At 37.2% G+C, this 288,358-nt stretch overlaps 1 protein-coding gene and 2 pseudogenes across 1 annotated transcript; 1 reads left to right on the top strand and 2 right to left on the bottom strand.

Annotated features, from left to right (window-relative positions):
• Window positions 1-84,756: 84,756 nt before the first annotated feature.
• On the bottom strand, window positions 84,757-92,165 carry LOC122689622 (annotated as a pseudogene).
• A 45,876-nt stretch (window positions 92,166-138,041) lies between these two features.
• Window positions 138,042-274,319, bottom strand: BRWD3 (bromodomain and WD repeat domain containing 3). The gene is made up of 41 exons (XM_043895502.1): window positions 274,050-274,319; window positions 273,861-273,919; window positions 273,628-273,657; window positions 273,154-273,213; window positions 260,956-261,106; window positions 259,184-259,282; window positions 224,459-224,619; window positions 222,920-223,141; window positions 218,442-218,542; window positions 217,857-217,927; window positions 216,799-216,899; window positions 214,515-214,555; window positions 211,523-211,627; window positions 210,338-210,491; window positions 206,866-207,000; window positions 205,495-205,623; window positions 204,354-204,579; window positions 201,269-201,436; window positions 198,645-198,828; window positions 195,040-195,133; window positions 192,903-193,052; window positions 191,130-191,206; window positions 190,379-190,547; window positions 188,868-188,981; window positions 179,565-179,672; window positions 174,683-174,807; window positions 172,377-172,459; window positions 171,232-171,343; window positions 170,192-170,253; window positions 169,936-170,091; window positions 169,157-169,277; window positions 168,014-168,139; window positions 167,848-167,926; window positions 163,253-163,309; window positions 161,422-161,562; window positions 160,466-160,540; window positions 158,697-158,849; window positions 157,203-157,366; window positions 156,715-156,812; window positions 152,662-152,820; window positions 138,042-143,185 (listed from the first exon to the last, which is right to left on the bottom strand). Exons 1-41 carry the CDS (start codon window positions 274,078-274,080, stop codon window positions 142,431-142,433), a joined length of 5,406 nt encoding a protein of 1,801 aa, XP_043751437.1. The 5' UTR covers window positions 274,081-274,319; the 3' UTR covers window positions 138,042-142,430.
• LOC122689247 lies at window positions 175,385-176,708 on the top strand (annotated as a pseudogene).
• Window positions 274,320-288,358: the final 14,039 nt, after the last annotated feature.

Genomic DNA, 288,358 nt, shown 5'->3' with positions numbered 1-288,358 from the left:
TCAATTAGGTTTCCAGGAAAAGTTTTCAGGTCTCTATTCTACACTGACCAGAAAAATGGCATATTTAAAAACAAATGTTCACAAATGACTGTGGGGATATGAGGACTGAATGCTTGCCTACTTTGAATATTAAAATAAAAGTATTTGCCAAAAAGTCTAATATATGAACAAAAGTGTTTTCAAAATCTATTTGAAATGAAGGTATGAAATTAAAATCTATTTTTATTCAATTGGTCTTTGTGTCTCTTTTTATACTATAAAAATCAAGGACTCTTTTTTTAATGTTTCTAGTGGAGATAATTAACAAAATTAGCTTTAAGAGTGATAAGCAGTTCATAATAAATATGGAATTATAGAGCTCAGTGTTTTCTTTGCAGTGTCTGGACGTCTCATACACATTGAGAAGAAATAAAATAATCTTTCTGGTTTGTTTAGTGTTTTAGTGTGATATGTTTTTTAATGTAAAAAAAAAAAAAAACCAGCTTGTAGAGTCTACAAGAGTTGTTCTGCCCAGTCTTTGACTAATAAATTCCAGTCAAAACCAGTCGAACTGCACTGCTAACCAATATCAGTGAGAACAAAGGTATTAGCTAGAATGTTTACTCTTTTCCATTGCAATTTCCTAAGGAACTGTCTTTGAAGCTTTGAAGGAAATTGGGAATTCAACTCTTAGGAACACTGACATTGAAACTTTTTAACAAACAGAGCCGAGATTAAAAAAGGAATTGATAGCATATGGTGAAAAATTATTAGAGTCATTATCATCAGCTATGCTAGAGAAAGGTAGATGGATGTTTCCCTAGGATGCAAAAAGTGAAAGAATAAGCGAATTAGACAAAAGGAAATATGTCTTTTCCTTCCCCATCCCCTATGTCACTACCCTTGTAAAGGTCTTTAGTCTTAAACAATTCTAGTAGTCTTTTACCTTGACTCCCTCTACCTAGTCTCTACCAAGAGTCCATTTTACATACCTTGTCAATATTTATAAAGTCAAATATTGTCATGTTAGAGCAACACAGCTAAGCTACTCATGAATCCCTGAGCTCCAGAAACTATGATTGAAATAGATGCTTATTCATTAGGTCATTAAGTTTTGGGTATATATACACAGAATTGCATTAATCATAGTGTTTTGTTCTTAACTCATTATTATTATAAATACTTGTTTAATCTCTTAAGTTTTTATCATAACAGTTTTAATAATATAATAAACACCAGAAAAACTGCTACACATTTCAAAATATAAACTATTACCTAAAAGCTGCACCTCTTATGAACTTCTTTCAAATTCCTTCTCCCTTGCTATCCTGGAAGTCCTGGATATTTGAGTTTAGCAGTTCCTAACTTTTGTATAGAAATATAAAGCTCAAGAAGTATATTTCTTAGTTATGCTTGTCTTTTAACTTTATGAAAAAATGAATTTTTTATAAAATATTCTGGGATATACTTTTTATTACTCATTAACCTGTTTATTGATTGATTTTTATTTGATAAGCACTTTTTAAACTTCATTTACCATCAATTTTTTTTTACCATCATATATTTATCTACCATCAAATACTTATTGAGATCTTATGCTAGGCTGGTACTATGCTAGGTTCAGGAAATGCCAAGGCTCATTTGACAAGAAGCTTGAAGAATGGTCAGGGGAAGAGATGTTTAAAGAAAAACAGGATGAGGCAACATGCAGTAAGTGTCATAATAGCAAGGTATATGAAGTGCTCCTGGACCCCAGAGAAGCATGGAAGTGTGTCACAGAGAAGATGCTTTTATTTATTTTTTTTTTTCATTTATTTTTATTAGTTGGAGGCTAATTACTTTACAATATTGTAGTGGTTTTTGTCTGGATCCTGAAGGAACACAACGTAAGGAGCTTGAGATTGGAAACTTTAGGTAATACAAACAGATTTCAAAAGGGAATGAAGTTGTGAAAGAACAGGCTGAAAGCCATGAAAAATTGGATGTAGGGGGTGTCTGGCTACCCACCTGGAACCTTACCTCGAATTAAAGTTTGACCATCATCCTACCTGTTTCTCAGTCCTATCTCAGCTTCTAAGACAATCTGTTTCCAGCCAGAGAAAGTATAAGTAACTCATGTAATTCAGCATCTGACCAGCTGTGCTCCAAGTTCTCTTCTGAGCTCCTGATCTGTTGGGAGCCGCCAGGATGCACCCAGTCCGTGACAAGATCATGGGATGAGAGAGGAACCTGCAAGGCAGCTCTTCCCCTCAAGGTTGTCCCGGGGGCCCGGTATGTCCCTTTCTTCCTTCTGTCTTACTGTTGTTGGGCTTTCTATTAATTTTTGGAAATGGTAATATATAGTAATAAGGTCTCGCTGGAAAAGTCCAAGCCTTTTTGGAAATGCTCAAGATTGCTCTGGCTCAGGACACGACCATAAACATCAAGTCATAAAAGAAAAGGTGGAGAGGGAGGTGGGAGGGGGGATCGGGATGGGGAATACGTGTAAATCTATGGCTGATTCATATCAATGTATGACAAAACCCACTGAAATGTTGTGAAGTAATTAGCCTCCAACTAATAAAAATAAATAAATAAATAAAAAGAAAAGGCCATAGGTATAGTTTGGCTGCTTGCTTAAAAGATTATAATGTTCTAGAGTAGAAGAGAGTAGAGGTGTTTAGATTTAGAAGTAGATATGCTGCATTAGTTTACTTGCTCCTTGGTTGGAAGGGTTTTCGAACAGAGATCATTCAGTCAATTTTGAGACTGTATACAAGTACTGCATTTCAGAGTCTTTGTTGACCATGAGGGCTAAGGGATTCTTTCCCACCATAGTAGATATAATGGTCATCTGAATTAAATTCACCCATTCCAGTCCATTTTAGTTCGCTGATTCCTGAAATGTCAACATTCACTCTTGTCATCTCCTGTTTAACCACTTCTAATTTACCTTGATTCATGAACCTAACATCCCAGGTTACTCTTTACAGCATCAGACCTTGCTTCTATCACGTCACATCCGCAACTGGGTGTTGTTTTTTTGGCTCTGTCTCTTCATTCTTTCTGGAGTTATTTCTCCACTGATCTCCAGTAGCATATTGGGCACCTACCGACTTGCGGAGTTCATCTTTCAGTGTCCTATCTTTTTTGCCTTTTCGTACTCTTCATGGGGTTCTTAAGGCAAGAATACTGAAGTGATTTGCCATTCCCTTTCCCAGTGGACCACGTTTTAATTACGTTTTACTTATTTATTTTTGTTTTCATTGCTCTAGGAAGTGGATTGAAAAAGGTCTTTCTGCAATTTATATCAAAGAGCTTTCTGCCTTTTGTTTCCTCTAAGAGTTTTATACTGTCCAGTCTCACACTTAAGTCTTTAATCCATTTTGAGTTTATTTTTGTGTGTAGTGCTAGGAGCATTCTAATTTCAGTCTTTTACACGTAGCTGCCCAGTTTCCCCAGCACCACTTATTTAAAAGAATATTTTTTCTCCACTGCCTACTTTGTCATAAATTAGGTGACCATAGATGCGTGGCTGTACCTCTGAACACATGACCTGTTTCATTGATCTATATTTCTGTTTTCATGCCAGTACAATACTGTTTTGATTACTGTAGCTTTGTACTATAGTCTGAAGTCAGGGAGCCTGATTCATTTGGCTCCGTTTTTCTCTCTCTCTCAAAATTGCTTTGACTATTCGAGGTCTTTTGTGATTCCATAAAAATTGTAAACAAAAAAATTTGTTCTAATTCTGTGAAAAATGCTATTAGTAATTTGATAGGCAGATGGGAGTTGTGACAGACAGTGACAGAGTATGAAGTGGAGATCATCTTCCTCCCCACAAATACTTAAAAAATATATCTGCATGTGGAACAACTCTTACAGAACACCTCCTGAATGCTGGCAGAAGACCTCATATTTCTAAAAAAACAAGCTAAACTCCACATAAAGTGGGAGACGAAAGGCAATAGGAAAATAAAGAGACAAAATGGGGTGGGTTCTTCACCTCTAAGAGGGAATTGTGAAGAAGGAAAAGTTTCTGCATACTCACAAACACCCACAACAGTGGGGATTAGATGAGTTTCAGAACCTCAGAGGAGAGCACAGCAACAAGTGTGTGGAAGACCAAGCAGAGAGAATTTATTATTGCTGCATTTCCAAGTCAATAAGCTGTTTGTGTGCCTATCGTGGCAAGGGGGTCTGGGTGCTGAGGCTCAGGCTTTGGGAGTAGGTCTACATGGAGAGAACTAGGATTGAATGCCATGAAGATACTCTGAGGGAGCTAGTATGACACAGGCAAGGGAGTCCAGAGAAAAGCCTGGACCTGCCAGAAAGGCAAGAAATCATTGTCACAGGGACCCTCTAAATCCACAAGCACAATAGATGGGAAAGCCAGCTACAATCTGTGACCCCATAGTAGGTATGCCCACTTGTTGCCACCAAGGCAGGAATGAGTGCCAGAGGAGGGGGGGTGTCAAGATGGGCCTGGGGTCTGTGATGCCAGATGTGAGCATGATGACTGCCACAATGGCTTCCAAGCTGTGAGCAGCTGTAGGTCTTTATCCACAACTTCCTGGGAGCCTATGCAGGTAGGCTCTTTAAGGAACCCACAGCCCAAGGCCAGTTCCTCTGGGAAAGCGCATGACATGCCTCAGACTGTAGCAACATCCAGCAGGTCTCTACCACCACAGGTACTCTCCACACATCTCAGTTGTGGCTGCCACACACCTTCCTCTCCCCAGCTTGACTGAGGAAGTGAGCCCTAATAATACTCGGCTTTCTCCCCCTCTTGTCTGGGTGGGGAACACATGACAGAGGGTGGCCTACAAGCAAAGACAAGGTCAAAACTAAGCAGAACACCAGAGGCTGTGTGAGCAGAGAAGGGAAAAGAAATTCATTTCTGCAGTAGCAGCTGCAGCCATTTAAATCCTCACAGTTAGCTTGAGACTGTGTTTTTTGAGGACAATTGTGGACTTTGGAAACAAGAGCAGGCTGGAGTAAGGCCAGATCTGCATAGGTGCTGACCCCACAGTGCCTACAGCAGGCTCAGAGACCTTCTGGGAAATATTGGAGAACTTCCTGAGTAGGCAAATTGACTGTGTGGTGAGGACAATTGACATTACAGTATGATATTCTTCTTAATACCATTCAGAGTAATGATAGTAAAGATAATCCAAAACCTTGGAAATAAAATGTAGGCACAGATAAATAGAATGGAGACATGTATCGAGAAGATACAAGAAACATTTAACAAGAACCTAGAAGAAATAAAGGACAGACAACAATGAACAACATATTGACTGAAAACAAATACACTACAGGGAACAATAGCAGCATAACTGAGGCAGAAGAACAGATAAGTGAGCTGGAAGATAGAATGGTGGAAATAACTGAAGCAGAATAAAATAGAGAAAAAAATAAAAGAAATGAGGACAGCCTCAGAGAGCTCTGGGACAATATTAAGCACACCAACATTTAAATTGTATGGGTCCTAGAAGAAGAGAAAGGGTATGATAAAATATTTGAGGCTATTATAGTAGAAAGCTTCCCTAGCATGAGAAAGGAAATAGTCACCCAAGTCCAAGGAGTTCAGAGTCCCATATATGATAAAACCCCCAAACAAACACACCAAAACATATATTAATCAAGCTAACAAAAATTAAACACAAAGAAAATTACTAAAAGAAGTAAGGAAAAAGCAACAACTAACATAAAAGTGGATACCCATCAGGTTAACCTGTTAACAGTTTCAGCAGAAACTCTGCAGGCCAGAAAGGAGTAGCCTGATACACTCAAAGTGATGAAACGAAAAAAAAAAAAAAAAAAAAACCTACAACCAAGATTACTCTACTCAGCAAGGATCTCATTGAGATTTCATGGAGAAATAGTGGCTGCACCATCTGCATTCCCACCAACAGTGTAAGAGGGTTCTCTTTGTGCTACACCCTCTCCAGCATTTGTTGTTTGTAGATATTTTGATAGCAGCCATTCTAACTGGCGTGAGATGGTACTTCATTGTGGTTTTGATATGCATTTCTCTGATAATGAGTAATGTTGAGTATTTTTTTCATGTGTTTGTTAATCATCTGTATGTCTTCTTTGGAGAAATGTCTGTTTAGTTCTTTGGCCCATTTTTTTATTAGGTCATTTATTTTTCTGGAATTGAGCTGCAAGAGCTGCTTGTATATTTTTGAGATTAATTCTTTGTCAGTTGCTTCGTTTGCTACTATTTTCTCACATTTTGAAGGATTTCTTTTCACTATGCTTATAGTTTACTTCATTGTGCAAAAGCTTTTAAGTTTAATTAGGTCCCAATTTCTTTATTTTTGTTTTATTTGCATTACTCTGGGAGGTGGGTCATAGAGGATCCTGCTGTGATTTATGTCAGAGAGTGTTTTGCCAATGTTTTCCTCTAGGCGTTTTATAGTTTCTGTTCTTACATTTAGATCTTTAATCTATTTTCAGCTTATTTTTGCGTGTGGTGTCAGAAAGTGTTCTAGTTTCATTCTTTTACAAGTGGTTGACCAGGTTTCTCAGCACCACTTGTTAAAGAGGTTGTCTTTTTTCCATTGTATATTCTAACCTCCTTTGTCAAAGATAAGGTGTCCATGGGTGCGTGGCTTTATCTCTGGGCTTTCTATTTTGTTCCCTTGATCTACATTTCTGTCTTTGTGCCAGGACCATACTGCCTTAATAACTGTAGCTTTGTAGTAGAGCCTAAAGTCAGGAAGGTTGATTCCTCAAGTTCTTTTCTTCTTTCTCAAGATTGCTTTGGCTATTTGAGGTTTTTTGTATTTCCATACAAATTGTGAAATTATTTGTTCTAGTTTTGTGAAGATTACCATTGGTAGCTTGATAGGGATTGCATTGAATCTATAGATTGCTTTGGGTAGCATATTCATTATCACAATATTGATTCTTCCAATCCACAAACACGGTATATTTCTCCAACTATTTGTGTCATCTTTGATTTCTTACCTCAGTGTTTTGTAGTTTTCTATTTTTAGGTCTTTTGTTTCTTTAGGTAGATTTAATCCTAAGTATTTTATTCTTTTTGTTGCAATGATGAATGGAATTGTTTCTTTAATTTCTATTTCTGTTTTCTCATTGTTAGTATATAGGAATGCAAGGGATTTCTGTGTGTTGATTTTATACCTTGCAAACTTACTATATTCACTTATTAGCGCTAGTAATTTTCAGGTGGTGTCTTTAGGGTTTTCTAAGTAGAGGATCATGTACTCTGCCAACAGGGAGCATTTACTATTTCTCTTCCAGTCTGGATTCCTCTTATCTCTTTTTCTTTTCTGAGTGCTATGGTTAAAACTTCCAAAAGTATGTTGAAGAGTAGTGGTGAGAGTACTACTTGTCTCTTGAGAGGGTACGCTTGTCTTTTTCCTGACTTTAGGGGAAATCCTTTCAATGTTTCACCACTGAGGATAATGTTTGCTGGGGGTTTATCATATATGGCTTTTATTATGTTTAGTTATGTTCCTTCTAGGGCTGCTTTCTGGAGGTTTTTTTTTTTTATCATAAGTGGATGTTGAATTTTGTCAAAGGCTCTCTCAGCATCTATTGAGATATTCATCTGGTTTTTATCTTTCAATTTGTTAATGTGGAGTATCACATTGATTAATTTGAGAATATTGAAGAATCCTGGCCTCCATGGCATAAAGCCCACTTGGTCCTGATGTATGATCTTTTTAATATGTTGTTGGATTCTGTTTGCTAGAATTTTGCTAAGAATTTTTGCATCTATATTCATCAGTGATATTGGCCTGTAGTTTTCTTTTTTTGTGGCATCTTTGTCTGGTTTTGGTATTAGGGTGGTGGTGGCCTCATAGAAAGACTTTGGAAGTTTACCTTCCTCTATAATTTTCTGGAAGAGTTTGAGTAGTATAGGTTTTAGCTTTTCTCTAAATTTTTGGTAGAATTCACCTGTGAAGCCAACTGGTCCTGGGCTTTTGTTTGTTGGAAAATTACAGTTTCGATTTCCATGCTTCTGATGGGATTGTTAAGATCTTCTATTTCTTCCTGGTTCAGTTTTGGAAGGTTAAATTTTTGAAGAATTCGTCCACTTCTTTCAAATTGTCCATTTTATTGCCATATAGTTGCTGAGAGGAGTCTTTTATGATCTTTGTATTGCTGTGTTGTCTGTTGTGATTTCTCCATTTTCATTTCTAATTTTGTTGATTTGATTCTTCTCACTTTCTTCTTGATGAGTCTAGCTAATGGTTTGTATGTTTTATTTATTTTCTCAAAGAGCTATCTTTTAGCTTTGTTGATTTTAACAGTAGTCTCCTTTGTTTATTTGTCGTTTATTTCTGCCCTAATTTTTAGGATTTCTTTCCTTCTACTAACCCTGGGGTTCTTCATTTCCTCTTTTTCTAGTTGATTTAGGTGTAAAGTTAGGTTATTTATTTGATTTTTCTCTTGTTTCTTGAGGCAAGCTTGTATTTTATGAATGTTCCCTTTAGCACTGCTTCTACTGAATCCCATAGGTTTGGGGTTGTTGTGTTTTCATTTTAATTCATTTCTATGCATATCTTGATTTCTTTTTTTTATTTCTCTGTGATTTGTTGGTTATTCAGAAGCATGTTGTTTAGACTCAATATATTTGTATTTTTTTTTCCTGTAGTTGACGTCTAATCCTACCGCATTGTGATCAGAAAAGATGCTTGAAATTATTTCATTTCTTTTCCTAATTTACCAAGGCTAGACTTATGGCCCAGGATGTGATCTATCCTGGATAATTTTCTGTGTGAACTTGAGAAAAAAGGGTGAAATTCATTGTTTTGGGGAGAAATGTCCTATAGATATCAGTTAGGCCTAACTGGTCCATTACATCTTTTAAAGTTCGTTTCCTTGCTGATTTTCTGTTTAGTGCATCTATTCATAGATGTGAGTGGAGTGTTAAAGTCTCCCACTATTATTGTGTTACTGTTAATTTCCCCTTTCATCCTTGTTAGCATTTGCCTTACATATTGTGGTGCTCCTATGTTGGGTTCATATATATTTATAATTGTTATATCTTTTTCTTGGATTTATCTTTTGATCATTATATAGGGTCCTTCTTTGTCTCTTTCCATGGCCTTTATTTCAAAGTGTATTTTATCTGATATGAGTATTGCTACTCCTCCTTTCTTCTGGTCTCCATTTGTGTGAAATATCTTTTTCCAACCCTTCACTTTCAGTCTGTATGTGTCCCTTGGTTTGAGGTGGGTCTCTTGTAGACAGCAAATATAGGGGTCTTATTTTTGTATTCATTCAGCCAGTCTTTGTCTTTTGGTTGGCACATTCAATCCATTTACATTTAAGGTAATTATTGGTAAGTGTGATCCCATTGCCATTTGCTTTGTTGTTTTGTGTTAGAGTTTATAAACCTTTTCTGTGTTTTCTGTCTAGAGAAGATCCATTAGCATTTGTTGAAGAGCTGGTTTGGTGGTGCTGAATTGTCTCAGCTTTCACTTGTCTGTAAAGCTTTTGATTTCTTCTTCATATTTGAATGAGATCCTTGCTGGTTATAGTAAACTGGGTTGTAGGTTTTTCTCTTTCATCACTTTAAATGTGTTCTGCCATTCCCTTCTGGCCTGAAGAGTTTCTTGAAAGATCAGCTGTTGTCCTTATAGGAATCCCCTTGTGTGTTATTTGTTGCTTTTCCCTTGCTGCTTTTAATATTTGCTCTTTGTGTCTGATCTTTGTAATTTGATTAATATGTGTCTTGGGGTGTTTCCCTTTGGATTTAACATGTTTGGGACCCTCTGGGTTTCTTGGACTTGGGTGACTATTTCCTTCCCCATATTAGGGAAGTTTTCAACTATTATCTCCTCAAGCATTTTCTCATGGCCTTTCTTTTTGTCTTCTTCTTCTGAGACTCCTATGATTCAAATGTTGGGGCATTTAACATTTCCCTAGAGGTCTCTGAGGTTGTCCTCATTTCTTTTCATTCTTTCCCTTTTTTTCCTCCCTGCTTCATTTATTTCCACTGTTCTATCTTCCACCTCACTTATCCTCTATTCTGCCTTAATTATTCTACTGTTGGTTCCCTCCAGAGTGCTCTTGATCTCAGTCATTGCATTATTCATTATTGATTGACTCTTTTTTATTTCTTCTAGGTCCTTGTTAAGCATTTCTTGCATGTTCTCAATACTTGTCTCTAGTTTATATATCTGTCACTCCATTTTGTTTTCAAGATTTTGGATCATCTTTACTATCATTATTCTGAATTCCTTTTCAGGTCGGCTCCCTATCTCTTCCTCTTTTGTTTGGTTGGTAGGCATTTATCATGTTCCTTTACCCGCTGAATATTTATCTGCCTTTTCGTTATGTTTAGATTGATGTGTTTGGGGTGACCTTTCTGTATGATGGACGTTCGTGGTTCCTCTTTATTGTGGAGGTTGCTCCCTGTGGGTGGGGTTGAACTAGTGGCTTGTCAAAGTTTCTGGGTTAGGGAAGCTTGTGTTGCTGTTCTGGTGGGTGGAGCTGGATCTCTTCTCTCTGGAGCACAATGAAGTGTCCAGCAGTGAGCTTTGAGGTGTCTATGGATTTGTGACTTTGGGCAGCCTGTATTTTAAAATGCACAGTGCTAAATCTCAACAGACCCATCACAAGCATGAAAATTGAAACTGTAATCAGAAATCTTCCAACAAACAAAAGCTCAGGACCAGACGGCTTCGCAGCTGACTTCTACCAAAAATTTAGAGAAGAACTAACACCTATCTTACTCAAACTCTTCCAGAGAGTTGCAGGGGAAGGTAAACTTCCAAACTCATTTTATGAGGCCACCATCACCTTAACACCAAAACCTGACAAAGATGCTACAAAAAAAGAACACTCCAGGCCAATATCACTGATGAACATGGATGCAAAAATCCTTAACAGAATTCTAGGAAAGATTATCCAACAACATATTCAAAAGATCATACACCGTGACCAAGTGGGCTTTATCCCAGGGATGCAAGGATTCTTTAATATCCACAAATCAGTCAATGTAACACACCATATTAACAAATTGAAAAATAAAATCCATATAATTATCTCAATAGATGCAGAGAAAGCCTTTGACAAAATTAAGCAGCCATTTATGATAAAAACCCTCCAGAAAGCAGGAATAGAAGGACCATACCTCAACATAATAAAAGCTATATATGGCAAACCCTCAGCAAACATTAGCTTCAATGGTGAAAAATTGAATGCATTTCCCCTAAAGTCAGGAACAAGACAAGGGTGCCCACTGTCACCACTACTATTCAATATAGTTTTGCAAGTTTTGGCTACAGCAATCAGAGCAGAAAAAAAAATAAATAAATAAAAGGAATCCAGATAGGAAAAGAAGTAAAACTCTCACTGTTTGCAGATGATATGATCCTCTACATAGAAAACACTAAAGACTCCACCAAAAAATTACTAGAGCTAATCAATGAATATAGTAAAGTTGTAGGACATAAGATTAACACACAATGGAGGCTAAATAACTCGCTTCTGATAACCAACAATTCATAGAAGAAATCAAAAAGAAATCAAAATATGCATAGAAACGAATGAAAATGAAAACACAACAACCCAAAACCTATGGGACACTGTAAAAGCAGTGCTAAGGGGAAGGTTCATAGCTTTAGAGGCTTACCTCAAGAAACAAGAAAAACGTCAAATAAATAACCTAACTCTACACCTAAAGCAACTAGAGAAGGAAGAAATGAAGAACCCCAGGGTTAGTAGAAGGAAAGAAATCTTAAAAATCAGGGCAGAAATAAATGCAAAAGAAACAAAAGAGACCATAGCAAAAATCAACAAAGCTAAAAGTTTGTTTTTTGAAAAGGTAAATAAAATTGACAAACCATTAGCTTGACTCATCAAGAAACAAAGGGAGAAGAACCAAATCAACAAAATTAGAAATGAAAATGGAGAGATCACAGCAGATAACACTGAAATATAAAGGATCATAAGAGAGTACTACAAAAAGCTATATGCTAATAAATTGGACAATGTGGAAGAAATGGATAATTTCTTAGAAAAGTATAACATTCCAAAACTGAACCAGGAAGAAATAGAAGATCTTAACAGACCCATCACAAGCAAGAAAATCGAAACTGTAATCAGAAATCTTCCAACAAACAAAAGCCCAGGACCAGATGGCTTCACAGCTGAATTCTATCAAAAATTTAGAGGCGAGCTAATACCTGTCTTACTCAAACTCTTCCAGAAAATTGCAAGGGAAGGTAAACTTCCAAACTCATTTTATGAGGCCACCATCACCTTAACACCAAAACCTGACAAAGATGCTACAAAAAAGAAAACTACAGGCGAATATCACGGATGAACATAGATGCAAAAATCCTTAACAAAATTCTATCAAACAGAATCCAACAACATATTAAAAAGATCATACATCATGACCAAGGAGGCTTTATCCCAGGATTGCAAGGATTCTTTAATATCCAAAAATCAATCAATGTAACACACCACATTAACAAATTGAAAGATAAAAACCATATGATTATCTCAATAGATGCAGAGAAAGCCTTTGACAAAATTCAACATCCATTTATGATAACAAAAAAACTCTCCAGAAAGCAAGAATAGAAGGACCATAACTCAACAAAATAAAATATGACAAACTCTCAGCAAACATTATCCTCAATGGTGAAAAATTGAAAGCATTTTCCCAAAAGTCAGAAACAAGACAAGGCTGCCCACTCTCTCCACTACTATTCAACATCATTTTCAAAGTTTTGGCTACAGCAATCAGAGCAGAAAAAGAAATAAAAGGAATCCAGATAGGAAAAGAAGAAGTGAAACTCTCACTGTTTGCAGACAACATGATTCTCTACATGGAAAACCCTAAAGACTCTACCAGAAAATTACTAGAGCTAATCAATGAATATAGTAAAGTTTCAGGATATAAAATTAACACACAGAAATCCCTTGCATTCCTATACATTAACAATGAAAAAACAGAAAGGGAAATTAAGGAAATAACACCATTCACCATTGCAACAAAAAAGAATAAAAACTTAGGAGTATATCTACCTAAAGAAACAAAATACCTATATATAGAACACTATAAAATACTGATGAAAGAAATCAAAGAGGACACAAATAGATGGAGAAATATACCGTGTTCATGGATTGGAAGAATCAATATTATGAAAATGAGTATACTACTCAAAGCAATCTATAGATTCAATGCAATCCCTATCAAGCTACCAACAATATTTTCCACAGAACTAGAACAAATAATTTTACAATTTGTATGGAAATACAAAAAACCTAGAATAGACAAAGCAATCTTGAGAAAGAAGAAAGGAACTGGAGGAATCAACCTGCCTGACTTCAGGCTATACTACAAAGCCACAGTCATCAAGACAGTATGGTCCTGGCACAAAGACAGAAATGTAGATCAATGGAACAAAACAGAAAGCCCAGAGATAAATCCATGTACCTATGGAAACCTCATCTTCGACAAAGGAGGCAAGAATATACAATAGGAAAAAGACAACCTCTTTAGCAAGTGGTGCTGGGAAAACTGGTCAACCACTTGCAAAAGAATGAAACTAGAACACTTTCTAACACCATACACAAAAATAAACTCAAAGTGGATTAAAGATCTAAATGTAAGACCAGAAACTATAAAACTCCTAGGGGAGAATATAAGCAAAACACTCTCCAACATAAATCACAGCAAGATAATGTATGACCCACCTCCTAGAACATTGGAAATTAAAGCAAAAATAAACAAATGGGACCTAATTAAACTTGAAAGGTTTTGCACAAAAAAGGAACCTATAAGCATAGTGAAAAGACAACCTTCAGAATGGGAGAAAATAATAGCAAATGAAGCAACAGACAAAGGATTAATCTCAAAAATATACAAGCAACTCCTGCAGCTCAGTTCCAGAAAAATAAATGACCCAATCAAAAAATGGGCCAAAGATCTAAACAGACATTTCTCCAAAGAAGACATAGAGATGGCTAACAAACACTTGAAAAGATGCTCAACATCACTCATTATCATAGAAATGCAAATCAAAATCACAGTGGGGTACTGTTACATGCCAGTCAGAATGGCTGCTATCCAAAAGTCTACAAGCAATAAATGCTGGAGAGGGTGTGGAGAAAAGGGAACTCTCTTACACTGTTGATGGGAATTCAAACTAGTACAGCCACTATGGAGAACAGCGTGGAGATTGCTTAAAAAACTGGAAATAGAACTGCCATATGACCCAGCAACCCCACTCCTGGGCATACACACTGAGGAAACCAGAATTGAAAGAGACACGTGCACCCCAAAGTTCATCACAGCACTGTTTATAATATCCAGGACATGGAAGCAACCTAGATGCCTAACAGCAGACGAATGGATAAGACAATTGTGGTACATATACACAATGAAATATTACTCAGCCATTAAAAAGAACACATTTGAATCAGTTCTAATGAGATGCATGAAACTGGAGCCCATTATACAGAGTGAAGTAAGCCAGAAAGAAAAACACCAGTACAGTATACTAATGCATATGTATGGAATTTAAAAAGATGGTAACGATAACCCTGTATGCGAGACAGCAAGAGAGACACAGATGTATTGAACAGTCTTTTGGATTCTGTGGGAGAGAGCGAGGGAAGGATAATATGGGAGAATGACATTGAAATATGTAAATTATCTTATGTGAAACAAATTGCCTGTCCAGGTTTGATGCATGATACAGGATGCTTGGGGCTGGTGCACTGGGATGACCCAGAGGGATGGGATGGGGAGGGAGTTGGGAGGGGCGTTCAGGATGGGAAACACATGTACACCCACGGCGGATTCAAGTCAATATATGGCAAAACCAATACAATGTTTTAATGTAAAATAAATAAGTAATTTAAATAATAAATAAATAAATTTTAAAAGAAAAGAAAAAAGATAAATACATAAAATGCTCAGTGCTATGTTCCTGCATTGCTGGAGAATTAGCATGGTATGTCTTGCTCTGAATCTTGTTTGCCCTTCGCTGGAACTTGGTTTCCGTGAAAGTATGGAGGCTTTTGGATGTGGTCTTGTTGATTAATGTTCCCTTGATTCAGTCTTCTGGTGTTCTTGAGGTTTGGATTTAAGCCTCCTCCCTCTGGCTTTCAGTCTTATTCTTATAGTAGCCTCAAGACTTCTCCATCCATACAGCACTGATGATAAAACATATAGGTTAATGGTGAAAAGGTTCTCCACAGTAAGGGACACCCAGAGAAGTTCACAGAGTTACATAGAGAAGAGAAGAAGGAGAAGGGAGATAGAGGTGCCCAGGAGGAGAAGAGGGGGAATCAAAAGGGGAGAGACAAATCTAGCCAGTAATCAGTTCCCTATGTGTTGTCCACAGCCCAGAACACTCAAAGAGATTCACATAGTTAAGTTGAAAAGAGAAGCGGGAGGGAGGAATTAGGGTCATCTGGAGGAGAAAAGGGAGAGTCAAAAGAAGAGATAGCAATCAAGCCATTAATCACACCCCTAAGTAAAAATGGGTACTGAAGATTAGATTCTTAAAGGTACAAAATTGATAACAAATACCAAAAAACAAAGATTAAAAATCTAGAGTTTAGATTCTCAAAAATATAATATTAAAAATACAAAACAAAATCAATCACAAAAATTATAAAATATATATGTGAAATTTGCTTTAGCATTGGCTCTTTTTTTTTTACAAGGTAATAGTAGGTTATAAAAAGGAAAATTAAAGGATTAATAAAGAACTTAAAAATTTTAAAAATGTTAATAGTAAAAATATAACTAGGAATTTCTCTGGAGTTGTTGAGGGCAGTGTGGTGTCAGATCAGTTTCTGATATTTCCTTGTTCCAGCTTATACTTCTCAAGGTCTATAGGCTCTTTCCAGTGCTTAGTAAATGGTAACTACAGTGTTTTAATCTGTTGCAACTGTCACTTCCAGAATGGCTCCCTCTTCTTTGTATTTTGGTTTCCTCTGTTTGTAAGTCTCTTCAGTGTCTAATTTCCACCCTGATACAAGGGGGCAAAGGTGGTCACTTATTTAGGTTCACTTGTTCTGTTGTGCTGTGGGGAGGGAGGAGCACTGAAAACAAATATTGCTGGCATGTGTGAGGAGTGCTTGCAGTGTATAGACCACACTGGGATTGCCCCATCTCACGGCGCCTGTGCTTTCCCGGTCTACACTATTCAGGCTCCAGGTTGCTCTGAAGGGGAAACATCCAAAGCGGGCCCTGGATTGCATGCATTTCCCAGGTCTAAGCTGCTCAGGTTCTGGCTCTCAGCTACTCCACTAAGGCAGAGACTCAGTTGGGCCTGCATTTTGTACCCTTCCCAGGTCCGAGGAGCTCAGGTGACCAGGTGCTTGGCGAGTGCACTACCCCAGGTGTGCATTGCATCTTATCACCTCCCCGTTCCCAGCCACTTGGTTTCCCGGGTGTGCCACAAGAGTGCTGTCTCAGGTGTGCCATGTGTCTCCTCTGGGGGGTTGATATCAGGCTGTGACCCTCCTGGCAGATGTCAAGCGTTCAGGATCCCAGGAAGACTTGGTTAGCAACTGGGAGCCTGCTCACAGTTTGGTGGAGGATGCCATCTCTGGGCCCAAGATTGCCCCTTGCCTTCTGGTTCTGGCTTTCACCCACCTCCCTCTCTGCCTCCAGTGGGGGGATGGGCTGGTTTACAGCCGGCTAGCTCTCCTTTGGTGTTTACTCAATCCTTTGTCCTATGAGCTGGCCAGGCTGTGCCTTTGGTTAGAGCTTTTCACGGGAAATTTCTCTCTCTCTCTCTCTTTCCTCTCTCTTTGGCTATCCCACAGTTTGGGTTGCTATCTCACGGTAGCTCCCTCAGATTGTCCTCAGGGCTTTTAGGCCCAGTCCTTACCCTAAGCACGCAACCCATGCCTCCCCCTCTTGCTGGTGGCAGATGTGAGCGTCTGGGCTATTTCTCTGCTGGGAGTTGTTAAGGCATGTATTCTGTGAGTTGTTTTTTTTTTTTTCCCCTCCCAGTTATGTTGCCCTCTGAGATTCCAAAACTCCCCAGAGACCTGCTGGTGAGAGGGTTTCCTGTTGTTTGGAAGCTTCTCCTCCTTCACGACTCCCTCCCTGGGATGGGTCTCCATCCCTCACTATTTGTCTCTCTTTTTGTCTTTTATATTTTTTCTTACCTCCTTTTGAAGAGAATGGGCTGCCTTTGTGGGTGCCTTGTGTCCTCTGCCAGCGTTCAGAAGTTGTTTTGTGGAAGTTGTTCAGCATTCAAATGATCCTTTGATGAATTTGTGGGGGAGAAAGTGGTCTCCCTGTCCTATTCCTCTGCCATCTTAGGACCACCTCCTGGCTGAATGGATATTAAAATAAGTACCCTATATTTGCTGTCTGCAAGAAAACCACTTCAGACCTAGGGAAACATAGAGACTGAAAGGGAGGGGATGGAAAAAGATGTCCCATGCATGTGGAAATCAAAGGAAAGTGGGAATAGCAATACTCATATCAGATAAAATAAACTTTAAAATATAGATTGTTACAAAGAAACAAGGAAAAACACTACATAATGATCAAAGGAACAATCCAAGAGGAAGATATAACAATTATAAATATTTATGCATCCAACATAGGAGCATCTCAATACATATGGCAAATGCTAACAACTATTTATATTGGTGAAAAAGTAATTTTAAATCATTACTTTAGATGGACCACGAATTTTAAATCATTATAACTAGGCTCAAACACCTCTTTGTTAATAATAATAAAAAAGAACTATTACGATTAACACATTTTTGCCAATGAAAAATGAGTTTGTTTATTCCTATAGAATAAAAATCCATGCCTCAGGATTTGATGAACTCTTTGAAAGTATTTTCTGCCTCTTGCTGGTTGTGGAAGCATTCTCCCTGCAAAAAATTATTGAGATGCTTGAAGAAGAGGAAGTCGTTTGGCAGGAAGTCAAATTAATATAATGGATGAGGCAAAACTTCACAGCCCAATTCATTCAACTTTTGAATTGTTAGTTGTGTGATGTGCAGTTGGCCATTGTCATGGAGAAGAATTGTGTTTCTTCTGCTGGCCAATGTCGGCTGCAGGCATGCCAGTTTTTGTGCATCTCATCAATTTCCTGAACATACTTCTCAGATGAAATGGTATTCAGAAAGCTGTAGTGGATCAAATAGGTGACAGACCACCGAACAGTGACCGTGACCTTTGTTGGTGCAAATTTGATCTTGGGAAGTGCTTTGGAGCTTTTTCTAGGTCCAACCACTGAGCTGGTCATCGCCAATTGTCATATGAAATCTACTTTTCATTGCACATCACAACCTGATCAAGAAATGGTTCATTGTTGTTTCACAGAATAAGACACTTCAAAATGATGATTTTTCTTTGATTTTCAGTCAGCACATGAGGCATCTATTTATCGAGCTTTTTCATCTTTCCAATTTGCTTAAAAAGTTGAATGATCATAGAATGATCAATGTTGAGTTCTTCAGCATCTTCTGTAGTTGTAAGAGGATCAGCTTTGATGATCCTCTGAGTTGGTCATTATCAACTTTGATGGTTGGGCACTGTGCTGCTCTTCTTCAAGGCTCTCAACTACTTTGTAAAACTTCTTGAACTACCACTTCACTGTAAGCTCATTATTAGTTCCTGGGCCAAATGCATCGTTGATGTTGAGAGTTTTCTCCGCTGTTTTATGACCCATTTTGAATTCAAATAAGAACATTGCATGAATTTGCTTTTTGTGTAACATTATTTCCCTAGTCTAAAATAAATATAAAATAAACAGCAAATAATGTCATTAGCAAAAAAAAGAAACGTGCATTAAAATGATATATAACATTACCACATTTATTTAAGAATGTATTCCATGTATTCCCCATCCCGATCCCCCCCTCCCACCTCCCTCTCCACCCGATTCCTCTGGGTCTTCCCAGTGCACCAGGCCCGAGCACTTGTCTCATGCATCCCACCTGGGCTGGTGACCTGTTTCACCATAGATAATATACATGCTGTTCTTTTGAAACATCCCACCCTCACCTTCTCCCACAGAGTTCAAAAGTCTGTTCTGTACATCTGTGTCTCTTTTTCTGTTTTGCATATAGGGTTGTCGTTACCATCTTTCTAAATTCCATATATATGTGTTAGTATGCTATAATGTTCTTTATCTTTCTGGCTTACTTCACTCTGTATAATGGGCTCCTGTTTCATCCATCTCATTAGAACTGGTTCAAATGAATTCTTTTTAATGGCTGAGTAATATTCCATGGTGTATATGTACCACAGCTTCCTTATCCATTCATCTGCTGATGGGCATCTAGGTTGCTTCAATGTCCTGGCTATTATAAACAGTGCTGCGATGAACATTGGGGTGCACGTGTCTCTTTCAGATCTGGTTTCCTCAGTGTGTATGCCCAGAAGTGGGATTGCTGGGTCAAATCTATTGCTGATTCATGTCAATATATGACAAAACCCACTGAAAAAATAAATAAATTAATTAATTAATTTAAAAAAAAGAATGTATTCCAATATCAAATGGCAAAGTTCAACAATGCAAAACTTCAATTACATTTGTGTTTGCCTAATATAAAAGAGAAATTGACATTAACACAAAAATAGTGGGGGACTTTATCATCTCACTCATGTCAATGGACAGACCATGTGGACAGAAAATTAATGAGACACAAGACTTAAAGGACACATTGAATGAGATAGACCTAATAGATATCTATAGTACATTCCCTCCAAATATGGCAGAATATACTTTTTCCTTAAGTGCACAGGGGACATTGTCCAGGATAGATCACAACTTTGGTCACAAATCAAGTCTTTAAAAATTTAATAAAATTGAAATTGTATCAATAATTTTTTTTCTGATCACAACACTATTAAGATTACAGGGAAAAAAACTATAAAGAACACAAATACATGGAGGCTAAAAGATATGCTTCTAATTAGCCAAGAGGTTACTTAAGAAATCAAAGAGGAAATAAAAAATACCTAGGAACAAATGACAATGAAAACATGACTACTGAAAACTTATGGGATGCAATAAAAACAGTGCTAAGAGGGAAGCTTATTGCAACACAAGCCTACCTAAAATCAAGAGAAGGATCAAATAAACAACCACTTTACACCTAAAACAATTAGAAAAAGAAGAACAAAAAAACCCAAAGTCAGTAGAAGGAAAGAAATCATAAGGATCAGAACAGAAATAAATGTAAAAGAAATAAAGGAAACGATAGCAAAAATCAGTAGAACTAAAAGTGGGTTCTTTAAGGAGACAAAGAAAATTGACAAACCATTAGCCCGACTAATCAAGTGAAAAAAAGAAGACTCAAGTAAACAAAGTTAGAAATAAAAAAGGAGAAGGTACAACAGAAAATGCAGGAGAATCACAAGAGAAACTATATGCCAATAAAATGGACAACCTGGAAGAAATGGGCAAATTCTTAGAAAATTATAACTTTCCAAGATTAAACCAAGAAGAAGTAGAAAATATGGTCAGTCAAATCACAAGTCCTGAAATGGAAACTGATTAAAAACAATCTTCCAACAGCCAAAAGCTCAGGGCCAGATGGCTGCACAGGCGAATTCCATCTAAAGCTCAGAGAAGAGCTAACACCCATCCTACTCAAACTGTTGTAAAATATTGAAGAGGAAGGAAAACTCCCAAATTCATCCTATGAGGCCACCATAGAATGATGAGTTGATGAATATCACTGATGAGAATAGATGCAAAAAGCTTCAGTGAAGTTCTAGAAAGCGGAATTCAACAATACATTAAAAGAATCATACACCATAATCAAGTGGGGTTTAACTTGTCCCATCCTCTCCATGTTTTGGAATAGTCTAAGAATATACGTTAACTCTTCTGTAAATGTTTGATAGAATTTTCATGTGAAGGCATCTGGTCCTGGACTTTTGTTTTTTAAAAGATTTGTAATTACAGTTTGAATATAAGTTCTTGTGGTTGGTCTCTTCATATTTTCTGTTTCACTTGGAACTGACTCTAGGGCCTTACTAAACATTCTGCTAGTATAACCCCCCAAAGACAGAACAGAGCCATTAAGAGCTGGCATCAAAGGACATGATCAAACCAAGACAGGCAAGCAATCACCCTGGCATTGAGGGACCAAATATTAATATGTGACCACCGAATGCTTTCTATGAAAGATTAATGATCAAAAGAGGAAATTTGTGAAATAAAATTCATGTTTTATGGCAAGGCAAGGAAAATTTAAACATAAAAATTTTATCTGCTCTTTAATTCCCTATTTCCCCCTTACCGTGCATTTTGTTCTACATTATATATCAAGCAGACACCCACACTCATTAACAGAAATACTTGCTTGACCATAAACAGTAACATTCTCCTAGTATCAAGACAGCTCTTTAGAAGGTAACATTTCTTCTTGATCTTGTAAGGGGCTGTGATAATGCTTATGTATGGATTGTCTAAACTGTCATTAATGTATCATTTAATGTTCAGACCTTCGTCTCAAAAAAGCTTATGTAACTGTGACTTGACTTCTTTTTTTTTTCATTTATTTATTTATTTTTTTTTTTTAAATTAGTTGGAGGCTAATTACTTCATAACATTTCAGTGGGTTTTGACTTCTAATGGGTGGATCAGTTCTCAGTTTTCTGAGATGCTGTTCCCAGGTTATAATCCTCAATTTAACTCAAATAAAGTTGTCCATTTCTCTTAGATTGAGTGATTAATTTTTCATTGATAGCATCATGTTCTAAGACACTTGCAAGTGACCAGAACTTATAATAAAATTTCATAGCCTATGTTATAGAATTTCAACAGTAATATATTATCTTAGGCCTCACAAGAGTTCAAAATAAAGAATTTGTATTTTTGTGGAAGAAAAGGATTTTTTTTTTCTGTTTTATTTCATCTGTATTCTAGGAGTTTTGGTTTATATTATTTTCTATTATGAATACACATAATTTCAGGTACTTAATGTGATAAATAAACTTCATGGACTATCAGAAACCTCATCATCATTTGAGACATTATTTATATAAGGGAATGTATTCCTGGAAGATTTAAAGAACTATTTGAAAATAAATTTTTTGGAAATTACGGAGGGAGGTCAGAACACAACATTTCAACATTTGTTACTTTGGCATGAGGATTATTTTGAGCTGAAGGAAATTTAAAAAGATTAAATACAAGAGGAGCTCTCTGTCTTTCTGTCCTCCCCTCATCTACCTAAAATCCAGGCATACATTTCCATTTGTAAAAGCATTACCCCCTCTCTTTCCAGAAAGAGAATAACTCTTATCAAAAGAGTGTGACTTGAATCTTCAGAATAAAACTTACTAAACAACCGTTATCTACTATACATATCCTAGTTAAAGTTTTACAATTTTGTATCCTTAGGAACCCACACTCACTTTCCTTTTGTTTAGCCTCTCCACCACAGTTTATCATCCTTTGTTCAAATGATGTATAGTCCCACAGATATAACTGCCTCTTCAGGTTTTCATTTTCTTTTTCTGTGAAGCCCCTCTTCTATGTGAAAGTTTCAAACATGAATATATATTTTCCCGTGTTAATCTGTCTTTTGTCAATTTAACTTTCATGTTCCAGCTACATACATAAAAGTGTAGAAAATATTTTTCTTCTGCAATTTTTCAGTGGCCTCATAAGTTCAATATAGCAGCATTTTAAGATCTGTAATCAAATGGAAACAAAATCTTATTATGTTTTAGTCATATTTTCAATTCTGAAATTATTTATCATTTTATCTCAATCAATTTTTCTTAACTAGGGGCTTATCTAAGGATGAGACAAATTAGTAATGATCAGGGGCAGGCATGTGAGAAAAGGTTCTCCTTAAGATACTGATTCACTACTCCAATTACGGAATGGATCTATATGGTTACTACTTGGCTATAATCATTTAAGTTTCAAGGCTCCTCTTTATCTTGGGAACAATTAAATTATACTAAGCATAATCAGTCTAGTAGCTCTAGGAAATTGGGTTGAGGGTATTATTGACAGTGCCAATATATAATTTTCCTAAAAAATAATAAAGATTAGTACAGAATAGACTAAGTAAAATGACTTAGGAATATACTGAACTACACCTAATGAAAGTTCTTAGCTTAATTCTCACTTATGGTTTTAATAATACTGCCAGATATATTATTTGTATTTGCTGGTTTTACAAGATTGTTGTTTTCTGCAATTATCAACTATGTAACTGAACCTCCAATAAAAATAATGATGACGAGGCAAATTGGAGCAGTTGATGAAATATATAGCTTCGTATGTGATCAATGATTGTAATAGTGTAACTCTAGATATAGGAAGATACAACAAGAGGGAACATTATCCTGGAAGATAACTAGAAGACAGGTGTCCAGAGATCTTTGGCTGTTAAGACCTAGTCCAGTAAAAGTGCAGAGTGGCCTATCAGCAAAATCTTCTTCGAACTAAAAATGAGCTTTCCTAGCAACATGGGACAGAATGGTCATGAAATGCCCAGCAACTATAGTCAAATTTATTACTATGAGAGGGCCTTGTCAATACAAGTTGGCACTTGCCAAGGGCATTTGCCATCTGTTTCTGTGTCAAATGAATCCTGTCCTACTGCAGCTGTTGATCTTTGACATGCTCTGAAGGAAATTCAGGGTGGAGAGAATGAGCACTCTGTGCTCCAGGGAAACTGGCAGAACAGATCTTTAGGTAGTGAACTGATTTCATGATCCCAATCCTTGTTATTGTTCTTGTTCAGTTGCTCAGGTCAAGTCCAACTCTTTGTGACCTCATGGAATGCAACACGTCAAGCTTCCCTGTCTTTATCTCCTGGAGATTTCTCAAACTCATGTCTATTGAGTTGATGATGCCATCCAACCATCTCATCCTCTGCTGCCCCCTTCTCCTCCTGCCTTCGATCTTTCCCAACATCAGGGTCTTTTCCAATGAGTCAGCTCTTCACATCAGGTGGTCAAAATATTGGAGCTTCAGCATCAGTCCTTCCTAAGAATATTTAGGGTTGATTTCCTTTAGGCTTGACTGGTTTGCTCTCCTTGCAGTCCAAGGGATTCTTGAGAGTCTTCTCCAGCATCACAGTTGGAAAGCATCAATTCTTCAGTGCTCAGGTTTCTTTATGGTACAACCCTCACATCTCTACCTAACTACTGTAAAATCCATAGTGTTGACAATATGGACCTTTGTCAGCAAAGCGATGTATCTGCTTTTTAATACACTAAGTTTGTCGAGGTTTTTCTTCCAAGGAGTAAGAGTCTTTTCCTCATATTTAGAAAATCACTAAATCCCTTTGTGGTGACATCAGTTCCTTTTGACTAACAGAAAACCTTTTGTAAAATAAATACTTGATTGCACTGAACTCCTTCTTCACCAAAATCATATATATTGACCTTCCTCCACTACCACTTTGAAGCAATTTCTCAGAACTATCTGAGGTGCTGTCTCCCAGACTACAGTCCTCATTTTGCCCTAAACAAAACTTAACTAGAAACTCTCATGCTGTGCAGCTATTTTTTAGTCGACAAGAAACATTTTATTCATTCATTTATTTCATGAAATATTATCCAAAACTTGAAAGTACAATAAACATACATGGCACTATGTTTTTTAATGTTACACAGGGAAGTGTCCACTCAAGAATTATTTAGAAAAAAATGAACCTACTTTGACTCGTTGTTATTGATTAAAATTCCCAGACTTTTAAAAACATTAATTAATTTATTTTAATTGGAGGATAATTACTTCACAATATTGCGGTGGCTTTTTCCATACATCAACATGAATCAGCCATGGGTGCACATACATCCCCCCAACCTGAACCTCCCTCCCACCTTCCTCTCCACCCTATCCCTCTGGGTTGTCCCAGAGCAACGGCTTTTTTCTCTTTTTTTCATTTATTTTTATTAGTTGGAGGCTAATTACTTTACAATATTGTAGTGGCTTTTGCCTTACATTGACATGAATCAGCCATGGATTTATATGTGTTCCCCATCCTGAACCCCCTCCCACCTCTCTCCCCATCCCATCCCTCTGGGTCATCCCAGTGCACCAGCCCTGAACACTTGTCTCATGCATCCAACCTGGACTGGTGATCTGTTTCACATTTGATAATATACATGTTTCAGTGCTATTCTCTCAGCTCTTCCCACCCTCGCCTTCTCCCACACAGTCCAAAATTTTGTTCTATATATTTGTATCTCTTTTACTATCTTGCATATAGGTTTATCATTACCATCTTTTAAAATTCCATATATATGTGTTAGTATACTGTATTGGTCTTTATCTTTCTTGCTTACTTCACTCTGTTTAATGGGATCCAGTTTCATGCATCTCATTAGAACTGATTCAAATGTATTCTTTTTAATGGCTGAGTCAAATTCCATTGTATATATGTACCACAGCTTCCTTATCCATTCATCTGCTGATGGGCATCTAGGTTGCTTCCATGTCCTGGATATTATAAACAGTGCTGTCATGAACATTGGGGTACACGTGTCTCTTTCAGTTCTGGTTTCCTAGGTGTGTATGCCCAGCAGTGGGATTGCTGGGTCATATGGCAGTTCTATTTCCAGTTTTTTAAGAAATCTCCACACTGTTCTCCATAGTGGCTGTACTAGTTTGCATTCCCACCAACAGTGAAAGAGGGTTCCCTTTTCTCCACACCCTCTCCAGCATTTATTACTTGTAGACTTTTGGATAGCAGCCATCCTGACTGGCATGTAGTGGTACCTCATTGTGGTTTTGATTTGTGTTTTTCTGATAATGAGTGATGTTGAGCATCTTTTCACATGTTTGTGAGCCATCTGTATGTCTTCTTTGGAGAAATGTCTGTTTAGTTCTTTGGCCCATTTTTTGATTGGGTCATTTATTTTTCTGGAATTGAGCTGCAGGAGTTGCTTGTATATTTTTGAGATTAATCTTTTGTCTGTTTCTTTGTTTGCTATTAGTTTATCCCATTCTGAAGGCTGTCTTTTCATCTTGCTTATAGTTTCCTTTGCTGTGCAAAAGCTTTTAAGTTTCATTAGGTCCCATTTGTTTATTTTTTCTTTTATTTCCAATATTCTGGAAGGTGGTCATAGAGGATCTTGCTGTGATTTATGTCGGAGAGTGTTTTGCCTATGTTCTCCTCTAGGAGTTTTATAATTTCTGGTCTTACATTTAGATCTTTAATCCATTCTGAGTTTATTTTTGTGTATGGTGTTAGAAAGTGTTCTAGTTTCATTCTTTTACAAGTGGTTGACCAGTTTTCCCAGCACCACTTGTTAAAGAGGTTGTCTTTTTCCCATTGTATATTCTTGCCTCCTTTGTCGAAGATAAGGTGTCCAGAGCAACGGCTTTGAGTGCCCTGCTTCATGCATCGAACTTGAACTAGTCATCTGCTTTACATATGGTAATATACATATTTCAATGCTATTCTCGCAAATCATCCCACCCTCACCTTTTCCCACATAGTCCAAAAGTCTGTTCTTTACATCTGTGCCTCCTTTGCTGCCTTGCATATAGGATCGTCATTACTGTCTTTCTAAATTCTTTGTCTGATTTTGGTATTAGGGTGAAAGTGGTCTTGTAGAATGAACATGAAAGCGTTCCTTTCTCTACAGTTTTTTGGAAGAGTTTGAGAAGGATAGGTGTTAGCCTTTTTCTAAGGGCTTGATAGAATCCACCTGTGAAACCATATGGCCCTGGGCTTTTGTTTGTTGGAAGATTTTTAATCACAGTTTCAGTGCTTGTGATTGGTCTGTTCATATTTTCTCTTTTCCTGGTCCAGTCTTGGAAGGTGGTACTTTTCTAAGAATTTGTTCAGAATTACCCCTAGGTTGTCCTTGTAGTAGGCTTGTATGATTCTTTGTGTTTCTGTGGTGTCATTTATAACTTCTCCTTTTTCAATTCTAATTTTATCGATTTGAGTCTTCTCCGTTTTTTCTTGATGAGCCTAGCTAATGCTTTATTTATTTCAATTACCTTCTCAAAGAACCAGTTTTAGTTTTATTGATCTTTGCTATTGCTTTCTTCATTTCTTTTTCATTTATTTATGCTCTGATCTTTATGATTTCTTTCCTACTACTAACTTTGAGCAGGGGCGGGAGAGGGGCTTGTTCTTCTTTTCCTAACTGCTTTAGATGTAAGGTTAGGCTGTTTCTTAGAGATTTTTCTTGTTTCCTGAGTAACAAAATTATTGTTACAAACTTCCCTCTTAGAACTTCTTTTTTTGCTGCATCCCATAGGATTTGTGTTCTCATGTTTTCATTGTCATATATTTCTAGGTATTTTTGAATTTCCATTTAGATTTTTTCAGTGATTTCTCAGTTGCAAAGTAGTGTATTATGTTGTAAAGTAATTATACTCCAATTAAAATAAATAAATTAAAAAAATAAAGTAGCATATTGTTTAGCCTCCATTTGTTTTTTTTAATAGTTGTGTTCTGTAATAGATAATCTTACAGCACTGTGGTTGGAAATGATGCTTGATATGATTTCAATGTTCTTAAACTTACCAAGACTTGATTTGTGACCCAAGATGGGATCTATTCTGGAGATTGTTCCCTGTGCACTTAAGAAGAAAATGCATTCTGCCTTTTTGTGGGGGGTGGAATGTCCTGGAATATCTTATAAATATCAATTAAGTCTAACTTGTGTAATGTGCCATTTAAGGCTACGCTTTCTTAATAATTTTTTATCTGAATGATATATCCATTGGAATAAGCGGGGCATTGAAGTCCTTCACTATTATTGTGTTATTGCTTATTTCCCATTTCATTGGTGTTAACACTTGCCTTATTTATTAACTTGCTCCTATGTTGGGTGCATAAATATTTGCAATTGATATGTCTTCTTCTTGGATTGATACTCTGATCATTATGTAGTTTCCTTCCTCATCTCTTGCAATAGTCTTTATTTTGAAGCCTCTTTTGTTTTTCTAATTAATTGAGTTTTAATTGTAGTGTGATTGCTTTACAACACTGTATCAGATTCTGCCATATATCAACATTAATAAGCCATGAGTATACATACGTCCTCTTCCTCTTGAGCCTCCCTCCCACCTCCCACCACATACCACCCCATCCCATGCCTTTAAGTTGTCACAGAGCACCAGATCTGGGCTCCCTGCATCATAAAGCAAATATCCACTGGCTACCTAATTTTACATAATTACATATAAAAAAGGGGAAGAAATGTTTTTTGATATGAACATTGCTACTGTAGCTTTCTTTTGATTTCCATTTGCATGGAATATCTTTTTTTAATCTTTACTCTGTATATGCCCCTAGTTTTGAAGTGGGTCTCTTTTAGACAGCATATAAATGGGTCTTGTTATCATAACCATTCAGTCAATCTGTGTCTTTTGGCTAGAGAATTTAATCCATTTACATTTAAAGTAATCATCAATATGTATGTTCCTATTACTACTTTCTAAATTTGGGGAATTTGATTTTGTAGAGCTTTTCATTCTTTCATGCTTCCTGTCTAGATAAGTTACTTTAGCATTTGTTTTAAAGCTGGTTTGGTGGTGCTGAATTCTTTTAACTTTTGTTTGCCTCCAAAGCTTATGATTTCTCCATTAAATCTGAATGAGATCCTTGCTGGGTAGAGTAACCCTGGTTGTAGGTTTTCCCCATTCATCACTTTAAACATCACTTTAAACATTCCTTCTGTACAGCAGAGTGTTGAAAAATTAGCTGATAGCTTTTGAAGATTCCCTTTTATGTTACTTGTTTCTTTTTCCTTGCTGCTTTTACTATTTTTCTTTCTGTTTAATTTTTGTTAGTTTGATTAATATTCATGTTGGTGTTTTTCTCCTTAGTTTTATTCTGTATGAGACTCTGCATATCCTAGACTTGATTAACTATTTCTTTTCCCACATTAGGAACAATTTTGACTATAGTATCATTAAATATTTTCTCAGACACTTCTCTTTCTCTTTTTCTGCATTCATGCATGCTAGGTCACTTCAGTTTTGGCCAACCCTTTACAACCATACGGACTGTAGCCCACCAGGTTCTTCTGTCCATGGGATTGTCCAGGCAAGAATACTGGAGTGGGTTGCCATTTCCTCCTCCAAATAATCTTCCCAACCCAGGGACTGGACCCATGTTTCTTGTGTCTCCTGCATTGGCAGGTGGATTCTTTACCACTAGCACCACCTGGGAAGCCCCTGACTTTTGGGACCCATATTAAAACGTTGGTGCATTTAGTGTGGTCTCAGACTCTCATCAATTATCTTCATTCTTTTTTCCTTATTCTGCTCCTTGACATCTTCTGGCTCACTTATCTGTGACTTTTCCTCAGTTATTCTGCTAATGATTTCTTCTAGTGCATTTTTAATTTTAGTTATTGTGTGCTTCATCACTATTTGTTTGTTCTTTAGCTCTTTTAGGTCCTTGTTAACCTGTTTTTTTTTTTTTTTGTATTTCCATTGTATTTCCAAGATTTTTTTATCATCTTTACTATAATTACTCTGGATTATTTTTGAGGTCGATTGCCTTTTGCCTCTTTGTTTATTTAGTCTTTTAAGTTTTTACATTGCTTCTTTGTCTTTAAGATATTTCTCAGTATTCTCATTTTTCTAAATTAATATGCTTGATGTTTCCTTTCCCCCATTGGCAGAGTTTTAGTTCTTCTCACTTATGGTTTCTCTCTCCCCAGTAGGTGAGGCTGATCCAGTGGCTTGTGTAGGCTTCCTGATAGGAGGGACTGTTGCCTGTGTTCAGTGTCAGAGAATGTTTGATGGGAGGATTCCTATGTGTGGTCTCTCATGAGTCCTTTGTCCCTCTTCAAGCGAAACAGCACGCTGCTCCCAGGGACTGAGGTCATTGTGTGAGGCAGGCTTGGGTCTCCTTTAGTAAACATTCTCTTTAGGACAAAACTGCTTAGTCTTGCTCCCCTTTCTTGAGATATGGATTGTCTCCTGACCTTGTGACTAATATTACCCCTTGTTCCCTTGGTAACAGTTGCTGTACGTTTGGTTTTCTGATCTCTATCATTCCCAAAAGAAGTTTCTTGTACCACAGCCTATATATACTCATAGAAAAATCATTAAAGCACCTTTGCTCCATGAGAACTTAGGTTCCCGTGTCTTCTCTCTCTCTCTCTCTCTCTCTCTCTCTCTTAAGGGGGCTCCTGGTACCTTTGTGAGCAATGCAAGTCCTGTGTCAAGGGCTCTATTGGTCCTCTGCGTAAACCAGGGAAAGCAGCCTCTTTCTCTTTTTTACTTTCTTATCGTTGACTCTGTACCACCAGGTTCTGGTCCATTAAAGGACCACAATAGTTCAGGTGGGTAGAGTTGAGTCTTTTCCATCAGATGGGCAGTGGTGTGTTACATAATGTGTTTTGGAGTGCCTGCTGATGAGTAGGTTTGTGTATCTGTCTTGGTTGCTGTTTAACATGAGATGCCCAGCACTGCAGGTTGGGTGAAGTCATGTCTTGATTTCAGGTTGAGGCCTCTGTGAGCTCTCTCATCAGTTAATATTCCCTGGAACCAGAAACTCTCTAATGACCCAGCATTCTGGACTTGGTGCTCCCATCTCAGAGGCTCAGGTCCTACTTCCATTCAGGGAAACAAGACCCCAAGAGTCACATCACAACAGTAGGTTGAATTAAAGAAAAGGGGGAAAAAAGACAAACAAAACTCCAGATAAATTTTAAAAACAAAATCAAACAAATAGAAACAAGAACAAAAGAGCTCACACACACAAGAAACAAAAACAGAACCAAAGAAAACAGGAAACAAGAGAACAATTAGACAAACAAAAGAAAACAAAGATGAAATCAATTAAAAAGAAAACTAACAAAAACACAAAACAAAAATTAAGACCAAAGCAGAGTGTCAACTGAAGAATAAAGCAAGGAGAAAAACAAACAAAATTAATTTTTAAAAATATGTAAATGAAACAAAAAACACAGAACAACAGAAAAACAAAGGGAATATAAAAAATAAAAATATATGTTGTTCAAAAGTCTGTTCTGTATTTCTGTGTCTCTTTTTCTGTTTTGCATATAGGGTTATCGTTACCATCTTTCTAAATTCCATATATATGTGTTAGTATGCTGTAATGTTCTTTATCTTTCTGGCTTACTTCACTCTGTATAAGGGGCTCCAGTTTCATCCATCTCATTAGGACTGGTTCAAATGAATTCTTTTTGACGGCTGAGTAATATTCCATGGTGTATATGTACCACAGCTTCCTTATCCATTCATCTGCTGATGGGCATCTAGGTTGCTTCCATGTCCTGGCTATTATAAACAGTGCTGCGATGAACATTGGGGTGCACCCAGAGGAATCGGGTGGAGAGGGAGGTGGGAGGGGGGATCGGGATGGGGAATAAGTGTAAATCTATGGCTGATTCATATCAATGTATGACAAAACCCACTGAAATGTTGTGAAGTAATTAGCCTCCAACTAATAAAAAAAATTAAAAATATATATATATATGTTGTTAAAAAGGGGGGGGGGGAACACACAGAAAAGCAAAGTAAAATAACAATATATTTTAAAAATAAAACGTTTACAAAAAAATCCCAGAAGACTAAATAAAAATGATAATAGCAAGAAACTCAAAGAAAAACACAGAACCAAAAACAGTATGATTTAAAATATAATAAAGTAATAAAAGTAAAAGCAAATGTTTTCCTGGGGCCTCAGATATCAGTTTCCTTGTTGCCTCCATGAGCTGAAGCCCACCTCCACCTACCCAGGAGATCCTCCAATGCCTCTAGCCACATCTCTGGACCTGCTGTGGGTCCTGTGGATACAGCTAAAACTCAGCTTCCTCAGCTCCACAGCTGCCCTAGCTAGACCATTTCGTTTGTGGGAGCACTCATTGTCTATTCATATATTCCAGACATAGGTTCTAGCTAGTTGATCATGAGGATTTCATCCACAGCTTGTGCAGCTGATGGAAAAGTATTTGATCCTCTTCCTTAGTTGCTTCACACCTGGGGCTCAGCTGTGGTTTTATCCCCATCTCTGCATGTAGGTCACCCACAGGAATCTGTTCCCAAGAGTACCCTGGAGTATTTGGGTCTGCCCAGTGAAGACAGGGCATGGAAATGGAATGGCTGCTTGGATCATGGGAACTCTGTGGCACCTGGTGGGCAGGGAAATTAGAGGTCAAGAGTGCAAAAATATGGCCCTATTGGGAGCCTTTTCTTGTGCTCAGCAGCAGGCAAGTGAAGGCCAGCCTTAGCCAGGCTTTTTCTATTGCTTGGACATAGGCTCCATAGTGTGGGCAGAGAGGGGTTACAATGGTGGCTCTATCCCTTGTGTGTGACTCAGCAGTGGCACCCTGTTTCCATGACAGTCTGGTTTTCCTCCATAAGCATTACTTGTTTCAGATTTACTCTCTCCCCATCCCCTCAGGTCATCTCCCCAGAGCCAACATCAGTCTTTGCTTTGAGTTTAATCCCCATGTTCCAGCTCTATTCCTGATGCATCTGTGGAGAGAGATGCACTCCATGTCCTTCTACTCCTCTGCCATCTTGGAACATCTACTTTTATTTTTAAAAACAATTTTACTGGATATTATGCCTCAGTTTGATTTTTCACTTTCAGTACCTTAAAAAATGTTACTCCATTCTCTTCTGTCTTAGTTTTGGGTGAAAGACAGTTTTCATTCTCATTTTGTTCCCTTAATATGATTTTTTCCTCTAGGTGCCCCCCCTCCATTTTTGGTCATGCCACATGGCCTGTGGGATCTTGGTTCACCAACCAGGGATTAAATCCCAGGCTATGGTAGCAAAACCACTGATTCCTAATCACTGGACTGCCACTGAATTCCTACTGGCTACTTCTCAGATATTCTCTTCTTACTGCTATTTTCAATTTATCATGTGCATTGTGTAGCAATGTGGTATCTCCAATATTTCTTCTGCCTCTAGTTTGTATAACTTCTTGAATCTCTTGGATTATAATTTGTATAAAATTTGGAAAATGTTTGGCCATTGCTTTTTCAAAGTAGTTATTTGTACATCACATCCTCTTTCTGGGACTCCAATTACACATATTTAAACAGCTTGATATTATTGCACAGTTCACTAATTTCTGTTCAATTTTTTTTCTTTTTTAATTTTGTCTCACTTTGAATTTTTTTTGCTGTATCTTCAAGTTCATTAAACTTTTCTTTTGAAATGTCTAATTGTCTATGCTATGAATTTGTCAAATTATCAATTTTAAATTGGAGCACAGGGTGCTGGATGGTAAGCCATGTGTTCAGAAATAGAAACAAGAAATTGAAATAGAGAAGTTCATAATTCACAGGTCCTGGAGGAACTGCCTGTTGTGAATCAAGGGGTCACATGGAGAAGTCAAGTCAAAGTGCAGAGGCAGACAGCACATGGGCACGTGTCTTTTTTAGGGTGTGTGGGTAGAATGTTTTGGGGTTTGGGGTTTCTGACCTAGGGACAAATTGGTTATTCAAACCAAAAGAGTGGGGTTTAGTAAGTTCTACAAGGTTCTTATCTTTTTGTTGTTCAGTCAGTCATGTCCAACTCTTTGGAGTCCCATGAACAGCAGCACACCAGGATTCCCTGTCCTTCATCTACTGGAGCTTGCTCAAACTCATGTCCATTGAATTGGTGATGCCATACAATCCTGTCATCCTCTTCTCCTCCCCCATTCTATCTTTCCCAGCATCAGGGTCTTTTCCAATGAGTCAGTTCTTTGAATCAGGTGGCCAAAATACTGGAGCTTCAGCTTCAGCATCAGTACTTCCAATGAATACTCACGGTTGATTTCCTTTAGGATTGACTGGTTTGACTCCTTGAAGTCCAAGGGACTCTCAAGAGATCTCTCTAGCACCACAGCTTGAAAACATCAATTCTTCAGTGCTCTGCCTTCTTTAAGGTCTAACTCACACATCCATGAATGACTACTGGAAAAACCATAGCTTTTACAAGACAGACCTTTGTCAGCAAAGTAATTTCTCTGGTTTTTAATATGCTCTTTGGTTTGTCATAGTTTTTCTTCCAAGAAGCAAACGTCTTTTAATTTCATGACTGCAGTCACCATCTGCAGTGATTTTGGAGGCCATGAAAATGAAGTCTTTCACTGTTTCCATTGTTTACCCATCTATTTGCCATGAAGTGATGAGACCATGATGTTAGTTTTATGAATGTTCAGTTCTAAGCCAGCTTTTTCACTCTCCTCTTTCACTTTCATCAAAAGGCTGTTTAGTTCCTCTTCAATTTCTGCCATAATGTTGGTGGCATCTTCATATATGAAGTTATTGATATTTCTCCCTGCAATCTTGATTCCAGCTTGTGCTTCATCTAGTCCGGCCTTTCACATGATGTACTGTGCATATAAGTTAAATAAGCAGAGCGACAATATAAAACCTTGACGTACTCCTTCCCCAATTTAGAACAAGTCTTGTTTCATGCCCAGTTCTAACTCTTGCTTCTTGACCTGCATACAGATTTCTCAGGAGGCAGGTAAGGTGGTCTGGTATTCCCGTCTCTTGAAGAATTTTCCTGTTTGTTGTGATCCACACAGTCAAAGGCTTTGGCATAGTCAATAAAGCAGAAGGAGATGTTTTTTTCTGAATTGTCTTGCTTTTTTGATGATCCAACGGATGTTGGTAATTTTATCTCTGGTTCCTCTGTATTTTCTAAATCCAACTTGAACATTTGGAAGTTCATGGTTCACATACTGTAGAAGCCTGGCTTGGAGAATTTTGAGCATTACTTTGCCAGCGTGTGAGATTAATGCAATTGTGCAGTAGCTTGAACATTCTTTGGTATTGCTTTTCTCTGGATTGGAATGAAAACTGACCTTTTCAAATCACAGCAGGATCCTCTATGACCCACCTCCCAGAATATTGGAAATAAAAGCATAAATAAACAAACAGGACCTAATTAAACTTAAAACCTTTTGCACAACAAAGGAAACTATAAGCAAGGTGAAAAGACAGCCCTCAGATTGGGAGAAAATAATAGCAAATGAAGCAGCAGACAAAGGATTAATCTCAAAAATACACAAGCAACTCCTGCAGCTCAATTCCAGAAAAATAAATGACCCAATCAAAAAATGGGCCAAAGAACTAAACAGACATTTCTCCAAAGAAGACATACAGATGGCTAACAAACACATGAAAAGATGCTCAACATCACTCATTATCAGAGAAATGCAAATCAAAACCACAATGAGGTACCATTACACGCCAGTCAGAATGGCTGCTATCCAAAAGTCTACAAGCAATAAATGCTGGAGAGGGTGTGGAGAAAAGGGAACCCTCTTACACTGTTGGTGGGAATGCAAACTAGTACAGCCACTATGGAGAACAGTGTGGAGATTTCTTAAAAAACTGGAAATAGAACTGCCATATGACCCAGCAATCCCACTTCTGGGCATACACACTGAGGAAACCAGATCTGAAAGAGACACGTGCACCCCAATGTTCATCACAGCACTGTTTATAATATCCCAGGACATGAAAGCAACCTAGATGCCCATCAGCAGATGAATGGATAAGGAAGCTGTGGTACATATACACCATGGAATATTACTCAGCCATTAAAAAGAATTCATTTGAATCAGTTCTAATGAGATGCATGAAACTGGAGCCCATTATACAGAGTGAAGTAAGCCAGAAAGATAAAGACCATTACAGTATACTAACGCATGTATATGGAATTTAGAAAGATGGTAACAATAATCCTATATGCAAAACAGAAAAAGAGACACAGATGTACAGAACAGACTTTTAGACTCTGTGGGAGAAGGCGAGGGTGGGATGTTTCGAGAGAACAGCAATCGAAACATGTATATTATCTAGGGTGAAACAGATCACCAGCCCAGGCTGGATGCATGAGACAAGTGCTCGGACCTGGTGCACTGGGAAGACCCAGAGGGATCGGGTGGAGAGGGAGGTGGGAGGGGGGATCGGGACGGGGAATACATGTAAATCCATGGCTGATTCATGCCAATGTATGTCAAAAACCACTACAATACTGTAAAGTAATTAGCCTCCAACTAATAAAAATAAATGGAAAAAAAAAAAAAAAAAGAAAACTGACCTTTTCCAGTCCTGTGACCACTGCTGAGTTTTCCAGATTTTCTGGCATATTGAGTGCAGCACTTTCACAGCATCATCTTTTAGGATTTGAAATAGCTCAACTGGAATTCCTTCACCTCCACTATCTTTGTTCATAGTGATGCTTCCTAAGGCCCACTTGACTTGACTTCACATTCCAGGATGTTTGGCTCTAGGTGGGTGATCACACCATTGTGGTTATCTGGGTCATGAAGATCTTTTTTGTATAGTTCTTCTGTGAATTCTTGCCACCTTTTCTTAATATCTTCTGCTTTTGTTAGGTCCATGTCATTTCTGTCCTTTATTGACCCCATCTTTGCATGCAATGTTCCCTTGGTATCTTTAATTTTCTTGAAGAGATCTCTAGTCTTTCCCAATCTATTGTTTTCCTCTATTTCTTTGCATTGATCACTGAGGAAGGCTTTCTTATCTCTCCTTGCTCATCTTTGGAACTCTGCATTCAAATAGGTATACCTTTCCTTTTCTCCTTTGTTTTTCACTTCTCTTCATTTCTCAGCTATTTGTAAGGCCTCCATAGACAACCATTTTGCATTTATTTTTCTCGTGGATGGTCTTGATCTCCGTCTCCTGTAAAATGCCACGAACCTCCATCCATATTTCTTCAGGTACTGTGTCTATCAGATCTAATCACTGTAGGTTGCTTAACCAAAACAAAAAATGGATGCCATGTCAGCAATACAATGGAGTATTGATAGCTTCTGGTGAACGATATCAGATTCGTGATCTCCAAAGAAGATTTAGCTTTGGGACCAGGGACCAGGCTTGATCACTCAAGAGCTTTTGTGTAGCAGAGTTTTATTAAAGTGAAAAAGGACAGAGAAAGCTTCTGACATAGACATCAGAAGGGGGATGGAGAATGCCCCACTCGCTAGTCTTAGCAAGGGATCTATATGCTTTATTACAGTAAAGGGTCTTACCAGACCCACTCCCACAATATAAGATGACAGGATTAGAACTAACAATAGAAAGACCTTACCAGAACCACTCCCATAATATAAATTTTAAGATGATATAGTAGTCAGAAGGGTCTTAAGAAGGAGAAACATTCTTCAAGCAGGGTACATTGTTGTTACATAATCATTGGTACAGAGTTTAAGGAAAAACATATCCTTGAGCAAGATGAGTTGTTTTGTTGTGTAATCATTAGCTCTGGGCTTAGAGAAAAAAAGAAGTTTATCTTTTTCTCCTCCTTGAGAGCCTCAGACCCCTTTCTCTTTCTTGGGGATCTGGGAGTTCTTATCAACCTACCTAAGAATTGACTGTATCTTATCCAAACTCTAGACATGCTGTGAATCCCCTTTTTTTCCATTTCTGATATTTTATTTTCTAGAAGTTTCACTTTGTTCTTTTTTATATTTATTCTTTCCTTTCTCATTTTGTTCATGTTTTCCTTTACATATATGAGACTACATAATTATAATAGCTCTTTTAGTGTTCTTCTCTTATAATTTTATCTCCCGTGTCATTTCTGAGCCTATTGACTGATTTGTCTCTTTCTTACTGATTATATTTTTTGCTTTTTTTTTATATAACTAGGAAACATTGATTTGATGCCACTCATGGTGAACTTTCTGTTGTTTAATGCTGGATTTTTTTTTTTTTGTTATCTTTTGAATACTATTGAAATTTTCTGGCACACAGTTTAATAACATGGGACTCAATTCGATAATTTTAATATTTGACTGTAAACTCTTTATGGAAGGCTTAGAATTAATTTTATTCTAGTACCAATTTTTCTTCACTATTTAGGTATAACCTTTCTGGGGTCTTTATTGATGCCCCATGTATTCTACAAGATCTTTCTCCTTTAGCTGGAAGTAAGATAGATTATTTTCAGACTTCTGAGAGATGAGGAAATTTTTTTTTTGTTTGACTGGTCCTTGGAAATTAATTTTCCTCACAAGTTATTCTTGCCTGATCTGTAAAGCTCTATCCTCTGCATTAAAAGATTGGAATGCAGTCAGTAACCCAAGGAATCCCCCTTGCTAATTATGGAGCTGGTAGTCTATGTAGTTCCCTTCTCTTGGACACTGTATCCTTCAATTTCTCACCTCACTGATCTTTTCTATTTCTTCTTAACTCAATGTGATTTCCAAATTCCCTTTGGGTTGTTCTTGCATATGAAGTAGTCTAGGGATTATCTCAAAGAAGAAAACTTTGGTGATTTTAGGATTCATTACATTTGTTTGTGTTTTCTATGTGATCATTTTCTTGTTCTCCATTTTGTCTGAAAAAATAGATTTTTTTTCTATATTTGGTCCACATATTTTGGTTGTTTACTCCAAGAGGGCTATTGCAGAGTGCCTTACTTCTTCATGTATAGAAGAAATCTCAGTCTCACTTACATTGATTTTTTAAAGAATATACTGAAAAATAGAGACTTCCAATTTGGTTGTGGTTTTAAAGCACTTTAAAACTGTCATCCCTAATTTAACTAAGGGGGTAAAGCATCTTATACTGAAAACTATTAAACATTAATGAAAGAAAAATTGAAGACTCAAATAAATGGAAAAAATATTCTATGCTCATGGATTAGAAGAACTAATGTTATTAAAATGTCCATAAAACCCAAAGTGATCTGCAGTATCAATGCAATCCCTATCAAAATGCCAAATGACATTTATCATAGAAACAGGGGAAAGATACACTACAATTTGTAGGGAGCAATGAAAGAACCTGAATAGCCAAAGTAATCCTGAGAAAGAACAACAAGGTTGGAGGCATTACCAGTCCTGATTTTGAACTATATTACAAAGTTATAATAATCAAAACAGTATGGTACTCGCATAAAAACAGGTACATAGAAAAATAAAACAAAATAGAGAGCCCAAATTTAAATTCAAGCATAAAGTCAACAATATTTGACAAAGTGTCAAGAACATAAAATAGGGGAAAATAGCCTTTTCAATAAATAGTGTTGAAAAATAGTAGTATTATCTCACTGATGGAGAGATCAGCTGGGACATGAGGGGAGCTCCAGGGGCCAGTAGGAGAGTACATCAACCAGTCTGTCATGGGTAGGACAAAATAAGACCTACACAGTTCATTCATGACACAACCCTCTGCACTCCAGTCTGAGATGTGCTTCTGCTGGTGTGGAAGTGAGATGGGTGCTAGAACATGGTATTTGGGGGGCAGACCTAAGGAAACGACTGCTGTTGGCTGTGAAAGGACAGCTTGAACAGTTGGGACTTAGGAACTATGCAACCAGGAATGCTCATTAAGGAAGAAGCCCTGACCACCATAGACACAAAGTACCATTGCTGAGTGACAGGGAAAAGGGCAGGGCTGCCATTAAATTATTTCTCCCCAGGCTCAGGCCCCTGTCTCTATGGGCAGTAGGAAGAACTCCCACCAGAGCAGGCTTATATGCCCCCAGCTACCACCACCTCCTCCAATCCTTCATGTTGAAATAGGCTCCCATGCCCCTGATCACCACCACCTTCTCTAACCCTCCCACTCACATGGGCTTATGTGTTCTGGGGCAGCCTTGGGAGCAGATGCCTGTGGGTGCCCCACATGCAAAGCAGGGGCTGAAACTACAACTGAACCCCAGGGGCTGTGCAACTGAGGGAGATGAGCTGAAATATTTCCTTATGGCTGCACAAACTGGATTTATACTTCTGTGACCAGATTTGGAAACTTTTCACCTGCAGAATATCTGAATGGAAAGTGCTGTTACAGCTGAAATGAGTCTAACTTTACCATCTGTAGATTTGTGGGCATGTAAATATGGGAGGTTGGGCCAGACAAGAGTCTGAGCTGCCTCCATAGCACCTACAGTGGGTTGAAGATCCACAATTGCTGCAATCATGGGGCTTGACTTTAGTGGGTCTATGCTGGTGACCTTGTAAAAACAACGCCTGAGAGACACCAGGATGAATTGCTGGCATACCTACGGTTGAGGTGGGGCTTGGAGCAGTAACAAAAACAGTGTAATATGAGAGGTCACATAATGGGAGAAAGGTGACACAACAGAGCACACTCACAGGTGAACAGCTCTAGAGGGGCAATACTCAGTAGCTTCTTTCCCAGTGGAAGTGCTTTAATCTCACCTATCTCACACTGCAGATCAGAAACACAGCTAATAAATGGATCTGAGGGCCTCTACTCCAACAACTAGTGAGCAGGCCCCAACCCTGACAGAACAGTGACAACTGCAGAGTGAAGGGGAGGCCCGGCTTAACATTCAGTTCAGGCTCTTGTCACCACAATATGAGTCACACCTCCTATCAAGGGGATAATGGCCAGCATACACTGATGAAAGAGGTGGCAGATATCCAAACCCAAAACAGCACTCTTATCAAAAAAGATTAAATCCACTTAGACTTATAGGGACATTCCCACATAAAAATAACCCTCCAAGCAGCCTGAGGATCTGGCATCAGGAGGTAGAATCCTCAAAATACTTAGCTTTGAAGGCCAGCAGGGCTTTATGCAGGAACTCCAGAGAGCTGACAGAAACAAAGACTCCACTCTTGGAGTACAGCCACAGCAACTAATATGCACTGGGACCCAGCACAAAGCAGTACCTCCATGGAACCTGAGCCAGACCTACCTAGTATTCTTACGGGAATCTCCTCAGTTGTAGCTCACTGTGGGGGTACGGACACAGGTAGTGAAGACCCTAAGGAGATATTGATCAGTGTGAGCTCTCCTGGAGGAACCCATTTCAGCACCAATATCCAGCCCAGTCCCAAAGCCTGCAGGTCTCAATGCTGGGATGCCTCAGTCCAAACAACTAACAGGGTAGAAACAAAGTCCCACCCATCAGCACACAGGCTGCTTAAAGTTTTACTGAGAACACAGTTGCCTGCTAAACACACCCACTGACACAGCTCTGCCCACCAGAGGGACAAAACCCAGTTCCACCTACCAGTGAGCTGGTACTAGTCCCTCCCACAAGGAAGGCAACACAAACCTCTTAGACAGCCCTCATCCACCAGAGGACTGAAAGAAGAAGCAAGAAAAACTACAATCCTGCAGCCTGTGGAATAGAAATTGCAATCAAAGAAAGTTAGATAAAATGAGATGGCAGAAGAATATGTCCCAGATGGGGAGACAAGATAAAACCCAAGAACAAATAAGTGAAGTGGAGACAGACAATCTACTTGAAAAATAATTCAGAGTAATGATAGTAAAAATGATACAAGATCTTAAAAAAAATGAATGGAGGTACAGATCAAAAAGATACAAGAAATGTTTAATAAAGACCTAGAAGAAATAAAGAACAAACAAATAGTGATGAACAACCCCATAAGGGATTTGACAAATATACTAGGAGAATTCACTAGCAGAATAACTGATGCAGAAGAACAAATAAGTGAGCTGGAAGACAGGGTGGGGAAATCACTGCCACAGAATAGAATAAAGAAAAAAGAATGTAAAGAAATGAGGACGGCCTCAGAAACCTCTGGGACAACATTAAACACACCAACAGGGGAATTCCCTCATAGTCTAGTGGTTAAGAGTCAGCTTTCTGAGAGAACAAGATGTCAGAGGAGTAGGTGGATGTGGAGTACATCTCTCTCCATGGATACATCAGGAATACATCTTCAGACACAGAAGTGCTTGCAGAACACCAGCTGCAAATGGACAAGAGGACCTGACTAGTGGGAAAGAATATATATAACCATGCAAAACTCAGTAGGACAAAGGAACTAGAGGGGAAAACAGGAGCATTAGTAGGACTGGACCTACCCTCGGTGGGTGAGGGAACTGAAACAGGGGTCCGATCCCCACAGTGGGGCAATTGTCTGAGTCACATGAGAAACATTTAAGGCTGAGAGTGAAACAGCCGATCTGTGGTAGCCTAAATGGAATGAGAATCAGACAGTCCTTGCTGCAGCCATACATATGCCAGGCAGCAACGTCAGTCTCCTGGAAGGAGCTGCGGCTGGGAGCCGAAGTTCAGGGATTCTGGAGCAATCCCAGAGCAAGGGCTGCTGTTGACTACAGAGAGACAGATCTAGGGGATGTGAGGGAGGGAGGAGACTGTGGTGGGAAATGCCTATGGAGGAAAGCCAGGCAGCCATGGAAGCAAGGCGATACTGCTGAGTCACACATAGTGGGTGGAACCATCCCCATAGCTTCTCTCTCTCCACATGCCAGCATCGGCACTTGAACAATAGAGAGACTGGTCCATCAAATGCCTGACGTACTGAACTACAGAGTAGGACCCCACGCAGGATGCTCCTTTACGTGACTGATTCACCAGTCTACAGAGTTGGACCCCAGTCAGGGGGGCCCCTCTGTGTGCCTGATGTGCTTAATAACAGAGAAAAACCCCAGGCAAGGGATCCCTTTAAGTGTCTGAATGGGCAGAGGTACAGAGAGACTGGCCAAAGGGGCCTTTTGATCACCAGCTACAAGAAGCTCAAAAAAAGACTCTGATAGGGCTATAACTCCTGCCAAGGAGACAGTTTGTGTCCCTGAACACTTGGCACTGTCAGGGTCCCTGCAAGCCAAGCAACTACACCACCTTCACGCTCAACTCTCACTGGGGCAGAGCTGACACAGGCAAAAAAAAAAAAAAAATCGTGTGTTTATGCACGCAGGGTCGCTGTGGTCCTGTCCGACTCTTTGTGACTCTGTAGACTGTTGACTGCCAGGCTTCTCTGTCAGAGAAGGGGTTCCCCAGGCAAGAATACTGGAGTGTATTGGACAATACTGGTTGCCATACCCTTCTAGAGCATGATATTTCCTGCTGCTCTAGCTGCCAAACCCCCTGAGTACCTGGTGCTGCCAGAACCCCTGAGACCCAAGCAGCTGCACCACTTCCACACCTGGCCCTCAGAGGGGAAAACCCAAGCCCTCCAGGGCAGCCTCAGGAGCTAAACCCAAGTGGAAGACCCACAAGTTGAGGTGGAAATAAAACCACAATTAAAACCCAGGGGCAGTATGTCTAAGGAAGAAGATCCAAAACCTTTCCACCAGCTGTACAAGCTGCGGATTAAATCCACACGATCAATTAAGCAGATTCTGTGTCTATGGAATATATAAAAGGCCATTGAGAGCTCCCACAAAAGAAAACACACTATCGCTGATAGCTGTGGACATTGGAAGCAAGAACACACAGGAGCAGGACCAGACTAGAATCTGAGTAGCCCCCACAGTAGGCCCAGAGATCAGTACAGTATTGGAGGGCATCCTGGGGAGATAAGGTGGACTGTGATTCCCAGTTCGGGAAAGGACTCTGACAGCAGTGACTCAAGAAAAACATTTATTATTCTTATTTTTTAACTTGTTCTGTAGATTCTTCTGGATTTTTTTTCTTTTTTTCCCCATTCCCCACCTCTGTTGTAGTTGTTGATTTTATTGGCACTAAGAAACCCAATTAAGCTTTTAAACGTTTTTTTTCTTTTTCCTCAGTCACATTTTTTATTGTTGTCATGAACCTCTGTCCCTACGTTGGGCTTTTGCAGTTCTGTGTCATTTTCCTCTTTTTTTTATTTTAATTTTTAATTTTTTAAACCTATTATTATATTTTTCTACATTTATTCCTTTGTTTGCTTTTCCTACTGTTCTTTTCCCCTTGCAGTTAATCTTTATATAAATCTTCTTCATCTACCTCTATTTAACATTGTGTATCTATTCTTTCTTTCTTTTCTATCTTTCCTTTCCTCTCAAAATACTTGTTAGTTTTGTTTTCAGTGCTTTATTCCCAACTTGTCACCTTGCTTTAGTTTTGTTTTCCAGTTTGTGCTTAAGTTAGTTTTGATCTTAAATGGTAAATATGATTTTTTATTTCCTTTGTTTACTAGATCAATCTATTGTACTTTATATTTGTTGGACTGCTTTCACTTTGCTCATGGGTGTATATGTATATGCGTATATTCCATTATTTTAATTATTATTTGCCTGATTTTGTAACTGCCATTGGTCTGGAGTTCATCTTTTGTTTCTCCTTTTTAGATATTTGTTTTACTCTCCCTTAATGCCATAACAAACCACTTGTGGAATATTCGTTCCTGACCAGAGATCAAACTCTGAGCCTTTGGAGTGGGAGCATGGACTCCAAGACGCTAGACTACCAGAGAACTAACCCTAGGGAGTTTCAAATAGTGAGAACTCACACAAAGGAACCCACTTGAATACAAGACCCAGCATCACCCAACCATCAGTAGCTCCCTGTGCAGGACGCCTCATCTAAAACAAAACAACAAACAAAACAAAAATACAAACCCAGTCATCAGCAGACAAGAGTACCACCTCATTCAGCCTTGCCCATCAGAGAAAAAACAAACAAACAAACAAACAAAAACTCAGCACAAATCTCACCCTATACAAAGTTCACACAAACCACTGGCCCAAGCTTAAGAGGGCAGAAACCGAAAGAAAGAAGGAATTCAATCTTCTTCAAGGAAAGAATTCAACTTTCCCTGCAGCCTGGGAAAAGGAGACCTCAAACACAGTAACTTAAAATTTTTTTAAAATGAAAAAGCTGTGCATAGAAACACTGCACAAATGAAGGAACAAATTAGAAACACAGAAGTCCAAATAAATGAAGAGGGAATAGGAAAATTACCTGGAAAAGCATTCAGAATAATGAGAGTAAAAATGATCAAAAACCTTGAAAACAAGATAAAATGCAAGAATCAATTTAAAAAGACCTAGAAGAATTAAAAAAAATATGCACACAGAGACAAAAAACACAATTACTGAGACTAAAAATACTCTAGAAAGAATCAATAGCAGAATATCGGAAGCAGAAGAACGAATCAGTGAGCTGGAAGATAAAATAGTGGAAATAACTTCTGAAGAGCAGAATAAAGTAAAAAGAATGAAAAGAGCTGAGGACAGTCTCAGAGACTTCTGGGACCATATCAAACACACCAACGTTTGAATTATAGGGATCCCAGAGAAGAAGAGAAAAAGAAAGTGTATGAGAAAATTTTTGAAGCGATTATAGTTAAAAACTTCCCCAACATGGAAAAGGAAATAGCCAATCAAGTCCAGGAGACACAGGGAGTCCCATACAGGATAAACCCAAGGAGAAACACACCAAGACACATGCTAATCAAACTAACAAAGACTAAACACAAAGAAAGAATATTAAAAGCAGCAAGGGAGAAGCAACAAGTAACATACAAAGGAAAGCCCATACACTTAACAGATCTTTCAACAGAAACTCTACAGGCCAGAAGGGAATGGCAAGATATATTTAACGTACTGAAAGGGGAAAATCTACAACCATGATTACTGTATACAGCAAGGATCTCTTTCAAAACTGATGGAGAAATAAAAGGCTGTTCAGGCAAGCAAAAGTTAAGAGAATTCAGTACCACCAAACCAGCTTAACAACAAACATTAAATGGACTTATAGACTTATATTGTCAAGAAATACAACAGAAAAAAAAAAAAAAAAACCAGATCTACAAAATTAACCCCAAACAATTTGAAAATGGAAAAAGGAACATATATATTAATAATTACTTTTTTTTTCATTTATTTTTATTAGTTGGAGGCTAATTACTTTACAATATTGTAGTGGTTTTTGCCATACACTGACTAGATCTGAGACACGTGCACCCCAATGTTCATCGCAGCACTGTTTATAATTGCCAGGACATGGAAGCAACCTAGATGCCCATCAGCAGACGAATGGATAAGGAAGCTATGGTACATATGCACGATGGAATATTACTCAGCCATTAAAAAGAATTCATTTGAATCAGTTCTAATGAGATGGATGAAACTGGAGCCCATTATACAGAGTGAAGTAAGCCAGAAAGATAAAGACCAATACAGTATACTAATGCATATATATGGAATTTAAAAAGATGGTAACGATAGCCCAATAATTACTTTAAATGCAAATGGATTAAATGCTCCAACCAAAAGACACAGACTGGCTGAGTGGATACAAAAACAAGACCCATATATATGTTGTCTACAAGAAACCCACTTCAGACCTCAAGACACATGTAGGCTGAAAGTGAGAGGATGGAAAAATATATTCCATGCAAATGGGAAGCAAAAGAAAGCTGGAATAGCAATCCTCATATCAGATAAAATAGACCTTAAAGTAAAGAAGATTACAAGAGATAAGGAAAGATACTACATAATGATCAAGGAATCAATCCAAGAGGAAGACATAACAATTGTAAATATCTGTGCACACAACATAGGAGCACCTCAATACATAAGACAAATAGTAACAGACAAAAAAGGAGAAATTGACAGTAACACAATAATAGTAGGAGGCTTTAACACCCCACTCACACCAATGGACAGATCATCAAAACAGAAAATTAATAAGGAAACAAAAGTCTTAAATGATGCATTAGATGAGATGGATCTCATTGATATCCTCAGGACATTCCATCCAAATGCAGAAGAATACACCTTCTTCTCAAGTGTACATGGAATATTCCCCAGGATAGACCACATCTTGGGTCACAAAGTAAACCTCAGTAAATTTAAGAAAGTTGAAATCATATTAAGCATCTTTGCCAACCACAATGCTATGAGATTAGATATCAATTACAAGAAAAAAACTGTGAGAAACACAAAAACATGGAGATTAAACAACATGTTTCTAAATAACCAACAGGTTATTGAAGAAATAAAAAGGGAAATCAAAAAATTTCTAGAAACAAATGACAATGAAAACAAGACAACTCAAAACCTATGGAATGCAGCAAAAGCAGTTGTAAGAGGGAAGTTTACAGCAATAAAATCCTACCTCAAGAAACAAGAAAAACATGGAATAGATAACCTAACTTTACACCTAAAGCAACTGGAAAAAGAAGAGGAAAAAAACAAAATTAGTAGAAGGAAAGAAATCATAAAAATCTAAGCAGAAATAAATAAAAAAGAAATGAAAGAAACAATAGTAAAGATTAATAAAACTAAAAGCTGGTTCTTTGAGAAGACAAACAAAATTGACAAACCCTTAGCTAGATTCATCAAGAAAAAAAAAGAGAGAAGAATCAAATCAACAAAATCAGAAATGAAAAAGGAGAGGTTACTGCAGACAATGCAGAAATACAAAGGGTTATAAGAGACTATTATGAACAACTATAGGCAATAAAATAGATAACCTGGAAGAAATGGACAGATTCTTAGAAAAGTTCAATCTTCCTGAGCCAGGAAGAAATAGAAATTATGAACAACTAAATTACAAGCACTGAAATTGAAGCTGTGATCAAAAGTCTCCTAAAAAGCAAAAGCCCAGGACCAAATGGCTTCACAGGAGAATTCTATCAAACATTTAGAGAAGAGATAATACCTATCCTTCTAAAACTCTTTCAAAAAAATTGCAAAGGAAGGAACACTTCCAAACTCATTCTATGAGCCAACCATCACTCTGATACCAAAACCAGACAAATACAACACACAAAAAAAGAAAACTACAGGCCAATATCAGTGATGAACATAGATGCAAAAATCCTCTAGAAAAATTTAGTAAACAGAATTCAGCAACACATCAAAAAGGTCATATACCATGATCAAGTTGGGTTTATTCCAGGGATGCAAGGATTCTTCAGTACACACAAATCAATCAATGTGATACCCCATATTAACAAATTGAAAGATAAAAACCATCTGACCATCTCAATAGATGCAGAAAAGGCCATTGACAAAATTCAGCACCTATTTATGATTAAAACTCTTCCAAAAAATGGGCATAGAAGGAACCTACCTCAACATATTAAAGGCCATATATGATAAGCCTACACCAAACATTATTCTCAATGGTGAAAAAGTGAAAGCATTTCCTCTAATATCTGGAACAAGACAAGGGTGTCCACTTTTGCCACTATTATTCAACAGAGTTCTGGAAGTCCTAGCTACAGCAGTCAGAGGAGAAAAAGAAATAAAAGGAATCCAGACTGGAAATGAAAAAAAATAATAAATAAAGCTCTCACTGTTTGCAGTTGACGATACTGTACATAGAAAACCCTAAAGATAATATCAGAAAATTGCTAGAGTTAATCAGTAAATTCAGTAAAGTTGTAGGATACAAAATCAATACACAGAAATCACTTGCATTTCTATATACTAACAATGAAAAGTCCAAAAGAGCAATTAAGAAATCAATCCCATTCACTATTGCAACAAAAAGAATTAAATATGTAGGAATAAACTTACCAAAGGAGACAAAAGAACTGTACACAGAAAATTATAAAACACTAATGAAAGAAATTAAAGATGACATAAACAGATGGAGAGGTATTCCATGTTCCTAGGTAGGAAGAATCAATATTGTGAAAATGACTATACTAGCAAATACAATCTACAGATTTAATTCAATCCCTATCAAATTACCAATGGCATTTTTCACAGAACTAGAACAAAAAATTTCACAATTCATATGGAAACACAAAAGACCTCAACTAGACAAAGCAGTCTTGAGAAAGAATGGTGCTGGAAGAATCAACCTTCCTGACTTCAGATTATACTACAAAACTACAGTCATCAAGACAGTAAGGTACTGGAACAAAGATCGAAATATAGACCAATGGAACAAGATCAAAGCCCAGAAATAAACCCATGCATCTATGGGTACCTTATTTTTGACAAAAGAGGCAAGAATAAAGACAGCCTCTTCAATAAATGGTGCTGGGAAAACTGGACAGCTACATGTAAAAGAATGAAATTAAAACACTTCCTAACACCCACACACAAAGATAAACTCAAAATGGATTAAAGACCTAAATGTAAGACCAGAAACTATAAAACTCTTAGAGGAAAACATAGACAGAACACTCGATGACATAAATCAAAGCAAGATCCTTTATGATCCACTTCCTTGAGTAATGGAAATAAAAACAAAAGTAAACAAGTGGGACCTAAATAAACTTAAAAGCTTTTGCTCAGTAAAACAAACTATAAGCAAAGTGAAAAGACTGCCCTCACAATGGGAGAAAATAATAGCAAATGAAACAACTGACAAAGGATTAATTTCCAAAATATACAAGAAGCTTACACAACTGAATACCAGAAAAACAACCCAATCAAAAAGTGGGGAAAAGACGTAAACAGACATTTCTCCAAAGAAAACATACAGATAGTTAACAAACACTTGAAAAGATGATCAACATCACTCATTATTAAAGAAATGCAAATCAAAACTACAATGAGACACCTCACACTGGTCAGAACGGCCATCATCAAAATGTCTACAAACAATAAATGCTGGAGAGGGTGTGGAGGAAAGGCAACGTTCTTGCACTGGTGGTGGGAATTTGTTACAGCCACTATGGAAGACAGTATGGAGGTTCCTTAAAAAAACAGGAATAAAACCACCATATGACCCAGAAATCCCACTCCTAGGCATATACCCTAAGGAAATCAAAACTGAAAGAGACACATGTATCCCATTGTTCGTTGTTCATTGCAGCACTATTTACAATAGCTAGAACGTGGAAACAACCTAGATGTCCATCGACAGATGAGTGGATAAAGAAGTTGTGGTATATATACACAATGGAATATTAGCCATAAAAAGGAATGCATTTGAGTTAGTTCTAATGAGGTGGATGAACCTAGAACCTATTATACAGAGTCAAGTGAATCAGAAATAGGAAGATAAATGCTGTATTCCAACACATGCATATGGAATCTAGAAAAATGGTACTGAAGAATTTACTTACAGGGTAACAGTGGAGAAACAGACATAGAGAATAGACTTATGGACATGGAGAGAGGGGAGGAGAGGGTGAGATGTATGGATAGAGTAACATGAAAACTTATATTACCATATGTAGAATAGATAGCCAATGGAATTTGATGTATGGCTCAGGAAACTCAAACAGGGGCTGTGTATCAACCTAGAGTGGTGGGGTGGGGAGGGAGATGGGAGGGAGGTTCAAAGGGGAGGAGATATATGTATACCTATGGCTGATTCATGTTGAGGTTTGACAGGAAACAGCAAAATTCTGTAAAGCAATTATCCTTCAATAAAAAAATAAATTAATTTAAAAAAAAAAGAGAGCTTTCAATGCTAAGATCTGGGTTCAATTCCTGGTTGAAAACTGAGATCCTGCAAGCCATGCACCATGATCTGAATAAATAAATAAGCACATTAACATTCACATTATAGGGGTCCCAGAATAAGATGAGAATGGGAAAGGGCCTGAAAAAATATTTGAGGAGATTGTAGCCACAACCTTCCCTAACAAGGGAAAGGAAACAGTCACCCAGGTCCAGGAAGTACAGATAGTCTCATACAAGATAAACTAAAGGAGAAATGTGTTGAGACATACAGTAATCAAATTAATGAAAATTAAATGAAAGAAAAAATTAAAAACAAGTAAAAAGCAGCAAATAACATACAAAAGAATCTCTGTAAAATTATCAGCTGATTTTTATCAGAAACTCTACAGGCCAGAAGGGAATGGCATGATATATTTAAAGTGATGAATGGAAAAAACCTACAACCAAGAAAACTCTACCAGGCAAGGCTCTCATGAAGAGTCAATGGAGAAGTCAAAAGTTTTACAGACATTCATGAGAATTCCCTGTGGTTCCAGTGGTTAGGACTCCATACCCTACCCTAACTGCCTTGGATCAATCCATGATCAGGAAACTAAGATCACACAAGTCACACAGCTCAGCCAACAGCAACCAAAAAATGATTTATGAACAAAAACTAAGTGAATTCTGCACCACCAAACTAACCTTACAACCAATGGTAAACAAATGCCTGAAGGGGGCAGAAAAGGGGGGCACAACTAGAAACAAGAATATCACAAATGGAAAAAATGAACGCTAAAGGCAAACATACAGTAAAACTAGGAAATTATTCATGAAATAATATGATATCAAGGCCAGCAGATATCATATCATATCATATAATCAGAAGAGGAGAATACAAATGCAGGAAACGGGAATTGTACTTGAAATTAAGAGACCAGAAACTTAAAACAACCATGTTTATATATAGACTGCTATATCAAAATCTCATGGGGACTGAAAAAAAAAAGCAGTAGATACAAATGCAAAGAAGAAAAAGCAACCCAAACACAACACTAAATATAGTCATCAAACAACATGAGAAGAGAATAAGAGATGAAGGGAAGAAGGAAGGTCAACAAAAACAAATTCAAAACAATTAACAAAATGTCAATAGTAACATGTGCTGTGTGTGCTTAGTCACTCAGTCATGTCCAAATATTTGTGACCCCATGGACTGTAGCCCACCAGTCTCCTCTGTCCATGGGGATTTTCCAGGCAAAAATACTGGAATGGGTTGTCACGCCCTCCTCCAGGGAATCTTCCCAACCCAGGGATTGAACTCAGGTCTCCTACATTGCAGACAGATTCTTTACAGTCTGAGCCAGAGAAGACCAAGAATACTGGAGTGGGTAGCCTATCCCTTCTTCAGAGGATCTTCCCAACCAAGGAATTGAACCAGGGTCTCCTGCATTGAAGGTGGATTCTTTACCAGCTGAGCTACCAGGGAAGCCCTTATTGATAATTACCTCAAATGTAAATGTATTAAATGCTATAACCAAAAGACAGACTGGATGACTAGATACAAAAACAAGACTCACATATATATGTATACATATATATATATACATATGTATGTATAAATATATATGTGAGTATACATACATATATATATATATACACACACATATATATGCTGTCTACCAGAGACACACTTCAAACCTAGAGACACATACAGACGGAAAGTGTCAGGATAGAAAAAGATATTCCATATGCATGGAAATGAAAAAAAAAAAAAAAAAGGCTGGAGTCAACTTGGTTGGTCACCACCCAGGCACTGATGGGGAACCTCAGATACCTACTGGGGTAAGAGGAATCCCCATTTGACCAGGTAGGACATGAGGGTCATGAGAGGAAGAAAAATTGGAAGCAGAACATAACTGGCACTTCTGAGGGGCAGTTGGATAAAAGGAAGGGTCTTTATGATCAGAGGGGCTGGGAGGAAACCTTCATGGCATTGGAGGATCAGAGGGTAACGTGGCAAGCATCTTCCTTGCCCACTTGTTCACTGGAAGGCCTGCTGGGGTCTTGGGCTTGAACTTCAGCCCTCAAGGGCCCCCTCTGGCCAGGTGGGTCCTGGGAGCATGGAAGGGGAGAAAATTTGGATATGGGATGGGATTGGCAACCTTGAGAGATAGTGAGGGAGAGGAAGTGTTCAAACACACATATGGGCCCAACCTCACAGTGTGAGGAATGGCAGAGAAGAACAGAAACTTCCAGTGGATAAAGGAGTCATAAGGGATCACAGCAAGCATCTCTGTCTGCTTGGGGCTTAGTGAGCCTGCTGGAGTCCCAAGCCTGAAACTCAGCTCTCAGGGTCCCCTTCTAGTTTTGCAAATCATGAGCCTAAGCCCACCCACTCTCATCACACCTTGCCTTGCCTTGCCCAGATTTTTTCCAGGTTTTTTTTTTTTTTTGGTGTGCTCTTGTCATTCTATTTTACTTTGTTGTTGTTATTACATTTTTATTTTTCTAATTTTATTTAATTTTGTATCCCTTGCTATTGTTTTGACATTTTTGCTTGTTGCCTTTTTTCTCTATGCTGCATGGTTTTCAGTGTCCAGGTTCCCAGGCCAGGGGGCAAGCCTGAATTCCTGTGTTGGGAGCACTGAGTCTAAACTGCTAAAATAACAGAGAACAGCAGATCCCAAGAAATATTAATCATTGTGAATGCTCCTGGCAGTCCTCATCTTCTCACCAAGATCAGACTCCATCAACAACCTACAAATTCCAATGCTAGATGCCTCAGGCCAAACAACCAGCAAGATGGGAACAAAACCCCACCTATCCAAAAAAAAAAATGAGATAACAAAAAATATGGTACAGACAAAAGAGTAAAGTAAAAACATTCAAGTTCAGATGAATAAAGAAAAAAATGGGCAATCTACCTGAACAAGAATTCGAGGTAATAATAGTAAAGATGATCTTAAATCTTGGAAATGGAATGGAGGCAGTGATTGAAAAAATGCAAGAAGTGATTAATAAGGAACTGGAAGAACTAAAGAACAAACAAACTGTATTTAACAACACTAACAAAATTCAAAAATACACTAAAATGAATCAATAAAAAATAACTGAAGCAGAAAAATGAATAAGTGAGTTAGAAGATAGAAATAACTACTGAGGAGCAGAATAAAGAAAAAAAGAATGAATTGAGTACATTTCAGAGACCCCTGGGTCAACAATAAATACAATAACATTCAAATTATAGCTGTCCCAGAAGAAGAAGAAGAGAAAGAGAAAGGGTCTCATGAAATATTTCAAAAGATTATAGTAAAAAACATTCCTAACATGGGAAAGGAATTAGTCACCCAAGTTCAGGATGTACAGAGAATTACAAACAGAATAAACCCAAGGAGAAACATGCTGAGACAAACTAACAGAAATTAAACACACACACACACACACACACACACAAATACCAAAAGCAGCAAGGGGAAATATAACATACAAGGGAATCCCCATAAGGTTATCAGCTGATTTTTCAGCAGAAACTCTGCAGGCCAGAAGAAGGTGGCAGGATATATTTAAAGTGATGAAAGGGGAAAGCCTACAACCAAGATTACTCTACTTCGCAAGGATCCCATTTAGGGTTGATGAAAAATCAAACGATTTACAGACAAGGAAAAGCAAAGAGAACTCAGCACCACCAAACCAGCTTTACAGCAACTGCTCAAGAAATTCTTCTAGGCGAGAAACAAAAGAAAAGAAGAAGACCCACAGAAACAAATCCAAAACAATTAGGAAAATGGTAACAGGAACATGCTGCTGCTGCTGCTGCTAAGTTGCTTTAGTCGTGTCCGACTCTGTGCGACCCCATAGACAGCAGCCTCCACCCACCAGGCTCCACCGTCCCTAGAATTCTCCAGGCAAGAATACTGGAGTGGGTTGCCATTTTCTTCTCCAATGCATGAAAGTGAAAAGTGAAAGTGAAGTCACTCAGTCGTGTCCGACTCTTAACGACCCCATGGACTGCAGCCTACCAGGCTCCTCCATCCATGGGATTTTCCAGGCAAGAGTACCAGAGTGGGTTGCCATTGCCTTCTCCTAACAGGAACACAAATATCAATAATTACTTTGAATGCAAATGGATTAATTGCTCCAACCAGAGGGCATGACTTCATGAATGGATACAAAAATAAGACCAGTATATATACTATCTGAAACAGATTCACTTGAGACTTAGGGACACATACAGACTGAAAATGAGGGTATGAAAAAAGATATTTCATGCAAATGTAAATCAAAAGAAAGCCAGAATAACAATACTCATATAAGAAAAATATATACTTTAAATAGAGACTCTTACAAGAGACAAGAAAGGCCTTTGCATTATGATCAAGGGATCAATCCAAGAACAACATATAAAAATGATAAATATTTCTGCACCCTACATAGGAGTGCCTTAATACATGAGGCAAAAGATAACAGCCATGAAAGGGAAATCAACAGTAACACAATAATTCTGGAGAAGTTTTACATACCATTGACGACAATGGACAGGCCATTCAGACAGAAAATAAATAAAGGAAACCAAACTGCATATGACAAAATAAACCAGAAAGACTTAACTGATATGTATACGGCATCCCACTCAAAAGCAGCAGAATACACTTTCTTCTTAAGTGCACACAGAATATTCACCGGGATAGGTCATATCTTAGGTCACAAATCGAGTCTGGGTATATGTGAAAAACTGAAATTTTATCAAGCATCTTCCCCAACCACAATGCTAAGGGATTAGAAATCAGTTACAGGGAAAAAACTGTAAAAAACACAAATACATGGAGGTAAAACAATACACTACTAGATAACCAAGAGATCACTGAAGAAATCAAAGAAGAAACCTAAAAATAAATTAAAAAGACAACAAAAACACAATGATCCAAAACCAATGGGATGCAGAAAAAGCAATTATAAGAGGAAAGTTTATAGCGATTCAATCTCACCTCAAGAAACAAGAAAAATCTCAAAAATACAATCTAACTTTACACCTAAAGCAACTAAAGAAGTAAGCCCCCTTGCCACCCCCCACAAAAAAAAAAAACCTAAGTGAGTAGAAAGAAAGAAATCATAAAACTAGATCAGAAAGAAGTGAAATTGAAATGAAAAAAATAAGAGCAAAAATCAATAAAATTAAATGTTGGTTCTTTGTGATGATAAACAAAATTGATAAACATATAGCCAGACTCATTAAGACAAAGTGAGAGAGGACTCATATCAATACACTTAGAAATGAAAAAGGAGAGGCTACAACTAATGCAGCAGAAATACAAAGAATCATAAGAGACTATGACAAGCCACTGTATACCAATAAAATGGACAACCTGGAAAAAAAATGAACAACTTTTTAGCAAGATGCAACCTTCCAAGACTGAACTAGGAAGAAATAGAAAATATAAATAGACCAATCATATATTATGAAATTGTAACTGCAATTAAAACTTTTACAACAACAGAAGTCCAGGATTGGATGGCTTCACAGGAAAATTCTATCATTTATAGAAGAGCTAGTACCTATCCTTCTCAAACTCTTCTAAAAAATTGCAGAAGAAGGAACACACCCATACTTGTTCGAGGAAGTCATCTTGACCCTGAAAACAAGGCCAGACAAATATATCACACACAAAAAAAGAAAAATTTTAGACCAATAAACTGATGAACACAGATGCAAAGATCCTCAAGGAGATACTAACAAACAGAATCCAAAAATACATTTAAAAGATCATACACGATGATCAAGAGGGATTTACTCCAAGGATAAAACCATTCTTCAATATATGTAAATCAACCAATACAATATATCATATCAATAAAGAATAAAACCATATGATCATCTCAATAGATGCAAAAAAAGCTTTTGTTGAAATTCAACACCAATTTGTGATTAAAAATTCTACAGAAAGTGAGCATAGAGGGAATCTACCTCAACATATTAAAGGCCATATAGGACAAACACACAGCAAATGTCATTCTCAATGATGAAAGCATTTCCTCTGAGATCAGGAACAAGACAAGTATGTCCATTCTCACCATTAATAATTAAATATAATTTTGGAAGTACTAGCCATGACAATCAGAGAAGAAAAGGAAATGAAAAGAAGAAATAATACTATCACTAGAAAATTACTGGAGCTAATCAATGAATTTGGTAAAGTTTCAGAATATGAAATTAATGCACAGAATCTTCTGCATCCCCTATACACAAACAATGAAAGATCAGAAAGAGAAATTAAGAAAACAACCCCGTCAAAGCATGGGAAGAAGACCTAAATAGATATTTCCTTGAAGAAGATATACAAATGGCCAAAATACAATTAAAGATGCTCAATATCACTAATTATTAGAGAACTGCAATTCAAAACTGCAATGAAGTATCACCTCACACTGGTCAGAATGGCCAAAATAAAAAAAAAATCTACAAATAATAAATGCTGGAGAGGATGTGGGGAAAGGGGAATCTTTTTGTACTGTTGGTGGAAATGTAAATTGATACAACCACTATGGAAAACAGTATGGAATTTTCTTAAAAAATAAAAGTGGAATACCATATGATGTAACAATCCCACTACCCTTAGGAAACCATAATTCAAAGGCAAATGTATGCCAATGTTCATTGCAACACTATTTACAATAGCTAGGATATGGAAGCCGACTAAATGTCTGACAGATGAATGGATAAAGACATGGTATATGCATACAATGAAATGTTACTCAGCCATAAAATGGAACAAAGTTGTGTCTTTTATAGAGACAGATGAACCCAGAGTCTGTCATACAGGTCGAAGTAAGTCAAAAAGAGCAAACAGACATCATATATTAATGCATATATATGGAAACTAGAAAAAATTGTCCAGATGAACCTAACTGAAGGGTAGGAATAGAGATATAGATGCAGAGAATGGATATGTGGACACAGGAAGGTTAGGGGAGGGTGGGACAAATTGGGAAATGAGGATTGACATATATACACTACAATGTGTAAAATAGATAGCTAGTGGGAACCTGCTATATAGCACAGAGAGTTCAGCTCAGTGCTCTGGGATGACCTGGATGAGTCAGAATCGGCATGGAGCAGAGGTTTAAGAGCGAGGGGATACATTTATACATATAGCTGGTTTATTTCATTGTACAGCAGAAACTGACACAACATTGTTAATCAACTATACACCAATAAAAAAAAAGAAAGCTGGAGTAACAATATTCATATCAGAAAAAAATATTTTAAAATAAAGACTGGGGGGTGCAGTCCTTAGATGGCAGAGGACTAGGACAGAGAGACCACTTTCTCCCCCACAAATTCATCAAAAGTACATTTGAACGCTGAACAAATTCTACAAAACAACTTCTGAATGCTGGCAGAAGACATCAGGCACCCAGAAAAGCAGCCCATTGTCTTTGAAAGGAAGTAGGGAAAAAAATACAAAAGATAAAAAGAGAGACAAAAGAGGTAGGGATGGAGATCCATCCTGGGAATGGAACTTAAAAAAGAGAGAAGTTTTCAAACACCAGGAAACATTCTCACTGGCAAGTCTGTGGCGAACCTTGGAACCTCAGAGGGCAACATAACCGGGAGGAAAAACAAATAAATAATTAAAACCCACAGATTATGTGTCTAACGGCAACTCACAGTGGAGAAGCAGCACAGATGCTTGCATCCACCACTAGCAAGCAGGGACTGGACAGGGAGGCACGGGCTGCATTGCTTAGGGTAGGGACTGGGCATGAATGCCCCAAGGACAATCTGAGGGAACTAACTTGAGATAGCAACCCAGACTGTGGGATAGCTATCCTGTGAAAAGCCCTAACCTAAGACACCACCAGGCCAGCTCACAGAACAAAGGACTGAGCAGAGCTAGCTGGCTGCGAACCGGCCCATCCCCCTCCAGAGACAGGCAGGGGAGGGCAGAAGGAGCCGGAAGGGGGCAATCAAGGCCCCATCATCTACCCAACTGCAAGCAGGCTTCGTTGCTAACCAAGACTTCTTGGGATTCTAGACAGTCAACACCTGCCGGGAGGGTCACAGCCAGAGATCAGCTCCCCAGAAGAGACACACAGCACACCTGAGAAGGCGTGCCTGTTGTACACCCAGAAAACCAAGCAGCTGGGACAGGAGAGGCAATAAGACGCAGCTCCCAACTAGGGGTAACTGCACTTGCCAAGCACCTGGTCACCTGAGCTGCTTGGACCTGGGAAGGACACAAAACGCAGGCCCAACCAAGTCTGCACCTTTGTGGAGTACCCAAGAACCTGAACCTGAGCAGCTTAGACCTGGAAAGTGCATGCATCCCAGGTCCCGCCTCAGAGAGTTCCCGGCAGAGCAACCTAGAGCCTGAACAGTGTAGACTGGGAAAGCACACACACCGTGAGCGGGGGGCAAACCCAGGGTGGCGGAGACACTGCGAGCACTCCCCACACACGCCAGTGATATTTGTTTGCAGTGTTCCTCCCTCCCCACAGCACGACTGAACAAGTGAGCCTAAAAATGTGACCACCACTGCCCCCTTGTGTCAGGGCAGAAATTAGACACTGAAGAGACCAGCAAACAGAAGAAGCTAACATAAACAGAGGGAACTGCTTTGGAAGTGACAGATGCAACAGATTAAAACCCTGCAGTTAGCACCGAATACATAGGAAGGGGCATATACATCTTGAGAAGTAGGATCAAGGAACCATCTGAAAATGAACTGACCCCACACTGTCCACAACAACACCATCAAAAGTTCTAGATATATTTTTACTATTATCATTTTTTTAATTTTTAAGATTTTTTTTTATTTTTAAGTCCTCTATTACTCCTTTCATTTTCACTTTTATAACCTACTATTACTTTGCAAAAAGAAAAAGACCTTATTTTTAAAGCAAAGTTTTTGATACTTTGTTTTTTTCTTTAATATTGTATTTTTGAGAATCCAACCTCTACTCTAGATTTTTAATCACTGCTTTTTGATATTTGTTATCAATTTTGTACCTTTAAGAACCCAATCTTCAGCACCCATTTTTACTTGGAAGCAAGATTACTGGCTTGATTGCTCTCTCCCCCTTTTGAATCTCCTTTTTCTCCACCAAGTTGCCGCTATCTCCTCCCTCCCCCCTCTCTTCTCTATCCAACTCTGTGAATCTCTTTGTGTGTTCCAGACAGTGGAGAACACTTAGGGAACTGATTACTGGCTGGATCTGTCTCTCTCCTTTTGATTCCCCCCTTTCTCCTCCTGGCCACCTCTGCCTCCTTCCTCCCTCTTCTCTTCTCTGTGTAACTCCATGAACATCTCTGAGGGATCCAGACTGTGGTGAGCACATAGGGAAGTGATTACTGGCTAACTTGCTCTCTCCCATTTTGATTCCCCTTCTTCTCCTCCTGGTCACCTCTATCTCCCTCCTCCCTCTTCTCATCTGCAAGTAACTCTGTGTAACTCTCCAGGTGTCCCTCACTGTGGAGAAATCTTTCATCATTAACCTAGATGTTTTATCATTGGTGCTGTATAGATGGAGAGGTCTTGAGGCTACTTAAGAATAAGACTGAAAACCAGAGGCAGGAGGCTTAAGTCCAAATCCTGAGAACACCAGAGAACTCCTGACTCCAGGAAACATTAATCAGTAGGAGCTCATCAAACACCTCCATACCTACACTGAAACCAAGTACCACCCAAGGGCCAACAAGTTCCAGACCAAGACATACCGCGCAAATTCTCCAGCAACACAGGAACATAGCCCTGAGGTTCAATATACAGGCTGCCCAAAGTCACACTAAAACCATAGACATCTCAAAACCCATTACTGGACACTTCATTGCACTCCAGAGAGAAGAAATCCAGCTCCACCCACCAGAACACAGACACAAGTTTCCCTAACCAGGAAACCTTGACAAGCCACCTGTCCAACCCCACCCACACCGAGGAACCTCCACAATAAAGAGGAACCACAAACTGCCAGAATATGGAAAGGTCACCCCAAACACAGCAATATAAACAAGATAAAAGGCAGAGAAATACACAACAGGTAAAGGAACAGGATAAATGACCACCAAGCCAAACAAAAGAGGAAGAGATAGGGAAGCTACCTGATAAAGAATTCCAAATAATGGTAGTGAAAATGATCCAAAATCTTGAAAACAAAATGGAGTTACAGATAAATAGCCTGGAAACAAGAATTGAGAAGATGCAAGAAATGTTTAACAAGGACCTAGAAGAAATAAAAAAGAGTCAATATATGATGAAAAATGCAATAAATGAGATAAAAAACACTCTGGAGGGAACCAACAGTAGAATAATGGAGGCAGAAGATAGGATAAGTGAGGTAGAAGATAGAATGGTCGAAGTAAGTGAAGCAGAGAGGAAAAATGAAAAAAGAATGAAAAGAAATGAGGGCAACCTCAGAGACCTCTGAGATAATGTTAAATGCCCCAACATTTGACTCATAGGAGTCCCAGAAGAAAAAGACAAAAAAAAAAAGATCTTGAGAAAATACTTGAGGAGATAATAGTTGAAAACTTCCCTAAAATGGGGAAGGAAATAATCACCCAAGTCCAAGAAACCCAGAGAGTCCCAAGCAGGATAAACCCAAGGTGAAACACCCCAAGACACATATTAATCAAATTAACAAAGATGAAACACAAAGAACAAATATATTAAAAGCAGCAAGGGAAAAGCAACAAATAACGCATAAGGGGATTCCTATAAGGATCTTTCAATAGAAACTCTTCAGGCCAGAAGGGATTGGCAGGACATACTTAAAGTGATGAAAGAAAAAACCTACAGCCCAGATTACTGTACCCAGCAAGGATCTTATTCAAATATGAAGGAGGAATCAAAAGCTTTACAGACAAGCAAAAGCTGAGAGAATTCAGCACCACCAAAACAGCTCTCCAACAAATGTTAAAGGATCTTCTCTAGACAGGAAACACAGAAAGGGTGTATAAACTCGAACCCAAAACAACAAAGTAAATGGCAATGGGATCATATTTATCAATAATTACCTTAAATGTAAATGGGTTGAATGCCCCATCCAGAAGACAAAGACTGGCTGAATGGATACAAAAACAAGACCCCTATATATGCTGTCTACAAGAGACCCACCTCGAAACAAGGGACACATATAGACTGAAAGTGAAGGGCTGGAAAAAGATATTCCAGGCAAATAGAGACCAAAAGAAAGAAGGAGTAGCAATACTCATATCAGATAAAATAGACTTTAAAATAAAGGCTGTGAAAAGAGACAAAGAAGGGCACTACATAATGACCAAAGGATCAATCCAAGAAGAAGATATAACAATTATAAATATATATGCACCCAACATAGGAGCACCACAGTATGTAAGGCAAATGCTAGCAAGTATAAAAGGGGAAATTAACAATAACACAATAATAGTGGGAGACTTTAATACTCCAGTCAGTCCTATGATATCTATAGGACATTTCACCCCAAAACAATGAATTTCACCTTTTTCTCAAGTGCACATAAAACCTTCTCCAGGATATATCATGTCTTGGGCCACAAATCAAGCATTGGTAAATTTAAGAAAACTGAAATTTTAAACTCCAAAAAAAACACTAACACATGGAGGCTAAACAACATGCTACTAATCAATCAATGAATAACAGAAGAAATCAAAGAAGAAATTAAAAAACATAGAGGCAAATAAAAATATGAAAACAAAATGGCCCCACATCTATGTGATGCAGCAAAATCAATCCTAAGAGGGAAGTTTATAGAAATACAATCTTACCTCAGGTAATAAGAAAATAATTAACCAAAAAACTTAACCTTACACCTAAAGCAACAAGAGAAAGAAGAGCAAAAAATCTCAAAGTTAGTAGAAGGAAAGAAATCTTAAAGATGCAACCAAAAATAAATGAAATAGGGACAAAGAAAACAGTAGAAAAGACAATGAAACCAAAAGATTATTCTTTGAAAATACAAATAAAATTGATAAGCTTTTAGCTACATTCATCAAGGAAGAAAAGGGAAGGACTCAAATCAGTAAAATTAGCAATGGTAAAGGAAAAGTTACAATAAACACCACAGAAATACAAAGGATCATGCCGCCGCCACTGCCGCCAAGTCGTTTCAGTCGTGTCCAACTCTGTGCGACCCCATAGACGGCAGCCCACCAGGCTCTGCCGTCCCGGGGATTCCCCATGCAAGAACACTAGAGTGGGTTGCCATTTCCTTCTCCAATCCATGAAAGTGAAAGTGAAGTCGCTCAGTCTTGTCTGACTCCTAGCAACCCCATGGACTGCAGCCTACCAGGCTCCTCTGTCCATGGGATTTTCCAGGCAAGAGTACTGGAGTGGGTTGCCATTGCCTTCTCCAAAAGGATCATGAGAGACTACTAAAAGTAACAATATGCCAATAAAATGGGCGTCCTAGAAGAAATGGAAAAATTCTTAGAAAGGTACAACCTTCCCAGACTGAACCAAAAAAAATAGAAAATATGAACAGACCAATCACAAGCACTAAAATTAAAACTGCATATAAAAGTCATCCAACAAACAAAAGTTCAAGATCTGATGGCTTCACAGGTAAATTCTACTCAACATTTAAATAAGAATTAACACCTATCTTTTTGAAACTCTTCCAAAAATTTGCAGAGCATTCAGTCTAATGCTCCTAAAGTCATTCTATGAGGACACTATCACCTTGATATGAAAACCAGACAAAGATATCATACACACACACACACACACACACAAATTACACTCCAATATTACTGAGGTATGTAGATGCAAAAATCTTCAACAAAATAGTAGCAAATCAAATCCATCAACATATTAAAAGGATCACACAGCATGATCAAGTAGGATTTATCCCAGGGATACAAGGATTCTTCAATATGTGCTAACCAAACAATGTGATACACCATATTAACAAATTGAAGAATAAAAAACATATGATTATCTGAATAAATGCACAAAAGCCTTTTAAAAAATTCAACACCCATTTATGGTAAAAGCTCTCCCGAAAGTGGGAACAAAGGAAGCATATCTCAAATAACCTCATATGACAAACTACCAACTAACATAATTCTCAACATTGAAAAAGTGAAATCACTTCCTCTAAGATCAGAAACAAGAAAAGGATGTCCATTCTCATCACTATTATTCAACATAGTACTAGAGTACAAGCCATGACAATCCAAGAAAATGAAATAAAAGGAATCCAAATTCAAAAAGAAGAAGTAAAACCATCACTGTTTTCAGATGACAATACTGTACATAGAAAGGCTTAAATATTCCATCAGAAAACAACTAAAGCTCATGAGTCAATTTGGTAAAGGTGTAGGATACAAAATTAATACACAGAAATCTCTTGCATACCTACACAATAACAATGCAAGATCAGAAAGAGAAATTAAGGAAACTATCCCATTTACCACTGCAACAAAAAAGAATAAAATATCTAAAAGTAAACTTACCTAAAGAGGCAAAAGACCCATGTAGAAAATCGGAGAAGGAGAGAAATGCCAGAGATAAATTCACACACCTTATCTATGACAAAGGAGGCAAGAATGTACAATGGAAAAAAGATATCTTCAAAGTGCAAAGACAGAATCCTCAAGTGTTGGCAAAATGGATAGCTTCAGGTAAAATAACGAAATTGGAGTACTCTCAACACCATACAAAAATAAATAAATAAATAAACTCAAAATGGATTAAAGACTTCAATGTAAGGCTGAATACTATAAGAGTCTTAAAAGAAAACATAGGCAGAACACTCTTTCACAGAAATCACAGCACTATCTTTTCTGATCCATCTTCCAGAGTAATGGAAATAAAAACAAAGATAATATCATAGGACTTAATTAAATTTAAAATCATTTTCACAGCAAAGGAAACTTTAAAATGAAAAGACAACCCACAGAATGGGAGAAAATATTTTCAAACTAATAAAGTGACAAGAGATTAATCTTCAAAATCTGTAAACAGCTCATGCAGCTCAATATCAAAACAACAAAGAACCCAATCAAAAATTAGTTGGAAGATCTAAATAAACATTTCTCCAAAGAAGAGAAAGCAGATGACCAAAAATCACATGAAAAAGTGCTCAATGTCACCAATTATTAGAGAAATGATAATCAAAACTACAATGAGGCGTTACTTCACTCTGTTCAGAATGGCCATCATCAATGTGTCTCCAAATAATAAATGGCAGAGAAGGTGTGGAGGAAAGGGACACTGCACTGCTTATGGGAATGCAAGTTCATACAACCATTATGGAGAACAGTATAGAGGTTCCTTGAAAAAATAAATTAAAAAATACCAAAAATAAATAAATATAAAACTACCATATGTTCCAGCAATCCCACTCCTGGGCATAGATCTGTAGAAAACCATTATCCAAAGAAATACATGCACCCCAATATTCATTACAGTACAATTTACAATAGCCAAGACAGGGAAGTAACCTAAATGTCCATCAACAGTGAAGTGGGTAAAGATGTAGTATATATAGAGAGTGAAATATTACTCAGCCATGGAAAATAACAAAATAATGTCTTTAGCAGCAACATCAATGGACCTACAGATTCTCATACTGAATGAAGTAAGTCAGAGAAAGAAAAATATCATATGATATCACTTATTTGTGGAATCTAAAGAAATGTTACAAATGAACTTTTTTACAAAACAGAAATAGAGTCACAGATGTAGAAAACAAACTTGCAGTTATGGGAGAAGGGGAAGGAGAGATAACTTGGGAAATTGGAAATGACATATACACACAACTATGTATTGATTTGGTCAAAAAGTGTGTTTGGGTTTTTTGTAAATCTTATGGAAAAAATGAAATAAATTTTTTGTCCAACCCAATATAAAATAGATAACTAATAAGGACCTACTTTATAGCACAGGGAACTCTACTCAGTACTCTGTAATGGTCTTTATGGGAAAAAATCTAAAAAAAAGAGTGGATACACACACACACACACACACACACACAGAGACACACACTTGGGCTTCCCTGGGTGTCTCAGTGATAAAGAATCCACCTGCCAATGAAGAAGATGTGAGTTTGATCCCTGCAGGTCAGGAAGATCCTCTGGAGAAGGAAATGGCAACCTACACTAGTATTCTTGCCTGAAATCCCATGGACAGAAAAGCCTGGCAGGCTACAGTCCATAGGGCCACAAAAAGTCAGACATGACTGAAGCACCTTAACACTCACACACACTTGTGTGTGTGTGTGTATATATATATATATATATATATATAAACTGATTCACTTTTCTGTATAGGAGAAACTAACACAACATTGTAAATCAACTATACTCCAATAAAAATTTTTAAAATAGAGTTAGGGGTTGGTTTAGGGGTTAAGGTTCAAGTGAGCATGGCATGTGTGTGCGCATGCTCAGTCGCTCTTTGCGACCCCTTGGACTCCCTTGTCCACAGGATTTTCCAGGCAAGAATACTTCTCCTCTGGGAGAAGCTTCATATTTATGAGTTCCTTCTCAACTGTGGGTTGCCAGACTGGGGTGGGTTTTATGGTGAGATTGTGTCCCAGTCTCTCCTATTTCAATATGAGCTTTCTGTTCTGTTCATGTGATGCATAGGAGTCTCTCAGAAAGATTTTAGGATTTTTGTTTGTTGTTCAGAAATTGTTCCATATGTAGCTGTAGATCAAGTGTGTTCATGGATTCATCTTGAACCAAAACCATGTTTCTTTTTATTTATCCTGATTTATATACTTTCTGCTTCTAAAATCTTGTTGATATGTCTTTCATGATGTTTTGAAAATTCTCAATCTTTATTCTTCCAAATATTAACCTCTCTGCAATTTTCCTTATTTTCTCCCGCTCGGATATATATTAAGGTTCATTTGTTCATCAAGATCTATAAATTCTTGAATATTTTCATTTCTCTGTTGCATACGTGTAACTTCACTAGATTGACCTAATTTGTTAAAACTTTAACTCTGTCTTATCTTCTGTTTAGCACAAACATTGATTCTTTATTATTATTTTTTTTAACCCTGGGAAATTTCTGCAACCGTTTTATTCTTTTTTTTTTTTTCATTTATTTTTATTAGTTGGAGGCTAATTACTTTACAATATTGTAGTGGTTTTTGTCATACATTGACATGAATCAGCCATGGATTTACATGTATTCCCCATCCCGATCCCCCCTCCCACCTCCATCTCCACCTGATTCCTCTGGGTCTTCCCAGTGCACCAGGACTGAGCACTTGTCTCATGCATCCAGCCTGGGCTGGTGATCTGTTTCACCCTAGATAATATACATGTTTCGATGCTGTTCTCTCGAAACATTCCACCCTCGCCTTTTCCCACAGAGTCCAAAAGTCTGTTCTGCACATATGTGTCTCTTTTTCTGTTTTGTGTATAGGGTTATCGTTACCATCTTTCTAAATTCCATATATATGCGTTAGTATACTGTAATGGTCTTTATCTTTCTGGCTTACTTCACTCTATAATGGGCTCCAGTTTCATGCATCTCATTAGAACTGATTCAAATGAATTCTTTTTAATGGCTGAGTAATATTCCATGGTGTATATGTACCACAGCTTCCTTATCCATTCATCTGCTGATGGGCATCTAGGTTGCTTCCATGTCCTGGCTATTATAAACAGTGCTGCGATGAACATTGGGGTGCACGTGTCTCTTTCAGATCTGGTTTCCTCAGTGTGTATGCCCAGAAGTGGGATTGCTGGGTCATATGGCAGTTCTATTTCCAGTTTTTTAAGAAATCTCCACACTGTTCTCCATAGTGGCTGTACTAGTTTGCATTCCCACCAACAGTGAAAGAGGGTTCCCTTTTCTCCACACCCTCTCCAGCATTTATTGCTTGTAGACTTTTGGATAGCAGCCATCCTGACTGGCGTGTAATGGTACCTCATTGTGGTTTTGATTTGCATTTCTCTGATAATGAGTGATGTTGAGCATCTTTTCATGTGTTTGTGAGCCATCTGTATGTTTTCTGTGGAGAAATGTCTGTTTAGTTCTTTGGCCCATTTTTTGATTGGGTCATTTATTTTTCTGGAATTGAGCTGCACGGGTTGCTTGTATATTTTTTAGATTAATCCTTTGTTGCTTCATTTGCTATTGTTTTCTCCCAATCTGAGGGCTGTCTTTTCACCTTGCTTATAGTTTCCTTTGTTGTGCAAAAGCTTTTAAGTTTCATTAGGTCCCATTTGTTTATTTTTGCTTTTATTTCCAATATTCTGGGAGGTGGGTCATAGAGGATCCTGCTGTGATTTATGTCGGAGAGTGTTTGCCTATGCTTTCCTCTCAGAGTTTTATAATTTCTGGTCTTACATTAGATCTTTAATCCATTTTGAGTTTATTTTTGTGTATGGTGTTAGAAAGTGTTCTAGTTTCATTCTTTTACAAGTGGTTGACCAGTTTTCCCAGCACCACTTGTTAAAGAGGTTGTCGTTTTTCCATTGTATATCCTTGCCTCCTTTGTCAAAGATAAGGTGTCCATAGGTTTGTGGATTTATCTCTGGGCTTTCTATTCTGTTCCATTGATCTCTATTTCTGTCTTTGTGCCAGTACCATACTGTCTTGATGACTGTGGCTTTGTAGTAGAGTCTGAAGTCAGGCAGGTTGATTCCTCCAGTTCCATTCTTCTTTCTCAAGATTACTTTGGCTATTCGAGGTTTTTTTGTATTTCCATACAAATTGTGAAATTATTTGTTCTAGTTCTGTGAAAAATACCATTGGTAGCTTAATAGGGATTGCATTGAATCTATAGATTGCTGTGGGTAGCCATATGACCCAGCAATACCACTTCTGGGCATAAACACTGAGGAAGTCAGATCTGAAAGAGACACGTGCTCCCCAATGTTCATCACAGCACTGTTTATAATAGCCAGGACATGGAAGCAACCTAGATGCCCATCAGCAGACGAATGGATAAGGAAGCTGTGGTACATATACACCATGGAATATTACTCAGCCATTAAAAAGAATTCATTTGAACCAGTCCTAATGAGATGGATGAAGCTGGAGCCCATTATACAGAGTGAAGTAAGCCAGAAAGATAAAGAACATTACAGCATACTAACACATATATATGGAATTTAGAAAGGTGATAACGATAACCCTATATGCAAAACAGAAAAAGAGACACAGAAATACAGAACAGACTTTTGAACTTTGTGGGAGGATGTGAGGGTGGGATATTTCAAAAGAACAGCATGTATACTATCTATGGCGAAACAGATCACCAGCCCAGGTGGGATGCATGAGACAAGTGCTCCAGCCTGGTGCACTGGGAAGACCCAGAGGAATCGGGTGGAGAGGGAGGTGGGAGGGGGGATCGGGATTGGGAATACATGTAAATCCATGGCTGATTCATATCAATGTATGACAAAACCCACTGGAAAAAAAAAAAAAACTAATTACAAAAAAAAAAATAAATAAAGTGAAAGCTGTGCTCAATTAAAAAAAAAAAGATATAACTTTAATATTGTTTAAATAAAAGGTCAAATAATATCCTTTTGCTTTCACACACCAAACCATTTTTGACTCTACTTGTTATTAGGGTTAGACTGTATGATATTAAATACTGACTAGAGTGTAATAAAGTTTTATCAAGAAAAAAAAAAAGAACATTACAGTATACTAACATATTTATATGGAATTTAGAAAGATGGTAATGATAACCCTATATGCAAAACAGAAAAAGAGATACAGATGTACAGAACAGACTTTTGGACTCTGTGGGAGAAGGCGAGGGTGGGATGTTTCGAGAGAACAGCATTGAAACATGTATATCATCTATGGTGAAACAGATCACCAGCCCAGGTTGGATGCACGAGACAAGTGCTCAGTCCTGGTGCACTGGGAAGACCCAGAGGGATTGGGTAGAGAGGGATGTGGAAGGGGGGATCGGGATGGGGAATACATGTAAATCCATGGCTGATTCATGTCAATGTATGACAAAAACCACTACAATATTGTGAAGTAATTAGCCTCCAACTAATAAAAAATAAATTAAAAAAAAAAAAAGAGAGAGAGAGAGAGACATGGGTTCGATCCCTGGGTTGGAAAGATCCCCTGGAGAAGGAAATGGGAACCCACTTCAGTATTCTTGCCTGTAGAATCCCATGGACAAAGGAGCCTGGCTGACTACAGTCCATAAAGTCACAGAGTCAGACATAATGCTTACTTATTTTTGGATTTTGCCTAGTACCTCATGAAACAATTCATACACAGAAATTTCATAATTTATATTTATTTCAGTAACTGGAGGAAGTCCCTAGGAGTCTAAATCTGTTGTTTGCTCTTTATCTGTTGACATTCACTCAATAGTTTTGTCCTTCGTATTCGTGACCCTTTATTGTGAGTTTATGTTTTATTGGTCTTCACTTGCTGGACTCCAAGGAATTTAAATTGAAAAAACTTTCTTCCAGAGAAAATTTGCTTTTGTCTCTCTGTGTGTGTCAGAGATATTACCAACCTGGGACCATTTTTTAAGGGGCTTGGCTTAATGGCCACACCCTCAAATTCAGCTCCCTTGCTTGATGCTGACCCAAGAATCAAGTTTGTCTTTTGTTAGATTTTAGTGTTGATAATAATATTTGCCTTCATATTTAAGCCATGTTTCTGATTGCTTGTTGGTATCTGTTCTGGTTTCAGCTTATCCTTATTTTAGCTTGTAGGAAGAGTGCCTCAAAAACCCAGCAATACCCTAAATATCTATTTTATTCAGAATCTAATTGATGCACTCAAGAAAGCCGTTCAATGAGTATAGTCCATTATACTACTGTAAGTTTTCTTATTCTTTCTTTAATTCATGGGAATCTGACTTTCTGCACTTATAATTTATCTGAAATTGCTATCGACAAGATCACCTAAGAGTTTCATTAAGCTAAATCTAGCAGGTGTTTCTGTCCTTATCAACTTTTTCCCTTTTAACCACCCTGTCTCTATCCTAGTTTCCTTTGTAAGTTCTTCTTATACCATCCAACCCTTAAATGTTGATGTTCCTTGGGGTTTTAATGTTAACTCTTTCTTTTTAAACCCAGACAACTTTCTATAGTCAATCTGATCCATTCTTATGATTCCAGCTACCACTTATATATGTTGTTGATAAAGTGCAGGGATTTTTTTTTCAATTATTTTTTATTGAAGGATAATTGCTTTACAAAATTTTGATATTTTCCATCAAACCTCAACATGAATCTGTATGTAAAATAGATAGCCAATGGGAATTTGCTGTATGGCTCAGGAAACTCAAACAGAGGCACTGTATCAACCCAGAGGGGTGGGATGGGGAGGGTGATGGGACTGTCCAACACTGATCCAACACTGTCTCCATCCCAGACAAAAACTATGTATCCAACTACCTATTCTACTTAAATGTTTCATAGTTCTTATATTCAACATGTTAAAAACTGAATTTAATATCCTGCTTTTATACTCCCACCTATTTCTTTCCCCTGTATTCTCTATCCAAGCTGCACAAGACAGAAACCAGGTCATCATTCACAATGCCTCACTCTCTCCAAATGAACTTTCCCATTCAATAAATCACCAAATCTGACAGTTTATACAGGATCCGTTTAGTTTTCTCTATATTCAGTGATACTTCTCTAATACAGATGAGTCACTTTTATCTCTTGCTTGGAGTATAGTGACAGCCTCTTGTTTCTCTGCCCGTCCTCTTGAATCTTTCCCTCCACACCACCTAATCCAGCCTCCATACTACAGTAAGTAATCTTTCTAAAGCCTTATTATGTCATTATTTGGCTTAAGCAATGATTAGCCATTGACTTCAAGATAAAGTTCAAAATCTTCCAAAGTTCTTCAACATCTGGACTCTGCTTATTGCCCAGCCTCATCTCTCTGTCACACTATTAATACATTCTCCTCCCCTGGCTGCCATAATCCTTAAAAAATGTTGAATTAGTTGCATTTTCTCAAACATGCTCCCTTAACAGAAATGTCTTAGTACTTACTCTCTATAGGTCCTTTTACTGTCTCCCATTGCTTGGGTAATGTTCGCATAAAACCCTTCACTTACATATATCCCCTCCCTTTTGAATCTCCCTCCCATCACACTCCCCATCCCACCCCTCTACGTTGATACAGAGCCCCTGTTTGAGTTTCCAGAGCCATACAGCAAACTTCCCTTGGCTATCTATTTTACATATGGATTCATGTTGAAGTTTGACAGAAAACAACAAAATTCTGTAAAGCAATTATCCTTCAATAAAAAACAAATTAATTAAAAAAAAAACCCTGCACTTTAGTAGTGTATATCTTACTGCACTGTACATATTGTCTATCTTCTTCATGAGAGTGTGAGCTCCTTGAAGATGGTATATGTCTTTGCACCCAAACATACTAAACATAGGCATTCAACAAATGATTTTAGGAAGAGAGCAGAGTAAAGCTAATCTGCAGCCTTAGCTTTATTTATAATATTATTACAAACTGTACTGAGAAATGGGGGGGGGAATATGCAAGCAGTTTGAAACTCTGTTCAATTATCAATATACTTCCTGTCTAAAGTGAAAAGATCATTGACAGAGACGTTAGAATACCCAGATCCTTTCTTGCAATGGCATTTAGGGATACAAAGGGATACCAGTTAATACTAAAAAGCTAATGCAGACAGTATAGACAGAACACTAGATGGCAGCAGAAAAAACATTGAAAAGGCAGTATTCAGTTCAGTTCAGTTCAGTTCAGTCACAGTTGTGTCCGACTCTTTGGGACCCCATGGACTGCAGCATGACAGGCCTCCCTGTCCATCACCAACTCCCAGAGCTTCCTCAAACTCATGTCCATCGAGTCGGTGATGCCATCTAACCATCTCATCTTCTGTCGTCCCCTTCTCCTCCTGCCCTCAATCTTTCCTAGCATCAGGGTCTTCTCAAATGAGTCAGCTCTTCACATGAGGTGGTCAAAGTATTGGAGTTTCAACTTCAGCATCAGTCCTTCCAATGAATATTCAGAACTGATCTTTAGGATGGACTGGTTGGATTTCCCTGCAGTCCAAGGATGTCTCAAGAGTCTTCTCCAACACCACAGTTCAAAAGCATCAATTCTTCACCACTAAGCTTACTTTATAGTCCAACTCACACGTCCATACATGACTACTGGAAAAACCATCGCTTTGACCAGATGGACCTTTGTTGGTTAAGTAATGTCTCTGCTATTTTTTATGTCTCTTCTTTTTAATATGCTGTCTAGTTTAGTCATAGCTTTCCTTCCAAGGAGCAAGCGTCTTTTAATTTCACAACTGCAGTCACCATCTGCAGTGATTTTGGAGCCCACAAAAATAAAGTCTGATGCTGTTTCCACTGTTTCCCCATCTATTTGCCATGAAGTGATGGGACCAGATGCCATGATCTTAGTTTTATGAATGCTGAGTTTTAAGCCAACTTTTTCACTCTCCTCTTTCACTTTCATCAAGAGGCTCTTTAGTTCTTCTTTGCTTTCTGCCATAAGGGTGGTGTCATCTGCATATCTGAGGTTACTGATATTTCTCCCAGCAATCTCGATTTCAGCTTGTGCTTCATCCAGCCAAGCATTTTGCATGATGTACTCTGCATGTAAGCCAAATAAGCAGGGTGTCAATATACAGCCTTGACGTACTCCTTTTCTTATTTGAAACCAGTCTGTTGTTCCATGTCCAGTTTTAACTGTTGCTTCTTGACCTGCATACAGATTTCTCAGGAGGCAGGTCAGGGGATCTGGTATTCCCATCTCTTTGAGAATTTTCCACAGTTTGCTGTGATCCACACAGTCAAAGGCTTTGGTGTAGTCAATAAAGCAAACATAGATATTTTTTCTGGAACTTTCTTGCTTTTTCTATGATCTAACAGATGTTGGCAATTTGATCTCTGGTTCTTCTCCTTTTTCTAAATCCAGCTTGAACATCTGGAAGTTTACAGTTCACATACTGTTGAAGCCTGGCTTGGAGAATTTTGAGCTTTACTTTGCTAGTGTGTGAGATGAGTGCAATTGTATGATAGTTTGAGCATTCTTGGCATTGCCTTTCTTTGGGATTGGAATGAAAACTGACCTTTTCCAGTCCTGTGGCCACTGCTGAGTTTTCCATATTTGCTGGCATAATGAATGCAGCATTTTCACAGCATCATCTTTTAAGATTTGAAATAGCTCAACTGGAATTCCATTAACTCTATCAACTCCACTAGCTTTGTTTTTAGTGATACTTCCTAAGGCCCACTTGACTTCACATTCCAGGATGTCTGGCTCTAGGTGAGTGATCACACCATTGTGGTTATCTGGGTCATAAAGATATTTTTTGCGTAGTTATTCTGTGTATTCTTGCCACCTCTTCTTAATACCATTGGCCTCTGTTTGGCCCATGCCATTTCTGTCCTTTATTGTGCTCATCTTTGCATGAAATGTCCCCTTGGAATCTCTAATTTTCCTGGTATTAGGTGACATATATTAGTGTTAATCCACTGCTGCTCTTCATTTGGCTACAGAGTTCAATTAACATCATCCTGGAGTGTGAAGTATACTAAAGGTATGGTGCTATAGGCCTTATCCAGTTTTTATCACAACTAAAAAGCAGCAGAATCTTGGCAACTGTTTATTTAAGCGATTATGGTTCTGTCTTTCAGTTTCTACTTTAATTTGTTCCTTCTGATTATATAATGGAGATAGATTATTATGTTAGAGTTGCTTAAATATGAAATTTTTAAAACTGAAAAATTTTAGCCTAATGAATATTGTTTTGTTATGAAAGTGAATACCGTTAGGGAGAGGAAGAGTGGACAGGGCTATGTTGTCCTTTTTTTCCCTGCTTTTCAGTCTTTCTGCTGCTGCCATCTAGTGTTCTGTCTTATACTGCTTGCATTTGCTTTACCACACCTGGGATAAGATAAAAGTAGAACATGATCATAACAACTGTAGCTCTCATTTGTCTCAGACGGTAAAGCGTCTGCCTACAATGCGGGAGACCCGGGTTTGATCCCTGGGTAGGGAAGATCCTCTGGAGAAGGAAATGGCAACCCACTTTAGTACTCTTGCCTGGAATATCCCATGGGAGGAGCCTGGTAGGCTACAGTCCATGGGGTCGCAAAAGAGTCAGACATGACTGAGCGACTTTGCTTCACTTCACTGTAGTTTACAAAGTACTTTCACACATGTGTAATCATAGATTACTCCTAAGCAGCATTTCAATGATCCAGAGACTAGAGGTCTAGGGAAGCGACTTGTGGGGGTAGAGGCAGGGGTAATGGGACTTCCTCCCCTCACTCCTACCACCATAAAATACACCTCCTTTATATATATAGCACAGTTTCACTTATATGTTTTATCTTTCTGGGTACTAATATGATTTTATTTTTCAGTATGAGGTTTTGTCCACTGCCAGGATTCTACTACCTAAAAGTAAAAATTGATAATTCATATAGATGAGAAAACTGAAGCTCAGAGAGTTTCAGTCATAAGTCAAAGATCACACAGCTAATAAGTAGCAGAGCAAAATCTGCCTGATTCCAAGGCCCAAGTTGGCTTTCCAGACTATAGAGTTGCTTATAATGAAGTAGATTAAATTCAGATTGTTAAAAGAAAGGAAAGATCAAACAGATGACTCTTTAAAAACTGTGGTAAAATATACATAACATAAAATTTACCATTTTAATAGTTATTTTTAAGTTTATAATTCAGTGCCATTAAGTACATTTACAATGTGTGTCCACATTGAATTCACCACTATCTTTTTCCATAACTTCTTTTGTCATCCCAAACAGAAACTCCATACCCATTAATCAATAACTCCCCATTCTCCTCTCGATCCAGTCCCTGGAGACCAACAGTTATTCTCTGTGTCTATGAATTTGACTGCTCTAGGAACCTCATATAAGTGGAATTATACAATATTTGTCCACCTGTGATTGACTTGTTTCACTTAGCATAATGTCTTCAAAGTTCACCCATGTTGTAGCATGTGCCAGAATTCCCTTCTTTTTTAAGCCTGAGTAATATTACATTGTATGTTATATACTACATTTTGTTTATTCATTCATCCATCAATGGACATTGGATTGTTCTCTACTGTTGAATGTTTTCAATACCACTGCTATGAATACTGGTGTACAAATATATGTGACTCCCTGATTTTATTTACTTTGGTTATACCTGAAAATAAAACTGCTAAATCATGCAGTATTTCTATATTTAACTTTTTACAAAACTACCAAATTGCTTTTCACATTGAAGTATTTTTTTCTTTTATTCATTAAAAAAAATTTTGTAGTATAGTTTATATACAAAGTTGTGTTAGTTTCAGGTGTATAGCAAAGCTTCCCTGATAGTTCAGTTGGTAAAGAATCCACCTGCAATGCATGGGACCCCGGTTTGATTCCTGGGTTGGAAAGATCCGCTGAAGAAGGGATAAGCTACCCACTCCAGTATTCTTGGGCTTCCCTTGTGGCTCAGCTTGTAAAGAATCCGCCTGCAATGTGGGAGACCTGGGTTCCATCCCCGGGTTGGGAAAATCCCCTGGAGAAGGGAAAGGCTACCCACTCCAGTATTGCGGCCTGGAGAACTCCACGGACTATACAGTCCATGGGGTCGCAAAGAGTCGGACATGACTGAGCAACATTCACTTTCATATATACTTATATATATTTCCCTGGGTATATTTGATCCCTGGGTCAGGAAGATCCCCTGCAGTAGGAAATGGCAACCACCCACTCCAGTATTCTTGCCTGGAAAATTCCATGAACAGAGGAGCCTGATGGCCGGTAGTACATGAAGTCGCAAAGAGTTGAACACAACTGAGAAAATACAACAGTATATGTGTGTGTGTATTTATATTCTTTTTTATTTCCCTGTGCTATGCAGTAGGTCCTTATTGTTTATTTTATATGATATTACTTATATGTGGAATCTAATAAAAATGATACAAATGAAATTATTTACAAAACAGGCTCACAGTTCTCAAAATCAAATTTATGGTTACCTATGAGGAAATGTGAGGAGAAGTGATAAATTAGGAGATTAGAATTAGCATATACATATTGAAGTATTTTTAAAAGCAATGGATTACAAAATTCATTTTATATGACAATATGTTTTCCAAATAATTTATTTACCACTGCCAATAAAGATTTTCCTTTTATGTTAAACTGTTTTTTCATAGAACATTGTTGTCTATAATCAAGAACACCTTATGTGTTGATGGATGAACAGATAAACAAAACGTGATATACATGTACAGTGGAATATTTTTCAGCCTTAAAAATGAAGGAAGTTTTGGCACATCTACAACATGGATAAACCTTGGGGACATTTTGATAAGTCAAATAAGCAATACACAAGAGGACAAATATTGTGTGAATCCACTCAGGTGAGGTATCTAGAGGAGTCAGATTCCTGGGACAGAAAGCAGAATGATAGTTCCTGGGGTTTAGGAAATGAGAGTTGTTTAGTGGGACAGTGTTTCAGTTTTGCAAGATGAAAAGAATTCACAAGGTTGGTTACACAACATTATGAATGTACTTAGAACTGAACTGTACACTTAAAAATGGTTAAGATGGTGAATTTTAGGTTCAGTGCATTTTACCACAACTAATTCCTATTTTTGTTTGTTTGTTTGTTTTCATTTATTTTTATTAGTTGGAGGTTAATTATTTTACAATATTGTAGTAGTTTTTGTCATACATTGACATGAATCAGCCATGGATTTACATGTGTTCCCTATCTTGAACCCCCCTTCCACCTCCCTCCCCATTCCATCCCTCTAGATCATCCCAGTGCACCAGCCCTGAGCACTTGCCTCCAAAAGATGGAAGAATAAGAATAATATATCATGCCATTTTTTGGAAATTGCTCCAGATAAATTAAATGTCCCTTTCACAGTGTTAAGTCTTCAAGTTTCTTAAAGCATAATTTTTTAAATTAAAAAAAAATGTTTTTCACTTGGATCCATTAATTAATGAACTGAATGATTGAGAGAGACAATTCCTAGGCAGATTGATAAGAAGTCTAGGGGTCACCAAGGAGAGAGGGGTCTGGAATTCTCAAGGAAGAAGAAAGGACAAACATTTTTGTCCATCTACATTCTTTAGGATCATATAACAATAACGTATCCTGCTTGAGGACAGTCTCTGGAAAAAACCTTCTGGCTAATTCTGTTATCTCAAAATGCAAATTACGGAAGTAGGTCTGGTGAGGTCTTTACAACCTCTAGACATTCTTTTGATTCACTGTAATAACTAATTTGAGAGTATATAATTCCATTGCTAACACTAGCAAGTGGGTACTCTTTCTACCCCTTTCTGATGTCTATGTCAGAAGCTTTATCTCCTTTATACTTTAATAAAGCTTTATCACACAAAAGCTCTGAGCGATCCAGCCTCGTGTCTGGCCCTGGGTTGAATTCTTCTCCTCCAGAGGCCAAGAACCCCAGCATCTTTGCATGATTCAGCAACAACCTTTCATCTCGGGGGCTCATCTGGGATCCTTCAGGACAAGGTAAGGATGCTTGGAGCTCTAGTTCTTTGTTCTCCTAGCGAACACGTTTGCCACTGTACTTTACTAACTCTACGGTGTGGTTGTGTGAATGAATGAAACCCCCTGCGCGAAGCAAGTGAGGAGCCCTGCTCTGCGGTTCCGCGGCGACCTCATATGGCTTATGGCAGAAACCTGTCGGGGATTTATACCGACCTGCCAATGCCAAGAGGCACCCAATGTCTCCTTCAGGAACCAACCAGAAATGGGCAAAGCGTGTGGACCGAACTCTCCTTTCTCGGTCAAACTTTTCGGTCTCTTTGACCATTTCATAACTCCTTGGGAACTAGAAGTACTAACCTAATCTATTGGGTCATAGGCTTTCTAGGGACTTGTAATCCATGTTGCTAATGTGTACTGTGGCCTAGGTCCCAAACTTGGATTGGTAGTCAGGAAGCGCCTAGCCTCACTAGGCATGGAAAGTCTGGAAGCTAGATGGAGCTCTAGCTCCAAGAGCATCTCTGAGGTTAAAGGTTACTTAGATTGCAACTGCAATGCTGTTTTTTTTTTTTCCCCCCCTTTGGCAACACTGACTCTTAGTGGACCAGAGGAGGCTCTTACACTGGTGTGGTGATGCTTGGAAGGAACATCTCAGTTTTATGTTCATATCGGTTTTATTGTGGTCAGGAATATACTCAGGGTTGTGCACAGTCACTCAGGTGATGAATGTCTCCCCCAGTGGTCTTGGCTTGGGAGGCATTTCAGAAGGTTACTCTGATTGCACCCCAGTGGCATCAGAGGCAAGCAAGGTTTTAATGGTGAGGAGCTGGACGTCAATCAGGGATGCCATCAGGTCTGCCCCTGGTGCATCCCCACCTCGTCTCGGTGGTAGAACCGGGAGGGACGAGTGTGATGTCTGTGTCGATAAGGGACAGACTAAGTCCAACTAGGCAGGAAAAGCTTTTGGTATAAAGTCTGTCCACACCCCCATCTAGAGCAGGGAGGGACGCCTCTGGTAGAAAGATGGTGCTGGTCGCTTTTTTCTCTCTTACAGATGGGAGCTAACAATTCCAGCCTCACTCCTTTCAACTCTATCCTGAAAAACTGGAATAGATTCGATCCTCAGGGCTTAAAGAAGACACACCTGGTCTTCCTATGTGATACTGCATGGCCGCGGTACCCACTGGAGGATGGCGAACGGTGGCCAGTTGAAGGGTCTCTTAAGTATAAAATACTGTTTTACAATTAGATCGGTTCTGTAGAAAACAAGGGAAATGGGTGGAAGTAGCATATGTGTTGCCCTTTTTCTCTCTGCGAAATATGCCAGATTTATGTTCTAAGGGTATAGATTTGGGTGTGACACCTTCAGCTTCCTCCTGTCCTCCTACTTTGCTAGATGAGATGGAGGACAGGAGACAAAGAGATAAAGAAAAGCAGGCTTCTCCAATCTATCCCTGGGATCATATGCACAGAGCAGGAAGAGAGACTGAGGAACAGCCACACAAGCTGTTGCCTCTTCAAGAAGCACCCACAGGGAGAAATAATCAGTCTATGAGAGTTAATAAACCTTTTTCTTATCAAGAAATACAAAGAATAAAGGAGGATCTGGGAGACTACTTAGAGGACCCAGAAAAATATATTAGAGCTTTTAAAGGTGTTACTCTGCATTATGACCTTACTTGGAAGGATGTGATGTATATCTTGGGACAAACGCTGACTCTTGACTCAAAAAGTTGAGTTTTGGGAAAAGCGGTTGCTTATGGAGATGGATGGCTTGGTAATGAATCAATAAGAAAGAGGGAGTATGAGATAACCGCTCTTCCCACTGAAAATCAGGCAGTCCCAGCTACAGAACCAGACTGGGACTACAACACAGCAAAAGGAAGATGGCATCAGAGTCATTTTGTCAGATATATTCTTAAAGGACTCAGGTAGGTGCGTTCTAAGCCTTTAAACTATGGCAAACTGGCAAACATAGAACAGGAGGAGAAGGAAGCTCCTGGTAAATTCCTAGATAGACTGAGAGAATCCCTTCGCAGATTCACTGAGATTGATTCTGAAAATGAAGAGGGAAAAGTGATCTTAAAGGATAGAGTTCTCACTCAGTCTGCTCCAGATATCTGCCGTAAGTGATTAAAATGGGTGTATGGACCAAATCAGTCTTTAGGTAATCTGTTACAACTGGCTCAGACAGTCTATTATGGTAGGGAATATGAGGAAAAAAAAGGCAGAGAAAGACAAAGGAACAGGCAGAAGCCTTCACAATGGCTATGAAAACTGTTCTTAAACAGCCTGAGAAAAATGCCCAGAGGGACCCAGGTGAAAAGGGATGGGCTTGCTATTACTGTGGAAAGGAGGGGCACTTCAAGTGTGATTTCCCTCAAGCATCTAAGCTGCCCTCGGCTCCATGTCTGGTCTGCAAAGGACCACACTGGAAGAGAGACTGCCCCCAGAGGCTAGGTTTCAGGGGTCAGAATCTCAAGACAATCAGGACTGCAGGTGCCCGGGGGTCCCCACACAAGCTCCCTCCTAATTACACCTGAGGAACCCTGGGTATTGATAACTGTGGGAGGCCAATCCATCAATTTCTTTTTAGATACTGGGGCAACTTACCCCATGCTTACTGAAGCCCCCAGCCCACTTTCTCCCCTATCCGCTTCCATAATGGAACTGTCTGGATGAGCCAAGAGATATTATTTCAGTCATTCTTTATCTTGCAACTGGGATTCTGTGCTATTTTCACATGAGTTTCTGATCATGCCAGAATCACCCTCACCCCTTTTGGGGGAGGGATATACTGAGCAAGGTCCATGCCTCTGTTTTCATGAATATGGAGCCCTCCCTTTCTCTCCCTTTAGTTGAACAAAATGTAAATCCTAGAGTTTGGGCTGATGGAAAATCTGTGGGTTGAGCACAAAATGCTATTCCTGTAGTTGTCAAGCTCAAAGACCCGCACTTATTTCTACATAAGAAGCAGTATCCACTGAAACCTGAGGTTAAGGAAGGGTTAAAACCCATCATTGAAAATTTAAAGGAGCAGGGACTATTAGTTCCCTGTAACAGTCCATGCAATACTCCTATTTTGGGTATAAAGAAATCAAATGGTAAATGGAGAATAGTTCAAAATTTACAAATAATAAATGAGGATGCAATTCCTTTACACACCGTGGTGCCTAATCTTTATACTCTATTGTCTGAAATTCCTGAATGAGCCAAATATTGCTCAGTAATTGATCTGAAAGATGCCTTCTATTCAGTGCCTTTGGCAGAAGAAAGTCAATTTCTATTTGCCTTTGAAGACCCTACGCAGCCAGCTTCTCAGTTAACCTGGACAGTTTTGCCCCAGGGATTTCGTGACAGTCCTCACTTATTTGGGCAAAGTTTGTCACGGGATCTACAAAACTTTAATAGCTCTGAAGTGGTGGTGTTACAATATGTAGATGATATTTTGCTCTGTGCTGAGACAGAGGAAGCTGTGAGGCTGCGCCATGACAGGCAGCCTAGATTAGGAGTAGGCCTGGTTTTCCAGGGTAACATGATTATCAGGCCACCTGGAGCCAGCCAATCAACATGTGCCTTGCAAGAAAAAGGGAACCTATCAGGGGAAAGCAGAAAAGCCCATGAATGCCCAAGTTTGAAAAAAAGCCCGTGAAGGTTTGGGCCAATAAGATTACTTTGCAAACATGTAACCAATCCGCTTAAGCCAGCTACCAACGGCTTATGCACACCTTATAAATTGGGTAACAGCTTGGGCTCAGCGCTCTCTGACCCCGTACCACTGTGTTGGACGCGCGGCAGGAGCCCTGACTCGAGTCAGCAATAAACTTCCCTTTTTTTGCGAGTTGCATTGTCTTGGAAGCCTTCTCTCTTCCTGCTCGGGGATTCGGACATCGGGCATAACAGAAGCTTGTTCATGAGCCTCAGAAGATTTCTTGAACTTTCTGGCAGGCTGCGGTTACAAGGCATCAAGAGAGAAGGTTCAACTTTGTAAAAAATCTGTTAGATATCTGGGCCTAATCATATCAGAAGGGACTAGGGCCATAGGCCCTGAGAGAATTAAACCTATACTAAACCATCCCCTACCTATGACTTTAAGACAATTGAGAGGATTTTTGGGAATCACAGGCTACTGTCATATTTGGATTCCGGGTTATGGGGAACTTGCCCAGCCTATATATAAACTTATAGCTGAAACTCAGCAGGCCCAAACTGACAAACTGGCTTGGTCTCCAGATACTCAAAAGACTTTTAAGGATCTTCAGACTGCTCTCCTGCAAGCTCCCGCTCTGAGCTTGCCCACAGGGTCAGAATTTAATTTGTTTGTCACTGAAAGAAAAGGTATGTCCTTGGGAATTTTAACACAACCCCAATGGCCTCACCAGCAACCTATTGCTTATCTAAGCAGAAAATTAGATGTAATTGCACGTGGGTGGGCCCACTGCCTAAGAGTATTTGGGGCAGCAGCTTTATTAGCACCTGAAGCTTTAAAAATAATTACTGGGCAAAACCTTACTGTACTGACTTCTCATGATGTGAGGGGAATTTTAAATTCTAAGGCTAATATTTGGATGACAGAAAGTAGACTTCTTAAATATAAGTCATTGTTGTTAGAAGGACCAGTAACTAAGCTTAAAGTCTGTGGAAATTTAAATCCTGACACTTTCCTTCCTGAGAAGGAAAATGAAACACCTGATCATGATTGTTCCCAATTTTTAACTTTAAACTATGCAGCTTGGGAGGATCTAATGGATACCCTATTAGACAATCCTGACATGGAAATATTTACAGATGGCAGTTCTTTTGTTCAAGATGGAAAGCATAAAGCAGGTTACTGTGTGGTGACTGCTGAACAGGTTTTAGAAGCAAAGTCTGTCCCCCAGGGAACCAGTGCTCAGTTAGCGGAGCTTGTGGCTCTGACCCGAGCTCTAGAGTTAAGTAAAGGGCAGCAGGTAAATATCTACACTGATTCTAAGTATGCTTATTTGACTTTACATGCTCATGCTGCAATATGGAAAAAAAAGACAGTTTAAAACAGCAACAGGAGAACCTATTAAACATTTCAGAGAGATTGAGAGACTTTTAACTGCTATCTATTGTCCTAAAGAAGTAGCTGTTATGCATTGCAAAGGGCACAGCAGGGATGGGAGTAAAATAGCTGAAGGAAATCAACTGGCCGACTGTCAAGCCAGAAAAGCGTCACTTTACGAAACCCCCTCACTACAGATGCCTTTGATCTGGACAGGTCCTGTGGAACAGGAAAAGCCACAATATACTGAGGAAGAATTAGAAAGATATGAGAAAAGAGGAACAAAAATTACTGATAAAGGATGGTTACAGTCCGAGGATGGACGATTAATAATTCCTGAAAATGCTCAGTGGAAAATTCTTACGGGTTTACAACAGAGTTTTCATTTGGGTGCATAAAGTACTTACCAGATGGCTTCTCATTTGTTTGAAGGTAAAAATGTAATGAAAACTTTAAAGAACATTATCAAAAGCTGTGAGGTTTGTCAGAAAAATAACCCAAAGACTGAAAAGCTAGCAAAATCTGGATTACAACAGCATGGAAAGTATCCTGGAGAGGACTGGGAAATTGATTTCACTCATATGCCAAAAGCTAATGGGTATTCTTGCTTACAAGCTTGGGTAGATACTTTTACTGGATGGATTGAGGCTTTCCCCTGTCATAGTGAACAAGGTAAAGAGGTTATAAAGATTTTAATCCATGAAATTATCCCCAGGTTTGGGCTGCCACGGAGCCTTCAGAATGACGATGGCTCTGCCTTTAAAGCTGCTGTAACTCAGGGGGTGTGTAAAGCTCTAGGAATAAAGTATCACTTACACTGTTCCTGGAGACCCCAATTCTCAGGGAAGTTTGAAAAAGCTAATGACATTATCAAAAGACATCTGCGCAAATTAACTCAAGAGATGCAGGACAATTGGATTAAAGTCCTACCCATAGCTTTAATGAGGGCTCGAACTGCCCTCAAAAAGGAGGGACTGTCCCCCTTTGGATGTATTTATGGAAAGCCTTTCTTATGCACCGACATTGTTATAGACCCTGAAGCCTTGGAATTAACTAATTATGCAACTCAGCTCTCAGCTTTTCAACAGGCATTAACAGAACTCCAGGAGATGACTCCTGACCCAGCCTCTGAGTCAAGCAAGCCTCTATTTGAGTCAGGAACTGAGGTCCTCATAAAAACATTAGGGTCTGGGGGCCCATCCCTCAAGCCCTTCTGGGAAGGCCCTTACCAGGTTATTCTTTCTTCTCCCACAGCTGTCAAAGTGCCAGGAATTGATTCGTGGGTACATCACACTCGAGTTAAGAGGTGGCACCCTGACCAGAACTAAGTGATTTCATTTTATGTCTTTACTTTCTATGCTCTGACTTTGTACTTTTCAGATGGGCCTGACAATCTATGTGAGCCTACTTCTGCTGACTCCAAAAATCCTGAGTCTGTCATTTGATCCTCAAGATCCTGGGCTCACTCCTATGCAGCATTCCACAATCAGTCTAACTGCTGGGTGTGTGTTCCCCTCTTCATCAGTGGAAGGTTTCCCGTGGTGGACATCTCAACTCCAAGGAAAGGACTTTCTCCAAGTCTGCAAATACCTTCAATAGCAATTGCATGTGATGCCTCGTCTTCATCTGATGAAATCTAACAACCCTAAAATGAACTGGTGCAACACTTTGTACTTTAACTATGGACATAATGTGACTTTTAATTTTGTTTATACATTGTCTCGGTTTAATGACTATTTTGCTACACATCAGACAAATAGGTCTAGATCTGATGGGTTTTTATCTGATGTTTATCAAAATATGGGATGAGATTATATGGCTAACTCCTGAAAAAGGATGTCTAATATCTACTGCCCCTATATGCTGGGAACAAACAGAGCCATCCCCAAAAGTTAGCCAACAACTTAAATATAGTGATTGCAAACACTTGGGATTTTTGCCTCAGGAAATATGCAATGTAATCATTCCTGTGTTTTCCAACCCCAATTCAGGTCCTCCCTGTGTCTGGCCAGGCACTGATTGGGACTGGATATCTCAGTTATGCTGGTTTGCTCCAAATGGGACTTACTGGATATGTGACTCTTACCTATGGGCTTGGCTTCCCCCTGGTTGGATAGGGAGATGCACCCTAGGTCTAGCCTTTACTCATGGCTTTATATCTTCAGAACTTCCAGAAAAGCCTGCTAATTTACCCCACCTTAAAACTCGGTGGGCAAGGTCTGTATTTCACTGGTATGATTATTTGGCTGCAGTGTTTGTTCCCTCTTTGGGAACTACAGATATTATGCTATGAGTGGATGCTTTGACTAATTTTACTCAACAGGCATTACAGGATTCTCAAAAAGCTATTTCAGCTCTTCATGCTGAACAAGAACAAATTAGAAAGGTGTTTTTTTTTTTTTTTAACAACTGATTATCGATTTATTAAAAAGATTGATTTAGGCATCAGCAATGGTGACTTCCACCTCGACTCCTGGCTCAATACTGATGGAAGTGATCTGCTTGACAATTTCAGAGGGGCTGTGCAGGTCAATGAGTCACTTGTGGATCCTCATTTGGAATCGATCCCAAGTCTTAGAACCTTCACCACAAGGAGTTTTCCTTGTAGTTATTCTGAGTCTTGGTAGGCATCCGAACTGGTCCTTTCACTTTGAGATTCTTTTCCTTTGCACCTCTGATCAGGTCAGCACACACCTTCCCCAGAGACTTCACATTGCGGCTGGTGAGGGTGAACCTAATCCGGTGAATGGCCACCTCTGGCTCCACGGGAGTCTTGCCGGTGTCTTTAAAGGCCATGGCTGCAGCGCGGCTTCCTGACCGACTTGTTCCTTGGCGAGAGCGAACAGCGGTGAGTCAGGAACAAGAGCGGGCGGCCCAGAGCTCCGCGGCAGCGGCGACCGCATCTTCCTCAAAGAGAGAAAGGTGGTTTTACAAAACAGATTAGCTTTAGATATTCTGACAGCTGCACAAGGAGGAACTTGTGTCACTATTCATACCCAATGCTGTACTTATATACCTGATATGAGCACTAATGTTACTCATTTTACTAAACACATGACGAAGATGATTGGGGCTGTGGATACTCCTGAAGCCTCAATTGCCTCACTTTGGGAGACGTTAACTAGTTCCCCATGGTGGAAAACTATCTTAATTACAATAATTCTTATTGTTCTATTTTTGCTGCTTGCTCCCTGCATCTGTAACTGTGTAATTGGATTTGTTTCTAGTGGCATGAAGGCTTTTAAGTTACAAATGGTTGTCCAAGCTCCTATGAATGCCACAGCCTCCTCCAACTATTAGTACATGGGGCCCCTGGACCAGAGACCCTCAATATTAGGGTTAGGAGAATATGTTGCCTTAGCAATTTAGGGAGCATGTCCCTACACAGCAGGAAGTAGTTATGGAACAAAAACAATGTCCTTTTTCCTTGGCAACATAATTCTCCTGAAAGAAAAGGGGGGGGAATGAGAGGGTCAATCCTAGGCAGGTTGATAAGAAGTCTAGGGGTCACCAAGGAGAGAGGGGTCTGGAATTCTCAAGGAGGAAAAAAGGACAAACATTTTTGTCCCTATACTTTCTTTAGGATTATATAACAATAATGGATCCTGCTTGAGGACAGTCTCTGGAAAAAACCTTCTGGCTAATTCTGTTATCTCAAAATGTAAATTATGGGAGTAGATCTGGTGAGGTCTTTACAACCTCTAGACATTCTTTTGATTCACTGTAATAACTAATTTGAGAGTATATAATTCCATTGCTAACAGTAGCAAGCAGGTACTCTTTCGACCCCCTTCTGATGTCTATGTCAGAAGATTTCTCTATCTCCTTTATACTTTAATAAAACTTTATTACACAAAAGCTCTGAGCGATCCAGCCTTGTCTCTGGCCCTGGATTGAATTCTTCTCCTCCGGAGGCCAAGAACCCCGGCGTCTTTGCATGATTCAGCAACAACCTTTCATGATCAACTTACAGTATTATGTCACAATGTCTCCTTTACCTGAAGTAACTTTGTGGTACAAATAAAATGTCCTTTTTATTTTTAACCCCAGAACATAATGTGAAAAGTTTCCAATGGATGCATAATATGAAATCAAGTTGACCAGGATTAATTCTATCATTATTGCTAATATCAGTGAATGTGACAAAAATAAATTGGCTTGAAGGAAGTAATATTAGATAAATTGATTTCTAAAAGATAATTCTACCAACATACTGACAGGTTCAGGCAATTAATTAACCAAATATTTATCCAAGAGCGACTAATCTTCTCAGTTAACAAGAGAAGAAGATCCCTATTTTCATGGAGGTTCTAGTCTAGTGCCATGAGACAGACAAAGCACAAATCAGTAAAAAATAGATTCAAATAGTGACAAGTACTAGCTGGAAAGAGCTATTCTTTGGTAAGATGGCCAGGGAAGACTTTTCTGAAGAAATATTTGAGCTGACACCTGAATGGCAAGTAGGAGGCAGCCATGCAAAAAATGATTCTGGCAGAGGGAATGGAAAGTGTAAAGACCATGAGGTAGGAGAGGAAAGGTACATATTTACGAGATCATGTAGGGTCTTGAAAGTCACAAAAAGAAGTTTAAACATTGACCTCAGTTCAATTTATATCAATACAGTAGAATCCCTGAAAGAGTCTAAATCTTGATTCAGACTTTTACAGGAGAATTTGCAATTTCCCTCATTCCTGTGGTGGAGGACACATCGTTAGAAGTGAATCCTAAGTTCAAAAATGATTCATGTCAATGTATGACAAAACCCACTACAATATTGTAAAGTAATTAGCCTCCAACTAATAAAAATAAATGGAAAAAAAAGTGGTCATAACTTTGTACCTTTATTACTACAAATTTATGGTTGGACACTACTGATAAAAAGGTAGGAAAATAGGTCAGTGGTATTGCTGCATTTTTGTGATGCTCTCAAGTAAAATGTGTTGCAATAAGAGAAAAGAGGGGATTTGATTTCAAAGAATTTAAAAGCCACATGATTTTATGGTTCAAGCCTGAAACACTTTGGGCCAGGGGGAGATAGTAAACCAATTATGACTTTCAATGCAAACCTAAAGGGTAAAAATTTTGCAGCTAATCCTTATTCTTTGGAACAAATGAGGTTTGGAGTTGGTGAAAGGAAATCTGGACAATCATTGGAGTTTTGCTGTTTTTATGGCACTTTCCTACATTGTCACCCAAGTCTGCTCCCTACTTCTTATACTGTTTCAGGAGAAAAGTTGGAAAAAGTTAAAAATATTACCTTAGAAAAGGTCCAGAATTCCTAGTAAACTGAGGGATGATTTTCTTTTTTCAGTTGAAGATGGAGAAGCTCTATACAGTCAGCAAAAACAAGACTGAGAGCTGACTGTGGCTCAGATCATGAACTCCTTATTGCAAAATTCAGACTTAAAATGAAGAAAGTAGGGAAAACCACTAGACCACTCAGGTATGACCTAAATCAAATCCCCTATGATTATACAATAGAAGTGACAAAGAGATTCAAGGGATTAGATCTGGTAGACAGAATGCTACCAGATCTGGTAGACAGAAGAACTATGGACAGAGGTTTATGACACTGTACAGGAGGCAGTGATCAAAACCACCCCCAAGAAAAAGAAATGCAAAGAGGCAAAATGGCTGTATGAGGAGACCTTACAAATAGCTGAAAAGAGAAGTGAAAGGCAAAGGATAAAAGGAAAGATATACCCATCTGAATGCACAGTTCCAAAGAATACCAAAGAGAAATAAGAAAACCTTCCTAAGTGAGCAATACAAAGAAATAGAGGAAAAGGAAAGAATGGCAAAGACTAGTGATCACTTCAAGATAATTAGAGATACCAAAGGAGAATTTCATGCAAAGAAGGGCACAATAAAGGACAGAAAGGGTATGGACCTAACAGAGGAAGGAGATATTAAGAAGTGGCAAGAATACACAGAACAACTATACAAAAAAGATCTTCATGACCCAGATAACCACGATAATGTGATCATCCACCTAGAGCCAGACATCTTGGAGTGTGAAGTCAAGTGGGCCTTAGGAAACATCACTACAAACAAAGTTAGTGGAAGTGATGGAAATCCAGCTGAACTATTTAAAATTCTAAAAGATGATGCTGTGTAAGTGTTTCACTCAATATGCCAGCAAATTTGGAAAACTCAGCAGTGGCCACAGGACTGGAAAAGGTCAGTTTTCATTCCAATCCCAAAGAAGGGTAATGCCAAAGAATGCTCAAACTACCGCACAATTGCATTCATTTCACATGCTAACCAAGTAATGCTCAAAATTATCCAAGCTAGACTTCAAAAGTATGTGAACTGTGAACTTCCAGATGTTCACGCTGGATTTGGAAAAAGGAGAAGAACCAGAGATCAAATTGTCAACATCCATTAGATCATAGAAAAAGCAAGAGAGTTCCAAAAAAATATCTACTTTTGCTTTATTGACTACACCAAAGCCTTTGAGTGTGTGGATCAAAACAAACTGAGGAAAATTCTTTAAGATATGGGAATACCAGACCAACTTATCTGCCTCATGAGAAACCAGCATGCAGGTCAAGAAGCAACAGTTAGAACCAGACATAGAACAACAGACTGGTTCCAAAATGGGAAAGGAAAACATCAAGGCTGTCTGTAGTCACCCTGCTTATTTAACTTACATGCAGAGTACATAATGTGAAATGTCAGGTTGGATGAAGCACAAACTGGAATCAAGATTGCTGGGAGAAATATCAATAACCTCAGATGTGCAGATGACATCACCCTTATGGCAGAAAGTGAAGAACTAAAGAGCCCCTTGATGAAAGTTAAAGAGGAGAGTGAAAAAGTTGGCTTAAAACTCAGCATTCAAAAAACTAAGATCATGGCATCTGGCCCCGTCACTTCGTGGCAAATAGATGGAGAAACATTGGTAACACTGAGAGACTTTATTTTGGGGGCTCCAAAATCACTGCAGATGGTGACTGCAGCCATGAAATTAAAAGATGCTTGCTCCTTGGAAGAAAAGCTGTAACAAACATAGAAAGCATACTAAAAAGCAGAGACATTACTTTACCAACAGTCTGTATAGTTAAAGGTATGATTTTCCCAATAATCATGTAAGGACATGAGAGTTGGACCATAAAGAAAGCTAAACTTGAAGAACTGATGCTTTTAAGGTGTGGTACTAGAATTGATGCTTTTGAACTGTGATGCTGGAGAAGACTCTTGAGAGTCCCTTGGACTACAAGGAGATCCAACCAGTCCATCCTAAAGGAGATCAGTCCTGGGTGTTCATTGTAAGGACTGATGGTGAAGCTGAAACTCTAATACTTTGACCACCTGATGAAAAGAGCTGACACATTTTAAAAGACCCTGATGCTGGGAAAGATTGAGGGAAGGAGGAGAAGGAGATGACAGAGGATGAGATGGTTGGATGGCATCACCAACTCAATGGACATGAGTTTGGGTAGACTCTGGGAGTTGGTGATGGACAGGAGGCCTGGCGTGCTGCAGTTCATCTGGTCACAAACAGTCGGACAGGACTGAGCGACTGAACTGAACTGAACTGGACTGGACTCTAGAGTCCCTTGGACTGCAAGGAGATCAATCTAGTCAATCCTAAAGGAAATCTTGAATATTCATTAGAAGGACTGATTCTGAAGCTTAAGTTCCAATACTATGGCCACTTGAAATGAAGAAATGACTCATTGGAAAATACCCTGATGCTGGGAAAGATTGAAGGCAGGAGAAGGGGACGATGGAGGACAAGATGGCTGGATGGCATCACTGACTCAAAGGACAAGGGTTTGAGAAAGCTCTGGGTGATGGTGAAGGACACAGAAGCCTGGTGTGATGCAGTCCATGTGGTCACAAAAAGTTGAACACTTTTGAGCAGTTGAACAACAACTACAGAAGGAAGATGGAAGTGTGTAGTCCTTAAAGAAATGCCACTTCATCCGATTAAGGCCTAGATATAAGACCAGAAACTATAAAATTCTTAGAGGAAAACACAGGCAAAGCAGTCTTTGACATAAATTGCAGAAAGATCCTCTATGACCTACCTACTAAAGTAATGGAAATAAAAACAAAAATACACAAATGGGACCTAATTAAACTTAAAGGCTTTTGCACATCAAAGGAAACCACAAACAAGATGAAAAGACATCCCTTACAATGGGAGAAAATAATTGCAAATGAAGCAACTGGCAAAGATTAATCTCCAAAATATACAAGCAGTTCGTGCAATCCAAAATCAGAAAAGCAAACAACTCAGTAAAAAAAAAAAAAAAAAGACATAAGACCTGAACAGACATTTCTCTAAAAGATGACATACAGATGGCCAACAAACACATGAAAAGATGCTCAGCATCACTTACTGTTAGAGAAATGCAAATCAAAACTACAATGTGGTGTCACCTCACACAAGTTCAAATGGCCATCATCAAAAAAATCTACAAATAAATGCAGCAAGTATGTGGAGAAAAGGGAACCCTCCTGAACTGTTAGTGGGAATGTAAACTGACACAGCCACTATGGAGATCAATATGGTGATTCCTTTAAAAACTAGAAATAAAACTACCATATCACCCAGCAATACCACTATGGGGCATATACCATGAGAAAATCATAATTCAAAAAGACACATGTACCCCAGTGTTCATTGCAGCAATATATACAGTAGACAAGACATAAAAGTAACCTAGATGTCCACCAACAGATGAATGGATAAAGAATTTCTGGTACATATATACAATGGGATAACACTATGGTAATTGGTTGCAGCCTCAAAAGTGACAGAATGATCTTGGTTCATTTCCAAGGAAAAGCATTCAACATCACAGTAATCCAAGTCTATGCCCCAACCATTAATGCTGAAGAAGATGAAGTTGAATGATTATTTGAAGACCTACAAAATGTCCTAGAACTAACACCAAAAAAAAAAAAAAAAAAAAAAAAAAAAGATGTCCCTTTCATCATAGGGGACTGGATTGCAAAAGTAGGAAGTCAAGAGATACATGGAGGAGTAGGAAAGTTTGGCCTTGGAGTACAAAATAAAGCAGGGCAAAGGCTAACAGAGTTTCGCCAAGAGAACACACTGGTCATAGCAAACACGCTCTTGCAAGAACACAAGGGACAACTCTACACAGGAACATCATTCATTTGGTCAATACCAAAATCAAATTGAATATATTCTTCACAGCAGAAGATGGAGAAACTCTATACAGTCAGCCAAAACAAGACACAGGAGCATCACCATTCATTTGGTCAATATCAAAATCAGATTGAATATATTCTTCACAGCAGAAGATGGAGAAACTCTATACAGTCAGCAAAAACCGACCATGGCTCAGATTATGAACTCCTTATTGCAAAATTTAGGCTTAACTTGAAGAAAGTAGGGAAAACCACTAGGCCATTCAGGTATGATCTAAATCAAATCCCTTGTGATTATACAGTAGAGATGACAAATAGATTCAAGGGACTAGATCTGGTAGACAGAGTATCTGAAGAACTTTGCATAGAGGTTCATACCATTGTACAGGAGGTGGTGACCAAAACCATCCCCAAGAAAAAGAAATGCAAAAAGGTAAAGTGGTTGTCTGGGGAGGCTTTACACATATCTAACACATTTAAGATCTAAGAAGAGAAGCAAAAGGCAAAGGAGAATGGGAATGATATATCCCACTGAATGTAGAGTTCCAAAGAATAGCAAGGAGAGATAAGAAAGCCGTGTTAAGTGAACAATGCCAAGAAGTAGAGGAAAACAATAGAATGGGAAAGACTAGAGATTTCAAGAAAATTGGAGACACCAAGGGAACATTTCACGCAAAGATGGGCACAGTAAAGGACAGAAACAGCAAGGACCTAACAGAAACAGAAGAGATTAAGAAGAGGTTGTAAGAATACACAGAAGAACTATACAAAAAATCTTAATGAACTAGATAACCACATGGTGTGGTCACTAACCTAGAGCCAGACATCCTGGACTGTGAAATCAAGTGGGCCTTAGGAAGCATTACTACAAACAAAGCTAATGGAGGTGATGGAATTTCAGCTGAGCTATTTCAAATCCTAAAAGACAATGCTGTGAAAGTGTTGCACTAAATATGCCAGCAAATTTGGAAAACTCAGCAGTGGCCACAGGACTGGAAAAAGATCAGCTTTCATTCCAGTCCCAAAGAAAGGCAATGCCAAAGAATGTTCAAATTACTGTACAATTGCACTCATATCGCACGCTAGAAAAGTTATGCTCAAAATCCTTCAAGCTAAGTTTCAGCAGAACATGAATGGAGAACTTCCAGATGTTCAAGCTGGATTTAGAAAAGGTAGAGGAACCAGAGATCAAATTGCCAACATCTGCTGAACCATAGAAAAAGCAAGGGAATTAAAAAAAAAAAAAAAAACACTTCTTCATTGACTGTGCTAAAGTCTTTGACTGTATGGATCACAACAATCTCAGGAAATTTTTTTTTTCTTTTTCCCCAGGCTTATTAAGATATAATTGTATTGGTCTTTATCTTTCTGGCTTACTTCACTCTGTATAATGGGCTCCAGTTTCATCCATCTCATTAGAACTGATTCAAATGAATTCTTTTTAATGGCTGAGTAATATTCCATGGTGTATATGTACCACAGCTTCCTTATCCATTCGCCTGCTGATGGGCATCTAGGTTGCTTCCATGTGCTCGGGCCTGGTGCACTGGGAAGACCCAGAGGGATCGGGTAGAGAGGGAGGTGGGAGAGGGGATCAGGATGGGGAATACATGTAAATCCATGGCTGATTCATGTCAATGTATGACAAAAACCACTACAGTATTGTAAAGTAATTAGCTTCCAACTAATAAAAATAAATGGGAAAAAAAAAGATATAATTGATGATTTGGTTCTTCTCCCTTTGTTTCTTGATGAGTCTGGCTAACGGTTTCTCAATTTTATTTACCTTTTCAAAAAACCAGCTTTTAGTTTTGTTGATTTTTGCTATGGTCTCTTTTGCTTCTTTTGCATTTATTTCTGCCCTAATTTTTAAGATTGCTTTCCTTCTACTAACCCTGGGGTTCTTCATTTCTTCCTCCTCTAGTTGCTTTAGGTGTAGAGTTAGGTTATTTACTTGACTTTTTTCTTGTTTGTTGAGGTAAGCCTGTATTGCTATGAACCTTCACTGTTGGTGGGAATGCAAACTAGTACAGCCACTATCGAGAACAGTGTGGAGATTCCTTAAAAAACTGGAAATAGAACTGCCATATGACCCAGCAATCCCACTTCTGGGCATACACACCAAGGAAACCAGATCCAAAAGACATATGTGTACCCCAATGTTCATCGCAGCACTGTTTATAATAACCAGGACATGGAAGCAACCTAGATGCCCATCAGCAGACGAATGGATAAGGAAGCTATGGTACATATACACAATGGAATATTACTCAGCCATTAAAAAGAATTCATTTGAATCAGTTCTAATGAGATGGATGAAACTGGAGCCCATTATACAGAGTGAAGTAAGCCAGAAAGATAAACACCAATACAGTATACCCACACATATATATGGAATTTTAAAAGATGGTAATGATAACCATATATACAAAACAGAAAAAGAGACACAGATGTACAGAACAGATTTTTGGACTCTATGGGAGAAGGCGAGGGTGGGATGTTCTGAGAGAGTAGCATTGAAACAAGTGTACTATCAATGGTGAAACAGATCACCAGCCCAGGTTGGATGCATGAGACAAGTGCTCAGGGCTGGTGCACTGGGAAACCCAGAGGGATGGGATGGGGAGGGAGGTGGGAGCGGGGATCGGGATGGGGAATACATGTAAATCCATGGCTGATTCATGTCAATGTATGGCAAAAACCACTATGATATTGTAAAGTAAGTAGCCTCCAACTAATAAAAATAAATGAAAAAAAAAAAAGATACAATTGACATATAACATTTTGTAAATTAAAAGTATATAATGTGATGATTTGATACATGTGTCCTTTGTGAAATAATTACACAACAAGGTTAATTAACACTTTCATCACCTCACATAATTACAATATTTCATAGTGAATACTTTTAAGATCTATTGTCTTAGCAATTTGAAAGTATTATTAACTATAGTAAGCATGCTATACATTACAGTCCTCAGAACTTATTCACCTTATATCTGGAAAGTTGTACCATTTAATCAGTATTTCTTGATTTCCTCCACTTCTCAGCCCCTTGTAACTATCATTCTATTCTCTATTTCTATGAGTTCAACCTTTTCAGACTCTATGTGTAAGAGAAATCATACAGTATTTGTCTTTCTCTGTTTGACTTATTTCACTTAATATAATGCCTTCAAAGTGCATCCAATTTGTTGCAAATGTCAGAATTTTTTTTCTTTTTATGGCTAAATAGTATTCATATATATATGTGCATATTGTATGTATACACACTTACACTATTCAATCCATTTGCATTAACTTTTCTGAGTGATGTAAGATAGGGGTCCAATTTTAATCTTTTGCATGTGACAATCCAGTTTGCCCAGAGCCATTAATTGAAGAAACTATCATTTCTCCATTGACTATTCTTGGCTCCCTTGTCAGTATTAGTTGACGCATATGCATGGATCCATTTCTGGGCTCTCAATCCTGTTCCATTGGTCTACATGTCTATTTTCATGCCAGTACCATACTGCTCTAATTACCATCAATTTGTAACATGGTTTGAAATCATGAGGTGTGATACTTCTGGCTTTGCTCTTATATCTTGAGGTTGCTTGGGCTCTTTGGGATCTTTTGTGGTTCCATGTAAATTTTATGGTTGTTTGCTCTATTCCTATAAAAAATGTCTGGAATATTGACAGGAATTGCATTGACTCTATATATGTTTTGGGGTACTACAGACATTTTAACACTATACAGTTGGTGTTAGGATACATGAGAAAGCAACTCTCTCTGCAGAAAGAACAGTAACAAAACTCACCTGATACAACTATGGTTCTGGATAGGGGAAAGGAAAATATTATCCTTGTGAAATAATAACCACAAATTGACCCTCATGTGAGCATTCAGCTAGGATTGTAGACCAGACAAACCACAGCCAGACTTTCTTCTTTAATGTGGACCCAGGTTGATAGTGACCAGAGGGCACTGAGAAAAGGAAACACAAATCCTCACTGGGGAATGGAATTTCAAGTTGGGCCTCAAAGAGTTCCCACTAAAATGTTTCAAAGAATATACACCCACAGTCAGAAATCACCAAACACCCACCTCTGCCCAAAACAAGTAACTATAAGTAAGCCAGCAGGAGAAAGAGAGACAGACAATAGAATTAGAATCAGAGACTTCAGATGGTGGAGATTTAGACACTTAATACAAAAGATGTATATTTAAGAAGTAAAGGGGGACTGAAAATATTAGCAAATAGTAAGAAGTTATGAAAATGATTATGCATACTTTCAAATAGAAAAAAATCAGAGAGTTTCTGGAAATAAAAACATAATAATTATAGTGAAATAATTGTTAGATGCATTGAACAGTAGAATGGGTACAGCAGACGTTTAGTGAGCTGAAAAATATATTCAGATAGTTGATCAAGAATGAAGCTTAAAGAGATAGATGACAAGTATGAAATTCAATTTAAGAGACATGGAGACCAGAATATGAAGGTGTAATAAATTCTAACCAGGATTAGAGGAGATAGTGAAGGGAATAGAAACATAACATTCAAGAAATATAGGGTTGATAATTGTCCAGAAATGTTGAAAGTCACTGATCCTCAGATTCAGAAACCTACAGCTTGCCTCCTTAAGGAATAAGATTCTAAAAAGAATGTTTGACATACAAGAAGAAATTGTGAGTAAAATACTGAGAAGTATGCGAGTAAATAAAAATAAACACTGAATAATGAAGCATGATAATGTCTAATTTGAAGGTTAAATAGTTAAGTAGAACTAAAATATGGGACCATAATATTATCTAAGTTGGGATGATAGACCTTGAAATGCTCTATGAGCCTCGTGTCCTTGGTATCTCTTTTGTGTCCAAATTTCCTCTTCCTGTTTTTTAAAATTAAATTTATCTATCTATTTTTAAATGAAACAAAGATGAGTATATTAATGATGAAGAAGAAAGTGAAGTGAAAGCCACTCAGTTGTGTCCAACTATTTGTGACCCCATGGACTATACAGTCCATGGAATTCTCCAGGGCAGAATACTTTCCCTTCTCCAGGGGATCTTCCCAACCAAGGGATCGAACCCAGGTCTCCCACACTGCAGGCAGATTCTTTTACCAGCTGAGCCACAAGGGAAGCCCCCTTATATTTCTTCTGATTTTTGCTTTATGTATCCTTGATGACTGATGATACATAAAGCAACAATCAGAAGAAATATAAAGGAAAAGAATAACATATAATCATGTGAAAGTGAAATCTGAGAATATTTTATCAAGTGTAGAAAAAATAAGAATAGGAGCATCTTGAATGATGTCATTAATAATTTAACTGTAGTAGATTTCTATTTGTATTAATCCTACACAAATATACTTAAAATTTTGTATCTCATACATTGTTATTAGGTTTCCATAGGATATTTAGAAAAACTGGCAAAAAGATAAACTACTAAATTTCAAAAAGTAGAATTTTTTTGATTCAGTTATACAGATATATTATTTTTGAAATTATTTTCCATTATAGGTTATTACAAGATATTGACTATAGTTCCCTGTGTCATACAGTAAACCTTTGTTGCTTGTTGCATATAGATTTTTTAAATTAGAAATCTAGCATTCTATCCACACTAAGTCAAACAAATAGAATCCGAATGTCATAAATTTTTACTTAGGAAAAAATTCATGTTTTCTAATATATATATATGTTATACATATTATTTATATGTAGGTATAGAATATCTTTTCTACTATGCGTGATAAAGGTTTGAGAAAGAACATAAAAAGAAGAGATGGAGAAACTGGAAAGCATAAACTAAATGAAATGGGAGCATAGTCATGAAATAGAAAAAGTGAAACAAAGTAAATGAAAGTAATATATCCTCATATAGTCCAGTTGTTTTTAAATGTGGCTGCTGTCTAGAAACATATCTGGAGATGTGGCCAAAAAAAGAAATACTTGAGCATTTGTACTTTTCAACAAATTCCAAGATAATTCTGAAATGCATCTGGATTTTTAAAAGTGATTACAGGTTTTTCTATTAAATGGCAGTTTTAGTGACACAGAATTCTATTATTTTTCTCTTGATAAATTATGATACAATGGTATTAAGTGAATAATAGTTCAGTCAATTCAGTTCAGTTGCTCAGCCATGTCCGACTCGTTGCAACCCCATGGACTGCAGCACGCCAGGCTTCCCTGTCCATCACCAACTTCCGGAGCTTGCTCAAACTCATGTCCATTGAGTCAGTGATGCCATCCAACCATCTCATCCTCTGCCATCCCCTTCTCCTCCTGCCTTCAATCTTTCCCAGCATTAGGATCTTTTCCAATGAGTCATTTCTTTGCATCAGGTGGTTAAAGTATTGAGTTTCACCTTCAGAATTAGTCCTTCCAACAAATATTTAGGACTGATTTCCTTTAGGATTGACTGGTTTGGCCTCCTTGCAGTCCAAGGGACTCTCAAGAGTCTTTTCCAACACCACAGTTCAAAAGAATCAATTCTTCAGCTTTCTTTATGGTTCAACTCGTACATCCATACATGACTACTGGAAAAAACTATAGCTTTGACTAGATAGACTTTTGTTGGCAAAGTAATGTCTGTACTTTTTAATATGCTGTCTAGGTTGGTCATAGCTTTTCTTCCAAGGAGCAAGCATCTTTCAAGTTCATGGCTGCAGTCACCAGCCCAAAAATCATTTTTGGTCCATTTTCGGAGTCACTGTTTCCATCGTTTCCCTATATATCTGCCATGAAGTGATGGGACCAGATGCCATGATCTTAGTTTTTTGAATTCTGAGTTTTAAGACAACTTTTTCGCTCTTCTCTTTCATTTTCATCAAGTGGCTCTTTAGTTCTTCCTCCCTTTCTGCCGAAAGTGTTGTGTCATCTGCATATCTGAGGTTACTGATATTTCTCCCAGCAATCTTGATTCTAGCTTGTGCTTCACCCAGCCAAGCATTTTGCATGATGTACTCTGCATGTAAGTTAAATAAGCAGGGTGACAATATACAGCCTTGACATACTCCTTTCCCAATTTGGAACCAGTCTGTTGTTCCATGTCCAGTTCTAACTGTTGCTTCTTGACCTGCATACAGATTTCTCAAGACGCAGGTCAGATGGTGTGGTACTTCTATCTCTTGAATTTTCCAAGTTTGATGTGATCCACACAGTCAAAGGCTTTGGCATAGTCAATAAAGCAGAAATAGATGTTTTTCTGGAACTCTCTTGCTTTTTCAATGATCCATCAGATGTTGGCAATTTGATCTCTTGTTCCTCTGCTTTTTCTAAAACCAGCTTGAATATCTGGATGTTCACAGTTCACGTATTGCTGAAGCCTGGCTTGGAGAATTTTGAGCATTATTTACTAGCTTGTGAGATGGGTGAAATTGTGCAGTAGTTTGAACATTCTTTGGCATTGCCTTTCTTTGGGATTGGAATGAAAACTGACCTTTTCCAGGCCTGTGGCCACTGCTGAGTTTTCCAAATTTGCTGGCATATTGAGTGCAGCATTTTCACAGCATAATCTTTTAGGATTTGAAATAGCTCAACTGGAATCCCATCATGTCCACTAGCTTTGTTCATAACGATGCTTCCTAGGGCCCACTTGATTTCACAGTCCAGAATGTCTGGCTCTAGGTGAGTGATCACACCATCATGATTATCTGGGTCATGAAGATCTTTTTTGTACAGTTCTTCTGTGAATTCTTGCCACCTCTTCTTAATATCTTCTGCTTCTGTTAGGTCCATACCACTTCTGTCCTTTTTTGAGCCCATCTTTGCATGAATTCCCTTGGTATCTCTAATTTTCTTGAAGAGATCTCTAGTCTTTCCATTCTATTGTTTTCCTCTATTTATTTGCACTTGATCACTGAGGAAGGCTTTCTTATCTCTTCTTGCTATTCTTGAATACTCTGCATTCAAATGGATATATCTTTCCATTTCTCCTTTGCCTTTTGCTACTCTTCTTTTCTCAGCTATTTGTAAGGCCTCCTCAGACAGCCATTTTACTTTTTTGCATTTCTTTTTCTTGGGGATGGTCTTGATCCCTGTCTCCTGTACAATGTCACGAACCTCTGTCCATAGTTCATCAGGCACTCTATCAGATCTATTCCTTAAATCTATTTCTCACTTCTGCTGTATAATTGTTAGGGATTTGATTTAGGTCATACCTAAATGGTCTAGTGGTTTCCCCTACTTTCTTCAAGTTAAGTCTGAATTTGGCAATAAGGAGTTCAAGATCTGAGGCACAGTCAGGTCCCAGTCTTCTTTATGATGACTGTACAGAGCTTCTCCATCTTTGGCTGGAAAGAATATAATCAATCTGATTTTGGTGTTTACCATCTGGTGATGTCCATGTGTAGAGTCTTCTCCTGTGTTGTCGGAAGAGGGTGTTTGCTATGACCAGTGAGTTCTCTTGGCAAAACTCTATTAGCCTTTGCCCTGCTTCATTTACTCCAAGGCCAAATTTATCTGTTACTCCAGTTCTCTCTTGACTTCCTACTTTTGCATTCCAGTCCCCTATAATGAAAAGGGCATCTTTTTGGTGTGTTAGTTCTAGAAGGTCTTGTAGGTCTTCATAGAACCATTCAACTTCAGCCTCTTCAGCATTATTAGTCGGGGCATACACTTGGATTACCGTGATATTGAATGGTTTGCCTTAGAAGCGAACAGAGATCATTCTGTCATTTTTTGAGATTGCATCCAAGTACTGCATTTTGGATTCTTTTGTTGACTATGATGGCTACCCCATTTCTTCCAAGGGGTTTTTGCCCACAGTAATAGATATAATGGTCATCTGAGTTAAATTCACCCATTCCAGTCCATTTTAGTTCTATGATTCCTAAAATATTGACGTTCACTCTTGACATCTCCTGTTTGGGACTTTTTGTACGTTTATTGTTGTCCCAGTGGTCTCTTAAGCTGCCTTCATTTCTTTTCATTCTTTTTCTATATTCTGTTCTGAAGCAGTGATTTCCACCATTCTGTCCTCCAGGTTATTTATCCATTCTTCTGCTTCAGTTTTTCTGCTGTGGATTCCATCTAGTGTGTTATTCGTCTCTGTTTGTTCTTTGGTTCTTGTAGGTCTTTGGTAAACATTTCTTGTGTCTTTTCAATCTTTGCCTCTGTTCTTTTCCAAAGATCCTGAAACATCTTCATTATTATTATTCTGAATTCTTTTTTCTGAAAGGTTGCCTATCTTCACTCAGTTTAATTGTTTTTCTGGGGTTTTATCTTCTCCCTTCTTCTCGACATACCTTTCTGCTTTTTTTGTGCTGATTAACTTTCTGTAATGTTGTTTTTGTTTTAGTCACTCTGGGACTGTGGTTCTTCTTGCTTCTTCTCTCTCCCCTCTGATGGAGGAGGCTAAGACGCTTGTGTAAGCATCCTGGGGCGGGGGGGGACTAGTGATGGGAAAACCTGTACCTTGCTCTGGTGGGTAGGGTTTTGCTCAGTAAAGCTTTAAATCCAATTATCTGCTGATAGGTAGGGTTCATACTCTGGTAGTTTTTTGGCTTGAGATGACCCAGCCCTATGGCTCTATAGAGACCTCCAAGAGGGTTTACACCAAAAGGCAGGTACCTTCCCAGGCTGTTGGTGCCAGTGCCCCCATCCCTAGGGTGAGCACTTTTCAACCCATACTTCCACAGTAGACCCTCCAATACTAGCAGGTACTTTTTTTTCAGTCTCCTATGGAGTCACTGTTCTTTCCCTCTGAGTCTTGGTGCAGGCAATGTTTTGTTTGTGCCCTCCAAGACTGGAGTCTTTGTTACCCCCAGTCCTGTGGAAGTCTTGCAATCAAATCCCACTGGCCTTCAAGATCAGATTCCCTGGGGATTCCCAGTCCCTTTGTCAGAACCCCAGGCTGGAAAGCCTGATGTGGGGTTCATAACCTTCACAAAAGTGGGAGAAATTCTTTGTTATTGTTGCTCTCCAGTTTGTGGGTCACTCACTTGGTGGGTATGGGATTTGATTTTACCGTGATTGTGCCCCTCCTACCATCTCAGTGCTGCTGCTTCTTTGCATTTGGATGTGGGTATCTTTTCTTGGTCGGTTCCAGCATCCTCCTGTTGATGGTTGTTCAGCAGTTAGTTGTGATTTTGGTGCTCTCACAGGAGGAGATGAGTGCACGTCCTTCTACTCCACCATCTTCAGCTGAAATTCTCTATGGAAAATTCTTAAAGAAATGGGAATACTGAAGAGGAAATGTTAAAATTTTTACATAACCTCCTTCCCTTTTTGCCTCTGTAACTCAGCTTGCTCCTTACAAAGTCTAGATCATATAGGTCTTAGAAAGTGGGGACTCGCAATACTAGGAACTGGAGCTTATCTCACTCACCCTTGTCCTACTCTTTGCAATCGCCCTAGCCCCCGCAAACCCACAAATCCACTTAATCATACCTGTCCATGTATAAAAACTCTGTAAGCCCTTTGTTCAGGGCTCTGCCAGTGTATTAAACCTGAGTTCTCCAACTCTCTGAGTGTGGTGCTTGGTTTCTCAAGCACTGGTTTCTGCAGCATTTCTGGAGGCCCCAGAAAGACTCCAACCACGCTGGCCCCTTGAGCCACCGGACTAGTGGCTCGGCCAGGTCAGAGCAGAGGAGTCCCGAGATGAACGAGAAGGCGTGCCACCTGACGGTATTCTGGGTTCTCTTTCGGACTGGTGTTCCAACACTCTGGATGGTCGAGCCCCAACTGGGCTCATCGGAGGGATGGACCAACTCACCAGGAACGTCCACAGGATAAGGTAAAGCCCGGGGCTGGTCCCCAGGCAGGAAACTACCCCAATGGGTAGAAGAAGAGACTGATCACCTCCTTGGGCTCCCAGGAAGGGAGCATCAGATAGGGAGACCTGGGGACTCGGGAAAAAGGGAGGTATTGTGATAACCTCTGAGTGATTGTGTATGCATGATTGCTGATTGAAGGAAGTGAAAATGAGCTCCACAATCCTTGGACTACGAATTTGAGAGGGTCCAAAGCCTACGGTTCCATGACGACCTTATAAGGCTGAAAGGTGGTGCCAGTCTCTGGGAGATTTGATCCTTCCCTGCAAGGCTAGTCCAGGTTGGGGGTTTATACCGATTTGCCAATGCTCTGAGGCATCTTAAATCTCCCTCAGGAGAGCAGCCAGGCAGAAGAAAAATGAATGCGAATGAATGTGTGGTCTGACTCGCTTGTGCTTCAGGCTCGATTGTAGGGCTTCACGGCCTTCGTGGCTATGGAGTCCAAGTGGGCCTTAGCTTGTGGTTCCATGGTGACTCCATATGGCTCAAGGCAGTGTCTACCTTTGGGGGACCCAGTCCCTCCCTGTGAGACAGATCTGGTTTTATACCGATCTGCCAATGCTAAGAGGCACCTAATTCCCCCCTGGGGACGTGGCCAAGTGGGCACGTGAATGGCGTCCTCTTTTGAGGTGGCACCCAGCCTTGTTTGTCTTTGCACCACCAACTCAGGGTGGGATACACAGGGAGGGAGAAATTATTGGTTACCAGTTAGTCTCCTATTGACTGACTCCTTGAGCTGACATCTAAGAGATTAGGTTTTCCTCAAAACCCTGCCAGGTAGATTACAGTTGTCAACATGGGGGAAAGTTCCTCTAAGCCAACAGTTTTAGAATGCATGATAAAGAACTTTAAGAAGGGCTTGGTAGGAGATAATGGAGTCAAGATGACCCCCCCCCCCCCCCCAGGAAGCTCTGTAACTTCTGCGAGCTCAATTGGCCATCCTTTGACTTTGGATGGCCGCCAGAGGGCATTCTCGACCTGCCAACTGTCCAAGAAGTCCACCAGGTAGTCACTGGAACTCCAGAACATCCAGATCAGTTTCCATACATAGACTCCTGGCTTTTAATGACACAGACCCTGCCCCCATGGGCAAGATTTTGTATGAACGAACAGGGACAGAGTAGGGGATTTGTGGCCCATCTACTCAGAAAAAAGAAAGAAGGGGAAAAAACCCTATATTCCAGGGAGATCCAGTGGAAGACCCACTACTGCCCTGGCCATACATTCCCCTGATTCCACAAACCCCAGCACAGCCAGCACCGGACCCACTGCTGGACAGTCCACCTCCCTCTGTGTCCCCTGCACTACCTCATGAGCAAGACTCCAGCCCCAAGCCATTAGGGAATTAGCTCTGCTCGGCCAGACAATCTAACCTCCTGGCCACAGCCCATCAGATGCCACTGTGAGAAACTCAAGGTCCTCAACAAATGAATTAGGATGGCTCAGTCTATCCTGGTCATTCCATCCTCTATTACTGGCCCTTCAGCACTACTGATCTCCTAAACTGGAAACACCTTAGAAGCCAGCATACCCTGATAAACCACAGGCTATAATTGACCTCCTAGAGTCCATTTTCTACACCCATCAGCTTACATGGGACGACTGTCACCAGCTCCTTATGTCTCTCTTCACCACTGAGGAAAGGCAATGCATCTCAACAGAAGCCCAAAAATGGCTCCGAGGACAAGCCCCCGCAGCGGTCTTAAGCGATGCTGGAGAGGAGACCTAATTGGGATTTCAATACCAGAGAAGGACAAGAAACCCTGGGTTGATACCATGATGCCCTTCTACATGGACCTCGAGCGGGAGCCAAAAAGCCCACCAGTATGTCCAAAATTACAAGGATAATCAAAAAAGCGGATGAGAACCCCCACCAAATTTTATGAGAGACTGTGTGAAGCATTCTGGACATACACCCCATTCAACCCTGAGACAGCCGAGAATCAACAGATGATTAATGCTGCCTTTGTGGCTCAATCCCGTGCAGACATCCAACGAAAGCTCCAAAAGCTGGAAGGCTTCACTGGGATGAATGCCACACAGCTCCTGGAAGTAGTGAATAAAGTCTTTGTGAACCGAGACCAATGAAGCCCAATGAGAAGTAGATTTAAAAAAAAAATGAAACAGAAAGCAGCCCTGCTACCAGCAGCATTGAGGAGCTCAGATCCCTGAAACAGACTGTTTCCTCATGGAAAGGGGAAACTAAGAAGAGACCACCACTATGCTACGAACAGTACACCTATAGCAAAGAGACCGGACACTGGAGGAATGAGTGCCTTCATCACAGAGGGACATCTAAAGGATCAAAGAAGTTCACTCAACCCAACAAAGAAAGGTACCAGCCTGAGCTGGCTGTCCAAAACCTTATCAGCCTGGCTGGAATAGAATCAGACTAGGGAAGACCAGGCTCCCTAATCCTGAGCCCCCAGGAGTCCATGGTCATGATGAAACTAGGGGACCAATCAGTGACTTTTATGGTGGATACTGGAGCTGAACACTCTGTGGTAACCACACCTGTGGCTCCCCTCACAGGCCAAACAGCAACTATTGTTGGGGCCACAGGGGACATGGCAACCCGCTCATTTTGCAAGGCCCATTCGTGTCAGGCAGGGGGCCATCTGGTGACTCATGAATTTCTGTACTTACCAGAATGCCCCATTCCCCTGCTGGGTAGAGACTTACTGACAAAACTGGGGGCACAAATCACCTTTATCCCCAGAAAGCCTGTGGGCCTCACCTTGGGGAGACAATCGGGTCTGATGATGGCCATGACTGTGCCCAGGGAAGATGAATGGCATCTCTATTCCTCAGGGAGGGAACAAATAAATCTCCCCAGACTGCTAAAATAATTCCCTCAAGTCTGGGCAAAGAAGGGGACTCCAGGTTTGGCAAAAAACCATGCCCCCATTGTAGTGGACCTGAGGCCAGGAGCCATTCCTGTTAGACAGAAACAATATCCAGTACCATGGGAGGCACGCCTGGGAATTCAGCACCACATCCGGTGCCTACAAGATGCCAAGATCCTCATCAAATGTCAGTCTCCTTGGAACACTCCACTCTTAGCCGTCAAAAAGTCTGGAGGAAACGACTACCTCCCCGGCCAGGACTTCCACGCAGTCAACAGTGCAGTGATCACAATTCATCCAATGGTCCCAAATCCCTACATTCTCCTGAGTCTCTTGCCCACTCAGGCAAGCTGGTTCACCTGCCTCGATCTCAAAGATGCATTTTTCTGCCTCCGGCTGTCATCAACCAGCCAGCCCTTGTTTGCCTTGGAATGGGAAGACACTGGGAGAAAGACACAGCTGACTTGGACTTGACTACCACAAGACTTCAAAAACTCACCTACCCTGTTCGGTAAAGCCCTGGCTGTGGGCCTTGCTCCCTTTCCCAGAGAAACTAAACTGCACCCTACTCCAGTATGTGAATGACCTGTTGCTAGCCAGTCCCACCCAAGGGGACTGCTGGAGAGGCACCAAAGCCCTGTTGGCTCTACTCCCCACAGCAAGGTACAAGGTGTCATGGAAAAAGGCTCAGATCTGAAGACAGGAGGTCAAGTACCTGGGGTTTGTCATCTCAAAAGGTCATCAGGCACTCGGATATGAGAGGAAGCAAGCTGAACACCAAGAAAGAAGTCTGCGAGTTCCTCAGGGCTTCCAGATTCTGCCAGATCTGGATACCAGGTTCCTCTGAAATTGCCAAGCCTTTGTTTAAAGCCACAGTAGGGTCTGATAAGGATCCCCTAGAGTGGGGACCTGAACAGGAAAAGGCCTTCAAGAAGATAAAGAGACTCTTGACCAGCACTTCAGCATTAGGGCTGACAGATGTGACTCAGGACTTTAACCTCTTTATACATGAGAAAAATCACACTGCACTGGGGGGTCCTCACACAAACAATTGGGCCGTGGCAGCACCGTCTCATACCTGTCCAAACAACTGGATCCAATGGTCATGAGATGGCCGCCATGCCTCTGGGCACTAGCTGCCACTGTGGTTTTGGTCAGAGAAGCAGATAAGCTTACTCTAGGACAAAATTTAAATGTAAGGGTTCCCCATGCTGTTACTGCCCTAATGAACAGCCAAGGGCATAAGTGGCTGACCAGCTTCAGGATGACTCACTATCAAGGACTGCTTTGTGAAAACCCATAGGTCCAACTTGAGACTGTGCAGATGCTGAACCCCGCCATCATTTTACCTACAGAAGCGGGAACCCCAGATCATAAATGTGAGGAGGTCATAGATGGAATTTACTCAATCAGACTGGACCTGACAGACATTCCCCTCCAGAACCCAGAACTGGAACTATTCACTGATGGAAGCAGTTTCATCCAAGACAGCCAACGCAAAGCAGGCTATGCCATAACAACAACTGATGAGATAGTGAGGGCTGAGGCCTTGCCACAAGGGTGGTCACCACAATGGGCTAAGCTATGGACACTCACCCAGGTGCTAAGGTATGCCAAATGGAAACAAGTCAACATCTGTACTGATTCAAGGTATGCCTTTGATACTCTACATGTACATGGAGCCATTTATAAAGAAAGGGGACTATTGACAGCAGGGGGAAAGGAGATTAAAAGCAAAAAAAAAAAAAAAATCCTTCAGCTATTGGAAGCAGTCTGGAAGCCTTCCCAAGTGGAAATCATCTATGATAAAGGCCATCAGTGAGGAACTGATCCAATCAGCAAAGGAAATCCATTGGCAGATCAGGCAGCCAAAGAGGTGGCAACCCAACCGAGCCCCACAGTGGGCCCCAAATCAATCTTTAAGATCCTCTTGGCACCAGAATTGCCTCCATCCCTGAGATACATCAAGGAAGAAGATCAATGTGCAAGGAAGAGATCAATGAGGGAGGAATAAAAGAAAAGGAGGGCTGATGGAAGCTCCCAGACTAAAGACTCTTTGTTCCCAGCAATATAGCAATCCAGCTGGTAAAACAACATCATGAGACAACTCATTTAGGAAAAACTGGGCTGAAGATTTACTGAGCTGCTACTATTTCATTCCTAAGCTCCCATCCTTGCATGCCAAGATCAGTGCTAGATGTGTGACTTGTGTGCAAAACAACACCAGCCAAGGACAAAGACCCAACCCAGGGGTGCAGACAGTTGGGACTCTGCCCTTTGAAGATCTAGAAGTGGAATTTCCTGAAGTCAAGCCTGATAGGGGCTATAAGTATTTACTTGTGGTAGTCTGCACCTACTCAGGATGAGCTGAAGCCTACCCCCCACACACTAAACAGGCACGAGAAGTGGCCAAGGCCTTACTAAGAGACATAATCTCGAGATATGGCCTGCTTCTCTCCATACAGTCTGACAATGAGCCAGCTTTTGTGTCTGAGATAATCCAAACTTTATCCAGGACACTGGGAATCAAATGGAAGCTTCACACTGCTTACAGGCCACAGAGCTCAGGGAAAGTTGAATGCATGAATTGGACCCTCAAGACTACATTAGCTAAACTCTGTCAGGAGACCCAGTTATCTTGGGTTGACATTTTACCCCTAGCCTTACTCCAAGCCTGATGCACTCCAAGGCCCTCAGGCTATTCTTCCTTTGAGATCTTATATGGAAGAACGCCCCCAGTGATAGGAAAACTCAAGGGAAACTCCCAACAACTAGCTGACCTGGAGATGTCCTGACACCTCCAGGCCCTAGGAAAAGTCTTCCACCATATCGCCCGAGAAACCTTAGAAAGGACACCCATTCCTTTGGGCAATTGGGTTCATCCCTGCCAGCCAGGAGATGAAGTATGGGTTAAAGATTGGAAAAAAGAACCATTTCAGCCAGTTTGAATGGGCCCTCGCCTCGTTGTCCTGGCAACCCCTACTGCTGTTAAAGTTACAGGTGTCATCCCTTGGATCCACCACAACAGAGTCAAGAAGTCAATGGCTTCCTGTAATGAGGACACCCGGAAAACAGTTCAGGACCCCCAAAACCCCCTCAAGGTCTGGTTCCAAAAACAATGACCCTCACCCATGAAGGATGCTGAGCCCTGCTCTAGTCATTCCAGAAACATTCAATGCACAGCAGAAGCTTGAGAATTCTTCAGCCTTGCTCCAGCCACATTCTGACAGCTGGCTGGTCAATGCACAGCAGAAGCTTGAGGATCCAGCTATCAAAATATCAATGGATTTTCATTGTCAACCCTGGACTCTATCCCTGATTGGTATTGCTGCTGTGCTCTTCACTACAGGACTAGCTTCAGTCACACCCCAGGACTGGGATTTGGGTCAGAAGCTGCAGTTAGCTGTCTATTATCTCACTGTAGTGGGAAGCCTCATTCTTATTAGATGTCACTTATGATCAGTTCTTTCTACTAACTAAACTGCTCCACAGTACAGCTGACCCCCCATTCACGATAGACTCAGTTGCTATAGCCATGACAACCCAAAGATGGGGAGAAAACCTTTTGCTAGTGTTCAGTTATCTGTTATGTGCAGGCTGCTTTGCAGCCTTTTGGTGTCCCTTGCTGTAACAGATGGTGCCTTTCCTTACCCATCATGCACCTGTCGACATTACAGTCTACCCTTGGAAAATCACTTACTTAACCATCAGCTAGAACAATGTATAGATAGCCAATCTTATAGGCCGATCACCTACTGCCTTCTTAACCATATGATGCATATCCAGGGGCCTGGGTGCCAAAAATGTTTTCCAGTCATGCCCCCCGCTGCCGCTACCTTTCCCCCACCAGAGGATCCAAACCCCAGGTAGTATCCTGACAGCATGGCATTGCCATAATACCCCTGTGCCTCCATCTACCCTAAATGCCACTCAGATGTTACAACCCAGTACAGGTGTCTGTCAAATAAATGGAAAAACCTACTGGACAGGGACAGTAATGCAAACAAAATCACAGACCAACTTTGCCCTAAAAATTCATATTCTACCTGTTGGCAGTATAACCCAGGTTAGAGTTAACTCCCCCTTAGACCTTAGTCTAACTGGTTCTCAAGGCAACTCATCACCTCCTTAATGACACCAACCCCCAGCTGGCCAAGGATTCCTGGCTGTGCTTATCCTTAGGAGCTCCACGGTACTTAGCTACACCAGTACTATTAATGCAACAGCCATGGGAACTCCTATAGATCCATCCTTACAAGGGCCAGTCTTAAGGGTAATTGAGTTAACTCAAAAGGCTACAGAATGCTTTACAAATGATGGAGGAAATGAACCTGTAGGCAATTTAGCAAGGGACCAATGTAATCAAACTTTAAAAGGTGAGTGGCCCACTCATCCTCCCACAAACACAATGTGGTGCCACTCCCAAGGCCTTTTTGTTTGTGGGGCAGATGCTTACTTATGTCTACCAGTCAATTGGATGGGTATCTGCACCTTAGCTTTCCTCACTCCCCAGATAAATATTGTCCCTAGCAATCAGACTCTCATCGTACCTCTGGCAGCACATATGTGGTCAAAAAGAGCCATCCAGTTTATACTCCTACTAGTTGGTCTAGGAATCAAGGCTGGAATAGGTATACGAATAAGAGGAATTGCTTCATCAACCACCTTTTACCATACACTATCCAAAGACTTCACAGACAACATTGAGAGAGTAGCCAAATCTTTAGTGGCCTTACAGGACCAACTAGATTCCCTGGCTGAGGTGGTTTTACAGAGTAGAAGAGGGCTAGACCTAATGACAGCTGAAAAGGGAGGACTCTGCCTCTTCTTAAATGAAGAATGCTGCTTTTATGTAAACCAATCAGGAATAGTCAGGGACATGGCCCAACAGCTAAGGGAACAAATCGTGAAAAGGAGAGAGGAACTAGCAAATTCCTGGGATAATTGGAACAATGTCTGGAGCTGGGCATCGTGGTTTCTCCCTTTAACCAGTCCTCTCTTCATGTTCTTTGTGGCGCTCTTGTTTGGCCCTTGTATTCTGAATGCAATTACCCAGTTCATAACCTCTTGGATTGAATCCATAAAATTACAAACTGTAATAGCTCAGTATAGTCCCCTAAACAATGGGGAGCTCTAAACATCCTACTAAAACATGAGATGGTGCTTTCTACAATGAGTGATAGAAGCATCAAGAGGGGGGAATGAAGAGGAAAAGTTAAAATTTTTACATAACCTCCTGCTTTTTCTGTCTCTGTAACTCAGCTGGCTCTGATCATGTAGGTCTCAGAAAGTGGGATTAACAGTACTAGGAACTGGAGCTTATCTCACTCACCCTTGTCCTACTCTTTGCAATCGCCCTGGCCCCTGAAGACCCACAAACCCGCTTAATCATGCCTGTCCATATATAAAAACTCTGTAATCCCTTTGTTCAGGGCTCAGAGCTTGGAGTGTTAACTCCTCTGGGCCTGCCGGTGTAATAAACCTGAGTTCTCCAACTCTCTGAGTGTGGTGGTTGGTTTCTCGAGTACTGGTTTCTGCAACAATATGAGACCACCTCACCTGCCTCCTGAGAAATCTGTATGCAGGACAAGAAACAACAGTTAGAATTGGATATGGAACAACAGACTGGTTCAAAATTGGGAAAGGAATATGTCCAAACTGTATATTATCACCCTGCTTATTTAAATTATATGCAGAGTAGAAAGTGGAAGTATTACTCCCTCAGTCATGTCTGACTCTTTGCAACCCCATGGACTGTAGCCTGTCAGACTCCTCTGTCCATGTAATTCTCCAGGCAAGGATGCTAGAGCGAGTTTCTGTTCCCTTCTCTGTGATCTTCCTGTTCCAGTGATTGAACCCCGGTTTCCTGAATTGCAGGCAGATACTTTACCATCTGAATCATGGCCTGAATGACTCACAAGCTGGAATCAAGATTGCCAGAGAAATAGCAACAGCCTCAGATATGCAGATGATACCACTTTAATAGCAGAAAGTGAAGAGGAACTACAGAGCCTCTTGATGATGCTGAAACAAGAGAATGAAAAAGCTGGTTTAAAACTCAACATTCAAAAAACGAAGATCAGGGCTTCCCTGGTGGACCAGTGGTTGGAAGTCGGCCAGCCAATGCAAGGGACATGGGTTTGATACCTGATCCTGGAAGATCCCACATGCCTTGGGGCAACTAAGCCCCTGTGCCATGGATGTTGAGCCCATGCACCTAGAGCCAGTGCACTGCAACAAGAGAAGCCACCACAATGAGAAACCTGTGCATGGCAACTAGAGACTAACTCCCAATCACTGCAACTAGGGAAAGCCCTCATGCAGCAATGAAGAAACAGTGCAACAAGAAAATATATAAATTAAATTAAAAGAAAAATGAAGATCATGGCATCTGGTCCCATCACTTCATGGCAAACAGATGGGAAAATGTGGAAACAGTGACAGATTTCATTTTCTTGGGCTCCAAAATCACTATGGATGGTAACTGCAGCCATGAAATTAAAAGATGCTGGCTACTTGGAAGAAAAGCTATGACAAAACTAGACAGTCTATTAAGAAGCAGAGACATCACTTTGCCAACAAAGGTCCATCTAGTCAAAGCTATGGATGTTCCAGTAGTCGTGTACAGATGTGAGAGTTGGACCATAAAGAAGGCTGAACACCAAAGAATTGATGAGTTCAAACTGTGGTGGTGGAGAAGATTCTTGAGAGTCTCTTGGACAGCAAGGAGATCAAGCCAGTCAGTCCTAAAAGAAATCAACCCTGGATATTCATTGGAAGGACTGATACTGAAGCTGAAGCTCCAATACTTTGTCTACCTGATGCGACTAGCTGAATCACTGGTAAAGAACCTGATACTGGGAAAGATTGAGAGCAACAGAAAAGGGTGACAGAGGATGAGATGGTTGGATGGCATCATTGACTTAGTGGACATGAGTTTGAGCAAACTCGGGGATATAGAGGACAGGGAAGCCCCGCATGCTTCAGCTCATGGGGTTGCAAAAAATTGGACATGACTTAGCAAATGAACACAACAACAATCCCATTGTCACAGCACTATTCTTACTCTGATTGAATTACCTCGGAACCACTGTGAAAAATCAGTTGATAATAGACGTACAGTTTATTTCTGGACCCTGAATTATATTCCACTGATTTATATGTCTATCTTTGCATCCATACCACAGTTTTACTTTATAGTAATTTTTAGTAAGACTTGAAACTGAGGAGTGTGAATCCTATAACTTTGTTCTATTCAACATTGTTTTGGCTATTCTAGGTGCTGTGCATTTCCAAGTGGATTTCTTAAGTTTCTGAACAAAAGCCAGTTAAAATTTTGCTAGAGATTCTGTTGAATCTGTAGATCAATTTGAGCATATTGCCATTTTAATATCATGTCTTTTAAATCATGAATGCAAGATCTTTCTAATTGTTTAGATCTTTAATTTTCCTTCAACAGTATTCTGTAGTTTTCAGTGTACATCTCCTATACTTTTGTTAAACTTGTTCTGAAGTATTTTATTAATTTTGATGCTGTTGTAAATGTGATTGCTTTCTCTATTTTATTTTTGAATACTTCACTGATAATCTATAGAAATATAACTATTTTTTATTTTAAATTAATTTATTTATTTTTATTGGAGGCTAATTAACTTTGGAATATTGTAATGGTTTTTGCCATACATTGACATGAATCAGCCATGGGTGTACATGTGTTCCCCATTCTGAACCCCACTACTAGTGCCCTCCTGATCCCATCCCTCAAGGTCATCCCAGTGCACTGGCCCTGAGCACCCTGTCTCATACATCTAACCTGGACTGGCAATCTATTTCACATATGGTAATATACATGTTTCAGTGCTATTCTTTCAAATTATCCCACGCTCACCTTCTCCCACAGAGTCCAAAAGTCTGTTCTTTACATCTGTGTCACTTTTGCTGTCTCACATATAGGGTCATCAGTACCATCTTTCTAAATTCCATATAAATGCCTTAATATACTGCATTGGTGTTTTTCTCTCCGACTTACTTCATTCTGTATAATAGGCTCCAGTTTCATCCACCTCATTAGAACTGACTCAAATGCATTCTTTTGAATACTAAGTAATATTCCATTGTGTATATGTACCACAGCTTTCTTATCCATTCATCTGCTGATGGACATCTAAGTTGCTTCCATGTCCTGGCTATTATAAACAGTGCTAGGATGAACACTGGGGTACACGTGTCTCTTTCAATTCTGGTTTTCTCAGTGTGTATGCCCAGCAATGGAATTGCTGGGTCGTATGGCAGTTCTATTTCCAGTTTTTAAGAAATCTCCACATGGTTCTCCATAGTGGCTGTACTAGTTTGCATTCCTACCAATAGTGTAAGAGGGTTCCCTTTTCTCCACACCCTCTCCAGCATTTATTGCTTGTAGACCTTTTGATAGCAGCCATTCTGACCAGTGTGAGATGGTACCTCATTGTGGTTTTGATTTGCATTTCTCTGATAATGAGTGATGTTGAGCATCTTTTCATGTGTTTGTTAGCCATCTCTATGTCTTCTTTGGAGAAAAACTGTTTAGTTCCTTGGCCTATTTTTTGACTGGGTCATTTATTTCTCTTGTATTGAGCTGCATGAGCTGCTTGTATATTTTTGAGATCAATTCTTTGTCAGTTGCTTCGTTTGCTATTGTTTCCTCCCATTCTGAAGGCCATCTTTTCACCTTGCTTATAGTTTCCTTCGTTGTGCAAAAGCTTTTAAGTTTAATTAAGTCCCATTTGTTTATTTTTGCTTTTTTTCCATTACTCTGGGAGGTGGGTCATAGAGGATCCTGCTGTGATTTATGTCAGAGGGTGTTTTGCCTATATTTTCCCCTAGAAGTTTTATAGTTTCTGGTCTTACATTTAGATCTTTAATCCATTTTGAGTTTATTTTTGTGTACGGTGTTAGAAAGTGTTCTAGTTTCATTCTTTTACAAGTGGTTGGCCAGTTTTCCCAGCACCACTTGTTAAAGAGGTTGTCTTTTCTCCATTGTATATTCTTGCCTCCTTTGTCAAAGATAAGGTGTCCATATGTGTGTAGATTTATCTCTGGGCTTTCTATTTTGTTCCATTGATCTATATTTCTGTCTTTGTGCCAGTACCATACTGTCTTAATGGCTGTAGCTTTGTAGTAGAGCCTGAAGTCAGGCAGGTTGATTCCTCCAGTTCCATTCTTCTTTCTCAAGATTGCTTTGGCTATTCGAGGTTTTGTATTTCCATACAAACTGAAATTATTTGTTCTAGTTCTCTGAAAAATGCCATTGGTAGTTTGATAGGGATTGCATTGAATCTATAGATTGTTTTGGGTCGTATACTCATTTTCACTATATTGATTCTTCTGGTTCATGAACATGGTATATTTTTCCATCTATTTGTATCATTGATTTATTTCATCAGTGTTTTATAGTTTTATATACATAGGTCTTTTGTTTCCTTAGGTAGACTTATTTCTAAGTATTTTTTTTTCTTTTTGTTTCAATGGTGAATGGAATTGTTTCCTTAATTTCTCTATTTTCTCATTGTTAGTGTATAGGAATACAAGGAACTTCTTTGTGCTAATTTTATATCCTGCAACTTCACTATATTCATTGCTTAGCTCTAGTAATTTTCTGGTGTTGTCTTTAGGGTTTTCGATGTAGAAGATCATGTCATCTGCAAACAGGGAGAGTTTTACTTCTTCTTTTCCAATATGGGTTCCTTTAATTTCTTTTTCTTCTCTGATTTCTGTGGCTAAAACTTCCAAAACTATGTTGAATAGTAGTGGTGAGAGTGGGCACACTTCTTTTGTTCCTGACTTTAGGGGAAATGCTTTCAATTTTTCACCATTGAATATGATGTTTGCTGTGGGTTTGTCACATATGGCTTTTATCATGTTGAGGTATGTTCCTTCTATGCCTGCTTTCTAGAGGGTTTTTAACATAAATGGATGTGAATTTTGTCAAAGGCTTTCTCTGCATCTACTGAGATAATCATATGGTTTTCATATTTCAATTTGTTAATGTGGTGTATCACGTTGATTGATTTGCAAATATTGAAGAATCCTTGCATCCCTGGGATAAATCCCACTTGGTCATGATGTATGATCATTTTAATGTTGTTAGATTCTGTTTGCTAGAATTTTGTTAAGGATTTTTGCATCTATGTTGATCAGTGATATTGGCCTATAGTTTTCTTTTATTGCGGTCTCTTTGCCTGGTTTTAGTACTAGGATGAAGGTGGCCTCATAGAATGAGTTTGGAAGTTTACCTTTCTCTGCAATTTTTTGTAAGAGTTTGAGTAGGATAGGTGTTAGCTCTTCTCTAAATTTTTGTTAGAATTCACCTGTGAAGACATCTGGGGCTTGGCTTTTGTTTGTTGGGAGAATTTTTATTACAGTTTTGATTTCCGTGGTTGTGATGGGTCTGTTATGATTTTCTGTATCTTCCTGGTTTAGTTTTGGAAAGTTATACTTTTCTAAGAATTTGTCCATTTCTTCCAAGTTGTCCATTTTATTGGCATACAGTTGCTGAGAGTTGTCTCTTATGATCCATTGTATTTCTGTTGTGTCTGTTGTGATTTCTCCATTTTCATTTCTAATTTTGTTGATTTGATTCTTCTCCCTTTTTTTCTTGATGAGTCTGGCTAATGGTTTGTCTATTTTATTTATCTTCTCAACGAACTAGTTTTTACTTTTGTTAATTTTTGCTATAGTCTCCTTTGTTTCTTTCACAATTATTTCTGCCTTAATTTTTAGGATTTCTTCTACTAACTCTGGGGTTCTTCATTTCTTCTTTTTCTAGTTGCTCTAGGTGTAAAGCCATTTATTTGATTTTTCTCTTGTTTCTTGTGGTAAGCTTGTATTGCTATGAACCTTCCACTTAGAACAGTTTTTACAGTGTCCCGTGGAGGAGAAGGGGACGGCAGAGGATGAGATGGCTCGAGGGCATCACCAACTCGATGGACTTGAGTAAACACCAGTAGTTTTTGATGGACAGGGAGGCCTGGTGTGCTGTGATTCATGGGGTCACAAAGAGTCGGACATGACTGAGTGACTGAACTGAACTGAACTGATAGGTTTTGGGTTGTTTTGCTTTAATTTTCACTTGTTTCTAGGCATATTTTTATTTCTTTTTTGATTTCTTCTGTGATTTTTTGGTTATTCAGAAGCGTGTTGTTTAGACTCCATATGTTTGTATTTTTAATAGTTTTTTTTTTTTCTGTAGTTGACATCTAATCTTACTGCATTGTGATCAGAAAATGATTTCTGTTTTTTTAAATTTACCAAGGCTAGATTTATGGCCCAGAATGTGATCTATTTTGGAGAGTGTTCTGTATGCACTTGAGAAAAACGTGAAATTAATTGTTTGGGGGTGAAATGTCCTACAGATATAAATTAGGTCTAACTGGGCCATTGCATCATTTAAAGTTTGTGTTTCCTTGCTAATTTTCTGTTTTGTTGGTCTATCCTTAGGTGTGAGTGGTGTATTAAGGTCTCTCACTATTATTGTGTTACTGTTAATTTCCCCCTTCATACTTGTTAGCATTTTCCTTATTTACTGTGGTGCTCCAACATTGGGTGCATATATATTTATAATTGATCCTTTGATCATTATGTAGTGTCCTTATTTGTCTCTTTTCATGGCCTTTATTTCAAAGTCTATTTTATCTGAAATGAGTATTGCTACTCCTGCTTTCTTTTGGTCTCCATTTATGTGAAATTTCTTTTTCCAGTGCTTCACGTTCAGTCTGTATGTGTCCCTTGTTTTGAGGTGGGTCTCTTGTAGACAGAATATATATATATATAGGTCTTGTTTTTGTATCCATTCAGCCAGTCTTTGTCTTTTGGTTGGGGCATTCAACCCATTTACATTTAAGGTAATTATTGATAAGTATGATCCCATTGCCATTTACTTTGTTGTTTTGGGTTTGAGTTTATAAACCTTTTCTGTGTTTCTTGTCAAGAGAAGATCCTTTAGCATTTGTTGGAGAGCTAGTTTGGTGGTGTTGAATTGTCTCAGCTTTTGCTTATCTGTAAAGCTTTTGATTTCTCCTTCATATTTGAATGAGATCCTTGCTGGGTATAGTAATGTGGGTTGTAGGTTTTTCTCTTTCATCACTTTAAGTATGTCCTGCCATTCCCTTCTGGCCTGAAGAGTTTCTATTGAAAGATTAGCTGTTACCCTTATGAGAATCCCCTTGTGTGCTATTTATTGCTTTTCCCTTGCTGCTTTTAATATTTGTTATTTGTGTTTGATTTTGTTAGTTTGATTAATATGTGTCTTTGGGTGTTTCTCCTTGGTTTATCCTGTTTGTGGCTCTCTGGGTTTCTTGGACTCGGGTGGCTATATCCTTCTCCATTTTAGGGAAGTTTTCAGCTATTATCTCCTCGTGTATTTTCTCATAGCCTTTCTTTTTGTCTTCTTCTTCTGGGACTCCTATGATTTGAATGTTGGGTCGTTTCACATTGTTCCAGAGGTCTCTGAGGTTGTCCTCATTTCTTTTAATTCTTTTTTTCTTTTTTCCTCTCTGCTTCATTTATTTCCACCATTCCATCTTCCACCTCACTTATCCTCTCTTCTGCCTCAGTTATTCTACTGTTGGTTCCCTTCAGAGTGCTTTTGATCTCAGTTATTGCATTATTCTTTATTGATTGACTCTTTTTTATTTCTTCTACGTCCTTGTTAAACATTTCTTGCATGTTCTCAATCCTTGTCTCCAGGCTATTTATCTGTAACTCTATTTTGTTTTCAAGATGTTGGATCATCTTTACTATCATTATTCTGAATTCTTTTTCAGGTAGACTTCCTATCTCCTCCTCTTTTCTTTGTTTTTTTTTTTTTTTTTTTTTTTGTGTGTGTGTGTGTTTGTTTGTTTGTTTTTTGGCATTTATCATGTTCCTTTACCTGCTGAGTATTTCTCTGCCTTTTCATCTTGTTTAGATTGCTGTGTTTGGGGTGGCCTTTCTCTATGCTGGAAGTTTGTGGCTCCTCTTTATTGTGGAGGTTCATCCCTGTTGGTGGGGTTGGAAGAGTGGCTTGTCAAGGTTTCCTGGATAGGGAAACTTGCGTCTGTCTTCTGATGGGTGGAGTTGAATCTGTTCTCTCTGGAGTGCAATGGGGTGTCCAGTAGTGAGTTTTGAGGTGTCTATGGGTTTGCTGTGACTTTGGGCAGCCTGTATTTTAATGCTCAGGGCTATATTCCTCTGTTGCAGGAGAATTAGCCTGGTATGTCTTGCTCTGGAACTTGTTGGCTCTTGGGTGGAGCTTGGTTTCAGTGTAGGTATGGAGGCTTTTGGACGAACTCTTGTCAATTAATATTCCATGGAGTCTGAAGTTTTCTTGTGTTCTCAAGTTTTGGATTTAAGCCTCCTGCCTCTGGCTTTCAGTCTTATACTTACAGTAGCCTCAAGATTTCTCCATCCATACAGCACTGATGATAAAACATCTAGGTTAATGGTGAGAAGATTCTCCACAGTGGGAGACACCCAGAGAGGTTCACAGAGTTACATAGAGAAGAGAAGAGGGAGGAGGGAGATAGAGGTGACCAGGAGGAGAGGAGGGGGAGTCAAAGGTGGAGAGACCAATCTAGCCAGCAATCAGTTCCCTAAGTGTTCTCCAAAGCCCGGAACACCCAGAGAGGTTCACAGAGTTAAGTAGAGAAAAGAAGGGGGAGGGAGGAGATAGGGTGATCTGGGGGAGAAAAGGGAGAGTCAAAAGGGGAGATAGCAATCAAACCAGTAATCACACCCGTAAATAAAAATGTGTACTGAAGACCAGATTCTTAAAGGTACAAAACTGATAACAAATATCAAAAAGCAAAGATTAGAAATCTATAGTTTAGACTTTCAAAAATACAATATTAAAAATACAAATCAAAATCAATCACAAAAATTATTTTTAAAATATATGAAATTTGCTTTAAAATAGGATCTTTTTTGGCAAGGTAATAGTAGGTTATAAAATGAAAATTAAAGGAGTAATAAATAACTTAAAATTTTTAAAAGTTAAAAATTATAATAATAAAATTATCTAGGGATTTCTGTGGAGCTATTGAGGGCAATATGGGGTCAGTTCAGTTCCAGATATTCCTTGTTCCTTGTTCTTCTCAAGGTCTATAGGCCACTTGCCATGCTTGGTCTATGCTAACTACAGGGTTTTAATCTGTTGCACCTGTCACTTCCAGAGCTGTTCCCTCTTTGTTTATTTTGGCTTCCTCTCTTTGCTAGTCTCTTCAGGGTCTTATTTCTATCCTGACACAAGGGGGCGAAGGTGCTCACTTATTTAGGCTCACTTGTTCAGTTGTGCTGTGGTGAGGGAGGGAAACTGCAAACAAATATCACTGGTGTATGTGGAAAGTGCTCGCAGTGTATGGACAACACTGGGTTTGCCCCAGCTCACGGCATGTGTGCTTTCCCTGTCTACACTGCTCAGGCTCCATGTTGTTCTGCAGGGGAGCTGTCCAAAGCCGGCCCTGGATTTTGTGCACTTCCCAGGTCTAAGCTACTCAGGTTCAGATTCTCGGGTACTCCACAAAGGCACAGACTCGGTTGGGCATGCATTGTGTGCCCTTCCCAGGTGCGAGGAGCTCGGGTGACAAGGTGCTTGGCGAGCACACTGTCCCAGGTGGGCTGTGCATCTTAATCACCTCCCCAGTCCCGGCTGCTTGGTTTCCCTGGTGTGCTGCAAGAGCGCCGTCTCAGGTGTGCTGTGTGTCTCCTCTGGGGAACTGATCTCTGACTGTGACCCTCCTGGCAGATGTCAACCGTCCACGATCCCAGGAAGACTTGGTTAGCAACTGCATGCCTACTCACAGTTTGGTGGGGTATGCCATCACTGGGGCCAAGATTGCCCCTTGCCTTCTAGCTTTGGCTGTCGCCCACCTGCTTATCTGCCTCTGGTGAGGGAATGGGCCAGTCCGCAGCCAGCTAGCTTTCTTTTGGTGTTCCCTCAATCCTTTGTTCTGTGAGTGGGCCCCGATGTGCCTTAGGTTAGAGCGTTTCATGGCTAAGTTCTCTCTCTCTTTTTTTTCTTTCTTTCTGGCTATCCCACAGTTTGGGTTGCTATCTCCTGTTAGCTCCCTCAGATTGTCCTCTGGGCATTCAGGCCTGCTCCTTACCCTAAGCATGCAACCCATGCCTCCCTGTTCAGCTCCCACTCACTAGAGGCAGACAGGAGCTTCTGGGCTACTTCTCTGCTGGGAGTTGTGGTTAGGCGTGTATTCTGTGTGTGTGTGTGTGTGTGTTTTTTTTTTTTTCCTCCCGCTTATGTTGCCCTCTTAGATTCCAAAACTCCCCACACACCTGCTGTTTGGAAACTTCTCTTTAACGACTCCCTCCCTGGGGTGGGTATCCATCCCTAACTCTTTTGACTCTCTTTTTGGTTTTTATATTTTGTCCTACCTCCTTTCAAAGAAAATGGGCTACCTTTTTGGGTGCCTGCTGTCCTCCACCAGTGTTCAGAAGTTGTTGTGTGGGAGTTGCTCAGCATTCAAATGATCTTTTGATGAATTTGTGGGGGATAAATTGTTCTCCCCATCCTACTCCTCTGCCATCTTAGGACTGCCCCTCAGAAATATAACTATTTTTTTTTAATATTTATCATGTATTACGCAAACTTGCTGTACTCATTCAAATAATTTTTATATTCATTAGGACTTTTAGTATATAGAATGATGTAATTTGCAAATGGAGATAGTTTCACTTCTTTTCCACTCTGGTTGCCTTTTTTTTATTTCTTATGCAAACACCCATGTGAGGACATAGAGGATAATGTTGAATAGAAGTGGAAGTGGAATAAATCCTTTCTTCATGATCTTAAGTGGAGTGTATTCAGTATTTCTCTATTAAGTATGATATTAAATGGGTTTTTTCATAGATACCCTTTATCAGGCTGAGGAAGTTCCCTTTTGTTTGCTGCACATTTTTGTCAAAATTTGGTGTTGAATTTTCTCAAATGATTTTTCTAATTCTAATGACAAGATAATTTAGTTTTCATTTTATTCTATTAATATGGTGCATTCAATTCAGTTCAGTTCAGTCCCTCAGTCATGACCGACTCTTTGTGACCCCATGAACCACAGCATGCCAGACCTCCCTGTTCATCACCAACTCCTGGAGTCCACCCAAACCCATATCCATTGAGTCGGTGATGCCATCCAACCATCTCATCCTCTGTCATCCCCTTCTCCTCATGCCCTCAATCTTTCCCACCATCAGGGTCTTCTCAAATGAGTCAGCTCTTAACATCACGTGGCCAAAGTATTGGAGTTTCAGCTTCACCATCAGTCCTTCCAATGAACACCCAGGACTGATCTCCTTTAGGATGGACTGGTTGGATCTCCTTGCAGTCCAGGGGACTCTCACGAGTCTTCTCCAACACCACAGTTCAAAAGCATCAGTTCTTCGGTGCTATGCTTTCTTTATAGTCCAACTCTCACATCCATACATGACCACTGAAAAAACCATACGCTTGACTAGATGGACCTCTGCTGACAAAGTAATGTCTCTGCTTTTCAGTATGCTGTCTAGGTTGGCCATAACTTTCCTTCCAAGGAGTAAGTGTCTTTTAATTTCATGGCTGCAGTCACCATCTGCAGTGATTTTGGAGCCCAGAAAACTAAAGTCAGCCACTGTTTCCACTGTCTCCCCATCTATTTGCCATGAAGTGATGGGACTGGATGCCATGATCTTAGTTTTCTGAATGTTGAGCTTTAAGCCAACTTTTGCACTCTCCTCTTTCACTTTCATCAAGAGGCTCTTTAGTTCTTCTTCACTTTCTGCCATAAAGGTGGTGTCATCTGAATATCTGAGGTTATTGATATTTCTCCCAGCAATCTTGATTCCAGCTTGTGCTTCCTCCATCCCAGCATTTCTCATGATGTACTCTGCATATATGTTAAACAAGCAGGGTGACAATATGCAGCCTTGACGTACTCCTTTTCTTATTTGGAACCCGTCTGTTGTTCCATGTCCAGTTCTAACTGTTGCTTCCTGACCTGTATACAGGTTTCTCAAGAGGCAGGTCAGGTGGTCTGGTATTCCCATCTCTTGAAGAATTTTCCACAGTTTATTGTGATCCACACAGTCAGAGGCTTTGGCGTAGTCAATAAAGCAGAAGCAGATGTTTTTCTGGAACTCTCTTGCTTTTTTGATAATCCAACTGATGTTGTCAATTTGACCTTTGGTTCCTCTGCCTTTTCTAAAACCAGCTTGATCATCTGGATGTTCATGGTTCATGTATTGCTGAAGCCTGGCTTGGAGAATTTTGAGCATTATTTGCTAGTGTGTGAGATGAGTGCAACTGTGCAGTAGTTTGAACATTTTTTTGGTATTGCCTTTCTTTGGGATTGGAATGTAAAATGGCCTTTTCCAGACCTGTGGCCACTGCTGAGTTTTCCAAATTTTCTGGCATATTGAGTGCAGCACTTTAAGAGCATCATTTTTTAGGATTTGAAATAGCTTAACAGCAAAATGGATTTTCTCTGTGGGATGTGTTAAAATTATGTATTAAATTTACTTGTCTGAGTTCAGTCTTCTATAGCAAGAATACCAATACAGTGGATAGCTTAAACAGCAAATATTTATTTCACATTTCTGGAGGCTGGAATGTCTAAGATTAATGTAATGGGAAATTCAATAGCTGGTGAGCGTCATCTTCCTGGCTTGCAACAGCCATCTTCTTATTGCATCCTTACATGTATATGGAGCAAGGCTCTAGTCTCTCGTCTAATAAGGACACTATTTTTTAACCAGTTAAATTTTTATTTATTTTTTGGGCTACATCAGGTCTTAGTTTAGGCACTTGGGATCTCCATCACATCATGCAGGATCTTTTGTTGTGGCAATATGAACTCTCTAGTTGTAGTGCACAGGTTTCAGTAGGTGTGGTGCATAAGCTTTAATACTTGTGAGGCACAAGTTTAGTTTCTCGGTGTTATGGGGAATCTTAGTTCCCTAACCAGGGACTGAACCCACATCTTCTGCATTGCAAGGTGGATTCTTAACCACTAGGCAACCAAGGAAGTCCCAATAGATTAAAATTTAATTGCACATGTACAGTATTCTTTCCTGAAAAATCTCATGGACAGAGGAGCCTGGCAGGCTACAGTTCATAGGGTCACAGAGTCAGACATGACTGAAGTGACTTAGCATGCACAAGGGGCTCCACAAAGACAATGAGACCTAAGGACAAGTTGGGAAGTTAAGGTTTATATGCCATGTTGAGGGATTCCCAAGTGGCTCAGTGGTAAATAATTCACCTGCTGGTGCAGGAGACTTAGGGTCGATCCCTAGGTCAGGAAGATCCCCTGGAAGAGGACGTGGCAACTCACTCCAATAATACTGACAGGAAAATGTCATGAACAGAGGAGCCTGGTGGGCTACATTCCATGGGGTCACAAAGAGTTGGACTCAACAGAGCAACTGAGCATATGCCATGTTGAGCTAAGGAATGGGGTTAGGGCCTGGAGCTTCAAAGGGGAGGTGGGTGATTCACAGTACTATATGGGAAGAAGATGATTGGTAACTAGATGTTTATTCTGCCATACACATAAGTCATTCAGAGAAAAAGTGATCTCTTGGAAATAACTCTTTCACAGGGCAGGCCCACTATCTAAATTACTTTAGGTATCTAAGGGAGGGGTAAAAATTTTTAAGTCTTCTAGTTCTTGATTGCCTTCAGCTCAAAATAGTCGACATCCCAATGTGCCACATTTTGGGGAGTTTCATTCTGAACCCCTTCAGGCTTATATTGTTGTCAGCCTTGTCTTGCCTGGTAACAAAAATCACTTAAAGTAAATCCACCATATGTTGCTGCTTTTGCTTTGGCTGACTCAAAGTTTAATTAGCCTCTCTCAAAACGATTAAGTTCTATTTAATAAACTGAACTCAAGTCAGATGTTCTTTGAATTAAAAGGTATCTAGGAGATAGGAATAATATGAAGTAGCTTCAATTGACAGCATATTAGACAGCATATTAAATACTAGACAGTGTATTAAAAAGCAGACTGCTTTGCTGACAAAGATTTGTCTAGTCAAAGCTATGGTTTTTCCAGTAGTCATGTATGGATGTGAGAGTTGGACCATAAAGAAGGCTGAGCACCAAAGAACTGATGCTTTCAAACTGGTGCTAGAGAAGACTCTTGAGAGTTCCTTTGGCAGAAAGGATATCAAACCAGTCAATCCTAAAGGAAATCAACCCTGAATATTCATTGGAAGGACTAATGCTGAAGCTGAAGCTCCAATACTTTGCCAGCTGATATGAAGAGCTGACTCGCTGAAAAAGTCCCTGATACTGGGAAAAATTGAAGGCAGGAGAAGGGGGTGACAGAGGACGAGATAGTTGGATGGCATCACTGACTTGATGGATATGAGTTTGAACAAACTCTGAGAGAGATAGTGAAGGACAGGGAAGCCTGGTGTGCTGTAGTCTATGGGGTCGCAAAGAGTCGGACATGACTGAGCAACTGAACAGCAACAAGCTTCAATTGAAAAGAGATTTCAATGTATTCTGGGATTCTGACTGCTAGTGTTGGAGGGTCTCCTCTGGAGGCATGGGTTGGCAGTGACTCACTTTGGGGACAGGGGCACTGGCAGTAGCAGTCCTGGGAGGTGCCCCTTGGTTAAGTCCTCTTGGAAGTCACCACCTACTATAGAGCCTGTAGACTCCAGGGCTGGCTGTCCTCAGGCCAAACAACTCTTCAGTTCAGTTCAGTTCAGTTCAGTCGCTCAGTCATGTCCGACCCTTTGCAACCCCGTGGACTGCAGCACGCCGGGCCTCCCTGTCCATCACCAACTGCTGGAGCTTTCTCAAACTTATGTTCATTGAGTCAGTGATGCCACCCAACCATCTCATCCCCTGTCATCCCCTTCTCTTCCGGCACTCAATCTTTCCCAGAATCAGGGTCTTTTCAAATGAGTCAGCTCTTCGTAACAGGTGGCCAAAGTATTGGAGTTTCAGCTTTAACATCAGTCCTTCCAATGAATATTCAGGACTGATTTCCTTTAGGATGGACTGGTTGGATCTCCTTGCAGTCCAAGGGACTCTCAAGAGTCTTCTCCAACACCACATTTCAAAAGCATCAATTCTTCGGTGCTCAGATTTCTTTATAGTCCAACTCTCCCATCCATACAGGACTACTGGAAAAATCATAGCCTTGACTAGATGGACCTTTGTTGGCAAAGTAATGTCTCTGCTTTTTAATATGCTGTCTAGGTTGGTTATAGCTTTTCTTCCAAGGAGTAAGCATCTTTTTATTTCATGACTGCAGTCACCATCTGCAGTGATTTTGGAGCCCCCCCAGAAAATGCTTTAAGGACCCTATTATTATCATGAGGGTCTCACCCTAATCACCTCACCTAAACCTAATTACATCCTAAAAGCATCACCTCCTAATATCATCCTGCTGGGAGTTGTGGTTTCAACATATGAATTTCTGGGAGTCAGAAACATTAAGTCCATAACACTTGCTAAAGTGCTATTTGGATTTTCTATTTATTCTGTCAGTTTGGGCAGTTTTTGTCATTTTAAGAATTTGTGCATTTCATGTGTTATTTAATATGTTGGTATGCAGTTGTTATGGACTGAATTGTTGACTTCTGCCCTGTATGTTGAGGCTCTAACCCCTAATATGACTGTATTTTGAAAGGGTCTTTAAGGAAGCAATGAATGTCAAATGAGGTCACAAGGATGGGGCCCTAATCCAGTATGACTGGTGTCCTCCTAAGATGAGAAAGAGCCACAAGGGATGCATGCTCCTCTGTGTGAGGAAAGAGCAAGAAGTCTTCTATTTGTAAGCCAAAGAGAGAGGCCTCAGAAAAAAAAACATACCTGCCAACACTTTGGTCTCTAGTCTCTATAGCTGTGAAATTTCTATTGTTTAAAGCCCATGGGCTGTGGTGTTTTGTTATGGCAGACATAGCAGGCTAATATACCACTATTCATGGTGTATTCAGTTCACTTCAGTCCCTCAGTCGTGTCCAACTCTTTGTGACCCCATGAACAACAGCACACCAGGCCTCCCTGTCCATCACCAACTCCTGGAGTCCACCCAAACCCATATCCATTGAGTCGGTGATGCCATCCAACCATCTCATCCTCTGTCATCCCCTTCTCCTCATGCCCTCAATCTTTCCCACCATCAGGGTCTTCTCAAATGAGTCAGCTCTTAACATCACGTGGCCAAAGTATTGGAGTTTCAGCTTCACCATCAGTCCTTCCAATGAACACCCAGGACTGATCTCCTTTAGGATGGACTGGTTGGATCTCCTTGCAGTCCAGGGGACTCTCACGAGTCTTCTCCAACACCACAGTTCAAAAGCATCAGTTCTTCGGTGCTATGCTTTCTTTATAGTCCAACTCTCACATCCATACATGACCACTGAAAAAACCATACGCTTGACTAGATGGACCTCTGCTGACAAAGTAATGTCTCTGCTTTTCAGTATGCTGTCTAGGTTGGCCATAACTTTCCTTCCAAGGAGTAAGTGTCTTTTAATTTCATGGCTGCAGTCACCATCTGCAGTGATTTTGGAGCCCAGAAAACTAAAGTCAGCCACTGTTTCCACTGTCTCCCCATCTATTTGCCATGAAGTGATGGGACTGGATGCCATGATCTTAGTTTTCTGAATGTTGAGCTTTAAGCCAACTTTTGCACTCTCCTCTTTCACTTTCATCAAGAGGCTCTTTAGTTCTTCTTCACTTTCTGCCATAAAGGTGGTGTCATCTGAATATCTGAGGTTATTGATATTTCTCCCAGCAATCTTGATTCCAGCTTGTGCTTCCTCCATCCCAGCATTTCTCATGATGTACTCTGCATATATGTTAAACAAGCAGGGTGACAATATACAGCCTTGATGTACTCCTTTTCTTATTTGGAACCTGTCTGTTGTTCCATGTCCAGTTCTAACTGTTGCTTCCTGACCTGCATACAGATTTCTCAGGAGGCAGGTCAGGTGGTCTGGTATTCCCATCTCTTGAAGAATTTTCCACAGTTTGTTGTGATCCACACAAAGACTTTGGCATAGTGAATAAAGCAGAAATAGATGTTTTTCTGGAACTCTCTTGCTTTTTCGATGATCCAGCAGATGTTGTCAATTTGACCTTTGGTTCCTCTGCCTTTTCTAAAACCAGCTCGAACATCTGGAAGTTCACTGTTCACCTACTGCTGAAGCCTGGTTTGGAGAATTTTAAGTATCACTTTACTAGTGTGTGAGATGAGTGCAATCGTGCGGTAGTTTGAGTTTTATTTGGCATTGCCTTTCTTTGGGATTGGAATTAAAACTGACGTTTTGCAGTCCTGTGAACACTGCTGAGTTTTCCAAATTTGCTGGCATATTGAGAGCAGCACTTTCACAGCATCATCTTTCAGGATTTGAAATAGCTCAAATGGAATTCCATCACGTCCACTAGCTTTGTTTGTAGTGATGCTTCCTAAGGCCTACTTGACTTCATATTCCAGAATGCCTGGGTCTAGGTGAGTGATCACACCCTCGTGTTTATCTGGGTCATGAAGATCTTTTTTGTACAGTTCCTCTGTGTATTCCTGCCACCTCTTCTTAATATCTTCTGCTTCTGTTAGGTCCCTACCATTTCTGTCCTTTATTGAGCCCATCTTTGCATGAAATGTTCCTTTGGTATCTCTAATTTTCTTGAAGAGATCTCTAGCCTTTCCAGTCTATTGTTTTCCTCTATTTCTTTGCATTGATCACTGAGGGAGGCTTTCTTATCTCTCCTTGCTATTCTTTGGAACTCTGCATTCCAATGGGTATATCTTTCCTTTTCTCCTTTGCTTTTTGCTTCCCTTCTTTTCAGAGTTATTTGTAAGGCCTTCTCAGACAGCCATTTTACTTTTTTGCATTTCTTTTTCTTGGGGATGGTCTTGATCACTATCTCCTGTACAATGTCATGAACCTCCGTCTATAGTTCATCAGGCACTCTATCAGATCTAGTCCCTTAAATCTATTTCTCACTTCCACTGTATAGTCATAAGGGATTTGATTTAAGTCATACCTGACTGATTTAGTGGTTTTCTCCACTTTTTTTCAATTTCAGTCTGAATTTGGCAATAAGGAGTTCATGATCTGAGCCACAGTCAGCTCCTGGTCTTGTTTTTGCTGACTCTATAGAGCTTCTCCAATTGGCTACAAAGCATATAAGCAATCTGATTTCAGTGTTGACCATCTGGTGATGTCCATGTGTAGCATCTTGTGTTGTTGGAAGAGGGTTTTTGCTATGATCAGTGTGTTCTCTTGGCAAAACTCGCTTAGCCTTTGCCCTACTTCTTTCTGTACTCAAAGGCCAGATTTGCCTGTTACTCCAGGTGTGTCTTGACTTCCTACTTTTGCATTCCAGTCCCCTATAATGAAAAGGACATATTTTCTGAGTGTTGGTTCTAGAAGGTCTTATAGGTTTTCATAGAACTGTTCAACTTCAGCTTCTTCAGCATTACTGGTCAGGGCATAGACTTGGATCACCTTGATATTGAATGGTTTGCTTTGGAAACAGAGGTCATTCTGTCTTTTTTGAGATTGCATCCAAGTACTGCATTTCGGACTCTTTTGTTGACTATGATGGCTACTCCATCTCTTCTAAGGGATTCCTCCCCACAGTAGTAGATATATAATGGTCATCTGAATTAAATTTACCCATCCAGTCTATCTTAGTTTGCTGATTCCTCGAATGTCGATGTTCACTCTTGTTATCTCCTTTTTGACCACTTCCAATTTGCCTTGATTCATGGACCTAACATTCCAGGTTCCTATGCAATATTGCTCTTTACAGCATTGAACCTTGCTTCTATCACCAGTCCCATCCACAACAGGGTGTTGTTGTTGTTGTTGTTTGGCTCCATCCCTTCATTTTTTCTGGAGTTATGTTTCCACTGTTCTCCAGTGGCATATCGGGCACATGCCGACCTAGGTAGTTCATCTTTCAGTGCCCTATCTTTTTTGCCTTTTCATACAGTTCATGGGGTTCTCAAGGCAAGAATACTGAAGTGGTTTGCCATTCCCTTCTCCAGTGGACCACAGTCTGTCAGACCTCTCCACCATGACCTGTCTGTCTTGGGTGGCTCCACACGGCATGGCTTAGTTTCACTGAGTTAGACAAGGCTGTGGTCCATGTGATCAGATTGGCTTGTTGTCTGTGATTTTGGTTTCAGTCTCTCTGCCCTCTCAGTTCCTACCATCTTACTTGGGTTTCTCTTACCTTGGATGTGGGGTATCTCTTCACGGCTGCTCCAGGAAAGCTTAGCCGCTGCTCCTTACCTCAGACCTGGGGTAGCTCCTCTAGGCCGCCACCCCTGGCCTCGGGCATGGGGTAGTTATTCCTTAATAATCCTTTGGATTTATTTAAGGTAGAAGGTAAAGTCTTGAACTTTTGATTTTAGTAATTTGAGTCTATCTCATTTTTTTCTTAGTGTAGCTAAAGTTCTGTCAATCAATTCATAGAGTTGACTTTTTTGTTTAATATTCTCTACTGTTTTTCTATTCTCTATTTCATTTATTTCCACTCTAATCTTTACCATACCCTTCCTCCCACCTTGCTTTGGTTTTGGAATGTTCTTTTTCTATTCCTCCCCCCTTGCTTTGGTTTTGGAATGTTCTTTTTCTAATTTCCTAAGTGAAAGGTTAGGTTATTGGCTTGAGAGTTTTCTTCCATTATTTATTTATTTATTTATTTATTATTTATTATTTTTGGCCTCACTGTGCAGCATGAATGATCTTAGTCCTGCATCCTAGGATTGAATCCATGCCCTTTGTATTGGGAATATGAAGTCTTAACCACTGAACTGCCAGTAAAGTCCCTCTTCCATTTTATATAGGTATTTACAACTATAAATTTTGCTTTGAGTACTCCTTTTGCTGGTTTTGTTTTTCATTTTTTTCTCATATCAATTATTTTCCAATTTTCCTTATAATTTCCTTTGGTCTATTGGTTATTTAAGAGTGTTGTTTTACTTCTACATAAATTTTCCAATTCCCTCCTGTTGTTTGCTTTCAATGTCATTAGTGGGAGGACATACTTTGCATGGTTTAATCCTTTAAATCTACCAAAACTTGTTTTATGGCTTTGCATATGGTATACTTTGGGGAATATCTCATGTGTTCTTAAGAATAATGTGTATTCTGCTGTTACTAGTGGTGTTCTATATATGTCTGTTAGGTCTAATTGTAGTAGAGTGTTGCTTGAGCCTTTTGTATCTTTAATTTTCTTCCTAGTTAGTCTACTCATTATTGAAGGTGGGGAACTGAGTCCCCAAATACTGTTTAACTATCCTTTAGTTCTGTCACTTTTTGCTGCATGTGTTTCGGGCTGTTGTTAGGTACACGAAGATTTATAATGATCTTCCTTAAAGATTGACCCTTTTATTATTCTAAAATATACCTCTTTATTGCTAGTACGTTTTTGTCTTAAAGTCTACTTTTGCTTATATTTACTATACCCTCTTTTTGCCATCCTTCTACTTGTCACCTATTTGTATCTTTAAAATATCTCCTGTATACAATGTCTAGTTGCTGCTGTTTTTTTTTTTTTAATCTAGTCCATCATATCTACCTTTTGATTGTATTGTTTAATCCTTTCACATCTAAGGTCACATATACAGTTGAGTTTACTTTTGCCATTTGCTTTCACTTTTTGTCTCATGACTATTTTTTTGGAAACTGGACATTTAAAATAATATATTGTAGCAACTCTGCTTGTTAATGTTATTTGCTTAATTGTTTAGTAACTGATTAGATGATTTTAATGAGGTCTATTTCTCCTCCCACAGTGTTAAGTCTAATGTTGTGCCTCAGGGAGTTTGTTTCTAGTATGCCTATAATCACGCTGGGATGACAGTGATTTGAGAAGGGTCTCTTCCTCTTTTCCTGACTGCACTCAGCTGTTAAACTCCACTAATTAGACTGATGGTTTAATTCTTTTCAATAAGGCCTATTTGCATAAATTGTTCTACAAACTAAAGGTTTTGAAGTCCGTGTTTGATATTTGCCCTGGACTGAAGAATTGTCATTCCCCAGCTCTTTCATGCAAACTAGCCTGCCTACATATTGGCCTGTTTTTTTTTTTTTTTCCTTTCCACCTGAATCCTGTTATTTTAATTTTTTATTTGAGTATAATTGCTTTACAATATAGTGTTAGTTTCTGCTGTACAACAACGTGAATCTGCTCTATGTATACATATTTCTCTCCCTCTTGAGCCTCCCATTGTCATGCTAAAAATTAATCATTTAAATTCTTTCTTTACACTTAAAATTATATTTTGTAAGCCTTCCTTTAAGAAAACGGAAACATCCTAAAGTAGTTCAGATATTTGTCTTCAAATGAATAACTTTAATCCATACAGTGTAAGCGTTATCAAAAATTTAAGCAAATCAAGTCTCCAATGAAAGTATATTTTGGAGATTAGGAAAATGCATAAAGAATATGCAAAAAATTAAAAGAATAAACTCATAAGGACCTTAGAAATCATTTAGTGATCAACTTCACCCTTGTATAGCTAAAGAAAACTGAAACCAAGAAGGAAAAGGAAATTGGCCAAAGCCAGTCAGTCTCTGACAGATCTAGGGTTAAAATAGACCAATGGGAAGTGGCATGTGTAATAACAGTTAAGTATATATACAGGCTTTGGAAACAGATCTGAGTGTAAACCCTGCCATTTATCAGCTGTGTGATATTGGGCAAGTTGTTTGCTTTTCTACACCTCAAGTTTCCTCATTTGCAAAATACAGCTAATAATACCTTCTCAATAGTGTTGAGCTCTCAAGAAATCTATCACTAATGTATCAATTCTGACATTAAAATCTCACCCATCACAAATAATCCCTTCCCAACCCAGTCCCCTCAAAAAAATAGAACTCAGGTAGAGCTTCCCCTAACCTGTTTCTGAGGCTGCTGTGCTTGAAGGTATCGACACTCAAATCCTAAACACTTGGTGTTCAGTTGAGGAGCCGTGTCCGACTCTGTGAACATATGGACTGCGGCACGCCAGGCTTCCCTGTCCTTCACTGTCTCCTGGGGTTTGCTCAAATTCATGTTCATTGAGTTAGATAGTGATGCTATCTAATCACCTCTGCTACACGCTTCTCCTTTTGCCTTCAATCTTTCCCAGCATCAGGGTCTTTTCCAATGAGTCAGCTATTTGCATCAGGTGGTCAAAGTAGTGGAGCTTCAGCTTCAGCATCAGTCCTTCCAATAAATATTCAGGGTTGATTTCCTTTAAGATTGACTGGTTTGATCTCCTTGCAGTCCAAGGGACTCTCAAGAGTCTTCTCCAGTACCATAATTTGAAAACATAAATTCTTGGGTGCTTAGCCTTCTCTATGGTCCAACTCACATCTGTACATGACTACTGGAAAAAATAGAGCTTTGACTAGCTAGACCTTTGTCAGCAAAGTGAGTCTCTGCTTTTTAATATGCTTTCTAGGTTTGTCATAGCTTTCCTTCCAAGGAGTAAGCATTTATTTTTATTTTTTTTTATTTTCATGGCTGCAGTCACTATCCAGTGATGTTGGAGCCCAAGAAAATAAAATCTGTCACTGTTTTCACTTTTCCCCCTTCTATTTTTCATAAAGTGATGGGATGATCTTAGTTTTTTAATGCTGAGTTTGAAGCCAGCTTTTTCACTCTCTTCTTCCACCCCTTCAAGAGGCTCTGAAGAGGTTCTAAAGTTCCTTTTCACTTTCTGCAATTAGAGTGGTATCATCTGCATATTTTAGGTTGCTATCTTATCTGGTATCATTGGCAACCTGAACACTAGAGAATTTTATTCTTTATTAACCCACCAAATCCCATTCCTCTCTCTCCTCTAGTTATGATGATTTTAGAAATTTCTAAGTTTCCCCTCAGCTTCCCTTTCTCCCCTTACCCTCCACCATAACCACAGTACCTGACTCAAGTCAGACTCTTTCCATCAAAACACATGTTAAGCTTACAAGTTAGGCCACAGAATGGTGTCCAACCACAGCACAGGCCTCAACCTAGGTTCTAGGTTATATTATCCTAATACAAGCAAAGATTATCATAGGTATACTAACTTAGCCAAACCAGACTTGCTCTATTTAGCTAGAAAATAAATTATTCATTTCGATGCCCAAAATAAAGTAGAATTGACTTACTAGAAATTAGGCAGCAAGCCTGAAGAAAATTAATATATTCTATTTTTTACTCCCTGTTTGATTTTTACAGTAATCTTTGTTGACAGAAGAACTGAATAGTCAATCTGTTAGAAATCAACATTTCTGTTCCTTGGATGACAATGAGTAGAATGTGGTTAGAAAAGGTGGCATGATGAAATATGAATGAGACCAATGTAAAATGATATAACAAAATTCAACTCAGGCAGTCCTAATGGCTTTCCAAAACCCACTGGAGAATTCCATTACTTAAGAATAACAAGGGGAGATCTACAATGTAACAAAGACATTAGCTCTGAGTTATTGAAGCTTTCCCCCCAATAACCACATAAACATTACTGCTATAAAAATAAAATACAAAAACTGTTTTAAATTCAAATTAGCAGGGGTTCAAATTCAGTTTTACTATACTTATACAGCTACTTGAAACCCACCAAATCATCCCTGACCCAAAGTCTTACAAAAAAATCCAAATTAAAATGGTACAAAAGGACTGGTGTATGAAAGATGGGTTAAAAAACGTTTCCTTTCTGAAAAAGTCTTATTTTCCGTAGACATTTTCAATTTAGCAAATTTTTTTTTAAATGAGGGTAAAAGGGAAGAGTGACAAATTAAATGAGTGAAACTCAGAAGTGATTCAAGGAATGAAAACAAAAACAAAAACAAATGACAACACTTAACTAAATTAAACCCATGGCTTAAACCAGGAACCTTCCTATATTCTCTGAGAACTGTACTTAAAACCCATTCAAACTCTGAAGAAAAAAGACAGTCTAGGTTTTGCAGCTGGAAAGAGACCACAATGTGTAAAGTAGTGGTAACCAATAAATTTTGTATCATGCACTGAAAAGGACACTTGTATAGACTATTAGCAAAATTAATCCTCAAAATAAGATATAAGTAAATTCTTTGATTTTCCTTGGATATTACCTTTGTGCAAGTATGCATAAGATATGTATTTTCCTACTTATAAATCTGATATCTTTAAAATTTTTAGCTCCTATCTACCATCTCCTGAAAGTACTAAGAAGCATAAAGATCCACATCTTAATATCTCCTTTATTAAATAATCTTAGCCATAAGCAAAAAGAAATGTGACCTTCAAAATACACACTGTATGACTTTGCAGTCTTCATTTCATGGACAATGGAAAAGAGGAAAATGGAACCAAATATTACCCCATTAATAAGATACAAAAGTTAAGACTAGAAACCTGGAAGCAGATAGTCTGGATTAATCAAGGCTTTTCTATTTACTAGCCATGTGACCTTCAGCAAATTACTAGATTTCACTGAAACTCACTTTTTCTGATCTGAAAAACAGAATTTACTGATAGTGTCATTCTGGTGCTTGAGTATATATTTAAAGATGAAATTTGTAAACTGCAAAGCTCTTTTAATAAAATCACAATGCTTGGCACATAACAAGTACTCAGTAAAGGCTGAAATTAATTAATACATGTTGACTGAATTAATAAAATGAACAAATAAACAAGTCTGAGAAGGAATAAATCAGTCTTCTTTTAGCCATCTCTTATCATTGATATGAAGAATATAGGCTATAAATTCCTGGTGGTAAGTATCTTCTTTTATGAAGGAGATCTTCATATGTATCTGGAAAAAGAATGTAACTCATTATCTCAGATTTTTTTCCAACAATTTTTACCTGAATAATTAAGCAAAGTGATAAAAGATTAATATTTTGACAATGTTGAAACGTATTTACCAGTTATATTTTTGAGGTGACTGGAGAGTAGAAATATATCACTTAATTAAGTATTTTTCTATATTATGATAACTACTCAACACAATTAGCAATAAAAATGAATAGCATCCTTCAAAAGTGAAAGGCAATGTGACTATGACCAAGCATTTACTACTCCATACCATCAGACTAGACAAAATTAACACTTATGTTCTTGTATACAAGGCTTGCTCTAATTTATAAATTAAAATTTAACAAATAGGGACTTCCCTGGTGGTCCGGTGGTTAAGACTCTGTGCTCCCAATGCAGGGGCCCGGGTTCAATCCCTGGTCAGGGAACTAGATTTCGCATGCCTCAACTAAGATCTGGAGCAGCCAAATTTAAAAAAAAAAAAAATTAACAAACAGAAACAATTCAGAATGACCAGTATATCATTAACGTTTTTGGTGAACAATACCCAACAGTTACAAAAAAAAAATCCTCTAAAAAATGAGTTAATGTATAATTTCGGCTGAAGTATCTCATTTTAGCATGATATTCTAAACTTTTTCTAAAAAGGAAAGAAAAATGAAATTAAAAAAACACCTTCCGAGTTTTAATGACTTAAATTACTTGACAGAATACACAAAATACCAAATATAAATTAACATTGTGCTATACAAATACTACTTAGAACTGTAACATGACAAAAATCAACCACAAAAGCATTCTTAAAAATGAATAAATTCCACCAAGTAATATTAGTAACCTAAATCAAGCAATTTAAAATGTTTTTATTTCTTCATACATTTACTATAAAACTTATTCTCTGAAGAACATAAAGATGCTGAGAAGGCAATCTAACAGTACCTAAAGTTTACAAATTAAAGGATACTAGCTTCAAAGTTGTTTTTAAAAGTGCTCCAATGTCAAATTAAGGTTTAATTTGTTAATAATTAATAAAAGTTAGAATTATATATTAGATGTTTTATAATTGATAGGTGAGAGGTAACTTTACTAAGACAACTGACATAGCTAGTGAAGGAAAAACATACTAAAGTTACAAAAAAAGGAAAAAAAATTTCTTCAAAATTCAGTAAAACATTGATACCATAAAAAGTTCTTTTTTATTTAATGATATATTTGGTTTACCGACAATAAGTAGCATTAAAAAATTCTTTTAAGTACTTATATAAAAGCCCTAAGAAAGCAACCATAAGTGTACAAGGCTTAAGTATCCAAAGAAAACCAACCCACAGGCTCAATACATAGGTTTTAATTTATTTTGTGCATTTATGGAAAATAATTTTAAATTATCAGGGACATATAACTCAAGAATAGGGTAGAGAGCACCCTGGCCTTGACCTTCCCAACTAGGAAAAAAATGGATCCTCTGAATACTGCTGTAAAATTTTGTTATGAAAAATTATTTACTTTTTCTATCTTAAAAAGGCTTCCCCGGTGGCTCAGAGGTAAAGAATCCACCTGCAATGCAGGAGAGGGGGTTCAATTCCTGGGTCAGGAAGATCCCCTGGAGAAGAAAATGGCAACCTACTCCAGTATTTTTGTCTGGGAAATCCCATGGACAGAGATGGTGGGCTACAGTGCATGGGGTCACAGAAGAGTCCGACAAGACTTAGTGACTTAATAACAACAATCTTAGAAAACCTATCAGGTGAAGTCAGAAAACATCAGAGCCTGTTAATAAATAATTTTTAAGGTACACTTCTGTATCTTTAAAGAGGGCTATCTTTAACCAATCAAGCAACTACACATAAATACCAAACAATGTATCTCTACTTCAATCTCTAAATACTGCAAAAATGTGGACTACTCTCATAGCCATAGGATGATGCTGGAAGGCAAAGGTAGTATTTTTTTCTAAATACCTTATTTCTTAATTCTAAATGCACAAAATAGACAGTGTATGTATAAAACATACGGCCCAGTCTTTAGCCAGCTTACTTACCTTGAACCGAATGGAGTTCTGACCACTGGGAAGAAAATTCTCAACAACCATTTAGTTGCAGAAGTGGAATATTCTTGTTAAAGGAGCCTTCACTTCCTGGCTCAAAAGTTACCTCTAACGTTACTTCTCTCCCTCCTTCACGTACATTGAATCAAAGCACCATTTATAATATAGCTAAGCCTCTGTGGGCAATTTTACTATAAATAAGAATGGTGGAGATTCAAAAGCTCAGCTGCTACAACTTCTAAGAAGCTTTAAACACATTAGAAATCTATTCATTTCAAAGAGCTCTCTCTATAAAACAAAATGTTAAATAAAGCTTTGCAGGCTGTTTTTTTTAATGCACCAAGCAGCCCACATTTGAAATGTTAACATAGTTACTACCTAAAAATGACCCAAAGAATATCTGAAACAACTAAGGAAAAAAAAAAAAAACCTTAATTTTCTTTGATAGGAAGAAGCACCCTAGTTTCTCAGGCTAAAATATTAACAATAAAATACTATATGACAAGAAACAACAAAGGAAAGGCCTAAGAGTTACATGTTACAGTCTCTGAAGCTGGATAATGGAAAGGTAACTCCATATTTCTTTCTTGTTAATTTATCTCCAGTATCTGAGTTGAAGCACAAAGCAGCAAGAGTGCAACTGATTCCAAACAACTTGGAATTTTATTGTAAACATCCCATAAAGAATGGCAACAAATTAGTCCAGTTTTTTTCTTTGAAGATAATTGCTTATAATGACTAATAACTGCCAAACAAAACATCTTTTATAAACCAAGCCAGTTTAGTTTACCTTTCTTTACTGAATTTTAGTTTAATGGACATTTTGTCCATATACAACATCACATCAACTATTAACTGAATGATTTTCCACCTTAAAACTTACGGATACTAAGAACAAACATAAGGTACAATTTTGTTAATACTTTGTTAGGAATTACAAAAGACAAGGATGATAAGTTACAGGACAAAGAAATAAATTACTGATTGCCATCACCACAGTATTGTTTAAAGAATTAACATTTGTAGTACTGCCTAATATGTATCTGGTGACACATGTAAACCACATTTCCCAAGTGGGTTTCTAAATATTCTTGTATGTGATTTCAAAAGTCAATTACCAATGGCAATTTTAATATGTATCAATAGTTTTATTTTTTAGAAAATACTTACAATGCTTTTATGTCAAAGTATCATATTCTAAATTTAATTAAGATAGGTCTAAGAGTAACAAATGGGCACACATATAAATAAACAAACACATCTTAACTCTAAACTGCAGGGCCTTTCTACTGTACTTCTCCCATCAATGAATCATAAATTGCCAGTTTTGTTGAAGTTTGCTAAATTAGGTGCAGTCTTCATTGCAGAAAGAGAAATGAAGGTAAGAGCAAGCAGGAGAGAAATGATGGAATAGGAAATAAGGATAAGACTATATGAGAAATAAATGTCAAGAAATTTGAGGACAATACATATTATACAAAATACAGCACCATAAATATAATTTAACTTCATAATTAAAATTTAATCAAAACTTGTTAAATTTGGGAAAATGATCTTTGAATATTCTACTTTCAATAACTTTCATAAAGCCTCATGTAACACAAAAATGTTGGGGATGGAATTAACATTTAAAACAATGAACTTTAAATGTTGAAAGTTCCATTTCTTCCCCCAGAAGTAATTATTTACTTCTCAACTCAAAATGTTGGTTATTGTTTAAAAGGCAGAATATCAAAATATACTGAAAATTATGTAGTAAGTCTCCCTTCTGTGGATGTGAAAATTCCAACTTAAAAAGAAAATGCCAACTTTAAACATAAGTACCAGTTGATAAATGTGCATAAAATAATTCCCGAGATATATAAGCAAGTAATAGATGTTTAATTTTATCACTACAAGATACAAATTTTGAAAAATTCTCCAAAAAGTTTTTATCAAAAGTTAGAAGTGGCATACACATCTTTCTATTTCAATCATTCTGTTATTATTTGATGACAATCTAGGATTACAACAAAAGCAATGACAAAGATAAATCACTCAAATTTACTTTAAAATATTGGAAGGCTGAGTTAGAAATCTGAGCACACAGTTGTGCAGAATAAGATTTAATAATTTTACTCAGTTTCCTAGCCTCTGGGTGAAACAAAGTGCTGTATGGAAGAATTCTAGCACAAGCCTGATCTCTGGGAAAGGAAACGGACAAAGAAACACATGAAAGAAGGGCAAATTAAATTTTAAAAATAGGGCATATGTACACAACAAAACCTAGACTGTTTATCTAGAAGGCATAATGATATGGATAATCAAGCAGTATATATACAGGGTAAGTGCTTTACAACAGAAGCAATGAATTGGTAGACAGTGAATACAGCTGTCTGCCATACAAACTTTTTTTTAATGTCTGAGATAAAACATGTCAAGTTGAGGGAAAAAATCTACATATAGATCTGTGCATGCGCACACATGAGTGCATGCGTGCACGCACACACACACAAATTTAGTCATTATACTAAGAGGCCAGTGAACGTTTTAGAGAGCATCCTATTGCTGGAAGAGATACACACAGCAAGCCATAGAAGCAACACAATCTGTTTCATAAACAGATACACATGCTAGAATCTTAAAGCTGGGAATTTAAACATTATTAGCATTCATAAGAAATATTACAACTCATTGACTATTAATATCCAGAACAGGAATAGGCTTGTATATGTATATGCTCTCATGGACCTAAATGTAACTTTTTTCTTAGAAATTCAATTAAAATTTAGACTTTTTTTTCAAATTTCTTAGCTCATTTCCTACTTGCTTTGCTATGGCTAAACCCAGATCTTATTTAGGTTTAAAGAACCTCTAAAAAATTAAAGTGATAAAATATCAATGCGATACAAATTACAACACATTCACAGGAGGTGGTATTACAAAAAAAAGCAAAGTATAAATTGGGGGGTGGGAATCCAGATATAAAGGTAAAAACACTGTCTTCCAAAGTTTTATTTTTACACTTATTAAAATAATTTGCATGCAAACAGAAAATTATCTGTTTGTTTTGTAGTAAGTGAAAACTATGCTCATCTAACATACCCTGGTGACTAACTCTTTACATCCTAATAACTGAAATCAACATTACAGCAAAATGCTGTTCACTAGTATTTTCACAGTATCTCACTACATATAAAATATTCTTTAAAATGTCTTCACCCTTTTTATTCTAATTATCTAAACCTAGAAAATCTTGACATTTGGGAAATAAATGTGCCATTTTTATTTTTCAAAATAAATTATAAATAAAGCTTGAGATAGCTAAATCACACAAATGGCAATTCTTCTACATTTCAAGAGGTCAGCTCTTCATAGAAGAATGTCAAAAAAAATTTCACACTAAAACGATATACATGATACACATTTGGATATATCCATGAATTTAAGTAACTATGTTACTTTGAATAGGGTAGGCCAAAGTGTTATCGATTCCAGGAAAACACAGGCACAAATTTAGTCTAAATGTCCAAGATATGAATAACTAAAATAGCACATTTTATCAAAAATTAAATGTAGAGTTTTAAACATGAATGTTTTTAAATCTATATTATGGGTTAAAAGTGGCAGCTGAGTTACAACCAGAAGTAATTTTGGTTTAGTGAAAAGTAGACTACAACAACCAAAAATAAACTTGATCTACTGTCAGGAAATAGAAGTTAGTTCCATTAATAATTCACAATACTTTCTTAAAGCCTGAACATCATTTCTACTGCAAGTGAAAATTGCTTAAAGATGTTAGTCCAAGAAAACCCCCCACCCAACCCAACCAAAAAAGCAATGCTATGTGTGTACTCCTTCCTCTGCACTTAAGGATTTTCAGATGCATGAAATGATTGAAAACATGAGACAAATACATTAGCTTAAGAAATATCCTGGGATTACTAAGCATATATTAAGAAGTTCCTTTTATTCCATAAGTCTGATCTATGGGCAAACTGGTTGTTACAGAAACAGAGATCAATATTATTCTTACCTCAAAAATCTAGGTATCTAAAGAATTAGCAAATTTGCAATCTCTCAAATTTGAGGAGTAAAATTGATCTTGGAACTCAAGCTCACTTATGGAACCAATGTGCACTCTACTGCTGTAAACAAGATCATAGGGTTTAAAGATTATTTTTAATCTATAAAATAATGACTCAAAATATCAGTATGCAGTGCAACCAGGTTCTATTCTGAAAGATTAACAGAAGAACCCTTTGGAATGGGATGAGAAGAACCTACATTGATTCAAAATATTAGCTAGCTAAAACATTCCAACTCAAACTAGGTGCTGTGCTACATTTTAAAATTCAATACCAGTCACTCACAGCTGTTAAATCGCAAGTGGTAGCAGAGATATATAAGCAGTAGATCAAGTCTACTTACACAAATATGCTCTAAGAAAAGCCTAATAAGGTAGAGCTTATGATACTTGAGAAAATTTAATTACAACTATTCATTTGAGAGCCAATACAATTATCAACAACCTCTCAGCTTATAACTTATGAGGATTCATTCCTACCAAGCTTGTTCTATTTCTCCTTAGTTAGTAATGAATAACAGCATCTATTTTTCTTAATGTTTCCAGTAGTTGTAGTTAATAGAGGTAGCTGAGCTACTATTCAGTTATTCTTTGTGGATGAGGATTTTTCAAATGTTTAAGTTATTCTTTAAGCTACACAAGTTCTATTAATGCAATAAAATATAACAGAAAAAAAGAAAATGGATGCAAGATACTTTTGCATTTGGCACCTTGTCTAGATTGATACCTCAAGTATTCTTTTTTTAATAAAGTTAATGCACACATCAGGACACACCACAAAGATTTGCTACATATTTACAAGGCACCAACCCTTTCTCACCTTTAACATGAATTAAGCAAATCAATGAAAAGCATATTAAGAACCCCCCACCCCCCCAAAAAAAAACTGTAGTATAAATATATACTTCAGTTCAGTACAATTCATGAAAGTTTGGCCTGGGAAGAGTAAAATAATCCAGATCGTTCTTACAATATAGAAACTGTAAACATTTAATAGCTGCCTTTAGGATTGGTGTATTGTGCAAAAGTTATTATTACTGGTACAAGAATCAAAATGGCAAAAACAAACTATATAAAACTCTGTAAGAAGGTGCTATACTTCTGTGATACAAAAGCAAAAGAGGGATATTCCATTTAGATAAAAATGTCATGCTACTCTTAAGAAGCTGAATGCTCCCTTAATGTAGTAAATCTGTAGTGTGTCTGTGGTTTGTGTGTGTGTGTATGTGTGTAGAATTTTTTTTAAAATTTAAGGCCTAATGAGTAAGGCTTGTTTGAACAAATGAAGTGTGGAGATCAAAAGTCTTGAAACAAATGTATACTGGCATAATGGAAAAGCACCAATGTGAAAGGAAGCAGAAGTCCCCACACAACTTGCTTTGTAGATTTCCTGGTAAATTCCCTGCAGTAGAAGGCCATTGAATTTTTAAAATTATCCTAAATTTATTAACTGCTAATAATTCCATCCCATGAGATGGCTAACCCTGGCTTTTTCTGTCATTTTACGCACTCTGCCTGATCTGGATGTACCAAGATTCAGAGGATCTTCAGTGGACACAAAATTGTCATTATCAGAATCATCATTATATAAAACAGTCCTCCTGCCTTGGTTTCTTGTTTTAATTCGAGGCAGTCTACTGAAGCGTCCTGAAAACATAGTATCAAATTCATCATCTGTAATACGTGCACGTTTGGCTCTGGTGGCTCCTCTAGAAGCACCTCTTCCTCCTCTCCCTCTTCCTCTCCCTCTCCCACCACCTCCACCTCTTCCTCGACTGCCTCGTCCCCTGCCTCCTCTTCCTCTGCCTCCTCTACTCCATCTACCCCATCTGCCCCATCTGCCCCTTCCTCCCGTGCCTCTCGTTTTCCAGTTTCTTTTTCCATTGGTATATTGCTTTCTGAGTTTTCTTTTAGGCCTAGTTTGTATGAATTTGCTATAATCATGGTCTCCATCTACATAATCTTGATCTGTTCTGGAAGTTGATTCAGAGTCAGAATCAGAACCACAGGTACTTTCAGAACTTAAACTGGATTCTAACTCTCCACTCTCTGAGGAGGACAAATGTGATTTCTCTTTTGTTTCTTTTTTCTCTTTCTCTTCTCTTCCCATGCTTTCATCTTCTTCTGATGCACTAAGTAGTTTTCTCTTGATTCCTGTCCGGGGCTCTCTGCCATCACCATTTGTAAGGGGTCCATCATGGGAGTGATCTAAATCAAGATGAATAATTTTTTAAAGTTAAGCTTTGACACTGATAAGATGATTATTTACATTCAAAAGTAAAGAAACAATCTATCAAAAAATATTTGGTGCCCAAATATAGATGGGGTAAAACCATACAGAGTGTTCGAGTATGAATTTAAATCTGTTTGAAATGGAAGATGTTGTTGTTTAGACGCTGTCATGTCTGACTCTTTTGCAACCCCGTGGACTGCAGCCTGACAAGCTCCTCTGTCCATGGCATTTCCCAGGCAAGAATACTGGAGTGGGTTGCCATTTCCTCCTCCAGAGGGTCTTCCTAACCCAGGGATCAAATCCACATCTCTTGCATTGGTAGGCAGATTCTTTATCACTAGGTGACCAGGGAAGCTGCTGAAATGGAAGATACTAAGGTTTTTACTTTTGTCTGACTAATTTTTGCAGGGATGAAGGGACTGTGTAGGGATGACGGAGGATGAAGAAGCTAGGCAAAAATTTAAGGGCTTGAACTCTAAAAGGGAACATGGGCACGTGATCAGAATAATTTTATGCATGCATTCAACAATTATTACTGACTACCTACTATCAACTAGGCATTGTTTGGACCTTGGAATATGGCAATGATGAGACAAAGTATTTGCTCTTTGAATTTATGTTTTATATTTTAGTGTGGAAAACCTGACAGGCAATGAAGCAGGCAAATAAATAATTTCAAGTACTAAAATGGGTTATAAAGAAAAGGAAAAGTGGGTAAAGAAAAGAGTGTGAATATATGTATAATGGCTAGGGAAGACTTTTTGGCTGAGGCAGTATTTGAGAAAAAAAATGAATAAGGTGATATCTGGACTTCCACTGGAGGAAAGAAAAACCAGTAAAATTAAGAGTAGAAGAGAAAAATAGGAAATAAGTAGGAGATGACAGCCAGTGTATAATTTTAAAGCTAGAGAATGACAGGATTCAATTTACATTAAAAGAGTGCTATGGTTGCTGTCATCTGAGTTAAATTTACTCATTCCAGTTAGTTATCTGATTTCTAAAATGTCAACGTTCACTCTTGCCATCTCTGTTTGATCACTTCCAATTTGCCTTGATTCATGGACCTAACATTCCAGGTTCCTATACAGTAGTGCTCTTTACAGCACTGGACTTTGCTTCCATCACCAGTCACATCCACAACTAGGTGTTGTTTTTGCTTTGGCTCCATCTCTTAATTCTTTCTGGAATGATTCCTCCACTGATCTCCAGTAACATATTGGGGACCTACCGACCTGGGGAGTTAAATCTTTCAGTGTCCTATCTTTTTGCCTTTTCATACTATTCATGGGGTTCTCAAGGCAAGAATACTGAAGTGATTTGCCATTCCCTTTCCAGTGGATCATATTTTGTCAGAACACTCCACCATTACCTATCTATCTTGGGTGGCCCTACACGGCATGGCTCATAGTTTCATTGAGTTAAACGAGGCTGTGGTCCATGTGATTAGATTGGTTAGTTTTCTGTGATTGTGGGCAAGAATCCCTTAGAAGAAATGAAGTAGCCATAATACTCAACAAAAGAGTCTGAAATGCAGTACTTGGATGCAATCTCAAAAACGACAGAATGACCTCTGTTCGTTTCCAAGTCAAACCATTCAATATTAAGGTGATCCAAGTCTATGCCCTGACCAGTAATGCTGAAGAAGCTGAAGTTAAACGGTTCTTTGAAGACCTACAAGACCTTTTAGAACTAACACCCAAAAAACATGTGCTTTTCATTATAGGGGACTGGAATGCAAAAGTAGGAAGTCAAGACACACCTGGAGTAACAGGCAAATTTGGTCTTGGAGTACAGAATGAAGCAGGGTAAATGTAAATACTTTAGAGTTTTACCAAGGGAACACACTGGTCATAGCAAACACCCTCTTCCAACAACACAAGAGAAGACACTACCCATGGATAGCACCAGATGGTCAACACCTAAATCAGATTGATTATATTCCTTGCAGCCAAAGATTGAGAAGCTCTATACAGTCAGCAAAAACAAGACCAGGAGCTGACTGTGGCTCAGATCATGAACTCCTTATTGCCAAATTCAGACTTAAATTGAAGAAAGTAGGGAAAACCACTAGACCATTCAGGTATGACCTAAATCAAATCCCTAACAATTATACAGTGGAAGTGAGAAATAGATTTACAGAACTATATCTGATAAGAGTGCCTGATGAACTATGGATGGAGGTTCATGACATTGTACAGGAGATAAGGATCAAGACCATCCCCAAGAAAAAGAAATGCAAAAAAGCAAAATGGCTATGTGAGGAGGCCTTTCAAATAGCTGTGAAAAGAAGAGAAGCAAAAAGCAAAGGAAAAAAGGAAAGATATTCCCATCTGAATGCAGAGTTCTGAAGAATAGCCAGGAGAGATAAGAAAGTCTTCCTCAGTAATCAGTGCAAAGAAATAGAGAAAAACAATGGACTGGAAAGACTAGAGATCTCTTCAAGAAAATCAGAGATACCAAGGGAACATTTCATACAAAGATAGACTTAATAAAGGACAGAAATGGTATGGACCTAACAGAAGCAGAAGATATTAAGAAGAGGTGGCAAGAATTCACAGAACTGTACAAAAAAGATCTTCATGACTCAGATAATCATGACGGTGTGAAAACTCACCTATAGCCAGACATCCTGGAATGTGAAGTCAAATGGGCCTTAGGAAGCATCACTATGATCAAAGCTAGTGGAGGTGATGGAATTCCAGTTGAGCTATTTCATATTTTAAAAGATGATGCTGAGAAAGTGCTGAACTCAATATGCCAGCAAATTTGGAAAACTCAGCAGTGGCCACAGGACTGGAAAAGGTCGGTTTTCATTCCAATCCCTAAGAAAGGCAATGCCAAAGAATGCTCAAACAACCACACAATTGCACTCATCTCACACGCTAATAAAGTAATGCTCAAAATTCTCCAAGGTAGGCTTCAGCAATACGTGAACCGAGAATTTCCAAATGTTCAAGATGGTTTTACAAAATGCAGAGGAACCAGAGATCAAATTGCCAACCTCTGCTGGATCATCGAAAAAGCAAGAGAGTTCCAGAAAAACATCTACTGCTTTATTGACTATGCCAAAGTCTTTGACTATGTGGATCACAATAAACTGTGGAAAATTCTCCAAGAGATGGGAATACCAGACCACCTGACCTGCCTCTTGAGAAATCTGTATGCAGGTCAGGAAGTAACAGTTAGAACTGGACATGGAACAACAGACTGGTTCCAAATAGGAAAAGGAGTACATCAAGGCTGTATATTGTCACCGTGCTTACTTAACTTATATGCAGAGTACACCATGAGAAACACTGGGCCGGATGAAGCACAAGTTGGAATCAAGATTGCTGGGAGAAATATCAATAATCTCAGATATTCAGATGATAGCACCTATGGCAGAAAGCAAAGAAGATCTGAAGAGTCTCTTGATGAAAGTGAAAGAGGAGAGTGAAAAAGATGGCTTAAAGCTCAACATTGAGAAAACTAAGATCATGGCATCCAGTCCCATCACTTCATGGCAAATAGATGGGGAGACAGTGGAAACAGTGGCAGACTTCACTTTTTTGGGCTCCAAAATCACTGCAGATGGTGACTGCAGCCATGAAATTAAAAGACACTTACTCCTTGGGAGAAAAATTCCGACCAACCTAGACAGCATATTAAAAAGCAGAGACATTACTTTGCCAACAAATTTTCATCTAGTGAAGGCTATGGTTTTTCCAGTACTCATGTATGAATGTGAGAGCTGGAATATAAAGAAAGCTGAGTGCTGAAGAATTGAAGTTTTTGAACTATGGTGTTGGAAAAGACTCTTGAGGGTCCCTGAACTGCAAGGAGATCCAACCAGTCTATCCTAAAGGTAATCAGTCGTGAATATTCATTGAAAGGATTGATGTTGAAGCTGAAACTCCAATACTTTGGCCACCTGATGCAAAGACCTGCTCATTTGAAAAGATCCTGATGCTGGGAAAGATTGAAGGCGGGAGGAGAAAGTATGACAGAGGATGAGATGGTTGGATTGGATCACCAACTCAATGGACATGAGTTTGAGTAAACTCTGGGAGTTGGTGATGGACAGGGAGGCCTGGTGTGCTGCAGTCCATGGGGTTGCAAAGAGTTGGACACAACTGAGTGATTGAACTGAACTGAACTGATGGTTGCTGTGCTATGGCAAATAGATGGGGAAACAATGGAAACAGTGGCAGACTTTATTTTCTTGGGCTCAAAATCATTGCAGGGTGTGACTTCAGCCATGAAATTAAAAGACACTTGCTCCTTGGAAGGAAAGCTATGACCAACCTAGACAGCATATTAAAAAACAGAGACATTACTTTGTCGACAAAGGCCCATCTTGTCAAAACTATGGTTTTTCCAGTAGTCATGTATGGATGTGAGAGTTAAATCACAAAGAAGGTTGAGTGCTTAAGAATTGATGCCTTCGAATTGTAGTGTTGGAGAAGACTTAGACAGCAAGGAGACCAAACCAGTCAATCTTAAAGGCAATCAACCCTGGAATATTCATTGGAAGGACTAATGCTGAAACTGAAATTCCATCACTGTGGCCACCTGATTCGAAGAGCCAACTCTTTAGAAAAGAGCCTGATGCTGGGAAAGATTGAAGGTTGGAGAAGGGGATGACATAGGACGAGTTGGTTGGATGGCATCATCACTGAGTCAATGGACATGAGTTTGAGCAAGCTCCAGGAGATGATGAAGGACAGGGAAGCCTGGCATTCTGCAGTCCATGGGATCACAAAGGGTTGGACACGACTGAGTGACTGAACACCAATGGTTGCTGTACAGAGAACAGAATAGAGAAGGGGCAAGATTGGAAGCAGAGATCAATTGGCAGTACACTGTAATAGACATGATATGTAAGATATTATAAGAGATTTACCAATTGAGGTGATGAGAAGTGATTGGATTTACATATTTCCTTCTGGAGGAGCTATCAGAACCAACACTTAATAGTTCGCACTGACAGGAATTGTTAACTGGCTGGATATGAAATGCTAAGCAAAAAGGAAAGTCAACTCCAAGGTTTTATGGCCTGAATAACTTGGTGGATGGTGGAGATCTTTTGCTTGGTTAGAGAACAATGAAGGAGAATAGGTTTGGGCAAGCTGTTGGAAAAAAATAGAGATTCCAGATTTAAATACTATTAGAACTCTTAAGGCATTTTAAGAAGAAAAAGAAAATCAGGTGGATATAGCAGTCTAGAAATCAAGGGAGACTTGGATAGAATTGGAGATATAGTTTTGGAAATTTTCAATAAAGAGGTAACATTTAGGGTGAAGAGAACTGAGAAAGCTCATGGAGAGAGCAAGAAGGTGGCTGAGGGCTGAGACTTGGTATATTTCAACATTTAGAAATAAAAAATAATTGGCAAAGATAAGCAGGGTAGGAGGAAAACAGTAGAGTGAACTGGAAAAACTGGAGAGAAAAAAGAGTAGGGTTGTATGGTAACCATAATTACAAGATTGGTATAATAGTCTAAGTGTTATGGACTGAATTTTGTGTGCCCTCCCTACCTTTGCCAAATACATATGTTGAAGTCCTAGCCCTGAATATGACTGTATTTAGAGACAGGGCCCTTATAGAAATAATTAAAATTAAATGAAATCATAAGGGTAGATGGGCCCTGATGCACCAGGACTGGCATCCTTTTAAGAGAAAGACACACCAGTGCTTGCTGGCTCTCCCTGACTGTGTATAGACAGAAAAAGCCACATGAGGACACAGGGAGAAAGTAGCCATCAGCATGCCAGGAAGAAAGTCCTCAACAGACACCAACCCTGCTGGCACCTTGATCTTGGATTTTGAGCCTTCAGAACTGTGAGAAAACAATGTCTATTGCAGATTTATGAAAAGGTGTACAACATCTCTAATCATCAGGGCAATGCAAATCAAAACCACAATCAGGTATCAGTTCACAGCTGTTAGGATGGCTAATATTGAAAAGATAAAGACTGGCAGTGGTTAAGACTACACACTTCCAATGCAGGGGGTATAGGTTCAATCCCTGGTCAGGGAACTAAGAACCCACATGTTGTGAAGCACAGACAAAAATTTTTAAAAACTAAATAATCAAATACAAAATTGAAAAAAGATAAGAAGTGTTAGTGAGGATAAAGAGAAAAGGGAACCCTCACACACTGTTGGAGAGAAAGTAAATCAGTACAGCCATTATGGAAATCAGTACAGATGTTCCCTAAAACAGAACTACCATTTGATTTAGCAATCCTACTTCTGGGCATATATCCAAAGAAATAGAAATCAGGATCTTGAAGACATGTCTGTATTCCCATGTTCAATATAGCAGTATTCATAAGAGGCAAAACATGGAAACAACCTATCTTCCAACAGATGAATGGATAAGAGAAAGAAATCCTGCCATTTACAACATGCATGGAACTGGAAGACGTTAGGCTAAGCAAAATAAGCAACATACAGAAAAAGAAATATTGCACAATATCACTTATATGTATAATTTAAAATAGTCATACTCATAGAGGCAAAGAGTAGGATGGTGGCTGCCAGGAGCTGGAGGGAGGAAAAACGTAGAGGTGTTGGTAAAAGGGTACAAAGATTCAGTTATTCTGGATGAATAAATTCTAGATATCAAATATACAGCATGGTGACAACAGTTAATACTGCATTGTATACCTGAAATTCACTAAGAGGCTAGACTTTAAATCTTCTCCACACATGCATGCACACACACACACACACACAGTGGCTATGTAGAGGTGACAGATAATGTTAGCTTGACTCTGGTGGCCATTTCTCAGTGCATATATATAACAAAATATCAAGTGGTACACTTTAAACATACAATTTTTAAATACCAAATGGTATCTCAATAAAGCTGCTAAAAAATGAGTACCTGTTGTTTAAGCTACCCAGTCTGTAGTATCTTATTGTGACCACCCACGTTGACTGCTAGACTAGGCGAGAAACTATGGGGATAGCAATATGAACTGCAGACAAGAGATTTAAGTGATATTAAAAAGTTGTAGAATTTACAAAACTTAGAAAGTGATACTTATGAGGGATAAAAGGTTAGTCAAAGAACGTTGTAAGATTTTAAGGTGGATGACACAGAGGATGACGGTATCATTAACTAAAATAGTGAGTGCAGAGAAAGAAGCACACTTGAAACAGAAAAATGGATGCTAAGCACACAAGGGAAACTTTTTTTAGGAAGTACTATAAATTATACTGATAGAACAAACAGATGTTAGGGCTAGATGCATGAATTTGGAGTCATTAGCATAAAGACGACTGATGTAGTTATTAGATTCCTTTATTTGTAGAAGACAAAAAAAAGTGAGAAACTGCAAATAGGAGGCATAAAGGGCCAAAGAAAAGACAAAATATAGAAATATAGGTGAAACGGAGATATGCAATCAGTAGAGTATAGAAGCCAAGCAGTGGAGTTCCTAGAGTAGGTAGTCAATAGCATGCAAACATATAGAGAGATCGAGGAGGTGGGGTACTAAGAAAAGGACACTGGTTGGTCACTGAAGATTACTGGTGATTCTGAGGAAAATAGCCTTTGGGGAGTGGTGGCGGCAGAGGTCAGACTACAGAGGATAAAGGGATGTTTAGATGGAAAGAAAACAGAGGTGGAAAGTAGAAGCTATTCTTTCTAAAAGCTTGACAGTGAAGGAAAGGACAGAAAGAGAAGTGGAAATGAATATACAATGTATAGCAGGATCAAAGGTGAAGGTAAAGATACAGACTGGGAAAAATAAAGGCACTAACTATTTTAAAGTAATCAGATGCTTCAATATTTGTCATATAACAAAATATAACTATAGAATATATATTTTTAAGCTATTTAATACTTTAATAGTAATAAACTACTTAATCTTTCATTAAAATTTATATAAATTAGAATGTATATATTCCAAAAAAGATATTTGTAAAAGAATATTAATCATTCTTCCAAACTTCAAACAGATGACTACATCAGAACTTCCTTTGAACATGGTCAGGGTCTACAACATAAAGTTTGCATAACGTTTAGTACTTATAACTGATGCCCCCAGACATGGTCCAAACTGGATGTACATGATAATGAATTATTAAGTCAGTGATTTCCTTTTTAGCAATGAAAATTATTCTTCAAATGAAAGTTACATGAAAGCTCATAACATGAAATAAAAAAAAAAAAAGAGTGGTCTGGTTGAATGGAGAAAGTTCTTCTGAGACTTTCTGAAGTACCTCTGTGGATTATCAAGAAATAGGTAGAGGAGTCTGAAAACCCCTGAATTATTGAGAGAGCAGACCCCGGAGAAAGAGAATATCTGAGTTATTTAACTGGAAAACAAAAAGAAGGTTTCAGAAGTGGGTGTTGACTGAAAGAAGGCTCATTTTTCAACATAAACCCTTTGTAAAATATGAGTAGCCCTTAGAAATATTAGGCCTATTTAAAGATGATACTGGAAAACTTTTTCCTTTTTTCTTAATGTGGTTTAATAAAATGAACGATCTTAAATATGTCAAACAGTCTGGGTTTTATATGCTCAGGGAAAGATCACTTTATTTAGTTTTTCTTCCCTATTCATTTTAAATCTTATTTTAAAAGACTAAGATATGTTTAGAAATGTGCATATGGGACGCAGCCAAGGTCACGGTCCCGAGCTTTGAAGCTTGACCTCTAAAGATGCAAGTTGTCTGAGTAAGAACCCTATAAGAAGAGGAGGAAGAGGAAAGTAAAGGATGGCTGTTTCTCAGTCACAGTTGACATTGAATGATGTGACCATCCAATTCTCTCCAGAAGAGTGGGAATGCCTGGACCCTGCTCAGAGGGCCTTATACGTGGATGTGATGTCGGAGACCTTCAGGAACCTGCTCTCTGTGGGTATCAGCAGACATGAGATAATCCATGCAGCAGGCAGAACCATATAAATATCATCTATGTGGCAGAGTCTTTCATTGAAGCCCTTGGACTTGATCAGGAAATGCATACTAGAGAGAAACCTTACAAAGAATGTCATGGGATGATGACCTCAGAGACCACCAGAACCTGTTCTTGAATCACCCGATGCCAGCTGTGATGATCTCAATTCACCCAGGAAGGGGAGAAGAATGCAAGACCACACCAGCCCTCGTTCTTTTTTTCAGCCTCATTTCCCACCCCCCACCCCCCCAAAAAAACCACCCTGAAAACCTTAAGACCTCTTCCAACTTCCCAGGAAGCAGGGGCACATTTCTTGACACACTGGCCTACTGTGTTCCCCCTTTACCTGGTAAAGTAATAAAGCTACTTCTTTCTACTCCTCCAAAAAAAAAAAAAAGAAATGTGCATATGAAATCCTATCTGACTCAGATTTGACAATATTGAAATCCTCATTAATTTTAAGGAAATGCTAATTTTTACTACCTAAATATATCAGCTTTTAAAGGACGTGTCTTAAAGGAACAAAGAATAAATGCCCTGTTCACATTTATTTCTTACCTTGCTTAATCGGCAAAACTCTATTTCGAAATGATTTGGCTTTCCCTGGGTCATGGTTATTTCCACTTCGGTTATATCCACTGAAGCTCGATGAAGAAAATGGCCCATCCGGTTCATCATCAAGTAAATACAGTGAAAGCCCTTCAGCAGCATCTGAAACTTAACATTTTAAAAAAGACTATAATGTTAACATAATTATGCTTTCATAAAAACTAAAAAGGCTTTTTAAAACTATAGCTCCCTCAGTTATTTCACTCTAACATCAAAATTACAAGTTGTTTGAAGGAGAAAATATGAATATTTTGAGAACAAATGGTTTATTACATCATTAAACTTTCAGGCTCCACCCATCAACACAAAATTGGATTAAAGATTTACTAACCATGGCCCCTCACATCAGAACAAGACCCAGTTTCTCCTTCAGTCAGTCTCTCCCATCAGGAAACTTCCATAAGCCTCTTATCCTTCTCCATCAGAGGGCAGACAGATTGAAAACCACAATCACAGAAAACTAACCAATCTAACCACATGGACCACAGTCTCATTTAACTCAATGAAACTATGAGCCACGCCATGTAGGGCCACCCAAGATGGACGGGTCACAGTGAAAAGTTCTGACAAAATGTGGTCCACTGGACAAGGGAATGGCAAATCACTTCAGTATTCTTGCCTTGAAAACCCCATGAACAGTATGAAAAGGCAAAAAGATAGGACACTGAAAGATTAACTCCCCAGGTCAGTAGGTCCCCAATATGCTACTGGAAATCAGTGGAGAAATAACTCAGAAAGAATGAAGAGACTGAGTCAAAGTAAAAATAACACCCAGTTGTGGATGTGACTGGAGATAGAAGCAAAGTGTGATGCTGTAAACAGCAATATTGCATAGGAACCTGGAATGCTAAGTGCATGAATCAAGGTAAACTGGAAGTGGTCAAACAGGAGATGGCAAGAGTGAACATCAACATTTTAGGAATCAGAGAACTAAAATGGACTGGAATGGGTGAATTTAACTCAGATGACCATTATATCTATTACTGTGGGCAAGAATCCCTTAGAAGAAATGGAATATCCATCACAGTCAACAAAAGATTCCAAAATGCAGTACTTGGGTGCAATCTCAAAAACAACAGAATGATCTCTGTTTGTTTCCAAGGCAAACCATTCAATATCATGGTAATCCAAGTCTATGCCCTGACCAGTAATGCTGAAGAAGCTGAAGTTGAATGGTTACATGAAGACCTACAAGACCTTCTAGAACTAACACCCAAAAAAGATGTCATTTTCATTATAGGGGACTGAAATGCAAAAGTAGGAAGTCAAGAAACACCTGGAGTAACAGTCAAATTTGGCCTCGGCGTACAGAATGAAGTAGGACAAAGGCTAATAAGAGTTTTGCGAAAGAACACACTGGTCATAACAAACACCCTCTTCCAACAATACAAGAGAAGACTCTACATATGGACATCACCAGGTGGTCAAAACCAAAATCAGATTGATTATATTCTTTGCAGCCAAAGATGGAAAAGCTCTGTACAGTCAGCAAAAAGAAGACTGGGACCTGACTGTGGCTCAGATCATGAACTCTTTATTGCCAAATTCAGACTTAAATTGAAGAAAGAAGGGAAAACCACTAGGCCATTCAGGTATGGCCTAAATCAAATCCCTAACAATTATACAGTGGAAGTGAGAAATAGATTCAAGGTATTACATCTGATAGAGTGCCTGAAGAACTATCAACGGGGGTTCATGACACTGTACAGGAGTCAGGGATCAAGACCATCCCCAAGAAAAACAAATGCAAAAAAGTAAAATGGCTGTCTGAGGAGGCCTTACAAGTAGCTGTGAAAAGAAAAGCAGCAAAAGGCAAAGGAGAAATGGAAAGATATACCCATTTGAATGCAGAGTTCCAAAGAATAGCAAGGAGAGATAAGAAAGCCTTCCTCAGTGATCAGTGCAAATAAATAGAGGAAAACAACAGAATGGGAAAGACTAGAGATCTCTAGAAAATTAGAGATACCAAGGGAACATCTCATGCAAAGATGAGTTTGAGAAAGGACAGAAATGGTATGGACCTAACAGAAGCAGAAGATATTAAGAAGAGGTGGCAAGAATTCACAGAACTATACAACAAAGATCTTCACGACCCAGGTAATCATGATGGTATGATCAGTCACCTAGAGCCAGACATCCTGGAATGCGAAGTCAAGTGGGCCTTAGGAAGCATCATTACAATAAAGCTAGTGGAGGTGATGGAATTTCAGTTGAGCTATTTCAAATTCTAAAAGATGATGCTGTGAAAGTGCTGCACTCAATATGCCAGCAAATTTGGAAAACTCAAGCAGTGGCCACAGGCCTGGAAAAGGTCGGTTTTCATTCCAATCCCTAAGAAAGGCAATGTCAAAGAATGCTCAAACTGCCGCACAATTGCACTCATCTCACATGCTAGTAAAGTAATGTTCAAAATTCTCCAAGCTAGTACTTCCAGATGAAGTACTTCCATATGATCCAACTGGATTTAGAAAAGGCAGCGGAACCAGAGATCAAATTGACAACATCCGCTGGATGATCAAAAAAGCAAGAGAATTTCAGAAAAACATTTCTGCTTTATTGACTATGCCAAAGCCTTTGACTGTGTGGATCACAATAAACTGTGGAAAAGTCTTCAAGAGATTGGAATACCAGACCACCTGACCTGCCTCTTGAGAAATTTGTATGCAGGTCAGGAAGCAATAGTTAGAACTGGATATGGAACAACAGACTGGTTCCAAATAGGAAAAGGAGTACGTCAAGGCTGTATATTGTCACCCTGCTTATTTAACTTATATGCAGAGTACATCATGAGAAACACTAGGCTGGATGAAGCACAAGCTGGAATCAAGGTTTCCGGGAGAAATATCAATAACCTCAGATATGCAGATGACACCACCCTTATGGCAGAAAGCGAAGAAGAACTAAAGAGCCTCTTGATGAAAGTGAAAGAGGAGAGTGCAAAAGTTGGCTTAAAGCTTACCATTCAGAAAACTAAGATCATGGCATCTGGTCCCATCACTTCATGGCAAATTGATGGGGAAACAGTTGAAACAGTGATAGATTTTACTTTTTTGAGCTCCAATATCACTGCAGATGGTGACTGCAGCATGAAATTAAAAGACACTTACTCCTTGGAAGAAAAGTTACGACCAACCTAGACAGCATATTAAAAAGCAGAGACATCACTTTGCCAACAAAGGTCCATCTAGTCAAAGCTATGGTTTTTCCAATAGTCATATGGATGTGAGAACTGGACTATAAAGAAAGCTGAGCACTGAAGAATTGATGTTTTTGAACTGTGGTATTGGAGAAGACTCTTGAGAGTCCCTGGACTGCAAGGAGATCCAACCAGTCCATCCTAAAGGAAATCAGTCCTGAATATTCATTGGAAGGACAGATGCTAAAGCTGAAACTAAAACACTTTGGCGTCCTAACGTGAAGAGCTGACTCATTTGAAAAGACTCCGATGCTGGCAAAGACTGAAGGCAGGAGGAGAAGGGACCAACAGAGGATGAGATGGTTGGATGCCATCACCGACTCAATGGACATGACTTTGAGTAAACTCCAGGAGTTGGTGATAGACAGGGAGGCCTGGCATGCCGCAGTCCATGGGGTCACAAAAAGTAGGACACAACTGAGCTGAACGAAACTGAAACTTTCAAGCACAGAATGTCAAAAAAATGTTTCCAAGGAAACTACTTCCTCACATAATGACTCTTCAATTTTTATGTTGGAAAATATATTGCAGATGAGTGGTCTGAGATATTACAGATATTAAAAATCATAAAGTCACATAATTTTAAACATAAGTTATTTGAAAATTCATCTAGTCTTAACATCCTCACTTTAAAAATAAAGAAACTATGACCTAATATCTTACCTAGGGCCACAGAGATAGAAGAACTAGGGGTAAAATGCAACTTTTCTATATCCATATCCTTTGCATTATAAACCACACTGCCTCTTCTATATCCTTAGTATTTAGCTAAAATACAGAACACCAAAAATAAAAGACATATTTACCAGGAGATGAGAAAGGAGAGCTAGTCCTGGCATAAGACACTGAGGTATTCTGGTCATTTTTAGGCTGCAGCTTCATTTGCTTCTGTTTCCCTTTTGGACTATAAGTAAAAATATATAATAATGAGCAGTTCTTTTTTCTAGTAGCAATATGTTATGATAGATAGTATGTTACAAAATGCCTAAGCTAAGCATAGAAGAAATACAATATAATTTAAATGAAATACTTCAAACTAGTAATAGGACAGAGTTAAATTTCAATTATTAAAATTTTTTTTAAAAAGGTTTTGGTATAGTAAAATTCATATAAACAAAGCTTTAGGTTACCAGCTCCATCTTTACACAGGTTTAAGAATTCTTAAAAAAAAAGAAAAAAAAAAAAAAACCTCTTGGGTCTTGAGATTCCCTCAAAGTAGTTAATAAACTTTAAGAAGTAAGGTAATACATACAAAATGTTTTAAAAACTAAACTGCTACATCAGTGTAATATACCTAGGAGCTCTGCTACTAGACAATGAACTGCTGCTGCTTCTTAGACGTTTTCTGTACCGTGGCCTTCTCCTCTTCTGACTCTGGATAGCTGACTTATATTCAGAGATGATATTTTTAATACGACTTTCAAATAAGGCAGACAATCGCAGTGTCATGCTATAGATCTGAAAAGGTAGAAATTAGCCTTGTTTTACCAACTACTTCAATTATATAAAAACAAAAGGTTATAAACATGCTTGAACAATATCAACATCATCCTGTCAGACATAATATATGTGCTACTTCTACACTTGAAAAATTCTTCGTGAAGAATTAAAACAAGAAGCCATTTTCACCTACAAATAATAAGGATTTTCAAAAGATAATATCCAGTGTTGGGAAGAGCAGGAAAAAACATTCTTATACATTGCCAGTGGATATTTTAACCTGAACAAAATCTAAAGACTATTGGCTATACATGCCAAAACCCTTAAAATATATACATCCTTTGGCTAATAATTTCTTCACTAGGAACTTATCCTAAGGTAATATCAGAGAATTACACATGTTCACTATGTTCAAGGATGTTAAAGATGTTAGCCACAGCAATATCCATCTAAAGTGAAAAATTTAAAACAACCTGTATCTCTAGCAATAGGATGCTGGTTAAACAACAGAAAACCACCTATATGGTGGAATACAATGGAGACATTAAAACTTCTGTCTTCAAAAAATAATGATAAAATGGGAAAATGTTCATTATATATTTTCAGAAAGGCTTCAAAATGTAAATCCTACTAAAAGATATATAAACACTTATAAGTACACATGTAAATGTAGAAAATAAATCTACATTTATTTTAGAAATATGCAGAAAATATAGGGAAAAAAGTACGAAAAATTATGTGTGCAGAAATCAGTAAAAATTCATTTTATATGAAGTAGAAGTGACCATGTATATACCTACTGTGCAACTGATTTAAAAGTTAATCAGACACTAGTGATAAAAAAACATGAAAATTACATTATTCTTAAGATGTGTAAGTTATGATAGAACATAAAAAAGCCTTACATTAAATGTGAGTACGAATAAAGTTATAATTTCCCAATATAGTTCATTAATTTGTTATAATAAAGGGAACATAAATATTCAGAGCTAATCTAAATACTTCATATAAACTAATCCTGCCAACCATTTTTATTAAATTATTTATTGAACATATTAAAGAGTACTCAAATTTCTACTATTCCTTTCTTTGACTTCTTTTTGGCAAATAGGGTGTTATTTAAGAGTAAAGACGCAAGTAGGAGAAAGCAAGAGGGGCAGCTTAATTTCTCTTTAATGCTTGCTTGATAAACTGTTTCAGAGAAAGTACTGAGAATCAAACTTCAGAAACTACATCAGAATGATAGTACATACTTGTTTAGCAATTTTAAAACTGGTTATAGAAAGCTGCCTGATATATATAACTAAACATCTAGGTAATTAATCCACCTAATAATGGTTCTTCATACCCGTGACTTTTTATTAGAGGTGTAAGCTTTGGAGTTGCTGAATATTTGGCGAACATCCTTATAAAACTCCAGAGGACTACCATAGTTTCCTGTTTCCAATGTTTCTTTCACAGTGCTGAAGTCCATAGGAGTGTCTATAACATCATGATGATCCTACAAAGAAGAATGTGTTATTAAACACAAAGGCTAAGTAACAATACTACACAAAACAATGGGACTGAGATTTGCATCACCATGAAATAAATACACTGCTCTTTAATCTGCCACTTACCTCTTCCTAGCCCCCAAATCATCTATTTAATAGAGGTCTTTTGGTGGCCCAGGGAAATAGTAGGGTTCTGTGGAAGATCCTTAGCCCTCACCGTTCAATGAAAAAACACTGACTCTCTCAAGGGACAGAACAGAAAATCCACAGCCACTGACTTCATCACTACATAGTTTAGAGTATCTTGAAAATAGGTAGCTGGGGCTGGGGCACTAGGATGACCCAGAGGGATGGGATGGGGAGGGAGGTGGGAGGGGGGTTCAGGATGGGGAACACATGTAAATCCATGGCTGATTCATATCAATGTATGGCAAAAACCACTACAATATTGTAAAGTAATTAGCCTCCAACTAATATAAATAAATGGAAAAAAAACAATAAAATTAAAAAAAAAATAGGTAGCTAATTTGTGACATCAAATTATTTAATTCTGTGTGAACAACCCCATTTTCTACTTTCATTGAGCAATTTGCCAGGGAGTTGGCATGAGGGCATTCTCCCTAAACTGTCATTAGTTGAAGGTTATAATCAAATTGGTCATGCCTGTGTATTTCTCCTTTTTGTTTTTTAATAAATGTGACACTTTTCTTCATCTAAAGTCTTCAGTCTCAGATTCATAATTAGCTTGATTTTTATTTGGTTGGCCAAAAAGTTCCTTCAAGTTTTTTGTAACACCTTATGAAAAACCCAGACAAACTTTTTGGCCAACTCATTAGTTAAGGGTGAGAGAAGATTCTATTTTAGCCTAAATATTTCAAGTTTACTTAAGATGCTCTTAGGGTTATCATATGGAACTACATCTGGAATTTATGTCTTATATATACCACTACCACCAATAATAAACATGTTTTCGAGTGAAAACCATAGCCAATATTAGCTCCTTCATCCTATTTAGAATCATTAAGAAGCAAAAGCACATTTCTCTCAAAGGAGAAGCCAAAGGGCCAGAAGACGGGGCAGAAGAAAGGTATTATAAAATGAGGGCAAAAATATTTTTCTAAGTACAAGAAAACACAATTGATCTTAATGCATTAATATATTTTCAATTTTTTGGCTTAAATTAAAAAAAGTGTATTCCAATATAATATGGTTTATGAAACAAAGATTTCTCATAGAGAAAAATTATAGGTACTTTGTATAACATGATGGCCAAAACTCAAAAGACCCACTCAGCCTGCTGAATAAAGTCCTACTCAGAATAATCAGCTGCAATTACGGACATAGTTATGTTGTGTAACTGATGTTTTCTACTCTGCTACAGTAGCTTTACATCTATAGAAACAAACACTTGCCTAGATGCTACAAAGAACTCTTGAGAACATGCATTATTTAAAAAAAAAAAAGTAACAACCAAAAGCTTAAGCAAAGGTAAAAAGACAGAGAGCAAAGTTGGAAAACAGCTTTACAAATTACAAGGTTTATTTACAGTATGGAGATTTAAAAAAGTAAAATAACACAAAAACAATCAGAACACATATACCTTTTAAGAGATTACTAGGCATACCTCACAAAGAGATGAATCTTGTTGTTGTCCTGGAATAACAGACTCAGAGGATTCACCCTCTTGCTCTTGATGCCCCTATTAGGGTAAAAAAGATATATTGTGTTTCCAGACTACCACAACAAAATATCAAAATTTATAATGCAATTATGATTTGATGCACAAAGATCCATAAATTGGAATGTTTTTACTGACTATAATTTAAGATGAAGGAGGAATTCTACATTCACCATTCTCTATTATGAAAAACACAGGACTAATTTATTCTACCTAAATACACTACAAAAAACAAATCAAGCTTTGTTGAACATAATTTTGATCCTTATTCAAATGACATTTTCCCCCAACTGAAACCTGTGTATACAGAGAAACTACTGATGCTTGTTAATTTCAGAGGATGGTCTGATGGTGTTTCTGAAATATTGCTGTATCATTTTTTTGAAAAAGTTAAAACAGATTTGCTATCTGTAATAAAGGTTATTCAACATATAAATAGATAAACTCCTAGAAAAGGTATCCTATAATTTAAAGATCTCATGCTTTTAGCTTTGATGAAAAGTCATATGGTATATTGGTTACTCAATAAGTGACCATATTGAATAACATGTTTATTACAAATTAAATAAGGCTGACATATGTTATGAATGGTCTCCAGTGTGTAGGAGTGTATTAGAAGTTAGTAAAAAGCATTAAATAAATATCCAAAATAAAAGCAGGAAGGAAATACAAAGATATTTAGATTAAAATTTGGTTTACAACTGTGTATTTACACACAAAGTATGTCAGCCATTTTAAAAAGTCAGGACTAATCACACTACTCACTTTCACAATTCAGAGATCCACTAACAAAGAAGGAAGGAAAGAAGAAAGGGGAGAAAGAGCTCTTAACTAGACCTTAGCATAGTCATTTATAGGAAATTAAAATACATATTGGTAATTATTTAAATAACTATGCTTACTGGGTAGGAAAGAGGATCAGATGGTTGTCGAAACGGTTCTGAGTCTTCACGTTCATAAATGAGGCCCAACAGTTCTTTGCACTGTTTTCTCCAAGCATCGGGATTACACCTTAAAGACTGTCTTCTGCCTCGGCATTTGACCTGTAGATTTTTAAAGAATTATATTTAAAAGCTCTTTCCTTAAGCCTTCATTGATTTTTCTCCTGTCTTCCTAATGTTAATATATCTATATAAGATAGAGCACCTGATAGGGCCCACATGGGGTCTCATTGATAAGATGCTCATTATGTTGACCTCGCAAACAAAGAATAAATCACAGTGATCTGTGAGACTGACCAAATTTCCCAAATGGCATCCTTTTATCTCACTGGCGCCTATCTTCTCAAAGTTGCAAGACCACCAGATTCCAGACCTCTGGCTACGTGACCACCCCTTCAGAGAATTTTTCATTGGTGGGGTATAAGAAGGACTCCCTCAGAAAGGGAGAATGCTGGTTCTCCTTAAGAGCCAGTCACCCTCTCTTTTCCCTCGAATAAATTTCCTTTTCTTGCCTGTCTGCCGGCTCAGTCTCTTTTTGTCTGCACTTGCCTTACAGCACCCATTTAAAAGTTTCTTAGTTTTGATTAAACATCATTCCTCCTGGCAAAAATATAAACAAAAACTAGATTATTATATGCATGGAAACAGCAAGAACTCTAGTATTCTGAATTCTCATTTTGAGAAAATCCAAATCTTAAACACAGAGGAACAAATTTTTCCTGTACAAGGGCAATAATTTCAATACCTTAATCTTTGCTGGTAGTTAAGATATTTGACGATGGCACCATGATTTCCTCAAAATAACACTTGAACAATATGTATATTTTTAAAGTAAATTCTTTGTCATCAGAATATACTCTAGCCTTTACTATTTTGATGTCTTTTGTATGCATTCTTTTTCAGTATTTGAAAGGAAACATTTTCCTTATATATAACAAATGTTTATCTAATTATCATAGAGTAGAAGTGTGCAGAACAGAGTTAACATAAAAGACCTGAGGCTATCTTTAACAGGCCTTACTTGTCAGGTTAGCCCTTGATTGATGTCTCAGAACTTGGGACTTGAACTCTTTTTTAGATGATAAAAGTAGTTTACTGTGCCCAAGTTGGTACAATGTTATTTGTGCTGAATACCCATTTTCCTGTACATTTCCCTTGCTTTCCTGCTTTCTGAGAGTCTGGAATCTTGGTATGGACTAGTTAGATGAGGTAGACATAACAAGTTCCCAATAAATTCTTTGGGAACTGAGTCTCTAGTCACTCACATATTGCTACATTTTCATTGTGGGGAAAGAGCGTAATCTGTGTGGCCTTTCAGAGGAGAGAGAGTACATAAGGAAAACTGTGCATCGATTCCTCCAGGCTCTGCCAGTATCTTTTTCCCTGTGATCCAGCTGTGTATCTTTACTTTGTCACTGTCATAAACCTCAGCAATGAGTTAACAAGTATACATAGGGCTTCCCTGGTGGTTCAGTAGTAAAGAATCCACCTGCCAACAGAGGAAACATGGGCTCGATCGCTGGGTTGAGAAGATCACTTGAAGAAGGAAATGGCAACCCACTCCAGTATTCTTGCTTGGGAAATCCCATGGATAGAGGAGTCTGTCAGGCTAGAGTCCATGGGGTCGCAAAAGACTCAGACACGACTTGGTAACTAAACAACAGCAACAAGTATATATACTAAGTTCTGTAAGTCTTTCTAGCAACTCTCCAAATTTGTGGAGTTGGTTTTAGGGATCCTTGATGCAGGAAGCTTGAATTTTTTCTTATTAGCAGTTCATTTATTCACTCACCCTTCTTCCGGATGAAGTACCAGGTCCATCTGAATCTAAATCAACCATTTCTGTATCCTAAAATTAAAAGGGAAGAGTGAGAGAAGATATTGTTATATTTAGTCTTATAAACTAGATAAATGTTTACAAAGAAATGACAAATACAATCATAATTAACTCCCTCATTGAAGCAGGCAGCAGAACAGAGGTTGGAGAAAGATACACTCTAAACTTCAGCTGCATGCTATATACAAGTTGGAAAATGTACTGGGAGAAAAAATAAGCAAGGTTTCTCTTTAACTCACAACAGGAAATGAGGGGGAAAGTACAGTGACTGGTCTCCAAAGTTGCACCTAAGTACTAGTATTTAAAAAGAAACTTATTTTATACAACATGCTAATTTAACATACTATCATCATGAATTGCTCATGATTAATCTTTTGCTACTTCAAGAAACAAACCTCTTTTCTATAGGGAAAATAAGAAAAAATAAGATTCAGTGAAGTATCACTCTGACAGATAGTTTTTTTAATACAAAGAGACAAGTCCCACACAGCACTACTAATCTGGTGATGGTGAAGCATATAGATAATGCCTGCTGCTGCTAAGTCGCTTCAGCCGTGTCCGACTCTGTGCGACCCCACAGAGGGCAGCCCACCAGGCTCCCCCGTGCCTGGGAGTCTCCAGGTGAGAACACTGGATTGGGTTGCCATTTCCTTCTCCAATGCATGAAAGTGAAAAGTGAAAGTGAAGTCGCTCAGTCATGTCCGACTCCTCGCAACCCCATGGACTGCAGCCTACCAGGCTCCTCTGCCCATGGGATTTTCCAGGCAAGAGTACTGGAGTAGGGTGCCATTGCCTTCTCTGAGGGAATGCCTAGGAGAATCTTAAAAAATGCTACAAATGAGCTTATCTACAAAACAGAAATAGAGCTATAGGTGTGGAAAATAAACTTATGGTTACCAGGGGTAAAGGGGTGGGATAAATTGGAAGATTGGGATTTACATATACACACTACTATATATATAATAGATAACTAATAAGGATCTACTGTATAGCACAGGGAACTCTATTCAATACTCTGAAATGGCCTATATGGGAAAAGAATCTAAAAAAGAGTGGGTCTACATATATGTATAACAGATTCACTCTGTTGTATACCTGAAACTAACACAACATTGTAAATCAACTATGAATTTGTTTTCAAAAAGAAGAGAAGTAGCTCACAAGCCATTAGTTTCCCTTTCTGAAGTTGCTGAATTACATTTTAGTTTCATTTTTTATTCTAACCCAGAATGCTACTCTGAGAGCAATATCCATCCATGATATAAACTCTCAATAAAACAGGTATAAAGGGACTGTATCTCAACATAAAAAAGGCCATATATGAAAAACCCACAACTAATTTACAGTCGATTGTAAAAAGCTAAAAGCTTTTCCTCTAAGATAAGGAACAAGACACGAATGCTCGCTCTTTTATTTAACATAGTATTGAAATTCTTAGCTGGAACAATTAGTCAAGAAAAACAAAAAAATTAAAATCAAAAAGGAAAAATTGATACTGTCTCTATTAGCGGATGACATGATATTACATATAGAAAAGTTTAAATACTCCACCATAAAACTGTTAGAACTAATCAACAAATTCAGTAAAACTGCAGGATACAAAACCGTCATACAAAAATAAGTTGTGTTTCTATACACTAATAATGGACTATTAGAAAGAAAAATCAAGAAAACAATGCCATTTATACTTACATCAAAAAGAATAAAATACTAGGAATAAATTTAACCAATGTACACTAAAAACTATAAGACACTGATGAAATAGAATACAGAAATAAATGGAAAGATATTACATGCCCACAGCTATGAAAAATTAATGCTGTTAAAACATCTGTACTACTTAAAGCAATATACAGATTCAATGCAAGCCCTATCAAAACCCCAACAGTATTTTTTGCAGAAATAGAAAAACAATCCTAAAACTCATGTAGAACTACAAAAAAGAATTCTAATAACCATTTTGAGAAAGAAGAATAAAGTTGGAGGCATCACACTTCCTGATATCAAACTGTATTACAAAGTTATTATAATCAAAATGTACGGTATTAATATAAAATATATAGGTTAAGGGAACAGAAAGTACACAGAAATAAACCCTGCATATTGGTCGATTAATTTACAACAGAGGAACCAAGAATATAAGATGAAGAAAGGATAATCTCATCAATAAACTGTGCTGGAAAAACTGGATATCCACTTGCAAAAGAATGAAACTGGACCCCTATCTTACACCATATATTAAACACAACTCAAAACGGATTAAAGACTTGGATATAAGACATGAAACCATAAAACTCCTAAAAGAAAACACAGGGGTAAGCTGCTTGACACTGGTCTTGGCAATGATTTTTTTTGGTTTAACAAAATCAAAAGGTAATAAAAGGCAAAAAAAGCAAAAATAAAAAAATTGGGACTACATCAAACTACAAAGCTTCTTCACAGCAAAAAATAACCATCAACAAAATGAGGGCAATATACCAAATGGGATAAAATATTTGCAAATCATATACAGAGAGTTAATACCTAAAATATATAAACAACTTGATAACAGGAGAACACATAACCTAATGAAAAATGCACAGAGAAACTGAATAGACATTTTTACAAACGAGACATCCAAATGGCCAATAAGTAACTGAAAAGGCACACAACATCTCTGATCATCAGGGAAAAGCAAATAAAAACCACAATGAAACATCACCTCACACCTGTTAGAATGGTTATTATCAGAAAGACAAAAAAATAAGAAGTATTGACGAGGATGTGGAGAAAAGAGAGCCCTTGTGCACTGTTGGTGGGAATATAAATTGGTACAGCCACTATGGAAAACAATATGGTAGTTCCTCAAAAAATTAAAAATAGAACTATTAATACCATATGATCCAGCAATTTCATTTCTGTAATAATAACAAGATATCAAAGATATAAAGTTGCACTCCCATGTTCACTGAAGCATTATTCACAGTAGCCAAGATATGGAAACAATCTAAGTGTCTGTCAACAGGTAAACGGACAAAGAAAATATGGTGTGTGTGTGTGTACACACACACATATACACAATGGAATAGTATTCAGTCATAAAAAAGAAGGTAATTCTGCCATTTGCGACAATGCAGATTGAACTTGAGGGCATTTTGCTAAGTAAACTAAGTCAGACAGAGAAAGACAAACACAGCATGGTATCACTTATATGTAGAATTCTTTTTTAAGGTCAAACTCAGAAACAATACAGAAAAGTTGTTGGGTAGTGGACTAATGGTGGGAGGGGACAGGGAGAAGGTGGTAAACGGACACAAACTTCTAGCTATAAGTTGAATAAAGTCTGAGAATATAAGGATCTAATGTAAAACATGGTGACTCTAGTTGATAACACTGTATTGTATAACTGCAATTTGTTTAAAGTGTAGAACTCAAATGTTGGAAGGAAGGAAGGGAGAGAAAGAAAAAGAAAAAATAAGCTTGCTGAATTATATTTTATTTTACTTTCCTGTTCTAATCCAAGTTATGTTATTTTGAGGAGAAATTCTTGCTACATCAAATTCTGAGTCAAAATGCATTTATATTAAAGGTTAGAGAAAATATCAGGTATAAGAATGATAAACATTTTTATTAGTTTCAGGAGGATAATATCTAATTGGTATATCTGAGTTTTAATATGTAAATAGCATTTAATTTCAATAATACTTACAACATTTTATAGTCAAACACATTTTTATGAAATTGAAAAACTATTAGAGACTTACCACTCTGAGAATTAACAGTACAGAAAATATAAACATGTAAAATACCTCTGTATAATCATAGCCATTGCAATAAAATCCAGCATATTTGAGTCACTTATCCCTGGGATGAACTGTTTTCCATAAAATATTTTGAATTGTCACTGTCCATTATTGTTTCAGCCTCTTAACCTGGTTTTTGCTTCTATCATGGCCTCTAGTCAAAAATAACTTAATGTAAATTAGGGATATGACTGAGTGGGGAAATAAGATACATGAGGGTCTGGTGACAACACTAATTTCATTTCATTAAGAACAACAGGTTTATGTTTATAAATTTCCACAAAGGAAATCAAATAGCAATTCCATGAAACTACTAAAAATAGAGACTTTCAAGTCTAAAACTATGAAATACTTTAATATTATATGTATACATATATATACATGTATATATATGTCTGTAGTATAGAAAATTAATCCCTACTAAAATTTCCATCAACTAACCATTCTTTTAAAACACAGTTTAGTGCTTTGTCCTGTTTTTAAGGGCTGGAAAATAAAGTATTGATTTCTCAACACTGAAACCCACTGTGTCCAAAAGGATGAATGGCCACCTCTCTCTGACCAAACACTGTAGCACCACTATATTTTTAGTATACACTATCTAAATATAGGTTAAAAAGCTTAATACAAAAAGATGCAGGTGTTCAGCGAGCTTTCAGAAATCAGATTCATTGCTTATACCCAGTTACAACACTCACGTATGCTACCTAATGTACTTTAAATGACAGAAAAGAAATTAATGCCTACTGGTCATGCTGCGATTCTTACCTCCTCTGCATCAGTACTGTTTAGTTCTTCTGCTTTAACTTTATTGTAAGTATCCAGTATATCAGTACAGCTCTGATCCCTGAGAAACAAGATAAGTTAAAATACACTTCAATAAATTTTAAAAACTCAGAAGTCAGCCTCTATGGAAGATAAAACTGCTTCTTACCCAATAAATCGAAGTAAGACATCAGTTACAATTTTGGCTGCTTTAACTATAGGACTGTCTGGCTCATTGAAAGTCCTAGCATTATGCTCAATATAGCGTACTTCCCACATTAATGCTGATATTCTCCTATGAAAGCAAAAATATCCTGTTACTCTTGGTCGATACACTTAAAATCTATTCTAGAATTAGACAATATAGAAAAACTAGGCATTTAATCATGATACGTCAAAGGTGTTCAAATACATGTATGTGACTCAATATATCTGTGTGACTAATATGCACCAATAAAATTATATAGTTACAGTATTTGAAGCACAGGCAAGAGTTCAGAACCACTGGATTATAAACTTGGATATTAAAACCTGAAAGAGAACTGACCCATGATATTATGGGTAAATAGTGATTTGACCAAATACAAAGAAACAAATAGAAACAAACAGTGCTTTGATAAAGTCAACAAAAAAACGTTTAGTTTTCAGAGAAGACCAAAAATCAAGAAGCCAGGTTGTAGAAAAGGACACATATTTTAACACACTTGCTGTTATGATAATACACTACTAAAGAAATTATAGGTAATGTTATAAGATACACCTAAATGGTATTATTTATAACAATTTCATGGAATAATTGTTGTTAGGACACAGTAGACTTGAGGGTGAGAGAGAGAGAACAAAAGCTGCCCTCCACCGCCTCCCCATAATCACATAACTTCCAACAAAACAAAAGAAAAAAAATAACTTGATTTTTTTTTTCTTTACACATTTTGGGGCTGGTGATTAAATCTAATTAACTGCTGCCTAATTTCCCAACAGGGGATTTAAAACATGCTCAAAGACTCTGGAGCACCATAATCAGGATGAATCTACAAACCACTTAATCTGCCTTTAATAACCTAAAAGTTAACTGTAATTATTGTTTCATATGTGACTTGTACTAGTCATAATTTTCTCCCTGTCCATACTCCTTTTTACCCGGGAAGACTGAGAATCTTCTGAAGGAAAGGAAATCAATTGTTCCAAATTTTCAAAAGAAATTTTGAGGTGGGTCTTCTGAAAACAAAGATCTCAGTGTATCGTCATGCAAGAACAAAAGCAAAGACATAAAGCTATAAGCTTTATAGGAAATGGTAAAAACTAAACAAACCTGTAAAAGCGATTTTCAAGTCTCCGCCTGATGGTGTTGAGGTCAGTTGGATAAGCAACTACAGTACAATACAAGGGGTAGGCACTGAGATCCACTGGAACAGCAAAAGGGCTGGCAAAATCTACAATATTTACAAAATCAGAAAAGATAGTTATAAACAACACTAACATCTCATGTTAACAAACAAAAACCACATATAAACAAGAAGTGTGGGCAATATAAAAGTATATTACTAAAATGAGATGATTAAATCATGCAAAAATTAGACTGATACTATTATGTTATTCTTTTTATTTGGACATATTATCTACAAATCATGCATGATACACTGGTTCAAATCAGATAAAAACAAGACAAAATTATTGCAGAACTGTTTTTTAACTTCAAATTTATGTCTTTTCTGGATAAATGCCAAATGTCTCATGTGATATACTTCAGAAAATATAACTACTCATGGAGTAAAACTGATTACTCCACACATAGTCTTTACCAAAAAAATCCATCCAAAGTTAGCCAAAATGGCTCACAAAAGTAAAAGACACTTATATGCCTTCACTATTATAACCCCAGAACTGAAAAGGTTTGCAAGTCATTACTTTGGCCAAGCATACAAAAATATTATTAAAACTAGAAGCACTGTGCCTCTTGAGTTAGAAGTATACAGTGAAAAACTGTATTTCCTTTTACAGAACTTAAAAATCTGCTGGTTTTCCTTATTCCTTCTCATCTTCCTAATATTCTTTTCTCATTTTCTTAATATTCTTTCACATTCACCATACCCAGGGAAAGAAGGTGGTTGATTCCCTGAATAACTCGTTCACATTCCTCATCTCTGGAATGAGCCCCCCACTCTCCTTCCTGAGGTTTGTATAGCAAAGCAGTCAGTTCCTCCTGGGACACAGGAACACCAGCACCAACTTCATCTGGAAAGGCAGCTATGCATAAGGTAAAAAATCAGAAATAATTAGTTTTCAGAATAATGTTATTGCCATTCTTTTAGAAAAATTAGAATTCATTTTTTAAAAGCATATTTACTTCCTTCTGGAATTGGCTCCATATCCCAGGGGCTCATCTTTTCTCTCTCATTATTGTCCCAGCTATTAAAAAATAACAAGATACAAATCAAATTCACATGATACTTTTACATACTAGCATAATTTGGAGGACTTCTTGGGGGTAAAATCTGGAAAAGGGCAGTACAATTTCTTGAAAGTATAACTTTGCTTACACAAAGATAACAATAACCCTCTAACAGAGAAAAAATGGTCCACTAATATGAAAGTTAGAGAGCCCTAAGCTTATTCTTATTTCTGTTTTTTTTCTTTTTAATTTCAACCAAGCATACATTCAATGTTAAGCTAGGGTACAGAATAAAAAGATCTCACGGAAAATTCCTTTTAGGCTAAAAAATCAATTTAATACATCACTTATTTCTGTGAGATAACCTGCTTTTTTCTACCAGGTTGAGTATTATAGCTTCTCCAAAAGTTTACAATTCCCTTTTGATCTATAATATGAAGACTAAAAGTCAGTCTTCACAGAATAAACATATGTTTTATCATTCTTAAGAAGAAAGTTTTATTTATTAGGAATCTTACAACTCTTGTATTTCATGAAGAACAAAAGTAAATGTAGAAAAATAATATCAATATATCCAAAAGTAATGCACTCACCCTTGACTAGAACTTATACCATCAAATAAAAGACTATATAAATATTCACTATTATATTCCAGCTGAAACAATTACTTTAAACACTGAATTAATTTCAGTATTCTTTATGAAATAATAGTTGTAACTCTTGTCTAAAATAGAAATATTTTAAAAATAAAATAAAATAGAAATATTTAAGAGAAAACACAGGAAATATGGAGGCAGAAATAAGTTTTCAGCTCCTGCTTTGTTTTAGCATGCATATTGCACCAGAAGGTTTATCATCAAATTCCTTCCTTAAAAGTACTATGATTCCTTCCTTACAGGTACAGGTCTTATAAGACTAGGTAAGGCAGGGTTTATAGAAAGTCCATATAGTACTAAAGTATTTTATCAGATGTAAAAGACCATAACTGTACTTACTGAACACTGTAACACTGGAAAGAACTATCAGGATACTCTGGTTGAAAAGGTTGCTGACTTTCCACAGTCCCAAACCACCAGGCGTCATCTATTATACTGCGGAATCTATCACCTACAATGTTTTTAAAAATTCTTAAAAGAGTGCTCTTGAGCATAATTGCTATGTTCCCAGTCTAAACTGTACATTTTGATGAATACAATAGCATCATTGTATCCAGCATTATTACAGATTTCAATATGAGTATTCCATATTACTCTCTTCAAGGATTTTGATTTCCAAGTGCTAATAATTATTATGAAATAAAATCACATATTACCACATATAATTTTAACTTCTTTCAATTACTTGGGATCATCATTAGACAGTCTGCTTTTTGTACTGTGCATTTAATACCACAGTTTCTTTTTTTTTTTCTTCCTCCTATTTTTTGTTTTACCATTTTGTTTCTAAAAATCTCTTCATACTAATTTTGCGCCTCTTAATGGCTAAGGAATACAAAACCAATCATGTGGATAAAAATGTTTCTTTCACATTAGAAAAGATAGAAGATACTAATAGAAAAAAAAACTACTAATAGCAGATAACTATACAGTGTTTGCTCTGTGTCTGGTACATTTTAAGTTCTTTCTACATATTATTTATCATTCGTATCAACCTTATAGGTATGCTCAGATGTGATTCCCATTTTACAGATAATGGAAGTGAGGCACAGAGAGGTTAAAATCGTGCCCAAGATTAAATAGCCAGAGAAGGTGGAAGGAATAGACAGGGAGACAACAGGAGGGGTAAAGAGAGAAAAGGAGAAAAAGGGAGAGAGGTGGAAGAGGAAAGAGAGAGAGAGAGAGACAAAGCCATAACCAGTAAAGGTCTGTTAAGAGCCCAAGTGTTAAGTACCCCATGTGAAGGCAATTGAAACTTCAGAGTTTCATTTTAATTTAGATTTGCATTCTAATAGAATAGATATTCATAGAAAAGGTTTTGTAACACATACAAAGTATATAAAATCACCTAAACATAACTGAAAAGAAAAATTTAATTTTTCTAATTTGGCTAACAGATTTTTCAGTCTAAAGTTTCTCAATGTTAATTCAGTTTAAAAGTTACTCTGCTTCAAACAATATTTAAGTGGGAATTCTATATTTACCTATCTGCCAGTTCCTTTCTTTGGCTTCATTATAAAACTGATGTAGCACAAGGAAGTCAATGACATCTGGCATGTCATGATACCTGAAGAGAAAATAAAGTACATGTGATTCAGTATACAGATACAACAGTATATGTCATTTTCTAAATATCCAGGGATATATACACTTAATGTGGAGCTATTGAGCAAACTGTTGCAAACCTCAAGGTCCTTACAAATGCTTTTAATTAAATTAAACCCCATGTGTTTGATGTTTGTCTTAAATATTTACTTATGACCTTAAATCACTAGCTATATTACTTTTATCCTATCTTGTAAGACTGTTATTTCTTACATTATCCAACGTGTAAGGATATCTCCAACAAAACTAATGATGCCTAAATGTCTTGAGACAATTGATCATATACTGTGTTGGCCAAAATCTTCCTTCGGTTTTAAAGTAAAAATTAAAGGCACATTTTTCATTTTCACCAAGAACTTTAAGTGTATCACCATTTTGTTCCACTACCTTCTGCCATTTTTCAGGCAACTTGATAATTCCATCTTCCCAAGACTTTTCATTTTTTTTGAACAAAAAAATGTTTCAGATGCCTTTTACAGTATTACAGGGAATATTTTCCATTCAGATAATTTTGTAAAGACATAAATTAATGGACATCTGAAGGTGCAATGTCTGGTGAATACAGTGGATGAATCAGAACTTTCCAGCCAAGCTGTAACAGTTTTTGTCTGGTCATCAATGGAACATGTGGTCTTGAGTTATCCTGATGGAAAATTATACGTTTTCTGCTGACTAATTCTGGAAGCTTTTTGTCACGTGCTGCTTTCAGTTGGTCTAATTGGAAGTAGTACCTGTTGGAATTAATCATTTGGTTTTCTGGAAGGAGCTCATAATTCCCTTCCAATTCCACTATATGTATATCACCTTCTTTGGAATGAAGACCAGCCTTTGGTGTGGTTGTGTAATAGTTCATTTCATTTGCCCCATGATCTCTTCCATTCCACATTATTGTACACTATCCACTTTTCATCATCTGTCCTAATTTGTTTTAAAAACGGAATATTTTTTCTTTGTTTCAGTAGAGAATCACACGCAGAAATACAGTCAAGAAGGTTTTTTCACTTAAGTGGAACCCAAACATCAGAGTGATTAACATTACCAAGCTGGTGCAAACAATTTTCAACACTTGATTTGGATATTTTGAGAATGTTGGCTATTTCCTGTGTGGTATAACTTTGATTGTCCTCAATTTAATGTCTGAATTTGATCACTATCAACTTCAACTCATCTACCCGACCATAGAGCATTGTCCAGCAAGAAATCTTCAGAACAAAACTTCGCAAACCACATTTGATACGTTTGATCAATCACAGCACCTTCTCCATATATTGCACACATTTTTTTTTTGCGTCTCAGTTGTTTTTACCTTTCTTGAAACAATAAAGTATCATATGCCAAAAATGTTCCTCTTTTTCTTCCATCTTCAATATTACAACGGCTACACAAAAATTCATGTTTGATTTTTTTGTTTGTTTAATGCTCACTGATATGACAGCTGTTAGGTTGCAAAACTGTTCTGAATGAAGTTAAAGACAACGAGAGTCATCTTATGGAAAAAAACCAAAAGAACTCGGGCTATCCCAATAAAAGAATCAAGTCATGAGCCACTGTAGTTGTTCACCTGAACAGCTCACCCTGAAAGGAATTCAAGATGAAGCATTCTGTGTTTTGGGTATATGGACTCTCAAGATGCATATGTAAGGAAGAATTTCAATGACCCTGGACTCTTGCATCTTTCCATATATAGAAGACTAAAATCACCGAGATATCTGATCCTCATGACTACCAATAACTAGCAAGATGTATGCTCAACTATATGTATTCCCCAGCCAAAAAAAATTCAAATATACCCTGGCTCTGCCCCTGCTACCTCTTGAGAACATCTTATCAGAGATGTCTAAGGCTATCTCTCAGACTATAGTCCTCAGCAAGCTCCCAAATAAAACTGAAACCCATAGGTCTCATGTTGTATGTTTTTATTTCAGTTGAGATATATATATATGTGTGTGTGTGTGTGTATATATATATATGTATGTATATACAGTGTGCATGCTAAGTCGCTTCAGTCATGTCTGACTCTTTGTGACCCTATTAAGTGGAAAAACAAAACAAGAATTAAACATTAAACCATGGTCTTTAAAACACTAAAGCCCGTAGTGCTGTCATGTTTTCTTTACCATCAAGAAACATGTTAGGAATTAAAACACACACACACACACACACACAATCCAGCATAGATACTCACTTAATGGAAAAAGATTCTCCAGTCATTTTGCCTGAAATGGGGTCCAGAAATGCAAGCTTCAAGCAGCATAGTGTAGGTGGTCCAACCTCATATTTGATTCCTACAATCTTAACAAACTCTTGTTCCTATTCATGAGAATACCAAAAAATTATTAATTTCAATATAAATAATTGCCTAATATTCACATATTATTTCATTATTATTTGAACAATTTAAAAATTATCTGAAACACATTGTAAATCAACTATACTCCATTAAAATTTTTAAAATTATCTGATAAATTTTATTTTAAAAATATTAAATTTTAAAATTATCTGAATACCCACCAGATTTGAGGCATTCCACTAAGTGTTAAAGGTAATAAGACATGGCTTTTGACCCCTTAACAGCAATTTGTAGTTTAGTGCATGGCTCTAAACCAAGGATAAGCAGAAGAATGCCCTTGGTAATCTTTTTAAAATTCATGTTCCTAAACCATACTACTATGGAACTGAGTTCACTATGTCTAGGGTAAAGCTCAGTCATATGTATTTTGAACAAACTCCCCAGGTTTTCCTCTGGAGAGTTAAGTTTTCTGCTGGTTAAGAATCACTCCTCTAGTCACTACTTCTCCCTTGGACTCCTTGGTAGTCTGTTGGTGTGAAATCTTTGTGGCCGATCCCTCACCTCCTCAAGTCCCACAGAACCCTACAAGTTTCATTCATGTGTGAGTGCATCTTAATCCACATTGGCCAGGCTGGTGTCCAGACTGGCAATGCCTTTTGGGAGCTCTACTGATTTTAACATGGCATCTAGCCTGATGGCCAGATGTCAAGTGATAAAACCACTGGGGGAGGAAAAGACTCCTTCAACACCTTGTTCAGTGAGACAGACACTGGCAAGCATGTGCCCAGGAAGTGTTTGTAGACCTAGAACCCACGGTCACTGATGAAGCTGGTACTGGCACCTACCACCAGTTCTTCCACTCAAAGAAGCTCATCAAGGCAAGGAAGATGCTGACAATAACTATATTCGCAGTTACTACATGTTTGGCAAGAAGATCATTGACCTCGTCTTGGACTGAATTCAGAAACTGGCTGACCAATGCAAGGTCTTTAGGGCTTCTTGCTTTTCCACAGCTTTGGTAGGGGAACTGGTTCTGGGTTTACCTTCCTGCCACTGGAACCTCTCTCTGTCAATTATGGCAAGAAGTCCATGCTGGAGTTCTCCATTTACCCAGCTCCCAGGTTTCCACAGCTATAGTTCAACCCTACAACTCCACCCTCACCAACCACACCACCCTGGAGCACTCTGTATCTTCATGGTAAACAATGAGGCTGTCTATGACATCTGTCGTAGAAACCCTGATATTGAGCACCCAATCTACACTAGTATTAATTGTCTCATAAGCCAACAAGTAGTGTCTTCCATCATTAGTTCCCTGAGATCTGATGGAGCCCTGAATGTAGATCTGACAGAATTACAGACCAGGGATAGTACACTATCCCTGCATCCACTTCCTTCTAGCCACTTATGCTTCTGCCATCTCTGGTGAGAAAGCCTAAAATGAACAGCTTTCTGTAGCAGAGATCACCAATGCTTGCTTTGAACCAGCCTACCAGATGGTGAAATGTAACCCTCACCAAGGTAAATACATGGCTTGCTGCCTGTTGTACCGTGGCGACATGATTCCAAAAGATGTCAGTGCCACCACTACCACCATCAAGACCAAGTGCAGCATCCAGTTTGTGGACTGGTGCCCCACTGGATTCAAAGTTGGCATTAATTACCAGTCTCCCACTGTGCTACCTGGTGGAGACCAAGCCAAAGTACAGCGAGCTTTGTGCATGCTGAGGCCTGGGCTCACCTGGATCACAAATTTGACCTGATGTATGCCAAGCTTGCCTTTGTTCACTGGTATGTGGGTGAGGACATGGAGAAAGAAGAGTTTTCTGAGGCCCATGAGGACATGGCTGCCTTTGAGAAGGATTATGAGGAAGTTGCAGTGCATAGGGCTGAGGGAGAGGATGAGGTTAGAAAATATTAACCTGTCTACTACAATTTTACACTCTTGGGATTGTCTTATTTGTGTTCTGTGGAGCTGCCCATTGTGGCCCTATCTTGTCAATAATATTAAATTCTATTGATAACTCTACTAAAAAAATCATTCCTCTAGCAGAAATACAGTCTGTAATTAGGCAGGTGGACATGTTATGTATATGTTTGGGGAAAGGACATACAATTTTGAGTGCTACAATATTATTTTAAATACCATCCTTAAACACTGTTATTAGTCACACTTAATGATGACAAAACAGGGCCTCGTGGGTACAGTGATGTTTTTAGAGTTACACACTTGTATATAGCAGAGCTGGGATTGAAATTCAGATCCGATGCCTAAGTCCAGGGTCTTATACCACAAGTAAGTTGACTTCTAAAATTTCCTATAACCACAGGGTTAGAATTTAAAATAAGAAATCACATAGGCTCAGTGAACTGCTGCTGAATGCCCAGTAGGCCAGGCTGAGCACTAGGAAATGGCCTTCCTTGGGAGTCAGTGTGGTCCTGACCCCACCACAACCTTGATGACCCAAGGCGTCCAACTTGTAGGCACTGGGTCCAATGCCACTCAGTCCGAGGATGTGGCTCCATGAGGCTGTGGCCTCTGGGCTATGAAGACAAACCCCACACATCCCGGTGACAGAAACACCCCATGAGGGCGCGTCCTCTCCTCCTGTTAGTATTTATTTCAGCACTTTGTTAATGTGGTGTTTTATTTTCTACCTATTGCACTGTTGTGACTTGTTGGCCATTATTTGATTTTTGTATGAAAAAAAGCTTTGTTACAGAAATCAGCATACTATTTTTTAAACCTGGAGAGAAGGTATTATGGTAACTGAAAGTGTGGTCAGGTGTCAAGTATAAATGTATAAAAGCCAAAAAAAAAAAAAAAAAGAAAGAAAACATACAGTTTATCCATTCCTATAATTCTAAAAATAAAATCTTATTTTTCACCCATTTCACAATAAATGGTAGCACCCCTATTTCCCAGGAGATGATTATGTAAAGCTCACTTGATATTTTGGCACCTTATAGCCTTAATACAATTTTTAGAAGTGCCTAAATCTTTATTTCAATAAATGCACACATTCTCTCTTCTATCCTTCCTGTTAAGCATCATTACAAAACAACTAAAGAATGTGCTAATCATTGGACAATTGCACTCATCTCCCATACCAGTAAGGTCATGCTTAAAATCTTGCAAGCTAGGCTTCAGCATTATGTGAACCAAGAACTTCCAGATGTCCAAGCTGGATTTAGAAAAGGAAGAGGAACCAGAGACCAAATTGCCAACATTCACTGGATTATAGAGAAAGTCAGGGAATTACAAAAAAAAAATCTACCTCTGTTTCAGTGACTATGTCAAAGCTTTTGACTGTGTGGATCATAATTAACTGTGGAAAGCTCTTAAAGAGATGGGAATACCAAACCATCTTACCTGTCTCCTGAGAAACCTGTATGCGTGTCAAGAAGCAACAATCAGAACCCTGTATGGAACAACTGATAGGTTCAAGATTGAGAAAGGAGTACAACAGGGCTGTCTGCTGTTACCCTCTTGGCATAATCTATATGCTGAGCACATCATGAGAAATACCAGGCCGGATGAGTTACAAGCTGGAATCAAGATGGGCGGGAGAAACATCAACAACTTCAGATATGCAGATGATACCACTCTAATGGCAGAAAGTGAAGAGAAACTAATGAGCCTCTTGATGAGGGTGAATGAGGAGAGTAAAAGAGCTGGCTTAAAACTAAATATTAAAAAAACTAAGAGCATAGTATCCAGCCCCATTACTTCATGGCAAATATAGGGGAAAGGTGGAAGTAGTGACAGATTTCCCCCTTCTTGAGTTCTAAAATGATTGCAGATGATGACTGCAGCCATGAAATCAGAAGAAATTTGCTTCTTGACAGGAAAGCTATGACAAACCTAGACAGTATGTTGAAAAGCAGAGACATTACTCTGCTGACAAAGGTCCGTACAGTCAAGGCTATGATCTTCCCAGTGGTCATGTACAGTTATGAGAGCTGGACTAAAAAGAAGGTGGAGCACCAAAGAATTGATGCCTTCAAACTACTCCTGAGAGTCCCATGGACAGTGAGGAGATAAAACCAGTCAATATTAAGGGAAATCAACCCTGAATACTCATTGGAAGTACTGATGCTGAAGTTGAAATTCCACTATTTTGGTCATCTGATGTGAATAGCTGTCTCACTGGAAAAGTCCCTGATGCTGGGAAAGATCAAGAGCAGAATGAAAAGAGGGCATCAGAGGATGAGATGGTTGGATGGTATCACCAATACAATGGACATGAACTTGGGCAAAGTTTGGGAGATGGTGAGGGTAGAGAGCCCTGGCATGCTGCCATCGTCCATGAGGTCGCAAAGAGTTGGACACAACTGGGTGACAGAACAACAATAACCGCAAAGTTACAAGTTTCTTAGGATTTATGATATTTACTATATCCTAAAGCTGCCAGAATCTTGAGGGTGTCTGTGGTCCACACATGCAGTCAATTTATAGAGCCTCCAGAAACTACAAAGATGCTAAGGAAAATACCCACACCATGGAACTACTGCACTGCTCCAAGTATATGGTATACACCAGAGAACCTGAAGCTTGAAGGAAATTAGGTCAAATAATCAAGAAAACAGATGGCATACAAATTCCAGGAAACAAAATGCGGCCCACAACATTCAGCTATACATGAGTATGGTACATCACCTTATCCTGTACATATAATCAACACTGAAATATCCAGAAACTGAGAATAAGCATACAGGAAAGTAACTTAATTCCAAGATACTTCAAGTGCATAGCTTATTAATTTGACAAACTTACCCTGAGATCCATTTTATTCCATGGCTGTTTTTGTAAATTAACGCTGTACGTTTTTGATTTTCTTACAGCCCGTACATAAGCTTCATGTCCTTGCCTAAAATATATAAGCTAAAACAAAAAAGAATGAGTTATTAAACAGCAGCATCCCATTTAACCACTCTATACATCCCAATATATTCCCACAAATGTCCTCTTCTATTAACAAAAAATATAATTTTGAAAAAATATACAATAAAGTTCTCAAATAATGTTCATTCAGTACTTATGCCTATGCAGCCCTGCAATAAGCACTGCATAATAAAAACAGAGAGAAAGTGAAAGTTGCTCAGTCGTGCCCAACTCTTTGAAACCCCATGGACTATACAGTTCATGGAATTCTTTAGGCTAGAATACTGGAGTGGGTAGCCTTTCCCTTCTCCAAACTCAGGGATCAAACCCAGGTCTCCTACATTTCAGGTGTATTGCTTACCAGCTGAGCCACCAGAGAAGCCCAAGAATACTGGAGTGGGTAGCCTATCCCTTCTCCAGGGGATCTTCCTGACCCAGGAATTGAACCGGGGTCTCCTGCATTGCAGGTGGATTCTTTACCAACTGAGCTATCAGGGAAGCCCAAAAACACAGTCCTCCTCCATAAATTTCTGAAGAAACAGACTAATGACAAATGTACACAAAAGCAGTCATCTTTTAAAATAATATATTTCAAACTATAATTGACATTCTAAAACATCAACATCTTAATAGTGAGCCTAAGTATGTGTGTGAACACACACATTTGTTGTTGCTGTTTAGTCGCTAAGTCTTGTCTGACTCTTTTGCTACCCCATGGATTGTAGCCCACCAGGCTTCTCTCTCCAACCCCATGGACTGTAGCCCACCAGGCTTCTCTCTCCATGGGATCTTCCTGGCAAGAATACTGGAGTGGGTTGCCATTTCCTCCTACAGGGAATCTTCCCAACTCGGGGACTGAACCTGTGTCTCTTTTGTCTTCTGCACTGACACAGGGGGAGATCTTTACCACTGAGCCACCTAGGAAGTCTCTCTCTCTCTCTCCCTCTCCCTCTCTCCCTCTCTCCCTCTCTCCCTCTCTCCCTCTCTCCCTCTCTCCCTCTCTCCCTCTCTCTCTCTCTCTCTATATATATATATATATATATAAAGTATGTGTGTGTGTGTGTGTTAAAGTTATTCAGTCGTGTCCAACTCTTTCCTATCCCATGGTCTGTAGCCCACCAGGCTCCTCTGTCCATAGAATTCTCCAGGCAAGAATACTAGAGTGAAAAAAATAGAAAGAGAAAAGGAAACAATCCCTTTCATCATTGCAACAAAAAGAATAAAATACTTAGGAATAAATTTACCTAAAGAAACAAAAGACCTATATACAGAAAACTATAAAACACTGATGAAAGAAATCAAAGACGACACAAATAGATGGAGAAATATACCATGTTCGTGGATCAGAAGAATCAATATAGTGAAAATGAATATGCTACACAAAGCAATCTATAGTTTCAATGCAATTGCTATCAAGCTACCAATAGTATTTTTCACAGAACTACAACAAATCATTTCACAATTTGTATGGAAACACAAAAAACCTTGAATAGCCAAAGCAATCTTGAGAAAAAAGAATGGAACTGGGGGAATCAAGCTTCCTGACTTCAGACTATATGACAAACATACAGTCATCAAGACAGTATGGTACTGGCACAAAGGCAGAACTATAGATCAATGGAACAAACTAGAAAGTCCAGGGAGAAATCCGTGCACCTATGGCACCTTATCTTTGACAATGGAGACAAAAATATACAATGGTGAAAAAAAACAATCTCTTTAACAAGTGGTGCTGGGAAAACTAGTCAACCATGTGTAAAAGAATGAAACTAGAACACTGTCTAACACCATATACAAAAATAAACTCAAAAAGGAGTAAAGATCTAAATGTAAGGCCAGAAACTATAAAACTCTTAGAGGAAAACATAGGCAGAATGTTGTCTGACATAAATCACAGCAAGGTCCTCTATCACTCACCTCCCAGAGGTGAGTGTTTTTATTTATGGAAATAAAAACAAAAATTAACAAATGGGACCTAATTAAACTTAAAAGCTTTTTCACAACAAAGGAAACTATAAGCAAGGTGAAAAGATAGCCTTCAGGATGGGACAAACAGTAAATGAAACAACTGACAAAGAATTAATCTCCAAAATATACAAGCAGCTCATGCAGCTCAATACCAGAAAAACAAACAATCCAATCAAAAAGTGGGCAAAAGACCTAAACAGACATTTCTCCAAAGAAGACATAAAGATGTCTAATAAACACATGAAAAGATGCTCAACATCCCTCATTATCAGAGAAATGTAAATCAAAACCACAATGTGGTATCATCTCATGCTGGTCAGAATGGCCACCATGAAAAAGTCTACAAACAATAAATGCTGGATAAGGTGTGGAGAAAAGGGAACCCTCTTACACTGTTGGTGGGGATGCAAACTGGCATAGCCAATATGGAGAACAGTATGGAGATTCCTTAAAAAATTGGAAATAGAACTGCCATATGACCCAGCAATCCCACTGCTGGGCATACACATTGAGGAAACCAGAACTGAAAGAGACACACATACCCCAATGTTCATTGCAGCACTATTTACAATAGCTAGGACATGGAAGCAACCTAGATGTCCATCAACAGACGAATGGATAAGGAAGTTGTACATACATATACACAATGGAATATTACTCAGCTATTAAAAAAAAGAACACATTTGAGTCAGTTCTAATGAGGTGGATGAGACTGGAGCCTATTATAGAGTGAAGTAAGTCAGATAGAGAAACACCAATACAGTATATTAATGCACATATATGGAATTTAGAAAGATGATAATGATGATCCTATATGCTAGGCAGCAAAAAAGACACAGATGTAAAGAATAGACTTTTGGACTATGTGGGAGAAGGCAAGGGAGAGATGATATGATAGAATAGCATTGAAATATGTATATTACCATATGTAAAACAGATGACCAGTGCAACTTTGATTCATCAAGCAGAGCTCTCAAAGCTGGTGCTCTGGGACAATCCAGAGGGTTAGGGTGAGGAGGAAGGTGGGAGAGGGGGTTCAGGATGGTGGGACACATGTGCACCTGTGGCTGATTCATGTCGTTGAATGGCAAAAACCACCATAATATTGTAATTATTCTCCAATTAAAAATCATTAAAAAAAATGTTATTGTGGATAGCTATTCCCTCTTCCAGGGGATCTTTCCAACCCAGGGATTGAACCAGGGTCTCCTGCACTGTAGGCAGATTCTTTTATCATTTGAGCCACCAGGGAAGCCTGTCCGTGTGAGTGTATACCACAGTCTACTACTAAATACAGTAATTTCCAAATTAAAATTTTTCTTTTTCAAAAGTTAACATCAGAACTGGCATGGTATGAAAGAAAAATTAATCCAAGTGTTTGATAAAACCTTTCGCCTTCTTAAGACAGCATTCACTACCATATAAATTCATTAAAAAAGTTTCCTTCCCATAATAATTCTTTTTTCAACCTCACACCCTACTGACAGGTTTGAATCACCTCCCAACCACACAAGTCTTAGTTTCCTTTAAAGCTACGAATACTAGATCTGACTAAACAATCAGCAAATATTTCACAAGTGAGTGTCACCCTGGATACAGCTTATTGTCTCAAGCATGTGCCCACCAGGGTAGAACAATGCCAGAGTGAATAGCCTTGTACAGTATTGGTCCTTGCACAGTATTGGTCCTCAAATACCCCTGGGGGCATACCTGAGAAGCTAAAGATCAGCTTGCACGTAGAATAGGTAAGTAGTTCTACCCTTCTTGAACACGTAGCTACTCCCAAACAGCAGACATATTTTGGAGGAGTTTTTCCCACTCTACTTCCTTGATTTATTATTACTCCAAACACCTCACAATCATTACACAGAGGCAACTCTGGGGACAGGGAAAAAGTCAGGAGACCTGACTGCTGTTGGTGCTAGCTTTATAGGCCATGTGACTCTGGTCTTTCACATGCTCACCTATCAAATGAAGAGAACACTCTGGTGCCAGGTGTGTTTTAAAGATTAATAACAAGAGGTAGAGAAGAATGCCTCAGGTACTATCCTAAATGCCTTACAAATATCCATTAATTATTCTCAGAACCCGATAAGGTAGATACCTTTTATCATCATTGTACAGTTGAGGAAACTAGGGCACAGAGAAGTTAAGTAATTGGTCAAAAATTAGTCAAAATCTTATGTTTTATGCACCTCAATGTTCACTGCAGCACAACTTACAATAGCCAGAACATGGAAGCAAAGTAAATGCCCATCAACAGTGGAATAGATTAAGAAGATGTGGTACATATATACAACAGAATATTAATCATTTATAAAAAAGAATGAAATAACGCCATTTGCAGCAACATGTATGAACCTAGAGATCATACTCAGTGAAGTAAGTCAAACAGAGAAAGGCAAATGTCATATCACTTATTTGTGGAATCTAAAAAAGATACACATGAACTTATTTATAAAACAGAAGTAAAGTCATGGATACAGAAAACAAACTTATGGTTATCAAGGATAAGAAGGAAATGGATAAATTGGGAGATCAGGACTGACATATACAAGCACTATATATAATATAGATAACTAATAAGAACCTGCTGTATAGCACAGGAAATACTACTCAGTACTCTGTAATAGCCTATATGGAAAAAAGAATCTGACAAGAAAAGTGGATATATGTATATGTATAACTGATCCACTTTGCTGTACACTTGAAGCTAACACAACATTGTACATCAACTATACTCCAATAAAAATTTTTAAAAAGTAAAAAAAAAAAACCTTATGTTTCTACAATAATTTTAAAGTGGTGGTAGAGGTAAATAGAAGAAAGTAACACAAAAAATACCATACTATGGAGATTTCTAAAATACTCTGACATATATCTATCAACACTGTCTAAGTCAGAATTTCTAATAGTTAAAAATACAGGTAAAATTTTTAAAGGTTTAAATATTAGTATACAAACACAGGGGCTTCCCTGGTAGGTCAGATGATAAAGGATCTGCCTACAATGCCAGAAACTCAGGTTCAATCCCTGGGTCAGGAAGATGCCCTGGAAAAGGGAATGGCTACCTACTCCAATATTCTTGCCTGGAGAATTCCATGGACAGAAGAGCCTGGCAGGCTATAGTCCATGGGGTCACAAAGAGTGAGACACAACTGAATGACTAACACATATGCACACAACCACAGTGGTTAAGAAAAAAAGTCATTACCATGCTTACCAATAACATGATAAGCATGTTATTCAGTTATCCTTTATTATTTATTTCTGTACTCAACAAATATTGAACAAATATATATGTATGTACAAGGCACATCATCAAAATAAAATCTTTTCCCTCAAGGATATGGACAGACATGTAGATATACAATGCACAGCAGAAAGTAATAGGTATCATGAGAGAAATAATTTAGATGGGAAAGTTCATGAAGAAGGCGTGGAAGCAAATGGAAAGTAGGGATAACACGCAGAAGAAGTTGGTATTTAAGTTAAACCTTGAAAAATGAGCACTTTGAGAGGTAATGATGTGTGGGTAGGAATATTCCAGGCAAAATAATGAAGACTTAACATTTAAGAAATAATGCTGTCCTTTCAAAACATCCCACCCTCATTTTCTCCCACAGAGTTCAAAAGTCTGTCCTGTACTTCTGTGTCTCTTTTTGTTTTGCATATAGGGTTGTCGTTACCATCTTTCTAAATTCCATATATATGTGTTAGTATGCTGTAATGTTCTTTATCTTTCTGGCTTACTTCACTCTGTATAATGGGCTCCAGTTTCATCCATCTCATTAGAACTGGTCAGCATGTATATTATCTATGGTGAAACAGATCACCAGCCCAGGTGGGATGCATGAGACAAGTGCTCGGGCCTGGTGCACTGGGAAGACCCAGAGGAATCGGGTGGAGAGGGAGGTGGGAGGGGGGATCGGGATGGGGAATACGTGTAAATCTATGGCTGATTCATATCAACGTATGACAAAACCCACTGGAAAAAAAATAAATAAATAAAGGAAAAAAAAAAGAAAAAAAATAATGCTGTCATTAAGAGAATGATTATATAAAAAGTATATTTCTGCTTTTATGAGTTCTTTAAAAACATTCTTTAATTCACACATTTCATTGTTTGATTCACTTACACACCTTTCTGATTACCTGAACAACTGTCATTACCTAATACACATTAATCTTGAAACATATAAGCATGTGCTAAGTTTAATAAAATAGAAGGAAAGGCAAACGCATTCCTATAAAAGAGAAAGGAGTCTCAGATCACAGAGTATACAGATCCTTATTCTGTTCTAAGATTAATTCAAAAATATTTCTCTTAAGCTCCCATATAAAAGGCAATAAATACAAGAAACTTGATTTTGGATATGCTCCTAAAAAGCTCTTCTAACTTTTTTCATACAACATTCCTTCAGAGCACGTTTTACTAAAATAACCACACAAACAAGCATTGCTCAAAAGTCCAACACATTAAAAAAACACACTTAGGCAAGGAGACATTTTAATAAAATCAAAACATAGTCAGCAAGTAATAGCTTAATTGTAAGGTTACTCCACAGCTGTCTCTCAAAGTACCTATAAAAGACAATTATAGAAATGTTTGGTGAAATTGTTATATGGCCCAAGACATTTAGAACCATTTCCAAGGTTTTGCTCCTCCTTTGTTACAATGATAGTATTGCATTCCTACTATTGGTCTTAAGTTGAAAACTGTGGGTAAACATTTAATGATTCAAAAATGATTCAAAAATGATTCAAAAATGATTCAAAAATTCAAAAATGAATGATTATTCAATGTATCAGAAACTATACAAGTCAACTAGGGCTCAAAATATAATAATGCTACCATAATTTTTACAAGAAAATCAAATTTTGTCACTGTATAGAATTTAAATCAACTTTTGACTGACCAATCATAAATATGGCTGTTACTCGATCATAGGTTCAGTAGGAAGGCCTTGTTTGTGAAATGACATTCTCCCGAGCAATGAAAGGGGTGATTATCTGCTATAATATTTTCTATAAGGTTGACTATCGGCTTCTTTAAAAAAAACATATTAGGACTTGATTAGGATTCAAACACACTGACAATGAAAAATCAGAAAGAGAAATTAAGGAATCAATCCCATTCAGCACTGGAACACAAAGAATAAAATATCTAGGAATAAACCTACCTAAGGAGACAAAAGAACTGCATACTGAAAACTGTAAGACACTGATGAGAGAAATCAAAGACAACATAAACAGATGGAGAGATACTCCATGTTTCTGGGCTGGAAGAATCAATATTGTGAAAATGACTATAGTACCAAATGCAATCTACAGATTCAATGTGATCCCTATCAAATTACCAATGGCATTTTTTACAGAACTAGAACAAAAAAATTTCACAATTCATATGGAAACACAAAAGATCCTGAACAGCCAAAGCAATCTTAACAAAGAAGAATGGAGCTGGAGGAATCAACCTTCCTTACTTCAGATACTACCACAAAGCTGCAGCCATCAAGACAGTATGGTACTGGCACAAAAACAGAAATACAGACCAACGGACAAAGATAGAAAGCCCAGAGATAAGCCCATGCACCTATGGGTACCTTATTTTTGACAAAGGAGGCATGAATATACAATGGGACAAAGATAGCCTCTTCAGTAAGTGGTGCTGGGAAAATTGGACAGCTATTTGTAAACGAGTGAAATTAGAACACTTTTTAACACCATACACAAAGATAAATTCAAAATGGATTAAAAACCCAAATGTAAGACCAGAAATGATTACACTCTTAGAGGAAAACATAGGCAGAACACTCTATGACATAAATCACAGCAAGGTCCTCTATGACTCGCCTCCTAGAGTAATGGAAATGAAAAACAAAAATAACAAGTGGTACCTAATTAAACTTAAAAGCTTTTGCATAGCAAAAGAAACTATAAACAGTGTGAAAAGGCAACCCTCAGAATGGGAGAAAATAATAGCAAATGAAACAACTGACAAATGATTAATTTCCAAAACATCCAAGTGGCTCATATAACTCAATACCAGAAAAACCAACAATCCAATCAAAAAGTGGGCAAAAGACCTAAACAGATATTTCTCCAAAGCACACATACAGATGGATAACAAACACATGAAAAGATGCTCAACATTGCTCATTATTAGAGAAATGCAAATCAAAACTATAAAGGGATATCACCTCACACTGGTCAGAATGACCATCATCAAAAAGTCTACAAACAACAAGTGCTAGACAGGGTGTGGAGAAGAGGGAACCCTCTTACACTCTTGGTGGGAATGCAAACTGGTACAGCCACTATGGAGAACAGTAGGGAGATTCCTTTAAAAACTAGGAATAAAACCACCATATGAGGCAGCAATACCACTACTATGCATATACCTTGAGGAAACCAAAATTGAAAAAGACACATGCACCCCAATGTTCACTGTAGCACTATTTACAATAGCTAGAACTTGTAAGCAACCTAGATGTCCACTGGCATATGAATGGATAAAGAACCTGTGGTACATATATACAATGGAATATTACTCAACTATAAAAAGCAAAGAATCTGAGTCAGTTCTAATAAGGTGGATGAACCTAGGATGAACCTGTTATACAAAGTGAAGTAAGTCAGAAAGAGAAAAGCAAATATCATATACTAAGACATATTTATGAAATCTAGAAAGATGGTACTGATGGAACTCAAACCAGGGTTCTGTAACAACCTAGAGGGGTGGGGTGGGGAGGGAGATGGGAAGGACGTTCAAAAGGGAGGGGATATATGTATACCTATGGCTGATTCATGTTAATATTTGGCAAAAATCAGCACAATTCTATAAAGCAATTATCCTTCAATAAAAAATAAATATTAAAAAAACAATATTAGGACTTGATTAGGATTCAAAATACCACTCAATTCAACTATGTGGCAATTAAGATAAAAACAAAGACAATTATGTTCATGGCATCACAAACCAATAAATTTATCTCAATGTTCATTGAGCATACACTAAATTAAAGACTCTGTGTCAGGTCCTACAAAGGACACAAAAATCAGTAAGATTCAGTCATTGTACACAAGAAATATATAATTGAGCAGCACACTTAAGATGGCATATATATAACTATAATAGAATTGAGAATATAAATAACCTAAGACTGATTAAAGTGAGTGTTCTTGAGATTACAAGAGAAAAATGTTACAATAGGAAACAATTACCTCATCTCCCATCTGTGGGACAAATGGTGAACGTCGTGGTATGGTATCCAAGATCCACTGAGGGGCAAACCATTCTTCATTGGGCTCTCCTGCCATAGAAACTAGTCCTCCTTTCTAAAATATGGTTCACAAATATATAAACTTTAATATATGAACAGTCACAGGAAAAATCAAAAGTAGAAAATGGTAAAAAAAAAAAAATCAGGTTATAATAAAACAAAATATATACATTTTAAACACTTAATTTACCAATTAATTATGTACAACTTCTGTACCAATAAAACAGTCAAGTGAGTAACATGCTGCTCAATTTTGGTTGACAGATAATATGACACTATATACTATATAAAAACCATAAATGTTACTCTTCATGTCCCTAGTATATCATATGAATTCAAACACAAGTAACACAGTAACTTTTTGCCAATAAAATGGTGACCATCAAGAAGATAATTGTCTACTAAAGCAAGAAGTTAGAGCATGCACACAGAATACATATTTAAATTAGTATTCAAAGAATTATGTGGATTAAGTTTTTATATCATTCAAATGAAATTATAGTGGAGAAAAATCCATCACTGGAGTGAAATAAAAACACAAAGAAATATAAGAGCCCTACAGGATTTACAACATCCTTCCATTTTACAAGTCAACAATGTATAGAAATGTATTACTCGTAACATTGACAAGAATAATCCTTTCATACTATAGTAGCTTATTTAAAACTCTACTACATTTTAACAAACTGTCAATATGTTTTAATTTAATAATGAAAATATTCTAGCCTCTACTTTTGAAAAATTTCAAAAGGTCTTTACATTTCAAAGTCATTATATACAAATCTCAGATGGGATAGTATTTTTAGAGAAAACTGAAGTGTTATTGCTAAATATTTAAGTGAAATAAAGTGAAAGTGTTAGTTGTTCAGTCATGCCCAACTTTTTGTGACCCCATGGACTGGGGTTCAACAGGCTCCTCTGTCCATGGGATTCTCCAGGCAAGAATTCTGGAGTGGGTAGCCATTCCCTTCTCCAGGGTATCTTCCCCACCCAGGGATCAAATCCCGGTCTCCTGCACTGAAGGCAGATTCTTTACCATCTGGGCCACTGTGCTGTATGCTTAGTTTGACTCTTTGTGACCCTGTGAACTGTAGCCTACCAGGCGCCTCTGTCCATGAGGATTCTCCAGGCAAGAATACTAGAGTGAGCTGCCATGCCCTCCTTCAATGGATCTTCCCAAACCAGGGATTGAACCCAGGTCTCCTGCAGTGTAGGTAGATTCTTTACCGTCTGAGCCACCAGGGGAGCCCAGGAATATTGGAGTGGGTAGCCTATCCCTTCTCCAGGGGATCTTTCTGACTCAGGAATTGAACTGGGGTCTCCAGCATTGCAGGTGGATTCTTTGCCAGCTGAGCTACCAGGGAAGCCTATATGAGCCACTAGGGAAGCCCAAATATTCAAATATCAAAAGAAAAAAAACAAAAAACAAAAAAACCCTGTAAACTCACAAACCTTCTTTCTAGTCTGTTTAGGTTTCTTCTGCCTTTCTTCAAGTGACTTCAAATTTTCCTCCTCAGAGCTGCTGCATATTTTCTGTGTTGCCTGTCTTGTTTGCCTTTTTGGAGGTTGCAAATTTATTCCAGCATCTGCTGTCCAATCAGAATATTCACTTGATGAATCACTGTAAATAAATCAAAATTATGAGTACATAAGTTTAGAAAAGGAATAGTTTTGCCTCATGATTGAAAGATGATTATTTTGTAATCAAACAGCATTATAAATGACACTGTTTGATTTTGTTCTAACCAAAGACAAAATTAATCAATATAGAATTTTAAACATTACCTAAGTGATTTTAACGAAATGATTCTTGGATAAAGTATAATGCTTAATTTCCCATAACAGCACTTAAAATTCAAAATTCCTGTCCAAACCACAAAAACTTCTTTAAATAAAGATGCTCCTTATCCCTAAAAATGCTTAAATATAGTTGTTTTAACCCTGAAATAAATACAAATAGCCTGCCAACATGTTGAATCTTAGATTTACAAAGAACCTTACTTTAGGGATGAGGGAACTAAATTCCATGCGCAAATAGATATTGGTAGAGCCAGGATAACACAACAGATCTCTGGGCTTCCAACCTAGTACTCATTCTACTATAAAACACTATTTTAACTGGATTTACCAAATTTCTGTAAGTACATAATTTCACATTAAAACCATCAAATAATTTTGACCAAATCAAAACCATTAAAACTACCTGGAGGAACTTTCACTTTGCCATTCAATAACAGGATCCTCTATAGAAGCATCACTTGTGCCAACTGTTTCATCTTCCTGGAAGAAAGAGCCAGCAATTGAGATTTATGGTTATTATTAACTAATATATTATTAATTAGTGTGTTCTACTTGTTTCATAAAACTTTTTGTATTCCTCCCTCCAAAAAAGAAGTTCTGGTTAAAATGTACATAATCATTATTGTATATAACTCACAACTAAGCCTACCAAGTATTTAAAGATTTCTAGCATCTACTATCTTATTGATATGAGGCATCTATTATTATTTCAAAGGTTCAGTAGATTCCTTAAGAAACCCAAATATAACTCTCTTAAATTTTGTTAAAACTTTTTTCAATTTAAGTATAGCTGATTTACAATGTTGTGTTAGTTTCAGGTATACAACACAGTGATTCAGTCTTACATGTATATATACATATATATGTTTGTATATACATATAAAATATACTCTTGTTCAGATTATTTTCTTATAGAAAACCATTATTTTTAAAATATTTATATAAAAAAGATAAAAATACTTATATGCCTATACTAAGTTAGTATAATTAGTGTCTATAAAAAAGTTAATAAGCCTTTTATTATATAAGATCTCAAACATACCAAAGTAGAGGAAATAGATAACACCCTTGTATATACAATCACCAGTTTAGACAGTATCACATTGCCTATTTTATTGTATATATACTCTTACCAACTGCCTCATCTCTCAGGGATTATTTTTTTTTGGGGGGGAAGCATTTCTACTATAAATATTTATTAAGACCAGGAAACCTTTTTAAAGCACAACCACAATTATTATATTAAAAAGACAATATCAATTCCTGAATATGTGATCATTCTTTTCAGATCAAGATTTTCATCAATAGGGGTAGAGAAGGAGGCATATCATTGATAAGAATTAAAGAACTGTGAATGCTGGGAGAAGAATGGGGGTACCATATATTGTCAGTACGTAATGAAACCTTCATTGTTCACTTAACAATGACAGATGTTTAAAAGAACAAAAGCAAAGGACTAAAGAAGAGAGGAACAGGAAGAAAAGAACTGCTATGGTCTTTATTCCATTACCATGAAAAGGGTTAGGTCTCAGAAAAATCATTATTCAGTAATCTCCATGACGAGTAAAGTCAACAATAACAGAAAACATGTATATTATGATTACCCAGTGAACAAGTTCTGGGACTGTATAACTAGTTATCTCTGTTAATATTTACTTTTTTTCATTTCTAGGCAGATTTGCTCTCACTCTCTTTTCTCATTGCCCCAAAGTCAAACTTTTCCTGGCATGTTTGATACCCTCAACCAAGATAATATCTTAGGTACAAATAAGAGAAGATATCTAAAGGAATTCGACATAATGCTCAAATTTGCCTACTAAATGCCTTATTAATGAATAATCCTCTTATAAGAAAGTTATCTAAATAATTTTTTATTAAGGTGACCCTTAAAAGTAAATCCAGATTTTATCAAATTGCTGTTTCTTTTGTGATGTGTAGATCTTCAGCCATTCATTGATAAAAAGAACTTTGAAAAGGAATCTAGGTATCAGATATTCATTAACTTCTTTGTGATTTTACAAGATCTCAGATATTGACTTCATTGATGGTATCATGTTATTAAATCTAATTGAGAAAGGAATATTGACAAAGCAAAAAAAAAAAAAGTAAATCCAAAGTGATGATACTAACTGAGAAACAAAAAATTACACTGCATAAATAATAGCAGATATCTAACCTCTGAGGAGCTATCCGAGTCTTCCTGTACACCTGAATTTTGACATGATGCTCGTGAATTATGCTCTATGTTGGATCGTGTTTGGTACGTATGCTGTCGTTTGCGTTGTGTCCTTCGTAAAGACCGCCCATAGCTAGGCTGATAATCACTCTGTAAAACAGAATGAAAAAAAATTTTTAAAGATGAAAAGCTCAGTGAATATGCACAAAAGAATATATATAGAGCAAATCAATTGGGTATGGGTAGAGTAAGGGTGGAGGTGAAATACAGGAATGAATACTCAAAAGAAAACCCAAGATATACCTTTATACTACATTTTTATATAAAATATATTTCATTTCTATATATTTAACCCATTTCCATTAATATTGATTACTTTCCTATTTTGAAAACATTGTGATCAAGTTAGACAGTGCTGAAACTCTAAGCTACAAGAATTTGCCCAGAATTTACATATACCATATTATCTACAAATTATTATAGGATAAAGCAAGCTATCTATATATCTATATACATAATTCTTAATATAATGTGTATTTCTTTAGTTCTATAAAAACTACATTCAGTAAACAAGTCAAAATAAAAATGTAATTTTTAACAACTAAAACAAAAACTGTTTTATTCTAAACTTTACAAGTATAAAATATTATTATTGATATATCATATGTCAAACCTATAACCCTAATATGTCATCAGAAGTAAATAATTTTAAAGTTCTTATAAATCAGTATCAAGGGCCAGGTTTTTATCTTATGTGTAAATGTTTCTCATTTTCTGTATAAATAAAAATGCTTACAGAGTCAACTCCCCTGTTTATTAGTCTTAGTCTTAGTTTATTAGTCTGATGTCTGATAAATCAGCTTAGCAGGAAAAAAGAATATAAATCATGGATATGAGTTATTCATAATCTCTAAGAAAGCAATCTTATCAGAGAATATCAAATAAGCTAATAAAATCTGAATAGAAATTAAGAAAGTGGGTATCAAAATGATCTAAGTATATTTAGAGATAGTAATACACTACCTAAAACTGTGTTTATTGATACTGAAAGACATTTAAAATTCAGCATCCATCCCCTATATTTGTTTAATAAAATTAAAATCAACCTAGACTTCCCTATTTATCATACTCTTTAGGAGTTACATTTATTAGATCTGGGAACAAAACTATGTATTTTATGCCCCTAGTTTGTTCAGCCTCTAAGAACTAGTAAGGGGTTTTCCTGTTGTTGTTGTTCAGTTGTTAAGTCGTGTCCAACTCTTTTTGACCCCATGGGCTGTGGACCACCAGGTTTCTTTGTCCATGGGATTTCCAGGCAAGAATACTGGAGTGGATACCCATGCCCTTCTCCAGGGGGTATTTCCAACCCAGGGATGGAACCCATGTCTCCTGCATTGGAAGGTGGATTTTCTTTCTTTCTTTTTTTTTTTTTAAACCACTGAGCCACTTGAGAAGCCCTAGTAAGGGGTTTACTATGCACCTAATGGAGTATAGGATCTTACTCCCTGTTTACAAGTCTCTACTGGGAATATCAATCTTCCTAATGTATAGATCAGATTTTGCACCTGTTTAGGTAGGACAGAAGTAAGCCTACAGCAGGGGTGAGCAAACTTTTTCTGTGAAGGGTCAGAGTATAAATATTTTGGCTTTGCAGGTGATATGATCTCTGTGGTAACTACTCAACTCCATAGAGCATTAAAGCAGTCATGGACAATATATAAATGAATAGGTATAGCTGTGTTCCAATAAAACTTTATTAATAGGAATAGGCAGTAGACCAGATTTAGTCCATGGGCAGTAGTTGGTCAACCTCTGGCCTCAGGTATCTCAACATTGGTTTTACATTGTGATTAGTGATCAGGCAATAATTTTAAGGTTCTATTTTAACCAAATGAAAATGATATTTTAATCCAAATATCTTATACCTACAATAACCACATCCTAGACTTGGGAAGAGAGTCCTAATGCTGCGCAATTTTATCCTTATTAATAATAATCATATCTCAATATGGGGTTCAAAAAATAGTTTCCCTATATACAGACCTATCAAAATAATCACTTAATACATAACGGCCACCTTTCAAACACTTGGTATTTGCAAATAGTGTACTGCAGAGTACTTTGTAGCTAAACTTACCCTTTGGTTAGTATAAGATGGTTTTTTCTTCTTTTCAACTGTATAAAGGCTGATTTCTATGTCACCTTTTACAGTTCGACATTCTTCCTGAACCCTAGTAATAAATTGAAGGTCAACATAATAGAAGATCATCAAAAAGCAAACCAAATGGTTTAAAATCAGATAATAAAAACATTTTTAAATGTAAAACTGGACATCTTAACCATTTTAGGTGTATAATTCAGTGGTTCTGTTGATATTTACAAAGTTGTGAAACCAACATCACTATTTCCAAAACATTTTCATCACTCCAAACATAAACTTTGTAACGATTAAGCAGTAACTCTCTCTCTCCTCCTACCAGTGCCTGTTAACTGCCAATCTACTTTATGCCTCTATCAATTTGTCTACCTTAGATATTTTATATAAGTAGGAAGTGAAAGTGAAAGTGAAGTAGTGTCCAACACTGAGATCCCATGGACTGTAGCCCACCAGGCTCCTCCATCCATGGGATTCTCCAGGCAAGAATACTGGAGTGGCTTGCCATTTCCTTCTCCATATATAAGTAGAATTATACATTATTTGCCCCTTTGTGTCTCACTTATTTCACTTAGCATGATGTTTTTGATGTTCAAGCATGTAGCAAGTATGAGAAGTTTATACAGCTGAATTTCATTCTACTGAAGTACACTGTTGTTGTTGTTCAGTCGCTCAGTCATGTCTGACTCTTTGCGACCCCAAGGACTGCAGCATGACAGGCTTCCATGTCATTCACCAACTCCCAGAGTTTGCTCAAATTCATGTCCATTGAGAATGTGATGCCATCCAACCATCTCATTCTCTGTCATCCCCTTCTCCTCCTGCCTTCAATATTTCCCAGCATCAGGGTCTTTTCCAATGAGTCAGCTCTTTGCATCAAGTGGCCAAAGTATCAGAGCTTGAGTTTTAGCATCAGTCCTTCCAGTGAATATTCAGGACTGATTTCCTTTAAGATTGACTTCCTTGATCTCCTTGGAGTCCAAGGGACTTTCAAAGAGTCTTCTCCAACACCACATTCAAAAGCATCAATTTTTTGGCATTCAGCCTTCTTTATGGTCCAACTCTCACATCCATACAGGACTGCTGGAAAAACCATAGCTGGAAAAACCAAAGACTAGACAGACTTTGGCAGCAAAGTAATGTCTCTGCTTTTTAATATGCTATCTAGGTTTATCATAGCTTTTCTTCCAAGGAGCATTTTTTAATTTCATGGCTGCAGTCACCATCTGCAGTGATTTTGGAGCCCAAGAAGATAAAGCGTCTCATTGTTTCCAATGCTTCCCCACCCATTTGCCATGAAGTGATGGGACCTGATGGCACGATCTTAGTTTTTTTAAATGCTTAAGGCAGCTTTTTCACTCTCCTCTTTCACTTTTCTCAAGAGGCTCTTTAGTTCCTCTTCACTTTCTGCCATAAGGGTGGTGCCATCTGCATATCTGAGGTTATTGATATTCCTCCCTGCAATCTTGATTCCAGTTTGAGCTTCATCCAGCCCAGCATTTGGCATGATGTACTCTGCATATAAGTTAAATAAGCAGGGTGACAATATATAGCCTTGACATACTCCTATGCCAATTTTAAACCATTCCGTTGTTTCATGTTTGGATCTAACTGTTGCTTCTTGACCTGCATACAGGTTTCACAGGAGGCAGGCAAGGTGGTCTGGTATTCCCATCTCTTCAAGAATTTTCCATAGCTTGTGATTCACACAGTCAAGGCTTTAGTGTAGTCAAAGAAGCATAAGTAGATATTTTTCTGGAATTCTCTTGCTTTTTCTATGATCCAACAGATGTTGGTAATTTGATCTCTGGTTCCTCTGCCTTTTCTAAATCCAGCTTGAACATCTGGAGATTCTCAGTTCACGTACTGTTGAAACCTAGCTTGGAGAATTTTGAGCGTTACTTCGCTAGCATGTGAAATGAGTGCAATTGTGTGGTAGTGTGAACATTCTTTGACATTGCCCTTCTTTGGAATTGGAATGCAAACTGAACTTTTCCAGTCTTGTGGCCACTGCTGAGTTTTCCAAATTTGCTGGCATAGTGAGTGCAGCACTTTAACAACATCATCTTTTAGGATTTGAAATAGCTCAACTGGAATTCCATCACTTCCACTAGCTTTGTCTGTAGTTATGCTTCCTAAGGCCCACTTAACTTCACACTCCAAGATGTCTGGCTTTAGGTGAGTAATCACACCATTGTGGTTATATGGGTCATTAAGATCTTTTTGTATAGTTTTTCTGTGTAATCTTGCCACCTCTTCTTAATATCTTCTGCTTCTGTTAGGTCCATACTGTTTCTGTCCTTTATTATGCCCATCTTTGCATGAAATGTTCCTTTGGTATCTCTAATTTTCTTGAAGAGATCTCTAGTCTTTCCCATTCTACTGTTTTCCTCTTTTTCTTTGCATTGATCACTTAGGAAGTCTTTCTTACCTCTCCTTGCTATTTTCTGGAACTACATTCAGTTGGGTATATCTTTTCTTTCCTCCTTTGCCTTTCAGGTCTCTTTTCTCAGCTGTATGTTAATGCCTCTTCAGCAACCATTTTGCCTTGTTGCATTTATTTTTCTTGCGGATGGTTTTGATCACCGCCTCCTGTACAATGTTATGAACCTGTATCCATAGTACTTCAGGCACTGCATCAGATCTATCACATTTTATTTATCAATTCATCCACTGACATATATTTTGAATTGTTTCTACCATTCTGGTATTATGAATAATACATAAATATTGGCATACAAATATCTGAATCCCTGCTTTCAATTCTATTTTTTTTTAACACCTTGAGCAGAGAATTGCATTAAATTGTTCTACTGCCAGGGGGTAGCATTCAGTTCATAAATTAGCCATGTCTCCCTTTTTCTTATTACTGCTAAAGAAATAATAAGGTGAAACCAAATTAATTTTGCTACTTGTTGGCTCAGCTTGTGAAAAGGTCTACTGGGAAGATATCATGATTTAAATGGATTTTATAGGTCCTCTGTCAATGTGCTTTCTCTTTTCCAAATCTATTTCCAGTTGTTGTGCATTATTTGAAGTCAATATTATAGTAAATGTTAAGGTTTACAGATAAAGATAGGGATTCCAAGTTTGAAATGCATCCTAATGAAATCTTTTCATCCAAAGAAGTCTACTTAAATATATTTATAAACTACACTATGCACTGGGCTCTACTATATATCTGTACTGCACTCCCAAACTGTTCCAATTCTGAGTATCCTCAGAACCACTGTTGAATTTTTGGGTCCATGTATCACTGACATATTTACTCACATATGGCCTCATGTTCTTACTTAATACTATTTTTTCTTATCTTCTAACCTAGACTGTAAACTCAAAGAAGACAGAGATCATGTTTTTCACTTTTCATTATTCCCCAAACCATTTAGCAACAAGCTAAGAAAATTTAAGATAATCTTTCAATAGTTGTTATGGAATGAACTAATGGAAGAATGTGGAAAAATTAATGCATGACTCAGCTAAATTTAAAAAAAAACTTAGTTATTAGCCTAACATAGTACATTTTAATTTATTTACTAAAAAAGGAAACTCTCAATGTTCTTATGAATGTTACCATGTTGACTCACCTACTAACCCCATTATTTAGTTCATTGACTACCACTCTTCTGCTCCATGCCATGAGATCTCGTTCAGTGGCCATCTGGCTTCTAGGAGCATTGTTATGCATTTGTCGGACACCTTCAATCTGACCACTACGTCGCAGTCCAACATTTGGGGAAGAAGATATGTCCATATCTGGATTTCTCAGAGCTAAAACAAAAACAAAGGAATGCTCCACGCTCTGAGCAAAGAAAGACACCAAACTTTTTCAGATCAGAGCTCTAAATAAAATAAGAGATTCAAAGATAATACTGCTAGACAATATTGCTGTCCCTTTATTTCCTGTATCCCCTTTATGGTCTTTATAGCCTTATAAATAAAGCAGGCACTCAATAAATGTTTATTGTCTCTATAGCTCTTTTAATTTTTTTCAAAGTACTTTCACATCTGTCATCTACTAAACGCTCAGTAAATACAAAAAGTGTATTTAATATATTTGGGAGATTAATACATGTTCTTAGTACTAGTTCAGAAAGTAGCTTTTTAATCTAAATTCTACCTTTAGCCCATTAAAAGGCTTCTGAATAAAACCCCAATAAACTTTTCAAAAATAGGAAGAAAAAAATTATAGGACTTCCTGTGTGGTCCAGTGTTTGGGAATCAGCCTGCAAATGCAGGGGACATGGGTTCTATCCCTGGTACAGAAGATTCCATATGCTGTGGAACAACTAAACCCATAAGCCATGACTACTGAGCCTGTGGGCCACAGTTTTACTGAAACCTTTGTGCCTATAAGTCCACGCTCTGCAACAAGAGAAGCCATAGCCATAACACTGTAACAAAGAGTAGCCCCTACTCGCTGCAACTAGAGAAAACTCAAGCAAAGCAATGAAGACTTAGTGCAGCCAAGAATAAATACATAAACAAATAACATAAATATAAGTTATTAAAAAAATAGCTGAAGGAAAAAGGAGAACCTGTGCACAGCTACTGAGTCCATGCTCTACAGCCCAAAACCACTACTGAGCCCACATGTGGCAACTACTGAAGCCTGCACACCTAGAGGCTGTGCTCTGCAACAAAGAGAATCCAGTGCAATGAGAAGTCCGTGCACTGCAATGAGTAGGGGCCCCTGCTTGCTACAACTAGAGAAAAGCCCTCACGCAGCAATGAAGATCCAGGGCAGCCAAAGATTTAAAAATAATACAATAAAATAAAAAATAAAATTATAAAAAACAAAATTTAAGCTATCAAAATTTCAGTTTCAAAATTGGTAAGGAAGGAAAGAAAAGGGAAATAAGTAATAGAAATGTTACTTTTCTTTTTAATCCTCCACAAAGGTTTCTGATTATTTTGTTCTATTTGCAAATGAAACAAAAATGGAAACTGAAACACTAAACTATTAAAGTATGCATCAGAAAAAACTCAAAACAAATGAACACTGCAATGAGAAGACAATTGAATCTCTTTGCTTAATAGCATTCAAATCTATTCATGCAAACCTAGTAATGAAGTTACTGATCTCTAAATCAGGGTTCTAAGAAAGTTTTATGTCTTAGGAACAAAAGGCTTGGACATATAGGATCATCAGTCCATGTCTTATCTTATTCCAGGTTAAGGAAAGTTTTATGAGATAGGTGCTCCATATGACATGAACAAGTAATATTTTAATTTTAATTTTATGGGATACCAAACAAATCAAAGAGTGAGTAAAAGACCCTGTTCAGTTCAGTTCAGTTCAGTTCAGTCGCTCAGTCGTGTCCGACTCTTTGCGACCCCATGAATTGCAGCACGCCAGGCCTCCCTGTCCATCACCAACTCCCGTAGTTTACTCAAACTCATGCCCATCGAGTCGGTGATGCCATCCTGTGAATCACCTCAAATTTAGATCACATTTTTGTGGACTCCAAAATGCTACACTACCGAAATCAATGACTGCAATTATCTAAACATAAAAAGAAACATGTGCCAAAATCCCATAAGAGGATGCATTTTTAAAGTTGAACAGTTCTTAACAAAAATAAAACTAACATAGCCTAAGATTATATAAAACTCAGATGCATAAACACATTTCATGTAAAGTGAAGGAAGACCTACAATAGATTAGAATAATACTATGTGATCAAACTTGTGAGAGTCGATTAAGAAACTGTATTCCCTAAGAAGAGGGCTTGTTGTCTGCCAGTGTGTTTTTGTAAACTCAAGAGAGACAGATGATATGTTGCTATTTTCATTCTTTACCATCTGAGCCACCAGGGAAGCCCACTTTTTCAACAAATGAAAGCAAATATTTCTGAAAGTAATTTTAAAATTTAAAGTGATTTTAATTTTGAAAACTTTATAGGTTGGTTCCCCTAGAAGGGACTGGACTTGTTATAGCACCTTGCTTATTAGAACAAGACTACAAATATATTACTAAGTTAAAAGAAAACAGTATATTAAAATACACAGTCTGTATTCCTTAGAACATGCTAAATCACTTTACTCCCAAATGATAATGAGATCATGGCACTTTGGTGTATCTGATATCAAAACTTTAACAAAATGTTGCTTTTATTTAAAAATCTAAAATGGTCCTCATGTGTAATTATTTGGTACAGATAAAATAAAGTACATTCATCATATCTTTTACAAATATATACATACTTACCACCATTAGCAGAATATGATCTATTAATTGGAAAATGTGGAGCATCTCCTTCATTAATTAGCCTCAGATCTTGTTCTCTTTGTAACTCCCTGATTATTCCATCAAGAATGCTCTCATCTTGATCATTGGTTTGTTGCCCAATTACCTGTTCTACTACTTCACCATCACCTAAATCAGACCAAAGATATAAAGCCACAAAATTATTTACATTTTTGTATACCATAAGTAGAGTAAAATCAAGGTCAATCTATAAGTTGCTAGACAAATAGTTTTCAAAGGATTAAAATGAAAATAAAGCACATAGCAAACAAAATATTTTTAAAGAACTTTTAAGTACGTCAGCTTGTATGTTTAACTTAACCAATGTCCCCAAATTAGACATTCTGATGAGGACCTTCTCATCTTACAGGGGGAAAAAAAGTGATTAAATTATTAAGAATGAATTTTCTCTATGGAATATTCTTGTGTGCATGCTCATTTGCCCAGTCATGTCTGACTCTTTGTGATCCTATGGACTGAAGCCCATCAGGCTCCTCTGAAGCTAAAAGTTAGGAGTAAATATTTGAGTAAGGTTTTAATAAGTTCAACACTGAAAATGCTTTGCATCTTTCATGAGAACTTCCTTTCTGAAAGAAATCAAAATTATGGTCTTTAATATATTGTCTCTTTTGATAACATCTCAGTAGACAGATGTGAGGGTTTCCCTGATAACTCAGTTGGTAAAGAATCCGCCTGCAATGCAGGAGGCCCTGGTTTGATTCATGGGTCGGGAAGATTCCCCTGGAGAATGGATAGGCTACCCACTCCAGTATTCTTGGGCTTCCCTTGTGGCTCAGCTGGTAAAGCATCTGCCTGCAATTCAGGAGACTTGGGTTTCATCTCTGGGTTGGGAAGATCCCCTGGAGAAGGAAAAGGCTTACCCACTCCAGGATTCTGGCCTGGAGAATTCCATGGACCATGTAGTCCATGGGGTCGCAAAGAGTTGGACATGACTGAGCAACATTCATTTTCACTTTTCATACATTTGAGTATAAAAATTATTTCTTATAATGAAATTCAATTATTACGTCCAAATGAAAATTTTATTTATTTCTATGATCTTTTTCTTTCTTAACTACATCTTAGACCTGTTTTTCATCTTGTCTTCTAGTCAGAATAAATGGTATCTACTAAGAGTAGCCAAGTGATCAGATCTTACAGGAAACAAAATATGATATAGATTTTTTAATTCATATGTTTTCAGCTCTACCTCCTATTTAATATTCATACATTTCCCCCTTGTTTAATTAAATATGGCATCAATAAAGTAACTATTATCACATGTTTAACACCATTTCATTGCTCTACAAATCTTTATGAGAGAATATAAAAAGGATATGTAACACTTCATTCTATATAGGTCAAGTCTTAATTTGCAAGTAAGGATATAAAATTCCATTTGCACATAAATAACTCATTGCCTCATACTTAGAAGAAAACCTACAAGTAACAAACTAACATATGAAGGCATTCTGGTGTCAGGGTGGGATGGAGGCAGTATACCTAAGGGAAACATGTCAACCAAAAGAGTTGTTTTTTAATGTCTTTTTCTACTATGCTCCCATCATGCATCACACTCATCACTGCGTGTTCAATATCCACCAATACTATTGTTATTTAAACACTTAGCATTCTCCTCCCCAATACTCAATGATTCTTTACATTTCAAACATGAGGGTGGGTAAACAGCCACCTTCCAGTTTATAGTTCTTGAAATTTCCTCTTCTTCAGTCCATTAACTATGTACTCTCAAAATACCAATAGTAAGAGCAGTAGAATTCCACCAATTATAAAAAGCTTGACACATTAAAGTTAGTAAATTTAGTCACTTTTGTTTTTCAGTCACTCAGTCGTGTCTGACTCTTTGCGAACCCATGGATTGCACCCACATGGATTACAGGAAGCATAGACTTCCCTGTCCTTCACCATCTCCTGGAGTTTGCTCAAATTCATGTCCATTGAGTCAGTGATGCCATTGAACCACATCATCTTCTGTCGCCCTCTTCTCCTACCCTCAAACTTTCCCAGCATCAGGGTTTTTTCCAATGAGTAGGTTCTTCACATCAGATGGCCAAAGTATTGGAGCTTCAGCATCGGTCCTTCCAATGAATATTCAGGACTGATTTCCTTTAGAATGGAATCGTTTGATCTCCTTGCAGTCCAAGGGACTCTCAAGGGAGTCTTCTCCAACCCCACAGTTCAAAAGTATCAATTCTTCAGCACTCAGTCTCCTTTTACAGTCCAACTCTCACATCCATACATGACTACTGGAAAAACCATAGCTTTGACTAGATGGACCTTTGTAGGCACAGTAATGTCTCTGCTTTTTAATGTGCTTTCTAGGTTTGTCATAGCTTTCCTTCCAAGAAGCAAGCATCTTTTCATTTCATGGCTGCAGTTCCTGTCTGCAGGGATTCTGGAGCCCAAGAAAATAAAGTCTGTCACTGTTTCCACTGTTTCCCCATCTATTTGCCATGAAGTGATGGAACCATATGCCATGATCTTAGTTTTCTGAATGTTGAATTTTAAACCAGCTTAAATTATGACTAGAAGTCAATACTAAAAGCATCACAATCATAGACATATTCAGGTTTCTAAGGAAGTAGGTCAATACATTCTCTGCTTGAGTATACTCTTGTTTGCCCTAATCCATTTATCTGTGTCCAGATGAGATAAACAATGCAAAAAAGTACATTGGTAAGGTAAAAAGTTCTATGCCACTGAAAAGGTAAAATATGGGGCTCCCCTGGTGGCTCAGATGTAAAAATCTGCTAGCTAAACCCGTGTTGGGAAGATCCCCTGGAGAAGGGAATGGCAACCCACTATAGTATTCTTGCCTGGAAAATTCCATAGACAGAGGAGCCTGGTGGGCAATAGTCCATGGGGTCACAAAGAGTTGGACATGACTGAGCAACTAACACTTTTCATTTTCAGGTAAAATATGTTATAACCTACTACATAGTTTAGCATGGGGATATATTACGGAGAGAACAGTAAGTTTAATACTTTACAAAATGTTTTAAATTTAATTTTGTTGATAACATACCATTAGCCACATATCCCAGCTGTGGTATAAGCTGTTCATCTTTACAATTTTCCCGTCCTGGTACCAGTCTTTGAAATTTTGTGGGATGAGGATTTCCATCAACATCCACCAAGAATGGTGGAGGCATGAGATGAGGAGCTTGTTGGGTTTGTTCATCCAATACATAGTTGTTGGCATCACGGATAAGAGGTCGATAATCAGTATGGAAGAACATCTGATCTGGAATCTTTATGATAGACTTTTAGTATTTAATGTGCATAGAAAATTTATTAACAAGCATTTATTTTCATTCCTAGATCATGTTTGTTTTTCAAATCAGACAATTTTTGCATTATCTATATACTCCTTTATTGTCACGTGTTCTCCCTAGGTAGAAGTGAATCACCTAGATCATAATCCTATTTTTCTCCACAAAACCCTATAATATATATTATTTTCTGGCCCTTCCCTAACATATTTCTCCAATTAGGATAAGAAGAAGCAAAATAACAATGTAGTAGATAAAGTTAGTTATTTTTAAGTTGCAAAAAACATACAAAATTTAATAACTATTTTTTCTTGTTTTTATTCAAACAAGAATAGACAGAGTATAATATAAATGGTGAGACAGGTAAATATCAATGCATGAAAGACACAAAGGTGATTAAGTATCAAGATGAACTCAAAGATTCTAGTTCTTTTCCAACCCCAAGATTCTATCATCTATCCTAAACTCACAGCTAATAAAATAAAAGAAACCAATTAAATTAGCTTCTAAAGTATTTTAACAAGATCAATAATAGGTAAAATAAACATTCAGCAATGAGCTGTTTATTCCTAAATTAGGATAAATAAAGGATGTAACCTGGTCAAGTTATTCTCTCATTATACCTAAAATGTAGTACAGAGAGAGAATATGTACTAAGCAAGAGTATTTTCCAATGAATTTTTATATCTACATCACCCTACATCTTAATAGTAATTTGAACTGCCAAGCCTTATATTCTGGCAGTGATAAAAAATTTTACCAAAAAAAAAAGCGACTTTGTTATTTTATATCTATTGAAACATAGTGACCCTTGTTAACCGTAAAGCTTCAAATGAGATGTATGAATGATACTATCAAAAATCACAATCTATAACAACAATTAAGAATACTAACCTTTTCATAGTATTTACTGCATCCAAATCCAAAAAGCAGCAAATGCCCATGCGAATCAGTGCAGGCAAAATGGTTTCCATCTGGTGAAAATTTACAGTCAAACACTGCACCATGGCCTTGGCCTTCAATCTGAAATTTAGAAGTCACTTTAAGTCACCTTAGGAGGTAATTTTCAAATAATAAGTAGCCAGTAGCTTCTGCTTGCTAATATCGTGGATTCTGTGATACCTGAACATTCCAATGTACTCTCTGATTTCTCTAGCCAGAATCCTACTGCAATAGTAAAGCTCTGAAAGAAATTAGGGAGATTCAATATGCAATGTATCGCATCAACCATTACTAGCAATGCCCTAACTGAAGAAGGACTGCATGAATGACTGAGGAGGATAAAAAAGACCTAAACACAACCAAATTGACAAAGGTGCTATTTCAGGAAAGTCAAGATATTATTTAAACCGCAAATCAAACTTTTTTTTTCAAATCAAACTTTAAAAGAACCATCCTAAAATTAAAGCACACAAATCAATCTCACTGACAAAAGACAAAGGGTTATTATTAACACTATGAATCTGTATAAAGCCTATAAAAGGTAGCTCAAAGGCCAACAATTTAGAAATATTTAGTCAGAACTATTTTTCAGAAAGGAACAATAAATATGGGAAATATGAGTATTCCCATCACCATAGGAGGGTGTTCAACTGGGAGAAGAGATACTTCACCATATTTTTCCATTGTTTGTATGAAATATATCTTAGGAGTATCCACATCTCCAATTCCATGTGTGACAAACAACTTCCTGATTACTAACTAAACTATATAGGATTTACCAGAGACCGATACAATGCAGTCACTGTTGTGATTCATTCATTAGGATTATAGTTTAAACGTTAACTTTTTTGTAATTTTGTTTAGTGTTAAATTCAAATGCTTATTCAATTTGAGTTTCTAGAACTAAGAGCTCGGAAACAGAATTTGGAAAATGTTAACACCACAAAACAGAGACACCCTGAAAGGCGTAATTCTCAATTGGTCTTACTCTCAGATCTTGAGTCATTCTCTAAGTTATTACATGGATTTAAACAGAGGGCAAGAGGTTCCTTGGCATTAAGTATACTTTACCCAATTATCATAGTCTGCTTTTATATCAACTAAGCATAGATTGGCCTTCCCTTGTGGCTTAACTGGTAAAGAACCTGCCTGCAATGCAGGAGACCCAGGTTCAATCCTCGGGTTGGGAAGATCCCCTGGAGAAGGGAAAGGTTACCCCACTCCAGTATTCTACCCTGGAGAACTCCATGGACTGTATAGAACATGGGGTTGCAAAGAGTCGGACATGACTGAGCGACTTTCACAAGCATAGGTTTCCCTTACCATGTTAAAATAATTCCGAATTTTGGTCCCCCGGTCAAGGTCCCAAATAAAAATGTTCCCATCATGACCTGCTGAAAGTATGATCCTTTGATCAAATGGATGTGCTTCCAAAACAAATACTTCATCATCATGTCCCTGTGATAAAATCAATATTAAAAATGAAAAGCAACATTGAATATCTGTCTTATTTGGTTAAAAGATCTCAGGATATCCTATCAATCTGATTCAGATGAATTCATGTATGCAAATTTAACAGCATTTACAAACATGGACACTACAAGAAATAGTTGTCAGAGTTCCTTATATGTTTAAATACTGACTTCATAAAATATGGCTTTCTTGATAGTTCAGTTGGTAAAGAATTCCCCTGCAATTCAGGAGACCCCGGTTCAATTCCTGGGTTGGGAAGATCCACTGGAGAAGGGATAAGCTATCTACTCCAGTATTCCTGGGCTTCCCTTGTGGCTCAACTGGTAAAGAATCTGCCTGCAATGTGGGAGACCTGGGTTCAATCCCTGGATTAGGAAGATCCCCTGGAGATCTTCCCTACTCCAGTATTCTGGCCTGGAGAATTCCAGGACTATATAGTCCAAGGGGTCTCAAAGAGTCAAACACAATTGAGTGACTTTCACTTTCACTTAATAAAATATTCAATAGACAGAAAACCTGAAAGGTATTTGAAATACAATCCAAAATCAGGCCCCTGAAGTGGAATTCATATTCCGAGGACTTTGCTATTAAAAGGTCACAGAATATGTGACAAACAAAATCTCTTATTAACACCCAATTCTGACACAGTAATAACAGACAAACCTTCATTATTCTTCATCCAGTACTCACTGATATTCATATTGTATCATAGGAAGACCTATGATATGTTCAAACAACAAATTATAGTTTGTCTTTTCTACCTTTATCTACTTTATAGTTGAAGGTTTCATTTAATATTCTACCTGAAAAATGGATATGCTGCTAAAAAATAAGTTTGAAAATCAATGTTCCTATATTTCCCCCACAAAAAATCAATATCAGCATCTCTACAGACTTTAGATCAGGAGTCTGGAAACTTTAGGCCAACTAGCTCCCCAGTGTTTCTGGACAGAGAGCCTAAGGAATGATTTTTACATTTTTTAAAAGGTGGTAAAAAACGAAAGAATATTCAATAGAGACCATATGTGGTCTGCAAAGCCTAAAATATTTACTATCTGGCCTCTTAAAGAAAAAGTTTGTCAACAGCTAATTTAGATCACTGTTCATTTTCATTAATTCCTGGCTAGAGTACAGGCTCCAAGTTTTAGAGAAGCATGCGGGACATCCTGAAATTGCATTTCACTTAGGAACATATCAGCATATTACACATCAGAAGCTTCCAGAAATAATCACATGTTGTGAATCTAAAAAGTGCATTTTACCCCAAATCATTGCATAAAAAATAGAAGACTATCCTGCCCTACTACCATTATGTTAAAAATGTAGCTTATTAAAAAGTAACTTCAGAATGACTCAAAATGAAAAGTGGAAGATGAAGAGGTAAAACCCATTTCAATAAATACCAACAAAACACTTTTTTCCCAGTGATTATCAAAAAAATTATTTGTCATAACAAAATCTCTTACTGAATATCCAATTTGATATAGTAAATACTTTCTCAGGTTCCTAATCAGTAAGCAGTAAAATTACTCTGTTAAAGTCAAATGATAATGATACAACTACATTAGTGTACATTAGGGAAGACAGACTTTTAAATAGGGGGTTCCATTTTTGATCCTTGGTCATGGGAAACAAAACCTAGTCAGATTAAGTAATATCTTAAGATTTATCATCTGCCCTATTTTTAATTATTAAGCACACCTCTATTTCCACCACTACGATACAAATCCAAATTATCATTAAGGCCCATCCTATCATAGAATCCAACAGTATACTCGGAGTCATCCTTATCTCATTCCAATCTATTCTCTCTACTCTGTTGCTACAATTAGGAGGCAGTTTTCAAAAGCAAAATTCACATGCTATTCCTTTGCTTTTAAACTTTTTCATGGTACCTATTGGTCTCAGGATAGATCCTACAAGACCTTGCATGGTCTGGCCCCTGCCTATTTCTCCTCCTATCAGGTGATACTCTTTCTGCTCTCTGTGCTTTAGCCAAAAAATTGGCTTTCACCTCCTTTCTACCTCAAGACCTTTGTACATGCTTTTCCCTCTTCTTGGAGGGAACTGTCAACCTCCTCACACATGTAATTTACCAAATATGTATTGATCCCCTACCACGCTGAGACAGAAAATAAACAAACAAAAAATACAGTAAGAAAATACTAGATAGTGATCAACACTACGATGAAAATAAAGCAAGATGATGACTGGAAGGCTACCCAAGATTGTTTGCTCAAGGAAGGCCTTGTCAAGGAGGTGACATTTAGGATGAGAGCTGGGAAATTTTTACCTATCTTACAAATCTTAACACAAGCTTCACCTTCTCAGGAAGCTTTCTCTGACCCTTCCAGACCAGGTTTGGTTATCCTAGTAGAAACTTGCATTTTGCTCTTCTTAGCATGTACTTGATTAAATGCTTGTTTCTTTGTTTTATTTAATAGGCTATAAACTCCAGGAGGATAGGGACTCTTTAATCTACTATTTAAAGCTATCTCAGTGGCTGGAACAATGGATACTCAATAAGTATCTGTTGAATTGAAGAACTTCACACCCTAGTAAGACTCTGGTACACAAATTCTTAACATATAAAATATAAATTCTATACCCAAACTAAGCAGATTTAACTGTTATAAGGACTAAAAATAGTCTGTTTTAAAGTTTCTTCAGTAAAATTCACTGGAAAGATGACCCATGAATCAGCCCATGGGAAGACTACCACTGAACAGAACTGTAAATTAAGATACTAATTAAGACAGAGTTTTACATGGATTTTATAAAAACAATGGCTACAAATGGCCTTTGAAGTTGTGATTTTTAGAGATAAAGACTTGTAGCCACTGGCTACATGTGGCTACTAAGCATCTGAAATGTGGCTATTGGAAACTGAGATAGTCTATAAACTTAAAATACACACTAGATCTCAAAGATTTAGTATGAAAAAATGTCAACAATTTCATTAATATTTCTTATATCATGTTGAAAAGCTACTATTTTGTATATACTGGGTTAAATAAAGCCAGCTCTACCCTTAAAAACAACAACAAAAAAATCCCAACTCATGCTACGAACAAATAACTTATATACCCTTGACTGCACATGATAACATAATGGGTAAATAAATATGGGAAAAGATCCTGAAAAATTTTCATACTACACCATGTGCCATCCTTATTTTGTAGATATGTCAACAAAGGAACTTTTAATAATTCTCCAAGGAATATTAAGCCATAGAAAGCAAACTAGAACACTTAAATTTCCTGTCTTCTAGAATAATGCCCTTTTAGATCATTTTTAATTATTCCAAAAACAGAATACTTACGGATAAAGTATGAAGAAGTTGGCCTGTGATAGAATTCCATACTTTTAAAAGGAAATTGTTCACTGCAGTAATAACTGTGGTATCATATCGATCCCAGGCCACCATAGTCACCTTAAGTTTAGTGACCTTGTCTTCTCCAGATGACAAATTGTTCCTAAACAAAATAATTTCAGGGCTAATAGATATTGAACAAAGGTGCATCTAAATAGCAAATTATGAAGAAAATCTCCCTAGAAGCATGCAACTTTTTAGATAAAAAAAGTCCTAAACTCTGTCTTTAACTACACTTGAAATAAAATAATAAAAGTATTAATATCACATAGGGCAACATCTATAGTTATTTTAGGGAGGAAAGAAAACACAAAATGACAAAAATTTTATAGTTAGTTAAATGGGAGCAATAAAACAGTGAAGTTAGAAAGGAATCCTCAGATACCTTGAAAAGTAAAATACAAGGTCAGGTTGGCTACCAGAAAATATGAAAAAAAACATAATTAAATGGACACTTTATTCCTTTAAATATTCATTTTTTGAAACTAAAATAGGTATTATACAAAAAAGCAGTAAGAAATTCAGTTAACTGATTTAATCAAATGACATCAGTAGCTGACTATGACTACAAAGTTGATTCTATATTTGTTATTAATGGGAAAATAATTAACTTCAGGATCATACCCTAAAGAAATTGTTGTATCCTAAAGCAGTAATTATGTATCTTCCAGTTAACAGTGAAGATGATGAAATGTAATTCTGATTAACTGTATTTACAATGTTGAGTAGGAATGCTAACAATATGAAACACAAAGGTATTCTCAGTAAGTCAGAGAAATATCTTATAAAAAAGATGACATTTAATACAGACAACCCCCAAAGTTTTCTAGTATAAATAAATATAAAAATGACTTATAGAAAACTAGGGCAGAGAATGATTCTATAGGCATTAGTAAAGCACAGAGATCTTTGGATCACAAAACACCAGAAGTTTGAATGAGTCAGATATGTTCCTATCATCCAATCGGTCAATCAACGGTTAAAGACAATGTTCTTAAGAGACTAAACACAGATACAAATTTCTAACAACTCCAAATTAAAAAGACATTTATTATCATTATTAAATAGAACACAATAATGTAAAAGATACTATAATATATGAGCATCACTAAAATATCTAACATCCAATCTTACCCAGTCATTTTCGTAGCCATATCTAGTACTATACTCTTCCATTCTTGTTGCTGATATTGCCAAATTCTTGCTGTTCCATCTCTACTTCCACTAACAAATCTTAAACTGCAAAGGAACAGTTAAAATATTCTTATTCCCTTTCTCCAGAATGGAAATCACTACTTTTCTAATTATAAAAGTAATACATTCAACCTCATACACTTCTGTGGATAATGAAAATGGTACACTTTGGGAAGCAGTTTGGCAGTTCCTCAAAATGATAAACAGTACCACATGACTCAACAATTCTACTCCTCTATAAGTATACAAGAGCAATGAAAACATAAGTCCACAGAAAAACATGTATACAAGTATTCATTGTATTATTCATTATATTCTAAAAGTGATGACAACCCAAATGTTGATCAACTGATAGATGGATAAACATATTGTATAGCCATACAATCAAATTCTTGACAGCCATAAAAAGGAAATCAAATTCTTATACATGCTTCAACATGGGTGAATCTTGAAAACATCATGCTAAGTAAAAAAAGTCACAAAAGACCAAATACTGTATGGTTTCATTTATATGAAATGTCCAGAATAGGCAAATCAGCAAAAATAAAAACTGGATTAATGGTTGTTCAGAGCTGAGGGTAGGGATGTGTAGAAAGATGGGAACTTGAAAGCTAAAGGGTATGGATATGGGAATTCTTTTGGGGGTGATGACAATGTTCTAGGAATATGGGGTTAAGAAATGCAAACCATTATGTATAAAACAGATAAGCAATAAGGATATAAGAGTAAAGCATGGAGAAATATAGTGATTACTTTATAATAACTTTAAATGCAGCATAATCTATAAAAATATTGAATCACCATCTTTTATAGCTGAAATTAATATAATTTTATAAATTAAAAACATTTTAATTAAAAAATAAAAGCGATCATAGTGAGGGCTGCACAGCCCTGGGAATATACTTAAAACACTGAATTTTATGTGGAATACATCTCAATAAAACTAAATAAAAATACATTCATTAACCTATTAACTATAACCTATAACCTACTACTATCTGTAACTTAGTTTCTATTCTTTCAGACTTTATATAGACACATACATTTATATATTCCCACTATAGGGAATAGAATTACAGTACAAAGGAAGATCCCTTGGAGGAGGGCATGGCAACCCACTGCAGTATTCTTGCCTGGAGGATCCCACGGACAAGGAGCCTGGCGGGCTACAGTCCATAGGGTCACAAAGAATTGAACATGACTGAAGTGACTTACCACACACACACACACACACACACACACTGATTTATAGTGTTTTTCCAGATGCTGCAACTAGAGTTTGCATGCCACAATGGAGATGGAAGATCCCACGTCCCAGCGAAGATGGAAGACCCCATATCTTATGTGTTATACATATATCTACATATATTTTATGCATTCATGACATACCTTTCTCTTAATATTTTCAATATTTCTAAGCTATGTGATTTGTCTGAGTTTTTTTCAAATTATCACAAATCTACAAAAAGTTTTCTAATATATTTATTTAAAAAAAGTATGCATAAGTGGACCTGCACAGTTCAAACCTATGTTTTTCAAAGGTTAACTGTATTTTGTAGATATATGTCTAGGTTTGAAACTATAAGCAAGGTGAAAAGACAGCCTTCAGAATGGGAGAAAATAATAGCAAATGAAGAAATAGACAAAGGATTAATCTCAAAAATATACAAGCAACTCCTGCAGCTCAATTCCAGAAAATTAAATGACCCAATCAAACAATGGGCCAAAGATCTAAACAGACATTTCTCCAAAGAAGACATACAGATGGCTAACAAACACTTGAAAAGATGCTCAACATCACTCATTATCAGAGAAATGCAAATCAAAACCTCAATAAGGTACCATTACAAGCCAGTCAGAATGGCTGCTATCCAAAAGTCTACAAGCAATAAATGCTGGAGAGGGTGTGGAGAAAAGGGAACCCTCTTACACTGTTGGTGGGAATGCAAACTAGTACAGCCACTATGGAAAACAATGTGGAGATTCCTCAAAAAACTGGAAACAGAACTACCACATGACCCAGCAATCCCACTCCTGGGCATACACACCAAGGAAACCAGATCTGAAAGAGACACATGTACCCCAATGTTCATCACAGCACTGTTTATAATAGCCAGGACATGGAAGAAACCTAGATGCCCATCAGCAGACGAATGGATAAGGAAGCTATGGAACATATACACAATGGAATATTACCCAGCCATTAAAAAGAATTCATTTGAATCAGTTCTAATGAGATGGATGAAACTGGGGCTCATTATACAGAGTGAAGTAAGCCAGAAAGATAAACACCAATACAGTATACTAACGCATATATATGGAATTTAGAAAGATGGTAATGATAACCCTATATGCAAAACAGAAAAAGAGACACGGATATACAGAACAGACTTTTAGACTCTGTGGGAGAAGGCGAGGGTGGGATGTTCATAGAGAACAGCATTGAAACAAGTATACTATCAAGGGTGAAACGGATCACCAGCCCAGGTTGGATGCATGAGATGGGTTCTCAGGGCTGGTGCACTGGGAAGACCCAGAGGGATGGGATGGAGAGGAAGGCGGGAGAGGGGATCGGGATGGGGAACACATGTAAATCGATGGCTGATTCATGTCAATGTATGGCAAAAACCACTACAATATTGTAAAGTAATTAGCCTCCAACTAATAAAAATAATTGGGAAAAAATAAATAAAATTTTTAAAAAAAGAAAGAAAATGAAATCACAGGCAAGAAAAAAGGAAAAACAATAAATGAACAATGTTGTGGAAAAAAAAAAGATCTGGGATGAGAATGTCATCAAAAATAGACAACAGCTTTCAGTTTAATTAACTAGACAGAAATAAAACATCTATAGTAGAAGTAGCTTTTTCTGAAGACATAGAGGTAAAATATGTTAAACATCTGTTTATACAGATATGTACTACATAATTACCTGTCTCCATTGTTACAGAACTGAACAGCAACAACTTTGTCCTAAGACATAAAACAAAAGGTTTGTGATTAGAATTATTTTTAAAATTAATAAAGTACTCTTTCCCTCAAATTCACATGCAAAAGTTTCATTAAGTAGATTTTTTTAACATTATAATTTTCTTTAAAAAAAATCTCCAATTTTCTTTAAAAAAATTAATGAAGACTGAAATTATTAACTAAGGAGGAATAGTTATCAGCAGTAATCTGAGACAAACTTCTTTCTAAATATAAGCAAATCTGTTTCTAAACCATAATCTCAAGAGACAAGATAGTTCTGAATAGGTGTTAGTTTATTATATTCCCCATAATAAAACAACACACTAAAATGCCACTTTAAAATAATTCATTTAATAGTAGTTGAATTAAATTTTTCACTTAACATTTTTTTTAATTTCAGAAAACAAATCAGTCATTTGCTGTTTCTCACATGGTTTATTTATTTTACAATGAATTCATTTGACAGTCTTTAGGTATCTTAATTTAGATACTGTTGTTTGAATCTTCCTTTATGACTAAACTACACTTATTACAAATATAATGTGTACTGTAGTGATTATGCTATAGTAATGTACCTTCAAATGTAGTAAACATTTTCACAAACCGCAATTATTGAACTACATTTGAACTTAATTTCTTTTAATTTTATTTTTTTATTTGTACTTAAATTTTAATAAAAAGCTCAGATACTAAATGTCTTCATATTTAGTTATTTTTTCATCTTAAAAACACATTAAACCATCTTCATGTGTTCAGGCATATCTGTGATTCGCACTGTTCCATGATTTCACTGAGTATTTTTATCTGATAGATTCAGGACTCTCACTGCCAGTTCTAGTAACTGGTTTTAGATGTTTTGAAAGGATGTCTTAGTTTCAATGACTAACAGCTGCCACTAATTTCAACAGGGAATGTTTAAGTTTTTTGACTTTTTTTTATCTGGGCCTCTGCAAAAAAACCCTCTACCAATCAATTTTTCTTCATCTTCTCCCCCTCAATTATTTCCCATTTATTACTCCTCTTTTCTCAGTTCTCAATAAATTTGCCCCACTGTATACACACCTTGCTTGGGTGGTAACTGTAAAGATGCCTCCTTTGTGTGCTCTAGCACAAGTGGATTTTTCCCACTGCATAGTCTCAAGATTGAGATTGTTATATATTTCCTAAGTTTTTATATTTCACAGTTGAAATAATATTCCAGGATTTTAGTATCTAGGAATAAGTTACCCCAAGGTGAGAGCTCAGCTTGGTTCAGTAACTCTTCATAAGCTGAATATCCAATTATGTTCATAGGATAAGACAAAAGCAGGAGGCTGTTTGCAAAAGTTCAAGGAAAAGTTTCTAACAGGGGTCTCTGTTTTACTCAAATTTCAGGAACCTGAGTGATTCTGGAACTCACAAAGTATCTTTTTTTAAAAGTTATCTTTCAGGGAAATTTTGTGTTTTACTGATATGTACTAATACTATTCCAAATCAATTAAGCATCAAAAGTAGTAGGAACAATAATAGTAAGACTTATAAAGCTGGGTACTTTCAGATGCAGACTATATAGCTTTGACAATGAGGAACACGAGATCTACAATGAGTTGAAACAAATACTCCCGTATTCAATAGCAAACAACAGTCTGGAGAAGAAGGTAAGGAAATAAAGAGGAGGAAGAAATAAAAGGTATACAGGGATATAAACAAACAATAATGGCTCCAAAATTTCTTGTAAATGTCACACAACAGTGGAGACAGCTTGAGAAGAAAAGTCCCAAGCACCAATGGCTGTCACCCTAGTATAAAACTGTTCCCTGTATGGAAGGCTGTTGTTGACAATTAAGTGGGATTAGATTTCAGGAGTCTGATGGCATTCTGAAAACAATCAAACTAAGACCAATGAGCTAAGTTCAGTGAAAAGAATTGTTTTCCTAAGATGTACCTTAATATGTCTTTTAATAAGTAGACTTCAAAGTAACAAACACTTACATGATTAATAAAGCAGGCTAAAAGATGATTTTTAATAAATTATTACTGTAATATATATTTTTCCCTTCTCATATAGTCAGAAATTGTCTTAAATACTATAAGCATACTAAATTCAGAGTTTCATACCAATCTTTACCACTAAAGAGACATCTTACCATACAGGTTTCAGGACAAATCTATATTAGATTAGAGATCAGCAAAGAAGAAATAAAACCAGCTTTCCATGGGTGTTTAAAAAGAAAGCATGATATTTAAGTTTTTCATTTTGTTCTTACCGTATGTGACTCTAATTCAGCAATTTTCTCAGGGATCTCAGAACCCAAATAATATATTCTAATCACATGGTCAGTGCTACCTGTTGTAATGAACATACCACCTAGAGGATTAAAAAACAAACAAACATTTAAGAAAACTATACCAATAAACTTTAAAAACCCTCTGATTGCTTCCTTAGTTATACTTTACCTTATTAATAAAAAAGTCTTCAACAAACACAAGGTTATCTTCTAACTATTAAAGGCATATTAATATTTCAGACAAAAATAAGTAAAATTCAAGAAAAACAAGAGGACTATTTAAGGAACAACTATATCCCTCACCCAATAAAAACACAACTTTTACACCAAATATAGGTCTTTGGATCATAAACACTAAAAGCCTTGAGGGATTCATTGCTTTATATCTTATAAAAACATAATGTTCCACAATTATTTATAAAATAATCTATATTTACAATTCTCTGTTTAGTGGCTATAGTGGTTAAGGGTGAAAACTCAGCAGCTTTTGGGATAATGAAAAAAATTCTAGAGATGGATGGTGGTAATGTATGCAGAACAATGTGAATGTACTTAATGCCACAGAACTGTACACTTAAAAAATGTTTCTTAAAATGGTAAATTTAATGCTATATTTTACAACAAAAAAAAATAGAAGGTTAATTAGCATACAATTCTTAATAGCAGTAGAAAAGCACTGTTTACATACTGAGAACGGGTCTTCTATATGGAGCCACAGTACATGTTTTCTGAAAAGTCAGGGTAGGACTTTCATGTTGAATTGTGTATGAATGTTGGGGGAAGGCTGTACTTTTTACCAACTAAATTCATTGTTACATAAAAACACATTAATTGTAAATAACAAAAAAACTCAAATTCTATTATATGTTAATTAGAATCCACAAAGGTCTATTATAACATGGCTCACATTTTTAGTATGTGTCTATTAATTCTCGAACATATGCATTTTTCTCCACAAAACTGAAAAATATTTTACAATTGAAAAATCTTTTATAACAATATTTTAGGTACTCAAAACACTAAATTTTTATACATACCAGAACTGAAAGATGAACAAGATATCTGAACTCCAGGTCTAGATCTCTCAGTAAATTTCACTGGGCGATCTCTAAGAGAAAAGTAAGATGTTTTATTTTTCATCATGTTCTTTTAAAGCATAAGAATTTTAGCACACTGCTAGACATTGACAGATTTATCATCAATATTATAGAAACCACAAAACTGAAGTAGTCAATAGGTACTATTTCCACTACTGAAGTTAAAAATGCATTTAAACTTACAAACATACTTTATGCTATCAGTATTGTTATTTTAGCTTTACAAATAAGTTACCATGTTACTTACTACCATCACAAAGAAAAGTTCAAGGTGTTCTTATCACAGTAAGAAATGAAACAAATACTCCTTATCAAAATTTTGTGTATAGTCTCTTTAACATTGGTTTAATAAAAAATTTACTCTAAAATCTCTAACATCCAATTGAAGTCAGTATGGATGTGTACACACATACCCATGCACACATAATCTACATATTTAATACATGAACTATCAAGAATCTCTCAAGATGATAAAGAAAAATGAACATTCTTTTCATAAAAATTTTAACCAAATTCTAAACTTACTTAAACTTCATTGTTTTCACATGCCATTGCCAGAAACAGATTGTTCCATCAGCACCAGTAGAAGTGAGGTATCTGGTTGTGCCTTTAGTTGATGGACAAAACTGGAAAAAAAATTCTAATTAAAATAGAAACCTTTCATGTTCCAAGTTAATTTCAGTTTCAAGAAATTAGTTATTTAAATTTCCTAGATTAATGGATATCTTATTAAAAAATTAAAATATCAAAAAACTGTAAAGTCAGTCATTTAATTTAGGATGAAATATTTTAGTCCTAAAGACAATTATTTAAAAATTATTCAATATAACACTTAAAGATTATTATTTCACTGCTTTTAATGCAGAAAACACAAAGTCACTACTACTTAAACCATTATAAATCTGCTGAATACATGTTTATATAGCAACAACATAAAATTTTTATAGTTTACCCAAAAAAGACATCAAAAGAAAATCTAAAAATCGGTAACTAGGAAGTTATAAGTCTAAGTATTTGGGTTTTAACATTTTAAATTCTTAACTGCAATGAAGTACAATGGAAATTTTGGCATTTTTAAATCTAAATCATTTTCATGTACATAGATAACATAAGTCAAATGTCTGTATGTATCATTGTGGAAAAAAGATTTAAAAATATAAATTGAGTTGCCAATTTGAAGTACTATCCTAGATAAACCACAGATGGTCTTAGTCATGTAGGATTCTCAAACTCTAACTCTCAGTATTTTACACATCCTCAGAAGAGAATAAGGGAAAAGTTAACTGCATTCCTGATGTCTAGGACACAGGAAGACTGAAAATCAAACCAGAGCCTCAAGCATGCCCATGAGTTTTAAAAATCCCCAATAGGGAATTTCCTGGCAGTCCAGTGGTTAGGACTCAGTGCTTTCACTGCCATATCCTGGGTTCAATTTCTGGTTGGGGAACTAAAATCCTATAAGCCATTCAGCATGGCCAAATTAATAATTAAAAAAAAATAAAAATTCCAAATAAACATAATGAATACCTTCCACTGAGATGAAGATTAAGGATCAGATGAATATGACTTGAATAAATTTTAAACTCAAATCAAAAGCAAATAATCATTATAGATATTAGAACTCACTTATTTAGTTTTCTTGTTTGGAAGCACAGATCTTCTAAAGACTACAAAGCTTAAATCAAACAAAAAATATCTATTAATATTATCCACTAAGAGCTGATGGACAGTAAAGAAACCAGTGCTCAGGTAGCACACTTATATATTCATTTCTGAGCTATAGGAGCTTGCATCAGAAAGCTTAATCCACAATCTATAGCAGAAGTCTCCAAATTATAGCCCACACACCAAATCCAGCTTCCTGCTTGTTTATGTAAATAAAGTTTTATTGGCACACAGTCACCTTAAACTGGCTATGGTTGCTTTGCACCATAGCAAAGTAGTTGCTGCTGCTGCTGCTAAGTCACTTCAGTCGTGTCTGATTCTGTGTAACCCCATAGACAGCAGCCCACCAGGATTCTCTAGGCAAGAACATTGGAGTGGATTGCCATTTCCTTCTCCAAGGCATGAAAGTGAAAAGTGAAAGTGAAGTCGCTCAGTCTGCAATAGAGGCCATATGGTCTGCAAAGCCTAATATATTTACTATCTGGCTGGTAAATATGCTGATCTAGGATCTACAGGAATGAGACAATAAAAGATGAAATAGTATGATTTTATTAAGTTTGAAGAAACACTAAAACCTTTATTATCCTCATTATCCTTTAACTTTTTCAATCACAAAGGGGAATTCAATTCATAAATGTATCTATTTTTGTATTAATGTATTTTTAATTAATTAATTATTATTTTTGGCTGCACTAGGTCTTTATTACTACGCATGGGCTTTCTCTAGTTGCAGCAAGCGGGGACTACTCTTCGTTATGGTGCATAGGCTTCTCATTATAGTGGCTTCCCTTGTAGAGCATAGGATCTAGGCATGCAGGTTTCAGTAGTTGCAGCTTGCAGTCTCTAGAGCATGGACTCAGTAGTTGTGGCACCTGGGCTTAGTTGCCCTGCAGAATGTGGGATCTTCTGGGACCAAGGACTGAACTCATGTTCCCTGCATTGACAGGCAGACTCCCAACCACTGGACTACCAGGGAAGCCCCATTTTTGGGTTGTTTTTAAATGAGAAATCATGTTTAAGATTATAAAATTAAAAACATATGTGCGTTTCTGAATATAATTTTTATTACATTACAATTATAATTTTATTTAATACATAGTTATTGAAGAAAAGCTAGGAAATATAGAAAAACAGAACAAAAGCTATTCATAACCCCACTATCCAGAGGCAACCACTATTAACACCATACCATTTTACTTCAATTTTATTAAAAAAAGAAAGGAAAAAAAAAAAGAAACTGAAAAAAAATAATATACTATAATGTTAATAGAGACAATTAGCAAAGAATAAAGCATATAGAATGTATGCTAAATGATGACTATTACTATGAACAAAAATGAAATAGTGCTAGTAGGGGTGATGATTTACAATTTTAAAATAGTAAGTTAGTCAGAGAAGGTCTCCCTGGGAAAAGTGACAGGCATTTCTATCATTTAGAAAGTAAGGGAATAAGTCATATGACGGTCCAAAGAGGACCATTTCAGAGACATAAAACAGCAAAAGCAAGGGTAGGGGGGTAGCTAGAGTGGTTTAAAGAAGCAGCTAAAGCAGAATGATAACAAGCAGTAGGAGATATGGTCAAAGAAAGCAAAGAGCTGAGAATGTAAGGTTTTGTGGGTCACTGTAAAACCTTCGGCTTTAACTCTGAGTTGGGAGGCTATTAAAGGTTCTGAGCACCAGTGACATGATTTAATTTCCTTTTTTTAAACCTCCACCTTAAAATCACTAGAGCATCTATGCAGAGGCTAGACTCGGGTAGGAAAGAGGGATGGGAAGAAACAGGAAGATCAGTTAGAAGTCTGTTTCAATAATCTAGGTCACAGATGATGGTGGTCTGAAATACAGTAGTAATGACAAAGATCATGAGAATTTGTTCAGATTCTGGATATATTTTGAGGGTAGAATCAACATGATTTGCTAACAAGTTAGATATGTGATATAAGAAACAAAAAGTCAGGGATGACTACTCTGAGCAACTGGAAGGATGAAGTTGTCATTTGTTTATCTGGGAAAAGGTTTGGGAGGAGCAAATATGAGGAAGGAAGACAGGGGTTCAATTTTGAAGATGAGTTTGAGATGCCTTGCAGACATTCATGTGATGACGCCAACTAGGTAACTGAATGTACAAGTATGGAGCTAAAAGACAGGCCCCAAGATGGAAGTACACATTTGGAGTCATCAGCTTACAGATGAAATTTAAAGCCATGAGACTTGATGCAATCACTAAGGGAAAGAATGTTATATAGAAAAGAGGTCCAAACAAAAACAAAAAAACAAACAAAAAAAAGAGGTCCATGGATCTCTAGGGCACTTACACACACAAACAAAATGAGACAGAAACTAGCAAATGAAACTATGATGGAGCAAAACAGTTCCATAAACATTTTCAGTAGTAACAAATATTCATATTTTTCATGTTGTATAAGACTATCTCCAAATTTCAGAAATAGTCTGTCAGATAGGATGGTGAGAACACAAGTAACTAGTAATATCCCAAAACAAAATCCAATAGATAACTTCAACCAATCAAAAATTTGACATATAAATTTTCAAATCCAATATACATTGAACCCAATTCTTGCTAGTGCCTCATAAACAGGTGATATATTATTTAAATATTGATAACAAAAATTGCCTGGCATACTTATTAGTGACTAAAGAACAAAGAAAATTAAATGGGAGTAATTATCTCATCCACAAAAGTGGTCTCCTTGACCAAACTAAAAGACAGTGTCAAAAGGATTCCTCTGTTTTGCTGTCAACACAAAGAAGAAAACAAAAGTTCTCTGGGGAGTATCCAGGATTTTCACTACCAACATCTGGTAAAAACACTATATGGACAAATATTTAAAAAGTTGATGTATGTCAAACATCAAGTTGAAATAAGAAATTACTGAAAGTAAGAATAAAGATTTCCCTAATATTAAACTACACACACACAAAATCTGAACTGACAAACATTTTGCATTAAATATTAACACAAAGTATGCCAATATTCAAGTTAGAATCTATTTATATCCTGCCTAAAAGGTATCAGTGTTCCTTAAGGCAATTCCAAGTCTTGTCCCTTCTTCACAAATACAAATGAGATAAATAAGATGCCTTACACTGTACTCGAAAAACCTTTTCAATAACCGTTTTACTTGTTTCTAAAAGGAACAGATTTATATGAAAAAGGAACTTTAAAAAAAATACCTGTCTCTAAGATAGAGACAAAGCCCTTAAGAGATGAAAATTTTTCTGCTGCCATTCTTTATATCATACAAACAACGTAACAAAAAACAAGAAAATTCTCATTCTTATTATATATATTAGAGGTATCTTTGTATTTTTCTTACCTGGATGGAAGTGATAGAAGCTGAATGTCCCTGAAGGACTGCAACTGGTGCACAAGTTCGAAGACACCACACTCTTACAACTTTATCACAGCTGCCTGCGGCAATCAGAGTATTTTCATAGTTAACAGCCATGTCAGAAATTTCAGCAGAGTGCCCTCGAAGTGTAGCAAGAAGGCGTCCATCATCTGTTGCCCAGATTTTCACCAAACAGTCATCAGAACCCTACAGCAACACAAAAGGACAAAAGATTTACAATGAAACAGAAATTCACCCCCTCACAAAGGGGTCAAAAAAAAAAAAAGCAAAAACAAAGTGAGGATTTTATTAAGGTTGCTTCTAAGCATTTACTTTTTAGTCTCTTTTCTTCATATAATATGGATCTAATAGCAAATATAAAAGATGTCCAAATAATAGCACTGACAGTCTAAAATGATGGCATATATGAAGAACTCCTTAAAGCTACTATCAATTTTGATAATTCAAAACATTTTAAACTCACATTAAGTGTGGTGGCATTAAGTATATCTGCCATTATTTCTTTCCCTACACTTGACAGCCTTTTTTCTTAATTGCTTGAGTATTTGAATATTTTTTTCTCTACAAATACTTAAAACTTTAACCTAAAATCTACATGCATTTCTCAGTAAACATGAGGCTCTGTTAAAACCTCTGGTGAAACTATTATGAACTTCCTCGTGAGAATTTCAAAAGCGCTTTAAAAATAGTAAAAAGCAATTCTACTCTAATGTGGTAGATAAGCTATCTATTTATAAAAAAATTAAAATCATCATCCTCATCATCATCATCAACATCCATATACTCATTTTCAAGTCATGAAAACATCAATGGAAGAGTCTGTAATGAACTCCAAGTCGAACTTCTCAAAATACAAACCACTTCCTTTGTTTAAGCATAGGAATTTAAAAAGAAAATTATGCCATTACCTACGCTTTTACATTAACTTAGTACTAAAACAATGAGATTAAGCCTTAACTTAGAAACATTAGTGTGCTACAATTTTGTACAATAAAGCATACAATATGATCTAGTTAATAAAAATCCAATTTTGAAAATAGTACTGAATTCAAAGAGAGATATATACAATATTACAATATATAATCTTTGTTACTGTGTAGTTCAACTACTCAACTATAAGGATGATATAATCATTAATTAAGCAGAACTGGCACCAATTATGCTAAATGGAAAATGAAAAATGCATTTTAATGCTTGCTAAAATAGAATGAAATCAAATTAAGTAGATAAAACTTGATTCACATAAATTAACCACCTCTAGAATATAAGGCCTTCTGATGATTTAATTTTTTAAAAAATTAGATTTCCCAAGTGATAGAAGTCATTATAGTTCATCCATTTACTTACATAAAAAGAAAAAATTTTCAATTTCCGTTTATTTTTTTCTTGCATTCATGTGTCTAAAAAGGAAGAACTGCTTACAAAGCATAATTCAATGCCATGAAGCCTAGCTTCCATTGTTGTAAATCTCTAATATGCAAGTGTCATAAATTTTAAACTCACTGTAAAAATTCTTCTCCCACTTCTGTCAAATGCTACACAGTAGACAGATGACAAGTGACCCAGAATTCTCTTATGCATCTTAATGTGCTGGTAAGCAGCTGAAGGGAAAATATGGCTGAAACGACTACATCCGGTTAATTGCCTGGCTGAGGTGATATTCACTGAAAAACATAAAACAGAAGATTCACTTCTTAAAACCTAAAAGCGAAATCTACATTTAAAGTTAAATCATCAATATTATGATGAAACAAAAGAGGGTACACACACAACAGCAATTCTATGCTGTGAGAAGTCTAAATTCCATCACACATTTCACGATTTTACAAACTCAAGTTCATTACCACAAAGCCCTAAGAATACTTTTCTTTTAAATCCCAGAAGTCTGATTTTCTGTTTGCCTTCCTATGGTTTCTCAAGTACAATTCCATTTTGCCTTCCTTGGTTCACTATAGTTAAAGAAACTGTAACTTTAAACATATAAATAAATCTTACTATAACATGAAGGAAATTTAGAATAAAGACAGCATTTGGTCAAGTATAACACATCTTAAAAACTATATAGGAAATTTTATGAACTCCTGTCCTACCTTCTCACACCTGTCCATACCATAAACAGTCATCCCTAAAAATTTATTAAGAGTATTACAAGAGATTCATACAGTAAAAAGAGGAAGAAACCTATAATACCACATAGGTTTTCAGTGACAATGCTTTCTAGACTTATCTATAGGTTTTCCTCATTTCTGGTTTCAGAAATTAGACTCCCCCTCTAGTTATCAATGAATTTTAGAGGTTTCATCTCCTATAAGATCATCTTAGATCCTGTCTCCTTTTTTGTTTTGTGATCTAATTTTCTTAAAAAGCAGCCAGAATAAAGCATGCTGCTGCTAAGTCACTTCAGTCGTGTCCGACTCTGTGCGACCCCTTAGACAGCAGCCCACCAGGCTCCGCCATCCCTAGGATTCTCCAGGCAAGAATACTGGAGTGGGCTGCCATTTCCTCCTCCAATGCATGAAAGTGAAAAGTGAAAGTGAAGTCGCTCAGTCGTGTCCGAATCTTCGCAACCCCATGGACTGCAGACCACCAGGCTCCTCTGCCCATGGGATTTTCCAGGCAAGAGTGCTGGAGTGGGTTGCCATTGCCTTCTCTGAGAATAAAGCATAAATCTGCACAATTCTCCAAATACTATGTGGATTCTTCTCACGTCCCTAAAACAAAGATCTTGTTCCCTATGTAAGTATATACAAGCATCTACTCACTCTGTGAAATTCCTCCAGTATTCCACATCCCATAAACTGTATTTTAATCAAAACACAGAAACCTTCTGATCTTGAGGCAAGGCAAAATTTTACCATACTGCATAAATAACACAGTATAAATAATACCTTTATGTTGAAGCAAGGCAAAATTAAGGCAAGAACTGTGATTAATACAATTAGAACCATGACACAATTAAAAATTAAAAAAAAAAACCTTTCAACATCTCAATCTTTTGTCAGGCAGAGATCACCTTAACAGTCTCCTTAAATTGACAAAATGATAAAAAATGAATGATGAATAGCAAAATCCAACTTTGAATGCAAAACATAAGAACACATTAGAGATCTGAGTATTTATATCGAGATGCTAAGTAAATAATGGTAGAAAATCCATAACCATCAGTACTATGTAAGAAGATTCCTTTTGGGCAGTTGCTTCCCATCCCAAACTCTAGAAATATCCACATGTCTAAGTTGGGAAGAGCAGGCATTAAAGTCTGAAAATTATAGAAGTTATCTTCCTTCTCTAGTCAAACATTTCTTACTGTTCTGAGTTCCTTGAAATAATCAACCATTACTTCTGCTTTGCTTTTTCTACATTCATATTTTGTAAGTAAGTAGAGGAAAAGGTGTATTACTTTAAGGAAGGATTTCTCAACCTTGGAACTACTGGACTTAGGAACTTTAAGACTGGTGAATCTTTGTTGTAGGGGGGCTATCTGTCTATTGTACAGTGTTTAGCAGCATACCTGGCCTCTACCCAACAGATGCTATTAACACCCCATCACCAAAGACTTGTGACATGCAAAAACATCCCCAGACATTGCCAAACATCTCCTGGGGGAAAAATTGCCCCTGGTTAAAAATCAATTTGAAATTTAAGAACTAAAAGCAACATCATCAACATGAAGAATAAACCAGAAAATCAGATGGAGAAAGAATCAAAATTACAGAATATATGATAAACTATTCCATAAAAATTAATAATTAAAATTGGAAACTACCTCAGTGTGGAATTATGAACTACAAAGCAAAACATATGGACTTCTAAATATATGATGACTTAAGTTATATAAAAATACATATATATGTGTAGAAACACTAGAAAGAAAAAGAAAAATGAAATCAACCACTTTGTGATAAAAGTGTAGATTTTTTTTTAAGTTTCATTTAAACACTCTTCTATGGGCTTCCCTGGTGGCTCAGACAGTAAGAATACAACTGCATTGCAGGAAACCTCAGTTCAACCCCTAGGTTGGGAAGATTCCCTGGAGAAGGGAACAGCTACCCACTCCAGTATTCTTGCCTGGAGAATTCTATGGACAGAGGAGCCTGGCAGGCTATACAGTCCATGGGGTCGCAAAGAGTTGAACACAACTGAGCAACTTTCACTTTCACTAACACTCTTTTAACATACATTTTTATCTTAAACAGAAGTTTTCTATTAGGTTCTGTAGTCCACTAACAGCTATTCAAAAAATTCCAATATAAGCTATATTGCATATTTGACAGTATAATCATCAAATATTCCTTGTTTCCTAACTCAGCAATCTTTTTATATATGAACTTATATATATATATATATATATATATAATCACATGAAATGATAATGTTTGTACATTTTTCTCAGACATTTGGTAATGTCAACAGGCCTTAGGCTCTATATTCAATAAAGAGTTCTGTCAACACTCTTCTGCATGTATCCTCCATTTAGCCACTATTTTCAGCACTGATGCTTTTTGTTTTTCTCACATCTTTAAAGAGCATTTTATCAAGAACATTTTCTGAATTTTGTAGTGACTGATAAATAACTATAAAAACACAATTAAAAAGAGTTTACTTTTGACCAACCCTTGAGTATTTTACTAGAAAGAAGTGAATCTCATTCTTCCAGCATGAATATATATAGCTCCTTTGAGGGAGAAGGATGCTCAAAGTTCCTTTCCTCAAAAGTAATAATAAAATAAAGGGACACACATACACAATTATTACTGTGTTGTATTTAAATGTGTCTATCAAGATTACTATGAAAAACTATATGCCAATAATATGGACAACCTAGAAGAAATGGACAAATTCCTAGAAATGTACAATCTCCTAAGATTAAACCAGGAGGAAATAGAAAATATGAGTAGGCCATCAGTAACCAAACTAGTGGTTACCAATGAAGAGAGGAAAGGGGGTAAGGGCAACTTAGGGATAGAAGGTTAAGAGATACAAACTACAATGTATAGAAGCCACAAGGATATATATTGTACAACACAGGGAAATATCACCAGCATTTTACAATAACTATAAATGCAGTACAATCAATACAAATTTTGAATCAATTATATACCTGCAACTAATACTGTAAATCAATTACATGTCAACTAAAATAAAAATAAAAGTCAAAAATAAAAAGTATATACCAAATTTTTTAAAATCTTTAAAAATAAATGTCTATCAAATGCACTATTTGAACACATTGATTCTTTTGTTAAGGTTTTTAAAATAACATTTATTTCTTAAAAGTTAACATGTGCATAATAGGAAACCAAAAAAACATAAGAAGCAAAAAACAAAATCATTCATAATCACAAGCAGTTTACCATTTGATGTGTTCTTCTAGGTCTCATTTTTGTATTTTCACAACTAAGCATCCATTTTTATGTAATTAAGATCTTACAGTTAAGTATCATGCTGTTTCACACATCATAAATATTTATCATTCCAAAGTCCCAAAGCTATGAGTATTTTGATAGCCAAGAATACACCACACCAACTCAATCTGGAAGGAAAAAAATGTAATCCTGCCTTTGTTGGTGACAAAAATTTCAGAAAAGATAAAAATGGCAACAGGCCTTTAGATAAAGATATTGCAGTTATGATTAAAACACTACATTACTTCCTCTTCTATTATAAGCACAAGAGATGAGCAATTTAAACTTTCACTCTAACAAAGTAAAATGATGTATTAATGAGAAACAACTACAAATAAAAAATTCCCACAAACTCGATACCAATATATCCAATATTCATTATCACATTCTCAATATTTAGCCTTCTAATATCTACAGTATTTCAAAAGCAGGCAACAGTTTTAGTATATATAATTAATTACCTTGATTAAAGTATTTTAAAAACACTATAAGAGTAAATGTTATCTCAGCCTCTATTTACTAAGGAATTTAGGTCTCAAAGTTAAAAAGTGAGATTACAACATTCAAAACACTGGTAAGAACAGGGCAATCAAGCAACACAATTTTAGTCAGAACAAAACGTATGCTTCTTCATCCACTGTTGTAAAGGATTTGGCAACCTTTGAAAAACAGCACACATTAACTAGGATACCTTTCTATCTAGGGAGCTAAGATGGTCATAGTCAGGTTCGATCAACCAACCACAGAGTATCTTCTCTTGAGTAGTGATGTGAACATACCAACTTTGTCTTGAAATATATTAAGAATTTTTGAGAGAAACATTTTTGATGTCACAATAAAATGTTGACAAATTAGTCAAATATACATATGCATAAAGTGTATTTAAGTACAAAATGTTATATTCAAAATTCATTAAGTCTCCTAAATTTTTTCTTTAATTTTTTGTAGAGTAAGCTTCCAAATTGTTCTCTAAAAAAATGATATATGAACTAACTCAATAAGAGACCAAAATGCTTAAAGATTCAAGTAATAACAAGACTTGCTCTATGTATTTATAAACTTATTAAGTCACAAAAATTAATAACAGCTACAAATAAAGTTATTGCTATATTTCTTAAAACATATTTGTTCACAACCTACTATGAGCTAAGCACTGTGACAGATGCAGGAAATACAACTTATAAGTCAAACAAGATCCCTATCCTTGTGGAATTTACATTATTCTACTGGGCAAAAGCTTTAATCATTTACTCAACTATAGGAATGAATAAGATATTTTAATGAAATTATATACAGAAATATATATAGCTCTCAACATGTTTTTCTAATAAGTTCTGCAAGTGATGCTGATACTGTGCCCAATTAGGGAACTACCAATTCTACTCCAAATTCTCTCCCCACAAAATTATCCTTTCTATAACATATCTGTTTGAAGGCCTTTTAGACTCTTCCTGTACACTTCTAATAAAGAAGAGATTATTATTTCTCAAAAATTGCTCTAATCTTGGAGAGACTCAATCTTTAACTGAACTCAACTGCTTTCCCCATAACTTCCAGAGAATAATAGTTTAGCCCTTGAGAGCTACACATAAAAGACAAGTCAAATCTCTTTGCTATATGGTAATTAATGAAATATTTAAACATCACTATCATTTGCACCTTAACTTTGCCTCTCAACATGTGAGGTCCCCCTTTACATTACTCACAGCAATGATTTACAAACACCTTTCTTTCCTATCATTCCCCATAGAAAAAACTCTTTCACCATAAACACTACTGTGTTTGCTTTTTTTTCTGGGAAATACCTAGTTCATCAATATCTGAGCTTCTTCAAACAGTAAGAACTGAGCAAAATATCCCGGTGGTCTAATCAGCACAGAATACAGGGGATTATTTCCAGCTACACCTCTACAAACGCAATTTAAGATTGCAAAGACTATGTTAGATTTCTAAAACAGCTGCCTTATACTACCTATTAGCCAGGTTAGTTAGTTAGACATTTCTTTTTAGTATACATATTTAAGTTCCAGTGACAACCTCCTTAAAGTACACATCTGTACCATTTTTCTAGATTTCACATATATGCATAAATATATGATATTTGTTTTTTCTCTTTCTGACTTACTTTACTCTGTATGACAGACTCTAGGTCCATCCACATCTATAAAAGCCCCAAATTCGTTCCTTTTTATGGCTGAGTAATATTCCACTGTATTTATGTATATCTTCTTTATCCATTCATCTGTCATTGGACATTTTGGTGGTTTCCATATCCTGGCTATTGTAAATAGTGCTGCAATGAACATTGGAGTACACATGTCATTTTGAATTATGTTTTATTCAGGGTATATGCCCAAAAGTGGGATTGCTGGGTCATATATAGTTCTACTTTTAGTTTTTTAAGGAACCTTCATACTGTTCTCCACAATTTACGTTCCCACCAACAATGCAAGAGGGTTCCCTTTTCTCCATATCCTCTCCAGCATTTATTGTTTGTAGTTATTTTTGATGATGGTCATTCTGACCGGTGTGAGGTGATACCTCATTGTAGTTTTGATTTGCATTTCTCTAATTATTAGTGATGTTGAGCATCTTTTCATGTGACTCTTGGCCATCTGTATGTCTTCTTTCAAGAGAGGTCTATTTAGGTCTTCCGCAGAACCTATTTCCAGGGCAGGAATAGAGACACAGACATTGAGAATGGACATGGGGACACAGAGGCAGAAGGGGAAGGTGGGACAAACTGGGAGATTAAGATTGACATATATACACTATGGTGGGAACCTGCTGTAAAGTACAGGGAGCTCAGCTCAGTGCTCTTTGATGACTCAGATGGGTAGGATGGGGGAGGCAGGAGGGAGGTTCAAAAGGGACGGGATATATGTATACATACGGCTGGTTCACTGTGTTGTACAGCAGAAACACAACATGATAAAGCAATTATACTCCAATGAAAAATTAAAATTAAAAAAATAAAAGTACACAGTTATTAAATAAGCCTATCTCAAATTTTCCTGGGGTTAAAGCTAAATTCACCAATCAATAATTTCAAGATCTATTCTTTGTTGCCTTTTGTATACCTGTTCATTGGGTATTCCCATTTCTTTTGTCTACTCTGATCGCACAAAGAATACCTAAACTAGTTCAGTGTACCAGGACTTAATTCATCTGGGACTCTTAAAGTAGCCAGGTACTCACTCATATATCTTGAGATTTTTTTTCACCATGCTAGCTCTACCCTTTATAGTTTAGAAAACTTTCTCTTGGATAGAGAAGACTAAAGCAAAATATAATTATCCCTAACACTTAAAACTTTAGTAGTTAACTTATCCCTTCTATTCCTTTTTAATAAATCCATAAATTCCTTCCCCATATGCTAACTGAAACTTTAAAATGTTTTGGGAGTATTCTTACATGGATTAACCATATGAAATTGTTAATATTCAGTAATTTTCTACAAACATAAGTAGTAGTTTTAAATGCCTCAACATAATAACCAAATTGGAGTTGGGAGGAATGGGGGACATTCATTTTTAGTTTGATCTAGACATCCTGCTTTTTTACCTCTCTACTAGGAAAGCATCATTTATACTGCCCAGTCTGTAATATAATCCTGTATAAATTTATCACTCAATTTCTACCCACTGTAGTACAGGCAAATTTTGGTCCATGGATTTGTAAATACATTTAACTTGCACTACTATGCCTCACCTTCCCAATAGATATGTTTATTTAGGACCAAATATAGCCACTCATCACATTTTGAGCACTAATACTATTTCAAGTTTTGAATCTCTTTGTGTTAAAATTTCTACTCACTCTGTTGCATTATATCCAATATTTTAAAATATCCTGCCTAACTTAAACATTTTCTATTGTGAATTACTGGTCACTTTCCACTTTATAGGTCTTTTCCTCATGTTATACCTGGTATACTTAATCATATCATTCATTAGGTAATTTTCTTACAGATAACTTTACTAATATCACTAAAAAACAGTAACTTAAACTTATTTTGGCTTAATATACTGTGCTTTCTCAACATCAGTTAGAAGTGGTAATGAAGAGTAAAAGGGAGAGAATACAAGGACACAGTAATCCCCTAAAAAGCCTCAAATTTTATGAAGAACTTATTAAAGAATTAATTAAAACTGAATAAAATTCACATAAAGGCTCTCCTGAAATCTGTCATTTTATTCTACTAACATTTTAGATGTTATTTAGTTACATTGAGAAATGAATAATAATGGCCTTTGAAAAAAGAAACAAAATATCATAATGCAAAGCATATAACATTCTACTGTATGTTGGATATTAATGCACCATTTCATGTAATCAAGTTCTATTTGTTTCAAAATTACAATACAGAACACTGTACTCCAAATTAATAAAGTTAGAATCACACTGACTTTTTTCATCTAGTCTTCAATAATAGCTTGAACTTCCTCATGCTGTGACATCCTCAATTTTTTATAAGGATGTGCTTCTTATGTTACTCTTTTCTTCACTGTCCTCTCCATTAAGCGATCCATCCATCATTTCATATGAAAAAAAATTAAAAAGTATCAATAACTGGTAAAATTCTACTGTTAGAAAAAAGTGTGCATATTTTAGAATATTTGTTGCATGAAGCACAACACGTACTATTTATTATCTTGACTTCAAAGGTCAGTACTAGACCTTCAAATATTAAATGGTAAAAAAGACCTAAAAAACATTAGAAGAATAAATAACAAGGACAGCAAATCCAAATCAAGGACTTATTACAGGGTGGTTGTATCAAGAAAACTTTAATTAGTACATCAGCTTATTTCTACAATTGTTCAAGACAACACAGTCTGTTTTCCTAAATCCAGTCAATCATATCAAAGCACCTAGGACAGTAAGCAGGAAGAAAGAGAATCATCACAATTTCAATCATCACAATTGAAAATGCACAAATTCTGTGGGGGGGGTGGAAATAAAAACCTCAAAATATATTTCCCTCTATTATCTCCATACATGAAAAATAGAATATTATTAGACCAAAAAAAAAAAAAAAGATTAGGAAACCTCTGCTAAAACATGTTGAAACAATCATATAACAGATATTGGACAAAGACTACAAAGTAGCAAATAATTTTAAAATTCGGGAAATTAGTAATAAAGTATAAAATATTTATCTTATACTAAATTTAAGGTTTCATATTTTACATACTTAATAAAAAATGTTGTATTAAAATGAACATTTTTAAAAAATAAATGAGTATTTCTTTTAAATCTCATAGTAAACATCATTTCTTGCAAGGATACAGCTATCAATAGCAGAATTCAAATTTAAAATGCACTCTGATGCTGAAGCTGAAACTCCAGTACTTTGGCCACCTCATGCGAAGAGCTGACTCATTGGAAAAGACCCTGATGCTGGGAGGCATTGGGCAGGAGAAGAGGACTACAGAGGATGAGATGGCTGGATGGCATCACCGACTCGATGGGCATGAGTTTGAGTAAACTCCGGGAGTTGGTGATGGACAAGGAGGCCTGGCGTGCTGCGATTCATGGGGTCGCAAAGAGTCGGACACGACTGAGCGACTGAACTGAACTGAACTGAGGGGATTGATGTCAGCGTTGTAGCAGTTGAGTTTTTTCTTATTTTTCGCTCCCCTTTGATGAAAAACTAATTGGACAATAATAGCTGAAAACACTGCAATCATGGGGAAAGGACATGCAAGTACATGAAGCTAAAAGAAAACCCTATTACCACAATTCAAAAAGACCTTCTGTAAGACACATTATAATGAAAATTTCAGAAATCAATGATAAAGAAAGAATATTAAAGGCAGTAAAAGGGAAAAAGATAATCTACAAAGGAAATCCTATTAGGCTATCAGCAGATTTCTCAGCAGAAACTCTATAGGTCAGGGGAGTGTGGAATGACATATTCAAATTATTGAAAAATAAAAATTGCCAGCCAAGAATACTTTACCCAGCAAAGTTATCCTTCAAAAGTGAAGGAGAAATAAAGGATTTCTAAGGCAAACAAAAGCTGAGGGGGTTCAACACCAGTATACTTGCTTTGAAAATATATGCTAAAAGGAGTTCTTCAAGCTGAGGGAAAAAAAAAAAAAACACTAAAAAGCAAGATGATAACATATGAAACACTCTGGTAAAGGTTAAAAATGGACAGAGTTAGAAAACTATAATTCCATATTAGAATGGTATGTTAACCATTTAACTTTAGTATACTGCTTAAAGGAAAAGACTATTAAAAAGGACGCTTGTTCCTTAGAAGATCATATGACAGGACACAAAACAAGTCCTAGCAAATTTAAGAAGACTGAAATCATTTTGACTATTTTTTCTGACCATAATGGTATGAAACTACAAATCAACAAAAAGAGGAAAGATGGAAAGTCTACAAACATGTGAAAACTAAACAACACACTTCTGAACAACCAATCGTAAAAGGAAAAAAAAAAACAAAAGGAAATAAAAAACTATATGTAAATAAATGAAAATGGAAACTTATCAAACCCTATGAGATGCTGCAGAATGTATCAAAAAATTAGAACAATCGGGAATAGACAACATCACTTCAAGAAACTAGAAAGAACAAAGTAAAACCTAACAGTAGAAGGACGGAAATAAGAGATCAGAGGAAAAATAAGTGAAACAGACAAGAAAGATAGTAGAAAGGTACAACAAAACTAAGAGCTGGTTTTTCAAAAAGATAAACAAAATTGATAACTGTAGCTAGACTAAGGAAAAAAAGAGAAGACTCAAATAATACTAGAAATGAAAGAGACATTACAAATGATACTGCAGAAATATTTGGTTGGCCAAAAGATTCCTTTGATTTTGGATTAAAGACACATTTTTTCATTTTCACCAAGAACTTTATTGCACAGTGTATCACTGTTTTGTTCCACTACCTTCTGCCATTTTTCAGGCAACTTCATAATTCCATCTTCACAAAACTTTGTATTTTTAAGCAAAGAACTATTCCAGGTGCCTTTTAACAGTCTTCCAAGGAATTGAAATTTTTTCCATTAAGAGAATTTTGTCAAGATTGAAATAAATGGAAATCCAAAGGTTCAATGTCTGATCAATATGGCAGATCAATCAGAACTTCTCAGCCAAGCCGTAACAGTTTTTGCCTGGTCATCAAAGAAACATGTGGTCTTGCATTAGCCTGGTGAAAGATTATGCATCTTCTGCTGACTAATTCCAGATGCTTTTCATCAAGGGCTGCTTCCCATGGTCTTAATGGGAGCAGTACTTGTTGGAGTTAATATTTGGTTTTCCAGAAGGTGCTCATGATAGAAGACTCCCTTCCAATCCCACTATATGCACAACATCACTTTCTTTGGATAAAACCAGCCTTTGGTCTGGTTGGTGGTAGTTTATTTCATTTGCCCCACACTCTCTTCCATTCTACATTATTATACACTATCCACTTTTCATCATCTGTCACAATTTGTTTTAAGAAACAGAACATTTCTGTTATGTTTCAGAAGAGAATAACATGTGGAAATATGGTCAAGAAAGTTTTTTCACTGAATTTATGTGGAACCCAAACATCAAAGTGATTAATTTACCAACTTGGTGTAAATGATTTCCAACACTTGATTTGGATATTCTGAGTATGTCAACAATCTCCTATGTGGTATAACATTGATTATTCTCAATTAACGTCTCAATTTGATCATTATCACTTTTGACTTGTCTCTGCAACCATGGAACATCAGACAGTGAGAAAAAAATCCAGGACAAAACTTCACAAATCACTTTTGACATATTTGATTGGTCACAGCACCGTCTCAATATACTGCACAAATCTTTTTTTGTGTGTTTAAGTTGCATTTTTACCTTTCTTGAAATAATAAAGCATCATGTGCCAAAAATGTTGCTTTTTTTCCTTCATCTTCAATATTAAAATGGCTACACAAAAATTCACCGACTTTTGTTAAGTTTTTTTTTTTAAATGCACACTGATATGACAGTGTCATTATACACAATACAATCTAACAAAATTGTTTCAAATCAAGTTAAAGACAACTAAAAACCATCTTATGGGGAAAAACATGATAGAACTTTTTGGCCAACCCAACACAGAGGTTCATAAGAGACTACAATGAACATGCCAATATTTAGATAACCTAGAAGAAACGAATAAATTTCTAGAAACACATAACCTACCAATATTGAAGCAGGAATAAACAGAAAATCTGAACATATCAATAACGAGTAAACAGAATGAATCAGTAATCAAATAGCTCTCAAAACAGAAAACCCTAGAACAGGTGGTTTCACAGGCCAATTCCACCAAAACTTTCAAGAAGAATTAATGCCATTCCTTCTCAAACTCTTTCAAATTGTAGAGAAGTGAACACTTCCAAATTCATTCTTCAAGGCCAGTATTACTCTAAAGACTGGTTCCAAATAGGAAACGTCAAGCCTGTATATTGTCACCCTGCTTATTTAACTTACATGCAGAGTACATCATGAGAAACGCTGGGCTGGAAGAAGCACAAGCTGGAATCAAGATTGCCGGGAGAAATATCAATAACCTCAGATATGCAGATGACACCACCTTTATGGCAGAAAGTGAAGAGGAACTAAAAAGCCTCTTGATGAAAGTGATAGAGGTGAGTGAAAAAGTTGGCTTAAAGCTCAACATTCAGAAAACTAAGATCATGGCATCTGATCCCATCATTTCATGGGAAATAGATGGAGAAACAGTGGAAACAGTGTCAGACTTAATTTTTTTGACTCCAAAATCACTGCAGATGGTGACTGCAGCCATGAAACTAAAAGACGCTTACTCCTTGGAAGGAAAGTTATGACCAATCTAGATAGCATATTAAAAAGCAGAGACATTACCTTGCCAACAAAGGTCCGTCTAGTCAAGGCTATGGTTTTTCCAGTAGTCATGTATGGATGTGAGAGTTGGACTGTGAAGAAAGTTGAGCGCCGAAAAATTGATGCTTTTGAACTGTGGTGTTGGAGAAGACTCTTGAGAGTCCCTTGGACTGCAAGGAGATCCAACCAGTCCATCCTAAAGGAGATCAGTCCTGGGTGTTCATTGGAAGGACTGATGCTGAAGCTGAAACTCCAATACTTTGGCCACCTAATGTGAAGAGTTGACTCATTGGAAAAGACCCTGATGCTGGGAGGGATTGGGGGCAGGAGGAGAAGGGGACGGCAGAGGATGAGATGGCTGGATAGCATCACCAACTCGATGGACATGAGTTTGAGTAAACTCCGGGAGTTGGTGATGGACAGGGAAGCCTGGCATGCTGCGATTCATTGGGTTGCAAAGAGTCAGAGATGACTGAGCGACTGAACTGAACTGAAAGTCAGATAATAACATTATAGGAAAACTGCATATCAATATCTTAATGACCACAGATGCAAAAAATTATCAACAAAATATCAGCAAACTGAATTCAAGAAAACATTAAAAGAATCATAGACAATGATCAAGTGGAATTTATTCCTAGGATACAAGGATGGTTCAACATATGCAAATCAGTAAATATAATGTATAACAATAATATATTAAAATATAAAAATCACATAATCATCACAAAAGATGAAGAAAAAGCATTTGAAAAATCCAACATCCTTTCATGGTAAAAATTTTCAATACATTGGATATAGAAACAGCATACCAACATAATAAAGGCCATATGCAACAAATCCATAGTTAACATCATATTCAATGGAAAATATCAAAAAAGTTTCCCTCTAAGACTAGGAGGAAGACAAGGATGCCTACTCTCACTACTTTTATCCAGTTTAGTATTGAAGTCCTAGACAGAGTAATTACCTAAGACAAAGAAATAAAAGACATCCAAATGGGAAAGGAAGAAGTATAATAGTTGTTATTAGCGGATAATATGATTTTTCTTTTTTTTTTTGAGATGATATGATTTTATACATGTTAGAATGAATCAACACTTTCAGTAAAGTTGCAGGATACAAAATCAACATAAAAATAAAAGTTTCACTTCTAAACACAAAAATTAATGAAACATCTGTAAACAAACTTATTCCATTCACAACAGCATCAAAAACAACAAAATATCTAGGAATAAATTTAACCAATAATGTAAAAGATCTATGCAAAAAAAACAAAAAATACTGTAAGACTTTGTTGAAAAAAACTGAAGAACAAACAAATGGAAAGAAATCCCATGCTCATGGATGGAAAGATTGTTAAAGTGTCCATGCCACCAAAAGCTACCTATAGATTCAATGCAACCACTATCAAAATTCTAATGGCACAGTTCAAAGATACAGAAAAGGCAATCCTAAAATTTGTATGGGAAACACAAAAACACAAGAATAACCAAAGCAAGCCTGAGAAAGAACAAAGCCAGATGTACCACACTTTCTGATTTCAAACTATACTACTAAGCTATAGTAATTAAAACAGTATAGCACTGGTATAAACACACACCCACATACAAATGGAACATATTGAGAATCCAGAAATAAGCCTCCATGTGATAGCTTATGGTGAATTTATGACCTCCAAAGAAGATTTAGCTTTGGGATCAGGGACAAGGCTTGATTAAGCAGAGCTTTTGTGTGGCAGAAGTTTTACTACAGTGAAAAGGGACAGAGAAAGCTTCTGACATAGACATCAGAAGGGGGATGGAGAGTGCCCCACTTGCTAGTCTTATCAAGGCCTTATAGACTTTTACCAGACCCACTCCCACAACATACATCTTAAGTGAACAAGATTAGAACTAACAATAGAAAGGTCTTACCAGACCCAGTCCCACAACATTTCTTAAGAAAATAAGATTAGTCAGAAGGTTCTTGTTAAGAAGGAGAAACATGTCCTTGAGCAAGATGCACTGTTGTTATATAATCATTAGTACAGAGCTTAAGGAAAATCATACCCTTGAGAAAAATGCATTGTTTTCTTGTATAATCATTAGCTCTGGGCTTAAAGAAAGCTGGTCTTAAAGATTGTTGCCATAACAACTCAAGAGTTTAAGGGAAAAAAAAGTCTTATGTGACTAAGACAAAGCAATGTAGAAAAAGAAAAGTTTGTCCTTTTATCCTCCTTGAGAGTCCCAGACTCCCTCCCCCTCCCCCTCTTCGGAGACCCAGGACTTCTTACCAACCTACCTAAGAATTAATTCTCTTTCATGTACAGTTAACTAATGTTCAAAAACAAAGTCAATGGAACCAAGGACACTCAATGGGGAAAGGATAGTTTCTTCAAAAATGGTGCTGAGAAAACTGGATAAACACAGGCCAACATCAACAACAAAAAATGAAACCAGATCCCTATCTTGCATTACTCACAAAAATTAACTCAAAATGTATCAAAAATCTGATACCATAAAACTTCTAAAAAGAAAATATAGGGAAGGTCCTTGATATTGGTTGTGGCAATGATTATTCAGATGTGACACCAAAAGTATAAACAACAAAAACAAAAATTAACAGCTGGGACCGCAAACTTAAAAGCTCCTGCTCAGCAAAGTAATTGCAATATAAAGACAAACTACAGAATGGAAAACATTTTTTGCAAACCATATATCTGATAGGGGTTAATATCCAATATATATAAAGAACTCAAACTCAACAACAAAAAAATATTATTAAAAAGTGGGCAGAGGAAAAAAATAGGCAGAGGAACTAAAACCAAAAAAGACATCCAAATGTGCACCAGGTAAATGAAAAGAGGTTCAACATCACTAATCACCAGGGAAATGCAAAGCAAAACCACAATGAGATATCACCTCACATCTGTTAGAAAGGCTATCATCAAGAAGACAAGAGATAATATGAATTGGCAATGATGAGGAGAAAAGGGAACCCTTGTCCACTGTTGGTGAGAATGTAAATTGGTTCAGTCACTATGGAAAATAATACAGAGGTTTCTCAATAAATCAAAAATAGAACTACCAGGGAATTCCCTAGCAGTCCAGGGATTAGGACTCTGCGCTTCCACTGCAGGGGCACGAGTTCAACTCCTGGTTGGGGAACTAAGATTCTGCATGCTGCATGGTGCAGTCAAAAAAAAGAACTACAATATGATCCAGCAATTCCACTTCTCATTATATACTCAAAGGAAATGAAAACAGGACACTGAAGAGAGTCACTCCCATGTTTGCTGCTGCTGCTAAGTCACTTCAGTCGTATCCGACTCTGCGTGATCCCATAGACGGCAGCCCACCAGGCTCCCCCGTCCCTGAGATTCTCCAGGCAAAAACACTGGAGTGGGTTGCCATTTCCTTCTCCAATGTGTGAAAGTGAAAAGTGAAAGTGAAGTCGCTCAGTTGTGTCCAACTCTTAGCGACCCCACGGACCGCAGCCTACCAGGCTCCTCCATCCATGGGATTTTCCAGGCAAGAGTACTGGAGTGGGGTGCCATTGCCTTCTCCGACTCCCATGTACTGTGGTATTATTCACAATAGCCATTATATGGAAACAATCTATGTACCTACCTATCAACAGACAAATGGATAAAGAAGTTATGGTATATAAATATATACACAATGGAATATTATTCAGCCGTGATAGAGAAGGACATCTTGCCATTTGTGACAACACGTATAGACCTTGAAGACTTTAATAAAAGTGTTATAACTCAGAGAAAGATAAGTACTATACAATATCACTTATAAGCAGAATCTAATAAAAGCCAAATTCATAAAGACAGTAAAATGGTGGTTATCAGGGGCTGGGGACTAGGGGGATAGGACAGATATTTAAGGGTATAAACTTCTAGTAAGTAGTAAATAAGTCCTAGGGGCGTAATGCACAGTACAGTGAATACGGACAACAGAATTGATTTATAATCATCAAACTTGCTAAAAGACTAGAACTTAATTATTTCAATTGCTAAAATAAAATGATAATTATATAATGTGATAGAGGTGTTAACTATCATTACAATGGACATCATATTACAATATGTAAATGTATCAAATCAATATGTTGCAATCCTTAAATTTACACTATATGTGTAACAAATTACCTCAATTTTTAAAATGTGCATTAAAAATGTCCATTTTTTAAAAAAGCATAGGCTCAAATAAGCATTTGATTCAACCACAAGAAGAAACATTTGTCCACAGGTACAATTAGAAATTTAATACTTGTAATCATTTTCTGTCTTATGAAATTTTTCATTGAGTTTACATTTAAAAAGTAACTGACCTTTATGCTCTTTAATTCTCGATATAGGAAATGCAGGAGATAGAGAAAACAGCTGCCTTTTGCAATGAGAAAATGCAAACCTGCCATCTATGACAACATGGATGAATCTGGTGGACATTATGCTAAATGAAATAAGTCAGAAAAAGATAAATATTACATGAGTTCACTCATATGTAGAATCTTTTTTTTTTAAATATTGAATTTATACTAACAATAAAGTAGAATGGTAGCTGCCAGAGGCTTGGGGGAGACAGAAAAGGAGATACTATTCAAGGAGTACATTCAGTTTTAAGATGAAAAAAATTCTGGAGATCTAATATATAGCTAATATATGACTTAGAGACAATAATTAGCAATAATAATCTAGTGTATACTTGAAATTTGGTAAGAAAGTGGATCTTAAGTGTTCTCATTACACACACAAATGTGGTAATCATTTCACATCACAGACATATATCAAAACACCACGTTGTACAACTTATATGTATACAATATGTATCTGTCAAAAATAAAAAGGAAAAATGCAAACCAACACTAGGGAAGATTTTGAGAGGTTAATCACCATTTCTGAGGCCCTAGAAAATAATCTACAAGCAACCATGCTCTACCTTTCTCTCTCTGAACTAGTGTACATTACAGAATTTTGCCAGAGCTTGAAAGGGTTTTATAAAGATTAATTTCTAGTAAAACCACTCATTTACATATAAATAAACTGTGATTCAGGTTGGTGAAGCAAGTTTTCCAAAGTCATACAGGTGATAATAAACAGAGAAGGAGGGTGCTTGAACTTGGGTCCAATGTTCTTTCTTCTTATATGATAGCTGCCTCTTCAGTTAGTGCTTTATGTTTAAACATATCAGCAATACTTATCTCCCACCAAATAAAAGATATTGATGATCAAAGCAGTGAACTCATCTCCTTGTTTTTATGGGTACCAAGTCACTATTCAATACAAAATGGTAAACAATGAGGACATGTGTCTGACGGGCAAGGAGAGCAGGGGTAAGGATATATACATCAGTAATCCTATGGGAAAAATAAAAGAGCCAGGCATGTAGCTCAACAGGTTTTGGCAGAATGGGTTCTGCTAATTCCCCCTATTTTGGCAGAATGATGGAGTAAAAGGTAACACAGTATTGAGAAAAGAACAAGTGGCCTATCTTCTTCCTTAGCTATAAAATCTATAAGCATAATACGACCTATCTTGAAAATTAAGTGAATTTTGTAGCACATCTACATTATATGTTTAACTTATTTAACCCCATGATTACTATTCATATCCCCTTTTTAAGACATGGAAGCTGAGGCAAAAAGGGGTTAAACAACTTCTCCCAGGTCCCAAGCTAGTAAGCAATACAGACAAGATTCAATCTGACCTCAGAGGCTGATCTCTTAACCAATATTCTATAATAGCTCTTTTGAAGAGAAAAAACTTTTTAAAATTAGCATTTGCCCCAAGAGGTAAACTATGCTACAATGACTATAATAGGTTTCACCACAAACCTTAACTTCTAGCCCAAACCAACTCAGAACATAATTAGATCTGCCAAATCATCCAATCCCAAAACTATAGTATAAGAAAGCAAGATAGAATATGTTTAAAAAAGAGATTGAAAACTCCTAGAAATAGGTGGACTCAGCAAGGTCATAGGAAAAAAGATACACACACACAAATCAAATGCATTTCTACACACTAATAATGAATATGCAGAAACCAAAATTAAAAACACAATACCATTTTTGATCACTCAAAAATACTTAGATATATACTTAACATGTACAATATATGTATACTGTAATTATAAAATTCTGATGGAAAAAATCAAAGGAGACCTCAACAGAGACATACCATGTTCATGGATTGGAAGTCTCCACAAACTAAACGTCAATTCTCCCAAAATGATCTTACTGCAATTAAGTAAGCTCTTACTGCAATTCCTTGCCAAAGGCTTCTTGCAATTCCTTGCCAAAGGCTTTAACAGACATTAATATCCTTGTCCTAAAATTTATATGGAATGGCACCGGCTGGCCCTAGAAGGTCCTAGCATGCTGAAAACACTCTCAAGAAATAATAAAGTGGGAGGGATTACTCTTTCCAATGTTAAGGCTTACTATGTAACTATAGTAATCAAAACAATGCAGTACTGGTAAAGAGTTAAATACATAGATCAATGGAACAGAATAGAGGACCAAGAAGTAGATTCACACAAATATTCAGTTCTAATGAGATGGATGAAACTGGAGCCCCATTATACAGAGTGAAGTAAGCCAGAAAGATAAAGACCATTACAATATCTTAACTGATATTTTAAAAAAGTACTAATCAAAATGCAATGGAAGAGGATATAATTTTAAATAAATGGTGCTGGAGCAACTAGACATCTGTTGATTAAAAAAAAATTAACTTTCACCTCAACTTCAAACCTAAACTTCTCCAAGTTTACCAACCCATCACCTTTGCTTATGCTATTCCCTTAGTCTTATGCCAAACTTCAGCCATTACAGCTTGTCAAGATCCTTATCCTTGGAGGCACAACCTAAAATCATTCTTTTTCATGAAATATTTTTCAATCACTTCAACCAAAAGTAAACTCTCCAGCTTCACTTATCGTAGTCCTAATATTAGTTATTTGCGTACATCTCTGATCTAAGATTAATTACTAACACTTTAAGGACAGAGATCAATGTCTAATGTATCATGTACTGACTGAGCTCAGTCCCTTGGGAGCAAAAAACACTCAAATATTTGTTCAATTAATCCAGTCCCATCTTTCCCAAAATATCCAACCATAATTCACACTACTCCAAGGTATAAATTTTCCATTTTAAATCAGACAAGCCTTTTTTTCTGTCCTATGCAGATATACTCTCACCTGGAATGTTCCCCTCTTTCAGTTATAATTTATCCTTCAAAGTTCATTTCAAAGATTACTTATTCCTTAATATCTTTCCTTATTTCTCTTAATCAGTTTCCTCTCTTCTTCCTTAATGTTCATTATAATATTTTCCTTAAATCAGTTAGCCTGTGTCTGCTTTAGACTGAACTTTTCTGACAGTCCCTTGGACAGCCAAGAGATCAAAGCAGTCAATCCTAAAGGAAATCAGTTCCGAATATTCATTGGAAGGACTGATGCTGAAGCTGAAATTCCAATATTTTGGCCACCTGATGTGAAGAGCCAGCTCAATGGAAAAGAGCCTGATGCTGGGAAAGACTGAGGACAGAAGGAGAAGGAGGTGACAGAGGATGAGATGGTTGGATGGCATCCCCAACTCAATGGGCATGAGTTTGAGCAAACTCTAGGAGACAGTGAAGGACAGAGAAGCCTGGTGTGCTGCAGTTCATGGAGTTACAAAGAGTCAGACATGACTTAGTGACTGAACAATGGATGTGAAACCTTCAGGGAAGTAAATTAGTGGCCTTATAAAAGAGGCCTAAGAAAGTTCCCTTGCTCCTTCCTCCATGTAAGGTATCTATGAACCAGAAAACTGGTCCTAATCAGACACTAAATCTGCTAGAGCCTAATTTTAGACTTCTCAAACTCCAGAACAGTCAAAAATAAATGTTGTTTATAAATAACTTTATCTATACTATTTTGTTATAGCAGTTTAAAAGGACTGAGACAATGCCTTGTACTGCAATCATACTCCAGCATCTGCCTAAACTTTCCCAAAGAGTCAAATCCTTGAAAGTAAGTGCTGCCCTGAACACTTAGAAAAAGTTTTGTATCAATTTGGTGTTAAAGTGTTTGCTGAATTGAATAAAAATTATTTCTAGTGTTAAACCTTCCAAACCATTGAGAATATAAATTTAATAGCAAATTTTATAGGGAATATTGATCAAATCTATAGTTCTCTTATTATGACTTCCAAAATATCATTTCTAATTCTCCCCCTGCCTCTCTAAACCTTGGCTTTTTACTTCCTTATATTGTTTTTTTCTACTCCAACTCACTCTTGATGAAATGCTTACAGTTCATTCAAATTTTATCCTGGGCTTTCCTCTCTGTTTTCATGCTGTCCCTGCAATCTTACCTACTCACATACTAATTACCGTGAAATCTTTACCTAGAACATTATCTTTCACCTTAGCTCCGGGACCACATTTTCTACCTAATAGACATCCTTCCCCTCTACCTAGAGGTGTACCACAGATGGAGAGTTCCCAAATCAAGTTCATTATTCTTTCAGCACAAGTTTTCTATATTCACCTTCTCCTCAATTTTGTTATTGATAGATTTATTTTTAACTCTTCTCCTTTATGCCCCATTTCCAATCAAACTGTATTATTCATCTCACCTCAAAAGTTTTGCTTGAATCAATTTGCTTATGTCAATTTCTATTGCTACTGCTCCCACACTCATAATCTTCTGTCTACATCTACACTAACAGACTTCTCTGATTTTCCAGCCTGCCTCCTCCAGTCTCTCTCTTCTCCAATTTATCCTATACTCTGCCTCTGTCACCTGAGTTATCTTTTCAAAATAAAAAATTCAATCATATAATTTTCCCATTCAAAAGTATCCAATATTTCCTCAGTACCTATAAGATAAAATCTGAATTCATAATTGTAGAACAGGGGTTGGCAAACTAGGGTCAGTAGGCCAAATTCAGCCCACCACCATGTTCATTCATTTACATATTATCTAGAGCTGTTTTTACACTACCACAGAATTGAGTAATTTTAACAGAGACCAAATGATCCAGAAAGCCAAAAAAATTATAGACTATCTGGCCCTTTTATCAAAAATGTTGCTGACTCCTGACATGGACAGTTCAGAATAATTGGGTCCTAACCTCACTTTGGCTCACCAGATGGCTTAGTGGTAAAGAATCTGCCTGTCATGTAGGAGATGTAGGTTCAATTCCTGGGTCAGAAAGATCCTCTAGAGAAGGGAATGGCAACCCACTCCAGTATTCTTGCCTGGGAAATCCCAGGGACAGAGGAGACTAGCAGGTTACAGTCCATGGGGTCACAAAAAAGTCGAACACAATTTAGTTACTAAAGAACAACAAACCTTTCTTTCCAGTTTCACCTCCCACCACAAACCCTAAGCTCTTACAAGGGGTTCTATTATGGCAACTAGGAAATATATATTACTTACTTTGCTGAGACTTTTGTGGAAAGTCTGGATTTGGAGACAAAGAACAGATTCTGATAAGTTTAGATACTAAAAGTTTAGATACTAAAAAAGTTTAGATACTAAAGTATCTAAAAAGTTTAGATACTAAAAAAACACCGCAGTACTGCTGCATGTGAGCTAGATATTCTTTTTGTGATGATAACCTGAATACTAGATCTTTAATATTTGAGTCATTATTATCAACATTATTATCAGCATCTGTGACCCAATATCATGGGCTTCCCCAGTGACTCAGTGGTAAAGAATCCACCTGCCAATGCAGGGGTTCAATTCCTGGGTCAGGAAGATCCCATGGAGTCAGAAATGGCAACCCACTCCAGTATCCTTGCCTGCAAAATTCCATAGGCTGAGGGACCTGGCGGGCTGCAGTCTATGGGGTCACAAAGGATTGGACACAACTAAGTAACTGAGCCTGGAGAAGGAAATGGCAACCTGATCCAGTATTCTTGCCTGGAGAATCCTGTGGACAGAGGAGCTTGGTGGGAAGCTGTCCATGGGGTCGCACAGTCGGACACGACTGAAGTGACTTAGCATGCATGCATACATTGGAGAAGGATATGGCAACCCACTCCAGTATTCTTGCCTGGAGAATCCCAGAGACAGAGGAACCTGGTGGACTGCTATCTATGGGGTTGCACAGAGTCAGACATGACTGAAGCAACTTAGCAGCAGCAGCAGCAAGCAACTGAGCACACACACATGACCCAAAATCTTAATTACATGTTATATTTGCATAACATTTTAAAGCTTATAAAGTTATTCTACAGATATATGTAACTCCATGGCTGATTCATGTCAATGTATGACAAAACCCACTACAATATTGTAAAGTAATTAGCCTCCAACTAATAAATGGAAAAATAAAAATTAAAAAATAAAATCCTATAAAAAAAAAGTAATTCTACAGACATCTCATTTGAATTCACAGCAATTCTGTGAGATGTGAAGGCAAGCATTTTGTTCAATCCGTAAATGAGGGAATTAAAGCCCAAAGGAACTAAGTGTCTTGCCTAACATCAATACATGGCAGACACTTGGTTCAATCCAGGTCTCTTGATTCTAGTTCAATAGTCTTCTTACATTTCAATGCTGTTTACTTAATGATATTATAGGAAATACAACCTAATATAATCCTGAAATAGGAAATAACTTTAACATTAAAAATATGGCAAAAACCACTACAATACTGTAAAGTAATTAGCCTCCAACTAATAAAAATAAATGGAAAAAAAATGTTCTCACCCCCCCAAAAAAATTCTATATTATATTCTTCAATATTCCCTCTACCTGCAAGACACTGAACAAAATCAGCAGGGATTCTGGTATCTACTAAATTAGGTTTTACTGGAAAGTTTACCAAGATCCAAAGAGTATTCTGAAATGGCCAAATCAGAGTTGTTAGAACACTCTTCTACTCCACTCATTTTCTATTTACATTGGAGAAAAATCTGTTTGTTTTAAAATTATTTTACATTGGCATGGAACATTGAACTGGTGTTAGAAAATATTTCTAGGCTAAACAAAGGATTTTCGATTCAACAAACAAGAACATCCAGAAAAGCCCTTGTTGCTCGCTCAGTCATGTCCAACTCTTTGCGACCCCATGGACTGTAGCCTGCCAAACTCCTCTGTCCATGTAATTCTCCAGGCAAGAATACTGGAATGGGTTGTCATTCCCTTCTCCAGGGGATCTTCCCAATCCAAGGATCAAACCCAGGTTTCCTGCATTGCAAGCAGATTCTTTACCATCTGAGCCACAGGGAAGCCCAGAGAAGCCCTTAAACAAAATAACAAATCGTTGTATGCTGACCATGCATTTCTAAAAGACTTATAAGAACAAATGTTGAAAGAATCAAAATCTATTTGGGACTGAAAGAGTAAACTATCAGCTAGGGCTGAAAAAGAAAAAAGCAGCTCTGCAATTATCAGGCTGTGAAGACAGACACAGATAAAGCCAGCTGCAAAGTTAACAGGAAACACTGTTCCTCCCAAGGTCATGCAGCAGTTGTAAACTATCATAACGACTCCTTCTTTGGGTGATTACTGCTTTCTTACCAATGATGCCCCCATCCTCACTTTGGTATTTTCATTTCTTACTGGAACAATATACCCAACTCCTATACTGCCCTGATTCATGACAGTACCCAACCCCTAGTTAATCCCCACTTCTCTCAATTTGCCTCAGAAGCAGCCACCAATCCAGAACTAATCCTGGCTTCCTTCAGATTGACCTCAGAATTATTCAGTGGTAAGCCAAAATTCACAAAAGACACTTCCCTCCTCCCTCTTGCCCAAAGGCCTCCCATGGTCCCTCAGGAGTACACTCCTTCACTATGAGTCAATACATTTGATTTTGTCAGACTACAGGCTTGTTCCTGGTGGTCTCTGTCTGATGAGACCTTAACAAGGTAAGTTATTTTGAATTACCCTACACGTTCAGCAGTTTAGTACTGGAAAAAGCCCTCTCCACTCCAAAACAAAAAATTCATGAAACTAAACCTGAAAATCACTAAGCACAAGAAACTTCCACTTCCAATAAAGATGAACAACACACTGAATTCTACTCCTCATATCACAGGAAATATCAATGGTGCTAAGAGATAATAATGCTTAACCAAAACAAGGTAACTACTCTGTGTGACCCTATGGACTGTAGCCTGCCAGGCTCCTCTGTCCATGGGCTTCTCCAGGCAAGAACATTGGAGTGAGGTGCCATGTTCTCCTCCAGGGATCTTCCCGACCCAGGAATCAAACCCATGTCTCATATATCTCCTGCATTGGCAGGCAGGTCCTTTACCACTAGGGCCAGCTGGGAAGCCCAGTAACTACAATATTTGCTAGAAAAAATACTGTATCTTCAACTTGGCATCAAGCTCGAGATAGCAGACTCTAATATGATGCCTATAGCATCAAGAAGAAATGTTTTAAAATCCACTAAAACAACTCCTTATAACTTATATGCAGAGTACATGAGAAATGCTGGGGTGAATGAAGCATAAGCTGGAATCAAGATTGCCGGGAGAAATACCAATAACCTCAGATATGCAGATGACACCACCCTCATGGCAGAAAGTGAAGAGGAACTAAAAAGCCTCTTGATGAAAGTGAAAGAGGAGAGTGAAAAAGTTGGTCTAAAGCTCAACATTCAGAAAACTAAGATCATGGCATCTGGTCCCATCACTTCATGGGAAATAGATGGGGAAACAGTGGCTGACTTTATATTTTTGGGCTCCTGCAGATGAAATCACTGCAGATGGTGATTGCAGCCATGAAATTAAATGACACTTACTACTTGGAAGGAAAGTTACGACTAACCTAGATAGCATATTAAAAAGCAGAGACATTACTTTGCCAACAAAGGTCCGTCTAATCAAGGCTATGGTTTTGCCAGTGGTCATGTATGGGTGTGAGAGTTGGACTGTGAAGAAAGCTGAGCACCGAAGAATTGATGCATTTGAACTGTGGTGTTGGAGAAGACTCTTTAGAGTCCCTTGGACTGCAAGGAGATTCAACCAGTTCATCCTAAAGGTGATCGGTCCTGGGTGTTCAATGGAAGGACTGATGCTGAAACTCCAGTACTTTGGCCACCTCATGCGAAGAGTTGACTCATTGGAAAAGACCCTGATGCTGGGAGGGACTGGGAGCAGGAGGAGAAGGGGAGGACAGAGGATGAGATGGCTGGATGGCATCACCGACTCAATGGACATGAGTTTGAGTAAACTCCGGGAGTTGGTGATGGACAGGGAGGCCTGGCATGCTGCGATTCATGGGGTCGCAAAGAGTCGGACACGACTGAACGACTGAACTGAACTGAACTGAAAACAACTCCATAACAGTAAAGCAAAGTTGTGACCTTCTAGGAAATAGTAGCTATACATCTACCTCAAAGACAAACCTCAGGAATGTGGGGGTAGGGTAGAGGATGAAACAGGGAGAAGCCTGCTTTCAGCAAAAGCTTAAGACAATCAAAACAGTACCAGGCTCAGCCAATAACTGCTAACCAAATAAAAGACTTAAGGCTGTATACACACAAGGCAGAAAAGATTATTGCTCACAGATCAGGCTTCTTATACCACACCCATCAACAATATCTTCAAATACATTTTTTCAGAAAACAAGCCTTATTTAAAGAGTGCTAAAATATTCTTGGATTAGTCTTTTCTCTTTCACAAAAAAAGTCACATGATTAACATTTATAGTCATGTATTTTAATTTTAATTAGAAAATAGAATGATAGCATATATACCACTTTCTGATTGGTTAAAATATTGTTAAACATATCAATCAGCTCCTATAAACAGAGAGGCCTATAACAAACCAAGAAAATACTGTCAAAAACATCAGACTTCCCTGGTTGTACAATGGATAAGAATCCACCTGCCAGTGAAGGTGACATGGGTTTGACCCCAGGACCAGGAAGGAAGATCCCACATGCCACGGAACAACTAAGCCCCTGTGCCAAAACTACTAAGCCCACAAAACTCTAGAGCCCATGAACCACCCAAGTGCCACGGCTACTGAAGCCTGCGTACTCTAGGGACCTGAGAGCTGCAACTACTGAAGCCCATGCACTTAGAGCCTGTGCTTCGCAAGAGAAGCCACTGCAATGAAAAGTCTGTGCACTACAATGAAGAGTAGCCCCCACTCCTTGCAACTAGAGAAAAGCCCACACACAGCAATAGAGACCCAACGCAATAAAAAAATAAATAATTTAAAAATGTATACATAAAAAAAGAACATTGGAAACTGACTCATGAAATTCAGTGTCAACTCAAGATTTAAAATGACTAGTAGTGTTTTCTGTGTGAAGCTTGGTTTGTGATTTCCCAAAATAGCTCTGCATGCATGAGTGCCTGCTAAATCACTTCAGTAGAGTCCAACTCTTTTGCAACCCCATGGACTGTAGCCTGTCAGGCTCCTCCATCCATGGAATTCTCCAGGCAAGAACACTGAAGTGGGTTGGCATGACCTCCTCTAGAGTATCTTCCCAACCCAAAGATCGAATCCATGCCTCTTAGGTCTCCTGCATTGGCTGGAGGGTTCTTTACCACTAGAGCCACCTGGGAAGCAAATTAACATAAAGTCTCAAAAGAAGCCAGGAAAAAAAAAAAGAAAAATGAATTTTAGTAAAACCGGAAAACTGTAGTAGAAGTAAAACAGAACTATTTCTTTCATGGATTTGATGCTACTACGAATCAAATTAGGTCTCTGAAACCTTAATCACATAAAGTAACAACAGTTTTACAATCTTTAAGGCTGATGCCATTCCCACCCTCTTAACACCCATCCACAGTACAATTTAAATAAAACTAGTAAATCCTAAAGCTATTGGTATTCATGGTCATTGAATGTCTTATTGCTAGATAATACTAAGATATAGCAAAGAAACAGTATTTCTAATTCCATTCAGCCTTTCTGCAAAGTTCACTTAATATAATTTGAGAATAAATATTCTAAATCTTCATTTTACTATATTCTTCTAAACCATTTCATTTGATTTGGTTATTATACACAAACATTTTAGACTGCCTTTTCCTCCAACTAAACAAATCTAGAACTGTTTACAGCTTCCTTTTGTGAACTATAAATATCAAATTCTATTTCTATAAGGTACCAAGTAAAATGTATATAACAAGTACTAAAGGATCCTTTTAGAATACTTTGATGTATGTTGAAAGAAAAAGCTAAAGAAATGAGAACGAATGATAAGGAAAGGAAAAAAGTGTTGATAACAGAATTAAACAAAACTTTTTCCTTTTTTCTTTAGTTCTACCACTTTATTGCTACCACCCCATCTCCCTCCACCCTCGTGCACACATGCTCAGTCATGTAACCCCATGGACTGCAGCCTGCCAGGCTCCTCTGTCCATGGACTTTTCCAGGGAAGAATACTGGAGTGGGTTGCCATTTCCTTCTCCTAAAACTTTTTCATTATACTTTACATGATCAAACTAAGACAATAAAATCTATTTTCCTTCAAATAAATCAAATAAAATTATTTGCCCTAATAATACAACGGTGATTCCAGAAATGGATACGAGGGGCTAGAAACTCACACGGGCTACAAAAAACCATAAAAATGCCTTTAAAAGGGATGCTTCCATTTCCATGTAACAGCAATTATAGCACTTCCATTCATTTAATATTTAGTGAGGACTCACAATGTAGAATGTACAAAAAGACTGAGTTTATATTGCACTTCTAATCACTTGCAGGTGTGACAAGAATCCCTTGCTCCTCTCCAGATATTAAATAAAAAGGTAATAACTTTAGAAGCAACTTGCTTCATGCACAATTATCAAGCACAAAAAGGAGGAAGGTGAAGTGGAGGGAAGCAAACAACAAACAGCAAGGCCTAGCCGAAGAGTAATCCATGGGCAAGAGATGAAAACTACATAAAATCAGAGCGGAAGGATGACAAATATTCCTGGCAGAAACCCTGTCACCTCAGCCAAATAAGGCATAAATTAGACTCCTTTCTTTCAATTTATATTTACATAATAACAAGAGGCAGATTTCCCACCTTCAAGTGAATTCTGGCTTTAAGTGTGACATATAACCCTACAATGAATGCCAATAAGTCAAGAGTCAATCAATGCTAAATGGAAGCTTATGAAAACATATATTAATTTGTCTATAGAGTTAATATAAGTCTCCTGAGCTGTGTAAGGTATAAATTACAGGCCTACTATGCAAATTATAGGACACTGCTATATGTCAACTGTACTAAAGATAAAAGGGGTAAAACAGAAAAGGTTTAGAGTGTTACTGCATCATACTCTTCACTCAGTTTAGAAATACAAGAATGTACATTTGTTCCTTGGGTATTACATTAAGCTGCAAGCTAAAATGAACAAGCTAACTTGCTGCCATTTCTATAATTTTATGAAAACTGTTCAGAATGTGATAACTAGGACAATTTCTGAAATCTTTACCATGATGGGTAACAACTATAATACTAGTTCTTCCAAATACCCATTTTGAACAGATATGAAACAGATTTTTTAAATTATTTCTGTACTGAAAAACTAGCTCATAGCAGATTTGTGTTGGTGTGAAATTATATTTTCAAATTTTAGTGTGACCACTACACAGTTTCCAAGACAACTACTAATTTTTAAAGGGATAAAGAAGTAAAAATACATAGTGACTAGAGTGCAAGATCTCAAACAATACTACAAATATTAATTACATATGCCCCAAGATTTCTTTGAGTGGCATTAGGTATTAATACTGTTTTGAAGAAAAAAGGACTCACAGACATGGGAAACTTATGAATACCTAAAAGGATAGTGGACAGGAAGGAAAAAAATCAGGAGATTGGGATTAACCTATATACACTACTATTTATAAACTAGATTAAATAAGGAGCTACTGTATAGCACTATACAGTAGTGCTATATAGTAGGGAACTATATTCAGTATCTTAACCTATAATGGAAAAGAATCTGAGAAGTAGATAAATATACATATAACTGAATCACTTTGCTATATACCCAACATTATAAATTAACTATACTTCAATTTTTAAAAAAAGGTTAAAAAAGATTAAGACAGAGACTTAATATGAAAAAATACTATTTTTAACTCAGTTCAAGTTTCTTCCTCTGATTTGACACAAAGCAAAATCAACTTGATTAGTCAAGCATACAACTAATGAGGTAGAATGACTGGAGCTTAGACCTATAATAATGTAAATATAGGCACTGTCCCTGCCCTAAAGTAATTTGGAAACTTACTCCTGGTACACTTAAGTCACATACATTTAAAGTACTACAGTTGTTAGCCTGAAAAGTATGTGGGAAGTAACTCCCAAATTTCATTCCATGCTCCCTCCCCTCCATTTCATTAAATTACTAAATAATATTGCTGATTAACTGCACAGAAGATGGAAACATCTGAATACACAATCCAATATAGTAGAGTCCAGATAAGGTAAAAATTTATTGGATTTGGCCAAAGACAACTGTAAAACTCTGAGTGGAAAAAAAAGTGGCACAATGTGATTTTAAAGTGAATTACTAAACTCATAATAGGAAAAGTTAAAGTCAGCTTCTGAGAAAAAAAATGGAAACACTCCAGGTTAAGTATGTAGAGTGAATATTAGTCAACAGATTATTAACAAATTATGCACCTATCCAGAGGGCTGCTTCCTGATTCCCACATAGGTCTAGATATGCACTGTCCATTAGCTATATGTGCTTACAGAATGTCAAATTACTTAAAATTTCATACAATTAAAAACTTAGGGCTTCCCTGGTGGCACAGTGGTAAAAAAAAAAAATTCTCCTTCTAATGCAGGGGACACTGGTTCTATACCTGGTCCAGGAAGATCCCACATGCTGTGGAGCAACTAAGCCCATGTGCTATAACTACTGAGCTTGTGCTCTAGAGCCAGTGGTCTGCAACAAGAGAAGCCACTGCAATGAGAAGCCTGCACATTGCAACTAGAGAAAAGCTCGCCAAAAAAATAACTAAAATTAAAAACAAAAACTTAGACCTCAGATACAATAGCCACATGTGACTAGTGGCTACTGTTTTAGATATCACAAGATAGGACATCTCCATTATCACTGAAAGTTCTATTAGATAGCACTATTCTACATAAAATGTCAGTTAAAATGAGTGCCAAGAAATGACTAGTAAAATTCTAACATTACTGAATAAAATTGTAAACGTGGGACATATCTATTTACAATAAAAATTGTAAAGAAAGTAGGACTAGAAGGGAACATTCTCAACCTGATAAAGAGCATCTATAATCATATGTAATGGTGAGATTGCCCGCTTTCCCTATAAGAATGGCAACAAGGCAAGGACATCCAGTTTCATCACTTCAATTCACCAGTGTACTTGAGGTACTAGCAGTTCAATGCAAAAAAAAAAAAAAAAAAGAAAACAACACCATAAGGCAAACAAGATTAGAAAGGATAAAGTAAACCTGTTTTTATTTGCAGACAACATGATCATTCATGTAGAGAATCCCAAAGAATCTCAAAAAACTAGAGGCTATTTGATGTAGTTAGTGGAATTGTGGATTTAGTGATATATATATATATATAATATATATATATATTATATATATATATATTTTCTATTTACTGAAAACTGAAATTTTAAAATACATAATTTAAAATATCATCAGAAACCCAGGAAATTCTTAGGGAAAAATTTCATAAAACATTGCTGTGAAAAATTTTAAAAGATCTAAATAAATGGAGAATTATACTATGTTCCTAGAATTGAAGGCTCAATGTTGCTAAGATATTAATTTTCCCAAAATTAATCTATAGCTGCAAAGTAACCCCAATCAAAATCTATATCACTTTTTTTAATAGAAATTGATACTCTAATTCTAAAATTATACCTTGCTAGTAGAATACAAAATGAGATAGCTACTTTCGAAATAATTTGACAGTGTCTTAAAGTTAAACCTGCACTTACCATATGATCCAATAATCCACTACCTAGCTATTTACCCAGAGAAATGAAAATAGATGTTCATGTAACAACGTGTACATTTATAGGCCTTTATTTATAACAGCCAAAATATGGAACCCAAATGTCCATCAACTGATGAATGAACAAACAGACTGTAGTATATCCATACAACAGAATACAACTTGGTGAAATGATATGCATGAATCAGAAGAATTTGGTCTAAGCAAAATCAAACAAGCACAAAAGGCTACATACTGTATAATTGCATTAAGATGAGATTCTAAATAAGGCAAAAGTACAGTGATAGAGATTAGTGGTTTCTAGGGATTGAGGAATAGGGGACTGACTCTAAGGAGGCACGAAAGACATTTAAGGAGTGATACAAATGTTCCATATTTGTATTGTGCTACTGGTGGTTATATAAATGTATACATTTGTCAAACCTCATTGAACTGCACACTTAAAAGGGCAGAACTTGGGAATTCCCTGGTGGTCCAGAGGTTAGGACTCAGCTTTCACTGCCAGCCAGGTTCAATCCCTGGTTGTGGAACTAAGATCCCACAAACCTCATGGCAGGGACCAAAAGAAAAAAAGGGGAGAATTTTTTTATGTGAATCATACACACACTGTAATGTACTTGACTTAAAAAAAAAATAAAAGTAATGCGGCTAATTCTCAATCTTCTGAGTGCTGTAAGTATAGATATGTTACAAAGTATTGGTAACATCTGTTTGGTTTTGGTTTGTTTTTTTGGGCTGGGATTGAACCAGGACCTTGGCAGTGACAGCACAAAGTCCTGACCACTGGACTGTCAGGGAATGCCCCATGAAATGGTTCAGAAATAAACTGAAAGACAAGCAGTGTAATGTACTCCAGCCACATACTTCTCTGGGCTATGGATTTTTCTTCTGTAAATAGGGGTTTACAACCCAGTTTCCCAAATTTATTACCAGGAAACTTTCAGAATGTTACAGGGAAAGGGATTTCCACTGTCAAATTACTTAGATAACGTTCTCCCAAAGAGATGATTCACAATGCATTTTAGTATATGAGCAGTCCTACATGTAGTCATTTTTTCCCATATTTTTTTAAACTCAGTGTTTTTCACATTTACTTGACCAAGATAAGAAATAATATTAATAAAAGTTCTTTCTAGTGCTAAGATTCTTTTATAAAACCTTTAAGACTTACTTTCATGATTAAGCTTTATTTACATAGGGGAACTATAAAACTGATTTAAAAGTAGCTATGGAAAACTATACTCCACCATGAGAAAACTATTTCAAAGGACAAATTTTAAAAGATCTCCTATTCCTAGTCAACTCCCTTGAGTTTTTATCAGGTTCTGAATTCTAAATATGTTGAACTTAAGTATCTTGACTAGTACATACTACATGAAAACATATCATATTTGAACTATCTCTATTCTAATAGCTCCTCCTCAAATAACATGGCAGATTTAAGAATGTGAAAGCATCAATGACAGGGACACTAAAATTCCCAAGCAATTAACATTATGAATAACAATTCAATTACAATGCAATTACTGTAAAAAACCAACAAAAGTTCAAATGCATATGTGCAGTATTAGAATTTTTTAAAAGAAAAGAGAAGAATAAAGAAATATTGAAAACCTAATACTCTAAAGACTGCTCTTCAACACTTCACATGTGACCACTGAAGGAAGCAATAAAGCATATAAACAATATTGATAGTGTGGCTAAAACTATTATATCTTCCGAACATAAATAAATACATGAATAATAAAAGCTATCTCAATATAATTCAATCAATTAATTATCAATAAAGCTTAAGGGAAAAGTGAACACCAGAAAATTCTGGATGGTGAACAAACTACCCCGGCAAATGAAAAAAAGTGTTAAAAACACCATGTCAAATTAGACTCAACCTAGTAGTCTACTTTTTCTGGTAAAATCCAGGCTATCAAAGAGTACTGTTGGCAATATAGATCAAAGAATCCAAAATTATCTTAATAATGCTTATGAATCTTTTATCAATGACTTCATCCAAATATTTTAAAAATTATTTCTAGTCTAAATTTATCTAACCTCTTTTGGTAAATAAGTTCTATAAGCTAATTATGTATTCTTATTTTTCAATTCGAATTTAAGGAATATTCTCTAGGCACTGGGCACTAAATAAAATAATTTAATTGTTCAGAAGAGTGAGAAAATAGGAAAACAGAGTGGCAGTTACTCATCTATCTGCTTGGTTCTATACAGTCTTTGCAAGAATTAAATTTAGTATAAATGGTTTTGTTAGCTAGATCTTCTCAGGAACCATACTAGCATTTCTTTACAATGTTCTGGCCAGAGATGACCCAGGATAATATGAAAAGGACATAAGAATTTCAGTAAACTACATATGGGAAGGGTGATATTTCTTCCTTTTAATAAAGATAAAACTTATTGCATCATTATAAGTTTGGCAAGCAAATATAAGAAAAATATACTTCTGTTTCCTTCTAAAATCTGTCTTTACATAGTTCCCTGTAAAATCTTTGAGCTTGGCACAGAAATATGTAAATACACTTCCATATGGCTAAAAACACCTGAAGTATATAAAAAAGGAAATGCTTCTGCTAAGAAGAAAGAAAAAGACAGGCAAGGAGAGGAAAGAAGTGGAAGGGGGCAGGGAGGATGGGGGAGGCAGAGCGGGGAGAGGAGGAAAGGGGATAGGGAGGGGAAGGAGAGAGGAGAGAAAAAGGAGGGGTCTTAAGAGGGAAGGGAGGGAGGGGGAGAGGAGGGAAAAAAGAAGGGAAGAGGATGGAAGAGGAAAGGAAAAGGAGGGAAGCAGGGGAGGGAGGAGGAGGGAGAGAGGGGAGGGGAAGAAAGAAAATGAATTAAAAAAAAATCACCTTTTACAAAACTATGATTATATTTGCTTTAAGAAAAATGCTTTAAAAAAATTCTGGACCAACCATGAAACACCTCAAAACGTAAGCAGTTCATTTACATTTCAATTTTAATTCTGATACCTATTTTTGGGTTTATAATGAGTTCAGGAAGGAACAAATCAAGAATGTGTTTATAACTCACATGGACATTACTCACCCACATTTGGAGGTTTCACATAATTTACAGGTAGTTCTGGAGGTCTGCCTCTATGTAGAGCTGCAAAAGCAGAGCCATTCCATAGTGTACTCTTACAGTCTACACAAAAAGATTCAAAAGTTAGTCAAGGCATAGAATATTTTTTAAACTGCACCTCAGAGGCAAATGTCTATTTTAAATTTCATTTGTTGAAATACATTTATAACTATTAAAACCACAATAAAAAAATAACATATATGTTTAAACATGCTATAATCTATATTATGGCAGGTAAACACCAATGCCTTCATATTATCATCAGGATATTTTACTTTCTGTGCTGACCTAGAATCAAAGCTCTTATTATACATATATTTGAATCTTATGTAAATATGTCATGGATTAATACGGTTTTAAGTTTATATTGGTCCCCTTCTGGATCTTTAGGCTTACACATGTCTACTCATATAAAACTGTATAAGCAAGGAAATGAATATAGCACAAGTATGCCAAGTAAAATTCAGAAATTTATACTTTGTGTATGCTCATGTTATGGAGTGACTGCCAGTACTGTAACAGGTAACAACACTATGTATCAGATGAAAACTGAGTAAAAATAGTTGTGTTTTTTGTCTTTAATGTTTATGTCAAAATTCAAGCAAATATGAAATATTCCTAATAATTCAACTTTGAAACAAAAGTATTCTACCAATCTCCCAAAAGATGTCAAGCTAACTGAATCGAAGAATTTCCTTAAATTATAAAAGAGATAATAAAAAAACTGGTATCATTTATGCAACCATTTATTTATCTTTGTGAATTAGGATTTTTAAAAACATTATGCTAAAAAAGCAAAACAGAAATAAATTGGTTTCTAGATAGACCTGAAGTATTTAATTCACTAAGGCATCCTTAACACCTAATTACACATTTTTATGTTCAGAAAATTCTATCTATATAATTTACATACTGGGGTTCCATGTAAAACTTTGGGGAGGACTTCCCTGGTAGTCCAGTGGTTACGAATCCATCTGCCAATGCAGGGGATGCAGATTCGATCCCTGGTCCAGGAAGATTCCACAAGCCATAGGGCAACTAAGCCTGTGTACCACAACTACTGAGCTCGTGTGCCACAGCTACTGAAGTCCTAGAGCCTAGAGCCTGTGCTCCGCAACAAGAGAAGCCACGGTAATAAGAAACCCAAGCACCACAACTAGAGAGGAGCCCCTGTTCACTGCAACTAGAGAAAGCCTGCACACAGCAACAAAGACCCAGTGCAGCCATAAATCAATTAATAAATTAAAAAACAACTTTGGGGAAAATCTGTAAAAGACTGAAAACAGTGGAGTAGAGTAACTGTTACTGAAAAATGATGGATTGATACCTTTGTTTAAATATCTTTAAATATAAACATCTTGACAAATCATAATTCTAATTTACCTGTTATGAAATACCCCTTGTGATTAGAATATCAAGACTCAAAGATTAAGAACATCAAAATGTAATGAAAGAATATTTTACACATTTATACTGTACTAATCAGAGCAGTGATCTTTTGAGATCTCTATTCCACAGGGTTACAAAGAGATTTTATATCCTTTACCTCTACAGTATTCACTGTTTTACAGAAAAGGGCACCATTTAGGCCTCTAGAAATTTACTTGTATACTAGGAAAATAAAAGCAAGATTGGCAAGATAAGAAACACTAGAAGAAAATTAGTATTTAGAAAAGCCTGGGAACATTTCATTCACATAAAAATATTCCTTTCTCTAAAAACTGTAAAAATCTTACCTTTGGCATCCCTTAACAGAGACTGCCGACCAACACCGAGTAATGTCTGTACCCCAGGAACACTCTGAGGGATCTCCTTATCTAGTAAGGGACCAATCCGCTCACAAATTTTAAGGAGGTAGTCTGGAGGAATGTGTGCATTGGCTGCCACCTAAAAAGCATAAATGAAATACAGGAAAACAAATTTGGTTTAAAAACATTACCAAACTGCTCCAATATGGAACAAAGTACAATTTTAAAGTACACAACAAGGAAAACAACATTTTAAATATTTAATACTTCAACCAAATTTAGGAAACAGCTACAAAGAATTAAGCACCATTTAAACAAATATTAACCTGTAAATGACAAGGCAGTTTAACTTACTTTTACATGTTTTGATTAAATCATTTGCTTAGCTGTTCATCTTATACAAGTAAGTGTTACAAAACAGCAAAGAAGTACAAAGATGATGGCTAAATTCTACTAGTACTTGATCAGCAGGGACAAACTGATCAAGAATCAGAGAATCTAGATTCTATATAAATGATAAGAATGCAAACAAAGGTATTACTTCCATAAAACTCCCACTTAAGCCCCTTTAGGATTAACAGTACATATTTGCTTAATTAAAGCAGCACTCTTTCCCTAAAAAAGCTAATTGGTTTTCAAAAGAGTATAAAATTAATGATAATTTTATATACCATGTTCTAAACAACTAACCTATGTACTTAAAATTCAATGCAACAACTCATTTGTAAAACACAATTTTTGAAGATGGTTAACAAATGCAGACAGGAATGAGACAATAAAACAACAAAAGTGGTTTCCATTTTTTATCTAAGCTAGTGTTAAAGTTACGGATGTGTTTCACAAATACCTAATTATTAAAACAGTAAACAGGGTAAACTAGAATATTAAAAATCCTTAGATAAAAAGAACACCTACATTCTCATCTTGACAAAAGGTCCTAAAATCTATCTAGTTATAAAGTTACAATGCCAATTTTTCTAAGTGCTATAGAGAGAGAGAAACACATATGTGTGTGTGTGTATATATACCTGCCATCACATAGAACACACATCAATATATTACCACCAAATCAAGAACAATATAGTACAAAAGATAATTTTGTAAATCATCCTTAATGATCACCAGCAGAAGAGATTATGTGTGTTCTTGATAAATACTGGTTCACTGAATCAATGAATAAATAAAAATCCAAAGTCTACCTACAAGCAAAATCAGAAGAATTCACAGAGGAAAAATATTTCTCCTATCAGATTGTTTTCTTAGGAAACACAGGTTGAAGAACTACAATCCAACATGTATGTAGGATCTGGGAATAAGTGATCTACTATGACTTTTTAAAATTATTTATTGCCAATTATCTTTTACAAGCCCCCTCGAAAACCTTTTTTTTTTTTTTTGCCACAGGACATGACATGTGGGATCTTAGTTCCAGACCTGGGATAGAACCCATGCCTCCTGCTGTGGAAGTATTAACCACTGGACCATCGGAGAAGCCCCCACAAACCAATTTTGATCTACCCAAATCACTGGGGCCTGCGCAACTGTCATGATGGTCTGGAAGAATGGCAACTTAATCTGATTACTTTTCATTTGCATCTGGATTGGGACAAAGGATCAAGCCAATTCTTTCAGTTACTTCATACAAATCTAGTTTGTTTCTAAGCAATTAACTACATAGAACTAAAATAATACAAGTAATATTAAAGTCAAAGCAGGTGATGATTCAATTTAAAAGCCCCCCCTTTTTTTTTTGTTACCTAGAGACACTGATGGGCTTCCCTTAAAGAATCTATTGCGCTGGAGAGGGTGTGGAGAAAAGGGAACCCTCTTACACTGTTGGTGGGAATGCAAACTAGTACAGCCGCTATGCAGAACAGTGTGGAGATTTCTTAAAAAACTGGAAATAGAACTGCCATATGACCCAGCAATCCCACTTCTGGGCATACACACTGAGGAAACCAGATCTGAAAGAGACACGTGCACCCCAATGTTCATCGCAGCACTGTTTATCATAGCCAGGACATGGAAGCAACCTAGATGCCCATCAGCAGATGAATGGATAAGGAAGCTGTGGTACATATACACCATGGAATATTACTCAGCCGTTAAAAAGAATTCATTTGAACCAGTTCTAATGAGATGGATGAAACTGGAGCCCATTATACAGAGTGAAGTAAGCCAGAAAGATAAAGAACATTACAGCATACTAACACATATATATGGAATTTAGAAAGATGGTAACGACAACCCTATATGCAAAACAGAAAAAGAGACACAGATGTACAGAACAGACTTTTGAACTCTGTGGGAGAAGATGAGGGTGGGATGTTTCGAAAGAACAGCATGTATATTATCTATGGTGAAACAGATCACCAGCCCAGGTGGGATGCATGAGACAAGTGCTCGGGCCTGGTGCACTGGGAAGACCCAGAGGAATCGGGTGGAGAGGGAGGTGGGAGGGGGGATCGGGATGGGGAATACGTGTAAATCTATTGCTGATTCATGTCAATGTATGATAAAGCCCACTGAAAAAATAAATAAATTAAAAAAAAAAAAAAAGAATTTATTGCAATGCAGAAGACCTGGGTTCGATCCCTGGGTTGGGAAGATCCCCTGGAGAAGAGAAAGGCTACCCACTGCAGTATTCTGGCCTGGAGAATTCCATGGACTGTATAGTCCATGGGGTCACACAACGGAGCGACTTTCACTTTTCAGAGACACTGATATCCTAGAACCCTAGTTTGTAATTCATCATCTCCACAAGAGGGCATTCCTAAATAGGCCTACACACAAATATAATTAATACTCCCAAAAATATATACATCACAAAGAAAAAAGCCTTAAAATACAGCATATTAACATCTATAATAGTTTGTGCCTTTTTCCCAAAAAAAACTGTCTTGTATAAACTGGGCTTCTGTTAACATTTTCCACCAAGAAAATGTTATAAGAAGGCTTTACACATGATGGTAGTTGATGTCTTCAGTGGTATTTTCTATTCTATCAATTTTCTTTTCCTCATTTCATTACCATCTCAAGAGTTACAAAAAACTAACTACCCTAGAACTTGAAATATACAGTAATATATACCCAGAAAATAGGAGTTCTCTGATATGAATTTTGAGAATTACCCTCTTATAGAAACCTGTCAGATTTATGTCTTTTTTATGATTATATAAATTTTATTAAGAATCAAGCAGTAAGAAAAGGACAAAAAATAAATATAATCTTACTTCAAAAACCCTTACTACTTAAAGTTGAATATTTCAACAATTATGTCTTGAACTGAAATCTTAGGCCCCCTGGCTACTTCATTTTATAAAAACAACGATGTTTAGGGACTTCCCTAATGGTCCAGTGGCTAAGACTCCAGGTTTGACCTTTGGTCAGAGAACTAGTTCTCACATGCCACAGCTAAGAGTTTGAATGCTGCAACTAAAGATCCCGCATGCAGCAACAAAGATCAAAGATCCTGCCTGCCGCAACTAAGACAGATGTGTGTGTACATCCAAATAAATAATGAAAACAAATTTTTTAAAAAATGATGTTCGATTTTCAGGTGTGTGTGTGTGTGTACGTGCGCACATGGGTGTGCATGTGCACGCTCATTTCCGTCTGACTCTTTGTGACCCTGTGAACTGTAGCTTGCGAGATCCATGGAATTTTCCAGGCAAGAATACTGGAATGGGTTGCCATTTCCTCCTTCAGGGGATCTTCCCAGCGCAGGGACTGAACCTATGCCTCTTGTGTGTGTCTCCTGCATTGGCAGGTGGATTCTTTAACATCTGCACCAACAATTATATAAACTTTTTATCATTTCCTCGGTAATTATTTTAAAACACAGAATCATTAATTAAGCAACTAAAACAAGGCTCATCTACTCTCAAATTCTCCCCCTTGAAAATCTGCATTATAAACTATTAAATAAAGTTCACAAGTTTGCTTTTCACCCTATACAACAGAAAAATTACTCAACTTCTAGGCAGTCCCATTCAAAAACTGATTACTCTAAAATCAATAAAAATTTGATTATAAAACAGTACTACAGGAACACAGAGAAATTCTATCAACACAATGGCAGTAACAATACTTTTGAGTTTGAACATGCTCTTCTCCTTTAAATAACATTAGCAGGCTTCCAGACTTTATCAGCACAGTTCTTGCAAATAACAGTGTCTTCTAAATCAAACTTCAGGACTTAGAAGTGGTATAAACATTTACTTCAACCCATGTTCTTTGATTAAAGCTGGAATTTCTTAAAGGTGATCTTTTTAAACATAAGAACTCTTACCTACACTCAGTAATTACATTTCTAAGTTTTTAAAAAAATTCTATATTAGAATTACATGTGAATATAATGAAATATATAATAAAATATAATATCAAAAGTATGTATTAAAAATATTCTATGAAATTAATGCCTTATTAAAAGCTATTTTTTTATTAAAACTCAAAGCATTCTAATTTCAATTATTTAACCAAATTTCTCTTTCTGGAATATAATGACCAACAAGTAAGAGAACAAGTGCTTTCAGATTGGAAGAAGAAAACCATTCTCTAAAAACACAGTTCAAGAGTATAATACAAACTTCTGTATTATTTTGTTAAAAAAAAAACTCCAAGGAGTTAAATTATAAAACTTTTGAACTGGAAGGATCCTTATATATAATTAACTTAATTCCATATCTGAGTAGGAAAAACAGATTCAGAGAAATGATGTCCAATGGTCACAATGAATGAATAGCAATCTGGGTCTCTCTGCCCACTGTTATTTCTATTACTGCCCCATTAAGGCAGCTGAAAAATGAAGGTGATTAATACAAAGACTACAAAAAATTAAAACTATAAATCTGAATAAACTGAAAGAAATTAAATGAAGCCTAGATTATAAATAACCTTCTTAACAGGAAGACTGGCTGACCTAAAGAGCAAATCTAACAACTGAAATTACCACATTTCAAAATCATTATGACAACTGAGAAGACCAGAGAGATCCTACTAGTCATAATTAGTTAAAAGAAATCCAGCTGGGCACTGAATAAAACACAAAGGGTCCCTAATCTCAGGGGGCCAGGCCTGCACCAAGAGCTATATTTGAAATACTAATTTTCAGATGGCCATGATAGTATTTTTACTTCAGCGTTTTGAAATAATAGGATCAGACAAGTAACTAAAAAACGAAGAAAACAGAATTGTATATTTTGTTTTATAACTAAAATCATGACTACATAGGAAAACTGAAGAATGAAACTGAGAACATATGCTGAAGAAGTAAAATGCAACATTTTATCTGAGATTTAAAATGTTCTTTTTTCTGGTGGAGGAGGGGGAAGAGAAAAAGCACATACGCAGTTTATCATAGGACTTTCTGATATCTAGGGACAGAAAACGAAACAGATTTTGAAAAATACAGCAAGGCTTTAAGATAAGCATGATACTCTTAAGTCTAAGAGCCTGAATTACTCAAGTTCTAAAACTGACTAGCTGTTACTCCTTTTGGGAGTGTGATACAGGGAAAAGACTTGGATTTGAATTTTTCCAGCATCCCCAGGCCCCTACTTATGTGACCTGCGAAGTTATTCAGCCTCTCTGACTCTGAGCTCCCTCATCTGTAAAACAGGGAGTAATGATAGCTACTTAATATTATTTGTAAAACAAAAACAAAACCATTCACTTACGCATTCATTCATTCAGACGTTTAAAGTATAGGGATATAATGAAAGATTAAATTGCTGCCCTAAGAGGATCCATAGTCCAAGTTGGGAAAACTAATAGATAGAAACAAATCAAATCTACAAGTGCCCAGAGGTTTAGTACAGAAAGCTAAAGGCATAAAGTACAGTACCTCATTCACCCTGGGGATAGGGGTTCATGTCTAATTTCACACCCGGATTCTAAGTGAAAGGTAACAAGAGAGACAAGGAGAAAGCATTCCAGGCAAAAAGAAAACACTTTCACAGTGCCTAGTACATACATCTCCTCAAGGTTTAAGATGCACCTCCATAACATTAAGTTAAAAAAAAAATCAAACACTATCCGGAGTACCATCTGGTTTTGAAGTAAAAAAATGCACATATTTGTACAAAAAAGAAGAATGAAAGAGAATATTAAAAATTAATAGTTCATTTTCTGCTTGATACATTCCAGTAAAATATAAATGTCTACAATAATCCAATATTACCTTTATAATTTTAAAAAATTAGTTTTAATGTTTGATGAATTTGAAGGAGAAATGAAAAACTGGGCAGCAAAGGAAAGAAAACAGGCCTCCCCATTGTAGTAATAACCACTGGTTAACAGGGTGGGCTACAGTGTTAAGACTTCCTATCACTTTCTTTTGAAAATATTAATCATAGTTCATAGCATCTTTTTCTTTTTATTAGTTTTAAGATTTCCTCAGGAATGAAACAGGCAAAGCAATCCACCTAGGGCTCAAGTATTCTCTGGGTTATACTGCCTCAAGAAAGTACTAAAAGTACTATAACTTTAAGGTCAGATGACATCGAGACAAGAACTAGGGACCCAACCACATTCTACAAGTTTCTCAGGAGAGAAAGGTCCAATGAAAAGAACTCCATGCCAGCTAGCAGATTAGCATATGTAAAAAGTATATACCATGAAACACTGTTTTAAAATTTAAGAAAATTGAACAAGTAAGAATTAGTTAATTATAAAGCGCCACGGTAGGTACTAAAAGGCATAAGAAAAACACATTCAACAAGGTAATATAAAGTACAAGAAATAAATTATCAGTCATGTGTAGAAAATAAGATTAGGATAAGAAGAAATCAATCAGAAGGGTTGAGGATCCCTGCAAGACATGGGAAAAGATACCTTCCACTTCTTAAAAATCAGTGAATACTGTTCCAGTATTACACTGAATTATCTTCTGTAATTCATAAAAATGCAAATAACACTAAATATCTTTTGACATAATAATCATTCTTTGTTTAACACAGATGCACTTCAAAAACACTCATTTTGGGCTCAATTCTGACACTTTCTAAATGCTTTTTTTAATGTTACTATTATATATATCGCTTACCTTATAAAAAGAAAAATTACTAGGAAAATTGGGTAGTGATAATTAGCTAGCTAAGAAAACATAAATTCTGGGGTCATAGTTCTTCAGATTTTAATGCTGGTCATTCAAACTCTGTGTTCTATTTTTAAAATACAGTAAATTGTAGTAACCAACTTATTTGCGCTCATTTGCATTCTTTCATATTTAACTCATTTGATCCACATAACAACCTTGCAAAACAGGTGGGGGTTCTTATTTTATAAATGAAGAAATTGATCCTCTAAGAGGTTAAGTAACTTGCCCAGGGTGGCTCGGCAAGTAATGACTAAATATTATGGCCTTTTCTACTACCCACAAAATTCTATTTGAAAAAATTAAAAGCATCTCTAAAATATGACATAAGCATTAAACTGACTTTAAATTACTATTTTAATCCCTACAAAAAAATTATTAATCAATCAATAACCAACATCAGTAAAACTTTAACAAAAACACACAAACTAAACTTAATAGTCAAATGTCACAAAGGTTCTTTCGGGACAAAATTTTATAAGAAACATTCACCCAATCCAAATTCTTACTCTCTTCATTTACTTAATACCATCTCATTTGTGCTGAGATACTAGTTCTCCCAGGACTGATGAGAAATCTCCAAAGGGGTTTTAATCACTGAAAATGTATTCCTAGAGCCCAAGTGTGGGGGGAAAAGCCAAGGATCAATCCAGATGAATAGCTAAAACTGATGTGGCTCAAGCAAATCAGTAGCAAAGAATACCAGTTTCCAGACATTGATTGCTGTCTGCCATACCTATCAGTTAGCATTATATCTACAAGGGGGTCAAGCAGCACATGCCTTTTGGTTTCCCACGATGCATTCTGTTCCTAACTATGGCTGTGTGTTCACATAACAGTTAATAAGTCACACATGCTTAAATTGCTTCCACACTTAGAGATGCAACAACCATGCTACTAGCACTCAAAGATCATTCTACAGTTCTACTAGACAGTTTAAGCTATTACTAGTAACTAGAGAACAAGAGCTGGGTAAGAGGAGAAAAAAATACAGGTATGTCTGGAATTCAAATATGGTATTTAAAAGCAGTTGGTGAGGATCAAATGAAATAATGTGAAAACATTTTTAAACTTAAGTATATTAAATGCAGGTATAAATTCTTATAATGGCATATATCACCATAGATGTATTACTTTTAAAGATACGAGTGAAGATTAAAATCTTGATAAAGTTTTCTTTTTTTTTTTTAAATAGCATAAAACTGCTTCAAGTCTTTTCCATATAAAACAAAGGCAATACAATCTATGCCACTCCAAATGTAAGCACTAATTGGTGCTTTCAATTCTACAGATGAAAAATGCTGAATAAATGTAAAAATAAACACCACACCTAAAGATAATTATGTCTCTGGTTCAGTCTTATGATAAAAGTACCCACAAAATGATTAAAAAATCTTAAGGTATGTCTTTAAAAATGTTTCCAAGTCATCTTTCCAATATGTAAAATTTGTGTATTAACAAAAACTATTCATTTACACACACACACACACACACACACACACACACACACTCCTCACTGCTCTGTCATTCCCAATGATCATCCCCAGTAAAGCTCCAAGGAGGAAGTAATAAAATAGTGAACAATTCAACAGGGTCACCACAAATGAAAGGACATTTGTAATTACTTAAATTATCTACCTTAAAAAGTAAGAAGCAAATCTAATTCTATTATATTGTAAATAAGTCAAGCAGAAATAAAGAAAAATCCTCAGATCAAACTTCAGAAACAATCACCCTGACTTCAAATCTCTCCCTGTATCACTACAAAACTCTGAAAATTAATTTAGAATTGTCTAATGTCATAATAAAAAATGTTACAGTTCAACATATACTGACAAACATTTCACCAAGACTCATTTTTAAAAGGCACTTTAGATCCCAACATGTTGATATTTGGCTGCAAGTAGGTTTAACAAAAAAAGCACCTTTCCTGGTGTTTCAAATTATAAGTAAAACACTAAATCAGATTTAAGAAAGAAAAAGAGGGATTTTTAGACTATGTAATAGTAACAGTAGTAATACGTGCTGAAGAAATCCAACATATTACCTTAGTATTCTTCTGGATAAATCAAGCTAAGCAGGATAGTTTTTTTACAATTCAATTAAAAATATTCATATGGACAGAAAGGCAGGATTTTTGTTTCAAGTATGTAGTATACATGACTATGCAATTTTAATTCACTATTTTGATATCCTTGTTTATACTCCTTTCCCTCTTTATTATGCATTTGTATTCTTTCCTTTTAATATCCCAGTACATTTAAGTTTGAAATTCTGCAATATAATTTAACATATAAGGTTATACTAATTAATAACACTTTGTCCTAAATTTCAATAAAAAATATGTAGCTAAATCAAAGATCACACTGTTTAAATCCATTGTTCTAACAGCACTTTAAAAAATACCCCAAGAAAAACATCCATCTCTCCTACAATGAAGCCACTCAAAATCTCACATCAGATTTGAAATCATTTTTATCAACAACTGATGAATCTAGCAATCCATCTAACACTACACACTCAGTTCTCAGCCACATCTTTTCCTTCTGTTCAAATTCTTATTCAGCTCTGTTTCATCTCCCCTTACAAAGAAATCTATAGGTAGAGAACAGACATATGATGAAAAATAAAACTATATTATCAAAATGTATTATCCCTAGAAAAATTGGATCCTGGTGTGGAAAAATAAAAGCCTATATGTACAACATAAAAATTAAGCAAAAATCAAAGAAGATAACACTATCTAAACTAAGGATAATATTAATAGAGAAATTCTGTGTATATAAAAATTAAAAATGTATAAGGAATTATAAAAACAATAAATTAAAAAGAAAGGTGAAAATCATGTATACACAGGAATATACAAATGGATTAACAATAATTAAAAAATAACTTGCTAAAGTTAAAGCCTCACTAACAGAAAATAGCTAATTAAATAAACAAAGAGGATTATTTTCACCTATTAAAGCCACCAAAATATTTTAAAAATTCATTCTAAGTATCTAGACGGTTAGATTATAAATTAGTACACTCTCCTGGAGAGCAATTTTATAATATATAAAATGGATGAGACCCCTGACCTGATAACTCCACTTCAGAAATATAGCCCAGGAAAACAACTGGGGAAAAAAAGGGAGAAAAAGCAGAATGACTACTTAACTATGCAAAGATATTAGTGAAAAACTGCAAGTAACCCAAATGCTCAACTAGCAATTGAGTTCTAATCACAGCAACTTAAATAAAATTGAATCTTTCCTTGCCATTAAAATAACAATAGCTATTCAAATATGGATAAGTATATGTAAAAGTGTTAAGAAAATATAAAGCATGAAGTGGATACTTATTGCAAATACATGAAAATATGCCTTTACAATATAAGGAAAGGAAGTCTAGTAAACTGGGCTTTGTTTAGTTTTTTGTTTTTCTCTGTGTGTGTTTCTGTGTATATGTGTGTGTGGTTAGAAGACTGTATTTTTAATAATTTTGATGCTCATTTACTTTTTACCACATCAAGTTAATTTTTAAAAAGGGTTTTCCTTTTAAAAAATGCTACTTGCTTAAAATGGTAGACTTAGAGACAAATAAATGTTAACCAAAAAAATTGTCGATACACCTTAGTATGAAGCACTATTTTCAAAACCACATTAGTCATGAAGTGTTAAAACATATTGGTAGACATTGTTGTTTTTGCCCTTTTTTGGCAGGACTTCAGTCCAACAAAAAGGTGTGACTACAAATTAAATAAACTGGAAATACAAGCAGTTTTTCAGAAATAATTTTTATCTATCTGAGAATTTTTGCCATTTAATAATAGTACAGATGATGGAGTTTATCCTCATCTCAAGTATTATACCATTTTCTGTGCTTTGCAAAACTACAAAATTTAGTTTTTGTAATTAGCATGGCTTCATTCTTATAATTTAATAAAAAGAAAAATCAAATGAACACCAAAGTAATTTAAATATTGTCTTGCTGAAAGCAAACTTTAAATTATGTTATTTATATTTAGAGTCTACCACATCCTCCAACTTTCTTTAATTTTCCTCCATTCGGATCTTATCAGAAGGAAAAGTAGCTGAATTTAGATTTTAGTAACATCATACCTTTCTCCTTCCATTTCCTTCCAACTGACTGTGCCAGTGGATAACATAAGGTAACAAACCCCCCCCCAAATAAAAAGGATCACCTTTTTGTGTGTGTCAACGCCAAACAGAAGGTGCATTTACACTATGAATTATATCTATAAGACAAACAACAGTCAATCCAAAGCTTTTCGTCCTTTACTAAAGTACATTCTGTTTTAAAATTTTAAAAACCATTGTTGTCTCCTTGAAAATCCCAAGTCGTGTTTCATTAGTCCTCAAAAAAACGCATAATATATAGTTCTTATCTAGTGAAATTTTAAGTACACAAACGCGATTTAATAATGACTAAAGCTATTTTCTAAAATCTGAGATACACAATGATTATGCTATTATTCCTCAGTCGATTATCTAAACCTGGCAAGTTTTGTAATTAGCTCGATGCTCCCTACTATTTTTAATTGTGCCGTTTTTCCCTAGTCCGGGGTCTGTCAATTCCCCTTCGGAAGCCCCTTCGCCGTGCCGCCCGACTGCTCGCCCCCCCCTCCCCAAAAAAGGCTAAGCCTGGCCTCAGTTCCCGTATTTTAAGCCAGGACCAACCAGAAACCAGTTTTCTTCCACTAATCCGGAACTCCCGGCTGTTACCAACGCTGTCATTGGCCAGCGTCAGTCCTGGTACGTGCCCCAAGATAACCCCCGGGTTTCTCTCCTTTTTCCCCCTACAATGGGCCTTTCCTGATGTTTGTAACATATTTATAAACCACAATACGGCATCTCTGATAACCAACTCACATTCTTCAAAGTTTTCGGGTGGAAACAAACGAGGCCAAGGGGAGGGCAAGATACCCTTTCTCCGACTCGCCAAGAGGGGGGAAGGGACGTTCATCGGCTCAGCACGGAGCTCTAGAGCCGCGTCGGTAGAGGGGTCGGGGGTAGGTTGGGGGTACAAGGTGGTGGAAAGGGAGTGAAGAAAGAGTTGGGTTGAGTTGAAATGAAAACTTTACTCACCAGATCCTCGAAGCTTCTTCGGTGCTCTCTCCCCTCCCAGTCTAAGCGGCGCGGAATAAGCTGGGGGCCGGCAAAAAGAAAGGGTGGAGGGGGCAACGATAAAGGCCAAGCCTCTGCTCCGCATCAACCCGACCCAGCTTGGGTCCGGGTCCTCGACCCTTGGCGTCTTTATTTCTCTGGCATGATAGCTGTTGTCTCAGAGCTAGACGAGTGTGTGTGGGGAGGGGTGGGGGGGAGGCCGAGGAGGAGGAAATCCTGAAAAACCACCTCCCACAGGCATAAAATGGGGTGAGTTAGGACCCCAGAGATATCCGCCCCCTTTGAGGGAAGGAGCCGGTTCACCCCTGTAGCAACAGCTATGAGTGCCCAGATCTAAGGCTCCCTCCCAGCCCTTGCCCTCCGCCCCTTACTTGCCCTCCCCTTCCTCCAGTCTCACCCAAACCCTACCCACCTCTTCTCGACGGGGCTACGTACCTGATGCTCCTCGAGTTCCTGCACTAGCACCTGAGCAAAAGGGAAACACGGATTACGACGAGCAGCTCGGGCCATCACCCATTCCTCCCTCCCCAATTCGAACCCAGCCGCTGGCTGTAGAGCTACTCAAGGCCGGCCTTTACCTCAACCACAACGAAACCGCACACTCTGCTGCCTCAATTTCCCCATTGGGACCATTCCCCAAGACTCCCAGATCTCCTTCCCCTTCTCACCTGAGCGGATTTGTTGCAGGGTCCGGATTGCAAGAATCTAGCGATCAGGTAATACAGCTCTGAGGAAAAGGAGGGGGGCGGGGGGAGAGGTTGAGAGGGAGGCAAAGAGAAATAGAAGCTTTTTCAAAAGAAACTGACAGCCGCCGCGCTAAGCCCCCATCCTCTTAACCCCCGGACACAGCCACCCACCGGCTTCGATCTGGGTAGGTGCCGCCGCCATCCTTTTCCTGAGGGTGTTTGGGGGCTTCGCTCCAGAGGGGCTGGCGGGGGAGAGTGGGGGCGCTGTCTCTATTGTGGTGAAGCCCCCATGCCCAGGAGTCCCGCCGCTTCCGCCGCACTCCGCGTCCCAGTTTCGGTCTTTCTCGGATTCATCGCATCACGTTTCGACCCATAGATATTCTAGCCCTAGAGCTGAGGAGGCGGAGGAGGAAGGAGAGCAAGAGAGAGAAGAGGAGGGAGGAGCCGAAGTGGCGGAGGGGTGGGCGGGGGCAAAGGGGGTGGAGAGAGGGGAGGGTAAAAACTGTAAGAGGTAACTGCAGCGCTCGTTGTTCGCCGCCAGGGGCACTAACGCAGCCGCCAGTCCTCCTCTCTCCTAGACGTCCACGGTTGCCTAGCTACTACTCCTAGAAGGAAGGGGAGGTGCTAACTGATGGCCGACGCTCTGGCAGCCGCCGCAGAACTCGGTGGTGACGTTCCCTTCCGCGAGCTTCTGAATCCTTTGCCCTTCCTGTGAGAGCAGTCAGGTCTTTTCCTGTTAAGGACTTTTCCCTTTGGCTTTGTGATGAGGGACTTGTGAGGAGCCAACTTGACTCAGCGTCTTTCGTAGATTTCCTCACGGCACCAAAGAGGCTTTATTTTTTTACCTCTCTTCCAGCGAAAGGAGGTTAGCCACTAAAGTGTCTTGTGACTGAGAAAGAAAAGGATCTCCTACTTCGTGGTCACTTGTTTTTTTCTTTAAAATGATTTTTGTACCGGGTGAAAATCCTGTGTAGTTAGCAGTCCAGAGGGCAGGGCTCTTATTGTTACAAAGAAAGAGCAGCTATCAAATGTCCCCAGATTCTGATAAATAATTCAGGAAGAATTTGCTGTCAGACATGAAACATTTTATTTTTCCACTTATGAATGTTTCAGTTCAGTTCAGTTCAGTTCAGTTCAGTCGCTAAGTTCTGTCTGACTTTTTGCGACCCCATGAACCACAGCACGCCAGGCCTCCCTACCAATCACCAACTCCCAGAGTTTACCAAACTCACGTCCATTGAGTCGGTGATGCCATCCAACCATCTCATCCTCTGTCGTCCCCATCTACTCCTGCCCTCAATCTTTCCCAGTATCAGGGTCTTTTCCAATGAGTCAGCTCTTCGCATCAGGTGGCCAAAGTATTGGAGTCTCAGCTTCAACATCAGTTCTTCCAATGAACATCCAGGACTGATCTCCTTTGGGATGGACTGGTTGGATCTCCTTGCAGTCCAAGGGACTCTCAAGAGGCTTCTCCAACACCACAGTTCAAAAGCATCAATTCTGCACTCAGCCTTCTTTATAGTCCAACTCTCACATCCATACATGACCACTGGAAAAACCGTAGCCTTCACTAGACGGACTTTTGTTGGCAAAGTAATGTCTCTGCTTTTTAATATGCTATCTAGGTTGGTCATAACTTTCCTTCCAAGGAGTAAGCATCTTTTAATTTCGTGGCTGCAATCACCATCTGCAGTGATTTTGGAGCCCAGAAAAATGAAGCCAGCCACTGTTTTCACTGTTTCCCCATCTATTTGCCATGAAGTGAATGTTTAACACATGCCATATCTGTCCCTTTCCTATAGGATAACTTTCAGTTGTGTCTTCAAATGCTGCCAAAATATTTTTACGTTAACCATGAGTTTTTATTCATTTTTTCATATCTGTATGCAAGGTATTTTACAGGTTTGGGGCAACGTTTGTTATTTAATATAAACCGCCTAACTTTTAGTATAATACTGGTTTTCAGTATTTGGTTATTGAACTATTTAAGTGATGAAAGGATTTGTAGAGTAATTGACACATATAATGAACAGTCTTCATCCCTATTTTCTCTTTCAGTTCGGTTCAGTCACTCAGTCATTTCTGATTCTTCATGACCCCATGGACTGCAGCACACCAGGCGTCCCTGTCCATCACCAACTCCTGGAGTTTACTCAAACTCATGTCCATTGAGTCTGTGATGCCATCCAGCCATCTCATCCTCTGTTGTCCCCTTCTCCTCCTGCCTTCAATCTTTCCCAGCATCAGGGTCTTTTTCAATGAGTCGGTTCTTGACATCAGGTGGCCAAAGTATTGGAGTTTCAGCTTCAGCATCAGTCCTTCCAATGAATATTCAGGACTGATCTCCTTTAGGATGGGCTGGTTGGATCTCCTTGCAGTCCAAGGGACTCTCAAGAGTCTCCTCTAATACCACAGTTCAAAAGCATCAATTCTTTAGTGCTCAGCTTTCTTTATAGACCAACTCTCACATCCATACATGACTACTGGAAAAAACCATAGATTTGACTAGAAGAACCTTTGTTGGCAAAGTAATGTCTCTGCTTTTTAATATGCTATCTAGGTTGGTCATAGCTTTTCTTCCAAGGAGCAGGCATCTTTTAATTTCATGGCTGCAGTCACCATCTACAGTGATTTTGGAACCCCGAAAAATAAAGTCTGTCACTGTTTCCATTGTTTCCCCATCTATTTGCCATGAAGTGATGGGACCAGATGCCATGATCTTAGGTTTCTGAATATTGAGTTTTAAGCCAGCCTTTTCACTCTCCTCTTTCACTTTCATCAGGGCTCTTATTTTCTGTTATGTAATGTCATGTTCCCACCTTATGCCCTGACCAAAAAGTACTTAATGGAAGCTGAACCTGATGAGACCAGAAATGCTGTTTAAGCTGCATGTACTATTTACAATGAAACATTCTGATTTGAAGGTTCACCTTTTAAGGTTAGGGCTGGATTCTTAGGAATTTGATTTCCTCCCACAGAGCTCAGCCAGTGACCACAGTGGGCCTAGAATTACATCATACTGACATAAACTTAGCATACCTTGGTTAGCTCTCACTCTGGCCATTATTTTCCCCTCAGAGAGAACCACACAAGATATGTGATATGATAGGTCTGTCTTAGGTCATTATGCTATAGTACTTGATAAGACAAATGCCATTAACTAAAAAAAAAAAAAAAATTAGATATTGAAAAAATATATAAGCCCTATATAAGTAATTGCAAGTAGCTCAGCAAAACACCAGACTGAATACATTTTACAGATCAAGTATAATATATATAACAGTTAACATCAAGCCATTACCATGTACAAAGCACTTTACATAATTTATCTCATTTAATCTTTATAATGACACTAGGAGGTAGTTCCTATTGTTATCTGCATTTTACAAATGATAAAAATACTGTGTGACTTTGGACAACTCACTTACATATTCTTCATGTATAAAATGTAATAGTATTTGCCATCCCACTTCAAAGGAACTGCTCTAAAATTAATGTGAATATATTTGTGTCATATTTCAAACTTTATAGGGCATTGTTATTCCCATGATCCTCAGTATCAATCTGGGTGCACACAGGAGAGAAAAGTATATAGTAATTTGAATAGAAAAAGTTTAAGATACAGAATTATTAACAATAACAGAAGATCAGAATAATGAGAAATTACCTAATAAGGTGTAATGATAACAACAACAACAAAAAAAAAAATAGAAATAGAAGACATAGTATGTAATATGGTGTGCTCAGTTGTGTCCAGCTCTTTGCGACCTCACGGACTGTGGCCTGGCAGGCTCTCTGTCCATGGAATTTTTCAGGCACAAATACTAGAGCTGGTTTTGATTTCCTACTCCAGGGGATCTTCCCAACCCAGGGATCAGGCCTGCTGTCTCCTGCATTGGCAGGCAGATTCTTTACCACTGAGCCACCTGGGAATCCCCGCATCTGTTTTTTAGAATGAGGCTAATGCTTTGAATTATTTTGTTGCAATTAAAATCACCTGTGGGGCTTCCCTGGTGGCTCAGTGGTAAAGAATCCACCTGTCAGTGAAGGAGATAGGTTTGATCCCTGATCCAAGAAGATCCCACACACCTTGGAGCAACTAAACCCATGTGCCACAACTATTGAGCCTGTGCTCTAAAGTCTGGGAGCCAGTAGTGGTACTGAAGAGCCAGTTGTACTGGGAGCCAGTAGTTGTACTGAAGCCCACATGCCCTAGAGCCTGTGTTTTGCAAGAAGACCCAGCACAGACAAAAATGAATAAATAAATAAAATTATTTCAAAAATAACGTGTGGCTAAATAAATTATGTATTTATTGCCATACATAAAGCAAATATGGATTTATGTAGAAAGAGTCACGAATGTTTACCTGATAGGTGTGTTAGTTACAAGGACTGCCATAACAAATTATTGGGTTGACCAAAAAGTTCCTTTGATTTTTAAGTAAAAATTAAAGACACATTTTTCATTTTTACCAAGAAATGTGTTGAAAAGTGTCACTGTTTTGTTCCACTACCTTCTGCCATGTTTCAGGTAACTTCATAATCCCATCTTCACAAAACTTTTTATCTTTTTGAGCAAAGAACTGTTCCAGGTGCCTTTTTACAGTCTTCCAGGGAATTGAAATTTCTTCCATTAAGAGAATTTTGTCAAGACTGAAATTAAATGGATATCTGAAGGTGCAGTGTCTGGTAAATACAGTGGATGAATCAGAACTTCCCAGCCAAACTGTAACAGTTTTTGCCTAGTCATCAAAGAAACATGCGGTCTTGCATTATCCTGATGGAAGATTATGCATTTTCTGCTAATTCCAGATGCTTATCATTAAGTGCTGCTTTCAGTTGGTCTAATTGGGAGCAGTACTTATTGGAATTAATCATTTGATTTTCTGGAAGGGGCTTATAATAGAGGGCTCCCTTCCAATCCTACCATATGCATAACATCACCTTCTTTGGATGAAGATCAACCTTTGCTGTGGTTGATGATAGTTCATTTCACTTTCCCCACCATCTCTTCCATTCCACATTGTTGTACAGTATCCATGTTTCATCACTGGTCACAGTTGGTTTTTTTTGTTTGTTTGTTTGTTTTTTCCTGTGTTTTTATTAGTTGGGGGCTAATTATGTTACAGTATTGTAGTGGTTTTTGCCATACATTGACATGAATCAGCCATGGATTTACATGTGTTCCCCATCCCGATCCCCCCTCCCACCTCCCTCCCCATCCCATCCCTCTGGGTATTCGCAGTGCACCAGCTCTGAGCATTTGTCTCATGCATCCAACCTGGGCTGGTGATCTGTTTCACCCTTGATAGTATACTTGTTTCAATGCTATTTTCTCAGAACATCCCACCCTCGCCTTCTCCCACAGAGTCTCAAAGTCTGATCTGTACATCTGTGTCACTTTTTCTGTCCTGCATATAGGGTTATTGTTACATCTTTCTAAATTCCATATATATGAGTTAGTATACTGTATTGGTGTTTATCTTTCTGGCTTACTTCACTCTGTATAATGGGCTCCAGTTTCATCCATCTCATTAGAACTAACTCAAATGAATTCTTTTTAATGGCTGAGTAATATTCCATTGTGTATATGTACCACAGCTTCCTTATCCATTCATCTGCTGATGGGCATCTAGGTTGCTTCTATGTCCTGGCAATTGTAAACAGTGCTGCGATGAACATTGGGGTGCACATGTCTCTTTCAAATCTGGTTTCCTCGGTATGTATGCCCTGCAGTGGGATTGCTGGGTCATATGGCAGTTCTAAAAACGGAATGTTTTTGCTAAGTTTCAGTGGAGAATCATACGTGAAAATAGTCAAGAATGTCCCCCATCTCCCCCCCACCCAACTTAACTTACTGCAACCCAAGCATCAAAGCAATTAACATAACCAAGCTGGTGCAAATGATTTTCAACACTTGATTTGGATATTTTGGGTATGTCATCTATCTCCTGCATTGTCTAACATTGATTGCTCTCAGTTAATGTCTCAATTTGATCATTATAAACTTCAACTGGTCTACCTGACTATGGAGTGTTTTCCAACCAGAAATCTCTAGCATGAAACTTTGCATACCACTTTTGACACATTTAGTTAGTCACAGCACCTTCTCTATACACTGCACAAATCCTTTTTGTGTGTTTCAGTTGCATTTTTACCTTTCTTGGAATAATAAAGCATAATATGCAGAAAATGTTACTTTTTCTCTTCCATCTTCAATATTAAAATGGCTATACAAAAATTCACCTATTTTGATTTTTTTTTAATTCATGCTGATATGACAGCCGTCACAATACAATCTAACAAAATTGTTCCAAATGAAGTTAAAGACAACTAAGCACTATGAGAGCTGTATTAAGGAAAATACAAAACAAACCTTTTGTGGTATTTAACCCAATACTACAAACTGGGCAGCTTAAAATAACAGAAATGTGTTTTATGAGAGTTCTGGAGGCCAGAAGTCTGAAATTAAACTGTCATCAGGCCAGAATTCCTCAACATTTCTGGTGAAGAACCCTTTTTTCAGCTTTGATGGCTCCTGGCATTCCTGGAAATTATGGTTGTCTAACTCACATCTCAGGCTTCCCAGATGGTGCTAGTGTTAAACAACCTACCTGCCAATGCCAGAGACTTAAGAGAGATGTGGATTCGATCCCTGGGTCAGGAAGATTCCCTGGAGGAGGGCATGGCAACTCACTCCAGTATTATTGCCTGGAGAATCCCATGGACAGAAGAGCCTGGTGGGCTACCATCCATAGCGTCACAAATAGCTGGACACCACTGAAGCGACTTAGCATGCACAAACTCAAATTTCTGCCTCTGGCTTCACATGGCCTTCTTCCTTGTGTGTCCCTGTGTTAAATCTCCTTCTCTTTGTTCTCTTAAAAGAATACCAGTCATTGGATTTTGACCCCAATCCAAATCCAGAATAATCTTGAGCACCTTAACTACATCTACAAAGATTTTATTTTCAAACAAGGTCATATTCACAGGTACTGGAGGATAAGTCATAGACATATTTTTTGGATAACACATAAGTAAACCCACAAAATTTTTATTTTATTCTGACTCTATAAAAATTACATGTTAAGGGAAGATCAAATTTGAAAATTTAATAGTTCTCCCCAGGATGGCCAAAAAGAAAGAAAAAAAAAGATAGGAAATTCTGAGATGGAGGGACAGAAGTGGTAAATAAGGAGATTAAGGGACTTTCCTGGCTTTCCAGTGGTTAGGACACCATGCTTTTACTGCCGTGGGCCCAGGTTCAATCCCTGGCCAGGGAACTAAGATTCTGCAAGCAACTCAGCACTGCCAAAAAAGTTTAAAAAAAAATAATATAACAAACTTTGTAAATAAATAGTTGCTTTCTTTTCCTGTCTCCATTTCTTAAAATAACAAAATTATATAGTATGACAATTAAAATAACATGCTCTTACATTAAAAATATATCATGTACATTATAATACGTTACTAATAATATATTTTAACACATGCATACGTGTAATATAACAAAAATAGAGAAAAAAAGAAGAGGGAATAGAACTATAGAAGAGTATCATTTGTATATCTCAAAAGAATGAATTTGGTATAAAAGCAAACTGTATTCTATTAAGAGGTACACGGTCAGCCCTAGATGAACCACTAAGAAAATAACCTTAAAAATAGTGAAAAAAAATTAATTTTTTTAAAGTTCAAAAAACTATTAAAGTTCCACTAAGAAGTATTTGCTTAGTACAAATGAAAGGAAAAAAGGAAGAGTAGGACAAGAAAGACATGAGACGTATAGAAAAAATATTAAAATGGCAGACAAATCTAACTACATCAATAAAAACATTACATGTATATGGATAAGTTTCATTTTTGGCATGATAGCATGAAGAGCTTTGTAGACCAGCTCCCCAGTTAAACTAGTAAAAATTATAAAATGTAAACAATCATTTAAAATTTCTGAAAATGGTCCTAATGGCATGAAACAATTAAAAAAAAAAACACATGTTGAAGAAATCTACTAAAACTTTAAGAACAGTGAAAATTTATGGTATTTGAACCAAGACCCACTCCCTTCCTCTGCCTACTGAAGCTACTGAGTAGAACGGCCAAGAACACAGGGCTCCCTCTCCCCTTGCTTCTCAGTTGAAGGGCTATATTCTTGTGTGGGAAGGGACAAAAGTGTTTCTCATACTTCTCCCAGCTACCTATTGCTGAGGCTAACTTCTGAATAACCAAGAGGTGGGAGCCCTCTTCTTTTACCCAACCCCCAGTCATGGGACTACATCTTGGACATGATGGGTAGTATTGGGAATACTGGGGCCTCAATCACCCTTGCACCAGATTGAGGCACAGGAGATATATGCTAAATAGGCAAGACAAAGAGACCTAGGCCTGTTGCTCCCTTCCTACACAGAGCACTCATCTCCAAAAACAGAGATGTCAGAGAGAAGTGTGCTATTGTCCTGGCCCTCAGTACCAGAGCTGTAGCTCAGAAATTTTGTCCTAGGGGAGAAACTGGGCTAAGAATAGAGAGCTCTTAATCTTCACCCAGAAGAACTGATTTCATTTGCAACAGAATAAACAAATTCAAGCCTAAGAGTACTCTAGAAAACAGTGAAGATAGTGGTAAAAGAGGATTTTAAGAAAATTGGTTTATTCTTTGGAATTATGGGCTAAACCATAGGCTGGTTAGCTTGCAGAAAAGAAAAATAGGAAAAAGACAAATGAAAAAAGCCCTCTTGGGAATTCCCTGGTGGTCCAGTGGCTAAGATTCTGCACTTTCACTGCAAAGGCCCAGGTTAGATCCCTAGTTGGGGAACTGAGATCCTACAAGCTGTGTGGTGAGGCAAAAAAAAAAAAGAAAAAAACCCTCCTGAAGTCAGAGCAAATCTCAAACACTAGCTTAGGGAAATACCTCTTCAAAGGAGCCCAAATTTGACAGGATCAGACTCTGAAACAATAATACCCAAGGGTATTGTTGAAAACAGTAGAGCAAACAGCAGGCAAATAATGAAATTTAAGAGCTGGAAGCAGTCAGAGAAAGAGACAAAGAGAGCCCTGCCAAAATTAGTGTCATCCCAGGGTGATTGTATGTGTATTCAAAGCTACACCCTCGGAGGGTCAACATCAAGGTCTTCGCACAGTGAAGTAAACAAGCACATAACAAAGAGGTGGAGATGGGGGGAAAAAAACAGTACCCAGACTTGCTACAATATGTCTAAAATGTCCAGTTTCCATCAAAAACAAAAAAAAAAAGACATGAAAAAAATAGGAAAGTATGAACAATACACCAGAAAAAAAGGGGGGAGGGGCAACAAAAACTTCCTGTGAAAATGATCAGATTATATTAGATTCAATAGCCAAAGCCTTCAAAGTAACCATTATAAGTATGCTCAAAAAACTAAAGGAAGCCATGATTAAAGAAGGAAAGTATGGCATCAATGTCACATCAAATAAAGAATATAAAGTATATAAAGATAACATATTTATAAAAATGGAGATTTTGGGTTTCAACAGAACAATAACTAAAATGTAAAACTCACTAGAGGGAACAAGAGTATATTTGAACTGGCAGAATAAAAAGAAAAAGCAAAATAAAAATAAACAAGCAGGACTACATCAAACTAAAAAGGTTCTCCACAGCAAAGGAAGCAACAAATTAAAAAGGCAACCTACTAAATGGGAGAAAATATTTGCAAGTTATATATCTCATAATAGGTTAATATCCAAGTACATGAAGAACTCATACAATTCATTAACAAAAAACAAACAATTTGACTTTAAAATGGGCAGAGAGGGAATTTCCTAGAGATCCGGTGGTTAAGACTCAGTGGTTTCACTGCTAGGGCCTGGATTCAATCCCTGGTCAGAGAACTAAGATCCCACAAGCCACAGGATGTGGGGGAAAAAAGGGGGGAGGGGGTGGGGCGAGAATCTGAATAGACATTATGCCAAAGAAGACATAATAGGTACATGAAAAGATGCTCAACACTACTAATCATCAGGGAAATGCAAATCAAAACCACAATGAGAAAAAAGAAACACACAATAAGATATCACTTCACACCTGTTAGAATGGCTATCATCAGAAAGAAAAGAAATAACAAGTGTTAGCTAGGATGTGGAGAAAAGGGAACCCCTGTTCACTGCTGTGGGGAATGTAAATTGGCACAGACACTTTGGAAAATGGTATAGAGTTTCCTTTTAAAAGCTAAACACAGAGCTAGCATATGATCCAGAAATTCTGCTTCTGGGCATTTACCTGAAGAAAATGAAACCGCTGTTTCAAAAAGTTATATGCACCCCCCCAAGTTCATTGCTGGACTTCCCTTGTGGCTCAGCTGGTAAAGAATATGCCCGCAATGCTGGAGACTCAGTTTCGATCCCTGGGTTGGGAAGATCCCCTGGAGAAGGGAAATGCTACCCACTCCAGTATTCTGGCCTGGAGAATTCCAGGCCAATGCAAGGGACATGGATTTGATTCCTGGTCCGGGAACATTCCACATGCCTTGGAGTAACTAAGCCCTGCGGGCCACAACTACTGAGCCTGTGTGCCTAGAGGCAGAGCTGGGCAACCAGAGAAGCCACCACAATTGCATACCACAACTAGAGGGCAGCCCCCACTCAACACAACCAGAGAAAGCCCTCATGCAGCACTGAAGACCCAGTGCAGCCAAATATAAATAAATAATTTTTTAAAGAAAGAGAACTAACATATGTGGCTTGGGAGTATTAGAAGGAAAGAAGAGTGAGAAAAGAGAGAATAAAAAAATTAGAAAAAATGATGACTGTTTATTGAAAAACAGTACTCAAAACATGCAGGAAGCTTAGTGAACTGCAATTAGGAAAAATGCAAAGAGATCCACAAATAGTCACATTATGGTAAAAATTCTGAAAGATAAAAACAAAGAGGAAGCCTTGAAAGCAGCAAAAGAAAAATGATTTCTATCTTACAAAGGATGATTAAAAGCTGATTTCTCATCAGAAACAATGGAGGACAGAAGGCAGTGGACAACATATTTAATATGCTCAAAGAGAAAAAAAAAGGCAAATACTATATCCAAGAGAACTATCTTTCAAAATGAAGGTGAAATAAAGAAATTACCAGATAAAAAGTGAGATAATTTGTTGCTAGCAGACCCATATTGCAAAAACTATCAAGGGAAGTTATTTGGGCTGAAAGCAATTGAATCCAGATGAAAAAAATTTTCAAGTCCACACGGAAAACAAAAACGCAATGGCAAAGATAACTGGGTAAACTACAAAAGACAGTAAAAATATATATTTCTCCTACATTGTTGAATTATTTTATGATTGTATAAAATAAAATGCTTAGCATATCACATATAAAAGTGTAATAAATTTGCAGATAACAGCAAAAAGAAGGTGAGAACAAAGCTGCATTGGGTTAAGAACGTAATACCAAATGGTAAGTCAGATCTGTAGGAACAAATGCAGAGTGCAAAAAATAACAAATAATCACATTAATATAACAAAAGCTATAAATATATACTAGTTCTTCTTCTCTTCACTTCTATAAAAGATTAAATTACATACGGTAATGGTTATAAAAATATATTGTGTGGATTGAAAAAATTATAAACATAATATGTTTAACATCACAAAGGGGGAATGGAGTAGAGTCATACAGGAGTAATATTTCTATATCTCCACAGAATTAAGTTAGTATAAATCTTTTTTTTAATTTATTTTTTTTTAGTATAAATCTTAAGATGATTCTGATGATTTATAATGTACATAGTAAGCTTCAGAACCACTATGGAAATAACTCCCCAAAATGTAGTGAAAATATTATTAAAGAAATTTGAATGCTGCATCATAAAATATTCACTTTAATGCAAAAGAAAGAAACAAATAAGGAGTAGAGGGACAAAAATGAACAAAAAGTAAAATGATACAACTGTCGGTGGGAGTGTAAATCAGTGCAGTCAGCACGGAAAACAGTATAAGTTTCCTCAGGAAATTAAAAAAAGAATTAACTTATGATCCAGCAATCCCACATCTGTGTATATATCTAAAGGAAATGAAATCACTGTCATGCAGATATCTGCACTCTCATGTTCATAACATTATCCTCAATAGCCAAGACAGGGAAACATCCTAAGTGTCAACCAACAAAGGATAGAAACTATCTGGTATAGGGAATTACCTGGCTGTCCAGTAGGAAGGTGTCCCACGCTTCCAATGTAGGGGGTGCAGGTTCGATCCCTGGTTGGAGAACTAAGATCCTATATGCCACACAGTGCAACCAAAAAAAAATGAAAAAAAAAATTGATATATACATATATATAACATTATTCATCCATAAAAAAGGGAAATTCTGCCATTTGCAACAACATGAATAAAACTTGAGGGCCTTTTGCTAAGTGAAAGAAGTCAGACAGAGAAAGTCAAATACTGTATAATCTCGGTGTTTTTTTTTATTATTATTCACAGTTATATGTGAATCTAAAAAGGCTAAACATAAAAACAAGAGTGGAATGATGGCTGCCAGGAGCAAGGGAGTAGGAATATAAGGAGACATTGGTCAAAGGGTACAAACTTCTAGTTATAAGATACAGAAGTTCTGGGAATCTAATTGTTGTGTTGTTATTTTTAAGTAGAGCCTCAGTGTCAGGTGGTGAGCCTCAGCTCAAGAAAAGACCACAAGAGGATTAAAATAGAGAAATTTTGAGGGCTTCCTAGCAGTCTACTGTTTAAGACTCTGCCCTTCCACTGCAGGGGGCACAAGTTCAATTCCTGATTGGAAACTAAGATCCCACAAGCCTTGCAATGCGAGGTCATCAAATAAAAACAAAAACAAAGCTAGTGAAGTTTATTCCTCACAGGTCCTGGAGGAAGTACACAGCATGCCTCAAGGGACTGTGTGTAGCACGACCTAAGATCCATGCCTTTATCAGAGTCCGAGGGTGCAGTGCTTTGAGATTTCCAGGCTAAAGCCAGACTGATCAATGCAAACCAAAAAGAGAAGGTGCTTGGTCTGTTTTACAAGGGTTTTCTCTAAGGAGTGCACAAGGGGAAGGCTCTGCGAGGTGGTGGGGCCTGTTTATCAAAAGGGCCTTTAGGGCAGTTATGTCAGGAACTTGCAGTTGCTTGTGACTCTGCAAGTTGTTTCTAGGGCAGATGCTCCCAGGAAGACCAAGACCTAGTGTCAGTTCAGGGACCCTGGACGCCACTTGGCTACACAAAATGGATACCAAGGAAGCGATGTTGTAGAGTACTTTAACTAAATCCTCAACACTGATGTACAACATGGTGATTATAGTTAACAGTACAGTATTGTATGCTTGAAAGTTACTAAGAAAATAAATCTGAAACATTCTTACCATAACAACAAAAATTGCAATTATATAAAGGGAGGGATTGGGAGCAGGAGGAGAAGGGGACGACAGAGGATGAGATGGCTGGATGGCATCACCGACTCGATTGACATGAGTTTGAGTAAACTCCAGGAGTTGGTGATGGACAGGGAGGCCTGGCGTGCTGCGATTCATGGGATCGCAAAGAGTTGGACATGACTGAGTGACTGAACTAAACTGAAAGGATGTGTTAACTAATCTTATATGCTAATCATTTCACAATACATATTTATATCATCATCACACTATACATCTTAAACTTACACAATGTTATATGTCAATAAAGCTGGGGGAAAACTAATATGATATGTAAATCCAAATATATCAATAATGCCATTAAATATGAAGGATTAAACAATCCAGTGAAAAGGCAGTTTGTCATAATGGATTAAAAAAAAAAAACATTATCCAACTATATGCAGTCTGTAGGTAAAACACGTTTGGTTCAAAGATACAAACAGATTAAAATGAAATGGATTGGAAAAATATATATTATGCAAACAGCAACCACGAGAAAGTTGGAGTCTATACTAATATCAGAAGAAATAAAATTAAAAACAAAAAATGTTACTAGTGATAAACAGGAACATTTTATGATAGAAGTTTCAATACATCAGGAAGAAGTATATTCTAGGCCATAAAACTGACCTTAATGGACATTGAGTTTAAGCAAAATCTGGGAGATAGTGAAGGACAAGGGAGCCTGGTGTGCTGCAGTCCATGGGGTCACAAAGAGTCAGACATGACTGAGCGACTGAACAACAATAATTTGTAAAAGATAGAAATGCAAGCAGTCCTCAACTTAGGTTGGTACTTACGATTTTTTCAAATTTTCAATGGTGCGAAAGAAGAAACTATACTTTGAATTCTGAATTTTGATCTTTTCCTGGGCAAGCAGTATATAATACAATACTCTGTCATGATGCTGGGCAGCAGCAGTGAGCTGCAGCTCCCAATCAGGCATGCAATCACCAGGGTAAACAGCTGATACATAAGGTTTTGTACCCACACAATCATCTGTTTTTCACTTCCAGTACATTATTCAAGAAAATACATTAGATATTCAACACTTCATTGTAAATAAGTTTTGTGTTAAATAATTTTGCCCAA

Source organism: Cervus elaphus, chromosome X, assembly GCF_910594005.1.
Source record: "Cervus elaphus chromosome X, mCerEla1.1, whole genome shotgun sequence".
Classification (NCBI taxonomy): Eukaryota; Metazoa; Chordata; class Mammalia; order Artiodactyla; family Cervidae; genus Cervus; species Cervus elaphus.
This window is presented reverse-complemented; position numbering and strand designations above follow the sequence as displayed.

Bases quoted from the DNA above. Each gene is read 5' to 3' on its own strand.
- BRWD3 (XM_043895502.1), bottom strand. From the start codon at position 274,080: ATGGCGGCGGCACCTACCCAGATCGAAGCCG. The intron at 191,207-192,902 runs GTTAGATATCTG...TCTTTCTTCCAG, and splicing joins ACTCGGATAGCTCCTCAGAG to GAAGATGAAACAGTTGGCAC. The intron at 170,254-171,231 runs GTAAGTACAGTT...ATTTTTTAATAG, and splicing joins TTCCAGTGTTACAGTGTTCA to CTGGGACAATAATGAGAGAG.